The sequence below is a fragment of the Notechis scutatus genome, chromosome 6, assembly GCF_049901735.1.
Source record: "Notechis scutatus isolate UNSWTSFEM ecotype Mainland chromosome 6, rNotScu1.2, whole genome shotgun sequence".
Lineage (NCBI taxonomy): Eukaryota > Metazoa > Chordata > Lepidosauria > Squamata > Elapidae > Notechis > Notechis scutatus.
Genome location: NC_142014.1, coordinates 54,296,881 through 54,585,238, shown reverse-complemented (window position 1 = coordinate 54,585,238; position 288,358 = coordinate 54,296,881). Strand labels below are relative to the sequence as shown.

At 38.6% G+C, this 288,358-nt stretch overlaps 1 protein-coding gene across 1 annotated transcript; it reads right to left on the bottom strand.

The window, feature by feature from the left end:
- Window positions 1-79,994: 79,994 nt before the first annotated feature.
- ELFN2 (extracellular leucine rich repeat and fibronectin type III domain containing 2) lies at window positions 79,995-236,200 on the bottom strand. The gene is made up of 3 exons (XM_087968344.1): window positions 235,555-236,200; window positions 169,526-169,704; window positions 79,995-83,417 (listed from the first exon to the last, which is right to left on the bottom strand). The coding sequence occupies exon 3, from the start codon at window positions 82,830-82,832 to the stop codon at window positions 80,418-80,420; it is 2,415 nt and encodes an 804-aa protein (XP_087824470.1). The 5' UTR covers window positions 82,833-83,417; window positions 169,526-169,704; window positions 235,555-236,200; the 3' UTR covers window positions 79,995-80,417.
- Between the last annotated feature and the right edge of the window lie 52,158 nt (window positions 236,201-288,358).

Genomic DNA, 288,358 nt, shown 5'->3' with positions numbered 1-288,358 from the left:
TCATTGGTTAATGGGTCAGCAGCCAGCTCTATAAAAGAGCTGCTGCTGCCCAGGGTTTTTGCTCTGTTCTTAATCATTAAATAAAGAGTTGAAGTTCACAAGTTCTCTGCCTCGTCTCTGTTCCTTGCGCCCATGCTCAGAACTTAACAAATTCCTTCTTCCTTCTTTGTGCCATGGTCAAAAGATTTAGAGGAAGATTAGCAGCTTAGAAAGTTGGGGTCTAGAGACCAACATTTCTGTTACTCCCATTTCTTAGTCATTAGTGTCTAGTTTTCTGCAGAAAAATAAAGGGTTTGTGGGGATTCTTCACTCAGGTCTTCACTGAAGCAAAGCACCCATTCAGTATGGAGTAGAACAGAGGGCTGTTTTGCTTTCCCTGCCTGGCCTTTGCAGTTATGAGAAGATGCTTCATATAATTTTTCCCCCCAATTTTTGCCAAGGCAAGTGAACCAGTGTCAAGTGCCTCATCAGGGCAAATTGTTCAGGCAAACTTTTTCCTCTGAAGACTGAAGTTTTTATTTTTTCCATTTAACACCTAAGTCTCATATGTGGCATAGCAGGGATGTCATCGGAATGGATGGGCCCTTTGGACAGCTTTTGGGGTGTTGATATGAAAAGATCCTTTGAGATCATTTGTTTAAAACAGTATTTTTGGAACTTGACAACTTTAACATTTGTGGACTTCTGTTCCCAAAATTCCCCAGCCAGCATGAACAACATGAAATTCTTGAAGCTGGAGTCCATACAACTTAAAATTGCCAAGTTTTTTTTTTTTAAAAAATGCTTTAGCTTGCCAAATCCATGCACCATCATTCTGCCGCTCAATTCTACAATGCGATAAAGCGGCTAAGGGTTCAGAACTCAGTCTGGGGGGTGTATATATCTAACAGGCTACAAGTTATTTATTTTGTTAGCAGCCATTTGATTATTCAGTGGAGCATAAATATTTCAAATAAATAAATAAGAATAGTCATTCTACAGCACTTGACTGTTTTTTGCCACCCCCTGCCTAACATGAAGCTCAATCAAAGCAGCAATTGCAGTGCTGAGACAGACAAGATTGTACTTTTGGAATATGGATTAATTGGAAAACTGAAGAGAAGCAAAGTCCTTCACAGGCAAAGATGATACATTTTTTCAGAAAAGAAACAGATGGGGATGAGGAAGAAAGAAATAGGATTAAGCAGGAAATTAAAGCAAATACAAGAGAGGGAAAAGCTGTCCAAAATTCAGCAATTATATATTGCAAATGATATTGGCATTATACCAGTTTAGTTATAAAATCTTTTTTACAAATAATGCTGGGAGTCGTAGTTTGGTTAAAATGATGAAAACTTTGCTGTTCATGCTTTTCTCTGCTGTGCAAAATTTGAATTGCCTGGACAGGCTGAATTTAAATGTTAAATTAGGGTGTAGATATGATCCATGAGGGGAGAAATGGCAAAAACGGATGAGATTAAAGAGATGGAGGGGAAAAGAAAGTTGGAGGACTGAAGAACAGAAAAGGAGAAGCCAAGGTCAAGACACAGGATTGGTGTCATCCTCCCAAAAAATGGTTTGGCTGTAATATAAATGGAAATTCCATCTGACTTGGATTGATGTGGTCCTGCAAGGGAAAGCGAGGAGATGAAGAAGCAAATGCTACCAGGTTGGTTTGCCTCATCCCTCAACAAGCTTGCTTTGCCCCATTTGATTAGTGCAGCCTGCCTGTGACGAGTCAAATCCATTAGGGGCTGAGAGTGTATAGCCTGGTTACGCCAGTATAGGGAAGAATGTTCCGACATTGTTTTGCCTGATCACTTCATCATTCTATCAGCAGTCCAGATGCAGGCCAAAAATTGCTTTCAGCCTTTCAAACAAGAGCAACAACTTTCCATTTTCTCCTTCCATCCTTCATTTGCAATCACTATTTGGCAAATATTGGTTGCCAAGTTCATCCGTTTTAGCTACCCTACTTTCACCACCCCTACCCTGGGTGGTGAAAGTCATTGTTGTTTGCAATGATACTATAATGGTGGCATTTTGTTAATGCTAATGGCCCCTTGTAGTTCCAGCAGTAAGCACACTTATGACTATGATGATTATACCTTTTTCATTTAATCTCGGTGGAGAAGAACAGTTATATTCTGCTCAAATTTTACAGCTCATTGTTCATGGTAAGTGATTACTGCTTCAAGGGCCAATGAATACCTAGGGCTACCAACATAACACCAGCTGGATGTCCTGGGATTGCAACTCCCAGGATTCTCTGCCAATATGCTGCATTTTTTTTTTGACTGCCCTGCATTTCTGTCATATGGTTTACAAAATATAATTAAAAACAAATCTAATTGAGCTATAATAAACAAAAATCCATCCAAATGCAGAAATTATATAAATCAATATCCAGTTTTAAAAAAGCAAATTTAAATATTTAAATGCCTATTCATCTGCCACTAGACAAATTATGATTTGGGCACCAATCACCTCAACAATCAGGGCACCACAAAGACAAAATGTTTGATTTTAATATTGTATTATGCAACAGAGGTACTTGGGGAATGTCCTCCCCTTGTAATGATAATAAGCACAGGCAACCTGATATCAGAAGAGGTATTTCTTAATAAATATGTAGACTCGAGCTATTTGGGATTTTAAATATAAATACCATGAAATAATCTTGGAAGTGAAAGAGACACAGATATTCTTTTAAAAGCAAGCCAATGTCCTTAAATTGGTCACAGTAGTGATAGTATTTTTACTGTCAGATGCTTTTGAATTATCCATCAAGGACAGCTCCATGTACAACAAATTACAGTAATTCAGTAAAAAGGTTGCTAGACCATGAATAACAATGATCAATCACTAGGTCCTATGCTATCTAGGAATAGCTGTAGTTGGTAAATCAGACAAAGTTGTGGAATTCTACTCCAAACTATTAAGGCCAACTGTGTTTTCATGGACAAGATTGAATGAAGAAGTATCTCCAGTTCAGTTATCAAAAAATCAGCTATGGAGGGGACCTATCTTGTTATGATTCAACCATCACTCACTGTCCTGCAGCTTCCACTGCTTCAACATCTAACCAGTCTTACTTTGCTCAGATGACATGGAGAAATAGAGAAGAATGACCCAGACAGACATATCATCAGGGTATTACTAATATTTCAATACAGTACCATGCTATCTTCTCATCTCCTTCATTTAAGATGTTAAAAAATAAGGATAAGTGACTTCCAATTGCCCAATGGGTGGAGCAGAAATTATTTTTGAATTATATCCCGTGGTTAGAAGCCTATTACTCTAATATCATGCTTCATACATCCAATCTGCAGAATAGGTCCCTCAAAATACCATGGTTGCTATTATATCCCAAACGCCATCACTCTGTTAAACAAATAATTCTTTCAACACTGTCCAACTATTTACAAGTCTGCACTACTATTACTATTAATCTTCTCATCACTATTATCGCCCATCCCCTCCCAGTTGTGACTGTATGACTGTAACTTTGTTGCTTGTATCCTTATGATTTATATGGCCTGTTTCCTAGTATGATTTGATTGCTTATTCTACTTTATGACTATTGTTAAGTGTTGTGCCTTATGATTCTTGACTCTTGATGAATGTATCTTTTCTTTTATGTATACTGAGAGCATTTGCACCAAGACAAATTCCTTGTGTGTCCAATCACACTTGGCCAATAAAAAGAATTCTATTCTATTCTATCTATATGAAACATTTAAAAGAGAAAAATGAATCAGTAGTTACATTCTTTTTATCTTTTGCCTATTAAAAAAACCATCCATCATGACTGTTTCAGAGGCAGCTCTGGTTTGAAATGGGTTCAGATATTTGTTTGTATTCAAACATAGCTAGAGTTGTACTACCCTCTTACTTTCCACGCCACCTGGCCAAGAGAGAGAGTGGGGGGAGAGGGAGAGATTAATAGATGTATATAATCATAATTATATTTAATCACTTGGATTAAAAAAAGTTAACCCATGTGATTTTTAACACAAGTTTAAAATGGCCACATCTTTTTGAGGGCATCTGACACCTTGTTCATTCAGATCCATCTTGGATCATATTCACCCATTCATATACTCTAGTTATTAATATTTAAGATGGACAAAGATCACTGCAAGAAAATAAACCACATTCAGGAGATCATTTGATATGTAATAAAAACTGATATTAATCCTAGTAGGCCATATTTCACTATATGGAAGACTGCGCTCATCCAAGGTTAGCAAGAGCATCAAATTTATATATGGAAGAGCTGTGGTGGCTCAGTGGTTAGAATGCAGTATTGCAGGCTAGCTCTGCCAACTGCCAGCAGTTTGATCTTCACCAGCTCAAGGTTGACTCAGTCTTCCATCCTTCCGAGGTGACAATATTAGAGAGGCTATTAAGTACTATGAAATGGTATATAAGTCTAAGTGATTTTGCTCTATAATATGAAAAACACAATCTTTAAAGTTTATTGCTATGTTACTACAACTTTCTAACAGACTTTGGGAACACAGAGGAGACAGTAAGAAAGTTAAAGGAGAAAACAGGGCTGTTACAGAATAGATTCTTAAGTCTAGGTAAGGCAGAAGACTGAGAAAAAAATTCAGAGTAATTCCACTTTAATTATACCAGCTATAAATTGTGTGGGAGAATAGCTTTGATAGCCTTTCCAAATTTCATTGCCCTATTAGCAATAAAGGTCTTTTCAGATCTTTTTTCCCGAAACTGCCAGTCTTGCAGAGCTTGATAAAACATGCACAGAAGTCAAAATACATTTATCTTACAAATATTGAAGATCTATCCCACTGAAGCCTCTTTTATATATTCCTGATGGCACTCACAATCAGAGTAAGACCTTTCAAAGAAGACTGGTTGACAGGAAGAATGTGATGGGAGGGAGGCTTGGGATTGCAAAATAGGACCCTGAATACAAATATGATAAGATTGACATCATTTAAACTTTCAAAATAGTGACCCTGTAAATCCATGTGAAAAAGCAAGATCAGACCAGTTGTTGAAGCCACATTCAAGATGTTAAATGGACCTTCAAGTCAAACTCAACTTCTGGTGATTTCAAGAACATGTCCATATAGCTTTATCAGTAGCAAAATGGAAGTGGCATGTCTTTGCCCTCTTACAATATGTTTTCAAGCATGCTAATTTAGCTTTCAGCCTTAGTATTCTCTGAAGAAATCCATCCAGTCCTATCACTTCATTTCACATCCCACAAAAGGTCAGCGAAGTGCTGCCATCTGCTGAAACATAGTAAATTTAGAATCATTAAATTTCTCATTTGTGTCTTACCATCATTGTGGATGCTCAGAAGAAGCTTCAGAAAATAGGCCGAAAGGGCATCATGTAGTATATTTCTACAAAATAGGAGAGAGCTCTTAGCAACCCTTAATTTTTCATCTCAAAAATAAAAAATAATACTGACTTTAATTTCCTTAGATCTTAAATCTGTCTTCACACAGTGAGAAGCCACAATAGCATTTCTAGCTAGTTTGCAACTGAAATACGAATGAATTAAATAATGTAGAATATAGTATTCATAATGAAATCTGATCAGATGATATAAACAAATTTAGACCAATCAGCTATTGTAATGTAGTTAAAATCTATACAGAAACTGATACTTTATTTTTTAAAAACTATAAACAGCAGAAATTCTGCAGATGACCAGTCTTTGAAGTATAATGATATTGTCCAGATACGCAGTCTCAAATGCACAAAGCTACATCCACACATTCACACACGCTCATCCACACAGACAGAAAATCAATTAGTTCAAATATATGTAATTAACATTTAATAATCAAAATGAACATTATGAACATTAAAATTATATAATATATGAAATTAAAATCATAGTTGCCTGATATAATAAAAAGAACCAAGGCAACTTCCATCCTGTCTGAAATAGGCATCTTTTCAAAAATGGTCTCTCTCTCTCTCTCCCTCCCCCCACCCCCCAGTCTCTCTCTCTCTCTCTCTCTCTCACACACACACACACACACTCTCACAACCACTGAGGGTCATAGGGAAACATATCCAATTATATAATGGTGTTTCTATTTTTTTTTAAAAATCACAATTTGTTATTTGTTTGTTTTTCTTTCTTGAGAGATTGGGTACCTCAAAGATGGGAAAAGTGTATTTTCCCTCAACAAAAGCTGATTGTCAGTTCTTCCATTTCTTCTTCTATTTTAGCTTTTTATTTTATTTTTTGCAAAAAATCATGCTACCATAAGCAGTCACATTGTTGCCTAACGACAGCAACTTCATCTCTGGGAGTTGCAGACTGGGACCTGTGGAGTATCTTATATTAACAGTGACTTGTGTTATGACTGGACTTCCTCCATTCTGGTGATGCCACAGTCAAGAAGCTACAGCCATCCATACACCCATTCTCATTATTAAAAAAGAAGTATGCAAAGAAGAATAAAGCTTGACTGTATAACCAGGGGTGGGATTCTACCAGTTCACACCTATTCGCTAAAAATGGTTGTTAATATTCTAAGCAGTTCGGAGAACTGGTTGTTAGAAGAAATTACTGGCCTAATCCTGTAAGGAAGGCAGAAAGGAAACATTCTGGTGTTGCTTACAGAAACTGCCTCTCCGTTAACCCTTATTACATTCTTGGCAGGACTAGACTTCCTGTCTCAGGAACGTCTCTGGAGTATTTCCCCCCTCCTTTGCTGGTACTTTGCTTGTGTGGAGTGACCATTCAAAGTTACAATGGCAGTGAAAAAAGTGACTTATGACCATTTTTCTCACTTACGACTGTTGCAGCATCCCCACACTCATGAGAGGCCAGGCAAGGAGATGTATTCCTCGATGTGAGTGATATTGACTTGGCCACACCCAGCCAGTCACATGACCACCAAGCCATGCCCACCAACTAAGCCACGCCCACAGAACCAGTTGTTAAAGAATTTGAATCCCACCCCTGTGTATAACTGAACATCAAATCAATATTAACTCCCTGATTTAACAATTTTTTCAAGGAATCAAGCCTCAATAGATTCACTCACAATGAAAATCTCCTATTCCTGTTTTATGCCTGTTCTCTGAAGAGAAAAACACAGGTTGCAGTGACTTTGCAGCTGTCTATTTTATCTCGACTTCCCACAAATAATTAGAGACAGTCTTTGTTCACCTACACAATAAAGGGAAACCTGAACATTTAGCAAGCAAAATGTTGATCAACCTTCTAGGTCCAAGAAAGTGTGCAGGGGAGGCAGTCAGGGCAGAAGAAGTAAGATTAATTTATCAAAAGAAGAAAAGAAGGGAAAATAAAGGAAGCTGGAATAATGAAGACAGCCACAAAAAGGAATAGAAAAAGTCTTCAAAGGAATCATAACGTATAAGATAGAGTAATAACAAACAACTTCTGTGCAAACAGCATAAAGAGATCATACCTATTTTGATAATAGCCCTATTTATAAATTGGGAACTGGAGGAATTTGAATTGAAGTTTGTCTCAGAAGTACATGTGATTCCTCTAGAGGATCCTGTTAGTATTAACTCTGCCTCTGTGCATGCCAACAGATAAAACATCAAAACTCTCTCTCTCTCTCTCTCTCTCTCTCTGTGTGTGTGTAGATAGATAGATAGATAGATAGATAGATAGATAGATAGATAGATAGATAGATAGATAGATAGATAGATAGATAGATAGATAGATTTGCATTTCAAATTCCAAGAGATTGGTGGGAGGAGCTGCTGGCTGCTTGTGAAGGGGAAGATGATGACTACAAAGGACAAAGATAGCGGTCCGCACGGCGTGCAAATCATATAGCTATAAACCAAAAATACCAATAATACATTTAGAGTTAGTGCACTTGAGATTGTGATTTTATTTTATTTCAAAATGACGGGCTTAATTCAGTGTAATACTTGCTTTACAGCTGTCTTTCAGAGTACTCTTTGCAAATTTGGATACTGTCCTCTTTGTAAAAAAATTACCAGTCTACATGGACAGATTACCTATCTAGAATCTCTAATCTGTGCTCTCCAAGCAGAAATTAGGTGCCCAATCCAGCCACCTATTGAGCTGCCATGCTACCAGCCCCCACTACCACAAAGATCCTACAGGAAAAGGGCAGTATGGACAACCGTGGGATCTGGCAGGGTGAGAACTGTGGACCATAAACACAAAGCTTTTGCTGTGTCCCAGCATAAGAGATACAGTGCCCTTGCTGACCTTAATAGGGACACTAAAGTGACAGGTCAAGGTAGTTGCGATAATGATAATTCAAATAAGCTGGGGATCATGGTCCTAGAAGAAGAACTTACTTTGGAAAGGAGAAAGTGTGAATCAGGTATTACGCACCAGTCACACAAGAAAAGTAGGGCATCCAAAAAGAGAAGCCACCTTCTGGTTGGGGACTCAGTTGTAAGGGATGTAAATTTAGGAAAGGATATGGAGGTTTTGAAAGAGGTCGGGTGTCTGCCTGGTCCTACTGCCAGCAGAGACAAGAGTTGTATTCTTAAGATAGTCAAGAATGCCAGTAAGGATTGTGATGTTGATGCTATTATACATCTTGGTACAAATGATCTGTCCCAGAAGGATGTACTTTCTGTTCAGAAAGACTTCCAGAGCTTGGGGTATGAACTTAGTAATATGGGTTGGACCAGGCTTATCTTTTCAGAGGTTCTACCAGTATACAAGGAACAAAAAGGGAAAGGCCAGCGTGTAGCGGAGTTGAATGTGTGACTAAAGGAGTGGTGTAAAAGGGAAGGCTTTGGTTTTATTATTCATGATGTCTGCAGCTGGTCCAATGAAAAACTGTACAAAAGAGATGGTTTGCATCCATCAAAAAAGGGAGTGAGTTTTTACCCCCTTGTCTCTCCATCTCCATTTCCCTCTTCTGTATTCCTCTTTTCTGTTGTTTTCTGACATTGTATCCACTTTTCACCTTATTTTTCCCTTTTTTGGTTGTTTTTTTAGATCTTAAATTCTCCATTCTCTTTCCCCTTTCTTCCCCAGATAAAGTTACTTGTTCATTAAAGATGGCTTCTTCTTTGTCCCAGTCTTCTTGTTCTTGTAGTTTCTCATAAGTAGAGATTGCCATTTCTAAAAAATGAAAAACGGAGCCAAAAGAGCCCTTCCCTTCTTGTTCCTCTTCTTTATATTTTTTAAATTCCATTTTCAGTTCATCCACAAGGGATGCCATTGTAAAAAAAAAGTTAAACAACCACCCAAGTATTTTTAATCATTGAAATATAATTTCCAAAAGTCCCAAAGTCACCAAACAGTCCAAATACACACAAGCTGTTTCATTTAACACTTTCCTCTTTTTTTTCCCTTCTCTTCCTGGGGTTACAATTCAGTTACAAAGTTCCAATTAAAATGTATCTTTTAGAAGTCTTGTTACAATTTAACTTTGGATTATTTTAAATTCCAAGCAGTCTCCTCCAGCCAAATCTTACTCTTTATTCTTTTCCTCTCCCTTCCCACTTACAGCGAAAAAAAGTTTTTTCAATGTTCAGAAATCTTTATTGTCCCCTTGGCTTTGATTTTCAGTTTAATCACCTGCTGATGCCAAAGCAGGTTTTTCCAATTTCTCATTCATCTGCTGTCACCATAAGGAAGGAGAGTGAGAAAAAACAAACTTTCCCTTTTCACTTTCATTCGCTGCTTCCGGATCTTCCTTGGGAACGATGAATCTTTTTTAAAGTCCAGGATATCTTGAATGTTGCTTCTTATCCTGGTCAGCCAAAACTTTCACTTCTTAGCTTCCTCCTCCACATTCTTTTCCGGATGAGTGCTTCTTTGAGGCGGCCATTTGTGACCGCCGCTCTACCGCCTTCGGAAAAGGGAGTTAAGCCAGCTGAGAAGGGGAGGTGCAGCTCCCCTCAAAACCCTGCTGGGTCTCCCCTGTCTTCAGCCACCTCTATGGGGTGGCTTTAGCCCTGAAGCCGGCTGGCTCGGGGCACTCCAGCAGTGAGCGCAAGCAGAAACTGCGCACGATCACGGATTCCTGCTGCCGCCGAAGCCCAGCAAACCAGAACTCCTCAACAGGGGAGACAGCGGGGTAAAAAGCAAATTTGGTAAGTTCCCCTTCTATTCCCTCATCTAAGTTATTAATGAAGATATTGAAGAGTACTGGGCCTAAGACAGAACTTTGTGGCACCCCACTGCTTACTTTCCTCCATGTAGACTTAGACCCATTAAGGACTACTCATTGAGTACAGTTTGTCAGCCAGTTGTGAGTCCATCTAGTGGTGGTGCTATCTATTCCACTTTTTTCTAGCTTACTAAGAAGTAGGTTGTGGTCTACTTTGTCGAATGCCTTGCTGAAATCTAAATATATTATTTTATTTATTTGATTTGCCAATTGTTTACAAGATAATACTACATGAAGACTGATGCAAAGAATGAATTAAGCAGTTCTGCTTTCTCTCTGTTGTCTGTTACTTCCTTGCTGTCTTCTCTCTTTAGTGGACCGACTGTTTCCTTGATTTTTTGATTTTTTTTTTTGTTATTTATATGTTGGAAGAAACTTTTTTTTAATTATCTTTGACTTTTGTTGCAAGTCTTTGTTCGTTCTGAGCCTTTGCTTTCCAGACTTCATTTTTGCAGATTCTGGCTATCTGCTGATATACTGCCTTAGTTGAATGTCCTTTCCATTTAGTGTGGTCCTACTAAGGCTTTATAGAGTGGTACTAGTACCTCCCTTGATCTTGATTGTATCTCTCTGTTAATACCACTTAGGATTGCATTAGCTTTTTTGGCTGCTGCTGCACACTGCTGGCTCATATTTAGCTGGTTGTCCACTAAGACTCCAAGATCCCTCTCACAGTTACTGCTATTGAGCCTGGTTTCACCCAGTCTATATGGGTAATCTTGGTTTTTCTTGCCTAAGTGCTAAAGAAGGCTAAAGAAGGCACATATTATCTTTCTCTCCCTAAATCCTTTTATTCAATTCCATAAATACATTCCAGACAGTGGTTCTGCCATTTATCCAAAAGTGCCAGACTGAGCTAGATCTCATTTGCAATTTTTATGATAGGCCAGATTGGACCAACCCTAAGGCACAGTGAAACAGAGATTGGGAAAGCTCCAATTTATGAGACTAAATTGCTTCCTGCTACATTCTTAACCCTCTGCTTGGTTCACTGTGCTTGAAAAACCCAGCTCTCTGGCATGCTTGCCACGCCATCTGGTTGCCCTAACAATACAATACTGCTGTTGGGAGATTACCAGAGATTATAGTATGATAGGCAACTGCAATGGCCATTTCACACCACGATCAAAAGCTCCATATGTTCTGCACAAAGAAAAAAAAAATAGGGATTCCATTACACTGCCACAAACTCCATTGAGAGTTTTTTTGGGGGATCTCCACCCCTTACAGTTGGAGTATTGTGATTGGATCACCAGCTGACAATCTAGAAAGTAAAGGGTAATATTTATTGCTGGGGAATGAATATGCTGGTGGATATGTCTTCCTCATCTTCTTCTGCTCCAGGTATGAAATCCCAAGGCCAGTGGTGGGATGCCGCTGGTTCAGTCCGATTCTAGTGAACTGGTAGTTCTGACCATCAGCTGGCCCCGCCCACCAACCCCCGCCCTATCCTGTCCTATATTTCCTTCTTTCTGGCTCAGTTGATTCACGCAGCACAGCTGATTTCTGTGCCTCAGCTGTTCTAATTACTGGGGCTGCCCTAGAAGGCAAGGAGTTGAACTTCAAATTGCTGTATTTTGAACACTGCCTGGGTGCACTCACAGACCTGTTTCTTAAACCAGTTGCAGCCCACCACTGCCTAAGGCCAGCCCTGCTGAGTAGAAAAGCACAAAGATCTATCAATGTTTTGATACTTTTGGTCCTTTGGTAGACGTTCTGCAAAAGTGATTGGTGGTGGTGGGGGATTTCACAGCAAGAGCAGATGCTTTTTTGAAAATCCATACCCTCCCACAAGACAACTTAACAAATTTCCATGCCTGGCTTCTTTTCTCCCAAATGTATTATTTACATCTGTCATATATTTCCAGATGGTTATCTCATGTCCTCTTAGTCATTAGCCTAACAGGGCTAAATATACTTTTTTTGCGCTTTCCTCATAAGTAATTCCCTTCATACCAATTTCTCCCCATATTTGTTTTGTTTTTCTGATTGTCTCCTCATTTTAGTTTTCTGATAAAGCGCTAGAAAATTAAAAGTGTAAAAAGCACTAACCCAACTGGTGCATAGAAACCCTCCTTTGCTGCTAGGAATGGGTAAATCTGTAGATCTTGTTTTGTATAACGTTGCCATTTTTTTCAAGCATGATTTAGTCAATTATCTTTTTTTAAAAAAGAGGAGCTCTCAGTAATTATTTTTATTTACCTGCAAGTTGCCTAGTCTGACTAACTATGAGAAACAGTAACATGTTAACAAGTACAATTTTCATGTACCTTTTCATCTACTTAACAATTGGGTTCATATTTGCTTTTATTTTCCATAATCTATGTGGAGAAAGAGGTTGCGGGTGACTTCTAATATATTTCTTTCCCTGTTTCTACATCTTTGCATATTTTTAAAAATCTGAGAAGTACATCATAAGATGCAGAGACATGTATCAAATAAAGAATAATTACTTCATTGTTCACATTTTGGTTCAGAAAGTAAGAATTAGACTGGTTTGTATTAAAATGAAGACAATTTTCTCCCTTTTTAATTCTTTCTTTGGTGTCTGCAGATTGATAAATGCCTGGCCTCTTGTCATTGACCAAACAAAAAAAAAAGTTGCTTTGGCGATAACAATAAAGTGAGGTAAGAGTCAAGAGAATTCCTGAGACTTCTTTGAAAGTTAATGAAAATATTTTAGGTATATTGTTTTTAGTTTGGCTATCCAGGTCTTTAACTAACCAGTGGTGGGATTCAAAAAAATTTATTACCGGTTCTGTGGGTGTGGTTTGGTGGGCATGGCAGTTACTGCAAAATCCCATTCCCTCCCTACCCCACTAACCTGCTTTCCAGCTCCGTTCTCCTGTGCAGGGCAACAAAAGAAGGCCCAACCAATCAGCTGGGACATGGGAGGCAGAGAATAGATGGGGGCGGGACCAGTCAGAGGTGGTATTTACTGGTTCTCTGACAAATTTCCGCTACCAGTTCTCCAGAACTGGTTAGAATCTGCTGGATACCACCTTTGTAACTAACCATTTCATATTTTCTCCTCCTAGCTAAAACTGATGTGATCTAGGTCCAACCACAAATTATAATTTTGAGCTAGGAAATTAGACTAAGGGAGGCATGAAAATAGAAAGGGAAGCCTAAGATCTACTACTTAACTAAAGTATTCTAAAATCTTGACTGGTGTGGATGTGGAAGATTAGCTTGTGCTGTAGGAGTATTCATTCTGCATGCTCTGTGATCATTCTATAAATAAATAGAATTATCAGAAAATGTTACAAGCCTGACTAGAGCAAAGATATTATCTACATTTATTGGTGACTGGAAACCTTTTATGGACTTTTTGTGTAAAAATGGAAAAAATGATTAATGGTTTTGATGATTAGACAGGACAGGTTATAGAAAGAGGAAGAATATAAAATAACTTTATAGAGAGAAAGGTTAGAATATATTTGCGCTTGTAATTGCTGTGAAGAATATTGGAATCTACTTCTTATATCTTTTTTTTTTCTTTTCTATTTTTCTTCATATATTTTTCTTTTGTTTTTCTTTTCTTTTTCCTTTGATTTCTTTCTTTCTTTTGCTGTTTATATTAGTGTTAATGTTAGTGTTTGTATTAATTTTTATTTTCTTGTTTAAAAGTTTTAATTAAAAAACATTAAAAGGAAATGTCATAAGACTTTGGTGACGTCCTTCCAAAAACATCTGCTCTAAATAAATACTATACCTCTAAATCTTACAACTGGATGGAATTTTAGCACTTTAAAAAAAAAAAAACATATACTGTAATAGGAAATATTGGGATTTTCCAAATCAGTAGTTAGAATTATTTGGCCACCTCAGAGTTTATAGTCCTTTAGCTTTATAACAGGAGAAAAAATGGTCATATTTGCTCATGTGTCACAACTTTCCTTTCCTTATGCCGTCTGTTGAATACATTACCCCTGAAAGTTCAGCATAAAGGAAGATGACTTCAAAGTTGAGATTCACAATGATTTTTTTTAAATAATTATTTCAAACAAAGTTTGAAAGCATGTTGATGGGAATAGCTCTCTTCAAATGTGGTATTCAGCAGGTTCTGACCAGTTCTGGAGAACCGATAGTGGAAATTTTGAGTAGTTCGGAGAACCAGAAAATGCCACCTCTGACTGCCCCCCCCTCCAGTCTATTCTCTCCCTCCCTAGTCCCAGCTGATTGGCTGGGTCTTCTTTTGTTGCCCTGCACAGAAGAATGGAGCTGGAAATCAGGTTAGTGGGGTGGGGAGGGAATGGGATTTTTATTTTTATTTATTTATTTATTTGATTTGCCAATTGTTTACAAGATAATAAGTATAAGTGTATACATAGTTGTGAATACATGAAATGGGTACATATAAGAAAAATAAAAGAATAAGAGAAACAATAGGACAGGGACAGTAGGCACGTTGGTGCGCTTATGCACGCCCCTACAGACCTCTTAGGAAAGGGGTGAGGTCAATAGTAGACAGTCTAAGGTTAAAGTTTTTGGGGTTTGGGGAAGAAACTACAGAGTCGGGTAGAGTATTCCAGACATTGACCACTCTATTGCTGAAGTCGTATTTCCTGCAATCAAGTTTGGTGCGGTTAACTTTGAGTTTGTATCTATTGTGTGCTCTTGTGTTGTTATGGTTGAAGCTGAAGTATTCATTGACAGGTAGGACATTGCAATGTATGATTTTATATACCATGTTTAAGTCAGACCGAAGACGGCATAATTCAAGGTTTTCTAGTTCTAGAATTTCAAGTCTGGTGGCATAAGGTATTCTACAAGGAGTAGAGGAGTGGAGAACTCTTCTTGTGAAATATTTCTGGACTTTCTCAATTGTGCTAATATCAGATACGTAATGTGGGTTCCAGACTGATGAACTGTATTTGAGTATTGGTCTAGCAAATGTTTTGTATGCTCTGGTTAGTAGTGTGATATTACCAGAGAAAAAGCTACGTAGGATTAGGTTAACAACTCTTAATGCCTTTTTGGCTATGTAGTTGCAGTGGGCTCTAGCACTTAGATCATTAGAGGTGAGTATTCCAAGGTCCTTTACAGAGCTTGGGTCATCAACAAGATCTTGACTATTCAGCTTGTATTTTATTTTCTGATTTTTTTGCCAACATGTAAGACAGACCATTTATTTGTTGAGATTTGAAGTTGCCATTTGTTTGACCATTCTGATACATAGTCAAGATCTTTTTGTAGGGTAGCAGTATTGTCTGTGGTATTGAACAGCTTTACATCATCAGCGAAGAGAACGCAATTGCTCTTAATATGATCACAGAGGTCATTTATGTAGAGTATGAAGAGAGTTGGTCCTAGAACACTGCCTTGGGGACACCACTATTGACAGGTACTGGATTTGATAGGACGCTCCCAATTTTGACCATTTGTTGTCTGTTTGACAGGAATGCTTCTATCCAGTTATTCAGTTGTCCAGAGATACCATAGGATTTTATTTTTAGGAGTAGTTTGTCGTGTACCACTGAATCAAAGGCTTTACAGAAGTCTATGTAGATTGCGTCTATTGCTTTGCCCTGGTCGAGTTGTGTCGTCCATATGTTTTTGCAGTGTAAGAGTTGCAGATTATAGGATAGTTTTTTTCTGAAACCAAATTGTTTATTGGAGAGTAGGTTATTTGTCTCTAAGTGGAGGATGATGGATTGGTTAATAATTGATTCCATGACTTTACAGGTGACGCAGCATAAGGAGATTGGCCTGTAATTTTCAACTAGGCTTGGGTCTCCCTTTTTGAAGATGGGGATGACTGTGGCTTGTGACCATAGGTTAGGCAAGGAGCTGTTCCTGAAAGATTTTTCAAAGATTATGCTTAGAGGTTTGGCTATGGCAGTGGATAGCTTTTTTAAGAAGTAGGCACATATTCCATCCGGTCCAATAGATAGGGATGGTTTTAGATTGCGTAGTGCTTTTTCAACATTGTCTTCTGTGAAATCGATATGTATTAGATCATTGTTGTTATCTGTGGTACGGCTAGGAAATACTGGGCATGATCCATTGCTGTTTACAAATACTGAGCCGAAGAATGTGTTAAAGATGTTGGCTTTAATGGTGTCGTCGTTGCAGTCTTTACCATCAGGTCCTATCATGGGAGGGATGGACCTTGAGTCTTTTAGTTTGTTGTTTACAAAATTTTAAAAAGCACGGGTGGAATTGGTGCTTAGAAGGTTTTCCTCTTGTTTAATGTGATAATTGGTGCATTCGGTCTTTATCTGGTGGCATAAATTTTTGTATCGGTTTTTGAAATTGGCAACGTGACCAGATTTGTTTTTCCGCCAGAGTGATCTCTTTTTGGATTGAAGTTTCCTTATTGTTATGGGTAATCTGCTTTTTGTTTTGTTTTGGGAGTTGTTGTTGGTACATATAGTTTGATGACTCTTTTGACTTCAAGTAAAAATATGTTGTAATGGTCTTCAACAGTATTGCATCCAGTGAATAGAGATTGCCAATCAAGGGATGAGAGATCGTTGTCTATAAGATCATAGTTGCCTTTTTGAAGTTACAATTGGGGATTACATCATTGTGGTGATTTTTGTGTGGACGTATGTTGAGACAAAAGTCAATCATATTGTGGTCACTACTGGAAAAGGGTTCTTTAGTTTGTATTCCGTAAATTAAATTCAAACTATTGCAGAAGATGAGATCGAGGCAGTTGTTTAGTCTAGTGTTGTTGGTTACTAGTTGTTCCAGTCCCAGATTTGTAATAGCATTGTAGAAGGTTGTGTGCATGGTTTCAGTTGTACAATCATTTAGGGTCCAGTCAATATGAGGTAGATTGAAATCACCAAGAAAGATAAAAGTGTATGGGCAGGATGCAGCCCATGTTAGTAATGTATTTAGCTTGTTTACATGTTCGATGTCATAATCAGGTGCTCTGTAACATAGTAAGAATCGAATTGTGATATTTAAGGATAGTTCACAGATGATGGTCTCAGGAAGAGCAAGCTCCTGGGTAACTTGGATATTTTTTAGATGTAAGGATTTTTATAGAAGATAGCAACACCACCTCCTCGACGATTTTCACGATCTGATCGGTAAACATGATAGTCTCTTACTGTGGTAATGGAGTCAGGGAGAGATGCATTGAGCCATGTTTCACAGACAAATATAATGTCAAAGTTAGCCATATTTAGTAGGATGAGAAATTCAGGTATTTTATTCACGATGCTTCTTGCATTGAGTAGTTTGCATTTAAGGCCGGCAGTAGTTGGAATTGAGGTAGTTGGGGGCGTGCGTGCCTAGTCTTGGGTGATGGTGGATCGGTTGAGGTAGGGTTGTGGTTGAGGGTAAAAGCTGAGTATTGGGTTGCGTGGCTTACTTTTGATACAGTCAGCATGGTAGTCAATGTACAGGTCCTTCTCTCCATTGTCTAGACGGTTTTTGAGTTCAATGCGGAGTACACGGGAGCGGGCACGTTGCCGTATGGTTAGGTCAGGGCGACAACGGAGGTTCTTATGGTTGGTGTTGGTTTTGGCGAGTGAGTTTATAGTATAAATGAATTTACGTTTGCTTGATTCATTTTTGCAAATGACTCTGCACAGGCATGGGGCCACAGAGCCGTCACTGTTATTGAGCTCTCGGCCAATGCGTGAAATGTCAAGTATTTCATCAGCGGAGATGGTTGATGCTTGATAATCCCTGATGATGTTTCGGACAGTTGTGATGTCATCATTGTTATTGGTGACCTCTAGACCAAATAAGATGGCGTTTGGACGTTTCCGTTCACGCTCAACAGCTTCTCTGATGAGGATAGGGATATCAATATTTGTCTGGGTTGTGTTTATTTGTGGATTGGGTTTTGGATTGGGTTGTGGTTGTTGGGTAGAGATGTGGTTTGTAGCTATTGGAAGTTCAGGTTTTTGCGTTGTTTCTTTTTTTTCAAGGTTGGATATTCTTTCATTTACGGCGTCCATATGGTTTCAATGGTATCAATTCTTTCCAACAGATCCAGTTTGGGTTTGCATGATTTGCAGTAATATGGAAACTCATTGGATGATTCCAGGTATTGAATAAATTGCTTGGTTAATCCCAAGCAGTCATGATGAGTGTATTTCTTACGAGAACATTTGATGGAGTTTTCATTATCCTTTAGATTTTTGTAGCATTTAAGGCATGTGCAGGAGTCTTGTGGATCATTGGTGGGGATTATGTTCTCTTTAGGTTGTGGTTTGGCATTGGATTTTTTTTTTTGACATGGTAAGATAGTATGTTGATTGAATTAATTAAAGAAACAGTTTTAGGTAATCTATATAGCTAATATCACACCAACCACTCAATTGCAGTAATCTCTCTAGTCAGATAATATTTCTGGGCAACAATCAGCCTAATCAATTAAATATTCTAAACACTAATCAATTAATTACACTAATCATTAATCACACTGTTCATTTAAATTCACTAAATCATTGATTTTACTATTCAATTAAATTACATGAATCTTGATCTTTTCAACTAGTCAGTAATCACACTATTTGCACTAAACACTCTAGTCACACTAATCAATTAGGACGATAAATCAATTGAACCATTAATAAAATATTTTATAGAAATTGATTATCTAACCGTTGATATAGGTGATGAGTTAGAAAAGTTGTAAGTTTTGAGGTAATGAGTTAATCAGTGTTTGATTAAAGTAATGAGGTAGTATTAAGAGTCTGCAAGGAAAGGGTTAATGCTGTTGTTGACTGAGAGGAAATTATTGCTCTTTGTAATAGTAGATTGCTATTACTCTGTAAACAAAAGACTGTAATACGATGCTCAAAGGGTTTTTGAAATAGTGTAAAACTTTCGTAAGCTGTTCAAGTTGAGTAGTAGAAGAAAATACAGTCACGTGGCTTGGGTTAACTTATCCGATTTGTCATTTACTTCCAACTAAATCTGGTAGTAACTCCAGATCATTAAATGGACCTCAGTTCTCCATAATTCACAGTCGCTCAGAATCACACCCTCTGTCAGTTCCGTCTCTTTCTCTGCAGCTTAAAATCACACTGTCCACCAGTCACAGCTCATTGAATGGCTCAGAATCAGTCTCTCTGTAAGTGTCCGAATCACACACTCATAAATTACAGCTCGTCCAGGCTCTTATCTCTCTCCGCTTCTCCTCAAGTCTTGGTCTCTCTCTCCTCCCTAGTTGTTTGTCCCTGCCAGCTATCCACCGGCTCCGGGAAACTTGTCTGGGGATTTGAAATGAGACACGTTGTCTGGCGTGGAAGATTCTCCGATTAGCTGTGTGTGGGATTTAAATGAAGGTGTGTTGTTTGTGCTCCACTGGCTCCAGCTCGCTTGAGTTCCACCGGTGTGGTTAATAGGGATCGAGGGAAGGAGCTCTGCTTCTCTGGGGAGGGCTCCGAATTCAGTGTTGTTATGTTTTTGGAATTCAGCGCTCCTGCTAGCAGGAGCTCCGCTGGCGTGATTAGGGCTCCAGGGCTTTGGAATCCAGCGTTTTTTATTTTTATTTTTTGGGGTGGGCTCCAGTTTACTCACGGTTTCTGGCGCAGGTGGCAGCTTTGAAGGTGATTTCTGGTGCAGGCGGTGGCTTTATAGGGTGATAGTGCTCCAGGAGAGAGAGCCTCACCTTCCTAGTTGGGCGCCGCCATTTCAGGTAACCTTCCCCCAGCAGTGGGGAGGGAATGGAGATTTTACAGTATCCTTTCCCTGCCACACCCACAAAGCCACGCCCGCAGAACCAATAGTAAAAAAAAAATTGAATCCCACCACAGGCTCTCTTGTCAGAGTTGCAGTCTCTTTGTGATTCTTTATATCAGAAAAGCCCACTATGCAACCCAGATAAGTTGCTTCTTTATCATAAGAGAAGGAAAGGAAAAATGCTAAATTAATATCCACAGGTTGGAGGGAGAGGATTTCATTGGGGCCATGACCTGATATTTGAAACTTCAGCATTTTTTTCCATATACCATCCCTCCTAATAGCATTAGCAACAGCAATAGCATTTAGACTTATATACCGCCCCTTAACACTCCAACATCTAGGCCATTTATAATGTAAGCATTATTTTACCTATTGCCTATAGCAATCTGGGTCCTCATTTTACTGACCTTGGAAGGATGGAAGGATGGGTCATCCTTGAGCTCTGTCTGGATCGAACTGCAGGCTGTGGATAGAGTTAACCACTACATCACCAGGGCAGAGGGATGTTTTGATATAGAATTAACATCAGAAAAAGCCACACACATTGAGGCCATTAACAACCAAGTGGAAAATATATTTGCATATAAAAGAGGAAATTCTAATAAAGGAGAATATCTGCAGCTCAGAGTTGAAATAAAGGATCCTTGGTGCTTTCAGAGCTTGGCTGTTTTCTTGCAGACATTTCATTATCCAATTATTCATTACCTATCCAAAGTAGGTAATATCTTCAGTGCTAATAAGGAGTAGGTTTTGTCCTCACTTTATGTTCCACGTACAGTTACTGGCCAAACAGCCCAACCAAAGAACCTCCAAAACTGCTTCCATCAACACTGACAGGGCAAGCCAGTATAACATAAACTGAGGACAAACCCCACTTCTTACTAGCTTTGATGATATTACCTAGTTTAGGTATTGAAATGTCTCCAAGAAAACAACACAGCTCAGAGTGCATGGAGGAGATTTTGGTTTCAAACTCCATTCCCTATTTTATGTGAATTTCTTATTCAATACACATTTATATATTATTGACATATATGCATATATACACATGCCATATATCTGTTTTATAATATAAATTGCAATATTATTTATATTACAATTGATCTTTATCATATAATGTTCTGTTGTCAGATATGCACAACAGTATGATCCTACATGCATTTAGTTTTTAGCATGTGGTCACAATAATAATATGCCAACAGAGATGTGCAGAGCAGTTAAAAACTGATCACTGTTATTTGAAAGCCCTACACCAGGAGTGTCAAACTCACGTCATTATGGCAGCATCACATAATGTATCAGGACTTTTTCCCCCTTTGCTAAACTGGGCATGGCCAGCGCATGATTCATCTGGCCTGGGGGCCAGGAGTTTGACAGCCGTGCCCTACAGAGATCTAGACAATGACTTCATTACCTTTATTGAGCAGAGCTGGGCAGTTTCTAAATCTACCAAGTAATAAACCAACATAAATAAAATTGCAAATTAAAATAACCAAATGGGACATAGAAAATATGAAGTGTTTTGACTCTTTCCAAAAGTCATGCTGACTAGTCCTGATAGATAATTGGATTCCAAAATATTTGGAACCCCAGTACCATGGTGTTGTGTTACATAATCTAAATAGCATCTTTTTCTAAGGCTTAGTTTTCCTAAATGTGATGTTGGGAAGTATGGTAATGTCCTAGGTTTCCTCAGTTATGATTGTGAGAGATCCATAACCACTACATGGAACAAGTCTTTAGAAGCACTCCCTAGTTTTTACACTGAAAAGATCCCAGGTACCAGAGTTTAGAAAGATCTTATGGTAAGACTCTGAAGAGCCTAAATAATCTGTAATGGTTTGACCCAAAGGATTAGCATTAGGAAGGAAAGGGACACATCATAACTTTCCTGTCTCATGCACAGAGGTGGATTTGTAGCAGTGCAGATGCAGATAGATAAATTCCACAAAACATCCATAACAAAGTATATTTATTGATACATCAGGTATCTTCATAACTCACATTTGTGACGAAGTTCTTCCTTTGTATATCAGCAATCCTTTGTATATCAGCCTTGCAGGTAAAAGATAGTTATCTCCTAACCCATCTCGTAGCGGTAGAAAAAGCTGCTATGAGTTAGTGAGTCCAGGCAAGAATGAGGGAAACCTCCCCTAACCCCTCGAGGGTCAATTTAGTGACCAATCAGAATTACAGATGTGGCGACATGACATGAACTACATTTCCCAGGATACCTAAATGTATTTACCATGATGCATTCCCTTAAGGGGACAGCTCATAATTCCTAAGTAACTATCCAATTCCCATAGACTGGCTGGGACAGCACAATAACTGTTGTATTCATGCTATTCAATAATAATGGTATCATGTTGATTAGTTTGTTGAGCAAAAGGGGAAACCGATGGCATGTCTTTCTTTTTCTATGTTCAGAGAAAAAAGTGAGAAGAAATCACAGTGGAGGAAAAAGTAGCCGGAAATTCACCTTGCATTTTTGCTGGCAGCTATTGGCATTTGCACACTATCCTATTGAAGTACAGTTGATGACAGAATTTGTAGGAATTGAAGGCTTTCATTAGCAAACAAAATTTCCAATGAGTCTGATGGAGTTTAACTCTGAGAAAACTCAATGTTTTAGAAAGCTGACAGGCTGCCAACGGATCTTTTGTGAAGGGGAATATCAACAATAAACCCTTTCTGAGCTGACACTTATCTATCAAAACAACCTGAGCATCTGTGACAAAACTGACAGGAATCAAGAAGATTCATTAGAAAAATCTATCAGAAATCCCTGTTTGGGGAAAAAATCATTCACCTACCTTGAGGCTAGAGTACTTTTCTGCCTGACCATTTATTTTCTTTCTCAAAGCATTGACTGAAAAGGATGGAAAATAATGAATGCTGGGAGGTCATAGGTTTTAGTATATGTGTTGGGGGAAAGGTTTAATAGGCAGACCTTGCTTGAGATGACCACGCAGATGAAGTATATTAGAGTCAGAGTTAGGAGGCAAAAGGGAGGAGGATGGAGTTCTATTGAAGAAGTTTCTGAGTTCTGATTAATAGGATATGGGCAAAGATGTACATTTTGATTTTAATCTCAGACAGAAAGCATTTGATTACTTACAAAAAACAGGCATTTCTTCTTTTCTCTAATCTAGGTTTGCTCAACTAGTTTTCCCAAAATCCTTGCTGGATTTTTGAGTAGAGTGACATACATAGAATAGAGAAGCCACAGCACAAAGACAAACCAGGACAAAAAAATAAATTTGTTTTCTATACATACATGCACACACAATACATATATACGCACATACATATATATGCATATTCATACACATACACACACACATGTGTATAAAATATTTCCTTTACATCTAATTCTACCTTCTGATATGATAAAATGTACAATATAGTGGCAGTTTTAGAAGGACTTTGTGGGATGCACTGATACTTACAACTCTGATACTTTGCATTCAGTACAGAACTGGTCCCATTTCTGAAAGCATTATTTTTCATTTCATGAAAGCATAGCATCAAGAATCTGTGTTAATGCAAACAGGATTAACATTGTGACACTAGCAGCTGTCCAGATGGAGATTTGAAGAACAGGCAATTTTCCTGATTGATAAACGCATTTTGTTTACACATTGATTTGTACAGTCAAGGAATGGGATTTTAAAAAAAATCATGTGTAGAGTAAGTACATTTCCCTTAATAAATATATTTGTAAACACTTTTCCCAGTACATTCTGTACTTTAAGTTAAAATTCTCCCGGCTTATGGAAATTGAGACTGAGGTAATGATCATGACTTTTGTAGATGTTTTCCTTTGTATTCCACTAGTAGTAAGTTGGGATTGACTTACAGTACAAGTAATCCTCGTTTAATGACAATTTATATCTGACAATTACAACTGATGCATTCATGTACTTGTGACTGTCACTGCTGGTTTCTGACAAGCAAAGTGAATGGAAAGTCCACTAGGTGACCTGAGTAAGCATGGTGAACATGGAAGCCTTTATTAGTAAAGAAATTAAAATTGCGGTACTGGTGGCTCAGTCCTCCTCTCCACACATTTTTCTTGCATCCGGCAGTTATGGCATATTTATTTATTCTGATTTATTTATTTTATGTCGGCATCAAATATTAAGATGACCTTCTTATGCCAGAACTTTTATAATGGTTTCACAAATATTACACAAGAAAAAAAGCAAATCATTATAGGGTTGAGATCTGTATTTTTGACCACCAAGATACAAAACTAGAACAGATACACAATTTGAAAGGCTGTTCAAATCTTTGGAACAGTAGCTTTCATGCTGCTTGCCATTAGCCATGATGCCTACAGTAGATGAGATTTGAAATTTAATACATGGATTGGAGGACATGAAGTTGCCTTTCTCTTGTGATAGCATCAATATTACTTTCACTCCTAGGTGATGTTACCTGGCATTCAGAGTCATCAATTGCTACCCGATTTCATGACTTCAGGGCTAGATATTACAAGTGTTGTTTTTCATTGGATTGGGATTTGATTAACATCTTTGATTTTAAGATAATCCACTGCAAATCACTGACCAAGATTGATGAGCCTGCAAGTCCCCTATCCCTGGTTCTCAATGAGCAATTAGCAAGGTCAAGGAGAACTGATGAGCAATTTGAACATCAGTTTTTTTAATCAGAGCCTTTATCACCAAATAGACCCAAATAATGAAGGAATGACTAAGTGAAACTAGCTGTCAACACATTATGATAATATGCTTTACACTTTCCATCTGGATTTTCTCATCTTGGGTGCAGTAAACCCAGTCCAAGCCTATATAAAGAGTATCTCGTAGCCTTTGTTGTCTAAAAGCTCTCCAAATCCAGATTTGTTGCCAAGGAACCCCAAGTGTTCAGACATATTTTTATTAGAAGCTTAAATAAACCACAATTTATGTAAATATTGTATTTTCCCACAAAAAACATTTTATTTTCAAGCTGCAGTTTGTATTCAGTAGGGTTTTTCTTGCCAAGATGTGAAAATAGAAATACTGTGATACCAAGAAAAGATTATTAGTAAATAAAGATATGTAAAACAGTTGAGGGGATGGAAATAAATCTCTGCTGGAAGTTCACAAATAGTTAATCAATTTTATATCAATACCATCCACGGTAGCTCTCCGTACTTTCTACACATGAAAATGGCTCCTTCCACCGCTGAGATGTAATTATTTGAAATAGTATAGCTGAAAAGGGAAGAAGAACATGGCTTATTTTTTCCACAGCCATTCCACACTAAGTACATGTAAATACATATGCAAATTTAACCCTAAATCCCAATCATAACACAGCATTATATAGAAATGCTTAGGCTCCAACACCATTGGCCCTTGATCCAAATAAACCTGGAAGTAGCCGTATACTGTACTGCATCCCATTGGGTCAGGTTGTATGTCCACATATGTCCCCAATGCCTACTTTGTCTGCTGGCCAAGGTGCTTGTGGTGAATGGGTTCTTCTTCTTATACTCTGTCTTTAAAATTGATATGGACAGATGACAACATCTATTTGACAACCCATGAGCTCCATAAACATAAACCCATGATTATGTCTATGGAATTTTCTATGTTTTTCTATCCACTAAGACAAAGGGTCACTAAATAAGCACTAGAAAGGGAAATAAACACTATTCCCTCGGTTGTGAGATGGGTGGCATTTAAATTTAATAAATAAATATTGTGCCACATTTTCACTTTGTGTTTGTAATTTGTGGCATTTGTTTTTGTAACTACTATTTGGAGCCCTGGAGAAGGTGACATCCCATTGCAAGGAATCCTTATGAATGAAAAGGGGGCTATTCTGGCTCTCCTACTATGACTTCAAACAAAAAACTAATGTATAATGGATGTATACATTGAACACAGTGACACCTTCTTAGTTTTTTATCATTCAATTCTGTGAGGTGTCATTCTGTTTCAAAATGCATCCAGGCATTCTGAAGTCACTGCCTCTGGAAAAGCACCTGTCATCTTTGATCCGTCACTGTTCTTACACACAGATACAATAAGCTTCTGATTCTCCTAAACTTTCTTTGGACACCTTCCAAGCAAGCAGCAAGCAAGTCACATTAAAAATGAATGGTACATATAAACCAACGTTATGAATATTTACTTAAACGTAGTTCCACTAATTGCAATGGGACAGATGCTCTAAATCATCCTTCCTCAGCAGATGAGTTGAATGGCATGAGCATAAAGGTATCTTCTTTCCACTTGTATAGATCATGAACTCTGTCTCAGATATGGAGGTAAAATATGGTTATTATGATTAATAACCATGATAGTCTTCTAAATGGCTGTTTTCCATTTTAAAGGCAAACCAATGCTTGCCATCACTACCACTTATGAGGCAAATTTCAAAGTTTAAATATATGTTCCAATCAATCAGCCATTAGATGATTTGATGTTCTAATATTTATTACATTAGCTTTCCATTCTCCTCCAGGATATTACAAAATACAGAATAATAACAGAGTTGAAAGGGGCTTTGGGGGTCTTTTAATTCAACCTCCTGCTCAAGCAAGTAAACCCTACACAACTCCAGACAAATGGATGTCTATTCTCTTCTTAAATTACTCCATTTAAGTGATGGAGCACTCATAACTTCTGAAGGCAAGTCGTTCCACTGGTTAATTATTCTTACTGTATAATTAAAATAGAATCAAAATCACATGAAGTATTAGTACCACTTTATAAAGCATTAGTAAGGCCACACCTGGAATACTGCATCCAGTTTTGGTCACCACATTACAAAAAAACATATGTTGAGACTTTGGAAAAAGTGCAAACAAGAAAAACTAAGATAATTAAAGTCCTGGGACATGATTGCAGGATTCCAGTATTTGAGAGGCTGCCACAAAAAAAAAAAAAAAGGAGCCATCTCCTCTTGGGGAAGGAGGAGATAGAGGTCCACCTGAAGGGGCGCGCTGAAGAATTTGCAGATTTTCTGGAAGACAAAATCGCTCGACTTAGTTCCCAGTTAGATGTCGGCGTGGTTGCTGATCCAGTGGAAGCTTCTGTGGCAGTTTCTTGCCCTGTTATCTGGGAACAGTTTGACCCTGTTGCTCCTGAGGAAGTGGACAGGATCCTGGGGAGTATGCGCACGAGCACATGTATTTTAGACCCATATCCCTCCTGGCTTATGAAAGCTTCCCAGGAGGTGACAGGCAGGTGGACTCTGGCAGTGATTAATGCTTCTCTACAGGAGGGGATGGTGCCCCAGTACTTTAAGGAGGCTGTGGTCCGCCCTCTTCTTAAAAAGCCATCGCTGGACTCCACCTGGTTGGATGATTTCCGACCTGTCTCCAATCTTCCCTTTTGGGGGAAGATTGTTGAGAAGGTGGTTGCGCAGCAGCTCCAGAGGTTTCTGGATGAAACGGATTATCTTGACCCCTATCAGTCAGGATTCAGGCCTGGATTTGGGACAGAAACAGCATTGGTTGCACTTTTGGATGATCTCTGGCAGGAGCGGGATGGGGTAGTGCATCCATCCTTATTCTACTTGACCTCTCGGCGGCTTTTGATACCGTTGACCATGGAATTCTCCTGAGATGGCTTTAGGGGATGGGAGTGGGAGGCCTTGTGCTGTCTTGGTTCACTTCCTTCCTCTGTGGCAACTCTTAGTCAGTGTTGATAGGAGGGGAGAGATCCAACCCTCACCCACTGCTTTACGGGGTTCCGCAGGGCTCAGTACTCTCTCCGCTCCTGTTCAACATTTATATGAAACCACTGGGTGAGATCATCCATCACCATGGACTAAAGTATCACCAATATGCTAATGATACTCAGCTGTATGTCTCAGCCCGTGGTGAGTTAAGTCTTGCTGTGTCCTCCCTCTCGCAATGCCTGGAGAGGGTTTAGGCTGTTAGGGGCTGGATGGGGAGCAACGGGTTGAAACTAAACCCATGCAAGACCAAGTGGCTCTGGATCTGGGGTTCATTGATTCAGGGAGAATTACCACCTTTAGTCTTGGATGGGGTGGCACTACCCAAACAGACCCTGTGCGTAATCTGGGGGTTCTCCTGGACTCATGACTCCTGTTCAAAGAGCAGGTGGCAGTCGTGGCCAGGAGGGCCTTTGTGCAACTGCGGGTTGTGCACCAGTTACTCCCTTTACTGGATCAGCGGTCCCTACTCACAGTCATTCATGCCCTGGTCACTTCCCATCTTGATTATTGCAATGCACTCTACATGGGGCTGCCCTTGAAGAGCATCTGGAAGCTCCAGTTAGTGCAAAATGCAGTGGCCCGCATGGTTTTATGCAGACCCCAGTGTGCACATGTATCACCTCTCCTACAGGAGCTGCATTGGCTGCCAATTTACTTCCGGGTACAATTCAAGGTGCTGGTTGTCACCTTTAAAGCCATTCACGGCTTGGGTCCAGGTTATCTGAGGAAACATCTCTTGCCAGTGACATCTACCCGACTCATTAGAGCGGGGAGGCAGAGAATGCTGCGGGTCCCACCCCTGAGGGAGATACACCTGGTGGGACCTAGAAGAAGGGCCTTCTCTGTGGTGGCTCCATCTCTCTGGAACATCATTCCCCCAGAGATTAGAATGGCCCCCTCATTAATACTATTCCGAAAGGCACTGAAGACCTGGTTTTGCCAGGGGGCCTGGGGAACCCACAGAGGGATGGAACCCATCAAATGGCTAGTGTGAACCGCTGTCATCAGGGTGGGAGGTGGGAGTTGGTTTTTGGGCTTTGTTTTGTTTTGATTTCCTAATTTTGTTCTATTGTACTTTGCTAATTTATTTGATTCTTTTTGTTAGTTCTTGTTCTTTTTATTTTTTCTTTTAAATATGCTTTGAGTTGCTGCCTTGAGTTGCCATGAGCGAATAGGGGGCAATATAAATAAAATAATAAATAAATAAATAAATAAATAAATAAATAAATAAATAAATAAAATAAAATAAAATCAATCAATAGGAAGGGGTCATCTTGTTTTCCAAAGTACCATAGGGCATGCTAAGAAACAATGGATAGAAAATAAGGAGGGAAGCAGCCTGGAATTAAGGAGAAACTTCCAAACCGTGAGGACAATTCATCAGTGGAACAGCTGGCCTTCAGAAGTTGTGGGTGCTTCATCACTGGAGGTTTTTAAGAAGAGACTGGACAGCCACTTGTCTGAAATGGTATAGGGTTTCCTGCCTGAGCAGGGGAGTGGATACATTATATAATTATACAGTGAGATATACATTATAATGTATATCTTACTGTTCTCACACAATATACATATATTGTTCATCTTTGTTATGTTCCTGGTTAGTTATCTTTTGTTCTATGTTAAAAAGATGCTAGTGTAAGCTAGTGTGACTTTTTTTTTTTAAAAAAAGGGAGCTGCTCTCAAACCCTTTATTATTTTATCTCACTTTTCATGAATCTTTCAGCTTCAGAGAGCAAAATTGTATAGAATATTCAAAGAAGGTTCACTGTATAGATCTGTTATCAGATTGGCAGAAATATTTTTCATTTTTTCCCTAATGATCCCCAAGAAGTGATTTTTGTTTTATAGCAGAAGCAATAGCATTCTAGGTCACAATTTCTGCAATGCATCACATGTCAGATTCTCCTTTAATCAGTCAGTATAATCTCAGACACCATAATTTGATATATGAAATTAAGCAATCTTTACCACAAAGCGTATAATTTAACATTGAATGACATTTCCCATTAAAGTGTCATTTTCTCCAGTTTGGAGCAGTGGCTCCCTTAGGTTCTAACTAGCTTAAATAATTTGGCTATCAACAACAAACATGATCATTACTCTGCCCAATCTTATTGGTAGTACTTTTATGAAAAAGGACAGGTCTCAGTAAAATTATTGGTATCTTGATATCTATTTTAGGAATGGAATGGAATAGTTGGAAGGGACCGTGGAGGTCTTCTAGTCCAACCCCCTGCTTAGGAAACCCTATACCATTTCAGACAAATGGTTATCAAATTTCTTCTTAAAAACTTCCAGTGTTCTGGAGGCAAGTTGTTCCACTGATTAATTGTTCTCACTGTCAGGAAATTTCTCCATAATTCTAGGTTGCTTCTCTCCTTGATTAGTTTCCATCCCTTGCTTCTTGTCTTGCTTTCAGGTGCTTTGGAGAATAGCTAGACTCCCTCTTCTTTGTGGTAGCCCCTGAGATATTGGAACACTGCTATCATGTCATCCCTAGTCCTTCTTTTCATTAAACTAGACATACCCAGTTCCAGCAACTGTTTTTTATCTGTTTTAACCTCCAGACCCCTAATCATCTTTGTTGCTGTTCTCTGCACACTTTCTAGAGCCTCAACATCTTTTTTACATTGTGGCGACCAAAACTGGATGCAGTATGGTGTGCAAGTGTGGCCTTACCAAGCATTATAAAGTGGTATTAACAGTTCATGTGATTCTTGACTCTATTAATGCAGCCTAGTGTAATCGCCGTTGCATAGTAAAAACTAGAAAGAATGGTCAAAAGCAGGGGTGGGATACTACCAGTTCTGCCCGGCTCTATAGAACCGGTAGCTCTGAAGAGCAGCAGACACAGAACCGTTTCTGTGTCTGCTGCTGTTTGGCCCACCCGCCCGCCTGGGCTCTTACGTGTCCTTTATTTCCTGCTTTTTCAACCTCAGCTGCTTTGAAAAAGCACAGCTGAGGTTGAAAAAGCTGTAAAAAAGTGCTTTTTGAAATGCTGCGCACTTGCGCGCAATGCTTATCAGCTGTCCCAATGACTCAGCTAATGGTATAGTACATACAAAATACAAATACAGAACCAGTAGTAATGCCGGTTGAATCCCACCCCTGGTCAAAAGCCTTGTGAGTTGAAGGACTGTGGTTGCCAAATAGTCTTTAAAAGCAGGTTTCATCTGTAACAAAGAAAGATAACTTCTATAAGTACAGTAAAATTTGTGCTAATAGCCTTCACAGTGGCTATTTACAAATCTGGTAACCCTAAAGAGGGCAAGGAAATTCAAAATGTATTGTGTTTCACAGATGTAAAGAAGAAAAGCTATTTTTTCAGCTCGGCAAATCTCATTATGGGTTCATGGCAAGGACACACAAAATAAATTTTAAAAAAGTATTTTGAACTTAAAATGTCTTTATAAATGATTAATAAAACCATAAGTAGATAGTAAGACCATTTTTCCCAACATTAAGCAAATTGACATTGCATGTTTATATATTTTAAAACACTTAAATCAGTGTAGATTTTTTTTCTTTTGCCTTGTAAAAAGACCTTTCCTAATAAGCAGGTTTGGGGAGAAAAGGGAGGAGAGAAGAAAAAACCCAGCCATCTGGATAATGCACTACATTTGGAGAAAGCCTCTTGCAACACAAAACTCATTTCAGGTTCAGCATGTTGTTATCAAGTAATTTGATAATTGCTCACTAAATGAAGGGGTTTTAGACTGGAGCTGCTCTGTCACACTGACAGCATTGCCGTAACAAATAGTGTGGGTTTTTTTCCTTCTTCATTGTAGGGTACATGCTTTAAATTCTATTTCAAAGCAGCTGAATGTATGTGTGCACACATCTGTGTGGTTACTATATATTATTCAGGAAAACAATTGCCTTCCTTAATTTTTTTGGATGTTTAAGAACTATTGAGTTAGCAGATTTCACTAAGCATGGATTGGTAAATCATGGATGATTGAGTAAACTACAATTACATACATTTTTGCAAACATAGTAAATGATGAAGCATGGTTTCAAACCACAATAGCTGGGTAACAGATACCAAACCAAAAACAAACTATTAGAGCTTACTGCAATGCAGACAAGGATAACTATTGAGACTGAAGGTTTTTAAAAAGAATTCTTACCAGATATATTTTTTTCTAGTCCATGATGGAAAATGTTACAAAACTGTAGCATTTTGCAAAAGTATGTCTTCTGTATAATGTTGAAATTGGGCATGAATTTTGCAACCCCAGTAATGAATAGCAATAGCACTTAGACTCATATACCACTCTGCAGTGCTTTACAGCTTTCTCTAAGCTGTATACAGAGTCAGCATATTGTCCCCAACAATTTGGGTCCTCATTTTACTAACTTTGGAAGGATGGAAGTCTGACTCAACCCTGAGCCAGTCAAGATTGAAATGCTGGCAGCTGGTAGAATTAGCTTGCAATACTGCATTGTAACCCTTGTGCCACCATGGCTCATGAAGACAGAAACATTGAGGTTCTGGATAATAATTGAGAGTCCAAACTATTTTAGTTCAATGGAAGACTCCAAATTCTATTTGCAAAAGGCCCCATGTTAAAACACCTGGTGTTCCAAGATATCACTTTGAAAGACTAACAAATGAAATCTCAAAGAATCATTTTCAGTTATATATCTAGTACCAACTGAAAGAGGTGCCACCATTTTAGGTAGGTAAAGGACAATGTTCTAAAAATATGTGACTATAAAGATATGAAAACTTTGTATTTAACCTCATGTACAAAACTCCAGTACTAATACAGTATATGGTGAATCCTCTAAGGACAGGCAGAAGCCACAGTTTTTTTTTTTTTTAATGTTGAAAGGAGTCAATTTGCATTACAATTAACATTTTGAAGAATAGATTCAATAATGGCTTTTGTTAATGTTTAAGAGATGACTAATTGCCAGCTTGGATTGTGATTATTATCCAAGCTGGAGTATTTTCCTACCTTTATCCCCCTCATTTGGCATTTGTATGTTTTAGGCTGCAATACTTTTTCAAAATCAATATATGGCATTGGATGTAATATTTATGTCTTTTCAGAGGGATAAATATAGATCACAGAATCTTAACATGTATGAGTTGGAAGGAACCAATTCATCCAGTCAAACCCCTTGCTGAATGTTGACAGCCTGAGAGTTTTTTCTCACTGTCTGTTTTCCTTTCTTCAAACGAAGATTATCAGAAATCTGGGGGCTGCTGTTGAGATTGAGATATACTTTAAAATACTTTTAAGTTTCTCCTTTGTTATCATCTAAGTGCTTTGAAATGTTAGCACTTGTTCTCTGGCTGAATCAAGAGCAATATTTAAGGGCTGATGTGAATGAATTTGCGTGAGAGTTGGGCAAAAGAGGTGGAAACAGTGAGATGGTCCAGACACAAACCTTAGCATAGTTAATCAAAATGGGTAAATTACTTAATTGTCCAGAACCATATATGGCTCCCAGAACCCCTTCAGGATTGCCATCAGTCAGTAATTTTCATGTGACAAACAGGAATAATATTGAAATAGCATGAATGTAATCAGATTACATTTAGGATATTTTTCCTTGGCCACCTAACTTCTTTGTTTCAGTACCATGTCTTTGGGGGATTGCAACTTCACTGTGCCATTCAAAAATAAACTATGACCCTCACTTTGAAAAGGGTATTGTGTTCCTGAGTTAAAGCACACAAATCTAGTAAGTGAATGACCTATAGGCTAAATCCTGGGGAATCATTGCCAATCAGAGCATAGAGAAGGAAGCACCCTCTCCTCCATCACTTCTACATGTAGCTTCAGTGCACCATAGTTAGGTCCAATTTTCTTTCAGCCATTTCCCCAGCTCAGAAATGTTCTAAGCTGCTGCATTGTTTCCTCAATTCCAAAATGTGATGATCTTCTGTTTCAAATATTGTCCCTACTCAGGTCCTAAGGTGACAGAAAGAGATGAGGGGCTGACAAGGCCCAATTTACAGCCTGTTGTCCAAGGCTAGCACCATCCATCTTGGCTCTAACTCGGAATCTCCAGACAGGTCCTATTTTCTACCTGCCTTTCTCACAAGTATTGAATTTGTCAGCAATATATTAACATTTTGTGAAAACATCTATTCCGGACATAGCTAGTGGCTAAAAGAGAAAGTTTTGTCTTTGTAATAAATGCCCCTGAAGTTTTTCCAATAAAAATCACAACCCATGTCTCTAGGTTCCAGAGACAGAAAGTATCATACCTCATGCCAGCAGTATTTGTGTTATTAATTTTAGTTTTGCCCATTGCTTTTCTATCTCATTCTTTTTATAGCTGACAGCATGTTATGAGAGAGGCTGTAGTTCAGTGGCAAAGCACTGGGCATGCTTTGTTTGAAGAGAGATGTCTCAAATCAAAAGACCAGATAGTTGAAACTTATTCCTCCTAAGAATTGCCACCAGTTAGAGTGTAAGGCCTGAGCTAGGGGTCTCTACATAAATCCCACTCATATAACCACTTAATAGTTTTCTCTCCAATATTCTTTGCTTCTGAAGCCAGGTAATCACTAAAGATGAAGGTGTACGGAAATCTAAAGTACTGAAATAAATATTGGAATTAAACTAACAATTTATTCAGCCAGTTCCAATCTGCTTTGATTTGATTCAAATTAGAGATTCAAATTCAAATACCACAGTTATTTCATTCAAATTTGCCGTTTAAGATTTGAAGGTTAACTGATTCCATTTGAGCTGCTTTGAGATTTGATTTTTTAAAAAATCATCTGTAGGCTGCAATAGGGAGGCATCAAAAATGCTTCATATTCCTCACACACATCTTTTAAAATAGAACAATAGAAACAGAGTATCTATGGAAAGGCTTTTAAAAAAAAGTCAAAATGGCACCCAAAACCCCAATCAAAAGGGTGGGGCCTGCATCATAACTTTTATGACCGCTCTGTCTGCAAGATATGCCTTTAAGCAGGGATTAGGCAAGGCATAGCACCCTTTACATTATTCACCAAAGAACCTATGCTATATGATAGAATCCATGCAAATAGTCATTAAAAAGACACCTTCTGATATTTTTGCTTTTCTAGAGAGTTAGCTTTGGATGTCACTAGAAAATGCCCATGACTTCTTCTTATGATTTAGCTTTGCTTCCTCTGATTTCTGAGGTTCCAGCTTAGCACAACTGTTTGCCAAGGCAGATCCCACTAGGAAATGACTTCTATCACTGACAAGTGGTTGAATGTCAGACTAATCAAAGCACACTAGCAGACTTAGACTTTCAAAAGATGGGTTATGTCAGGTTGCCACATACTAGAAATACCCAGCAGAGGTAATAGAAGCAGGCTGGTATAGGGACATAATGAATCATAAGGTCCCTGGCAGAGCAAAAATGATATTTGTATTCCTGTCACTCTTTATTCTTAAAAGCAGAAAGTATTTGGTTTTCTAAGTGTTGGCCTAGTCTAATTCACTGATTTTCAAGCAACTTAAAGCTCTTCCAATCATGTCTGTACAATATAAAAGTAAGGTATGACCCAAGTGTGCATATTGGATGGATCTTTCTTGGGTCTATATTCAGAATGCTGAGGGCTGAGATGAATTCCCAATTTGGCCTGCAGGATCAACACAAAAGTGGAAATCCATTAATACAAGGGACAGCAAAGTCGAGCATGTTAAAAACAACAACCCTGAATACAGTCAAAATGTTTGGCGTCCAAAGTGATATTAGCCTTACCACCCTAAAAGATCTCTAAAGCGCAAAGAGTTTGATGTGAGAGCAAAACTCATTAGCCAGTTATCCATGTCTGAGAACCTGCATCATATCATTCATACTACTTAGATACCCTTCAACATCTATGACAGTGACGTCAGAACCCCAGTATAATATAACCCACAAAGAAGCACAAAGTTATCAAATCTGTGAAACAATGTTCAGATTCATACCACTAAAAAGATACAATGTGGGTTTTCCTTCATAAATCTTTTTCGGGTGATTTGATCAAAGCTTTATTGTATTGAAGCATCTCTCAAAGTATTGCACAACTCTACAATTCGCTGCCCCGAATGAAAAGCTCTGTCATTTGAAACTATTCATAATACTTTGGCTGGAAACAACTCCATGCCTGTGACCTGGTGAAGTATATGATTAAATATAGGGTCTCTTGCTTAAACAGGGGGGTTGGACTAGAATAGAGGTCACCAACCTTTTGTACCTCAGGGACCACCAAACTCATAATTTTAAATCCCATGGACCAAAGACCTGGGAAAATCCCAAAAAAAGTCTGCAGGAAAATTCCCCATCCCGTTTTCCTACCAATCGATCATTCTTTATTTGGGATTGCAGGATACCATCTCCACCTCTGTTCTCAGGGGGGAAGACACACACACAGAGAGAGACTTTTGGCTTCATGCAAGGAAAGCAGCAGAAGCAGCAGAAGTTTTTCTTTTTCTCCCCCAAACTCCACCAGAAATTAGTCTTTGCTGGCACAGCCTCTTGGAGTAGGATGCCTTTCAGGGTCCCAAAGACTCATTTCTGGTGGAGTTCAGGGGAGGGAAAGAATTTTTTTTGCTGCTTTCCTTGCATTCAGCCAAAAGCAGAAGAAAGAAGCAGAAAGAAGCAGCCCGGTGGCCAGGCAAGGTGTGTGTGGTGAGTGGGGCAAGTTCCTCCCCCTGCCCTTTCTCCTCTCCCCTTACTACCTCGTGTTGTTCACAATGCAAGTGACGCAAGCCTTGTGTTCCCACGCAGTCTGGATTAATTGCTTTGGGGGTGCCATTTCTCTGAGGACCACCAAAATTTTCTTGCAGACCACCAGTGGTCCCCAGCCCACTGGTTGGCAACCACTGGACTAGAAGACTTCCAAGGTCCTTTCCAGCTCTATTCTGACTAGTTCCTTCTCCCATGCTTACTAATGAGAATACCTGCTTATACGCCTGGTATTGGACATGCCAACTCATTCATGAACATAAATTGTCAGATATTAGCAGATGTGCTGCTATATTGACTGAACTAGACTATTCAGCTTTACTTATGCTTACTTAGTTAACTTGTGTCAAGATTGTAATTGGGATGTTGACTGCATGTGCTTACTCATGAGTAGTTCTATTCAGATTGACATTTCTGTTTGTTATTTTAAAATCACTTCCTCATCTCTTATTTCTTATATCCTATGAACAATGTGCCTACAGAATGTTATTGTTTCAAAATCTCAGTTTAAAGTGAATTGAAACTCAATTTAAAGTAACAACACAAATAGGGTCAAAACTGCAGATACCCAAGAATATAAAGAGAGCAATGAAAACCAAGAATCAACATTATGCATCACAATAAAATGCAAGTAGCTACTCAGGAAAAAAAATATCAAACAGTAAAGACCAATAAAGCAGAAACATTTATCAGACCCCAAGTACAGTATAAACTAGATTCTTGGCAGGCCCACTAGTTATGGATTTCAAAAAGGACAAATCAGATTCTAAATCAATGGATTGTAATTCATGAATCAAAGTTCACATGAATTTCCATGAATTCAATGTTGCTATGACTGCCCAGATAATGCAAATACTAGTATAAAATGTATTATTTTGGTGTGCAAATTTTCTCCTAATGAAACTGTAAAATGAAACCCAAATAAAAATCTATCTCATCCTATCTCAAGACTACCTTCAGAGCCAATCAGAGGATATGTGAAAAGAAAGAGACATAAGAAAAAAAGGATATATGGGATGAAGGGTACATAAGTCTGAGTACAAGAAAATGAAACTGTGTCTTGGAACAGAGTTCACACATTGATAGGAAGAAAGCTGTGATATTCTCCAGGGATCAGCACTAGGAATTATGCTATTTCACTTGCAACCAATTATACCCATGCTTTAAGAAATAAGTTAGCTGTTAACAGGCACCTTATGTTTGATGGCAGCATGCTGGTATTACATTTGTTGGCTCCCAGTTCATTGGCTTGTCAAAAAATGGAGATGATTTCTTTTCTTACCTCAAGAAAAACAAAATTCAGAATTCTATGTACCTTTACCAGAAATTTTGATCTGCAGAAAATGAATGTGCTTACAAGCACAATTGAGTCCAAAATTTCTGTTGCTAAGCAAGAGAGTTGCTAAATGAGTTTTGCCCATTTTATGCCCTTTCTTGCCATGTTGTTAAATGACTTGCTGCAGTTGTTAAATTAGTAACATGGTTGTCTGACTTCCCCATTGATTTTGCTTGTCAGGAGGTTGTAAAAGGTGATCATATGACTCCGGGACACTGCAAGCATTTATAAACACATGCCACAAGCATACACATTTTGATCACATGACCTTGAGGATGCTACAACAGTTGTAAGTGTGAAGAAATAGTTATTAGTCACTTTTTTGATGCTATTGTAACTTTGATTAAACAAATGGTTGTAAGTTGAGGATTACCTGTAAACCAAACGTCCTGGCGTTAGGTTAAACATCAAATGTTAACCTTATCAAAGTGATTAACCCACTGTTGAAAGTAAAAGTATAAAAGCAAGTTTTCTAAGAATGTGCATATAAAGCTAAAATGGCACATGAAAGCATGTGTGCAACACTGGAATGGAAGTTTGTCATATAACAAGTATGACCTCCAGGAATGCTTGTCCATAACTTTACAGGAAGGCCCTCATCAAGAGTAGATGGTTAGTATGAGCCTCCTACAGGATAGTTATTCAGTATTTGGAATTTCATGCATTCTTGAGACAATTACCAAATCGTGATGTATCAACAGGAGAAAATATTTGTAGCTCAAGAGTTGAACTGTGAGGTTCTTAGTGCTGAACCAAGCACAGAGAGCACCAAGGACCCCACAAATTCTGATCTGCATAAGTTTGTGTACCTTTCATCAGGAAGACATTTAGTATATGCCGTGTCTTTCTACCCAGATAAATCAGAGTGGACCTGCTGGATCTCACAAGCATTAGAGATTCAGAAGCAACTTTTTCAGATTAGATGTTGGCAACTTATACAATGCTTGGCACCCTCATTGCAAAAAAAACCAACAACAACAGCCATATGACATACAGATGTTTCCTTCTGGCACAGGAATAAGGTAACCTGTAAGAGTCTTTGGTCCTATCTCACCTTTGATGCTAAGGTCTCTAATTTTGGCTTTCTTTTCTTATTTTCCTTCCCCCTCCATTCTCCACAATCGTCCCCAAAAGAGGAAGCATTATCCTACAGGGCCCATGTGGTTTACACAGCCCAGAATCCTATAATTAGCCCTAATTACCAGAATCACAGCATCATTCCGGCAGCTCTGTGCCATGGAGCACTCAACAGATGGTGTCAAAAAATACCAATTATCTCTGCAGCGGCTGTTTGTGTGCTAAAGACAAAAGAAAGATGAGAGATCAGATAGACAGACAAATGGACAATAGAGAAAACAAAGAGTAAAAGGGAGCCAAGAAAAAATTCCTTCGACTGAACTCTCTTTTCTATCATACCCTTGGCCCTCTGGCTTCAATTCTGCTTTCTGCCACTTTAAAGGTACCTCTGTGGGCAGGTAACAGCCTGTCCTCACACCCAGCTCCTGCCCACCTAGCAGTTCAAAAGCATGCAAATGCAAGTAGATAAATAGTCACCACCTGGATGGAAAGGTAATAGCACTCCGTGACATCATGCTGGCTACATGACCATGGAAATGTCTCCAGACACCACTGGCTCAATGGCCTTGGAATGGAGATGAACATCGCCTCCTATAGTGGGCTCTTTTCTAGATGAATTCAATTAAAATTAAATGTGGACAATTTGGTTGTTTTTCAGTCATGAATTAATTATTTTCCCTTCTCTGACATTAGCAGTTGAAATTTGAAAACAAGTTTTGTAGATTTGAGGGGCCCATAGGAAAAGCTTGTGGGTCACATCTCTTGTGCATCTCTAAGACAGACACAGAACTCTCTACATGGGGGACCCATCATCCCTAAAATATGATAAGCTACATCCTACTTCCTATTCCAAGAAATATAATGAATCAGTCACATATCTGCTCTAATTAGCATGTCATGCAAGGTGAGCTGAATACCATATATGAGAGGAGACAGCTTGTTGTTGTTTATCTGGATTCTTTCCTTTCCCTTTTCAAAGCCTGGCTGATAAATCTAGGTTTAGCTAAGTTAAAATCAAGAAGCAACGATAATGATGATGATGATGATTGATGATGATGATGATGATGATGATGATGATGATGATGATGATGATGATGTTACTCAAAGCAAGTTAAATGCCAGCAACCAGGTCTCTTCCTCCCCATTTGCAAACTCTGCTGCTCCCTTTGAATCCTTAGACCCATTACCTATACGCCTGAGATGATTCAGATACTGACCTTCTGGCCAATATCCCAATCTCTTCCCTCCTGCTTTGTCAGCCAGAATCCAGATCGTGAGCGAGAGAAGCAGGACAGAGCACTGAGGTGTAAAATTAAGTACAGAAGCAGCAATGAATTCTTAATGCCATCATTTCTGGCTAGACGTATTTTGTTGTGTAGTGTGGTTTTCTTCATATACACATGCACACACGCTGATGTTCTTGATTCATTTCCTAAGGCTGTGCTGACCAGGCTGCATCACATTTCCCATCCTTGTCTGCCTCTGGTTTCTGCAGAAACAGCATTTTTAAGCCATAATGAAGAATGTTGCATGCCCTTTGGGGCTAAGAGTGTCTTTTCTCTAAAGGCAGAACATCATGGAAATATGTTCTTGGGATTGGAAATGGTCCCCCCCCCTTCCTGACTCATGGGGGGGGGGGAACCAGCTATTGAGTAACTGAATTAATTAAAGGCCCTTCCAAACACATGAGCTATGCCACTCTGTGATAGTTGCTGTGCCCTGTATCCTTACAATGCTGACAGTCTTGGGCAGATCTTCAGCAAACAAGCTGATTAACATCCAGCTCAGCTGCAACACTATAGAAAATGCTGCAAAGACAGAATCACACTTTCCTTTGGAATTGTGGGAGGCCTGGTTTCTCATTTGTAGAAATTGTCACTGTTTTCTGGCTTTACAAATCCCCCTCTTCTACCTCATGAATGCTAGGCATGGTTCTACCATGCTATTCTTCCCACATTTTGCCCAGTGGGTTCAAAATACAGCTTTTATATTCTATGCACACTGCAAAACAATTCTGATATAGCAACAGTGGTGATGGAGGAAGAAGAGCACTGCCTGAATGCTGATTTTGCATTCTTGCTGGTTAGCTAAAACAAGATAGAGGAAGTACTAGATTTTGGTTGATTGCTTAGCTGCTATCAAGTCATTTTGAACTCCTAGCAACTACATGAACACATTTCCTCCTGAAAAGAATGGCTCTGTATGAATAGATCATACCCCAGCAATGATTCGCACCACATCAGTATTTTCCTAAAATATTGTTAGGCTTAGCAAAATAGTTCTGCTCCCTACAATCCATGGGGGCAGAGGTGGTATTCAGCAGATTCTGACCAGTTCTGGAGAACCAGTAGCAGAAATTTTGAGTAGTTCAGAGAACCAGCAAATACCACCTCTGACTGGCCCCGCCCCTATCTATTCTCTGACTCCTGAGTCCCAGCTGATTGGCTGGGTCTTTTTTTTTTTTTTTTGTTGCCCTGCACAGGAGAACAGAGCTGGAAAGAAGATTAGTGGGGTGGGGAAGGAAGGAGATTTTGCAGTAACCTTCCCCCAGGAGTGGGAAGGGAATGGGGATTTTGCAGTATTCTTCCTCTGCCATGCCCACCAAGCCACACCCACCAATCCATGCCATGCCACGCCATGCCCACCAAGCCATGCCATGTCATGCCCACAGAATTGATAGCAAAATTTTTTGAATGCATGGGGTCTCCAACTCATTCCTAACTCATCTATACTGATTGTGCTTTTTCCTTGCATCATCTCATTGGCCCCGAATTTCAACACTATCAATGTGGCAATATGATCAATCTCTGGTAAAGCTGTACCTGAACTAGAGGTACCAGGCAATTGCCAAAATCTTCAAGAGAAGTGGAGTCTCCATTATAAGGCTGGCCAGTTTGCTTATTCTATTCTGTGACAGGAAATTCCAGCGGTCAAGAAAATGACTTGACAGGCCAACATGCTGTAAAAGGTGCCTGAAGAATGCAAAAATCAAAACTGCTTCAGAAATTATGAAGAACTTCCAGGGGCATCTATAGGATATGGTACAAAAAAATGAACGCTGGTTTTATGTACATCACACATATTAGAAAACTTGATACTGTTGTGGCTGCCCTATTAACTTTTTTGGTCCATACGCTGAACACCTCCCTTGGCATCCCTATAAGGTGCACCATTCTAAGAAACCAGTGTCAATTAGATCAGGACTACTTTTATTGTAACAACTATAGTAATAGAAACTTGCAAGCCTGGATGCCCTTCCCACTTCCTTCCCTTCATCTGAGTGTGAAGCAGAGATGGACTTGCCTGAAATATTTACTCAAAATAGTATCTTGGAATGGACGCCAGCTTTACTTGTCTGATCATTGCATTGATAGTGATCCTTCCTCTCTCCTTCGAGACAATTCCCTCTTCTCTCTCCTTTTTTTTTTTTAGGTATGGTATTTTGATCTGCATCAGGTGCTATTGTGAAATTGAGAAGTTGGGAAAAGATTTTGGCATGTGTGGTAAAGCTCTGTATTTGAATGATGCTGTCTAGAAAATTACTTAAATTGCAAACTGTTATGTCATGGAAAGGATATTATATAACCAGTGCCAGATTTTTTTCCCTACCAGACATCATTTAATTTGATTATGAAACAGAATGTGCTTAGTGAACTAAAAAAAACCCTTGATTGGCAATCTCTATTCACTGGATGCAATACTGTTGAAGACCATCACAACATATTTTTACTTGAAGTCAAAAGAGTCATCAAGCTATATGTACCAACAACAACTCCCCCAAAAAAAAAACACAGATTACCCATAACAATAAGGAAACTTCAATCCAAAAAGAGATCACTCTGGCAGAAAAACAAATCTGGTCACATTGCCAATTTCAAAAGCTGATACAAAAATTTATGCCATCAGATAAAGACTGAATGCATCAATTATCACATTAAACAAGAGGAAAACCTTCTATGCACCAATTCCACCTGCGCTTTTTACAATTTTGTAAACAACAAACTAAAAGACTCAAGGTTCATCCCACCCCTGATAGGACCTAATGGTAAAGACTGCAACGATGACACCATTAAAGCCAACATCTTTAACACATTCTTCGGCTCAGTATTTGTAAACAGCAATGGATCATGCCCAGTATTTCCTGGCCAAACCACAGACAACTACAATGATCTAATACATATCGATTTTACAGAAGACAATGTTGAAAAAGCACTACGCAATCTAAACCATCTCTATCTATTGGACCGGATGGAATATGTGCCTACTTCTTAAAAAAGCTATCCACTGCCATAGCCGAACCTCTAAGCATAATCTTTGAAAAATCTTTCAGGACCAGCTCCTTGCCTAATCTATGGTCACAAACCACGGTCATCCCCATCTTCAAAAAGGGAGACCCAAGCCTAGTTGAAAATTACAGGCCAATCTCCTTATGCTGCGTCACCTGTAAAGTCATGGAATCAATTATTAACCAATCCATTATCCTCCACTTAGAGACAAACAACCTACTCTCCAATAAACAATTTGGTTTCAGGAAAAAAACTATCCTGTAATCTGCAACTCTTACACTGCAAAAACATATGGACTACACAACTCGATCAGGGCAAAGCAATAGACGCAATCTACATAGACTTCTGTAAAACCTTTGATTCAATGGTACATGACAAACTACTCCTAAAACTAAAATCTTATGGTATCTCTGGACAACTGCATAACTGGATAGAAGCATTCCTGTCAAACAGACAACAAATGGTCAAAATTGGGAGTGTCCTATCAAATTCTGTACCTGTCAATAGTGGTGTCCCCCAAGGCAGTGTTCTAGGACCAACTCTCTTCATACTCTACATAAATGACCTCTGTGATCATATTAAGAGCAACTGCATTCTTTTCGCTGATGATGTAAAGCTGTTCAATACCACAGACAATACTGCTACCCTACAAAAAGATCTTGACTATGTATCAGAATGGTCAAACAAATGGCAACTTCAAATCTCAACAAATAAATGCTGTCTTTACATATTGGCAAAAAAAATCAGAAAATAAAATACAAGCTGAATAGTCAAGATCTTCTTGATGATCCAAGCTCTGTAAAGGACCTTGGAATACTCATCTCTAATGATCTAAGTGCTAGAGCCCACTGTAACTACATAGCCAAAAAGGCATTAAGAGTTGTTAACCTAATCCTACGTAGTTTTTTCTCTGGTAATATCTCACTACTAACCAGAGCATACAAAACATTTGCTAGACCAATACTCGAATACAGCTCATCAGTCTGGAACCCACATTACGTATCTGATATTAGCACAGTTGAGAAAGTCCAGAAATATTTCACAAGAAGAGTTCTCCACTCCTCTACTTGTTGTAGAATAACTTATGCCACCAGACTTGAAATTCTAGAACTAGAAAACCTTGAATTACACTGTCTTCGGTCTGATCTAAGTATGGTATATAAAATCATACATTGCAATGTCCTACCTGTCAATGAATACTTCAGCTTCAACCATAACAACACAAGAGCACACAATAGATCCAAACTCAAGGTTAACCGCACCAAACTTGATTGCAGGAAATACGACTTCAGCAACAGAGTGGTCAATGTCTGGAATACTCTACCTGACTCTGTGGTTTCTTCCCCAAACCCCAAAAACTTTAACCTTAGACTGTCTACTATTGACCTCACCCCTTTCCTAAGAGGTCTGTAGGGGGCGTGCATAAGCGCACCAACGTGCCTACCATCCCTGTCCTATTGTTTCTTTTATTTTTCTTATATGTACCCATTTCATGTATTCATAACTATATATAGACTTATACCTATTATCCTGTAAGCGATTGACAAATCAAAATAAATAAAAATAAAAAAAAGGCAAGGGAAAACACAAACTATTTTGGCTGAGATAGAAAGAAAAGGAGAATTTTAAAAAACTTCCAGAGAAAATAAATATTTCTCAACAAATTAAACTTTTTTTAATTTTTTTTTAAAAAACAAACTTTATTGAATATACAACTAAAATAACGAACAAACACATATACAACATAGGAAAAAATGGAAAAAAACACAAAAAATAAACAAATAAAAGCAAGCAATTCCATTATCAACAGTTTGTGGTTCCTTATTTGTTAACATTATTGGTGTCATATTTACAAGTAAATCTTAATGCGAGTATGTAATTACTACCTCCTTTACAGTTAACATTATTTACTAATATATTTCCTATCTTTGTTCTATCCAGTCATACCAACATTCTCAGCTTTTGTAATATTCTGATGATTCTTTAGCCTTAAGTGCTAAGGTCAATTTATCCATCTCTGCACAGGTTGCTATTTTCTGAATAATCATTTCCTCTGTTGGAATATCAGCTTGTTTCCAACACTGTGCAAAGGCTATTCTAGCTGCAGTAAGTATGTGCAATATTATATATTTGGCTTTTTTAGGGAGTTGTCTATCAAATATCCCTAATAGGAAGAATTCTGGTTTTAATTCAATTTGCTCTGACATTATTTCCTCCAACCATTTTTTGATTCTGCGCCAAAATCTTTGGGCTTTGGTGCAGGACCACCACATATGAAATAATGTTCCGTGTTTCTTTTTACATTTCCAGCAATTCGGATTCATGTTAGGAGACATCTTCGCTATTCTCAAAGGAGAAAGATGCCATCTATAAAACATTTTATAGGCATTTTCTTTATATGTTGCTGATTTTGTGATTTTATTATTCCTGATCCAGACCCTTTCCCATTCTAATAATGTAATGCTACGTTCAATATTTCTACTCCAAGCTATCATATTGCCTTTGACTACTTCCTCCTCTAATTCTACCTCTAATAAATAGCTATAAAATTTGGTTATATTTTTTTTATCTGGACCTAGTAAGATTTTATCTAATTGCTGTAACTTACTATAAATTCTGAAACTTCTTTTATCCTGTCTGTATCTATTTTGAATTTGCAAGTAAACCTACCGGTCTACTCGTAGCCCCTGTTCTTGGAGATCTTGCCATGGTTTTAAAGCTCCTTGTGCATCCAGAAGGTCTTTGTATTTTATTATCTTGTTAAGATCTAAATTATTTGGATGTATCATTGCCTCCATCGTTGAGATCCAAATTGGGATTTTTAGATAATGTTTTTTTCTTTATTTTATTCCAATTAGCCAATAAAGAGTCTCTAATTATATGTCTGTGGAAGTAATTCTGTTTTTTTCCCCCACGTTCCATAAGAATGCATGCCACCTCCTCTGTAAATCATGGCCTTCTAAGAATAATATTCTTTTATTCAACAAATTTACCCATTACCCATTTCAGCCATAGTAAAGAAGCTGCGCTATGATATAATTCCCAATTTGGGAGTGCCATACCCCCCTCCCCTGCTCTTAATGTCTTGCATTGCTTTTAAATTTATCCTCCATTTTTTCCCTTGCCAAATAAACTTTTACAATGACAGTTATTTCTGTTAAGAAAAATGGAAATAAAAATGAACTACATAAAGCAAAAAAAAAAAAAAAAACCTGAGTTTGCAAACAAACTAGGGAAGTAGTTGACATATAAATTATGAAAATGAATAGTGAACCATGCAAAAAAAGGTTTCAGTATTATTATCAATATTATTCTAACTTATAGAAAGCAAGTGACATCTCCCTGGAGAAAATAGATGAATATTTAAAGAAACAAAATTTACCGAGCATTACAAACAGGTTATTATGAATGGACCTATAACAATAAGGAATGTTTCTGAAGCTATAAAAAATTACAGCAGGAAAGGTGCCTGGATCAGATGGATTATTAGATTCTTATTATAAATGTTTTGATCATGAACTTTTACAATCAGAGTAAAATATTTGGGTATCATTATGACAAATATGAATTGTATGTTTTTTCAAAATAGCCATGTTAAGATATGGAATGAAGTTTAAAAAGATCAGATGGGAGAAACTGTGGTTTTTATTTCTGAGAATTTCTGTAACAAAAAATGAACATCTTCCCTAGAATGCACTATTTAAATAGTGCAAAAGGATATATTGAAATTTGTGCAATGGGAAGAACCCAAGTTAGTTATGAGGTATTAAAGATGCAAAGGGATGAGGCGGATCTGAAATTGTATGTGACTGCTTCTTGTTTGGCTTGGATGAGAAATTGGATGCTGCTGAGAAATAGAAAGCTTTTGGACTTCAAAGGACATGATCTGACATTCGGGGAGAACTTTCCTGACCATGAAAATAATTGTCAGGGACTGGAGACTAGATGCTAAAACATACGAAGAATGGTTGCAGGAATTGAGTATGTCTTGTCTAGAGAAAAGAAGAACTAGGGGTGACATGATAGCAATGTTCCACTGTCTCAGGGGCTGCCACAAAGAAGAGGGAGTCAAGCTATTCTCCAAAGCACCTGAAGGCAGGACAAGAAACAATGGATGGAAACTCATCAAGGAGAAAGCAACCTGGAATTAAAGAGAAATTTCCTGACATCTAGAACAATTAATCAGTGGAACAACTTGCTTCCAGAACTTGTAGGTGCTCCATCACTGGATGTTTTTAAGAAGAGACTGGACAACCATTTGTCTGAAATGGTATAGGGTTTCCTGCCTGAGCAGGGGGTTGGACTAGAAAACCTCCAAGGTCCCTTCCCCTCTAGTCTGATTTGATTCAAATTTGTGGTATGACAAAGTCAAGAATTTTAAAAATCATTATATTTGATGTGCGATTTGGAAAATATGGAATAGATAAAAATCCAGGTTGTGCCCCCAAAACATCTTTGTGGCTCTCAACATAAGAAGCATTTCATAGACAAGTAATAATAGACAATTATAATTGCTGTAAAAGCAATTCAGAAATCGTTTCTTTATATCTTTTTACTTTGTTTTCTTTTTTTCTTTCTTGAAATTTTAGCTTTTTTCTTCCTTTCTTTTTTACTATTTATAATTTGTACTAGTTTTTAATCTTTTTTAAAACTTCTAATATCTTTTTAAAAGTTATTCTAAGGAAGAGAACTACCAAGAAATCCTCAGAAATGAAATATCCTTCTCCTTGTTTCGTTATTAGGTAGCTAAGCATTCTTCAATTCTTAGTTGCACGATCACATCATCAGAGACATTATTGATCAATGTCTCTGGAGAGGAACGCAGGAGAAGACATATATCTATTTTTTTTCCTATAAGCAAATGAATATATTTAATATGTAACATTTTCCAGCAGTGTTTAATACAGTTACTATTCCATTTATAAATTGTTGCCTTTTTAAAGAAGGATTTAGTTCCTAGACTAAAATCACAGATTATCAGCCTAAATTTATGCATCATACATTCTATTTTATTTAAACATTATTTATTTCCAACTGTGCAAGAATAAGATTATTATTGCCATGCAGCAAAAACAGAATAGTCAAGTAATATTTAGAGATAAAATTAATTAGTACTAGTGGTAGAAAAAATAATTTGGGGCTGGATATAGAGAAGAGAAAACCAATTTGGTATACTGGTTAAAGCATCAGGATAGAAAACAGGAGGCCACAAATTCTAGTTCTGCTTCAGAATAAAGCCAGCTGGGTGACCTTAAGCCAGTCACCCAATATCTGCCCTAGGAAACAGACAATGGCAAACCACTTCTGAAAAACATTGCTAAGCAAACGGCATGAGCTTGAGGTAGACAACCAGTAATCAACACTGATCTGAAGGCACATACAAAACAGACAAAAATATGGAAATCTTTGCTAACACTAAAATCTTATTACTAACACAAAACTTTCCTTCCTGTGCTGAGCTTTCATGCTCCTCTCCTTTCTACTGAGGCAATATTTTGTATGAAAAGATGATAGGATGAACTGAAGCAAAGACATGGCAACTCTTGATAACAGACTACAGTCTTTGCGATATGCATTCCATTGGCCATGATAGCTAGAGCTCAAGGAACGAAGTTCAACAATGTATCTTGCACATAACTTTGGATAGAGCAGATGTTCTGACCAATAGTAGCAGCAATACTGTATATCAGTTTCATGTGATAGTTGACAGTTGGTTGATGCAACTACTGATTGTTTTCCTGACTCTGTAGCCTTTATGTCTCCTACTCCAGGCTTCAGCTGTGACTTCTCAGCCCTCTTTCTTCTCCTTCTCTTATGCATGCATCTGCTTTTCCTCTCTCTTTGGGGGCTGGTTTGGTCCAGAGCTGCTTTCTTTGACAGGCATTGCCTCATTTCCTCCTAAACAAGTGAGTCACTCTCACTTTACATTGGCATCAGCCCTCAACAGCTAATTTACTCATGACCTCAGGAAAAGTGGCAACAAAACATACAGAAACAGTTAGAAATAAGGCAGATTGAATTAAGTAGGATGTTATATCTAATACTTAAGCCAGAATTCTACACAACATCTCCCACACAGTAAGACATCATGGTAATACATTTTTTATTCAAGTAATTTATTGTCTGTCTTTCCAATATTGAAAAAGGTGTGCAATATGTATAGTACATATTTTATATTTGAATTGATTTAATTCTGCCCAATTCTGAATGACTCTGGGTGACTCATGAAACACTAAACAATATAAAACAACATAATAGGAAGCAACAAACAACAACACCAAACTAGGATAGAAGAACAAGAGAGAGGAATAAGATGGCAAACATGGCTGATGCCCCAAACATCTTTCAAATGTCTAACTTCCAATGGAAGGTGCTCCAGCTACCCTAATCAAAGTCCGAGAAGAAAAATTTCTGGTCCTCTGGAATGACAACAGTGTAGGAGCCATTGGGACTTCATTCCAAAGAAAGTGCACTGAGATGACATAGTTTAATTAAAAGAAACTGAAGCATGTCAATGGGTCAGGCAGAGGTAGACACCACTCAAGACAGGAACTCCCTCAAATAACCAGGTCTTATGCCATGTTAGGCTATATACTGTACATTATAACCATCACTTTGAATAATCCCTAGAGGCAAACTGGCAACCAAAGCAGCTTGCAGAGCAGAGGTGTGTCGTGCATATATAGAGACATGCCCATCACAGCTCACAGTCCTTGATCAGTTAAAGTTTTGATGTTCTTCAAGAGATCATGTCACAACTACCCAAAATAAAAACCAGATCTAATATTTGACCTCCAATATGTGAAGTAAGCAGTGGGGTGCCACAAGGTTCTGTCTTAGGCCCAGTACTCTTCAATATCTTCATTAACAACTTAGATGAGGGAATAGAAGGGGAACTTACCAAATTTGCAGATGATACTAAGCTGGCAGGAATAGCTAACACCCAAGAAGATAGGCTCAAGATCCAGATGGATCTTGACAGACTAGAACACTGGGCTGTATCTAACAAAATTAAATTCAGTGTAGAGAAAAGTAAAGTCCTACACTTAGGCAAGAAAAAAAATACACATATAGACTGGGTGAAACCAGGCTCAATAGCAGTAACTGTGAGAGGGATCTTGGAGTCTTAGTGGACAACCAGCTAAATATGAGCCAGCAGTATGCAGCAGCAGCCAAAAAAGCTAATGCAATCCTAAGTTGTATTAACAGAGGGATACAATCAAGATCAAGGGAGGGACTAATACCACTCTATGAAGCTTTAGTAAGACCACACCTAGAGTACTGCATCCAGTTCTATTCACCACATTACAAAAAAGATGTTGAGACTCTAGAAAAAGTACAGAGAAGAGCAACCAGGATGATTTGGGGGACTGGAGACTAAAACATATGAAGAATGGTTACAGGAACTGGGCTGGGTTAGTCTATTGAAGAGGAGGACCAGGGTAGACACAATAGCAGTCTTCCAATATTTGAGGGGCTGCCACAGAGAGGAAGGAGTCATGCTATTTTCTAAAGCAGCTGTAGGCCAGACAAGGAATAATGGATGGAAATTGAACAAGGAGAGATTTAACCTGGAAATAAGGAGAAACTTTCTGACAGTGAGAACAATTAACCAATGAAACACCTTGCCCTCAGAAGTTGTGGGAGTGCCATCACTTGAGACTTTCAAGAAGAGATTGGACTGTCATCTGTCAGTTGGGTCAATGATGACATAGGTTAAATCCATAACTGCTGTGGAGGCCTTGCATTCATACACTGTCCTGGACTGTATGCCACTTGGCACCAGATTGAAATTGAAGCACCATCACAAGCCCAATGACAGAATCCAGCAGGACAGGCATGGTGATTCTGGGCAGCAGGGGAACAGTACATCAGCAACAACTCCAACTGTTCTCTAGAGCCTGACTTTAACCAGAACACCACACATCTAGTACATAAACAAGTACCATCTTCCAAAAGGTTTCTATCCTGAAAGAATCCCAATAAGAAAAATCCAGTGAGAAATATTAACACCTCTTCCAGAAGTCCAATAAAATGGAAGAAAAAGGGTATCTGGATGAAGTACATCCAGCCTCAAAGTGATTGTGTAAATACATGTAAATATTTACAGGAATGATTTCCACTTTACATACAAAGTAGGTGCTGTTGGTACTGAGAGAAGGGTCTAAGGAGGAGATGATAGTTGTATTGGGGATAGTATAAAAAGATACATTTTCAGAGGTACATGAAACCCAGCTATGAAGGCTTTACAAAGAAGCACCAGCAGTGTCTATTTCATCTAAAAACACTTTTTGGCCAGTGACCTGAGATATGATTGCAATATCTCACACAACGTACCATTTGGCTTTAACTGAGGCTCAAAGGCAAAGACTGCATAGAACTGTTTTAATAGTTAAGTCTGTAAGGTTAGCTTTGCAAGCTCTGGAAAAAAGAAAAGGGAGGGAGAAGGGGGATATCCTCTTCTGCAAGATTACCAAAAAAAAAAAAAAAGACAACTTGCTTATAAAAAAGGAAAGATGGATTTTGAAAAAGTAAAGACTTTGAATCACTTCTGATAGGAAGATTATAACTCTCATCACTCACTTGAATTCATTTTCTACAAGAAATGAGCTGACCTTACTAATATCCTCTAGGTATGAATTCATCTTAAGTTCGTGGAATTTTACTCTGAAACATTCCTTGGCATGATTCCATACTCCATTCTCAGAACCTTATAGATTACTTAGAGTAGGGTTTTTTTTAACCTATATCAAATCTGCACAATGCCCAGGTTTAGTTTGCTTGAGAGATTAACCTTCTGGGGTACAGATTTCACACTGTTTGGGATCGGTTTAAGTGACGTTCTTTTCCTTTGGAACAACAGATTAAAATAACAAGTACTGCAACCCTTTTCTATTATTCTAAGCTACAATTATATGTGCAGAATTTGAGCCATTTATTTCTACATCTCACATTGGCATCTCTGAACAACATGGCCAGGGTGAAAAATTAAATGTCAGCAGCTTTGGTTCAATGGTATTTAAAAGAGTGGGAAATTGCTTAGCTTAAAAAATTAACAGGACAGCAAAATGTTTTGAAAAATCATAGAATTAGTCACCATTCCTTAAGTCTATTAACAAAGTTTTCCTGCTGTATATCCTTCATTTATCCTCATCTATACAAATTTCATGTTTGCAAATGTGATCTAAAGCAGAAACGCAAATAATTTAAATATTCACATTTAATTTTGCTTTTCAGAATGGCATTTATACAGATGAGAGGAAGTTGTTAGGATATACATACACTTATGCAGTTTCTTTTCAGTTCTCTCCCTTTTATTTGCTTCTGATTATCTTCCTTTAAAAAAACATTAGTGTTCTTAAGATTTGCATCATGTTTTGTTCATTAAGGAATTGTTTAAATCGGTGTTTCTCAACATTAGAAATTTTAAGATGTATAGATTTCATCTCCCAGAATTCCCCAGTCAGCCATGAAACCATCACCAACATCTTCAAAGGAAGAACAACAAAGTATCCTTCCTGGATATCATTTTAGCAGAGGCAAGGATAGGAAGTTAGAAAAACAAGACTATCATAAAACCACCCACATTAACCTAGTACTCCATTGCCAAAGAAACAACCCAACCACCTGCAAGAGAAGCTGTGTAACAACACTATTTAGATGAGCACAAACACATTGCAGCACCCCTGAACATCAGAAAAAGAAAATAGATAATCTACAATGTCTTCCAATGAAATGGATATCCATACAACATTATCAAAAAGTACCTGGCCACTCAACCATCTACAGCACAATCAACACAAGCTATCAAAATTATATCAGTGCCATACATCAACAAGACCTCAGAAATAACCAACAAACTACTACAACCACATGGCATCACCAGACCACACAAATTAAACAACTAAAGCTCTCAAAAACATCTTAAGTAAACCAAAAGATCCAAAAGCTTCAGAAGAAAAAAGAGAAGTCATTTACAACATACAGGTGAAACTCGAAAAATTAGAATATTGTGCAAAAGTTCATTTATTTCAGTAATGCAACTTAAAAGGTGAAACTAATATATGAGATAGACTCATTATATGCAAAGCAAGATAGTTCAAGCTATGATTTGTCATAATTGAGATGATTATGGCTTACAGCTCATGAAAACCCCAAATCCACAAACTCAGAAAATTAGAATATTACATGCAATCAATAAAACAAGGATTGTACATAGAACAATATCGGACCTCTGAAAAGTATAAACATGCATATGTACTCAGTACTTGGTTTGGGCCCCTTTTGCAGCAATTACTGTCTCAATGTGGCGTGGCATGGAAGCTATCAGCCTGTGGCACTGCTGAGGTGTTATGGAAGACCAGGATGCTTCAATAGCAGCATTCAGCTCTTCTGCATTGTTCAGTCTCATGTCTCTCATCTTTCTCTTGGCAATGCCCCATAGATTCTCTATGGGGTTCAGGTCAGGCGAGTTTGCTGGCCAATCAAGCACAGTAATCCCACAGTCATTGAACCAGGTTTTGATGCATTTGGCAGTGTGGGCAGGTGCCAGGTCCTGCTGGAAAATGAAGTCAGCATCCCCATAAAGCTTGTCTATGGAAGGAAGGATGAAGTGCTCCAAAATCTCCTGGTAGATGGCTGCGTTGACCCTGGACTTAATGAAACACAGTGGACCAACACCAGCAGATGACATGGTTCCTCAAATCAACACAGACTGTGGAAATTTCACACTGGACTTCAAGCATCTTGCAGTGTGTGCCTCTCCATTCTTCCTCCAGACTCTGGGTCCTTGATTTCCAAATGAGATGCAAAAGTTGCTCTCATCAGAAAAGAGGACTTTGGACCACTGAGCAACAGACCAGTTCTGTTTTTCTTTAGCCCAGGTAAGACGCTTCTGACGTTGTTTGTTGTTCAGGAGCGGCTTGACAAGAGGAATACGACATTTGAAGCCCATGTCCAGGATCCTTCTGTGTGTGGTGGCTCTTGATGCACTGACTCCAGCCTCAGTCCACTCCTTGTGAAAGTCCCAAACACTTTTGAATGGCCTTTTCCTGACAATCCTCTCCAGGCTGAGGTCATCCCTGCTGCTTGTGCACCTTTTTCTTCCATACTTTTCCCTTCTACATAACTTTCTATTAATGTGCTTTGATACAGCAGTTTGGGAATATCCAACTTCTTTTGCAATTACCTTTTGAGGCTTTCCCTCCTTATGGAGGGTGTCAATGATGGTTTTCTGCACAACTGTCAGGTCAGCAGTCTTTCCCATGATTGTAATTCCTACTGAACCAGACTGAGAGACCATTTAAAGGCTCAGCAACCCTTTGCAGGTGTTTTGGCTTAATTAGCTGATTAGAGTGGGACACTTTGAGCCTAGAATATTGAACTTTTTCACAATATTCTAATTTTCTGAGATTGTGGATTTGGGGTTTTCATGAGCTGTAAGCCATAATCATCTCGATTATGACACATCACAGCTTGAACTATTTTGCTTTGCATGTAATGAGTCTATCTCATATATTAGTTTCACCTTTTAAGTTGCATTACTGAAAGAAATGAACTTTTGCACGATATTCTAATTTTTCAAGTTTCACCTGTAGAGTACAAGGACTGCAACAACCACTATGTAGGGCAAACATGCAGAAGACTAGTAGAGTACAACCATGAACACCAACTAGCAGTCAGAAGATATGATAAAAATTCCTCAATTTCTCAACAGATGGACAGACATAACCACAGTTTCAACTGGGATACCATGACCACCCTGGACCAAGCCAAGTCCTAAAATGCTACAGAATTCCTAGAAACTTGGCACTCAGACAAATCGGCCATTAATAGGCACAAAAACATAAATAACATCAATATATCATTCAAAAGAGACAATCAAAAATCTAAAAAGGATAGAAAAACTTCAAAACACCTTACCAGCAATCAACACCCAGAAAGGAGAAAATAACACCAAGATTAAAGGTAGACTAACAGACTAATGATTTATCATGTTATTTTTCTCTTTGCTGTATTTCTTTCATTTTTTTGTTAAAGCACTTTTTTGTAATTTATTAAAAAGCAATAAAATAATCTATTTTTTTCAGGAATTGTTGGGTACAAGATGGCAGCAAATAAATGTTATAAAAAACTAAATAAAATTAAATTAAGCTATATTCAGCTCATGGCTTTGCCTTAAATACAGGGTAACTTCAAAGAATTGTTATGATATTAGGGATCACCTGTGCAAAAAAGACTAATTTATCACAGCTCAGTAGCACCACAGGGAGATAAAGATAAGTAGGCTTGTATGTAGCTACTCATTCAATTTGTACATCATTTCAAGTGCTATAATAATTCTAGAAAGAGTTCCTTTTCCATTGCATTGCATTTCCACCCACAACTGCAGCTCTTTTTATGAGTGAAATTGCTATAACAGTAATATTCATTAGCCCTGGCTTTCTCACTTTGTGTTAGGCCATATGTTAATATCTCATGTGATCTTTCAGTTCAAGTGTCCTTATTTTCCAAACTTAAAAAAAAAGGCTAACACAGAATAATTGATTAATGAGTTTATTTTTTCATTAAAAAGTACTAAGAGTAGTAAGAATGTAAGTAAGAAATATCTACATTTCCTCAAGACTCCTACATACTGATATGTTTGTACAATTCTTGCAAACGAAATTTAGCAATTGTAAACTGTAAAGAAAACCAGTCTTGTAGAACTTTAGAGTCGAACTGCCAAAGGGTAGTTTTCAAAAGTCAAAAAACAAAAATTGACAATTTTTAAAATCCCTGATTATATAATTATTTTCTCTTTACTCTACATGCCTTTAAATTCTCTGTTGTTGATTCTGCTAGCATTTCTTCCATTATATTTAATTAGCAATTGAACTTAGCCCTATGTGCAGAGATCAGAGATCAAAATCTCTTTCATTTGTTTATAGATATTGTTATAGATTTTCTGCTATATCTTCCTCAGTTAGTCAAGCAATTAAGTTAGCTGAAGATATGTTTCAGGATAAGCTTCATGTAAATTGGTAATACATTGTAATGTACTACCTGTCAATGAATACTTCAGCTTCAACCATAACAATACAAGAGCAAACAATAGATACAAACTCAAGGTAAATCACACTAAACTTGATTGCAGGAAATATGACTTCAGCAACAGAGTGGTCAAAGTCTGGAATACTCTACCTGACTCTGTGGTTTCTTCCCCAAACCCCAAAAACTTTAACCTTAGACTGTCTACTATTGATGTCATCCCTTTCCTAAGAAGTCTGTAGGGGGCGTGCATAAGCACACCAACGTGCCTACCGTCCCTGTCCTATTGTTTCTTTTATTTTTTGTTTTATTTTTCTTATATGTATTCATTTCATGTATTCATAACTATGTTTATACTTATACCTGTTATCTTATAATTGCTTGACAAAACAAACAAACAAATAAATAAATATATCATTGAGTGGTGGAGATGACAAAGAATGATTTGGCAAATTGCAGCCCACCAATATTCTACACAATCCACCAAGGCCTTTGCAGGACCCAGTAATACATTACTTAAGCTCTTCTAGATATCTTGTATCATATAAACAGAAGCCCCCAAATGACTTGTCAATAATGATTTGTTACATTATATTAGTTGTTATAGTAGTTCTATGTAATGTTTTGAATGTATGCTTTAATTTGATGAAGATTCAAGCTTTATCTTCAAAAGACCTAATTGAAGCAAAACCTATTAAATGGTAAAAGGGCTCCTACATGTATTTTCAACTGAGTGAACTTTCCAATGGAACAAAATAGTTGGCCATATAAAACTGATTCATTTTAATTCTGACTTTATTTTTTAGCCTGAGAAGCTATTTCAAATTGGATCACTATAACAATATGATTTAAAGCAATAATTCCAGTTGAAACAGAGTAATTCTGTATGCAATCTAAACTTTAACAGGCCACCTCCTAATCACTATAGAGTTGTCAAATACACTTAAAAATAGTATTCCCTGTGATCAAATTGCATGATATATAGTGTCATGTCCGTCGCAGGAAGGAAGCTCGGAGTCAGTGACTGGTTTCAGCTCTTTATTGTGCTCCGTAAACAGCTTAAGCTTGGAGGGAAAAACTGTGGCTTTTTATTCCCAAGCCGCGGCGCCACGGCCAATGGCACCGCTTCGAATCTCCTGCGATTAGTTTCCACCAATCGCGGGGGATTCGCAACGGGCCAATCAGTGCGGCTCGCTCGACCAATCCGTTTGCCGCGCGCTTTAGCCAATCGCAACGCGGGGCTTACGAGTATGTAAATGACTGTACAGAACACCCCTCCCCCCTTGGTTCGGTCCTACGTAACGTAGTCCCGTAGGTAGGCGGGGCTCCGTACTTGCCTACTGGACCTGCGCAGGTTAGTTGTTGTTTGGCTCTCGGCCGGTTCGGTCGGGTCCTCTGTTTCTCTTGGTCTCGTCGATGGAACCGCCTGGAAGGTGTCGCCGGGCCTCTTGTTGCAGCTCCCTCCCGGTCTACCCGGGTTGGTCGAGCTGCGACTCTCGCCGCTCCCGCCTAGTCTTTCTGGGCTGGTTGAGCTGGCCTGGCTGTTTCTTCCTGGTGAGGCTTCGAGCTGGCTGTTAACCGGTGAGTATTGCTGGTTATTTTCTATTATTTCTTGATCCCCTGTATATTCCCTCCCCTCTTGGTTTGTGTTAATGGGGTCGTCTGTGTTTGATTGCGTGTCGGTTGTGTTTCTTGTCCTTGATCTTAATTGATCGATGTGGCGTTTCCATGTTTGTCCGTCAGTTGTCTGCAGCTGGTAGGAGTGGGGGCCTGTCAGTTGGGTTATGGTTGCCGGTACCCATAGTGGGTCTCCGGTAAGGTTCTTTGAGTAGACTGTGTTACCTGGTGCAAAAACCCGGTGCTTGCTTGATGAGTCTGGGGGGTTTTCCGGGTTGTATGTGGGGTGTAGTCTGTCGAGTGGAGACCTTAGTTTCCTCCCCATTAGTAATTCTGCCGGGCTTTTGTTTGTCGTTGTGTTTGGGGTTATATGTTGTATTAGAAGCATTTTATTTATTTTTTCTTGTATTTCCCCGTGTTCGATCTTTTGGAGGGTTTTCTTTGTAAATTGAACCATCCGTTCCGCCCTACCATTGGCCGCCGGATGTGCCGTCGTTGTCAGTGCGTGTCGTATGCCCCGTTCCGCTAGGAATTTTTCGAATTCTAGCGAGGTGAATTGGGGCCCTTTGTCTGACACGATGACATCTGGGAGGCCGTGGGTTGCGAAGAGCTTGCTGAGTACCTTGGTGACAGCTTCTGTTGTGGTGGTTTTCATGTTGCTTACCTCCAGCCAATTGGAGTAAGCATCCACCGTGATGAGGAATGTGTTTCCTTTTGTGGGCCCGGCAAAGTCTATATGGACCCTGGACCATGGCCCCCTGGGGGTTTCCCATTCTAGGATTGGCGCGGCGGGAGGATTTGGTCTGGTTTCTTGGCAGCGTGAGCACTTGGCCACCCAAGCCTCGATCTCCTTGTCCATGCCTGGCCACCAAGCGTAACTTCTGGCCAAGGCTTTTGTCCTCACAATGCCTGGGTGCCCTTCGTGCAACAATTTTAATACTTTCCCTTGCAATTTTTCTGGTATGACCACCCTGTCCCCCCATAACAAACAACCTTTCTGTAATGACAGTTCTGTTTGCCGGTTCCGGAATGTCCTGAATGATTCATCGTTGTCTTGTTCTGGCCACCCTTTTTCTACCCAATGTAATACCTGCACCAGACGTTTGTCTTTATTAGTCTCTCGGGCAATGTCTGACGCGGTTATGGGTAGGTCGGGCAATGCCTCTATGCTGAGGGTGGTCATCGTGGGGGCTGGGTCGTCGTCTAGGTCGGGTAGTGGCGAGCGGCTCAGCGCGTCTGCATGGGTGATCGTCTTACCGGGTCGGTGTGTGAGCCGGTAGTCATAGGCGGCGAGGAACTCGGACCACCTTGTCATCCTGGGGGATAGGATGTTCGGGGTGGCCTTGTTCCCCGCCAGGATTCCCAGCAGCGGCTTGTGGTCTGTGATAATGGTGAATCGGCGGCCATAGAGGTACTCGTGGAACTTCTTTACTGCTGCAACGATAGCCAGGGCCTCCTTGTCCAACTGGCTGTAGTTCCTTTCTGGTTTGCTGAGTGTTCTTGAAAAGAATGCGATGGGTGCTTCTTTTCTGTCCGGGAGTGTGTGGCTGAGGACGGCGCCGACGCCAAAGGGTGAGGCGTCGCATGTGACGGCGAGGGGTAGAGTCTCATTATATTGTATGAGGACGGCATCCGAGGTGAGCAGGTCCTTGGTTTTCCTGAATGCGGTGTCCTCACGTTTCCCCCAGGTCCATTTGGCCGTCTTATCCAGGAGCCTATGCAATGGCTCTGCTGCGGTCGCCTTTTGGGTCAAGAACACATTGTAAAAATTGAGCAGTCCCAGAAATGCCTGCAGCTCTGTTTTGTTCTTGGGTGTGGGGGCTTCCTTGATGGCTTTGATTTTGTTTTCGGTTGGATGGATGCCATGCCGGTCTAGGAGGTACCCTAGGAACTCGACCTGCTCTGTGCATAGCTGGCATTTCTCTTCACTTTTAGCCCGGCCCCTTTGAATTTTTCTAGTACCTCCCTTAGGCGACCCTCTAGTTCTTCCCGGTTGGCTGCCGACACTAGTACGTCATCGAAATAGGGGACCACCCCTTTTATTCCTTGCAGCAGTCTCTCCATGAGGCTCTGGAAAATTCCCGGGGCCACGCTGACTCCAAACTGGAGTCGGTTACAACGAAACGCTCCCCGGTGGGTGACTATTGTTTGCGCTTCGGCGGTTTCTGCATCGACCGGCAGCTGCTGGTAGGCTTGCGCCAGGTCGAGCTTCGCAAAGACCTTGCCCCCCCCAGCGAGTGTAGTAGGTGTTGCACTACTGGGACGGGGTAGGCGCTTTGTTGTAGGGCGCAATTGAGGGTGGCCTTATAGTCCCCGCAGATTCTTACTGACCTATCTGGCTTAACTGGGGTGACTATTGGGGTCTCCCATCGGGCGTGGTCGATTGGTTGCAAGACCCCCTGTTTGACGAGCTTGTCAATCTGCTCGTCGATTTTTTGTCGGAGTGCAAAAGGTACCCGCCTCGGTTTTAGGCGTATGGGGGCGATGCTGGGGTCTAGACTGAAAGAGATAGGGGGCCCTCGGTACTTGCCTAGGGTGCCGTCGAACACTTCTTGGAAGTCCTTTGCCAGTTGCTGTTCCCAGTCGTCTTCCACAATGTGGTTTATGCCCGTAACCTCGATGCCAAGTGGTGCAAACCATTGGAGCCCTAAAAGGCTGGGTCGGTTTCGGTCCACGATCGTCAGGGGAAGCTTTGCGGTGCGGCCCTTGAAGGTCACTTCGAACTGTCCGGTCCCGATGACGGGGATGCGGTTCCCCTGGTAGTCCTTGATCACCAACCTTTGGTTCTCTAGTCCTCCCTTCTGGATGGTTGGCACTAGCCGCTTGATTTCTTTCCAGGCGACCATGGAGAGGTAGGACCCGGAGTCCACCTCCATCCGGCATGGCTCACCCTCGATGTCCACTTCTACGTAGACTTTACGGGCATCGGTGGTTTCGGCGTGACCGATTGTGATCGTCTGATGGGTTTCCTCCCTCTGGCGGCCTTCCCCGTTTCGTCGCCCCCGGGCGTCCCGGCTCCAGCGATTTTCGGCTTGGCGGTCTCTGGGTCTGGGGGATGTGTCGTCTTGCCTCCAGTTGCTCTGGTCTCGGCGTCGAGGGCTGTATGTTTTTCTGAGTCGGCAGACTCGGGCGATGTGGCCCCTCTTGTTGCAATGTTGGCAGATCGCGTCGATGAAACGGCATTCTGACCGAGGGTGGCTGCCCCCGCACCCGGCGCACTGGGGCCCCGACTTACGACCTCGTTGATCTTGTTGGTCCCGTCCTGTCTGGAGCCGATGGACGTCTTCCTCCTCTTCCGTGGTGTCGGAGGCGGAGTCCAGGTCTCCGTGGTGGGTGGTGGTCTCTCGTCGGCTTGCCTTGGGGTTGTCGGTGCGGTCCCCGTTGTCTGCCTTCCGAAGCCGGGCTGCTGACTTCCGGGTCGCTTCGGCCGCGGTGGCTTCTGCGAGGGCGTCAGCGAGGTCGATGTCGCCCTTTGCCATCAGTCGGCTCTTCAGTGCCGGGTCCCTGAGGCCTAGGACCACGCGGTCTCGGAGGGCATCGTCCAAGTCCCGGAACTCACACATGCCCCCTAGGTCTCGCAGGTCAGCCATGAAGTCGCTGACGCTCTCGTCCTGCCGCTGGTTCCGCCGGTAGAATTCGTCCCGCCGGATGAGGATGGGCACGGCGGGGGCGTAGTGGTTTCGAAGTAACGGCTCGAGATCGCCCCAGTCCATCACCTTCACGTCCGCGGGTTTTGCAAGGGCTTTGGCCATCTTGAACACTGCGGGCCCGCAGTGCGTCAGGAAGACAGCTCTTTTCTTCTGTCCGTTCGCATCCTTTAAGTTGCTACTCTCGAAGAACATTAGGAATCGGTCCGTGTACGATTCCCAATCCTCAGTAGCCGGATTGAACGGCGCGGGCGGGGTGATGCTGGCCATCTAGTCGGTCTTTGTCTTCCTCGGGACACGTGCTCGGTGGTTATTCCCTGGATCCCACCTTCGTCGCCAGTGTCGTGTCCGTCGCAGGAAGGAAGCTCGGAGTCAGTGACTGGTTTCAGCTCTTTATTGTGCTCCGTAAACAGCTTAAGCTTGGAGGGAAAAACTGCGGCTTTTTATTCCCAAGCCGCGGCGGCCGCGGCCAATGGCACCGCTTCGAATCTCCCGCGATTAGTTTCCACCAATCGCGGGGGATTCGCAACGGGCCAATCAGTGCGGCTCGCTCGACCAATCCGGTTGCCTCACGCTTTAGCCAATCGCAACACGGGGCTTACGAGTATGTAAATGACTGTACAGAACATATAGCATCTGCCAATTTTATCCATTTTTTTTTTTTTGTAATTGGTTGCAAAGTTGTAGAAGAGTAGATCATCCGAGGAGAACAAAGAAGTAAAGTTCAGTCTTCTCTGCCAATGTAACCCTAAACTGATAACCTTGTTAGGGGCAACACTCAGCTCTAATTGGCCCTAGCTCATGAGAAAGTAGGACAAAGGATAGGCTCCCAGTAGGCTATCAGCAATCTCTCAGAGGTGCATTTGCTGAAGATGTTGAAGCAGAACTAAATTAACAGCTCTAAGATAGTAAATTCCCTAATGTAACAAAGGCAACTGAATGACAAATAATTTTACATTGACTTCACTCTGAGATCAGCAGGGCAGCATCATCATATGCAAACAGCTCTCTAATTGTCAGCCTGGCATCTTATGGTGTGTTTGATTAGGCAGTAATTCAAATAGCCACTTAGATGTTGCAAAGATTTGTTATGAAGATGCAATAACCTCCGCCCTCAACAAAATAGACATTTTGCTTAACTTTCCATATGCTATTACGGTATTGGCATATGTGGAAAGAAACATAATCCATGTCATAATAATCAGGAGAACTTTGACATGGCTTTCTGGGCATCTGCCCGACTTGTGATCCAGATTAATAATGTAGAGGCAATGAGAGTTTATATCTTTAAACTGGGAATTGCTCTATCTGAAGGCTTCCAAAAAATAATGACCAAGAGAACATTTGTCACCACAGAGCAGTGGCATGATTGGGAGAAAAGTATCAAGAGAAGGAAGAGTATTCCATGTACCCCAGTGACGAGTCTACTAGTGTTATTGCCATGTACCATTAAAAGTGTGAGAGTTTTAGGACACCTACCGTGTTTCTCCAACAATATGGCCTCCACCAATAGGAACGCCCAGAATGATTTCAAGGCATGAGGTGAAATTAAGCCCCATCCCCAAAATTTAGGCCTATTTAAACCATGTGTTTCCCCACCATTTCTCATATCGTTCATTAGAACTACACGAGGTGAAGAGAAATGGGGGGGAAGGGTGGGGTGGGTGGGGCCTTTAGGAGTGGGTTTTGCCTTTAGGAGTGCCCTGCAGGTAGCCTAGGCTAGAATACCCCAATCTACCGATAGAACATCAGCCAATAGAAGCTCACTGAAGGCAGAGTCCCCAGCCGCTTCAGGGCGTGGCGAGGCTGCCCGTGTTCCCTCGCCTTTAGGCAGTCTCTTTCGGGCGATGGAAGCTCCCCAAGTGCAGTCACCAGCCACTTCGATCGGCCAGTAGAAGCGGCCTCGGGGTGAGCACACACACACTCCCTTTGCCACGAGGCCGCTTCTATTGGCCAATGAAAGCTCCCTGAAGGCAGAGTCCCCAGCCGCTTCGGGGCATGGCTGCCCGTGTCCCCTCACCTTTAGGCAGTCTCTTTCAGGTGATGGAAGCTCCCCAAGTGCAGTCACCAGCCACTTCGATCGGCCGGTAGAAGCGGCCTCGGGGTGAGCGACACACACACTCCCCTCGCCGTGAGGCCGCTTCCATCGGCTGATCGAAGTGGCTGGTGACTGTTCCATCACCTAAGGCTGGTGACTGGGGACTCTGACTTTGGGGAGGTTTTGTCGCCAACAGAGCGCCTCGCGCCGGGTGTGTGTGTGTGCTTGCCCCAAGGCCGCTATACCGGCCGATCGAGTGGCTGGTGACTTCACTTGGGAGCTCCATCGCCGAGAGACTGCCTAAAGGCAAGGGGACACAGGCAGCCATGCCACACCCTGAAGCGGCTGGGGACTCTGCCTTTGGGGAGCTTTCGTCAGCCGATAGAAGTGGCCTCATAGCGTGCATATGGGCCACTCTAGGTGGGGGAGGAAATTAAGTCACCCCCGAAAAGACAGCCTAGCCATTTTTGGGGGGGTCAAAAAAAAATAAGGCCCGGCCTTATTTTGTGAGAAACACAGTAGTTATAATGCATGATTCCTTCCACTTCCTAAGATATGTATCTGGCAGGTATATCCTAAAATTTTCAGGGTTCCTCCAAGTTTGTCAACTGGGTTGGCAGTTGCTCAGCCTCAAACCATGTCCATAATTAATTAATCCCCTCTACTTTTCTATTTCATTTCCTGCATGGTTTGTGCTATACAATATGTGAGTTGTCTGTCTCCTCTCAATTGCTTATTTTTCCCAAAATCATTCCACAAGAGAGAGCTTGTTTGAAGAATTTGTCTTCTTTAATTCTGTTACAAACTTTTGAGTTTTTTCAACCTTTTAAATGCTTCAATTTCATCCTCCAGGCAAGGCATGACACCAGTGTGTTCCAAGTCTGATCAGCAAGCAGTTTGGTCCAAGGACATAAGATCAAATCTGAGACTTCGTAACCACGTTTTTGGCTGAGGCCTTCAATTCCAACCTTGTTTTATTTAATTAGGCTTTAAAAGATCACAGCATTGGGCTTTAGAATGAGGCCACCTCTCTGGCTTAAGCAAATTCTGAAGTGATAGTGCCTTTAAGCACACAAATTACATGACTTTTCCTGCACAAGTCAACTGCTCTTCTTTTCATAGTTGACATTTTGGAAACACATTGTAAGACCTGGTAGAACTAGGGAAATATCAAGAATCTGGATAGTTATTCTCCGTAAGAGAGGTATTGATTTAGCACTTGATCCATTCTGTGAATAGCTGAAGCTTCAAGAAAGCTGACATGTTTAGATTTTTTTTTTTAAAGTTCCATCCTAATTACTCCTTCCTCTCAGTTGGGAATGCTGCATGTAGCCAAAATAGGATGAAGACTGGTAACCTAGCATAGACTTCCTCTATATTATTAAGAAGCATTATATGAAAGACTTAATTGACCAAAATAATGGTGTTTGACAGAGATCATTATTTATGGATCCAGTTAGTGAAAACAATAGCTTATGGAGAATTACAAACTATAATGTAAGAAGAATATGTGTCAAAGAACAAAGAAACAAAGAACAAAGAAATGAAAGAAAATAAGCGTGTATGTGTGTGACTATGAAAGTAAGAATACATAGATTGGTATTAGTTGCTTATTATGCTCCAGTGAGTGGTGATAATAAAAGAACCAGATACCAATTTGGGAGAAAAATGTGCAATATTCTGAATGAATGTGATTTAGGAGGAAAATAATTTTTCTATTAGATGATATGAAGAGATGGCTGGGAATAAGATGAGAGACTACAGAAAAGCTAATTGGGCCATTAGAATGAATGAACATGGTAACTGGTGAATATCTGCTTAGCCAAAAGTCCATTTGTCTCAGATAAGTGGCTTAAATGTAAATATGTACATACGTTCCCATGGCAAAAGATAACATAAATCTTACAATATTATTGCTTTAATTGTTTGTGATGGAAAACTGAGATAATTAATGGAGTTTGCAAAGAGAATAAGAAACTCTAATATGGAACAGATAATTTTTCTGTAGTGTCAGGTGTGGATCTTGGGGGAAATGGATATGGAAGAAAGGAAGTGAATGACTGTAGAATTACAGTAAATGAAATGTATACACTGTATATGAAAAAGTTTTAGAAGACAGATTAATCTCCTAACAGAATGGACAGAAAGTGAGTTTAAGAAACAGAATATTCAAGCTACTTGGAATAGAAAGAAAAAGGTGTCGTACAGAATATCACAGTAGTAGATGTAATTATGCTAATATTAAGTATAAAAAGAAGCTTGGTGGGATGATGAAGTAAAAGCAGCTGTGGATGAGAAAAATGCATGAGAAAACGTTATTACAAAATGGTATTGTAATGATTATCATAATGTGTATAAAAACAAAATATAATCCTGAAAAATAGTAAGGCTGTAAATGTAGATGTTACGTTAGATGTTAAAAATATTCAAATATAGATGTGTTTGCTTATAATATGGTTGTTCAACTTCTTAACAAGTGTATGGTGACTGCATTGCTGCCTAATGATTGGAAGAATTTTTACTGTTTTCTTGTTAAGAATGGAAAAATAGTGAGAATGAATGCAAAAACTGCAGTGAAATTAGTTGTTAAGGCTAATAGGGGAGGTGTTTGGCAAAACTCTGGCTGAAGAGATATGAGAAGTGGCAGGCTTATATTGCAACTTTATGCTGAGCAGAGAGCACATAGACCCAATTCTGTTCTTAAAAAGAACACTGAAGAATGCGTGAAGGTAAATGAGAAAGTTGTTGTTATATAGGTTTGAATGAAATAGGTTTGAATTATGTAACATTTTTCATGAATATGGAATGGTACGTTGGTGGTAAGAATGGCATAAAATGGAAGTCAAATATGAGTCAGACTGAAGAGAAAACAATGAATGGTCAAAGCTTAAGCAGCAAGTAAGTTAGGAATATATGATGTCTCCTTGGTTTTGAATGTGCTTATAGATAAAAATATAATGAATGCTTGTGGTGACATTAGAAGTGCTCAGGGATGTGATTGTATTTGTATATTTGTAGGAAGATTATGCCATGTTATTGGCTAAGAATATGAATGATTTGAAGCAAATGTTAAATAAATTATGTGATGTAACAAGGCATATGGATCTGAAAATTAGGATATCAAACTCCCAAGGTAGCTATGCTTGACAGAAAAATGAATGGCTGCAAATTATACATAGCTGGAACAAGTAAATAACTTCTTGTGTCTCTCCCCAGAATATTAACGAAACACAGAAAAAATTGATAGGAGAATTTTAAAATGTGCACACACTTGAGAAAAGCTAGTAGATGGCGTGTGGTCTGTTGCAAGGAATAATTATTTTAAAAAGAAGCAAAAATGGCTGTATATTAGGGTATTCTGCTCACTCGATCATGAAGTGAGAATTGGGTATAAAAAGGGAAATTGCAAGAAGGGATAGAGTCAAGAGTGAGTGGGTGCTGAATGAACGTTGATTAATACAAAAATAACAGACCAGAATGAAAGAAGTGCTTTGAATGGCATAGCCATTATAGGAGGAATGAATGAAGATCAAATTGCAAAACAAAAATGTGAAGAAAGAATAAATAGATTGAGAAGGTGAAGAGCAAATAATAATAATAATAATAATAATAATAATAATAATAATAATAATAATAATAATAATAATAATAATAATAATAATAATAATAATAATAATAGAATAAGATTGGTGAAATTCTGATTAAAAAAACCGAAATTTAATGAATAAAAGTCAATGGATATAGTTGTGATGGAAGCAAGAATAATATCCCATGTTTCAAAGGTATGAAAAGGCACATTAAATGATGTTGGTCTTTTTTATTATTATTACAAATGTTTAAATTCTCTGGCTTCTAATTTCTTACTTATTTCTGTGTTCTGCAATGTTTTCTTGAAAGAAAAGAATATACTGTAGCTCTCTGGAGAATCTTATATCTATAAAAAAAACTACCAAGGCTACAGAAGGACCATTCTATAAGTTTAAAATATTTAATAATGGAAAAGGCAACTTTACTCAAAATGAGAAGGCACAAAATCTCCTGTTCGAATATTGGTAACACTGGGACCCAAAATAGGTATTTTGTATGTCATAAATCAGGGGTCTTCAAACTTGACAGCTTTAAGATTTGTGGACTTCAACTCCCAGAATTCTTCCTCCAGTCATGTTAGCTCAGGAATTCTGGGAGTTGAAGTCCACAAGTCTTAAACTTGCCAAGTTTGAAGACCCTTGTCATAGATGGTAATATCTCCTCTTTAAGTCGAGGGTTAGCAAACCTCTCTTGGCTTAGTGCAATAGGTATTGGTGTGCGCCCACACAAATTGCAAATATGCATATTTTATATTATGTATGGAACTTGTATGGCTTACATAGAATGCATATTTCATTTTCTAGTAGAACTTATACAGATATTCCTCAACTTACAACTGATTGCTTAATAACTTTATAAGCTCTGCCTATTTGGGAGGTACCTACAACCGGGATTCGAAATTCTGATGGTTCACTCCTCCCAGTCACATGACCATACTTCAATCTCTAGGCAATTGAGCTATGGCTGTTTGCAGTGTGCCAGAGTCATTTGACTGCATTTTACAAGTTTTGTTGAAAAGCGAAATTGATTCCTAGATTTGGACAAAACTACATACCCCCTGGATGACATTCTCACCCCTGAAAATAAGACCCTGTCTTATATTTTTTGCCACCAAAAAAGGCACCAGGTCTTATTTTTTTTGGGGGGGGGAGAATGTTGTCCATTGACTCACCTCACTTGTGCGCTTCATCTCGGTCCTCCTTTTCACTGTCAAAGGCCTTCAGGAAAGCCTTGCTGGGTGCAGAAGAAATGGGCTGGCAAGGCAGTCAGGGTTCGCGAGGCCTGGCTTCAACTGTCTGAAGGTAAGTAGTAGGGCAAATCCACCCCCCATCCCCATACTAGCTTAATTTTTATCTGTGCACCCTATAATGGGTGGGGTCGTTAGGGCTTTTGTTGGGGGTAGGGCTTATTTTGGGCACATGTGTAAAAATCAAACTAGGGCTTACTTTTGGAGATCATATTTTTGGGGAAACACGGTAGTTTCCTTAATGACTATGAATTCATCTAATGACTGTGGCAATATGCTTAACAACCACCACAAGAAAGATTGTTAAATTTGGTCAGTCATATGACCAACCCACTTTACAACTGTTGTGATTTACAAGCATGAACTTACATTACGAGGACCACCTGCACAATGATCCTAGGCAGCCCACAGCAAGTACATGTTTGAGGAGACGTGAGGGTAGTTTTGTTATACTTTCTTGCTTGATATCACTAAACTATTATGATCTTTTTGGTGATTTTAGGGCACACAACCATCCTGCTGCTAGGAACATTGTGTTTTCAGTAATTCCTTTAAGATACTGTCTGTCTCTTCTAATTAGCCATAAATAAAGAGTAAAAGCAGTTTTTGAAAAGAAGGTAAATCTGGGATTCAATGTATCTTTCCCCCCCTAAAAATACCTCCAGGGTATTCAGTAGACAAAGTCTAGCAATGTTCTTGAAAATACACATCATGCTTAAGCATGCTAAATTCCCCTATAAAAAATAAAGTAGAAGAAAAATTAAAAATGAAACCATTTTGGGGATGGGTTATTAGAGCATTGGGGTGGGCAACAAGGGAAGTATTTGCAGGCACATAGGACTCAATGGGCATCAAGGTGGGATTCAGCCACAAAAGCAGGTTGAGTATTGCAGAAATGATTGACTCAGTTATTTGTGTTCACATTTCTCCCCAAATGGAAATGTGCTAATCACTAGACATTATATTCAAAGAATGGAAACAGATTGCCAAGTCACTCAGGCATCCTTTTTCTTCCTGCTTCTTTCTATAATATACAAAGCCAGTCATGTACTGTAGAACAAAAAGATACTTCTGACCTGATGAGATTATCTCCAAAACAGAGACCTGTTTTACACTGAAATCTGAGAACTGAGCCACCTTGAATCAATTCAACACTTACACTGAGGCACTAAATGAAATTCATTTGTACCATTTGTTGAAAGCTTGTGATCATAGGACCTACCATTGTCCAAAGAGGAAGTTCATTTTGGTATGTTGTCTCTATATTATATTGGCAAATAATGTGTTTATGTGATAAACATTTTTTTAAAAAAGAAAGCCTTTGTCAAACCATAAAAAATAGAAATTGTGCTGGCACTTACTGTTGGGAAGGGCAGGGTATATTCTAGGTGTTCATAGATATTTTATTACTTTTTCATAAATTTGAGGGATGTTCCTTAGCAACATTGTAGATACAAGATGGCATCTTTCTGAGCTGTGTTTCAAACTAAACTCTGTCATTCTGAATGTTTTATATTGGAGGAAATCTTATAGGTCATTAATGAAAGAAATCAAGAGAGAAACCCCCCCCCCAGCAGATGGCTGTTCAGTTTTTGTTTAAGAAATCTTCATTAAAGATAGCTCAACATCCCCCTCATTAATTGTCACACTGCTTCTAATTCAGGAAACATCCCCTAGTGTTTAACTGCTATCCAACTTGGTATAATTTATATTTATTTATGAGATTTAATCCTGTTCTGGAGTAGCAGAGAAGTAGGACAGCCTCTTATAAAATGGACAACAGAGAGGAAACAAGTCAGCAAAAATGAGAATTACAGAAATCACAGATTTGGGTGTTCTTAGGAAGAATTATTATAATTTTCATGCCTCTCATCAATCTGTGGCAAAGATTGTGACTGGATAACTAGTGTTGTGCCTTCTATTTGCTGTCCAGGTCCTGAGAGATCAGGAGTAATTTAAAAGCTAGTGCTGCTTTCTCCCTTTCTAATATAGTTATTTGCCTTTGAATACAACTCTTCAAATAGATGACACCTTATGTCTCCTGTGTAAACAAGTCTCATGGACCCACTGATAAAAAAAATATTCTGTTTCTATGTGACACCCTCTCATGTTTGGAAAAAAATATTACAATGTGCTGCAGGGATGGGTGATTCTTCAGTTGTTCCTGAAGGACTCACCATTCTTATATTTTTGTCTGTGAGGGCAAAGGCTGATATTAGTTCAGGTCCCAGAATATTTGGACAATATAGGCTGAACAATGACATCTATTTTTGTCGTAGCAGCCTTTCTGTCGACAGCATGAATCTATGAATATAGACTCAGTCCAGTTGGTTCTTCTCTGGTCTCCAAATACAAAGTTAACCTCCTTCAGATCTTTCTATACAAAAGAGCACAACATAGGTGTGCTTTACATTCATTGGTTTCTGTGAGCTTAATTGCAATTCTCTGTGTCTTAAGAATTAAAGTATAGCCAAAGTATAATAAGCATTCTCCTCTTACATATTGGGAGTCACCCAGAGTTTATTATAAGGTGTGCAGCTATGTAAATATTTTAAATAAAGGAAATAAATATTGTGCAGTGTAAAGAAGCAAGGTGGCTGACTTGAGATTTTTCAACAGATGCTAAATACCCACTATAATGGAATCACGTGTCTCCCTTTTACCTTCTTATGTTAAACACTTAATCTTGATGTGAAGTTATTGCCAACTTTTTTCTCCATAAATCTAATCCTCTCTTTTAATGATGGCTATTTTTACATCTTACAATTGTAACTTTTATATTTTAACTATAGTTCCTTTTTGCCAGTCTTTAATTTCTCACAAGTTATTCTACAAAAATTGTAGTCAGCTACAAATTCTTTTTTTGACAAGATGGAGAGCAACAAAAATCAAGCATTCACACTCTTAATCATTTATCTTTTTTTAAATAAGAAATTTATTGCAAATATAGAAATCGATTTTCTCCATACAGGAATCTCCGATTCAAGGGGGAAAAAAAAATCGTGCCATTCAGTTTAAAACATGGAGTGGCGAAAACAAAATATATATATATATATATATCAAAATTAAACCTAAAATAAAGTCAAATTTCAAAAATAAATCCCCATACACAACCAAGGTTCACAGGATTGTAACAGGAGGAGGAAACCCAAGTGGCTGGTGAGGACCCAAACCGGCAGCTGCCTCGAATTATGTATTACATTCAAGGGGAGCAGAAGAGGGACTCAAGAAAGAAACTGGGGGAGGGGGTTACCCTCCACTCTTGTACCCCAATTCTGTGCTTGTGGGTGGCAGGGCAAAGCTGAGATTCTACCCCTTTTATAATTATCTCTTTTCACCACACATTGTGGCATAATAGACTGTCCCAAGATGTTGCCCTCCAGATGTTTAGGACTTCAACTCTCTGAATTCCCAACAACTGGAAATTGTAAGAATTGCAATCCAAGTTGGGACCAGTCTAGGGAAGGCTTTATTACAGGATTAGAAGTGTAGGAGACACCTGAAAGGAAGGACATATATAGGAATTAAAGGTCAAGAATGGGAGAAATAGGAAAAGAGAGAAATAAGGATCTATGAGTGTTTCTCCACCTTGGCAACTTTAAGATCTGTGAACCTCAACTCCCAGAATTCCTCAGCCAATGTGCTGGCTGGCTGAATTCTGAGAATTGAAATCCAGACATCTTAAAAATTGTCAGGGTTGAGAAACCTGATCTAGAGTAGTTCATCCATCCAGATGATGAAACAAGAAAGTGTATTTGTATTTGAGAAGGACAAACATCCCGTTTGCAGTCTCTTTCAAGATAAGGTTGCTGCCCTGGAGCTCATAAAGTTAAATCTTCATCATGAATAAGATACAACAGATAGATGCTGAGCTTTCTCCCAGTTTGCAATAGAAAGGGCTATCCATGAAGATACTTCAGGATAGTTAAAGATCTGTTTCATGGAATAAACATCACAAAGTACCTAAAAGCAAATATTTTAAGAGCATAGTGGGGGGTGAATTTTTCCTCAAACTCTGGAAATATGCCCTCCCCCCAAAGAAAAAAAATAAAATTCAGTACAAAATACTTCACAGTGAAATTCATTAAACAACTTCCCAATGTTGTAGTTCATACACTGTGACTCTAGGCAGGTCTGTTGTCCCTGACCCTGGAAGGATTGCACTTCTATTTATGTGCAGCGTCATGGCTGTTGAACAATGGATTGTGGCCTCCATATAAACATGGAACTTTCCACATGGAAAGATAAACTAATTGTACACTATCTTTGCTACTCTTTTGCATCTTAGGCCAAGGAAACTGGAGCAGATGTATCTGTTCTTGATTTTCTTTCTTCTGTGGTTGATTTTGTCAAGTAGCTTTGGCTGAATTAGTGGTGATTAACTCAGGGAAAGTTCCTCTTACCATATTGTCTGAATAATGTACTGCATCATGCTATGCTTTTTCATCTAACATATATAAACTTATATTTAAGGGGAGTGCCCACAATTGGCCAGTGCTTCAAGAACCCTCCAACTTGCTCTTGCTCCTACTCATATCTGCTTCTTCATCCAGACCTCTCTTCCTGCAGTTTATGTATGCTAATCTTCCAGTGGAGCTCTCATCAAAATACTTCTTTTCACTGCTAACCTGAAATGTAACCTGATTATTTTTTCAGATAAAGTTTTCCTTCCCCCCCACTATTTTCTTCTTACCCCACCATACACCATTATATCTTCTATTCTTTCATCTCATCTTCTCTTTACTTATTATTATTCTGAATTTGATCTCAGAAATTAATCATTAGGACTCATCAAAGAAGAAGTGAAAATCACTATCACTGAACTTTTGGTTTGTCTCAGACTAAAACAAAGCCTGTGAAGATTCCCTGTTATCTTATACCTATTTCACTAATCTCTGCAGTCACTAAATGCTCACCCTATAATTCCCCATTATTCCAAAAATGTCTCTGCATTTGCTTGGCTCACCTTTCAATAGTACCAAAACAACAGTGCTTTGCAAGGGGGAGTTACTGTTCCCTCTATTGCCATGATACATGGATTAATAAGGTATTGGGGTGCAACGCCTCTTTTTCTCTTGTCATCCACCACACTTGAAAGTAAGCAGTGGTAAGGATGAAGTTGAAGGGTGGGTGGATGGTTTAGGGACAACCTTTGAGGACATTATTTGAATTCCTAAAATTAGCTTGGGGAAATGATGCAAAAGGTACAGATTTTTTAAATATAGAATGGGAGAATTTCTGAGTATCTAAAGGGAATCATGAAAGAGCTTAAGGTTTTTTTTACAACTACTGCTCTTGGGACATTATTATTTTATTTATTTAATGTTATTATAACTCTTCATGATCAAAATCTAATCACCACCACTTCTGCTTTATCTTCCTAAGATGTTTTTCTATATTTTCCAGTCAGAAATAGATAGGAATTTATTCTGGCTTCACAGGGACTGAAGTTTATTTAAATCCAGCTTTCTCTATTGGTATAACAGTATGTAGTACTTTGTTCTCAGAAGCTCAGAAAAAAATGGTTAAATTCTGCTCCGTGTTTGTTATTTGGCCCAGTAGCAGAGAAAGTAGAGTAAAAAAAGGGTAAAATAAAGGGAAACAGAGAAGTGACTACAGCAGATTCTAAGACATTTTCAATAGAAAGAAATATATGTAGCTCAGGGTTGAACATCTATATAACTAGATGAGGCAGCTGATATTTTTCTTTGCAATAGTGGCAAATATCTGATATTTTTCTTTTTAGGGACACTTGAAAATCCTCAAACTATAAACTTTTTGGTGTTCTCTAAGCTTGGCTCTTTTTCTTGCAGATGTTTCATCACTCAACTAGGTAACATCATCACTAGGTTCTAAGATCTACCAAGAAGAAAACCACATTGCCACCAACACTGGAAAGGCAAGCTACTGTAGATACAAAGGGAAGAAACTCCACTTTCTCTCACACTGATGTTACAAGGTTGAGTAATGAAACGCCTTTAAGCAAATACCAAGTATAAAAAGTACCAAGGGCCGACAGACATTTTCATAATAAAAGAATTCCAGTCCCCCAGTCAACTTGTATATTGGATGGTAACTCTGCCTTAATTTTAGAAACACATACATGAATTTTGTTTTGTATCACTGTACCACTTTTTGTATCTGAACCCAGTCTTGATAAATTATGGGTTTGTGACAGGGACCCAAAATTATGTGGCTAAATAGCTGGTGCCCACATCATGATATATGAAAGTTTTATTCTAGTTCTGGAGAACAGATTTGAACAGTGAAGAATGTGAAGCAGCTTCACTTCTAGTCTTGTTCCTCTTATTGGTTAAAGACACATTTCTCTTTACCTATATTTATATTTGGTCTTGTTTTCAAAAACCCTTTCTATGTTTCTTAGCCTTTGCTTCTTTTCCTATTGTGTTCATTTACCCCAACCAATCTCCTTCTCTCCCACCATATTCTCTCATTTTTTAAGAGGCCTCCTTTCCCATGACCTCCTATCTGATCCATACTGCTGTCTTTGAGAACTTCCAGTAAAGATTTTGCAAGCACATCAGTGCTGCCTCAGCCAACATTCCTTTACATAAATTTTCAATTGTTATTAATGAATATTTTACACCCATCTCAGGAAGAATTATCTGTTAATGAAGCTGGGAGAGCACTGCAGTATTTACAAGAATTAGGAACTGGTGTCTTCCAATTAGATCAAAACTTCAGTAGTGTCCTTTTTGCAGGCCAAGATTCAGTATGGAAGGACCACTTCTTTGTTGTTCCCTTATTCTTCTCCAAATCGATCACAGGAAGACAGACTGCATCCAGAATCTGTTCCATGAAACACACTTCCAAAATTCCATTTTTGACGCTTCTGTTCCTGGGATGCAAGAGGTCCTAGCAAAGAGAGCAGAATCCAACTCTGGCTTTCCTTCTTTTTTCATCAGGATAAACAAAATGTCTATTGTTCCATAACAGTTAGATTATGGAGAATGAAAGCAAGTTGGAAGCCCTCCAGAAGAAATATCAAGTTTCTTCTCCAGTTTCCTCTAGGAGAAATTCTCTCCTCAGAGACGTTTTGGGACTTGTAAGGAAGAACTATACTAGTGGGAAACTAAATGGGGTGTGTGTGTTCATTTAGTGCATGTCTCCTCTATAAAGGGTTTATCAAAGTCATGTACACTATAGCATTGTTATTTAATCATATGCAAAAAGAACAGGAGGTATATCTACTGTGTCCAACAGGACATAGTAGACACAATCTATTGTATCCAAGGGGAAATTTTCTATGTAAACAAATTGCTTCAAATTCCCAAGGTGCCATTAAAGAAGCCTTTTCACTTGCAAGACACCCTTAAAACATGAGTTTTTAATCTCTTCCTGGATAGCAATTCTGCCTCTGCATCAGAAGAGCCAACTAGTGAACTAATGTTTGGCCAAAACCCAGGAGTCTTCTTGACCCAAAAGCCCTTGCTATACAAGCATTTCTAAAGGCTTATGAGAGTTAATTGTTACAGGATGAGCATGAATTAATGGATTGGGGGCATGCTTCTGAAAATTGACCAAGCTGAAACCAACTCAGAGAGCTTTACAAAGGCAGCGTACCCACAGGTGAAATTAGACTAGGAGGTGCTGTTTTTTTGTTATGGCACCAGGTTTGGGTTCTCTTTGAAGTCCACTCCCACCCAAAGTTTTCAAATTACAATGGTGGTCAGAGGAATATGGGGAAGTTAGGGGTGAGGTAAAAGGAAACAGCAAAGGAGCATGATTAGGTTTAGTCTTGACAAACCAGCACAGACACAAAAGATGTTTTTGCTCAGAAAAATACAATAAAATCATCATGCAGACATAATGCTTAAATCTCTTCTTCTCTAAGTGTGGGTATACTTTGAAATTACTCCAAGTCTGAAAATAGTGGCAGGAAAGGGGTGGATACAAAAGCAAAGAGAAAATATTATTTCCCTGTTATCTCCCCTTTCTACTCCTATCCCCTGCTGAAACAGTTCCAACTTGTGCAAACTTTACCCACAGACTAAGGCTTTCATTGTAGGGCATAAAAAGGGTATGGATCATTTGTGCCCTATAAATGTCCATCCTCTGGAAGATGCTGGGCTATGGTCCCAATACCATTTTTTTAAAATCTCAAATTCTATTCCTTTTCAGAGGGGTATCAGCAAAGCTGAAATCTGTAAAAAAAGAAATCCCGATCTCTTATATATATTGTTATGCCACAGTAGGGATTATAGAATGACAGACAGAAGCTGGAGTGAAGCAGTATAAGTGGAAAAGAGGGTTTGTTTGCACCATTAATCCACCATCATCACTCTTTACCCTGATTCCGAGTCAAAAGGCAAATTATCTCACTGCCTTAGGATTTCAAAAATCTATCTGGGATGGCATTTATATGCCATTTAATAGAGGAAATTAAAGAATTTTTGATTGTTCCGTTTCTACAGTAAAAGCTGTCATTTGTGTGGGGGAGGGGGGGGATCAGGAATATTTTCTTATCCCACTCAAATATGAATAGCAATCTGCATTCTAAGATAGATTTGGACAATCCTATGGCACTGGGATGACCCAGGACTCATATTCTAAATCTACATGAGTCAGTGTTCCTCAATAACCCAGAAAATCCATCACACATCCTTTGCCACAGCTTAAATATTCTAAAAATGTCCTTCTGGACAACCCTACTTCCGCTTTTCCATCTCCTATTTCCTCCAGTGCTTTTTGGGAGTCATAAACTGTGCTTGGTCCTGCTCTTATGTCTATCTAGGATCAGGCAAGCATGGAAGAAATACACAGCCACAGGGAAGATATCCCACTTACTTGAGGATAGGACCATGTGATGACCTACAGCCCTAGTGTGCTTGCCTACAGCCAACCCATCCATCATACTGAACAAGAATCCCCCAGTCTGTGATCAATGTGTGACAAAACAGCACACAATACAGGAACATGCTGGCATGCAAAACCGCTGTGAAAAATGTCATCAATTTCTTAATAAATTCACTGAGACCAGGATGGATGTTAATATCCTTCCAAATGCATGCCTCCTGAATTATCAAAGAATCCTAATATAGTCTTTTTATTTAGGATTCATCAAGGTTTTCTCACAGCCCATGTTTTTAGTATTTCCCTTCAAAGTATTCAGGTGTGGGATCCCAGATAGACCTCAAATATATATATTCCAGACATTTATCCTAGACTACAAAGGATGTACTTTTAGAGTTCATTTTACTGACAGAAAGGACAGCTGGATCCCATATAAGACTCAGCTCCTAGGATTTGTTTTTTGGAATCCACCACTATTATCTACTTTTACATCTCAGGGTCCTTCATTGGATTCCTCACAAAATATCACAAGAATTATTTTCTGGGATCACAGTTCTCACTTGGTTTCATTATAAATGAATCCCTGAGAGTTAATATAAACCAACAAAAGGCTGGCATTTCCATTTTTGAACTAAGTTTTCTGTCTTCACTCTTTGGGTAAAGAGAAGGGTTCTCTCCTATAGTTGCTGAAGCATATTGTCTACCAGAAGTGAGGCTAGGATGAAGGAAAGGTATCTGCCCCTGACCACTCAGGAATAATGGCTCTTCAACTTCTTGACTGTTTTCAGGAAGGAACTTTCCCAAGAAAGGATGTGAATCTCCTTTCCCATGTATGCTACACTGTTGGCTTCTTGATTTACTTCTCTGTGTCACCCAGCATCACATATTATTCCTACTACTGTCTTTCTGCAAGGAACAACAATTGGGGAGAGGAAATCTTGCAAGATAAAGACAGGCTAGTTTGACTGCAAGGCACCCATCCATCCTCAGTTTGAGTGTGCAAAGTTGGGAAGCATATTTCTTTTCTTGCAATGAAAAGGAAGTGGATCAATTTGGGTCTTGAATCAAGAATTCCCTTGGCTCTTCTCAGAGGGCAATATTACCAACATAAATACTTTGAGAAGAGTTTTCTCCTGTGAAAGTCCTTGCCCAGTGAGGTTAATCATTGAAAACAAATAGCTAATGTATTCCGTGGCTGTAGCACCTTGTGCTTTGTTGGTGTGTTCTGAGATAGGTCAGCACCAGGGGAGAAGGATAATCTACTAGTGATGCATTTTTGTTGCACCTATGAATTTTTGTTGCAAGGCAGAGGTGTGAGTAGTGGAAAAAGGATATACCACATCCGTTGTCATGGTAAAGTTTATCAAATCAGAGATAAAAGGCTATAAAAATATTTAGAAACATGGAGCCTCTTTTCTCTTCATACAAGAAAAGATCATTTTGATACCATAGAAATCAATGGGATAAGTTAGCCATGATTTAAGTCCCCATTAATTAATTGGGAGCCAAGTGCACCTTATCTAAACTGAATTTTACTCCAATCTATTTCTAGTAAAATAATAATTTCAATCTTTATAATAAAACAGAGCACCACAGAATGGTTCTCTCTATGAACATGAATGTGTCAGAATGTAGGTATCCACATCCACATTTACTTCTCTGTGCCAACTCCTTAACTAATCAATCTCAACTATAGTGACTGAAGTTCTCATGAGAACTCATTCCTTCACCTCTGGCTCTGGAGCATTTTTTGCTGTATGTTCACCCAAGAATATAAGGAAATATAGTGGTCAGAACTGGAATACAGCAGCTGCAAAAAAAAAAAAAAAATCAACCCTAAGTCATGGAGAAGAGATGATGTCAGCAAGATGGTAGGAAAACGGGCAAACCTGGTCTGCCAACCAATGCAATCAACTGATATCTATACCTTCCTCCCATCCATATGCAATTTGGATGCTTTGTTGGCAAGTCTGTTATTCTACTATGCATTACCTTATCTAGCTTAACCACTGAATGTTTTCTCAAAGAAATCCACTCTTTTTCTTTTTCCCAGGGCATTTTTCTGTTGCAAGATCATCTCAAGCTGTATCCTCCCAGCCTCTGCAGCATTCTATTATTTTCAATCTTGTTACCACATAGGTCCAATTCTAGCAGTGAGGTGTAATGTTTTCCTCATGGAATGTCATGGATCACAGCCAGTTATTTTCAGGGAAAGAGCCAAAATGGACTCAGTCCTGTAAGGGAGCACGGTATATCCTGGGAAGGAGTTGTTTGCTATTCCCCAAGTCCATATGGTGAGGTTTGTTTGGAGTTAGAACTCCTTGAAATATTAAGAAGGGTTGCAGCTACTGGTCTCCTCTCAAGCTCTTATTTTGGCATCTGCTCTTGGCCAGGGCCAGACTGTATAATTCACTTTCTTGGAAGACAACTGAAATTCTACTGAAATGTGGGGATACTCCTTGAGAACTATTGTTCTCTCCCTTCCTCACAAACAAGGGCATAGAAAATACAGAGACTCTGTAATGTATCTGCTTCATCTCACAATTCTTTCCCCAATGAAGGAAAAATTATATCCTGCATCAGCCTACAGCAATTGACAATCCTGAGCATGTGAGGATAGGCAAAGAATGCTTTAGATGTTGTTCTTGCTTTTGCATGCACAAATCTCAACAAAGATTGACAGAATAGAGAGCACAGAAGATCCTGAGTGAAACCTTAATGTGTGTTACATCTTTGACTTGACTTTGGGATCTTTTAAATGTTGCCATAAGTGCACAAGCATCAGTGACTTGAATCCCAATATAGTCTCAAATATATGCACTTGGCCTGCTCCATCATGACTAAATCTGGATTCAACCTGTTCCATGATCAGTGCTAATGCAACTGAGGTAATATTTCAGTGGCCCATCCATGTTGAGAATATGTAGACCTTTCCCAGAGGTCAAGCATGCCCACTCACAGGAGAGTGGGCTGAATGCACATTTGCTAGACAAATGCCCCCCAAACACAAAATTAGGTGACTGAAATGCTACTCCAGCTTTATGTGAACCTCTCACAGAAAATTATCTCCCATGCACTAGACTAGAGCATTGTTTGAAACAATCCTGGCAAGCACAGGAAAGAAAGGGAAGGATATAGAAGCAGAGTAATCACTCTCCCCTTCACTTTTATCAGGGAATGAGTAAAACCACTTCCTTTTTTGGAACAAAATAAAAGTAACCAAAAAGTGATGGTTAGTGTCTTAGTCTATGCCTGATAAGCATCCCTCCCCTCCTGCCTCTGCTACCTACAGGTCCAGTAGCTCCTCTAACAGTCATCCCCTTCTCTTTACCACAGAATACAATGAAAAATCTCCTCCCCACCATCTGAAGGAGTAACAGTGGTCCCTGTAACACAATAGAAACACTTCATTTCACTTAGGTTTTTTTTTTCCTGTTGAGGGTTTTTTTTTTTGTTGTAAACTTTAAGAAATGGTTTCAGTTTCTTTTGTCAGGTTTTTTTTTTCCACAGTCAGGTGGGGGAGGGTGTTAATTTGTTTGTATGGTCGATTTATCTTCCTTTTAATGAGGGAGTCACAACTTTTGTTGAGCAGATACACCTTTCCAATAATCCAAGATATCATGCAGATCTTCATCCTTGGCAAACTGGACTTTCTTTCTCAGGGCATGACCAGCTGCCATATAGACCTCCTCTCGGTGGTGCTTCTTGTAAGGTCGGAAACGCTCCCAGATCTTATGGGTGCTCTCGGAAGAGTACTCTGGGCTGGAGGAATAGCCCGAGAAGTAGTGTCTAGGTGAGAGCTGAGAATATGTAGAGTCCCGCTTGGAACGGGAGAGCGGCTTAAGAAAGGACACCCGTTGGCTTAAAGTGTCACCACTCTCTTCATAGTAGAGGGCTGGAAAGGAGTGCCGGTGTTCACTGCAGTGGTAGGAAGGTTTCACTTCTAAGTGGTGGATGGCACCTGGGGACACAAGGGGAAGACGATCCAAAGGACTGTTGAGTGGACTTCCTTTCTCAATGTACTTGGAATCTGTTTTGCTCAATGGAGGATGATCAGGTACATCAAGACTGAAAACTTTAGCACTTTTGATGGAGCCACTGGATGAGACACTGCAAGTTTTCCTTGTCACAGCAGCATCAGCACTAAGTTGACGCTGCAGGGGATGGTGAGAACTCTCTTTATATGGTGGAGAGAGAAAACTTGATCGCTCCAACCCAGCAGAAGAACTGGCTGGTATGGACTGGCATTCAAAAGCCATGTCAGAATCAATACCACCCCCTCCTCCCAAGAAGGAAGCTGAGTCCAGCTTCAGGGCATCAATGCAATTGTTGATTATCTGATTCACTTTGTCTACTTCCTTGGCAATTGTTGAGATTTCAGCTGCTGAACCTTGGCCATTATCCAGTTCATGCAGATCATCATCCCGCTGTGACCTGTCCAGCCCATCCCCACCACCGGTCCTAACCTCAATGTAATTGCCTTTTGTGGTGACCTTGGGAGTTTCCATGCCGGTTTCCATAGATTTGGATGAAGGCAACTTCTCTCCAATCATGGATGGAAGAGAGGACATCCGTGAGACAGGAATGACTGGTGGTTCTCCCAATTTCTGTGATGGGTGTACAATTGAACTGGTATCAATATCTGAACCATAGCGCATCTCCAAAATAGTTTTCTTAACATTGAGAGATTTTTGTTTTTCCTCTTGCATCCTACGCTTCCTCAAGCAATAATAGACAATGCCAAGAATAATAACCATCCCAAAAAGGCAGCCTAATATGGTCATAATATAGTGGGTAGTGGTGGATGTACTGGGTATTGGCTCTTCCCTCCCTTTACTCCTTGTGGCAAACGAGAGGCAAGTGTGGTTATAACGTTTGGAGTTGCGGATTGAAGCAACACAGAAGGTATAATCTGTGTGAGCCTTCAAGTAGGTGAGAGTGACTGATTCCTTCTTTTTCTTTAGAGTCATTACATCAGATATATAGCTGTTATTGTACTGAACCAGAACATACATCTTGCTAAAAGGGAATGGAATGGTCACCACTAAAACAGCTGAGTTGATGGATACATGCTGGAGCTTTATGCTGGGGTTAGAGGAAGAATCAGTGGTGGAAGACGCTGGAGGTTCAACAGAGAGGAAGTCCCCTGGGCTAATGCCTGAGTTTTCAGCATTGTCATCTGGATCCCTTTGAGGATCTGTTATAAACTGTGTAGGTCTGATCCTGGAGATGGGTGGAAAGGTTCCATCCCCACACATTGACTTGAAAATTGTGATGGCATTGCGGCTGTGGTGTGGCCGAGGCATCAGAAGTGGATAACCAGCAAACTCCCGGGGAGTCTCACACTGAAGGCGATCATAGTTTTTTGTGACATTGTTGAAGGCTACCAACCACATGAGGAAGCCATAGAGGTTGCAATCACAGTTGAAGGGATTCCCAGCTAGTTCACATACCATCAGGTTGTTCAAGCTGGTGAAGGTGCTTCCATCTAGCCGGCTGAGACGATTGGAAGATAGATCAATACTGATGAGGCTAGGGCATTCCATGAAAGCATTGGGGGTAACCACCTCAATCAGATTGTGCTGCACAAAGAGGAACTGAAGCCGGCCCATGCCACGCAGCATGCCCTCAGTCAGATTGCTGAGCTTATTGTAGCCCAGCTGCAGCACCTGCAAATTTGTCTGGCCCATGAAAGCTCCATCCTCAATGTAGGAAATTTCGTTTTTTGTCAGATTCAGGTCTGTCAAATTACCAAAGCGGTTCAGAGAGGAGTAGAGCACCACCTTAAGTTTGTTCTCATTCAGCCTCAGGTCATGCACAGTGCTGTTGATATGCTGGGGAATAGTTTCATAGGGTGGTTGATTCTGACTGCAGATAGCAAGCCACACATAGCCTTTGTCTCCTTCGATCAGCCAGCAGTCACAGTGGACTATCCCAGGAGCCAAAATAAGGAGCAGGGTGGCCACCCAGAATCCCAGACGGAGCATGATGGGCTTCCAGTGCCCCTGTAGGCAAAAAGGAGGAAACTCACCGCCAAAATGAAGAGAGAGAAAAATCAAAACAGCAAAAATGCCCTTGATGTTTAACAACTGAAGGGCATGAATACCCCAGTTCTGTTTGATGCCACTATCATCTTATGGGCCTGGTTTCATAGACAGATGTCAATGAAACGGAATTGGCTCTTGAGGTCAATCAGGATAAATGTTGAACTCCAAGAGGGAAATATATTTGTGTGTGAGTATATTCTCAAAGCCAAACAAAAGCCAAATATTCAACAACAAATCTTCTTTGTCTGATTCCTCTATACCCTCCTTTCAAAAACAGCATGATGTGATTAAATGTTCAAGGCAGGGCTGCCCTGGTGTCAGGAACGTTTCTAGCTGGATGCAGCTGCTTCCTCCGCTTTCTCTCTCAGTCCTCTTCAAAGTGCTTCAGAACTTCACATCAAATTTGTTAAAAAGAAAGTAAAGAGAGGAGTGGAAAGTAGGGAGGGAAAGGGAGGGAGGGAGGGAGAAAGAGAAAGGGGAAGAAAAAGGGAGAAGGAAAGAGATAGATCCATCTGTCGCTGAAATCTGGAAAGGAAACACACAAGAAATAAGGGTTATCAATTAAAGGGAAAGCTTTGAAACATCAAAAAAGGCATCTAGATTTCTTAGTCCCACAAGGATAAGGAGAAGCGGAGTGGAAAGCAATGAAGGCAGAAAAGGGGGTGAATGGAATAAATATTGTCTACTATGTTAGTACATTTTAGCAAAAGGAATCCTGGTAACCTAACTGGTAACCTAACTGTGTGTACCATTGATAGCCAGGCTGTTCTCCAGTTCTATGGTGTAATGGAGAGGCAGTTAGAGAGAACATGGACTATGGAAATATGTGAGAAGGAGAAAAAAAAAAGGATCTAAAATTATATTTTGAGTGCTTGATTTGTCCACTTCCTCCAACAAGGATTTTCAGCTGTTCCTGAAAAGAAACATCTCTGCTGCCTCATCTCTCAGTTGTGTATTTGTGCACACACACTCACAAACACACAAAATATATGAATCAGGCTCCTATCTAAATATTTTCTTCTTTGACGCACACAGATAAACAATTTATTTGTTGTACAACTGCTCTGGTTCTAAAAATAATTCTCTCACTTTAACAGACACTGGTGTGTATGTGTATGTAGGGGGTGCCGGGAGGGGGGGAGATGTTTCTGGCTAGTGTGGACTATAGAGAAGCAGGACCTTAATTGGTAGAGAGGAACGTATAGCTGTGATGGTCACAGCACACTGAGGCCCAGAGTAGATGTGTTAACACAGACAATTAGTTATCCTTCGGGCTAACCTTCCCCTTCAAAGGAAAGACTAACACTGTCATTAATGAGTGAATGCTTTATCCATGTGAACTACAGAAGTGTTTCCGCACTCATTAGCTTCGGGCTGTGTGTACTTTCATACTTTTATGTACTTTCATACTTTAGTGATAATCAACTCACAGCAGTGTAGAATGTTGGTGCTAAATTTGACATATGGAAGGCCTGAATATTTTTTTTTTTAATCAAACAAACAGACAAGATTCTACAAGGTGCAGAAACAAATTGGAATTTATATAGATCAGAAATGATCCATGACGTTTGCAAGATATAGATGGGAGATGGTGTGGATAGAACCCTGATATCCACCAATTGGAACATGGTGGAAAATGATGAATTGTAAAGATATATAGGAATTTGTTTTTAATGGAGAAACTGAAGCTCCTAACATATTTTTCTTCACCAAAAAAATCGACATTTATTTTACCTTTCTTGATTTCAATTGCCCTGTTTTATGAAGTTATTATGGAGAAAACATTTGGCTATTGTAACAAATTCCTGAGTTAGAGTTCCTTGCTGTGGTATTACATATCCCCATAAACTAACCAGAAAACTCAATATATCTACTTCCGTCTCTGATATAAACACAGCATAGTAGGAGAGAAATGCATGATTTGAGTAGGATTCATTCACTGCTTTTGCTGCTTTGCTATTCCATGTTTTCATATCATAGAACAAGTTCATTTGGTGAAGATTTCTCTTTTCATCATTACAAAGCACACATAGATGCCATTATATTTTGTCTATAACTTCATACCTGGCCTGTAACAAAAATGCTATCAACAACAACAACAAAAAAAAAACAATTCTAGGGGAGGATGTGTCTTCTCTGTTTTTTTCAATTTGTAATATTTTTTAAAGAAAATTCAGCTGCCATGTCTTTAAAAGTCAATATTGCTTGAATATTAATTTGTTGACTGCTCTATCATGGATACAGGTAAATCCTCGGCTTACGACCACAATTAAGGTCAAAATTTATGTTGCTAAGCGAGACATTTGTTGTGAGCTTTTCCCCATTTTACAAGCTTTCTTGCCACAGTTCAGTGAATCACTGTAATTGTTAAGTAAGTAACGTGGTTACTAAGTGAATATGGATTCCCCATTGACTTTGTCAGAAGATCATAAAAGGTTATGATATAACCCCGGGACACTGCAATTGTCGTAAATATGAGTCAGATGACAAGCATATGAATTTTGATCACATGACTATGGGGATGCTGCAATGGTCATAAGTGTAAAAAATGGTCATAAGTCACTTTTTTCAGTGCTGCTGCAACTTTCAGTACTGCTGCAAATTTGAACAGTCACTAAATGAACTGTTGTAAGTCAAGAATTACCTGTACTTCTTCAAATACCCTTATGAGCTTTCAGAAATTTCCATTTCCCACCCCCACTTCCAGATCAAGAACCAATGCTGGATCTACCGTGTTCCAGTCTGGAATTTTAACTGGTTTCAGTGTATACGTACATGTGGACATATGTCTTTGAGTCAGCCTTGACTCCTGATGACTGCCTGAACAAGTTCCTGCAATTTTGTGGACAAGATTTTAGAAGTGGTTTTCCACTGCCTCCTTCCTAGGATGCAGAAAGATTGACTGGCCCAAGTTCACCCTGGTTTGCCAAGATGGGACTAGAACTCATAATCACCCAGTTTCTAGCTTTCTGCCTTAATCATTGCACTAAACTAATGCTGCCTCTCTCCCTCATTCTCTTTTTGGTCTCAATTGGTTATTACTTCAAAAAAAAGGAAAGAAATCCTGGAATTTTAGATGTGCAATGCACATGTCAACCTAGTATTTAAGTGAAAAGAAAAGCAAATTTAGTGCTATGTATCATTAGGAAGAAAAATTTAAATATAATAATAATGTTCTCATATGAATTTAACATATAATTATATTTAGAATATGGTACACAATTCTGAATACCATTCTTTAAGAAGGATATTGTTAAGTTTGGAAAAAAAGTGCAAAATACCCCATTGAAAATAATTAAGGGGCTACCAAATATTTATGCTAGAACTACTCTGCCATGAATATGTGGGAAAGATACAGATGGAAAATGAGATCAGACAGATGTTTTTTCTTTCTCTCTCAAAGAGCTATGAACCACTGAAAATTCAAGCAAAAGTATTCAAAACTAATAAAAGGAAAAGATAAACTCTACAAAGGCTTCCATACAAAATTTCTTTATTGGATTGTAATAGGCATCCTCAAGGTATAACTCACAGTTATGTTGAGATTCAACTAATGTCCAATCTTTGCATAGTCGTCTTCATAGTTTGAAAATATGGTTATCTTCATCCCATAATGATACAGCTAGGGGAAAGACACCAGTACAATGCTGGGGTCCAAGCAAGAATAAAGGAAACTCCCCCAACCCAACCAAAGGTCAATTCAGTGACCAATCAGGATTACAGATGTGACCACATGATATGAACTACATCTCCCATGAGGCATTAACTACATTTACCATGAGGCATTCCCTTAAGGGGACAGTTCCCAATTCCTAATTAACTATATACTGTCTGAACAGCACAGACTGTTCTATACAGTGCATTTTGAAACAATGGGATTCACTGCTACCAAAGATCTGATTAGCCAACTATTTAAATTTAATGGTGTGTATCAAAGGCTTGATGAGTATATAACACCTTCAGGTTCATAAGTACCAAACTACTTGCTAGGAACAACTGGAAGAGTGCCATTACCCTCTTGCCTTGTTTATGAGCTTTTTGGATGCTTTTGGTTGCCATTGTGTGACTCAGAATGTTGACCTTGCTTTGTCTTTGTGTTGATCCTGCTGAATTTTTCTGCTATTCTTATTTAACTACCTAGTCTAAGTCTTTGTTCTTCAGAAGTCATGATGATTTATGAATCAAAACAAATATGATGGCTTCCAGGTAAGGATGGATGGTGGATTAGGCATCCCTGTGAACAGCTCCACAGCCAGGGACAGCACCTGGCCTGGAACCAGTTGATGAAAATGTCTGCAGAGATAAGAAAAGAATTTTGAGATTGCTCTTCTTGAAAGACCTTCTTGCAAGGAGATCATGGGAACTGAGACACTTTTGGTCTATTTTCAGCTGAACAGATTGGAAACTGAGGGATTTATAACATGTCCTTAGTTGCTGTGGACCTTAATTGGACATTTGACAGCAAAAGCCTCACTTTCTTAAACATCTTTGGACTTAATTACTTTAGGAGGTATACAGTATTCCAAATGGTAGTGATGATCAAAGACTGAATACCTTCTTGTTGAAATTAAGAAGAGGGGGAAATGCTATTTAAAGCCTTTAATTTAAAAGCAAAAGGTTTAACAAGTTTGTGACCCAATAAAGTTTTAAATGGATTATGAATACAGTGATTTAAAAAAAAAACATTTTTTTCTGACAAAGTGCCTTTAAAAATAGCAAAATTAATTAGACTAAAAGACTGGACTTTTGCAGGAATGCTGATTGTTTAAGAACAGTAGTTAATTAGTGGATTTTACGAAACAAAAAGATCAAGATAACATGAGCTAAACTGTGAGACCATAACTATGGAGAGCTAATTGGAAGTAAAGTGCTAAAGATAGAATGAAGCAAAACAGGGGGAAAAAACTCCAGAAGCCTACCTCTCATCAAAGTAATCAACGTACGTCCATTTTCTCACAATGGTCACTACAAGAACAATTACAAATGAGAGTATTTCACCAGATTTATTACAAAAATGTTTGAAGAGTTTGCAAAAGATGACTGAATGACTAAAAGGAAATAGAAATAGGATTTGCAGGAATAAAAAAGATGAAATAAGTTAATCATCTGTAAGACAACTGATTGGAGATTTAAAGCAATTTACTGACAAAGTGGAAGTTTTGGAAAGTAAGACAGAAGTTATAAATGAAGAGATGGAGAAAGACTTGAACAATTTAATATTATTGGAATGGAGAAAAAAGAATTTTCTTAAGCTTTAAAGCAATTCTGCACAACATGAAGAAGATATCGATCAGAAAATATTATAAAATCTCTAATTTCATGGATTTGGAGGAGGATGACACTGACACAGAGATAGATAATGTATGTAGGATTAATACACATTTTTCAAATTTAAGAAATTGTCCAGGCACTTTGTCAGAAAGAAGACATCATGTAATTAATTATAATACTAGATAGATAATACAGATGTAATTGTATTTTGGGAAAATTTAAATGAAATACTACACATAGTATTTTTTTTTCCTAACAGACAAAATTAAACAGAAGAAAATTACATTTAGATGGGTTAAGTTAAAAAGGATGATTTTTACTATTAAAAAACAGAGATTTAGATTGAAAAATTAAAAAAAGAACTGACATGTTAAAGAATATATTTGTTTATAATACACAGTTGGAAGAATGGGAAAATATGTGGTTAAAAGGGTTGAAATAAATACATTGTGTTATCTTCTTAAACAGAATTTTTATAAAATAATGCATTGTTGGTATGTGACACCAAAAAAATTATCTAGAATGTATAAAGATGCTTCAAATGTATACTGGAAATGTAAACAATACAAAGGGACATTTTATCATGTTTGGTGGACATTTAAAAAGCTTAAAAATGGAATTAAAAATAGTTTCATATACTGTAGAGGATTTTAAAGATCAATATTCAGAACTTATCCTTTTAGACTAATGGATAAACAGTTAGAAATTATTTCAATAAATGATTACTGTAACAACATTGTTACATGCACAGAGATGGAAAGATTCAACACTGCCCATATTAAAGTTGGAGGAATGATTGGTAACACTGAGAGATATTGCCGAGATGGATGATTTATCTTCTTTGATTAGACATAAAACACTATTTGCATTAATTGACTGGAAATATCTTATGGACTTTTTGCCTAAAAGTTAAAAAAAATGAACTTGTGATTTATGACTTTGATGACTAGACTGGATAGAATATAAAAGGAAAAATATTGTGATGAATTTTAGAGGGAAAGGTTAAAATATAATTGTACTTATATAATTGCTGGGAGGATATCAGAAGCCATTCCATTACAGAAATGATTGGTCATGTTTTTGGATTACTTCTGGCCTGGATGAGATGGGGATAGTTTATCCATCCTTGCCCTACTTGATCTCTTGGTGACTTTTGATACCATCAACCAAGATATACTTCTGGATCGGCTCAGAGGATGGGGGTGGGTGGCATGGCTCTGTGTTGGTTTCCTCTTTCCTTTGGCAATTATAGCAATTGCATTTAGACTTATATACCACTTCATAGTACTCTACAGCCCTCTCTAAGCAGTTTACAGAGTCAGCATACTGCTCCTACCAATCTGAGTCTCATTTTATGAAGCTTAGAAGGATGGAAGGCTGAGTCAACTTTGAGCCACTCACAATCAAACTGCTAGCAGTTGGCAGAATTAGCCTGCAATTCTACATTCTAACTGTGCCATGACCACAGCTCTTATTCCAGTTGATGATAATTGGGAAGGAGAGGTCCACTCCCTACTGTATGGGTGCCACAGAGTTCAGTGTTCTTTCCTCTCTCCTCTCCTTTTTAACATCTACATGAGGCCACTAAGCGAGTTGATTCAACTCCATGGGATGAGGTTTCATCAGTGTGCTGATTTCAGGTATCAACAATTAAGTGATGCTGTCTGGTGTCTGGATGCTGTGAGGATCTGGATGGGAAACAACAGGCTTCAGTTAAGCTCTGGCGTGATTGAATTGCTCTGGGTTTTGGGACTACTGGGTTCAGGGCTGTGGCATCTTTGGTGCTGAATGGAGCTGCACTGTCCCAGACAGATGCACAGCCCAATCTGAGGATCCTCCTAGACTCAGGGCCCCTGCTCAATGAGAAGGATATAGTTATATGGATTTCTCATTTACAATTATCAGAAAGACTCAAAATGGTCAAAAAAAAAGATGTACAGTAAGACAGAATTTGAAATATACAGTAATTATGCACTGAAGATGAACAGGTAATTGGTAAAAAGTACACACCTTTGTTGAAATATGAAACAGAAGATGCACAGGTTGGAAAATGTATGATAAAGAGGGCTAAGAATTTTGATTACAATATACAGATTGACAAATGGGAAACTGTGATTAAAAAGTTTGTCAGATTATGATCTGAAAGATGATTTTTATAAAATGATGCATTGTTGATGTATGATGTCGGAGAAATTATCTAGAATAAATACAAGCGCTTTGAATGTATGTTGAAAATGTGAACATGAAGGAACATTTTATCATGCTTAAAAAAGTTAAGAAATTACCTTGTTTAAAAAATGACAATATAGATCATATAAATAAGAGTATTATAACTTTAAAGAGAGGGGATAAAATATAATTGCACTTATAACTGTTTTGAGGAATATCAAAGCCACTTCTTTGTACCTTTTTTCTTATTTTCTTTAAAAAAAATTCTTTTTTCATCCTTATTTTGTATTAGTTTTTAATCTTCTCTTTTAAAAGTTTCAGTAAAAAATCATATAAAAATGATATGAGGGCATTTATCACAATTTTGTTTCTGGAATAAGTCCATTCTTTATTGTTTCCCCTGGGTTTCCATGGACATCTCTATTGCTGCTAATTGTTAGAGATAAAAAAAATGTATTGCATCATCAACAATGTGTGAGCAGCAGAATCCACAAAGTAAGGATGCCCAAGGGTACAATCAAGTTACTCTCTAAAGTGTTTATAGTAGGCCTGTGTATTTGATTGAGAGTCACATGATCCAGGATAATAATACAGTGCTGGCAGATTTTCTAAGGAACCATTTGAATGATGCCTAGAGGGAATGTCATTTAAAATATTCCAGAGAGACTGCAAAAATGAATGAACATAAACAGAAAAGGGACAATATTGTTTCAATCAAGTACATGCATAACACAATGTGAATAATGCTGCTTTTCCCTTGTTCATACCACACTGTGAAATACTGCTGCAATTTGTAAAATGTATATGCAACATATTAATACAGAGATGTACATCCCATTTATAAGCAGATGCCCTCAAAGAACTTTGCCTAATGTATTTTATTTAAAATTGGTTAATGTTCTTAATTTAAAAAGAAAAGGTAGATTCGGGTATAAAATTTAGGAACAGGAGAAGATGTAATGAACATTAGGCTGGAAAATAATGAGATTTAGAATACTGTTTCACTAGATCTCATCTAGTACAAATGCAGTTCTGATTTTTACTGACTATAGGAATGTACCACTAATCTATATTAGAGGAAATTTTAAGAATAAAATGAAGGTATTCATTAATAGCAACCTTATTACATTTATCGGAATTCCTTTGCCTTCATTTATTTCATAGAAACTTGTCCTAAACATCTCATAAACAAACAAATAATCCTAGTACAATTGTTTGAAGGGTAAAAATAGGGCAATGAAAAAAGGGCAGAAAAAAGAAGAATGCAAACCTTTCAGGAATTTGACTTAATCTGTGCACAGAAAGATCTGAGCTGATCTGGGTTGTTAAAATTTCTAGGGCAGCTGGATTAAAGGATCACAGATCAAGCTGGAGAAAAAGGCAGTTGAATATTCAATAACCAGGAACAGAGTTGAGAAGAGGAGGAGGAGGAGGAGGAGGAAGAGGAGGAGGAGGAGGGAGTAGAAGAAAACTGCAACAGCAAAAGGCAAAATGACAGCATTCTGTCAACTTGCAATGGAAATGGAAATACACATTTGGATAGACTTTGCATATGTTAATTTAGGGGCAGATATTCAAAATTGAAATAATTACTTTAATTTCAACAGGCATGTATTACAATTTAACCTCATGGAAAAGGTTATGACGAGATATCCTCTGTTCTTTATTAACCTGCCCTCCCAGTGCTTGCTGTTGATGGGCAACTAGTGAACGTTAAGCTGGATCTGGATGGGACAATCTTTTAGACAGAAGGGTAGTGAAGATTTATCATAGCTCATAGTGGTCTGCAAAATGGTTTGAAGTCATGTGATTTAATGTCAGAGTATATTCATGAACTGGAATAGAGCTTGGTAACAAGGTCAGCCAATGAATAGCATAGCAACTAAATCAGCCAATGAAAGTTTGGAAACTGAAAGTAGAAGTAGCCTAGGCTGGAAACTGAAACTAAAAGTAGCTTAGGTGTGGCTCTAATATTAAGCTCTGCAACTCTGCAGCTGTGTTAAGCTCTGCAGCTATGTTTGAGCTCTGAGTCTGTCTATTGAAGATGAAGCTAACTTGCTTGCTGAAGACTGGAGCTCTGCTCTTAACTTGCAACATGTTTCTGTTTGAGTTTGCTCCATGTTGGAGAATTCTACAACTGGTTTGTAAAATCTACTTATGTTTATAAAGATGTTAAATAAAGCATCGGCCATCTGTGTTTATTTTTCTGGTGCTGAATTATCACTGCAAAACTCTCAATATTTAATTGTCTGATTGATGCTGAAGGATATGGAGGAGCTGGACCCAAACAGTACTCATTAGGCAGAGACAGAATAACTATAAGAAATGATAGATCTATTAAACAAATAATTGCAGAATTCTAAGAATAAAAACATTTAAAAACCTTACTGGCTTTCTAAATTTATTGATTTGTCTATGTAATCCATCTCTCAAGTAACATTCTTTTTCATTTTCATTTGGTTTTAGGTTTCTTTTTTCACTCCTTTCTGTGTTACATTTGCAGCTGTTATTTGTGAACCTTTGATTCATCATGTACCTTGTCCAAGTTCATAACCTTTCAAGCTGATCTACATTCCAAAAAATAAAATACTCTGGAAGTCTCTTTCTCATTAAAAATATTCATTTTATCTCCATGGTTTTTTTTTCATTAGTGACTAATGTTGTGTTGGAACTTTATGCAATTTTCCCCTTTATAGTTTGCTTCTCAATACATATTTCATAGTATACCTTGACAATTGCTAACCCTCTTTCCTTTGCATCACAGTTAAGAGTTAGCCAAATTTCTCAGATCTATTCTATAGCTTAGGAATGTAGTTGTCTGTATTTTGAGATATATGCTGGAAAGATTCCTGAATATTTTATAGGTGGGTATGGAAACTTAGTATTTTTTAAAGATACACTTTTTCCTGTAATCAGATAGGGGAAAATACAATTTTATTTTCACTAGAGCAGCAATGATTTCCATGCCCCAAACTGCATATTAAATTATATTCCATGTCTAGCATCCTTGCACAAAAGCAATTTGGGTTAAAATTACCCAAGAAGGTGCTAGGCTGCAAAAATGGTACCTGAGGTTCCTTATTATAAATCCACCTCTTAGCTGTAGGAATTTTACTAATGAATGAAATATGTAGGTGGCAAATCCAATGTATTCATATAATTGTTCCCCTCAACAGTCCCATTTAGAACTTTGGGTACAGCCTTGTTTCTGTCATTCAACATATTCATTTGGTCCCTGAACTGGCTGATTGTTTGAGGGGGTGACTGAATACAACTTTCAATCTATTTTGTCAGGCATGTGATTAATATTCCAGTTTCAAACAATAAAGATATTGTGAAATCTCTATTTTTAACCACATGAGCTCTGAGATTTTAGTCCTCGAGTTTAAATCCTCTAACTTTCTGTATCAGTTACAGTTCTCTACACTGTCTGAAACACTACATAACTTTGTTTTAAATTAAGCAATGCATTTCGATTTATTCCCTGAAGTGCTAGATTCATGGCTATAAAGAATGTTAGACCAAATTCAAATTACTCTGTCTCTCCCTTCTGACTCCAGGATAGGAGTTTACCCAGAGGTGGTATTCAGCAGGTTTTGACCAGTTCTGGAGAACCGATGGCGGAAATTTTGAGTAGTCTGGAGAACCGGCAAATATCACCTCTGACTGGTCCTACCCCCATCTATTCTCTGCCTCCAAAGTCCCAGCTGATTGGCTGGGTCTTCTTTTGCACAGGAGAATGGAGCTGGAAAGTTAGGTTAGTGGGGTGGGGAGAGAGAATGGGATTTTGCAGTAACCTTCCCCTTCCACGCCCACCAAGCCATGCCTACCAAGCAATGTCATGCCCACCAAGCCACTCCCACAGAACCGGTAGTAAAAAAAAAATGAATCCCACCACTGAGTTTATCCCAAACCAAAGAGATGTGTTCTCTAATTCTTTACTTCATCAGGAAATTTCTCATTCATTCAACCTTTGGTTGCAAAACTAGGAAGAAAAACTCATTACTCTTCGGTACCCAGCCTGAACCTCACCATCCTCTGTCCTATCCTGTAATTGTTATACATCTATCATCCAGCTCCAGGAATGATCCACCAGATGAGGCAGAGGAAAACAAGGTGAGCAGTGGGTGTTTGGAGGGAAGGCGCTACAATCCTTTCCTAACCAATACAGCAGCACACTCATTGTAAAGCTTCCACTGTCTGGCAGAACAACAATAAAAACAAGCCCTATGCCCTTCACACTGCCCAGGAAACATGCCAGCTCCTGCTTCTGGCTCCATTCTTTTGCTGTCACTTCTTAGAAGCTAAAAATATACAAAGAAAACACTTCAATGTCAGGAACTTGAAAACATGATGAGGCTTATTGTGAAGAAATAGGACCAAAGCTCTGCCCAGCTGGGAGGGTGGTCCTACCTCCCCAGATACCCCCCCTCAATGCCCCATTGTCGTCATATAGATGTATTTCTAAAACATAACTGTGGGAGAAGGCAGCCAAAACCGAATATTAAATACAGTGTATACTTTCCAACACAAGCAAGCCAATTGTGTAGAAATTCTATCACTTTAAGTGATGTTAAATATAGACCTTACCTCTATAGTTTGTTGCAACTACACATATAGTGGAGGGTGAATTTCACTTCAAAAACCTCTGGAGCAGTTATTTTGTGGATTCTCAGATTTTTCCCCTTTAATGTCTTTATATAATGGTGATATTGGTAGTATATATATTTGTCAAATAAACAATAAATGAAATAATTGCACCTTGCATAACCTCCTACAAAAGTGATAGCCATGACATTTGTAGTAGATTTGGGAGATCTTCCTAAACCATGTGGTACTATGTGAAAATATGACTAAATGTGCAGAGTCAAAAGATGCATTGACGGTCCTGTGATAAGGATTTTTTCCTGTCTCTTTCTTAATCTCTTCCTTTATGTATTTGCATGCATATGCTAGAATTAAAAAAAACAACAAGAATCAAGAAAGTTTGCATAGTGCGAGGTTCTTTCTTTTCCAAGAATGGACATGCCACTGTGTGACTGATAGCTGCATACAATTGTGCCATAAACCTTCCCTAACAATAGGCTGCTGCCCTGGGTTCATTCCACCTTCCCAGGCCTTGCAAGTTAATGTAATAAATTAATAAATAAGTATTTGATGGTATAACAAATAAATATAACAAATAAAAGTCTTACATTTTGTAAAGTGCCATACAACCTTTGCCTCCCTCCAAAAGTGTTGTCGTTTGCCGGCAGCTGGTGCAGACGGCAGTGGATTTGGACAGTGAGGAACAACGGGAACCAGTCAGGGAGTCTGGAGACGACTTGAACAAGGGTTCTGCATCTGATGCAGGGATGGGGCCAGGACCATCTGGGAGTGGGATGCTGCCTTGGGAGCCTTCGGAGTCTGGCAGCAGTGAAGCAGAGGACCTAGGGGAGCCTGTTCCCAGTGCGTGTGTGCTCAGAGCTGCTAGAAGGCAAGAGCAGCTGAGACAGAATGGGCGACTCGGGAATAAGGCTGGGAGGGGATGGCCCCTCCCATAAGGGATAAAAGTCAGATCTCAATGATGAAAGTTTTGCAGGAAGCAAAGTAGTTCGATAGATTCCGAATTCTCCTTGAACCTCTGTGAACTCTGGTTGTTGTTTTTTTTTCCTGGTACTTTGGTTGGTTTCTGTTATAATTAATTTGGATACTTCTGTTTTTGGCAGCATTCCACAGCACTGAAAGACGTGTGCTTATCTTGGGGAACTGTTTATGAATTAGTTCTGGCTGGGAATGAGAGTAATTCCCAGCATTGAAATAAAATAGGTTTTGCTTTTGAAACAAGTTTGTGTTTAATTACGTTTGATGAAGCCTGGGTCAGAATAGAAAGGTTCTTGGGCTTCTTTGGATTATGTGCTGCCTCATTGTAGCTGCTCCTCATCTGGTTGACAAACTCCAAGCCAGGCCCCAGGCTGGCATCATACCACATTGGGCTGCTTACGGTAGCTTGTGGTCTAACAGATGAGTGACAGCACTCTTGCTTGCTTGTAACAGTTGTACATTTTTGGATAGTATTTTCCACTACTTGCTCTGCCTGTTGTTTTCTCCTTTTCTCCTACTCCCCCCCCCCCAATTTTTGTAGGCTAAGGACCTGGGTGGGGTAAGACTGCCTATGGATGATCACATACTCCTAAGACCACCAAGGTGTGGCTCAATTAGCCAGACACCTAGAATGCCAGCCTGGATATTTGTGAGTAAATTGAATGGGGGAATGAATGAATGAATGAATGAATGAATGAATGAATGAATGAATGAATGAGCCCATCTTCCTTCAAGTTTCTGGGACTGTAAACTTTTACTACCCTTTGGGGAAAAAGTATGAGCTTAGCATTGGTGAACTGAGAGTGGAAATTGTTTCTGCCTGGCTGCAGCTACTTTTCTCTAACACCAAGCTCAGTTCCATTCTCTCACACAGAGAGGTACCATCCGTATATTGTCTGCACTGCCTGTCTAAGCAAGCAGACAAAGCCAATCTGACAAAGTTCCCTGAAAATGATCTGCTTCTCATGGAACTGCATAGGGGGATGTGCATTTGCATGAAATTTTCGGTGTCTTGCCCCATAGAAAATGTGTACGTTAGAAAGTAGGCATTTATTCTACCATTGCATAAATGGTGCTAAGAGCTTCTCTATTAGACTTTCATAGCTGATAAAACTTGCCTAATCTCAACAAGGAGGTTGTAAGGCTCTGCCACATTTCCTACTGCTCAAAAGTCATCTCTGCTTCCGTGTTAATGGACAGGACAGATTATCTACTTTGAGCAGTAATTGTCTGGAAATTCCAGGATTTTGACTATAATTCCCATCATCCAAAGATGGGAATGGACACAGTGAAAATTCTAGTTCAGTGAAGCCAGCAAGCCTCGATAGGCTGCAATGTGACAAGGATGAGTAGTGCCCGTTTCTATTTCTGGGAGAGTTTTACAACCATAGCAAATACGCTGATAGTCTTGCTTTGAAGAAATAGAATTCTGATCATCTAAAAAATGGTGCAGACTTCTTTCTTTAAAAAAATATATATACTTGAGTGCATAAAGCACCCTTTGCTGAGTCAGTGTTTGTATCTTTCTGTTCATCACTGCACTTAACTTGTCTCTCAAGAAAAGGACCTGGAGGAGAGACAAACACATTAGGGTAGAAGGTCGATTCATCTATCAATCTCTCCCAGAGGATAACAATGGAAATTATTTGAATGTTGTGGCCAATAAGTTACCAGAAGCCAAACTCAACTTGTCGGAATCCTCTGTTTTATGCCTTCGGAAGAAGCAATTTGCCACTGAAGGACAGGGAAATGCATTTTTGAATTCCACTGATCTCAGTGCTTAAAACTACATCCTACCCACTGGTCTTTCTTTACTCAGTATACTGAATGTCATAGCATGGGCTGGGATACAATCATGGCTTGAAGTATCACACTTCTCTGGATAGTCTAAATATGGTAAAGGAACCAGGCTAGAAACAGGAAGACCATGCCTTCTAGTCCTGTCTTAGGCGTGCAAGCCAGCTGGGTGACCTTGGGCCAATCACTCTCTTTCATCCCAACTCACCTCACAGGGTTGTTGCTGTGGGGAAAATAGGAGGATAGATTATTAGGAATGCCCATCACGTTGAGTTGTTTATAAAAGTAACAATGGTGAGTTATAAATAAATAATAAAAATTAAGAAAAAATCTTAAGAAGGATTAAGCACTCCTGAATACAGTTTTGAGTCTCCTTGTGCAAAGCATCAATGGATTGGACAGCATTCTGGGCAAAAATGTTCAGAAAAAATGAGGAGCTAAGGGGTATAAATGAAGAAATGTTGAGCACATTCATTGCTATTCTAAGGAAGGGGAGAAAAGGCATAAATGCTCTTCCTTGTATTTCACTTTGAAAGAATGGAGCTGAGATGACACTTTGCTCTATGAATATTATTTGCATGAGGGGCAGCACTGGGTACAAATTAAAAAGACTAGTTAAGGATTACATGGTTTACAAATTAATGAAAATACTTAAGGATTTTGAGGGGCACAAAGTGCAGGAGACTTATTAAGTTTTATTAATAAAACATACTGCATTTGAGATGAAACAATCTCTCAACTGGAGGCTACTTGTGGGCATTTCCATATATAAATACAGATATGAAAACTAAGAATGGACTCCTAACCTGCAGATTATGTGACTCCCCAGAAGAGCAAAGCTCTATCAGGAAGTGTTTTGGTAATGTCTACCCTGGAAGATTATTTAGCATGTGAAATGTTATATTGGGATAAGTCTGTTGTTGATAATAACCCATCAAAGAGGGCATCAGAAGGTGGAAAAATTATAGTCTCCCAGCCTCTGATATTTTGGACCATTGGTAAAACTTGAGAGCATATTGTATACATTCTCATTCCATTTACAAAAATGAGACTATAGGAGATGGAATCAAATGCAAATTTGATCTGAGTTCCTGTAAATTGAAAGATATCTATGAAAACTCCAATATGTGGTAGTTGACTATAACAAAGATGGACTGCATAACAGCCATATTCCCAGTGACCATATTCCCATATTCCCAGTCCTAGGAATGTGACTGTTGGAAGAGGAGTTAAATACTCCCATCTGATCTGATTTGTTCACTTCAAAATGTTTTGATTTTGGGGACCTCTAGCTATAGGCCTGCTACCATTGTTTATTATTGCACATTATTTTACATTATGTCCTTTGAGTTATTTCTTTTTCCAGAGTCCTAGCTATTGGGATATCAACAACTAAACAACTAAACAAACTAAGATCAGACTAATTCAACTGGTTCCAAAGAAGAAATCAAGAACATAGAACTACCTAAATTTTCTCACAGCAGACCAAAAATCAAATTTATTTCAGCTTCACCTACCCCAGGGGTCGGCAACCTTAAACATTCAAAGAGACCCAAAGGTCCTAACCGGAAGCCCCCCATTCAATTCTGGAGCTGACCAGAAGTCCAGTTCTCCCACCATAGAGTCTCCTCCTAGGGGGCATCCTTTTTCCTCTACCTTCCTAACCAAAAGCCCTATCAGTTGTGGAGCCTACCAGTGACAGGGAGACACAGCAGAGGGATGAAAGTGTACATGTGGCTCCAGAGCCATGGGTTGCCGACCACTGATCTACACAGAATGTTCTCTTCTGAGTTGATTCTGGACCCCGCTTTTTTAGCCATAGCTGATACAGAAAGCCACCGAGTATAGCTTCAAGTTATTGGTTTAGAAATTTATTGCTACAAGCAACTGAACTATAGGGTATCATCAATGCAGAGACAAAAGGGAAAAAAAGCAGTGAAAGTAGTAGTTTGAGAAAATGAAATTATTACTCCAGATTTCCCTGATTGCTATTCTTTAATTGGCCTTCCTGTTTCTTTAAGGAATCTAATCTCCAGGTCTGAGCAGCAGATTATGCAGGAATGGCAGCACTGACTGGAGAACTGGCCTTTTATAACTGGCCTTTTATAACATCCATTTCTGTCACCCAGTTTTCAAAGACATACATCACTAGCTAAAATGGCAGGCCAGTGTTCTCAGTAATGGTGAAAAAAAACCAGGAAAAGGCCTATACTAGGCTCAGTTGGGATCAGCAGTATTAAATCCTGCTCAGCTATTGTCGCCTATATTTTGATATCAAACGTGGCAGGAAAACCATGAAATGGTATGGTTGAGGTATATGTTCACGGTCATTCCTAGCATTAGAATTCATAGTGCATAAACCAGGTGCTGCAATGACTTTCACAACATTATCACCTTGCTGCAAAGATAATCTTCGAACCAGAAATGAATTTGTGGGGGGGAAATGAAAATAAAATGACATTCAAATCACTAACATTTGCATGGTATAAGGTAAGCATATAAACCCAACAAAATCCAGCTTCTGAATTAGTACTGCATTACTTAGCACAAAATGCTAGTCCCTCTGGCATTGAGACAAAGAGTAGAAAATGGGATGGCAAGACTTTTGTTTTTGCCACTTGAGACAAAAACAGCTTTGCCCCTGGGGCTATACATCCCAGCAATATCACATACCTCTTGAAGCCTGCATTCAGTGAAAAAAGAATATTACTAGAATTACCAAAACTTGGTTTCAGATTCTTCCTCTGTGGGATTTCCTTTGGTCCTAAACTGCAAATTGCTAATTAAGAGTGTACTAGCATTCATTTTGAATTTTTTTAATCCACCTAATTAAAAATGTAGAAATTTAGACATACATACAAGCATCAGCTCTATCGCTGCTATTCATTTAATCTCTCCTCTAAACTGTGTAAAATTTCTGTATACATATTTGCCTTTACAACAATGTTTCAGCGTCATTTTTGTTCCAGGTTAATAATTAGCATTGACCTGAGTTTACCCACCAAGGGACCCATATTTCAAATTAGGGTGAAGTTATTTAAACTCCTTCTAGCCTACCTCAAAGGATTATTCCAAGAGCAAATAGATTAGAGAGGCTAAAGCAAAGCAGACATTAAAAAGAAATTCTAAATGAGCAACAGGAACAGGTGTGATAGATGTACTGATTGCTAAGTTGGTGCATTTTTAATTATTCTGAATGTTGACTTTAGATCTGATAACATTTTCCCTGTAATTAATGACTAGCAAAGTAAAGTCATAAGATCACTGTTGAGGTGTATGGGTTTCACTCACCACCCCCATTATGCATTGCATTCATAACCAATCTCATCTACAGTTCAAGGTGATGTGATTGTTTTCTTTCATCACATTCTTCTCTTCACAATCAACCTGTGAGATAGGTCACATTAAGAGGCACAGATTTGCCCAAAGTTATTCAGTGAGTTTCATGTTTAATTAGTTTTTGAACCTGGATCTCTCCAGTATCAATCCAGTGCTATTATACCATGTTGGTTCTCTATCCATTAGCAATTATGGGAAGGGGCAAGGAATGGTCTCTGTTTGCAACCCAATGCGAGAGAGACAGAGACAGCCAGGCAAACATACTTCGGTCCTATATCTATCTTCTAAGCAGACTTCTCATCAAAAGAGTTGATGACTGAAGGATGACTTCTCATCTTTGTTGCATAATGTGCATGCAGATTCAAGTACCTGATTTTCCCTGAGGTGTAACAAGAAATGCTCATTCCACCACTGAGACCTAAGGAAATCTTTGTTAAGCCACGACCTTTGAAGTGGAAAGTAACCACACATAAAAATGACACAATCAACACACTCATGTAAATAAGCTCCTTACAGTGATTAGCTCCTGAATTCATTAGAAAGCAAGCAAAAGAGAAAGCGGGTACCCATCTAGAGAAAATAATGGAGGTGGAACAGGAACTATGGAACAGAGGAGAAAGCTTTAGAAGAGACAATCCTGCCCTGCTAGGCATGGGGAGGGGCGTTGGTGGCTGGGCCAGAGGGAAAGCTCTTCTTTCATGTTCCAGCCCTTACATTCAGGAAGAGGAAGACCTCCTTTTGTTTTGGAAAGCAATGGGGAAAATGCTTTAGTGTCATTATTAAAGATTAAAGGGGATTTATATTTATCTTGATCCAGTCAGGGACTCTGCAGAGACTACCAACAAAGCATGGGATGGCAGAGCAGGAGAACGGATGGAAAGGATCAGAAGGAATTACTAAATTCATCCAAAGAGTTATCAGAAACACATTGGCATCACTTTTTCCATGGAGGGAGCAATATATTCATGAAGAGCTCTGTCCTCACAGTAGCCCCCACCAAGTCTGGTGAAAAGATTAGTAAAGGTAATTTCAGGTAATGAAATGTCTTCAAGAAAACAAGCAAGCTCAGAGACCACCAAGGACCCCTTATCTACGTGTATAGGCAGGGAATACAGGTACTTTCAAAACGTATTACAGCATATATACTTGCAGATGAGCCCATCCATGGATGAGCTGATCCCAAGTCCAGGGATACTTTTTGGCACCTAAAATTCTCTGCTTATACAGGAGTGTATATGGTAGGGATCAGAGAGCCAGTTTGGTGTAGTGATTAAGGCATCAGGCTAGAAACTGGGAGACAGTGTGTGTTCTAGTCCCACCTTTGTCATCAAGCCAGCTGGGTGACCTTGGACCAGTCATTCTGTCTCAGACCTAGAAGCAGGCAATGGCGAATCATTTCTGAAATCTTGCCAGGAAATCTGCAGGGACTTCTCCAGGGAGTCTCTAGGAGTCAACTTTGACTTGAAGACACACACATATGGTACATAGGGAAGTTAGATGTGTGAGGCAAGAGAAAAGGCTGAAAGAGTATTGGGTGAGGCATGTGATTGTGTGTAAACTTCCTATACTCCTGATATTACATTTCAGTGCAGTATTTGTAGTAGAAAGGCAACATTTACCAAAGGAGTCATCCCCATTGAACTTTTGAGAAATATGGTCCATTGTACCTTCAGGACTCCCCCATTTTCAAAGCCTCCAATGACAGTAGACCAAGGGTCTTCAAACTTGGCAAGTTTAAGGCTTGTGGACTTCAACTCCCAGAATTCCTGAGCTAACATGACTGGAGGATGAATTCTGGGAGTTGAAGTTCACAAGTCTTAAAGCTGTCAAGTTTGAAGACACTTGCAGTAGACATTTCAATCTTTATGCATAAAGAGATATGCAAACATGTAATCTTGTGCTCTCTTTCCTAGTTAGAATGGGAGACCTCAGTCATTCACAGGAGTGATGAAATTCAGGTAGGAAGGCATCAGAGAGGTTTAGACCCCAAATATTAAATTTATCAACTGCCATCTCTACCAACGTTCACCTGCAACAGCAAACAACAAATTTTCCCAATGGAAAACAACTTTAAGAAGCCTTGCAAGGACCAGGTATAAAAAGAAGCCGAAGCAACAGCCATAGAAGGGCAAGATATTAACAAGCAAAATTGATTTAGAACCCAAGACTATATCGATCTCATCAAAAAAATCACAAATTTCAAAGTTGTTGGGTTTTTTAAAAAATTCAATAGTGTCTGATTCTCAGAAATTTCCTGGAGAAGTTCCTTCAGTTTTCTTGGCAAGATTTTTCACAAATAGCTTGTCATTGTTCTCTTTCTAAGGTTGAGATAAAGTGACTAGCTCAAGATCAGCAACTAGCTTGGTGTCCAGGCAGTACTAGAAGTCATGGCTTCCCAGTTTCTATCCAGATACCTTAACCATTATAGGTAGTCCTCAACTTGATGGAGTATCTTAATGACCTCTTGATAAAGTTTACCTCTCCATTATGTAAGTAACTACGTCATGGAGGAAGAAAGACCTGGTAAATACTGGAGTCATGAAAGTGCATCAGTAACATAGTAAAAATCATGCCCAGAGGCCGAGAGCTTAGATAATGAAATGCAGCCCCCATGAAAATATACTTGAAATCTGCCTAGTGATGTTATTTAGGGACTTGCTTATTTGAATTAACCAATAATAGCTTCAGTTGTATAAGTTCCTTGCCTGAAGCTATATAAACATGCTGTCAAATTGCAAATTGGTGTGCTTGATTTGTGGTTTCTACCCCAAGCGCACCTCTTTCTTCTCTACAGAATAAAAAAGGATTTTGGTTTCCACTACTTGTGTGTGTTTTATTGGTTACTCCCACCAAATGAACAAATCCAGTGTTGGGCTGGACCAACAGACTTACCACTGTTCATTTAGCAACTGTTCAAAGTTACAACAGCCTTGGAAAGAGTGGTTTACTCTCCCTTACAATTGTTGTCCCAGCCCAGCAGTCACATGATCACAATTCTGGCAACTGGCTTGCATTTACAACTGGTTGCAGTATCTCATGGTCATGTGATTGCGATTTGTGGAATTGTTTGACAGCATTCCTTGAGGAAGCTGGATTCGCTTATTCCATCTTATTTGTTTAATGACCGCAATGATTTGCTTAGCCACTGTCATAAAAATCTTTACAAAATTGGGTCCCAGCTCGACTTACAACTTCAATGACTTACAACAGAAATTATGGTCTCAATTGTCGTAAGTCGAGATCAAACACCAAACTGGTTCTCTCAAAGGGTTTTATCCCCAGGTAAATGAGAATATGATTGGTTCCTAAGTCTTGCTTTCTGTTTAGAATGGTCATTCAGTATACTCAATAGAGGTAGTCCTTGACTTATGACCACAATTGAGCCCAAAATTTATGTTGCTAAGTGAGAAACTTGTTAAATGAGTTTTGCCTCATTCTATGAGTTTCCTTGCTACATTTGTTAAATGAACAACATGGCTGTTAAGTGAATCTGGTTTCCCCATTGACTTTGCTTGTCAGAAAACATGATCGCATGACACTGGGACACTGCAACCATCATAAATGTGAGTCAATAGCCAAGCTTCCGAATTTTGATCACGTAACCATAGGGATGCTGCAGTAGTTGTAAGTGTGAATTTATTTATTTAGCGCAGGGGTCCACAAACTTGGCAAATTTAAGACCTGTGGACTTCAACTCCCAGAATTATCCAGCCAGCATAGGAGTTGAAGTCCATGAGTCTTCAAGTTGCCAAGTTTGGAGACCTCTGATTTAGCGTATGGCACATGTTAGCCAGGGATCACTGGCCTCTGTGAAAGGAATTTGGGGGGGCGGTGTTTTCTTTACCCGTGGGATGCCTGAATGATGGAAGACAATCGGGGGGGAGGCTCCTTTCTTGTCCCTATGCGGTTTATTCACTCACGGGAATCGAGCCACTGAGCTGCCAACCTCAACAATGTGCAGGCCTAGCATCTTACCACATGAGCTACTGCAGTCCATAAGTGTGACACATGGTTGTGAGTCATTTTTTCAGTGCCTTTGTAACTTCGAACAGTCTCTAAATGAACCATTATAAATCGAGGACCCATAGTCACCCAATGCATCTCATAGTAAAAATAATACCAACACAAAAATGAAGTAAAAATAAGCACAATAAAATCATAAAAGCAAGCAGATGAAAATACTTGTGCGATATAAAGAATTGTAAATTAAATACAATGAACAGTATTTGTTAAAAAAAAGAAATCCAGGATTGATACTAAGATACCTGTGAGAGGTATGAAGAATGAGTCGAAAAGGCTTCATTCATGATTTTCTCCTGCCTCCTCCTTGTTCTCTTAAGAGAATCTTTTCAAATGGCATGAATGTCTCCATCTCTCTTTTTCAAGGATTTTGTTCTCCTTTTTGCATACAAGAAAAAAAAAATCCAAGCAGAGAACTGCATAAAACATGACATTTAGAATCTTTTTTCTCCATGGGAGGAGAAAAAAAAGCAGTTGGGACTGGTTTTATTCTGAATGGATTAAAAAAACAACTGGAAAGAACAATTCACTTCTGGCTCTCTGATCAAATGAAAGCCACCTACGGTTACTTGACATTCTTTTAAAGCAGCCAGGGAGCCCTTCATCAGCACCAACAAGTAAGCAATGCATGTGTATACAACTATATAGATTAACAGAGTTGGAAGGGACCTTGTAAGTCATCTAGTCCAACTCCCCTCCCAAGCAGACCCTACACCATTTCTGACAGATGGCAGTCCAGTCTTTTCTTGAACACCTCCAGTGGTGAAGCTCCCACAACCTCTGAAGGCAAGGTTCCACAACTTCCACAACTTCCGAGGTCAAGCTGTTCCATTGGTTGATTGCTCTCACTATCAGAAAGTTTCTCCTTATTTCCAGGTTGAATCTCTCCTGGTTCAGTTTCCATCCATTATTCCTTGTCTGGTCTTCAGGTGCCTTAGCTTGACCCCTTCCTCTCTGTGGCAGCCCCTCAAATATTGGAACACTGCTATTATGTCTCCCCTGGTCCTTCTCTTCACTAGACTAGCTACTGAACCTTCTTTAAAGTTAGGTAGGAAAAGGAGAGGGACTGCAGAAGACATTAGTAGTCTTCTCTAATCATGTGCCTTTCCAGTCTCTTAGGCTTTGGTATCCAGCACAAATATCCACCATGTGTCTGCATGGTCTGGAACAATGAAATTTTAGTCCACACTTCATGGGGACCTTAGATGGGGAAGTTTGTTTTTATGAACTTGTCCAGCTCTTTTGATCTGCAGGGAGATCCTTTCAAAGTTTCCCTTGCTGTCAATACCTTGTCCTTCTAGGACATAGCCTATGTGCTCCCAGCTAATGGAGCGCACATGTTTGGGTGAATTTTCTCAGCATTTGCACACACACACACACACACACACACACACACACACACACACACACACCTCTTTCACCAGACTTCAACTGATAAAAAGATTAGATGTCAGTTTTAGTATGGATTTTAATTTATGTTTTTAACCTTTTTATACTCCTTGTTCTTCAAATGTTATTAGCCTCCTTGAGTACTAACTAGAGTAGAAAGGTGGGGTGTAAATTCATTGAGAGACATACTAGAAAGGATTAGAATTTGTGAGCCTGTTCTAAACTGCAGCATTCAGTCTGCCCTTGCAAGATACGAGTTGGCTTTTGCTCACCTGATTTATCTCAAATCACTTCTTCTGCATGCACTTCTTCTGTGATATATTTGCAAACCAGTCAAAGCTTGGTCCAGGCAAGTAAAAAAAAATCTGCTAGAATTACCAATTCTTTCAAATTTGATATAAAAGGATTAAAACACTGGGCTAAACTCAAGAAGACAAATTGTTGCGCTAATATGCATTAAAGGATGACGGTGTAGATAATTCAAGAATGCACCAATGCTCTTTCTATTTAAGCAAATCCTTCAAAGGCTGAATTTTTGGATCTTGCTTAAGAAATGACAGAAAACCATCCTTTTTAGCCTAAAATCCAGTTAGGGCAAACTTGGATGGAGGTCCAATTCTGTTTTGCTTCTTCTGACAAACATCTTTTCGCCTCATTCACTTAGGGTTACTTACACTGATCTAGGCTTACCCAATGGTACATATTAGGTTCAATGGAGCTCACATCTAATACCTAAAAAATCATAACAGGTGGTTATGGATTGGGAGAATTCTAAGGTCATAATGCTCTTCATCATCATTTAGCTGGCCCACATGTTACATCGATCCAAATTTCCATCTGTGCTCCACAATAATGCTGCTGATGTTTTTAGTCATAGCACATTTCCTTTCTGTTTTCCTTGCCATCTTCAACACCTGGATGAAACTTTTAAGGACTCTCCATTGTGCTCCCTCCCACCACCCACTGGCAAGTGAATACCTGACATATGCTTTGACATTGTCCTGCTTTTCCCCACACACCTCAACTTGCTTTATAGCCTGGTTTTTCCCTCATTCTTTCCATTGCCAAAACACAATGACTGTTATAATTAACAGATTATCTCAGTGCGACAGCTGCAGTCCTTTGAAAATTAGGTTGAATAACAGGATCCTGGCATATGGTAATTTCTTTTCATCTCCTGAATATTTCACTCACTAGCATGCTTTCTCTCTCCCTCTCTCTGTTTTTCCAGCCTTTTCCTAATTTTTCCATCACCTCTTTCCGTTAGCTCTTTGCAGTTACAAGGGCAGTATGAGTCTTTCTATTTTTCCTGGCATCTTTAGTTCTGCTCTCATCTTAAACAATTAAAATCTGACTTTTCATGATGCAAAAGAGAAAAACTGAAGCAGTTTGTTATAAGCAGAATGAAGCCAGAATGATATTGCTAAAAGCATCCGAGGAAGCGCTTTTCCAGAGTGCACAACATCTATGGAAATCGATAAGGGGATCCCAGATTGAACTCCACGGATTACTTGGAGATATGATATTGTTTGTTCAGGATAAAGACATCAATACCTGATCTGAATCTCACATAAGCAGAGACTCATTCCATTAATCATTTCTGGGGTTTTTACTTAGTCTACAGGCCTCTGAATATATTCTATATTTCTACGGGTCTAGTGCATCCTGTATACTGAAAGAATAGATATGCCACTTAATACCTTTCCCAGTGAAGATTCATACCATATTCCCCAACTCTTTAAGAGATATCTGCTCTTTTTTTTACATGCAAAGGACAGGACTTCAATCACAAGATTGCGGCTGCCATATTTATTTATTTTTTATCCCCTCTCTGCAGACACTCCTGTCTTAGGACAAGCTTTTACAAGAGGAGTTATATTAAAGCAAGAATTAACTGTTGACTTAACACATGTCAGCACATAGGCAGACGTTGCTGGTCTTTACAGCTCTATTGCTCCACAAAAGCAAACACAAGTAGCTACAACTTTCCATGGCTGTTTTTTGCCATCATGTTGAAAAACTGAGGGTCCTCCTTCTTTTTTGCTAATTACATTCCAACAAAACAGCTTGCTTCAGTCCATGCCTGCCCCTACCATCATGTAGGAATAGTTCTGCAAGTCATCAAAAGTCACTAAACAAGCATCTTTTGTTGCACAAACTTAAAGTTTTAAACGAAAATCATTCTGCATCTCCCAGAACATGTTTGCAGCAGCATTTGGACACCCAATTACAGATCAGACAACAATGCCCCCTGCTTGTTAAAAAATACAAATGTGTTCTCATTGATACTTAATGATTATCCATAGCTTTTCCTAGCCCTTGTTCTATCAAACAATTTGTCTCCCGGTTTCTCACTTCAGTGAAATATTTCAGATGCCTCATTTTTCTATTTTAAGAAATTTCAATGGTTTTTTTCCCCATAAGTTTTGTTCTTGGATTCATCGTACACAGTTTGTGTGTGTACACACATACACAGAGAGAGACACACACATATTAAGCTTTGTCTCTCCTTGAATCAAATAATTCTAGATTTTGATAATCTTAATGTAGGATTTGTTCACCTGTCTTAATGATAGAGCACATATATAAACAACTATGTAACCTACCTCAGAGGAAAATATTAGTGAATTAAATATTGAACATCTGTCAAGAAAAGTACTTGCTCAAACACAAGAAGGTATTCTGGTAGGAAAAGCTAATAACTGGCTTGACAAATGCCAGCCGACATTCTCTATTTTTCCTTGCCTGGCATCTAATGACACAAACAAGGCAAGACAATAAAACGTGGAGTGGCAAAGCCATAAAATTATGGTCTGTTTTTTAGCTAATCTGACCTTTCAGATAGTGACAGTGAGAAGACACTGTACATAAATTCCTGAGGTCAGCAATATAATTACCATATCTCAGAAATTTTAATGATGCATGTGATCGCATTCTTTTAAAATTTAAAAGTGAAAAGGGCATTAACTAATGTTATTGGTTCCTAAATTTCTGCCAAAGATGAGATTAATTGCCATGTTAAAATATAGAAGAAGAAGCATAAAGTAGTACTTATGAGCTTGATACCTGCTGTCCAAGAAGAAAAGCTCAGTTTCATTCTTAACCATAGTTTGGGTCTTCCAGTTAAATTTATTAATTCTTTGATGTAGAAATGTACCAATGAGTCATTTCTGTATGACTTTTATGCCATCTTTTAACTATAGGTCTTCAGTTACTCTTTTACTGTAGTTTGAATATATTAAGGGAAACTGGATTGGAAGATAAACATCTATTTAAAATTGAAAGAAGAAACATCAATAACCTGCATTATGCTGATGATATTACCGGGGTAACTGAAAATGTAAAGCATCTGTATCTAGTAATATAAGCATAATGAAAGAAATAAAAGTAACATTAAATATAAAGTAAACCAAACTAATGACAACAGGTCTGCAACCTGCCTTAGAACTGACACTGAAATGATGGATAGCTTCAGACTTTTTGGGATCAATTATCAACCGAAAAGGAAAAGGCAGCCAAGAAATTATCACACTTTAGACACATTATGCAAAGATCTAGCTTTCTGGGCAAAGTTCTAATGTTAGAAAAAGTGGAAGGAAAGAGAAGAAAGAGATCAGCAGCAAGGCTGATGGACTCATTTACAATGGCAATAGATTCTTCAGATTAGAAGACCTGAAAGACCGAGTAAGGAATAAATCATCATGGAGATGATGGTCACTAGGAGTTGACAGTGACTTGATGGCACATAATCAATCAATCACAACATTTAATTTCATGTATTCTATTTAAGCACTGCCCAACTCTGAACTAATTCTGAGCGATGCACAACAAAATCAACCTGAATGAAAACACTATATTTTGAAAGAATTTAAAATAATAGAAAAAACATAAGCAACTGGTGGAAGTTCTGGCTAACCACACCCACACACAATCTGGCAAGGCCCCCCATCACCCTAATCCAAGACCTTGGGGAACAGTTGAGTCTTTTAACTCTTTCCAGAATGCTACAGGAGATCAGGGGGAAATCTCATTCCAGATCACAACCATCACCTTGAATCACACCCAAAAGGATACAAGTAACCGCCGCAGCTTCCTTTGCTTAGCTCCCATTTCTAGCCAGGTTTCTGACAGAATCATCTTTTAATCTTTTCGTTGATTCCAAGTGCAGGTAGTCCTCGACATACGACCACCATTGAGACCTGAAGTTCCACTGCTAAGTGAGACATTTGTTAAGTGAGCTTTGCCCCCATTTTACGACTTTTCTTGCCACATTTGTTAAGTGAATCAAAGCAGTTGTTAAAATTAGTAACACGGTTATCAGGGGAATCCAGCTTCCCCGTTGACTTTGCTTGTCAGAAAGTTGCAAAGGGGGATCCCAAGACCCTTGGGATAATTATCATTATAATTATGAACCAGTTGTCAAGCATCCAAATGTCAATTAGGTGACCATGGAGATGCTGCAATGGTCATAAGTGTGAAAAGTGGTCATACATCACTTTTTTCAGTGCTGTTGCAACTTTGAATGGTCACTGTTGTAAGTTGAGGACTACCCGTATTTATGGCTAAGTGTAGTATATTACAGCAATGCCCCCAATCTCCCTTGTTCCTGCAGTCAGCTGGGGTACCAGTACAATATCGCTGCAACAACAACTATCACACCCAATTTTTCAGCCGCTTTCCTGTCAGATATCTTATCTCTTGACCCATTTACATGCTGGATCAGCATTTGCCTGCTCCTTCAATTTTATTGTGTACTTGTAGCTGCAGGGAAAGCCTTGCCTGATTTGGCAAATTCAGTCCAACCAATCTGCTACGCCCAAAAGCCGGATACTTACTGGAATAGCTTGCTTTACTAGCTGCAATGTTTCGAGCTTGTCCTTTTTCTCTGTTATTTTGGACTCAATTCTAAATGAGAACTTAGTGTTGCTGTTGTTGTTTGTAGGTATTCACTCTGTCCCCTCCATTACACAACTCCTTTAATTGAGAAATGTTCTCTATCCAGGGTTTTTTTTTTGTTGTTGTTTTTTTTGCGCTATCCTTCACATTCATCTAGTTAACGCTAATTTCCTCAGGAATGATTCATACAGTACACAACTCTCCAGCCCTGGGAAGTTTCTTTTATTCATTGAAACATATGCTTATTCATTTCTTCCTCTTCCTTGCAATAAAGCCTCTCTAGCTGTTGAGCTACATTACCTTCTGGAGGGTTCTGACCTTATTCTTCTGATTCTCCAGGACAGAATGTTCTGTGAAGCAGAATACGTAAGGCCACTGGGAAATGGAACATATGTTGGATACCTGAACACTCTTGGTCTCTTTAACCCTTGATCTGACTGACATAGCAGCACTTCAGGATTTCAAACAGAGGTGTCCAATTCCTAGTCTTGGAGGTCTTTTAAACCAGAGATCCCAATGATTAAGCCCGAGATCTTTAACGCTCAAGAGACCTTGCATATCCAGCAATTTGCCTGTGTGCGTGCGTGCGTGCGTGTGTGTGTGTGTGTGTGTGTGTGTGTGTGTGTATAAATATATATACCAAACCCACCCACCAACAACACTGACCCAACAGCTATGTACCAGAGGATTAGCTCTTATATGAACCACTGGCTAATAAAGAAGAGCAACTGGTTGTTGTGGTTCGCCAGCAGCCTGTGCAGACAGCTGTCAAGCCCGAAATTGACATATGTGTAGCCATTTTAGTTAAGCTTAGTATATATTCTTTTTCTTACTTTCTCTGCGGCAGTCATGGGAGGAAAGGTTTCAGGCTTGACACATTCCTAAGTGGGGAGGAATGGAGATAAAGAGAGTGTTTTGGCTAGGTGATTCTTCTTCCCGTGGGAAACGAGCTGTCCATGCTTGGGCCCCTTGAGGTGGACATTTATGACATCAAGCAATGTTAAATTACTTCTATTGGAGAAGGTGACTTTTGGGGGTTGTTTCTAACTTTAATATTGTGGGGTAATTCCGGGTTGTGTCTGATCTGGACTTTGCCTATTTGATGCTTTCCTAAATAAAAGAATTTGTCTTGGAAGATGGACTTTGTTCTTTTCTTTTAAATGGATTTCATCACTTGGAAACCTGACAACGGCAGAGGAATTGGACAGTGGGGAAGAACGGAGACCAGTCTGGGAATCTGGGGAGGACTCGAACGAGGGTCCTGCATCCGATCCAAAGATGGGGCCAAGACCATCTGGGAGTGGGGTACTGATTCCCGGAGCATCTGGAGTCTGGCAGCAGCGAGGCAGAGGAGTCAGGGGAGCCTGTTCCCAGTGCGCGTGTGCACAGAGCTGCTAGAAGGCAAGAGCAGCTGAGACAAAAGGGGCAATTCGGGAGTAAGGCATGGAGGTGACTGCCCCTCCCATAAGGTATAAAGAACAGGCAAAGGTGAAGAAACCTTTGTAGGAAGCAAAGTTGTTCATTCTGTTCAGATTAATCCTTGATCTGTGTGGTTTTTTATAATTCATTTGGCACTCTAGTTGTTGGCAGCAATTCAAAGGAAAGAAAGGTGGGTGCTTATCTCAAAGGGACTGTTTGGGACTCATTATTGGCTGGGAATGAAAATAATTCCCAGCGTTGAAATAAAATAAGAGTTGGTTTAACTAAGCATGTGCTTAAGTACGGTCTCAGGAAGTCTTGGTCAGAACACTGGTATCATCAGACTACCATTCTGAGAAGGGAAATTAACTTGTTTAGTTTATGTTACTCCCTCTTCTCTAACCATATGCTTTACTTTCCTGATAGACTTCCAAACTATGCAGTAATCCACATCTTAAGAAATTATCTGTGAACACATCAAAACCCCTATCTTTCAGAGTAGAAATTGTGCATCTACCCAAACCACTACAGGAAAGCTGTTCTTCTGTAGAAAAGTTGGCCTTATAAGCATACTTTTATAATCCTAAAGCAGAATGCTGAATAATTAATACCACACTGGAGAAGATCCTACAGCTTATGCAATCTGAAATATTAGAAGTATGAAGAAGATGGGACCCAGATAGCTGTATTCCTAGACTTTTCCTCTTTAGTTGTTCTTTCACTATTGTTGTTACTGTGCTAGCTGGCTGTGCTGAGATTGATTCCTGAGGATATTTGTGCTGGGTTATTAATTTAGAGTAGGCTGCCATTTCTTGCAGAATGCAAACACGACAATATAATGGAAATGGCAGTTTCAACTTATTTGTAATGTAACAATAAATGAATAATGGGCAATAAATGAACAACAATGTAACAATAAATGAAAAATAATGGAGACAGAATTAAATGTAACTGCAATAAAGTTGAGGCTTAACTTTCTTAAGTGTACTTCTATTCAGAAGACAAATATATGAAACATCAAGCCCCACCAGAAAGGGCTATTGACTGAATGGGTTTGATTTCTTTTAACTCATAATGCATATGTGCCTAATGTATGCCTTTACATAGAATATGACAATAAACTTCTCAACCCACAGCTTTTACTCCTCTTTCACTGGCATGCTTTTCTTTAACACTCAACATCCATAAAAATCAGGGGTGGGGGGAGGGATTAATAGAGATTGCTGCTAGATAAGGAAGAATAAACCTCTTTCCTACATACCTATTTTCTATTATTTCCTCCATTAGTCACTTCTAACAAAGTGTCAGTAGGTATGTATGTGTCTGAATGAGTGGATATGCAATATCTGAGAATATAAAAAATGTCTTTTGTGGTGAAATACATGAATTTGAGTGGTGAGTACACTCTTGTTCTATGCATAAATCTGGATGCAGATATGGTGTTTGGCTCAAGATTCATGATTTAATTGGGGTAACTGCCAGAATCCTGATAGTTAGGTGTATGAACAAATACTTCAGGATGCATACAAGAGATTCAAATATTACAGGAGCCAGACTTGGGTCTTTCATACTTGTTCATTCAAAAGTAAGTCAGAAATTCAAATGTATATTTAGGCTTGACAAAATGATTCCATCTTATTTACATTTAAATTAAGCTAATTCATGATTTTCCCCAATGAATATAATTTTTTTTCCTTGTGATATTTTAAAGGTTACAGATCAGTGGCAACTATTGGAAGGGCTCTATAAGCCACATCCAAGGTTGATAGCCCCTCCAACAGGGAGTTGTTCAGGATCCTCAGTTAAAGTAAGTCCTTGATTGAAAGTCAGACATTCATCTGAAGATTCAGTGGGAATACTGACAACCTCCATACAATGGGTTTGCAGATGAGTTGATGTAAATTTAAACCCACATTTTGAACTAGTTATAGTATAAATACATATTATACATCATTCTAAAAGAGGAGTGTATCTCAAACACGATACTCATGTACCTCTAAAGATTTAGGTAGGAGAGGAAGATTTCCAGTACTGGAGATTTCTCAGGAACATCCCATGTGCTTTGGAATCTTTGATATGGTTTCATCCAAATCCAGATTCTCTTTCTGCCCTGTAGTTCAGTCTAAACTGAGGAGGGGATTAGAGATTTAACTGTACTGGACTTCATTCTTACCAATAGGGATGAAATGATAGAAAGAGTAGAAGTTATAGGAACCTTGGAGAAGAGTGACCATGTCATACTAAAATTCAACATAATGCAGGTACATGTAATTGAACCAAGTCAAACTAGTGTTTTAGACTTTGAGAGAACTGATTTCAACAAACGAAGGAAGAGATTAAGAAAGACTCCATGGATAGAAATCCTAAAGGAAAAAACAATTCAATATGCTTGGGAAACTCTGAAAGATCATAAAAGCCTGATCAAACACATTATCATGAGAAACAAGTGACCCTCAATGAAACCAGCATGGCTGCATAAAGAATTCTCCAACAAAAGAGAGAGAAAAGGACAAACATAAAAAATGGAAAGACCAAAGTACAGTACCAGTAAAGAGACCGAGCCTACAAGGACAGAGTTGGGAAATCTAAGGCTTAGAATGGACTAAGACTTGTAACAAATGCTAAAAATAACAACAACAACAAATCTTTCAATATGTAAGGATCAAGAAAAAAGATCAAGAAAATGATTGGTCCACTAATGGGAGAAGATGACAAGAAAGTGATTAACAGCAGGGAGAAAGTGGAACTGTTTAATTCATTCTTGCCTCTGTCTTTATATGAAAGGGGGGAAAAAAGTCCAACCTACTAAAAGCAGAATTGTAGGAGACAGAATAGGAATGCAGGTCAAAATAGGTAAGATGTTGGTAAGAAAATACCTGTTCACTGCAGATATGTTCAAATAGCCAAGACTAGATGGATTACATCCTAGGAACTGGCAAATGTGATCTCAGAACCACCAAGCAAGGTCTTTCACAGCTCCTGTAGCATGTGGAATTGCTATAGGACTGGTAAAGAGTTGATTTGGTTCCAATGTTCAAAAAATGGGAAAAAGGTGAAACTACAGACTAATCAGTCTGTATTGATATCAATACCCAGGAAAATCCTGGAAAAGATAATCAAGCAGCAGATTTCTGAGCAACTAGAAATGAACAAAGTGATTACCAGAAGCCAGAATGGGTTTGCTCAAAACAGATCTTGCCAGTAAACCTTATTGCCTTCTTTCATAAAGTAACTAAATTAGTTGATTGGGGAAACACTGTGGGTACTAATCCACTAATCTTAAGAATTCATTAAGGCATTTGACAAAATAGACCACAGCCTACTTCCTGGTAAAATAGAAAAATGTGTAATAGACAATGCCACCACCATGTAGATTCACAGTTGGTTGACTAACTGCAGAGGTATAGAATAGGCAGTATCTGGCTCATGACAGTAACCTGAGAGAGATCTAGGTGTCGTAGTGGACTACTACTTAAGTATGAGCTAGCAGTGTGCTGCAGTTGCCAAAAAATCCAATGTAGTCTAGGCTGCATCAACAGATCACAACACGTAATAGTTTTGTACTTTATACTGTACTAGTGAGGCCACGCTTTGAATACTGCATCCAATTCTGTTTACCATGATAGAGAAAAGATGCTGAGATCCTAGAAAGAGTGCAGAGAAGAGCAAATAAGAGTGGGGTCCACAGGATAAATAATCAGAGGAATGGTTAAGGGAACTAGTTATGTCTAGCCTAACAAAGAGAAAAATTAGGGGTGAAATTATAATTGTCTTCCAGTATATGGGGGGTTGCTACAGAGGGGTCAACTTATTCTCCAAAGCTCTGAGGGTAGGACATGAAGCAATGGATGGAAGTTTGTTAAAGAGTGATCCAACCTAGAACTAAGGAGAAACTTTCAGAGAACAATTAAGCAGTTTGCCTCCCATATTTTTGAGTGCATCAGCAATGGAGGTTTTCAAGAAAAGATTGAACAACATCATTTGTCTATGATGATGAAAGGTCTCTTGCCAAGGACAAGGAGTTGAAGACCTCCAAGTTCCCATCTAGTCCTATGATTCTATAAACATGTACAAGAAGAGCAGAACACATTCTCTTCAAAGGGGAATTCCATGTGTGCATTCATACAGTCTACAAAACTGTTCATACATTTTATCATTTTGATGGTAGTATGAGCTGAAAAACTTTACTAGGTGCAAAAAGCATCACCACAAAAACTTTGTGTTCTTAATGCCATTTTAACATATCTTTTTTTCTTCCTCTGAAGAAATCTGAAGAGTTGGTTTAGTTAAAATATTGTTCTCATATGGATTGTGGATGCTTTCATATAGCAATTGTTGCTACTTTTGAATGTAGAGGGGTATATGTGTGTGTGTCTGTGTTTTATTACCTAATCCATTCAGCAAGTTGTTGACTCCCTATTTCTGTTGAAAAAATAGTCTAGGCTATATTTCTGCCTTCCTGCTCTTAAGGACTGAGATCTATGAAATATTGATATTTCTACTCCCTTGGTTATACTGAAAATACAGAATGTTCTTTCAAAATGGGCTGCTGTGTCAAGACAACATTGCCCATGATGCTGCAATATACAAGATTACTAATGTTCAGGTCTCTAGGGGTATAAAAGTACATTCAGTAATAGCCAGTAACATGAATTACCATTAAGAAGGACAACATTCTCTCTTTGATGTTTATTCCCTTAGCAGCCTCATCTGGTATCAATGCTGTGTTACATGAGATTCTACTTTATATCCCAGCTATCAGCATGGCTGCCTTGAAAACTGAAATTTACACATCACCAGCAACCATACAGATTGGTATAGTCCTGCTGCTTTTGCAAAAAGCCAAAACAGAGGGGTGCACATGTTCACTTTCACTTATGCAGGGCTGAAAAAAGAATGAGGTTTATTTTAAAATGTATTGATCTTAAATGTAACCCAAGCAGGTGGCATTTAGGAAGCCAAGCATAGAAAAACAATAAATGGGATAAATATTCATGGCTTTGTTGGACCTGACATCAGCCAGAAGAGAAATTTTCTTCCATAATAGGTCAGCATGGTTGGGAAACACAGCATGTATAAAAGTACGATGTGGGAAAGGAAGTTGTTTAAAAACCCTTCACTGGGCAAATGCGTTTATCCTCATCTCCCTAGATAGTTATCTTAATGTTTTTCTTCTTCTGCTTCTCTCTCTCTTTTCCTCAATTCCTTCGCTGTATGTCAAAAGCAATCTAAGTGGTAGATAAACAAGTCCGGCTGTTCAATTTGTTTCTTGCCTCACTGGGCTACCTGTACTATGGAAAATGCATAACTGAAAATTGCCAGGGTCATGCATACATCACTAAACTAAATACCTGAAGACTTCTGTAAAATCAGAAGAGAGAAACAGTGTGGAAAAGAAAAGAGAGAGGGAGTTTTATTCATACACCTACAACTAGCAGAGTCAAGGGGGAAAATGGCAGGTTGGTGAAACTAGGGACCTATTTTCAAAAGAGTTGAACCTACTAACTATATACATAGCACATTTATCAATATAAGAATTTCTAATCCTATTAAGCAATGAGAAGTTATTTTGCAGGTATTCTGCCTTTCTTTTTTTGAGGAGGATACTAAATAACAATAGATGAAGCAGTGCAAAAATATGGAAATATTACAAAAGATGTTATAATCTGATCCAATATAAAGCTGTGTCTAAGGCAAGAGATTCCATGTACACACATGCAAAGGCTTATCTGAAACCACCAAAAATAATTTTAGTGTAGATAATAAATTACAGTTAACCAAAACTGGGAGCTGCATTTTCCAAATTGTTTTCTTAACCATGCAGGAGGGGTTACGAAAAGGAAGCACATGAAACTAGTAGCCTGCCAAGCTCAATCATATCTCACAAAGCCATAACTCAAGATGACATCCAGTTGTAATTACTATTAACACACTATTTAAAATATCTAAAGCAGGTGTGCACACTGGGAGTTTCCAGGGTCCATGTAAACCCCAAAAAGCTTAAGTAACTAGCTGTCTCCAAAGGACTCTTGTAGTTATTAAATTTTAATTGTGACAGTACAATTCACCCACGATTTCCTGATGGCTATTTTTGTATCCCTCCAAATAACTAACCAAATACTCTTTTTTTTGTAATCAGTAGGTAAATTGAACCTGAGACTAAAACAGACAGCTTTGTTTCTCATTGGAAAATGTTCCCATAGGAGGAGGAGTGGCTAATGCGTTGGTATTGTATCTGTAGTATTAACAAAGAAGAGAAGATGTTGGGGGAAAAAATTGAAAGGAAGATGTAGAAGATGGCCAGGCTGAGCCTGAGGGAGGGATCAAGTATGTCATCAGTCTCAAGTCAATTTGAGCTCACAAGAGATCTAAATCCAGCCCACCTTGAATTCCATTGATTCTTACCTACCATCTATTTCAAGGATGTCAAACTCGTGACGTCATGTTGTCGTCAAGTGACATGTTGTGACTTTTTCCCCTTTCGCTAAACCAGGGGTGGACGTGGCCAGCATGTGATGCATTTGGGCTGCAGGCCATGAGTTTGACACCCCTGATCTATTTGCTTTGACCATTAGTAGTTCAGATTCTTCTAAAGAGCATAACCTTGCAATAAAATTTTATATTCATTTGAACTGCCTGGACTTCCTGATTTTCCCTCTCTTAACAGAGGACTTTGATGGAGGATACATAAGAGTCAATACAAATTGAAACAGATCTAGACAGGGTTGCAGTTAGTTTCAGTAAAGATCAATGTTGGTTGGTGGGCCTAAATAGGACTTCTGAAAGCTTGTTTGTTTGAGGTCCATTCCAGAGAATATTGCTGAAGAGAACTGTTGGATGAGATCTAGAAAAAGATAATTAAAAACAAGGAGAAGGAAATGCTGCATGATCTTCTTTATTCTTTACAGTGAACTCACTAGGACCAACGATGACAAAGGATGAGACAATTTATCAGAAAGACCTGAGGGAGGCAGCCTCTAGGAATCTGAGAGAGGAAATGAATGTCACCAGTATATTTGGTTCTTCTTTGTCTGTAAAGAAAAGTGTTAGTAATCAGGAATAATCAGGTATACATTTTATTTTTTATTCTATTTGTTCAACTTACAAGACCTAACTAGAGATAAGATATGTCTGTCTGTATGCCTATCTATCTAATCTCATGTGTGTGTAATATTGTAGCTTAAAATATTCAGTATGAAGTTAGAGCATGTTTAGAGAAAAAAACATTTATGTTGCAATATCTTTTTTAATTTCAAGCCTTTGCACACAAGAAGAAAAAGAAGGACGAGAAGCAGAGTGTGGAAATGGCCTCACTTTGTCTAACAGTAAATAATCCCTGATAAATTTTGCTAAGGAATGTGGTGAAATCAAAAATAGGTTACCTACTTTAATATATTTCCTTAATAAATAGGGAAAGATTTAAACAAGACATTTTTGTACTGTTTTCTTCCTCAAATCCTATGAACCCACAAATAGCCCCAGTGACAGTAATGTTTAAAGTGCCAGAATACAAAAATTATATAAAAAATTTAATTAATTTATATGCAAACACACACATAGGCACACACATATATAGGATGGATGGAGGGAGGGAGGGAGGGTGGGAGGCAGGCAAGCAAGCAAGCAAGCAGACAGTGAATAATCATATCAAGTATATTTAATTATCATTAAACATGCATATGGATGAGATGAAATCCAATACTTTTGTTATGACTGCATTCACTGTTCTTTTGGGGGGCGGGGGCAGAGCCTACAGCAATCCACTCATTTTTTAAGTGTAACCCTAGCTTACAGATACAGCCTTGTATTTTAAACAGTATAGCAAGTTACAGTACAATATTGCTTGCTCCAAGAAATTATTTGTTTACTCCTAAGCTCAGATGTCCCAGACCCCAAGTTTAGGAGGAAAAGTTGTAGAACTTAGTTTAAGAGGAGAAGTTGTGGAACTTAGTTTATGAGGAGAAGTTGTAGAACTTAGTTTAGGAGGAGAAGTTGTAGAACTTAGTTCAGGAGAAGTTGTAGAACTTAGTTTAGGAGAAGTTGTAGAATCTGCAAGTTGAGTTAAAAGAGAGATCGACCTAGAACACCTATATAGACACAAGCTGACTAAATCCAACCCCTTAAATTCCACAGACCCTTATTTAATTCCAAGCAAGTGCAAACTGTTAGAAAATTGTGCATAGGCTGTTTAGGAATAAATCAGCTTAATTGGACCTTCAGGCAGAGAGATTTTTTCAGCAAATATATTCTCAGTGTGCCCAGAGAGAAATAACTCTTTACCTAGGATCAAACTCACAGCCTCCTACTTATGAGGCAAAAACTCCACCTCTAGGCCACCACACAACTCTTGCAACCTCACTGATCTTTTGTACTATTGATGCTCCCCAAAGGGATCATTTCCCCAACCCGTTTCTTATATTAGTGTACATCTGTTTTTAATCTTCCTTTGTGTATGTTGCCTATACTTTCTTATTTAATTTTACTTAATTAAAATATTCCATCTCCCATAGTGGGAAAATCCAGGGACATGCAGCTCTAACTTCAGCTTTGTTTGTCTAGAGCTCACTGGAGGCACCTTCTCCCAATCCTTGATTATTTATAAATAGAGCATAATTACAGGGCATAGGCTATGTTACCTTACATTAGAAGGAGACACCTTGTTTCCAGATTCCTGCTAAGACACTGCTCTCTCTTTGGCACTTATGTATGGATTATAATTGCTCCTTTGTCCCTTCACACCACACACATACATTCACCATTTATTTACTCTTATCTCAGGGAATGCGGGAGAGGGGACTGTATCACCTTGCATGCTGAAATAAGTCCTCCATTCAAACCCTCAGAGAGATTACTAATTATTTCTTAACCATATACTCCCACTGAGAAAATATCCCCCATCCACTGTAGTCTATTAGCCAGTAATCAGACTGTTACAAATAACTAGATTCATAATTGTCATTCCACAAGATAATTTTAAGTGTTTTCTGCATTTCTTTGCTTTCACTTAATGGTTATCCAGCTTTTTACAATCCAAGTATTGTATTCCTAACTATAGTTTTCTATTTTCTGAATGTTTGCATCTCTCTGCTGTTTTCAGAGCTTTGTGTGGGTCCTTTTCCTAATGACCTATGAGGGGAGTCTGAGTGAAAACACCAGAGTTTGATGGTTACATTAATTTCACAAACAAAGTCATGCAACTTGCAATATGCCACTGTAAAAACTAACTGTTCTCTATGAGTCAGTTCCTCATTATATAATACCTTTAAAGGTAATAGCTATAACCAAATGCTTCTGTAAATTGGTCATCACTGTCTCACCTTACAGTGTAGGCAGCTGAATCCATTTCAACTTGGTGAATTCCTTTAGTAAAGTAAAATTTGGAAGCTTTCTAGCATGAATTGTCAGCTTCAGGTCTGGATATCTTTTCATGGGAGATATGTCTAGGCTTTCATTAGGCCATTCCAAAACACTGAATTTGTTCTGGCCATTCTCTTATTTATTGTTAGTTGCAAAGTCATGTCCAACTCGTTACAACCCCACGGACAATGTTCCTCCAGGCCTTCCTGTCCTCTACCATCTTCTGGAGTCCATTTAAGCTCACACCTACACCTTCAGTGATTCCATCCAGCGACCTTATTCTCTGTCATCCCCTTCTTTTGCACTCAATCTTTCCCAGCATTAGGCTCTTCTCCAGTGAGTCCTTCCTTCTCATTAGGTGGCCAAAGTATTTGAGTTTCGTCTTCAGGATCTGACCTTCTAAAGAGCAGTCAGGGTCGATCTCCTGTAGGACTAATCAGTTTGATCACCTTGCAGTCTAAGGGACTCGCAGGAGTCTTCTCCAGCACCATAGCTCAAAGGTCTCAATTGTTTGGCGCGTAGCCTTTCTTTTGGTCCAAATTTCACAGCCATATATTGCAACTGGGAAAACCATAGCCTTGACTATATACACTTGTGTTGGCAGGGTGATGTCTCTGCTTTTTAGCTTACTTTTATCTCAGAGATAATTGTCTTGCTGCATTACCCACTACCCTTCATCTAACCAACAGATTGCTTGATATCCTCCTGAAAAACATTCTGATCCAAAGCAAAATTAATGCTTTCTACAATGATGGCAAGACATTCAAATCTCTGATTTGAGGTAGCAAAATATCCCTAAGCTATGATGCCCACCTCTCTGTGCTTGATAATTAATATTAAGTTCTTATTGTGGCATGTAATGCCCAGTGTCCTTCAGGCATAACAGTGCATATATAGGCCAATGAAGCTCCAACACCATTCAGGGGCAATTTTAAATAATTAAATGACTCCTATCCATGCTGGATTCCACATTGGAATCTATGTAACTACCATAGGCTATTATCAACATGAAGTCCCGCCATCAATTAAGCTTTAAATGTGCTTATGTGTAGATGTTGACATCCAAGTTTGCATTGTCATCCTCTGGCAAGGAAGAAATATTTGGCAATTAAGAGTTAAATAACTGAAGACCACCTCAGACTGCTGAAATATATTGTGTATGTATGTGTTTTATAACACAAACACATACATATTGTAAGTGTTAATTAATACCAGGGAAGGAGGGAAACACGCGCACACACACACACACACACACACACACACACACATTTGCAAAAAAATCCACAGAAACTATAAACTAGTGGCAGTGAAAAGAAATCTAATATATGCAAATTAATTGCATAAATTTAGGTTTTATCTTGCAAATGCAAGATATCTTGCTCAGTAAAAGTGATTCTTTCTGCAATTGCTGCATGATTCTTGTTGGCCAAAATAATTGCATTTTTAAATATTTTTGTTGCAACATTTTTTTTCCTTCTTTCACGCACTTTTTTCTTCTTTATTTCTTCCCTGGGAAATTCAAGTCATATAGTTTTATGCTTGTAAATAGGTTTCATTTCAGGGGACAGTGAAGCTGTACTAAAAATTCTCATCAACCAATAGTTACATTTGGACAAATGTTTCTGAACTGACTTCTTGGCTGCATATAGATCAGGAGTGACTCACTACTGCAGACCAAACTGGAATCCTTGCCATCACTGCAAGAATAAAGGATCGAAATGATTTGAAAGGGGAGACATTGCATTCTTAACATTCTAAAATAGAATCAGGGTCATGGATGCAGCTCTATAACCTGCAAGAGTGCATTGCAGTATTTCTTTCATATGTCCTCACTGGCCAGCTGAAACGGAGATGTCCCTGAATAAATGTGTTGCTCAAAATTGTAGCCATATTGTTTGGTGCATTGGTTATTGCCAGTTGGCAGACTAATGACACTTAGGGTGGACTTTTTCTAAGATGGTCTACTGCAAAGTGCTTTATATGGAGGTTCGTTTGGAGACCCCTTACTGCAGAGAATGCAAAATGTGATGATCTATGTTTATTGGCAAGTAAGTGCTGATACAGCCATGTAACCTTTGTGTTAAAGGCACTGCATTGGCTTTCAATAGATTAGAGTACAATTGAAAGTGCTGGTTTTGATTTATGAAGCCCTGTGTGGTTTGGCTCCCAGGTATCTGCAGATAATTGTCATGTAAGTAAAACCAACCCGTCTTATCTATTTATTCAGGGTGGAAACATTCCAGGAACCTTCTAATTGTGCAATTAGGGGAAAGGGGTAAGTTAGTAGGAAACATGTTTTATAGTGATGTCCCACTCCTTCAGAATAGTTTCCTCCTAGAAATCCAGATGGTGTTTTCCTTGTTTGCATTTAAGAAGGCTAATGAAATAGTATTGCACAACATTTGGTATCTAAAGGGATATCCATAATTACAAACACTAGCTTGGTTTTCTTGATTTGATTGTTTTAAATCATTATACTGTAAAGCACCATACAGGGTGGCTGAATATAAGTTTTGCTATATATAAATAAATGAATTTGCCCCTTTAAAAACATTTTGCACTTATTTTCCACCAGAATTATTTATCAATAAAGAAACTTCAGATTTGATCTGCTAGTAACAAAAATAATATCCCCTCACACTATTCATTTAATCTGGTTAAACAAATAACTAGGATAATGGCATGAGTAACTTATCTAACTATTAGATTGGACTTGGGATAGACATTCCCTATAAAAATCTCATATACTCTAATTCAGTCATCATGATAAAATTTTCACCACACAAATTTCAATGGTATGTCATATGCCACTCAAAATACATTTCTGAAGACATGCTTGAAAGAGTCATTAATATCTATCAGTCTTGCAAATGTTACAAACTTATTTCTAAAGCTCTGGGGCTTCACAGATCGATATGGTAGTTGGAGACATAGTCCTGAAATGGGGAAATTTGAGACAATAGTGAATCTTACCAGATTGGCTGTCATGTCAGAATTACACTAAGAACAGAGAATAAAATTGTTCCAAAAACATAAAAGGGATCTGGAACAACATAGACTGCCCAGAGTCATCTTAATGATGAGATGGCCGGCAAATAAATTTAATAAATAAATAAATATCCATTTGATTGATTTAAGAGAAGACATTTCCACATGTGTGTGCATGTGTGTGTAATACACAGACACATGGACACATACATTTAACTATATAAATCATTAAATGACCCCTACTCATGCTTGTCTTCACACCTTTGATAGCCATCATAGTTAGGGAAATCTTGTTAAGATGAGATCCTGCCATCAGTTAAGCCTTAACTATGCTTCTGTGTGGATGTCTAGGTCTAATCTGGCATACAAGAAACACGGTCACACTCTCTCCTATTATTATATTTGGCAATGAAGAGTTTTAAGCAGCTGCATACCATCCAGACTGTCAGACTGCCATGCTGAGCTACCCTGTGTTTACACGTCAGCAGCCAGGGGAAAGCTGAGAAAATGGATTCCTGGGAGAAAGCAGGCAAAAACTTTCTGAATTCCGATATTAATGCTTAGATGTGGAATTTGGATTGTATTAACTTTAAGAACAGTTTTAAAAAAACAGGCTTAGAAATTCAATGATAGCATGAGGAATATAAACTTGGGCCTAGGGGGATGGGACTCTGAAAGCTTTATTTGCCTCAATGCAATTACTGTATCTTGGCAACCTTATGCAAGTGGCTTTTTTTTTCAGTTTTTCATTCTCTCCCCCCTCAATTTTTCAGTATAGTATACACAGCCTTGAATTTCTCTGATGGTTTCTCATGCAAATTCTAACCAAGACCAATCCAACTTTTAGTTAATAATCTGCATCTTCAGCGGGCCTCTTGTGGCCCTTGGAGTGAAGAAAAAAAAGAGGAGCAGGCAGCTCTCAATTGCAACAAAATTGAAGTATGGGAATCCAAGGCCCTTTTAGAAAACACAGACAGCTTTTGTGTACCTTCCCACTATCAATAATATACATGTTCAAATTCTTTGCCTCCAGCCACCTGCCAAGGAAGAAATGCACACCTCAGCCATTAAATTGCTGAACAGGAAGCCATTATAGGTCTTCTCCCAACTGCCAGCATCAGAATTAACAACACATTTTGCTGCCAAAGCAATGCATTTTAGGAATAAAAGTAGTGAAATGAGAAGCAGTTCCACAGGACTAATTTTACCACTCCTTTTCCCGCTCATTCAAGGAGCACTGCTGGCCACTGGGGGCAAGAGTTGTGACAGGTATACATCCTGTTTTCTAGCAGCTTTTTCACAGACCTCTCACAATTATAAGTTGTTGTTAATTCCCAGATGGTTTGAAACAGGTTCCACCAGTAAATTGGAGAATGCAGCATTAACAAAGAGTAGCCTATCTTAGTTCTACAAAGATGAGGCAAGCTGGAATATTGATTCCCTAAAATCTCCAGAAAAGGGTTCCCTATTTGTTGTTGCTTTAAAATGAGTCATAGGAGTCAAAGACTGTGATTTTTAGATGTTTACTTTGTAATGAGTAAATCATAGCCTGCAGATGCTTCATGAGAACCCTTTGCTTATTATATTATGTTAATATGCTTCATGTCAGAGGAGTTCTGAAGCTACAAACTGGTTTAAATTGACCATGGATCAGGTATTACACTTAACCCAGCCTGGATTCAGCACCAAAATCTCTTGGACAGCTCCTTATATTTCAGTGTTTCTGCAATCCAACTTGTTCTAGTCACTGGTGATAGGCTTACACAGCATGACATGCTCACAGTAGCAGATAGTCATTTGTGTTGTATTTTCCCCAGGGCTCTCAGCAGGCCAAGGTAGAGAAGAAATTAAGAAATTAAAATTTCCATAATGCCCAGAGCAACGCCATAACAAATGCAGAGCGTGAGAATTTTAAATAGAGTCCATGGTAACCATGTGCAATAAACCCACAGTCAAGTTCTTATCAAGGATGGAAAGGTCTTAAAGTCATATTGACAAAGATTCTATGATCAAATTGCCCTTTGAACAGTAGCACTGGCAGGACAGACAGTTGCTGGGTGAGATGTCCCCCTTGCATTCTGCCTTCTCCCCAACCATTCTTCTTTCACTCTTGCATTCCACATCTTCAATAAGTAACACTCTCACTTTCTGAAAAGACCTTGAGAAGTGTTGGCATTTTATGAACAGCATGCTGGACCAAGAGGTCCAGTCAAAGTCCTGAGTGCAAATGCAGCTTCCATTTTCCTAATGCCTAATGTTAGGAATGTAAACAGGAAGCTATGGTAATGACATAGAAAAGAGTGAAAGCATTTTTTTCTGGCTGTTTTTTTTTATTTATTTTTTTAGGGTTTTTAAGTGAAAATAAGAATGGGCATGGAAACAAGTTGCCTCCTGTTCCCATTCTCACTCGTAATGTCACCAAAAGCAATAAAAAAATGCAACACTGAAAACTGGGGGTATCACCTTGAATTGCTGAATGGCAACCTATTGCCTATATGCTTGAGGGACCAACTACTTACTTAATTACCTGTTGGCAATGGAGTGAAAGTTCTGGCTTTTACTGTACAATAATTTATTAAATGACCTGGAGCTTCCCTTGTTTCCCATAATTAAGTTGCAGTAGGACATTTCCTTATGGGATTTTTCTGTTTAAGAAAGGTGGACAACCAGGAAGGTATGAAAGTCACAAAAAGAGGAATTTTATAAAACAACATGCCTCCTGAACAATAAAGTGAATTAATTATTGAGAATAAGTCTCTTTCATAGGAGAATAAAACTTCTAAACAATTGCGAGATACAATATACAGTATTTAAGGATAACATTAGCATCCATATTACCGTGGGTTTAGTCCAAGTTGCAGACTCTACGCTTGCTCTCAGTGATCAATGATCCATCCCAAATAGCTGCAGCTTTCAAAACAAGCATTTAATTCAAATTTTAAAAAAATGTTTAGATTTTTTTTACAATAAACTTTTTCCATTATCATTAGAATTTAAAATAAAAATAAAAACTGGCCTGACCTTGGTCTTTAAAAATCATGAGACATATAAAAATCATCCAGATGAAACCTTTTTAATCACAACATTAGAAAGGGATGAGAAACATTGTCCCAGCTCAGTTTGGATATACTAGTTAAACTGAGAACAAAATCTAATCAGCTGATTATCAAATAGTAAATTTGCATATTAAACATGTAAATCATGACATGTAAAAGTATGGTTCATCATGTTAAAGAGACCAAGCACTCTGCTTTTCTGTAGGTTGGTCAAGTGAAGTAATGGCTGCCCTATTACTGAATTGAACAAACATTTTATCCTCATTAGTACAGCCCAACACAATATATATTTTTATTAATCTCTTAGATTAAGTCAATTGGAAGCCATGGAGTATGTTAGGTTGTTGTCATTCTTACTCTTCTCCTTTTGCATTTGTTGCTTATATTCATCAAGTGCTATATTTTTTATTAGTTAACTGGCTTTTCCATTTCTTTTGCAACTTGTGCAATGAATTCAGAAAAAGACTCATCTTTAGAATTATATAAATTGGAGGTTAGATTCTTTACATTAGTAGTTTGGTGATACAAGGAAAGCAATTAGTATTCAGAGTCTAAACTATGGAATTTGCTACTACAAGATTAGATGTGGTTTCTAATTCAAGTGTCTTTAAAGGGATATTACAGAGGTATTAAAAGGATATCAACAAGAATGAGAAGGCTATAAGCAGCTACTAATCATAATGAGTATATACTATCTCAAGATTTACAGATCAGGTTTCTCTGTAAGTTACTGGGGTTCAACATGAAGAAAATCCATTGTCTTAGCCTTGTGCTTGTGGACTTTCAAGGGCAACTGGCTGACTACAATGGAAAACAGAATATGAACCTTTGGTGAGTTCTGCCTATTTCCTTATTAATATGAACAAGAAATTACACAAGAACATAGAAAACTGTTGCTTTATACTGAAACAGATCATTTGTCCATCAATCTCAACATTGCCTAAATAAATCTGCAACTTGTTGCTTTCCAAATATATTAGATTAAACTCTCATACATGCTTGCTGGATGTAGAAGTTGTAGTCTCAAAACATCTAAAGAACACCATGAAATTATTTTATACCAATTGGCAGCTGTATTCTCTGGAATACAAATCAAATAAATAATGTTTTGATAATAATAGCCTCAGACAAGAATTTTTCCCAGTTCTACAATAAACAGACAGAAATTAAATCTAAAATCTTTTGCGTGCATCACAGATGCTCCACCACTGAGCTATGGTTTTACTCCTAAATTTATGTGTGTTGTTTGAACAATATGCATAACCTCCAAATAGTGTTGGAGGATGTGAGAACTTCACACATTAAATATGCAATAACAGATCTAACTCTGCACATTCCACAACATTGTTTGAAGACTATCCATATGGAGCAGAATCCCATTCATGTTGTTCATTTGTTCAGAATGTCCAATAGCCATGCTATCACCCATTCTTTATTCAGGTTATATTACAATGTATGCAAACATACAGGGTCATCTACCCATCCCATTATAGACCTATTACATATCATGCCAAATGTACAGTAAGATCCACCTGCCATAAGATCCACCTGCCATTCTTCAATATATGCTTCTAATATGAGAGCAACACCTTTCTTTAATATTCACATTCTCAATTACTGCGATTCATAAAATGTTATATGCCAGCTTGCTCAGGTAGACAGTATATAAAAACTGTAATAATTAAATAAAAGGCTACTGTATTGCAATTCAAGATATCACAAGCACTGTGACTGAGGTCACATAAACATAAACCATTCTTGGACAGTGTTGGGGCAAAGCACCACTTTTAGAAAGAATTTAGGGGACCTTCAAAAAATTGCATTTAGCAGCTGAGAATTTTTCCCCTTTGCAGCCTAAGCAGAGGACTGATCTCATCTTTCTTCAAACCAAAAAAAGCACTTCAGCATCTTCACTCCTTCCTTTACGTATGTGCTATCATATAATTGACCTTTCTGTTTTGCCTCATAATTTAATTAGATGGTATAATTATGTTATTGTTTTCCCTCTCCGGTACCAGGAATTATATAAAATATGCTTTCAAAAAAATACAAACAAAATGTTATTCTTATATTACCTACCACAAGGAAACTTCCCCAGCTTTCTATTTTAAGGAAGAATTGCAATATTAGCCTGATGATGTGAGCTGGGTATTAGCATGAGGGTTACCAGATGGTTGAATGAACAGTGATGAACTCTGATTCAAATTCAAGCTTAGCAATGGACAAAATGAATTGCTTTGGACAAGCAATCCTTTTAATTTTAGCTCTCCATCTGCACAATGTAATAATCATGGCCAACCTCACCAGGAAATTGCAAGGATGGCCATAAGAACTGGAAAACACTTAACAACTACATGCTGAGTCTTGCCATGATTTATATTCTTCCTTTCCGATTTACTCTTCTGTTTGTGCACATATAGCATGCCAAGTTCCTGCAGCGTAGCTTATCCAGAGGGCATCCCCAATTGTTCTGCCAGAAAGATCCGCTATGCCCGGCGTGTGTGTTCCAAAAGAGCCAACCATACTTCACACACAAATCCCAGATCCTCTCAAAGGAGATAAGGAAATCTGCTGCTTAGTCCTGCTTCCTCCTGTTTTAGGCAGATGGTGCCGCAGCAGGACCTTCAGGACAGGCAAATATTAAGTTAGCTTATTTGAGTGGCAGGTCTTCTTGCAAGATACTCGGCATGTATGAGTAAAGAGAAACCCTCAGTTGCCTTAGAACTGATTTCAGAGAAGCTACACAAAAATGTTAAATTTAATGACTTACCTTCCCACTAGTTGTATTGCAAAGCAAGATAGTTAAATAGCAATCCTTTACAAATGGAAAAAGAGGATTTTCAATAACTTTTCAAGGCTATTTAAAACGTTGAGTGGTGATGATTATGTATTATGTTGAATAATTTATTCAAAATATTTCTTGCTATATTTTATCAGCCTGCCTCTGTATATTGAGTTCCAGGGTTGCAACTTTTTCAGATTTCAATTTCCTCCCATTGTAGTGATTACTATAAGGTAGTATGTCTGACCATCATTTTGAGATAGAAAATACATAAAAAATAAGGATTCTGTCATTAAAAAAAATGAAAATAAATGGAAAATATCTGGCATCTTTGCTACTGCCTCTATAGAAAATATATGGCCTCTGGAGTCTCAACCTCTGAAACAAAACAATAAATAAAACAAAAATAAAGTACTTGATCACCTAAACATATCAAACACATGACCTATGCTGTTAAATCTACTGTCAACATGTGCTAAAGTTTGAATCTTAATTTGATTACTGAGTTAACTATTCTGAAACAGAAGGCACAGAGCAGCAACAACAAAAAATCATAGGTGAATGCTGCCATGGATGCACATGGAAAAAGACAAGCCAAAAAAAAAAATACTTTGCCAATGTACTGTGTCAAAAGCATAATGAAGAAAATGCAATGTTTTATCTTGAAATTAATTCAATGACCAGCTGGATTAATTTATCTGAAGTAATACTTTTAGGAACCAAACACTGAAATGATATTTTACTTGATCCAAAACACAAGGGAATAAAATAGAATTGGAAACATTTGCATAGCGCTAAAGACAAAATAATACTTGGATTAGTTTTAAGGCAATAGCATCATTACATTTAAAAGAACTGAACATTTTGCTTTACCCAAAATTCAAACATTTATGGGGAGGTGACTGAGCTCAGTGGTGAAACAATTGTTATTATGTAGAAAATGCTCGGTTCTCTGTTTCAAAAATCAGGCACAACCTTGTCCCCACTGAACTTCTGGATTTCATTTCCCATCAATCTCTGCAACATAGCCAATGTCAACGATTGTGGAATGTGACCCAATAATCCAGAGGGCATTAGTGACTTAAATCTGTTTCTATGAGTCCTGGAGAACTACTGCCAATTTCTGAAATTAATGGAGAACTAACTAATCTAACCTGGGATAAGGAAGCTTCCATGTTTTCTTTGGGGGAATTCTATAAAGCACTGCCTCTGGTCACAGAAACTTACTATGTCAACCATCCCAAAAGCTGGAAGTCCTTTTGATAGTAACTAACCCAGCTAGCAATGTTACCTACCATCCCCTCCCACAAAGGGAGCCAAATACAATTTTGCAGCTTCTCTTCTGTGCTAACTATTGATTCAAAGATGGGATTTTTCACCTGCAGTCCAGAGCAGCCCTTTCTTGTATATTGCTCATTCTGCCACATGGAAATGCATTCTACTTATCTGAGCAGAGTCCTCCCCTACCCCTGAGCCTGCAAGGGATTGTTGCAACTGGAATCGTATACCTTTCCCAGGATTGTGTGAACACTGGAGAACTCCAGTTTGAGCTCTCTGTCTGCTGCCTGCCTTGCACCAAAAGGCCGAAAGGATTTTCCATTCCCAATTAGGTTCTTGGCTGCCTGTCATCTCAAGACTCCAGAGTCTCCATCTGCTCAATTATGAATACCAGAAAAAGAGAAAACAAACATTTAATATCTAATCAGCCCTCCTTTCATTAATTAATACCCTCCGAGTGCGCACACAGGCTTCCAGAGGTATTGGTGGGAATGGTAATGACCCCCCACCTCTGCACATATGCTGCAAGATCAGGATGGGAAAAGACCTGTCTCCCCAAATAATATTTCATGGCAATGAAAGCAAAAGGAGCCAAGAAGCATCATCATTTCCAAAGTATTGATCGTCTTTTGGATTTGTCTTTCTAAAAAAATTTCTTCTTTCTTTCTTTGCAAATAAACGGAATTGTGGGGGAAAGGTTTCTTTGTGGCAGGATCCCCACCCATGCCATGAAAGGGAGAAGGCCTGCCACCAATCCTACCCTGCAATCGTACCCAGGCTATGTCTTCTCCTACTGAGCATTCCCGCATCATAATAAAGGACTCTATTCAGGACACGTGAGATGTTAATTAAGGGCCTTCAAAGCCAGCATTTTGCAATCTGCCTTCTTAGAGGGAGGTCTGGGGAGAAGAAGTCAAGAGGGGGTGTGTTTTCTTCCACTGAGAGTTGGGGTTTCTATCATCACCAGGGCTGCAAAGGTTGATTTCCCTCCCCCCCCCCCCAGATCTCCCATGGCAACTCTAATAAAGAAGTTTCAAATGAGTGCCAGGCATCTGGCAGTTTTGCAGGTCCTTCTCCTCCAGCGCAGAGTATAAGGCAAGGAGGGGTGCTTTGATCTCAGGCAGTGAACAGATCTGGTTGAGATTATAAGGACAAGAAGATGGACAATGGGTGTCAGGGAGGCTGCTGAAGGAGACCAATGAAAATGGCTGAAGAGCTAAGGGGTGGAAGGTTGAATCAAAACTCTTGATCTCTTTAATGTGCAGCTCTGCTTGCTTCTTCTGCACCCTGGGTTTGGAGGTGGCAGGAAAACAGTGGTTAGTATTAAAAGTTTCATTTAAAAAAAAAACATGATTTGAGGGAAGAGAAATTGGAAGGATGTTTTTTATCCATTTCTTCAAGGAAAGGGGGGGAAATCCACATAATTCAACAACAGCAGTTTCTCCACCCATAATAATTGCATTTCTGAAAAGGCCTAAAGAAAGGAGATATCTACTAAAGTAAAAAAAAAAAAAAAAGTCAGAGAGGTTGCAGGTTCCTGAGGGGATGATCATGCACATGCAAATACAAGTATAAATGCTAGAAAGTTTTCTACTAAATAAATGCAGCATACAATAGACCGTCTCCAAACCTTTTTTTTTTCCCCCTTTGGAAACTTTGGGGAAGGAAAATTTCTTCACAATATGTAAGGATGCACAACGGAGGTTCAGGTGAGAGATATTTGGCAATATAAATGGAATATTTTTCTGCATGGGATGGCACAGAAAGCTCTTTGGCTATCAGCAAGTTACCTTGGGGTAAAGTGACTCATTTTGAATTTAGTAGTATCTGAACACAAAATGGCTAACTTTTGAGTCAAGCCTCAAGTATCCCACTGGAATTGCCCCAGGTTACTGGTTCCCACCATAATCTCCTGAATATGACCAAGGCATTCTACAAACTCTCTCTCTCTCTCTCTCTCTCTCTCTCTCTCTCTCTCTGTGTGTGTGTGTCTGTGTGTCTGTGTGTGTGTCTGTGTGTGTCTGTGTGGCACTAACAGAAGGATCTTACCAACATCTCTTGGGACTATCATTTTGATGTTTCTTCACATCACAGACCTTGCTTCTGGAGCTTTCATTTGGAAGACTACTGTGTACAAGGTGTGCTGGGACGTGACTAAGCCTCCTCATCCCTAACCATGAAGCCCAGTGAGCACAAGCATAGCGTTCCTTGGGAAGAGATCAAATAAATTAGACAAAGAACCTCTAAGCAAAAGCCATGCCAAGCCTAGGGATGAGAGCTATTGAGTGAAGAGAAAGTATATCCTAGTCTTGACCTTTACTGACCAGGGAACAATAAGAACTCCTGGGAGGAAGAGAGTAAGTTTAATTGTGTTGGATTGGTTGATTTAAAATTTACCTCTTCAGCCTGGTATTCTCCAGCTTGTTTCACCATTCTACTTCCTTCATGTACCTGGCATGTCCATTAGTTTGAGGGCTGGGAATATATTTTTTACCATACCAACCATAAAAGTGGGTGCACTTTTGGCTGGTCTCAAAAAAGCTAAATGGTATTAAGTCTAGTTAGTACTTAAAAGAAAATCTACTTCAGGGCTGGACTGTAGAGGGTAAGGAAGATGACCTTTATGGAAATCTGCAGGAACTGCTATAGGAATTGCTATAGAGGCAAAAGGGGCTGAAATATTGCTAACTCCAAGAAACTGGTTATTATTTAGAAGCAGCTCAGGCAAACCCCTCCCAGATTCACTGAGATATAAGAATAATCAGCATAATCAGACTTGCAAGATTCTGCTACTATAGCCAATCTCAATACAGGTAGTTCTAGTCTTTCAGGGGTGTTGATAAGCCTATTTTAGTCTACTTTGTGGGGATGATAGCCTGGGGAATGAGGGATAAAACCACTCCAGACAGCAGCAAATCACTACAAGGTAACGAGTTTGAACTGAATCTATGGGGTTGAGCAGCATCTATGGGATTGGGTTGAGGTCAAAAACACAAGAAGGCAGTAGTCATCATAGCAATAACATTTAGACTTATGTATCACTTCATAGTGTTGACAGCACTAAGTGGTTTTACAGAGTCAACATATTGCCCAGAGGTGGTATCCAGCAGGTTCTGACCAGTTCTGGAGAACCAGTAACGGAAATTTTGAGTAGGTCAGAGAACTGGCAAATATCATCTCTGATTGGTCCCACCCCAATCTATTCTCTGCCTCCCAAGTCCCAGCTGATCAGCTGGATCTTCTTTTGTTGCCCTGCACAGGAGAATGGAGCCGGAAAGCAGGTTAGTGGGATGGGGAGGGAATGGGGATTTTGCAGCAACCTTCCCCCAGGAGTGGGGAGGAAATGGAGATTTTACAGTATTCTTCCCCTGCCACCCACCAAGCCATGCCCACCAAGCTATGCCATGCCCACCAAGCCACGCTCACAGAACCCGGTAGTAAAAAAAAAAAAATTAATCCCACCACTGATACTGCCCCCTACAATCTGGGTCATCATTTTACTGACCTCAGAAGGATGGCAGGCTGAGTCAATCTTAAGCCAGTCAGGGCCGAATTCCTGGCAGTGGAATGCAGAGTTAGCAGGCAAATACTGCATTTGAATCATTGTGCCACTACGGCAGTTAAAGTCAATCCCCCACCCCACCCCACATTCACTTTTCTATTCATGTCAACTTCACATGTGCATGGACAAAAGAGCACAAAGCCATACTTTTGGGACTTTCATCTTCGACCATCTCTGTCCTGTTTTAAGATATGAGAAGTGGTCTTTTTGTGCAGCTTAACTGCTGCTATTGATGCTCTTCAGTAATCAAGGGGTGTAAATACTTTTAAGTCATAGAAAAAAAGGTGGTAATGGTTAGAATTATGCAAAGGCTGGTGCATCTGAAGGGCTGTCATGAATTAAATGGAACCTGCTTGTTTTCTACTATTCCAGATGGCAAGGTTAGAGCCAAATGGATGGAAGTGTCAACCAGGCAGATTTCAACTAAACATTAAGCTAAACTCCTGAGTGATAATTGATATTCAAAATTAGAATGGGCTGCCTCAGGAAATGGTTGCCTCTCTTTTGCTAAAGGTATTTAAGCAGAGGATAGACAGCCATCTGGCAAACATGCTGTAAGTGCAAGACTAGTGAACTGAGCAGGTGATCTAGATGACCTTCAAATACTGGTTCAATGTTAAAACAGCACCATTCAGGTGAAATATTGGCATTTGTGGAACATACGAATTTCTAGAGTATGTGGTTTTCAATTGTTAGATTTCAAAAGTTAATTCAGAGAATCCTTCTGTTACACAAAGAGGTGACTATGCAACTGTTATTTCATCAAGAGATTTCCTACATAAACCTGGGTTTCTCTGAAGTTATGGCATCTTTTTACAAATATGCCACAGATAATGTTTGAAAAGTACAGCAACGTGCTGCTGTTAAGTATCTTCATTGGATGATACTGAAATGTTTTGATTCTCACAAAATAGACCATATGTCCAACAACATATACATTAGAATAAGTTTTTTGTGTGTTTCCAGGTGTGCTAGAGGAGGCACTTTGTGAATCTTCTAGTATTTAGCAATTTTTTAAAAAATCTAATTCTATTAGCACATAACATGAAACAGTATAATGAAGACTATAATGAAAGAGATAGGCCAAATAATGGAAAATAAGTATAGGTATCCAAGTATCCCATTAAAAAGCTGATACTTAACTAGTTTTTTTTTTAAATTTCATGGACAAAAGCTACCAAATTGTAAAATGGTACAGTAATCAGGAAGTATATAACTTGTGTGGAATATACCTTCATGAAGGAGATGAGATTCTCTAGAAAACTGGTAAACTATTGACTCTAGAAGTTGGACACTAGATCATAGATGAAAAAAAATCAAATTTCAAATACTATCTGAACAATTTAAGTCCCTGAGCAATTCTAAGTTTCAGTGGATTGAGAGGAATGACTAAGCAAATTCTCAGCATAGTGTGTAGCAGCAATTAAAAAAAAAACCAATGAATTAGACAAAAGGAATCAAAAGAGATAAAGGAATTTTATATTTCAAAAAGAAGCAAAGCAGAAACTAAACAGCAGTGAGTTGGCGAATCAACCAACAGAGAAAATAAAATACAAGAAAAGGCAGAAATAAAAAGGTAATTGATTTGCACAGAAGACAGTCATTTGGGTCATCAACTTTATGAACAAAACAGATGTTTGAAAATATTATATATATATATATATATATATATATATATATATATATGTAGATTTTCATGCCAAGACCTGCATACACACACACACACACACACACACACACACACACACACACACACACGGTTCATAAAGTTGATCACCCATATATGTGTGTGTGTGTGCGTGTGTATTTTACCCATCCTTCTACAAGTGTCAGATTGCACTGAATAGCCTTCTCAAATCTGGCACAGATATGTTCTGAGTGGATTTAGTTATGAATGAAAGAGCTAGATTATATATCAGAAAGTATGAACTGATATTAAGCTTTGATATGTAATTTAGGAGTACATCTAGTCATATATACAAGTAGAAAAGGAATTAACCAAAAAATTATTTGGTTGTTTATTATGAAAAATTAAAAGAATAATGAAGGATAAGAGTAAAAAGAAAATCTGAATGTGGAAGAATATTTCTTGGTAATGTCAAGAATAAATTTTGGAGAAAAATGGACATGGAAAAAAATGAATATGTGAAGTGAAAGTTAAAGAGAAACTACTAGTCATACATCTAAGGTATTAATAGGATTTGGTTCATATTCCAACAGAATGAATGGATGTAACAAAGGATGTAAGAAAGAAAACTGCTTGGAAAAGATTGAAAAATATTATATTACAGAACACCACACCCAGTGTGTGAAATCATGCAAATTCAAGAGGGTCCCAGGTGGATTGATGAAGTGAAAATAGCAGTGGATGAGAAAGAAATGGTGGATAAAAGAATAATTGTTGCAAAAATTATTTGTATAAGAAAAAGCTATTGTTCAACAGCAAAAACTAAAAGAGACAGAGAAAATGAGGAGTAATTTTTTGAGAATTTTTTAAAAAAATCCTCTCTGGGAAGTAAGTGAATAGGGTTATATTAGGAATCTCCATCAAAATGAACATGATTTGAAATAAAAGGGATAAATCATTTCAGATGAAACTAAAGTGATATGTTGGAAGAAGTATTTTAGATATTTTTATGGCAATTATGTATATAAAAAGGGGAGATTTATTGGTTGAGCAGGCTAAGGAAGGCAGGAAGAAGCAGAGTGCCTATTTGGTGTAGTTAAGGCAGACTAAGTTCCAATCCTGCCTCACTCACGAAACCAACTGAGTGACTTTGGGCCAGTCGCTCTCTCTCTCTCTCTCAACCCTAGGAAGCAGGCAACGGCAAACCACTTCCAAAAAACTTGCCAAGAAAACTGCTGAACTACTCCAGGTAAACACAGAGTTAAAAACCGACTTGAAGGCATATGCACACACACACATGTGACTGAGCGCGCACACACATGCACACAAACCTAGAGAAGTGTTCTGATTGAAAAGGTATGAGAAGGAATAATAAGTAAAACTGGGAAGTTCAATGCAATAATGCAGGACAAGGGAGGACAATCAGATTTTTAATTTTTAGCTGGTCATAGAAAATATATATTGGTGTGATAAGGAATATTTACTGTAAATTGAATAGGCTTAAATTATTGAACATTTGAAATATTTTTATAGAAATATAGATTGCTATCCATTCTGAATAGATAACTCAATGATTAATACAAAGACAATTTTAAAATTTATAATCCGTTAAAACAAAATAATCCCAGGAAAACAAAAAGAACCATAGCACATCATAACAAAGGCATAGATAATAGACTTGCATAACAACTTGGTCCTAGTGCTTGGAAGAAAAGTCCAAGTGTCATAGTCTTCCAGAAGGCCAAGAAAATCAGGGCCTCCAAATTTCAGGGGGAAGGCTATTCCATAGGGCATATACTGCAACAGAGAAGGCACAGTTCCTTGGTCCTGCAAAATAGCAAATCAATTCCAAATACAGAATTGAAGAAAGGTTGCTGAATGGGATAAGAGAGATACAAGATGGAAGTCAAACACTATACTGGAATGTGAGAATGACCTTAGAAGATGATGGGAGGCAGGGGAAGAGATGAGGCCTAGAAAACGATAAGATAAAAGGAGTAGGAGCCCATAATTTAGTAACAAGCAGAGAAAGAAACTATTCAGGCAGCAAAAAGAGACAGTGAGAGATATGTACTTTCAAACTTGCAAGATTTTGTTAATGTAGCCTTAATATAAAGTACAATTAGTTCATCTTCTCCTGTTTCCTGTCTGGTCACTTGGGTGACTGACAAGCATGCATCAGAATAGAATACTTAGTGAACAATTGAACACTGAGCAAGCAAAAACACAAGGATGAGTGAGGTTGCTTTGAATGTTTGGTGTATTTATGGATAAATGTATAAGAAATACTTTGGTGAAATTAATAGCATAGGGTCTGTATACTAGAGAGATTACCTGTCTACCTTAATACCTGACTGACTGATTCAATCCTGCAAGTTTGGTGCATTTTGGATTCCTTTGGTTAAATAATGTCATCTCTCAGGACCCTGGAAGTGCAGCTCCTCAGTGGCCCCTGAGATCTAGATGGCCCCCCATTCTGCTGTAATTTTAAAGATCCATAAAGACCTAAAGAGTGAGACCTCCCATTTCTTCACGCATGCCTTCTTATTTCTTTGCTTTGTTTTATTGCAATTTCTTTGGTCGATTTTTGTGAGCCACCCAGAGTTGTTAACAGTTGGGTAGCATACAAGTTTCATGCATTATTATGATAGCTCACAGAGTCAGCCAGATGTTTATGGATTTGGTATTTTTATCCAACTTTCAAGTCCTTCCCAAGGACCTGGAATAGACAGGTGTTGTTTGATGGTAGTAAAGGTATCATTGCAAGATGTAGCTGTTCCAAGTAAAACTGACTTTTTATGGTGATTGATGGTGAATTTGTCACTGCTGATAGCATTTAAGTGGTGAACCAGATGTTTTGGGATTGACTCAAGACATTTATTATTATTGGTACCATTTTTGTTTTCTTTTGCCACAGTTGTTCTACATCTAATTGCTACTCTTCATATTCTGTGATTTTCTCCAGTGAGTCCAACGATGGAGACTTATGAATGGTCGTTGGAGTTCCCGCCATTGCAGTTTGTCTGTGATCACATGATCATAATTTCTTCTCACAAGTAAAGCTTCTCAGAAGTAAAGACAATGGGGAAATCTCACAGAAAGTCACATGAAATCCTGGCTTAATGGCCCCTTCAGTCCTCACTTAACAAGGCCAACCAGGATTCCCAGTATTGCCATTGCTAAGTGGCGCAATCATATGATGTCATACTTTACCACCCTGTTGCTTAGCAACAGCAATTCCAGTCCCAGTTCCTGCTGTAAATTGAGGGACCACCTTTCAAGTTCTTTGTTTTTGGGGAATGCCAAAAGTTTCTGTCAGATTTTATACTTATATTGTTTATAAACTGTCATGGTTATGTTGCATAAGATGGGCAGCTGCATAATTTTTTTAAAATGCATGCATACATACATAACAGTTACAAGTTCAAGCAAGTAGATGAATGTGTATAAATTGACTGGATGTTTATTAAAGAGGAAAATGTGAAGCAATACTAAGCAAATGTTGGTGAAAAATCAAACAAAGTGTGGTATGTACTTTATTATGAGGAATGGATGTCTATAAGAAGAAGCAAAAATTGTGACAATTGAATGTTTTTCCTCATATTGTTATATGACGTTAGGTGTATCAGGAGAAATAAATGTTAAGTTGAATGTATTGGGAATGTCTCATACAGTATTTCTCAACTTTGACAACCTGAAGATATATGGACTTTGACACGCAGAATTCTCCAGCCAACATGAATTGAAGTCCACACATCTTCATGTTGTCAAGGTTGAGAAACAGAGGTCTACTATAACAAAAAGAAATAGGATCAAGAATGAATGTAGACTGAATTTAAACATGAGTGAACAGTTCCAATAGTGGGATGTTGAAGTTATTAAATCATATAGTGAGAAAGAATGAGGATTGTACACTGTAAAAGAAATATAAGAATGAAGGAATAAGTCCAAGAAAGTCATGGTTGGGCGGTGGTGATGAGTTCCTGAGTAAGAGCTATATGATGTTTTAAAGCATAAAAACAAGGCCGTGTCTACAAAGTTAAAAAAGATAAGAAAATGTACATGGAATGGGTTTAACATAAACTCTATCTCTCTTTTTTTCACCTCATTCATTTACTTATTTTCTCTATCCTTTTCATAGTGTTATTCACCCCAAAAGGGAATGCATTGTGTATTTATATATTGGTGGCATTAAAGGTGTGTGTGTGTGTGTGTGTGTGTGTGTGTGTGTGTGTGTGTGTGCGCGCGCGCACGTGTGAGCATAAGTATGTGCAAAATGAATAAGAAACCAAAGGAAGCAAATTGAATGTGCCATTCATTTCCTATCTTGAATTAGCAGGACTCAATTGTTTTAAATTATGTTTTGTGAGCCAGAGAATCCTAAAACTAAGTCAAGTCCAAGTATCATATAGTGGATCTACAAGATACACTACATTGCCAGTATGCAAATTCTCTGGTACTTCCATGGGGAATGTCTTATTGAAACAAGGGGTATTAAAGTTTCAGATTATGGCATGGCCTAAAATAGATTTTTGCAGGATTCTAAACTCTTTCATTAATTTTCCAGCACCAATACTGTATCATGGAGTTGGTATAGCTATTATCCCTCCCTATGGTGTGAATGGGAGGGAAAATAGAAAATGAAAATGAAAAATTAACAAGAAGGGAACGAAAAATGAATGTGCCCTCCCTACTGTTTTATAACCAACTTCTGGCTCATTTTAGAAGAGCTAATATCACTGCATGTGAGACAGGTACTAAAGATAAATATGTTGGCTTTAAAATAGTCTAATTATGACTTATCAAAATGATCAATTGGAATGAAATGCCAAAAATTGTATAGATATACAAGGGCAGGTAAATAGTGGAAAATTTGAGGAAACCAATTCTTTTCCCCTCTTCAATCACCCTACATAAAGCAAACTGTTTCTAAAATCAACAGCGCTCACTAGAAAACTATACTGAATGAAAAGAACTCTTTGCTCTTTCTTTTTAAGTTAAAAAAAACATAAAGAAGGGATAAAACAATTGAAAAGGGATTTGAACTACTTATCCCCTTGAGGTCACTCCACTTAAAGCAAAGCTTGAGCTTATTATGCTGCAGCACCTCTACACAGTACAGAACAATCGCGATAGGACACATGGAGGAATGAGAGATGAAAGTATGCTCTTTCAACAGGTAACAGCTCTCTCAACCTGAATAAAGTCACAGTAGAGATCTTCATTTGGTATTTCACTTAACAGCCAGTAACAAAATCCTGATACCTTCACTATATAGAGTAATCATGCTTTAACCTCTCAGCATAGTGAAGGAAATCCTAGGCAACCTGAGCTACAATTTCAAAGTCTCCTCTAAAAATCTTCCTTGAAAATGGACCAGCTCTTTCCTTCTGGGTTGGACAGCTTTTAAAAAGGATGTTAATTAAGCAGACATCAAACCACATTCCAAATGCATGTTTGCGTGCTCATGATTTATTGGCCCTAACATGTTTAATTTCAAAACTTCTGGAGAAAACCGTTGGATCCCTCTTATTCAAAACTAAAAATTCACTGTACTGCATTTGAGTCTCTGTGGCTGTGGAGATCAAAAAGAATAACTTTGAATATGCGAATAATAACTAATACATGTATAAAAGCATTCCATTATAGGAATTAAGAGGCAAAGATGATTCGGGCTATTATGCGGTTTGGGATAGGTGGCACAAATGGGTGGAGGATAGAAACAAGAGCTGATGTTTATGTATAAAAGGAGAAGTATGTATTAATAATGACATGAACACTATTAATGTGAATAGAGATTTGTATTTTTGTTTTTTAAAAATAAAAATATTTAAATAGTAAAAGCATTCTATTATATTAGACTGAGCCATCCACACTGATCCTGCTAATCTTCTAAATTCTTTGGTAAAATATGGATTCTGTGTAGAGGTATGGTCCTTTGTCCATAAAACTCTATATCAGAAACAGCCCTTGATCAGCACTAGAACATACATAAGAAAGAACCTATACAACTATTGCCTATGATCTGCTGGAAACAAAAAAACTGGAATTTAAGTTGTTTCAGAAAATCAAGTAGAAACCAGTAAAGGAGGGAGAAAGATACTAAATTTGGAGTTTCTGCCTCAATGTATGCATTGCACAGCCCTCTAACCTAACACTCTTCATCTAAATTGACTACAACTCCCAGAAGTTCCAGCTAAACTGGGTGGAAATTTTAGGACTTTTTATCCAACATAGTAGAAGACAGACAGTATGTAGATTTATGTGTGTGTGTGTAGATGATAGACAGATTTATGATAAATTTGCGTATCTTGCCACATTTCATGGCCCTTAGCAATTCACAACAGCATTAAACAAGAATAAACCCCTGTGATAAATATAATTTAAAAATAGATTAAATTAAAAGTCAAATCAAAGCACGCCATCCTGAGTGTGTCAAATTGTCCTCAGTGCCTTCCAGAATAGCTCAATCTCATTAAGCTTCTGGAAGGCTATTGTCAACAATCAAAATATATTTTCTGTGGGAAGTTATTTTGAAGATCTAGGGCAGCATTGAGAAAGAAATCTCTAGGGCCAGCCCTCCTCATTTCCTCAAAATGGGACACTACCACTAGTTTCTTGCAAGGCAAATGCCTTGGACAGATCAAATCTGATTGAATGTGGTGGTAAGAAAGATACCCAGGAACCAAGTCATAAAGGATTGTCTGTGGTTAAACAGTCTATGAATATGAATATTTGTCTCTTTAATGTGAGGCAAGGTGAATGGAGAGATAGCTACATAGGATGGCATTATATGTGTTTGTACATGGATGACCTGTCTACAAAAGTACAGTTTATCCAAAACCAATGCAATATAAAACAGCATAAAATCAAATGGAATGTAAACGAAAACATCCTAACGTAAACAAAGCAAACAACACTTAAAAATAAACAGTCCCAAAGCAGCAGATTAGACAGTAAAAATAATGAAAGCTTTGAACCATTAAGTTTCCTTAACTAGACTCTTGTCTTATTCATAATATTAATCCTGCATCTGATGTTTATGCTTCCATAGTTAAGAGGTTACTTTAACTATAGTTATACATGGGGCAAAGGGCTGACTACATAAATTCTGCCCTCTCTCTGTAGTCATATAAACATCATTAAGTTACCAACATTCCTACTCTATTTGTATTCAAATTTATTATATAATTTTTCTCTGTATTGTATATGTATTGGTTAGCCAAAAAGGCTGCTATTAAAGACATTTCATTTGTCAGTGTAGGGAAATCAGCAAAGATTTGCATTCACATGCAAATGTGTCTTAAAATTGTGACTATGGATCACACGGGCACAGCACTGAACGAAAATATTATGAGATATTCCAGGGAAGCCTCTGGGTAGCTGATTGCTTGAGTCTCCTGGACACTAGTTTTTTTCTTCCTGTTTCTAATCTCTGTGATGTAAATCCATTTTCAGAGAGTGCCTGGGGACTTTTAATTCCATGGGCATTAAGTGCATTAAACCTCTATTATCAAAAGCTTTTAGGATTTTCTCTGGAATCTACAATCAGTTTGTAATATGACAAACTCCAGTTCGTGGGTGCTTACTAAGATCCATCTGTATTTCTTATATTACAGAATGACGCTGGATGTGACATCCTCACTTTCGACCAGAAATTCCCTCCATTACTTGAAACAGTCTTGATAGGCATTGCTTACAAATGTTACATCACAACTGTGTTCCCAGCCTCAGTGCTAGCAGTTTGCTGAGGCTGTAGCACAGGACAACAGGCCTGGTGCCATCAAATATGGGAGCTGGAGATTCCCATAATGTAGCGGAAATGATACACTGCACAGTTCTGCTCCAGAGATTTCTATTAGGCTTGTTTCTAGCATAAGCAGATAGGATGACATTATTGCGTCACAACATTTCAATATTGCAGACATAAATTTATGGGAAGGGTGATGCAGCCTTGTCCAGCCACTGCAGATTTTCAGCTATAGTAACAGTCGAGAGAATCTGCGGGCAGAGCTCTTTGTTAAGGAATATTCCTAGACAGTGGCAAATACAAAGAAGAGAGAAGTAAAAACAAATTACCAATTAGTGTATTAATTCAGAAATTATGCAGGTGTACTTTCACCATGGAGGAGACTAGTGTTGTAACCTACAAGAAGCAATGCAGTTGCATTTCTGCTCCAGCTGCTTCTAAGTACTGCAATATAAATTACTGAAGGCTGCAATCTACAAATTACAGGGGCAGTCCTGTGGCTTTCAGTGTAGTCCTTTATCAAGAAGTGATTTGTAGTTCACAATTGGAAGGAAGGAAGGAAGGAAGGAAGGAAGGAAGGAAGGAAGGAAGGAAGGAAGGAAGGAAGGAAGGAAGGAAGGAAGGAAGGAAGGAAGGAAGGAAGGAAGGAAGGAAACCATTTTAGAACATATACTCTCCCAAATCAATAGAGTGTTCAAGAAAGCTGCAGAAGAAAAGATAATAAGGAAAATTAGAAACTAAATTTCTTTGACCTGTTTTAACAAATACCCATGCCAGAATTTTTTGCTTTGAGGGATGATAAGAGGTGAGTCCTGGGAATGTATTGACAAATCAATCCAGCAAGAACTCCAAGCAAAGATCTCATGTATCAGCTCTATGGGCCTTCAGACTGCTTTGCTTGTAGTTCTTGTGTGCACTAAATATTAGAGATCCGTGACTCCAGGATTCAAAGCCCTCATAAAAGAAAACAAATTACTAGTAATGAGGAAGAGACAAGGAAGCCAGTATCTTTCCATCTACACCAGGGGTCCCCAACCGTGGATCATTTTTTACCGGGCCGCAAAGCTTGGGCGCTGCCATCTTGTTTCGACAGCGCTTCCGGGTTTTCGGTTGCTTCCGGGTTTTTGGTTGGAAAGTGCTTCCGGGTTTTCAGTTGGAAAGTGGCATTTGGGTGCTCGCGCCTTAGTTTCGTCGAAGGGGGGGGCGGCTTCGAATGAAGAGCCGTCCTGATGGCGGTGGAGTCTCGCGTTACTCAGGTACCGGTCCGTGGAAGAATAAATAATCGTGAAACCGGTCCCTGGTTCAAGAAAGGTTGGGGGCCACTAATCTACACAATATAATGCCAGTGGTTATGACCACTGACAGTGGTAGTGTCAGTGGTTAAAGTGCTTTCCAGGGTTGTTTTCAATTACAGAGTATAAAATATCATGTCTCTTCATTCACCAAAATTGGGGGATGCGGTGGCGGGAGGAAAATCTTAAGACTCTTAGCTATTTTATTTAAAAGAAGTTGCTAAGAAGGGTTTATACTTAACATCTGTAAAGCAACTGACTCCAGTTTTAAGGCTTGGAGAAAGCCCAGCAAAAATTAAATGTGACTAAGTTTCATTTACAATAACAGAATGAGACTTGTCTCAACTCATTAAGTTCTATTGATTTCCAATAGTTTAGCCAGGATTAATCTTTGCTAGTTGATATCCACTGTGCTGTAACAAACACTTTGAAAAGGCTGTTTTTAATATCTGATTGTTGCTAGCTTATTGCTGTTGTTAATGAGTATGTAACAACTTTTCCAACTGTTATATTTATTTACAACCACAAATTGAAAGATAAATCTAAATATTACCATCATCCTCTTTGATGCAATAATGATGTATAAGTGTGTGTGTGTGTATGTGTTTGAGTGTGTGTGAATGAGGGGGGAATTGTCATCAAAATAGCATTGTGATAATATAATGACAAACTCCCTCCATTGCGATAAAAATTCTTTTTTCTAGGATGCAATTTCAAGGCTGGAGCCCTTCCAATACACTCAAAACTGTCACTTCCAAAGTCAAAGGAGCCATTCCAAGATCCTCTAATTTTGTACGAAGGCAAACAGATGTAATAATTACAGTTACAGATATAATGGTTTAAAATATAAGTATACCTAAGACCATACTACTTGCTTGCTCTTCATCCAGACTGGAATATTTCCCCAGGACAATTTCACGATGCTCCTTTCTTGATACTATTTTTGGTTTTTACATTAGATTTGTGCTCAACAGTCCTCCAAACAGCTTTTCAAATATAGAAGTGCCATCTATAAAGTTAGACATGTGATCTACTTTAGATGCTGCTTTAATGCATGTCTAATATTTGCAGTAGGCCAGTATATGTTTCCAATTTCAACTCTAGAACAGTTATGCTAGTTGGGAATTATAGCCAAACCTCCAGATATTGAGAAAATCTGATACAGATTCTGCATACAGAATGAAAAAAAATATTGTTCTAAAATGACATCATCCATCCATCCATCCTTGCCGTTCTCTGTACAAGGATTCCCTTCTCAGAACACCTACATACGAAATTTATCTCTGTTCCTGAAATATTTCCTGAAAATCCTTTTTTTCCCCCCAAACCTTATGTCTCACAATTTCTGAGACTCCAATTATTCTGTAACCTTAAAATATCTTCATGCAAATTTGAAGGATGAAAATTATATCAGCTGGGACTTCGCTGGTTTAAAAAAACGGGATCAAGGCTAGAAAAGAGCATGTCCCTTTTCATCACACTGTAGCCATCAGTGTGGCAAGCCCATTAAAGAAACATCATTCAGTCACAATACAAAACCTGCTATGTCCCAACTAAGGAATAGTCAACTAGAAGATGATCATGGACAATTGTTTTTATACATGGCAACTGCAAACAGACAATCACAGGCACAAGGATGGAAGAATAAAAAAGCACTCATAATGGAAGAATGGATTATGACAATGGCTGAGTTTGCAGAAATGGTTAAATTGACTTGCTTGGTTAAGATGGGAATTACAATTACTTTTATAGAAGAAAGGACACCCTTTATGGAGACTTTGCTGAAAATGGATAAACATAAGCTGATGATTTCAGGAATTATTGATGAAAAAGATCTGTTTATGGGAAGAAGGCAACCATGATATGTAATTTCAGAGGGTGGAGATAGCAATTATTAGATTTGTAACTGCTGTAAAGAAGACTAAGAAGGCATTTCTTTGTATATCTTTTTCTTTTGTTATCTTTTGTGTTTTTATTTTATTTTCCCATTTTTTCTTTTATAATTCTGCAGGTTTTTTGAACTCATATAAAATCTTCTTATAATAAAAATTACTTTTGAAAAAGAATCTGCTTCTGTCCCTCCCTACATAATTCAATCCTCATGGGATATTCCTGTCAGGAAGTAAAATCTGCTTTGAGGAAAGGATAATTAAAGAGCAAGTGAAGAATCTTTTTGCGCATTTATTTCCAATCTGTCATTTCTCTTTTATGTATCTCCACTGCTTTCTTTCCAATTTCTACCCACTCCCATCAGGATGCCAGGTGCAGAGTTCTTCTTGAAAAGGGAGGTGCGGTAGTACGCATTAGACTGTAAACTCTTGAGGCAGAGACCTGAAGGCAAGAGCTTTCATTGAATATCAAATGCACAGATAATGTCTGTACGTCAGATTCTAATCACATGGTTTAGGATTAATATATATCATGAAACTGGTTGGGAATCATAGAGCTCTAAACCAGCACATTTGGCAATTACAGGCAGAGGTTAAAAAAAACAACAAGATGGCAGAAGTTCTACCAAATTTTACCTGCGTGGTGGCACAGATTAAAAACAACAAGCAGAGCTTCAATTGCATCATTGTGGCCTCCATCTTCTCTTTTTTGGACTACACACTGTAGACACCCCTCATTACATGTTAGAAATGCCAAAAAAGACAGAGAGACAACCGAACACTCACTGCAGATTCTGAGCCAGAATTTGAGGGAATTTGAAGTGAAAAAGGTGGAAAGCTCCCCATTTGTGATTTTAGTGTTCAGGAGGATATCAGCAGATTTTTCTAGGAGTTTCTATTTCTACGAGCTATTTGAGGCTTGCAACCAGAGTTAGATTTCCCTTCAAATGTCTTATGATGCTATATCATAAATTAGCAGCATCAATGGTATGTGTAGAATGAGGGAACTGCCTTGAAGAATACAATTGCCCCCATCCATTGGTTGGAATGTTATATTGTAATTACAGATTTGGGGGAGAGGAACAAGGGACGTAGGAGCAATAGTGACTTGTGAACAGTGATTCTGTGCCCACCTCCCCACCCCCAATGTTTTGCATGAATGCATGCATTGGTCATTGTCTAAGTAATGTCAAGCTTGGTTTGGCCTCATTACACAAAATAAGAGAAGAAAAGATGAAGATTGCAAACCTTTCTCAAGGATTAAATGATATGTAGAAAATGGTCAGTTGATTCAAAAGCAGGAACAGAAATCCAAGTTCCTATTATCTTTGTTCAGCTATCATTGTCCAGCCACATTCTAGTCATGAAGAGTCCTTTAGTAGGACTCCATAGTTTATCATAGTATTTCCTAAGATACACCCACAATATTGAGAGACATAAAAGGAGCCTCCTCAATGATTGCATTACTTTTGGCAAGGGTTTTGTCACCAGAAAATCCTTTCATTCCAACAGCATCCTTTGGTTAGCTTTGTACATGCTTCTTACATGAATACTGATAAATCCACAATATTATCATGGAACAGGTCTAACATATATGTGGCATTCTGAATTTTCAACAGTTACTTTTTCAGTTTTGGTTTCCTATCCTTTTAAGAACTTCTTTCCTTCCTTTAATATATTGCTTTCCTGGCACGATGAGTAGTAATTCTAGGACACATTTCACAAGCTGTGGCTCTTCTACTGTGCAGAGTGCAAGTCTGTCTTTCAGAGAGAAATTTTAGAAGCTGTATAAAAAGTTAACAAGTAACCTTTGGACTCTGATGTCCAGCTCAGGTGCTAGTTCCTGCAGAGTAGAAAATTTACATGCAAATCCAATTTATTTTCAATAATCATATAATTGAATTTGCAGCCCTTTAAACCTCAGCAGGTATAAAATTAGCACTAACTTCCCCCAACAGAAAATGTGCTCCTCAACATTTTTTGCTGTTCCATGACTAATATTGAGAGAGGAAGAAAGATGTCTACACTAACATTCTCCATGCAGCCAAAAATCAAAAGTTATTCCTGCTCATACTTTTGGTTCCCCCCCCCCACCCTAATTTATTCTACTTGAAAATCAACTGGAACAGAAAGACATACAGTTGGAGTGTTGGGGGAGATGGCGGAAGAAATATGCACTCATGCCTAAGAGAAATAATGAAATGAACATACAGAGGGAGAAAGAGCAGTGTAGGTGGTTTGTCATTGTGATTATAGGTAACCTTGTAAAGCTTTCCCATTTCTAAGCTTTGTCAAGCAGTAGCCTCAAGCTCTCTAGATTTTCTCACTTGGAAATATAAACTTGGAGCACAGTAATGATTAAAGAGAATCAAGCTGAACAACATGAAGTCATTTTTGGTCTTCCCAAAAATAAAGATGGATTTAATTATTTATTATACCTATTGCAAAAGAGTATGTACTAGATGGCAAACCAGATATGAATATTATAAACTTAAAGGTTCAAGCTGTTCTATTGCTATATATTTTCACTGGCATAATCTTTAAAAAAAACTGAAATGAGGGAAGGTTGCATTTTTACTTCTGAGATACATAGCCCAAAGCAAGTCACCACAGCCTTTCAGTCTTGGGTTCTTCTATCATAAAATAGCAATAACATGATTCAAGCTGAAAGCAATAATGCACTTTCACACTCCTAAATGATATTCACACAACACAGGGAATATGGCTGTATACTGGAGATTAAACATTTTAATGGAGGATAAATCTAGCCCTGTTTATTAGCAATAACAATAACACTTAATACTTATATACCGCTTCACAGTGCTTTACAGCCTCCTCTAAGTGGTTTACAAAGTCAGCATATTGCCCCCAACAATCTGGGTCCTCATTTTACCCCCCTTGGAAGGATGAGTCAACCTTGAGCTGGCAAGAATTGAACTGCTGGTAGTGGACAAAGTCAGCCTGCAATACTGCGATCTAACCACTGCGCCACCATGGCTAACTAAGTACATGAAGTCAGCATTTGTTGCTGGGTTAGATTACTGGATTCTGTTTCTTTCACACACAGACTTTGCCTATGAGCTTTACAGAGGTCTTCCTGACAACTGCTGGCCTAAATGAACTTTTAGCCTGACCTAGAATAGAAATGTATATTATTCTTTTCTCATACTGCTTCCATGATTTTGATTTTTAATGTTTTTTGTGTTTTTGCACTGAGAGAACAAATACTGGGATAAACAGCTCACTGCATAATGCACCATTCCTCAGCTTCAGTAGGGAACAACTGAAGCCAAAGTAGATGTTATGGAAACAGCCAGTTTGTTTGCTCAGTCTAAAAATGGAATGAAAACACTAGTTTTATAGCAAAAACATTGCATAGGTGAGAAGAGGCGATGCTCCTTCACACTTTACCTTCCCATGCTCCTTCATTTCTGACAATTTCTCTCCATCTTACATCAGAGTAGGACAGACAGAATAAACAGACAGACACACATTTGGATACAGTTTACACATGAATGGAGCAGACTCGGAGCAAATGTATACCTTCATGAAAGCAACAATAAAATATTTTGCCCTGACTTTAATATTCATCAGTATTTTACCTCAGATTATTGCTGAATATTGAGGTTGTTGACTGACAAAATGAGCTAGCTTTGCAGCTATGTGACAATGAATCCAAGGCAAATGCAGAGGAAAAACTGTCCTATGGATAACCAATTATAAGTTCTTTGTATGTGGGCCTGACGCCACCCCACCCTTCAATCAGCATACTAAAGTTGACTAAAAAAAAGATCAGAAAATCAAGCCAGTTAATCCTGGAACTCAACCTGTCCAGCTTCAACTTTATTCCAAAGAAACAATACGTTATATCATGTGCCTTCTGCTCCACTGTCAAAAGCATGCCCTTCCTTTAGACTGCCTTTCAATATCTTTGGGTGAAGATGCTCCCTGGAGAACAGTTACTTGACTTCTATTCTGTGCCTGGAATATTTAGAGGAAATTGGCAGAAGAGAGGGTTGATGCTTATATGTACATCACTGACCTGAATTTTACAGGCAGTGGGGAACAGTAGAAATGAAAAGGAGTAAATCAGAGTGTTGAGATGAACAATGTGGCGCCATTACCTCCATTGATTGTCTTTCAGCACTGAATCAGTGTTAGATGCAGTGCTGAAGGCCCTGTCACATGGACCTGCAAAGGCAGTCAAAGTCATTCATATCCAGGTAGTCCTCGACTTTCAACCACAATCGAGACCAATATTTCTGTTGCTTAGTGAGATATTTGTTAAATGGAGCTTTGCCCCCATTTTATGACCTTTCTTGCTACAGTTGTTAAGTGAATCCCTTAAGTTGTTAAATTAGTAACATGGTTGTTAACTGAATCTGGCTCCCCCTTTGACTTTAATTGTCAGAAGATCTTAAAAGGTGACCACATAACCCTGAGACACTGCAACAGTCATAAATATGAGTTGGTTGCCAAGTGATTGAATTTTGATCACATGGCCATGGGGATGCTGCAATGGTTGTAAATGTGAAAAATGGTCATGTCACTTTTTTCAGTGCCATTGTAACTTCAAACGGTCACTAAATGAACTTTGTAAATCAAGGACTACCTGTATATTGAGGCGAAGTTTTTTCAGTGAAACAGAATTTCAGTGACTTCAGCTCTGCGGTTAACGGCTGTAACTCAACTCTTCTGAATAGTGACTTCAGTTTGCGTTGACTAGCAGCTCGGTCGCCTCAATTTTCTAATCCCATCCTCATCACCAGTATTAAGCCGGTAACTGAGAAACGGAGGTGACAAGAGTTAAACTTCAGCGGGGCAGCTGGCTGACTCCACCTGACAGCTCCCTTTTATACTCAGCTGTCAAGTGGCTCAGCCAATGAGAGCAGTTCACACTCCCGCTCAAAGCTCAGACCAGAGGGAAAACTTTAGCTAGAACGCAACACAGATCATTCATTGCTTTCTTGATTTAGATCTTGCCTTTCCTCTTAAGGAGTCCTGGAAGTGTACATGGAGACCTCGTCTTCATTTTGTCCCCAAAAGAACCTGGCTGTTGAAATGGATTGGAGTGAAGAAAAAATGGCCCCTTGGTGAGTTTCCATGGTTGAGGATTAACTTGGGTTGCCCTGATACTAGTTCTGCCTAGTGAAAATATATTATTTTGCTGAATTTTTTAAATGGATAAGAGTGTTAAATGTACTTACTATTTCATCAGCGACTATCCTACTGAGTTATTATGCAACTTCCATTTCTTTCTGAAATTGGCTATTTTTCTTGTCTTTCAGCATAATGTCTTTCAGATTCTAAGTTATTCTGGCAATGTTACATTATAGTATTGTGTAACAGTGTTAGCTGAATTTTAATCAGGATGTAGCTTTTTTTCTAATCTTAGAGTATTTTTACTCTCTCTCCTTACTTGCCCTCATGCCTTCTACTCCAGTTGCCTGGCACCTCAAACATTTTTCTTCTCTGTCATCCATTCCGCTGCTTGCTTTAATTAAAGCCTCTATTTCCCATGAAGCATTTCCTACATTTGTTAATACTGGATTTCCATATCAAGGATAGAGAGATAGGCAAACAGACACATAAACACAAGCACAGAAAGTAACTTCATTAGTTGAGAGCTAACAAGGAATGTAACTACCAATTTGGAGTCCCAGATTTAACATCAACTGTCGTACGTAGCAGCTGTCGCACAACTCTTGAAGATTCTGTTTCTCGAAAATAAAAACTATGCTACTAATAACATCAGAAAAATCAACAAAGCCTCATTCTACTGTACATCCTGCTGCCAGCAAACCTTCCATTCCACATCTTAACTTGCTTTATTGTTTGTTTGTTTTCTGCCCTGTTGAGAACCAGCCCATGACATTTTCCCACCTGAGGCACAGAAGCATATGGCATCTTCTACCCAAAAGTCAAAGTATGTAATACCCAAAACAGTATTGGGACCTGAGGCAAAAAAAAGAAAAGAAAACTCTTCACAAGCACCCTTCTCCTTCCTTGATAGTAGAAATACAGTAACAATATGTTAAATAGCTCAAAAATGCTTCCTGTTCCATAATACTGCCCCCCCCAGCTGCCTGAGGCTCTTGTCTCGTTCTGCCTATTGCTAAGACTGAAACTTTATCTTGCCATTATACATTACAATTACACATAGCTCATATCTATGGACTAAGCTGGTACTTTCATAATGAAACTTGCTTTATGACTCGTAAATTTATTTATCATATCTGAATTCCTTCCTTTCTCAAGGAGTAAATTTTGGTCTCAAACAAAACCGAAGGGAAAGGGGAAGGGAAAGAGAAATTTTCCATCTGGGGAGAGACCACAACCTTAAATTCCCACATCTCATCCCTAATCTTATCTGCTTTTACTCAATGGCTCTCTTCCTGGCTAGCTTGGGATTGGACCACCCCCCTCCCCCCTGCATATCATTTCTGTCATATCCATAAGAACTTTTCAAACTTGAAACTAGATAATTGATATATGATAAATATAACTGGTTCCAATCACCATATCATTTCAGGATGGTTGCACAAATGAAACACAATAGAATGATCTTAAATATATATTTCTTCTTTTCCCCTTCTTGACAATCAGTGGCTCTTAAGCATTGTGGGTGGGAATAGCCTTCTACTGATTGACTGATGAATGTCAGAAGAATAGAGATATTTTCAACACTGCTGACATTTTCCTTTTTTTCATGGGTGCAGCTTGGATACATTAAACAGTCACACTTGCGGGGAAATGCCTTGCTGTTAGTATATGGGCTCTGCCACTGTGATGTACTACCTTATTTTAGGAGTAAGCAGAATTTAGGTGTCTTGTCTGTCTATTAGTTTTAGACTGATGTTTTACTAAATCTTAAGAACTTCTACTTGGAATTTGGTACCAAATAAATATACTCAGAACTAGAGCATTCTGAACTAAGAAATCTAGTTTAACTATCAGACATGAGTAGAACTCATTACACTTATATGCAAATATGTACGCCTAGTTGCCTCAAATCAATAATAGTAATGTGGTACAATGGGCAACAATACAACCTCAGAAACCTTCCTTAGTGCCCATCACAATGTCAGTGTGCTAGACATTTATTTATAAGTATTTTTATACCACCCAACTCAATACACTGGATATTGTTGGATGTTCAAAACACATGAATAACCAACTTCCTTCTGACTCATGATTGCCATTATCAAGGATGCAATGAAACTAGAACTGCAGAGGCTTTGGCTTAAATATCATCATTATCATCAACTTCATTAATAACACTCATCCACTTACACTATTATGATACAGCCCTTTACATTGGTGAAGTTACTGAAAGCAAGGATGTTAGCAACGTCTATATAGGATTGTTGTGGGGGGGGAAAGGCCATCCTAGGACTGTATAGTTACCACCAGGTAGCAGAAAGTGGTGAGTCAGAATTTCACAGTATCATTTGGGTTTGAATTGGGTTCTGTGCAAGACGTATGACATTGCCAGTTTTGAGATAAGATGTTATTTTTGGAGACTCTTGACAGGTTAAAGGTTTTCTTCTCAGAACTAGAGCCTAACTTTTCCAGGAGGTAGAAGATAATATTTATTGTTTTATTTCATGGCTATTTTTAAAGAAACAGATTTTTCTAGGTTCTGCACTGAGGTTCTTATTTAAGGGGTGCATAGAGATAAACCACTGGGTGGGAAATAGAGTGGCAAATATTCTGGATTCCTAGTTAGTTTAATAATTGGTAATAGCATCATTACTATCCCCTGGAAATTATACTCAAGAAATAAGTAATATGCAGATGGGGGTTGTGTGGAAGAATTACAGACTCTACGTTGGTACTTGAATCAAGTCCACATGTTTCCAATTTTTTGAGTCTGTATATATAACATTTCATAGATCTCATGATTCCAATAAAATACAAAACAAATTGAAGCTCCCTCCCTTTGAGCTCCTCTGGAGAGAGAGAAAAAGGGTGCCAGAATGGAATGTAGTTTTGCTGCATGGCATAACTAATTCTTGTAAAGTTAAAGGAAATTGGAAATGCTAATGCCAATAGTTGGTCAAAGGGGGAGTGGAGGAAAGAATGGAAAAAGAAAAAAAGAGAGAGTGAGTGTAAGGGGGTGGGAGAGATAAGAAGGGATAAAAAATAAGAGGAAATGGCTAAGGAATGGGGAGATAGAACAATATATCCTTTTTTCCCTCTTTCCCTCCCTCCCTCCCTCTTGCTTATCCTGCTATTTCCATGAGGAAGGCATGTACCCACTTTCCTCCCATTATTAAATGGCTGTGCAGCTAGTTCTGGCTTGATAGATTCCTCAGCTAGGTTCACAGCAAAGGCCTGGGGCTTCCCTTTGCACTTCTGGCATGCATATTCCATGGCTCCTCTGTTGAGAAACATCTAAGAATCCCTCCCAGTGCTTCCTACTGAATCCTCACTCTGTTTTTAGACTGGAAAACCACAAGCTTCCTTTCTCTTTGCAAACAAACAGGGTCTTGAGGCAGAACAGTTGCCTCGGTCCTGGCACGCAGAAGCCTCACTGAGCCTTTGCCCTTGTGCTATTCATATTATTTACAAGGCTTGCTATCACCAGCTAACCCAGGCATCAACACAACACAAGTCAATCCTGAGCAACCTCATCTCCTGCTAAAATAAGTGACCCATTTGAGACAGAAACACTTCTGCAGATTTACGTTTATTCCAGTCATGCATACATAGCATTAAAGCAGCATTTAAGTTTTATCTAGGAATATAAAGGAAATACTCTGAGAGTCTCTCTTTTGTTCCTTTACATTAAGAATGTTTTTAGTGCTCATTAGGTTAAAAGGGTCAGGGAAGAAAGTGCTTTAACTGTCAAGTGATGGTGTTTCTGTTCCATAGAGCTACCTTCTCCAATCTCACTCTGTTCAAAAGTGATATATGGTAATTTTCATCATATTGACTTGCTGGATGGTGGGACTTCTATCACAAATTCATATCAAATTCACATTACTTAACATATAAACCCTTTGTTTTCCTCAGCTCTTGCCGAAATAAAGGTGTGACTCCACTATTATGTCATCAACTTAATTTCTTCTCCTTCTCTGTAAACCCAGCCTGTAAATAAGGGGTATCAAATTCACGTCGTCACGGCGGCATCACGTGACGTATTGGGATTTTTTTTCCCCTTCGCTAAAATGGGCGTGGGCGTGGCCAGTGCGTGATACATCTGGCCTGTGGGCCTGGAGTTTTACAGGCCTGCTGTAAAGGAAGGTCAGATAGAAACAACCTGGACCAAAGCATTTTAAGTAGTACCAACAACTTTGTGGGATACCCTTCCCCTGTAAATATGGGCATTCACTTCACTGAATGAAGTGCTCTTGAATCAGGAAGCATTCCCTTCCTAATTTTGCACATGAATAACTTTGTATGATGGCTGACTTGTCATAGTATATTCTTTGTTATTATATTAATGCTGTTTTAACTGATTGTAACTTGTTGTGATTTAACAATATTTATTGTTTATACAATAATTTATTATTATTGTATGGTAAAGCACTATAGTCTAGCTTGCCAGCAGTGTCTGTGAGTATAAGTGTAACGATAAATAAATAAATGCTACCTTGGAAGAAAAGTAGAGAACCAGTGTGAGAATATATTGACAAAATCACAATTCAGGATTGTGTGAGAGCATGAGCATTTATTTTTAGTAGAGAACCTAGAGCATTCCATGCAAAATATATCTTATATTTTATCCTCTCTCTCTCTCTCCCTCCCTCTCACCCTCCCTCTCCCTCTCTCTCCTTCTTCTCCCTAACATTCATATGCCATCTATTCTTATGACTCTATGTGTTGTATGACATTTTGACAGTTTAGCTTAATATTGTGATTAGAGGGGTGCTGAAAAGCAGGTAGTAAGGGAGGAGCACAGAAGACGGGACGGAAAGCTACCATACTAATAGGAATATGAAGGGATTTATATATGGAGAGAAGTGGATTAGAAGGGAAGTAGAGGAAGATGGAGAAAACAAAGGGGGTCAATATAGGGAGATACAGGAAGGGAAAGAGAGACAAAAAAAGAAAAAGGCAGAACAAGTGAGCCTATGAGTGGGAGAGGTGGGGGGGGCAGTGAGAACTCAGAAGCAAATAAGCTGCAAGAAATTCTAAGGAAGTGAGAAAATAATTGCTACCCATTGTTATCTGTTAAGTTATTTCACTGTTTTTATTCATCACAAGGAGATGTGGGGGGAGAGAACTTTCTGTGCCATTGGCAGAATTTCAAAAAAACAAACTCTTTAACGGGCCTGTATACTCTCCTGGCCTTTAAAAGACATAATTGCTATGAATGGTCTTCCTGTTACTCAATTCCCAACCTGGATCAGGAAAGCATCACTTCCTGGTTTATTTCTTTGAGCAATTTGGGATAACTAGATGCTTGAAATTGTGAAACACGGTGACTGTCTCCCCCCATCCCACTTTAGAAAAATCATCAAGTATTTCAGCAACTCTTAGGAGATTTGTCTTCATCTTCCATTTGAACACTTATTTGGTTCATACGTGTTTGATTTCATCGGTGCCATTGCACTGAATGTTCTCCAGATGATTTCTGGAGTTGGCGAGTGCTGGTGGAGCAATTAAGAGAAAGCCACAGCATCTATACGGCAAAGGGAGTTAACACAGTAGAGCCTCCAAAGGTGAGAAAGATTTCAAAGATTATTTTAGATCAGTGAGAAACTACACAGCAAAGTGAAATGAAATAAAAAGTGACAACAGTGTTAGTGTAGCAACAGCAGCTTAAAAAGTCACGAGTATAAATACTTCTAACCTTTCTTAACACAAACAGCTTACTTCAGGGATGGATAAATCTGTCCTGTTCAATTTTACCTACTTATTAAAATAGGCATGAAGGATCTTCCTTTACTCAAAACTATAATATTCATAATATTTGCATGAAGATTTGCATACAATGTAGGCATTTTGGTAAGCCGTTTTTGAAGCAATTTCCCCCAACAGATTGAATTATGTTCTGCATTTTCCCCAAATATACAATATACGTGCCATTGCACACTATTACCTAACATTCCTACTTTCCTGCACTTCTTTTTAGTTTTAAACTGTAACGTGTTGGTTTAACTGAGCAAGAGCAATGTAGTTGAAGTCAAATTGAGCACGTTCACATAAATATTTGGAGGAAATTATTTTTTTTCCTGCTTTACTTCAAAAGCTCTAGTAAGATGCCCTTTAGCACCAGTTCTAAGACTTTCAGCTCTTGAGAATAGCTTCCTTTAAGCCTTGAAGCACTGCATTTCCCATGGTTTTCCTGCATTTCTGGCTAATAGTTGCTTGCAAAATTTCCACACATAAATCTCTCTCCTAAATGTATACATTTCCTATATGTATTTGAGTTGGCAATGTTTTTTTTATTTTATCATTCTCCTATATTTCACATTCAGTTTTTTATTCTCCTTAACCCAATGGAATGAAAGAAAGAAAATATGGAATACATGGATTCAGGATGCTTTGTTTATCTGTCAATCCCTACACCAGCAATAGAACTCTAAAAATAGGACAGAAATGTGGCTTTGTGGGAGAATCCGACAACAACAAAAAAGATTGGGTGTGAAAATGGGCCAGACCCAGGCTGGGTTGAAGGAGAGAAAAAAAGAATTGAAAAAAAAAATCCCAATCTGTTGAGTAGTGACTGATGATTCCATTCTTAAACTGTCCTCCCACCTCCCCTTCAATATAACCCAGACTAGAGCTGCTATTAAGAAAAAAAAATCCAACAGTTTCAGCTATCATAATATATTGAGGTTATCTTTGTTTTTTAGTGCCAAAGTTAGTTGGTACAACTGGATTGACCAAAGATAGATTTTACACTATAAGGCAAAAGAGGAAAGGATAAACCTATAGCAGTGATATATAGATATAGGTAAAGATTAGGTGTGTGTATATGGCATAAATTAAGGGTTATGGGGGAAAAAAAAGATCTTACAAACTGTGGAAGATGAAAATGTTTTTAATCGCTTTCTATTATTTCTGTCTATTTTCTTTTCCTTCTTTTTTCTTCTTCTTCCTTTCTTTTCTTTCATTTGTGTATGTGTTGTTGGTTTGTTTTAATTGTAAAATTAATAAAATTTATTTATTAAGAAAAAAAAATCCAGAAATTAGGCTCTGCAGTTTTCCCACCTCAGTATTCTTTCCAACTAAGTCAGGTAAAGGGAGACCAGAGAATATACAGGTAGTCCTCAACGTACGACCACAGTTGAGCCAAAAATTTGAGTTGAAAAGTGAAACATTTGTTAAGTGAATTTGCCTCAATTTTACGACCTTTCTTGCCACAGTTGTTAAGCGAATGCTACAGTTCTTAAGTTAGTAAATATGGTTGTTAAGCGGATCTGACTTCCCCATTGGTTTTGCTTATCTGAAGGCTGCAAAAGGTGATGATATGACACCCCACCCCACAGGACTTTGCAACTGTCATAAATATGAGTCAGTTGCCATATGACATGGGGATGCCGCAGTGGTCTTAAGTGTGCATAAGCGCACCAACGTGCCTACCGTCCCTGTCCTATTGTTTCTCTTATTCTTTTATTTTTCTTATATGTAACCATTTCATGTATTCACAACTATGTATACATTTATACTTATTATCTTGTAAACAATTGGCAAATCAAATAAATAAATAAATAAATAAATAAATAAATAAATAAATAAAAAGGGTCGTAAGTTGCTTTTTTCAGTGCTGCTCTTTGAACGGTCACTAAACAAACTGTTGTAAGTCGAATAACTCTCCGAAGACTGGAGAGAATGGGACCAAACTTAGTGGAGTGAGGGTCAGGATAGAAGCTGGCAAAAGGAAACAGTGAGTTCAAAAACAGGCCTGAGCTGGCTGAGAGTTGAGAGAAACAAATTTTCCCTCAGTTGGTCCCATGGATCCCTCAGAAAAGCAGTAGGATACTGGCATTTGCTGTAATCTAAGCCTGGCTCCTTTTTCCCCCACTCCCTTGACTCAAAGCATATGCAGCCTATGCTTTTCAACTGCATGCTTTCCAATGCACCCATACATACAAACATAAAGAACTGTAACAAGGGAGAAGAGAAGAAAGACAAACACACGGACACGGCACACACAGATGCAACACATCCCATCACTGCACAGATGCCTCTATGACTGCTGCCGGAAAAGGAATTGGAAAGGATTGCAGGCACTCAGCTCTATCTGCTTTCTCTACCTTGTTTTCATAATTTTTTTTTTTTTTGGCAAACACATGCATTCTCTGTAGCAAGTGCACCTGCTCCTTTTGTATGCTGTTTTATTCCCCATCATAAAGACAATAGGAGCTGTAATTTGAGCAGTTGAATAACCTATAATCATGAAGAAAAACAACCCAAACCTCCACAAGCTCATCTTTAGAAGAAGGAAGAATGGACATGGTGGTTCTTACTGTCAGATTTGGGTCACAGTCCTGCACACATATTTTTCGGAAGTCAGATTGAGTTTAACAGAGGCTTACTTCAGAATGTATACAACATTGCTTCCTTTGGAATTTTTGTTCTCACAATTTCTTTCCTTCCTTCCTGAATGGCATAGTTAACCAAACAAAAAGTCTTTCATTTTTATACATAATCAAATAATAATTTTAAAATGATAGAATGTTTTTAAAAAACAACAACCCTATAATCATTTTAAAAACATTTTAAAAGGAAGTGGTCTTAGGATTTTTCCTGAAATCAAGACTTCTGCTAAAGGAAGTGGAAGTCATGGCTAAAGGGGCCTTTGCCCAACTTCAGCTGGTGCACCAATTAACTTGGACCAATGTGCCGTAATATCTATACTCTAACTGCAACCAGATTGGATTATTGTCATATTCTCCATGTAGAACTGCCTGTGGAGATGACCAAAGATTTGCAGCTAGTACAAAGTGTGATGGCAAGGACTTTGGGTATAGCAATAGTGAACTAAGATGTGTCTTAGGAACAAAGTGAACTAAGTGACCGAGGGCAGGTGACAAGCCCAAGCCAAGGAGCCTCTCTAAGCAAGACATGTCAAGAGATTGTCTACTTGTGTTCCAGTCAGCTGCTCCTCATGAAGAGACTGTGTCAGAATGCACACAGCTTTACTACTTGAGACAACCCAGGAGCAATAACAGCACACAGAGGTTTGTAATAAATAGTGGTTTTATCTACAAAAGAATATGTACTATACATACACAGGTCAAACAAGCAGCAAATTACAGAGGGAAGAACACACAGCAAGAAGAGATGTCCTAACCAGGCCTCTTCTTATTACACATGCTCTTAAAGGGACAACAGCCAAAAAGCTTGCTAACTCATTTCCATCCTTGCATCACTCCATCAGCTGGTCAACTCTTAAATCACTAACCTAACAGACTGAAGGATTACAATGAATTTATGAGTGACACTTGGAAAAGGTAACATGCTCATAGCTGCTGCGGTACCTGTAAGGACACTGATTTTGCTAAGCCTCACTTTCTAAAGCCTTTTTAGAATTACAGCTATTGTAATGCTAAAACAGATTTTCTGAGATCTTCTGAGCAGCAGATCTAAGTAAAATCAACTGGTGAGTGCATTCTAGAACAAAGAGTTAAATAACAATTTAAAGAATTTAAGATTAATAGGAAAATGCTTGCTAACAATTCAGTCTAAGAAAGTTTTAAACGGAGTAAAGAAAAAAAAGGAAATTTTACTCTGCTATATGGGGTGGTGCTCGTCTCCAGTTTGAGGCCATGAGCCAGCGCTGTCAGAAGATGGTTCCACAGTCATGTGGCCAGCATGATATCATGGAGCACTGTTTCCTCCCCACCAAAGTAGTACCTATTTATTTACTCGCATTTGCATGCCTTTGAACTACTAGGTGGCAGAAGCTAGGTGAAGGCAGGTAAGAGACCACTGGAATAAGAGACCAAGTTTGAAATCTCAGAACTTTTGCTAAAGTGCTTTTGAAATTAAATAAATAAAACAATATCTTCATAGGAATGCAGAATGTTTAGATTTTCATTGATGAGATTGTTGGATATTGGAGAGAGGTGGGGAGGAAAAGAAATTTGAAACAGACTGTAGAATACTAGAGGGGATCAAAAACTTACAGACTAGAGAAAAACAATAAAAAAGAAAGAACAACCATTCTTTTTACTTTTGTGCTTGTTGAAATGGCTGTTACTAGAAAGCAAGTGAATCTTACAGAAATGTATTATATTTGAGACATTTTAAGGGAACTGGGGAAAAAATCACAGCATCACTATCTTCTTATGTGAATGTATGAAAAAAATGTGAAAAAGATCTCAAAGAAATGATAAAACATGAGATGGAAAATAATATGAGTACTATAAAATACATAAGGAAGCGAAGGACATTATGGATAATATATAAAACTATGCTCTGTGCAGTGAAAGTACTTTTCATTGTTTCTTGGCATTAAAAGTTAGGGTAACCCAATGAATTTGGACAGTGGGAGAATCAGGACAGATCAAGGGAAATATTTCCTGACTGCACAAAATTAAGCAATGGAATTTGTGACAAGAGCGGTCACTACTTAGATGGCTTTGATAAAAGAACAAACTAATTCACAGAAGTAAGGGCTCCCTGTGAAATAATGGGCTGGGGCACAGGAATAAGGAAGTGCGGAAAATGAATGACATAAACATTTCTTCTGATCCAGCAATCTTTTTCTCATTTTTTTCAGTCTTTTTAGAAGATACTGGTCAGCCACTTGTCTGAAATGATTTAGGGTCTCCTGCTTGAGTGGGGGTTGGACTAGAAGACCTCCAAGGTCCCTTCCAGTTCTATCCCAATTGATTAACTGATTGATGATGAGATCCAAGTCCTATATTTTCCTGGATGACAGAAAAAGTAATAGCAATAGCACTTAAGAGTATTTACTGCTTTATATTGCTTTACTCTACAACCCTCTCTAAGCGAGTTTAGAGTCAGCATATTGCCTCCAACAATCTGGGTCCTCATTTTACCTCCTTGGAAGGATGGAAGGCTGAGTCAACCTTGACCCTGGTGGGATTTGAACTACCAAATTGCAGGCAGCCGATGGTCAGAAGTGGCCTGCAGCACAGCATTCTAACCATTGTACAATTGTGCTATTGGTTAATGCTTCCATCATTTGGAAAATTGCATGTCTGATTTTCTTGGAAGTTTCCAGAGATTAAGTCTTCCAGTATGAAGATTTTCAAAGATTTTCAGTTTATATGGTTGTCAAATATTGCTTTATTTGCATCACTTAGACTGACATTAGCCCTTAGATCTGAGTTACCATGCACAGAACGCTGTTAGTCATAATGATTTAGCAGCATGACCCACAACTAAAGTTGATTTAAAAGCATCAACTTGAAATCTTTCATTTAAATCATCTGTTTTCATCTGTTCTCTTATATAGTTACTATACAGTTATATATTTTTCAAAGTAATTACATTGATGGTTGCTAATACATTTTACAACTAATTAGGCACATTTGATAACAATGTTGCTACATGCATGTAGCCTTATATTTTATACTATTATTATTTTGGCATTCTAGTGTAGTTATTAAAAGATAAAAAGCTGTTGCTTGAAACATCAGAACTATTCTGAACAGAGATTAAATGGGCAGGCCACTGGTTTTATGACTCAGAAAAATGTTATATTTATAATAATAAATGGTAAATCATAAAATGCTTACAGTGATTCAAAAATTGGTGGGCAACTTTGACAATCCTTTCCGCTAGCTGAACACCCATTTGCTACCCCGCAATATCATTATTAGTGAAAATGTATGATCAATTTTAAGCTTGGAATTTATGTGTCCATATGTATAGAAAAGAAGCCTTTCATTCTTTGATGACATTATTTCAGAACCTAGAACTTGATGATCATATCCAAAGAGTTGAGAATGATACTGTAATGTCACTGTTGCCTGATGTGGATACCTTTAGCCCACAATTATTTTTGGCCAAATGGTATCAGCTTATGTTGTTTTTCCATTTTTGATACACATCAAGTGGAGAAGAGCCAAGGTCATTCATCATTGAAAACCCTCTGTGGTTTACCTCTCTCATACCCTAGCTCTCTCCCTCTATATCACAAGGTTCCTGTGAAGATAACATAAAAGATGAGGAGAAGCTCTATAACAAGATGTGGTGAAGAAGCTCTGGTGAAGAAGCTGTTACTCGGGACCCTTATATAAATCAACTATTGAACTTATTTTCACTGAGTTAATGGAAACTTGTGCCACCTTATTTGTACATCAGCAGTAGCAATCAGAGAATGATGATAGACAAATGGTAGGATCATGGCCAGGAAGACTGAAACAAGGAGACTGAACTGAGAGTAAAAGACTTCAATTGAGTTTCAGTCTTATTGGAGCAATCATTTAATTCTCTTGAAAGTCTTGCAATTGTTGACTGTACTTTTACCACCCCAGGAAGCCAGATGGGCCCTGCTCAAGGCCTCAACAAAGCCAGATGTGGACGTCAAGATTCAAAGAAACCTACCAAACATCTGAAGCAAATAGAGCAGGTCATAATGCATCAGAAGCAGAGAGTAACAAATACACTACTGAAAAGTATTTGTAATCTCTCCAGAAGATCTACTTGGTCAGGAGAGCAAAATAAGGAACAGTTTTATACCAAAAGGATCTTCTAATATCAGTGGAAAGGAAGTATCTAGAATTTCTTCTGCATTCTATAAACTTAATAAGTGAAATAAAAGAAAGAACTGAGTAAGAGGAAGATAGTTATAAACATAGGAAGCAGAGGGAAGGATGATTCAAGCATATTGATTAGGTACAAGAAGGCAAAATATATGTGTGAATATGAAGTTGGCCCAAGCTGCAACTCATAATTATAGAAAAAGATGTGTCACTGATGAGCAGTTCTTAGACATTAAGGAAGGACAAAATACTAAATTTTGTTTTGCCTCATTTCCCAATTTTAAAGCATTATATTAGCTTTGCACGTTATTTGTGACTATGGTTAACATGCTATTGTTAATATTAATGATATTCATTATTTGTTAATTAATGTTGATGTAAATGAGATCCAAGGTTCTTGGGAAGACCCCAGTGCATATGAAGGCCAATGCCAGTTAAAGAATTAGCAGCAGTGACTTCATATTAATAATGTTAACACAATTGTTAATAATATTATTATGGCTGAGCCATTCGTGGTTGCCAAATTACAACCTGGAGAATTATACTCTATCTCCTGTCCTAACAACCATTAACTCCCAAAGTTTCATCCATCCTCTTGCTTTACCTATTTAAATAAGCAAAATTCCCAATCCGGAAGAGTCAAATGAGCTGTGAAATTAATTGTTTCATTTGGTATCTGAAGACTTTAGGCATGGGCTTGGGCTCAATTGATCTCTTCCATGCTTTACATTACATTCTTTTAATGTACATCCTTCCATGCTTTACATTACATTCTTTTAAAAAGATTTCATCCAGTATCATAGCAAATAAGCTGAACAACCTGGATCTTCTCCTTTCCATCCTCACTCAGTGAAATATATGCCTGTAGATGTGTCTTCTTAGGGACACCATTGCTTCTTATGTTTTATGGCATGTGTAATGCAAAGCCAATGTGATCACTGACAGCAGCTTTTCAAATGTATGTCAAAATCCATCCAGGTTGACTTCAGTTCAAAAGCTCTGATGACTATGCAAGCTGATATTGCACAGACTCCCTGAAAGCTGAAGTGGCCACAGGCTAAATTGGCCTTGAGAGCAAGCTTTTACCTGGCATCTAAAGGGATCTGCTGATGGCATCATTGGCCATAGCATTTAACCTGAGTTATTCAAAATAGATGACAATTGGAAAGGTCAAAAGCATGCAAGTGGAGTTTACCGCTGAGAAGCAAGCCCAGCATGAACAGTCCGCAGGAGAGCTCAGTCGTGTTCTGCCATTATCTGCCAAATTGTTATTATTAATACCTTCAGTGTGCTTGGAGATTTGTCAAAAAAAGACAAGAAAAAAAAGGAGGTAACTGCTTGATGCAGCTGAAATTCAAGCTTTGAGGTTTGGGAGTCAGGAGATAGAATAAGAAGACAGGAAACAAGAATGGCAGCCAAGAATATGTATGTCTTTAGGCTTAGGAGTTCACCTCAAGCCTGAGATCCTTTTCATACCATGAAGGGGAAAAGTTCAAAGAATGCAAAATAGTAATCCCAGCCTGAGCAAGGTCCCTAACCATAATAATAATAATAATAATAATAATAATAATAATAATAATAATAATAATAATAATAATAATAATAATAATAATAATAATAATAATAATGCCTCCACACTGTATTCTGCTAGCACAATGTTTATAGTTTTGCTTCAAAATAAGCAATTCCTGCTACTTTCCTGGTGAGAGAACAGAATCTAGAAAGTAGAATAAGTGTCCTTCTATAAGGACAGCCTAACTCTACTTGTGCATTATATCTTACAGGGTCACACAGAAGGAATCATACAGGGTCACACAGAAGGAAAATGGGATTATATCTTTAATGTTCCCAAGTTGACTAGTGTGGTCTGTAGCAGACTTATATTTTTTAACTTATGTTCTTCTGGCATGTGAACACAATCCAAGCACTCTGCATGCTTGGGAACCCTGATCAGACAGACTTCTCAGGCATGTGATTTCTACTTTGTTCTGAGAAAACACAAATAGAAGTCTACTGAAGATGTTTTTCAATGTGTCTTGGCCAGAGACTTCAGCAACAGGGCCACGCATGAAGGATACTTGTCCTGGATACACGAAATTCATACAGCTATTCCTGATTTTTTCCCCCCTCACAAATGCTTGAACGGAAGTAAGAACAGAACAATCTACTCTACTCTACCAATCAAGCCTTGAAATATTCAGTATGCCTTTATTTATTGATTTTAAAGTTCTACAGCCACACTTTAAGCATTAGTCACAATGCATGCACAAGACAAAAACCTGGGAGCAATTATTATTTTGCAAACACTGAATGGAGGGTCCTTATGGATAGCAGCAAATTTTCATTCTCCAACAGTTTAAAAGTGTGAGCAGTAATATTTTGAAAGGGACAGATTCAAGGATTACAAAGTTCTATTTTATATTTGTACTGAAAAATCAGGAATTGATTCAAACATATCGTTCATCTGTAGGAAAACCTGAGGATATTAAATTTACCCCCTCCCCCAGAGATCCAAATGGATACAACCTTGCTATTCCATTAATTGAAAATCTGGCTCTGTGTTAGGTTAAGCTATGGAATAAGCTAATTCTATCTGGAATAGGTTATTATAATAGGTTATTATATTATAATTATTATAACCTATAATAGGTTGTATTTAGTATGTTTCTGGTAGGTTTGTTCTTCTAGGCAATAATTATCTTCCATTTATTTATTTTATTAAACCAATGTAGCAGGCTTTATTTATTTGTTTATTTTTAATATACCTGCCAATTGGAATAAATATGAGTTGAGCAACTTTATAAATTTAAAGTATAAATCATTATCAACTTTGCTTCCAGTGCCAACAAATAGTGTGACAAACTAATGTGTCAACAAGATTAACAACAAACCACTGCTATGGCAACGATCTCAGTTTATATTTCTAAGTATCACCTAACAAATCTGAATCTCACATTAACTTGGGTGGTAAAGCATATCCAGATAGCTGGGCCTTGAGATCTCCAGCTTTGTCTTTTAAAGGTGATTCTCAAGCACATATTCAACTTCTGATCATTTATACCTCCAGATACACTAATGGGACATCACTCATGAACTGCCAAGGCCTTTGCCTAATAAAGGGTATTTTAAGTGGCCTGCCGTCCTTCTCCAAATGCACTGTAGACTTACACAGCATAATGAACACTTGTCACCTCTTTACTTATCAAACACAAAACAAAATGCTGCTTGAGAAAGTCAGAAGGGGTGTGCTCTGCAGGGATGAAGAGTGGGGCATAGAAGGCCAGATGTAGACAAGAAGAAAGGGAAGAGAAAAGATAGATCTCTGGATTGCATGTAGGCTGTATGTCCTCTCCCCTGTACATCACAGTTCCATGCTAAGCTGCTAAGTAAGACTGGCAAGCAAACCTTGGAATAAGCATCCTTTCAGCTGACAATATGTAAAGAGTAAGATCCACCTTCAATGTGCCTTTGTGTGGAAAGCAAACAGAAAAAGGAAAGGAGAGGGAAAATCCAAAAAGAGAAGATTCTCTTACCTCAAATGCTGTGCTTTGAACATCAAATTGTGAAAAGGCTATGCCAGGTAAATCCGTGTTCCTTCTGAGCTTTGGAAGAGAAGGATATTTAATCACATTTAGGTACGATCTGTGACTCGTTGATCTGGCTCTTTGATGGATCGGTGCTCCAATGGATTCATTGCTGAGCTCTTCGTCTCCTGCAAGGGGAAGAGAGGAAAGGGGGAAGAAAAAGCCTGAGAGTTGGAGGATATATTCACTTCTTTCTTAGGTTTCCAATGGCAACAGGATATGCCACAAATGAATAGTGAGTGCATTTGAATGCATGTATGTGTGTGAGAGAGAAACGGAGGGGGGGCAGAGAGAATGAGAGAGGGGCACACAGCTGCTGAATCCACAGGCAGTGTAACCTAGCAGGGTATCATGGAAAGAGACAGGGAATGCAAGAAACAGAAAGACCTATGGAAACCAAAAAGCTGGAGCTTACAAAGAGCAACCAGTACAGTACATTTTTTAAAAGTATTATTCTCTACCTTGCATTCCCTCTAGTAGGAGGACATCTAGTTAATCTCTATTCTTTATTATTATATTCAGCCAAGATGGATTATTCCCAGCCACTTCCACAGCTGTGGAAGCAGTGCTTAAAATTGTCCAGTTGGTTTCACATCAGATAGCAGGCCAATCTCCAGTGAGCCAAAATATCTATTCAGTAGATTTTATTTCCTTAAAATCAAGAACTACAGCATTGTATGGTTCTTTATTCCTGGTGCTTAACTGAGCCTTGAATGAGCCTTCTCTTTCGGTCAGTATCAAATTGAGGATAGTAGATCTTTCATCCTCTGAAGGAAAAAGTTGTCAGCAAAACAAATCAAGAATTTCCTAGAAAGATCGTATTTTGAGAATTTGTCTCCTAACATATGGTAGGTTAATTAAACCCTTCAACACCATCACTACACAATTCTCTGAAAGAGAAAAGAGTTGCTTTTCCAAAGATCATCCAGATCTTCTCTTTAGCTGTGGGAGCAATCATAAACAACAATAGTACTGTTTTATTGGTTTTTCAACTTATTTTAACATAGATGGCTTCTACATAAATGTTGCCAAGGTCTTTCACTTGAAAGTCTATTCAGCTATTATTACTAACAGAAGAATATATATATAGTACATGGTTACATATATGCACTGATGGCGTTACCTAGTTAGGTAATGAAACATCTGAAAGCAAACAACCAAGCTCAGAGAAAACCAAAGAATATTTCTTTCTTTTTTTTCTTTCTCTCTTTCTCTCTTTTTTTCCTTTTTCATTAATACATCCATTCATTAGCAACTGTAACCAAACAATTATTGACAGATTAATCATTCAATACATTAAAATGTCCACGTTATAATGTTAATACAAAAATAAAACTGTAAAACTAGACAACAAAATCCAGTAAAATCATTGTTGCAGTGTCTTTATGTTCCAGGTAAGGTTACAAATGCTACACTAGTTAAAGGTGGAGGAAACCCCGCTGGCCTTAGCTTCTACCTGACCTCCAGTTGTGAGTCCAGAAGAACCTCAAGTCATGACCTTATTGCTTCAGGAAAAATGCCTCACTCCATTCCCCTCCATAAAAAAACCTACTGGTGATGAAAGCTGTGATGAACATACAATAACCTTTTTTCCTTTTGGATTCAGCTTTAGCCTGTTTACAATGCCCAAGCAATGAAATCTTATCTCAAGAGTTTTCATTCTTGACCTCAAAGAATTCATTTTAAAGTTCTCCTGATCAAACTCACTATGCTTCAGCCAGATATACTATCTGTTTGCCAATTCTGTTGAACTGAAATACATTACATGTCCAGTATTTATTCTGAAATTTTACACAGCACTCCATCTTAACTTCAAAACAGTCCAAACAAAAACAATACAAAAACTCATAGCCAATTAAAATAATCTAATACAAGAAAAACAAATAGCCAAGATACTTCCTAACAATTCCATAAAAAATAAACACATGTAAATTGAGCCACCCTAACATTCTGATTCTCCCCTTAAGAACAGAATCAAGTCTTAACAGCCTTTCAGAAGGCTGAGAAAGTGGGGGCCCATCTGACTCTTAGGGGAGAGTCTCAGCAGTTCTGAAGTCCAAACATTGTAACAGATGAGACACATCACGATTCTGCAAGATGGCACGTTTGAAAAAAGGGACCCCCAAAAAGGACCTACCAAATCCAATACAGTAGAACCCACAGAAACAAATAAGTCTATCAGTACCTGGGCCCCATGTGCCACAGGCTTCAAATGAAGCTCATATAGCAAGGGTTTTGAAATTAGCTTTTATTTTAAGAAGATTTTACATAATTTAAAAAACTAAAGAAAATATAAAAGAAAAAGTAGGAAATGGAAATATAAGAGAGCAAAAAATGTGAAAGATGACAAAAAAGAAAGAAAAGGGTATCAAAAGAAGTGACTTCCACCCTTCTTTGCAGCAGTTGCAAGCATAGTAATTACTATCTCCACCCTGGCAAATTACATATAATGGTTCCCTTCTTCCTATAAACAAACCTTGTAAATCAATAAATCCCCAAGTACCCAGTTGATACTTAATATTTTTCAATAAAAAGCCATACAAGGTCTCTGTCTTTTATAAAAGCAATTATAGTTCCTTCCTTAACCAAACAAGTCAATTTAGCCATTTCTGCAAACTCAGCCATATTCATTATCTATTTCTCCACTATGGATCTTTCTGTATTCTTCCATTTTGGCAACTCTGATCATCTAGGTAATTCAGACCACGGCCCCAAAAACCAAATCAGCCCTATCTGCATAATTAATAACAAACATGCAGCATTCTTTCCCTTTCCAATCCTCTTTCATGGACTGCAAGGATGCAGGAGAACATTAATGTTCTTACTAGTTTTTCAAATCTTCCAAGTCACATGATCATATATAGTTCCTGCAAAGACTTTGCAGTATCTCTGTCCCCAAATAGCATCATAGTGTAGCAGAAATTCTTGGTTCCAAATCAGGACACAAGACCACGGAAGGTTGGAGAATACAGGTTTTATTTGTGCACAAGGTTCAGAGCATTAGCATGGCAAATTCTGAACCCCCCGCTCTTCCTGAGACATAGCTTTTATACATATTATGACCTCAAACTAAGCCGGGGCATTCCTTCTGTTACATTTTATCAAAAAAGGAGAATAATGTATATATTTCTATAAAGGAAATATAGAGGAAGTGAGAAGTACATTTTTGATTACTCAGTTATCTTACACCATCTGTTATTTTCCATGTCCACCCTTGTTTACAGTAACGTGGTTAGTTCCAGCTCCTTAGTTCAGCAATTTAGTGGTTTTGCACAATATTGTTATAAGAAGCAAAACTTGGGGTCAGGGGATTTCTGGTAAATGTATATATACTTTATTTATATTTTTCCAGACTGCTTCAATAGAAGGAACAATTGATCATCAGAATTGCTCTGTCCCTAATCTGTGCCCCTGACAAAGAAGCACACTTTATGAGTGACAGGTCCAGAAAGCAAATCTTTGTTTCAATGTCTCATAAGAGTGTATCACAGATAGCACAATTTTTTTATCTTTGTCTTCTTGTAAGGCCCTTTGCCTTTTATAAAGCAACCACCTATCTCCTGTTCCATTTATCTTTTTGTCCTCCTGAAGGGCTGTTTCATTAGCAAAGGTCAAAAAAACTGTTTCTAAGTTCCAGCAGCCAGAATATCTTTCATAGCACTTGCTTCTGATTGTGGCTCTCATCCTCTCAGCTTGCTCCCTTGTTTAATTCTCTTCCTTAAGAGAACTGCTTCCTCTGTCAGTTCCTTTTATAGTGCCTCCTTCTCTTCAGCTGATAAATCTTTATCTCCTTTCACCTGAAGTGTGGTCATTTGCTACTCCAGTCTTCTGAATTTTCCTTCAAGAGCCACTACAAGTTTACACTTGCTGAAAATATATGTCAAATTGTTCTCTGGAAAATAAACATACCACAAGCATTGCAATTCACAGATCTAGATGCTGTCTGTTCATCTACATTTGTGTTTCTTAAGGGATCAACAAATTCTCAGGATAGGCAACTACATACCTATCAGAGTAAATATGTGCTAGGATACTTTCTCTCTTAAATCCCCTTGCCAATTTTCTGGGGAAACAACTCTCTCTGGAGACCCACCCAACTTTCAAAGGGATGCTATGCTTTGATAAAGGTTTATGAGAAGCAATCCTTCAAAGTTACTTTATACATAGTCTAATTCTGAAATGAAGTAACCCTATTGTTTCAATCTGCATCACTTTAGAAGCTTCCTTCCAATGAATGAATGGAAGAGGCTTTCAGTTAACTACTCGAAATGCTAGTAGAAACTTCTGAGAGTAAGCAACTTGTGCAGAGAAGCTTCTTCTTCTCATCTTCAGGGCAGATTAAATAGTATGTCAAGTCAACTTGTATTGCCTTTTCTCCTGGACAAAACACCTCACCTCTGCCCCCAAAATGCACTGGCTTGCTTTGGAGTAATACTAGCTCTTTAATTAACTCTCTTCTAAAATCTGCTCAGAACTTTACAATGTTTTGAAATCCTGAAAAGAAAAGGATGAACAAATAAAATAGAGTAACACATTGTACAAAGGAAATTGAGAAAAGCACATGGCAACAATGCATAGAACCTACACATTAAAAATCAAAAGATCTAAGATCACCCAAGTATGATAACTATAAAATCAGAGTAAATCATTTGTCCTTGCAACTGGGATTGCATTCCCAATTTGGCTCAAGATTTGCACAGTCTCAATAGTCTGATAAAAGCCATGAGGCCAAAAATGCTGTTGGAAGGTAAGTAAAACTGGTGCCCTTTCTTTGTTCCCTAAAAGGAGACTGGCAGGCAAGCCTGGGAAGGCTTGTAATATAAGAGCTCTTCCTTCAATTACAGTGCCTTTGCTAAGCAAAGTGCTGAAAACTTTTAAAAACATTTTATTAAAAGGGAAACCAAGATGACCATTCCAAGCAGGCATCATCCAAAGATGAGCTTACATCCTTTCGACCTCCTCATTTACATGGCTGATTTGGGGATCTAAGCAAGGCAGTGGTAGATCTAGCAGAAATTTATTTGCATCATGATGACTCACAAGAGCGTTTGAGAGTTGTAAAGCAAATATCAACTTTTATTGGCAATATCCTTTGCTTATGCCTGGAGGATAAGTCATTAACCAAACTAGAAAATGAATTCCTATTACATAATAGTATTTTTAACATATAGTATGTTTTGTATTTCATTAATTGCCATTTTTAATTTTGTATTGGATTACAGTCTTGTCATGCATTCTTTATAGGGGTGGGATTCAAATTTTTTAACAACCGGTTCTGTGGGTGGCTTAATTGGTGGGCATAGCTTGGTGGTCATGTGACTGGCTGGGTGTGGCCAACTCAACATCACTCACATCGAGGCACGCATCTCCTTGCTTGGCCTCTCATGACTGTGGGGATGCTGCAAAAGTCGTAAGTGTGAAAAATGGTCATGTCACTTTTTTCAGTGCCATTGTAACTTTGAATGGTCACTCCACACAAGCAAAGTACCAGCAAAGGAGGAAAAAAAAACCTCCAGAGAAGTTCCTGAGACAGAAAGTCTAGTCCTACCAAGAATGTAATAAGGGTTAACAGAGAGGCAGTTTCTGTAAGCAACACCAGAATGTTTCCTTCCTGCCTTCTTTACAGGATTAGGCCAGTAATTTCTTCTAACAACCAGTTCTCCGAACTGCTTAGAATGTTAACAACTGGTTCTAGAGAATAGGTGCAAACCTGTAGAATCCCACCCCTGAGAGTTACTTAAACAACAATTAAAAATTGGGGCAATATAGAAAATTGATCACGGTGATCAAGTATTAAACTCTTATCGAGTTTAGCAGAGTAGAAAAGTGATGAGTTTGGTTGTCTATCTTTCTCTATAGCATCTTATCTTATTGTGATAATACTAATCATGCTAGCAATTACTGTAGGAATGGGACAACTTCATTGGCTATGTTCCCCACTCAAATAACAAAGTAAATAGCAACTTTGCACATATTTTGTTGAGTATAATCTGCAGCTGAAAAAATATGGGTTTCTACAAGCATTTTACTTATCATTGTTGGTAGATTATGTTAGTGTTTTCCATCTTCTAATGTCACTTTAAAAATGAAGCGATTTTCTGAGGACAAGAGCCAAAGAAGTACCGTAATCACCAAACATGGTATATCTTATTTGTATCTTCCTATTTAAGCCAAAAGAAAAAATAAGCTATATATCTTATTAATTTCCCCATTATTTCCCCATAAATGACTTATAGTATCTTCATAGAATTAGTCAATCACTGATGAAGAACAGAATCAAAAATGTGGAAAGTATTTATTCCTCTTTAGTTTATACTGATAAGACCACACTCGGAGTACTGTGTACAGTTCTGAGAACTCCATTTCCAAAAGGATTTTGACAATTTGAGATATAGGGACTTGGGTTGTTGTTCAAACTGGAGAAACAATGAAGGGAAACACGATAACAGTCTTTGGGTACATGAAAGAGTTCCTCCAAGGAAAAAGGTAAGGAATTATATTTTAGGGCCACAAAAACTAGGACCAGAAATAATGGGTATTAGTTGCAGTTACCTAGATTTTGTTTAAGTATAAAGAAAATTCCCTGGCAGTTAAAATTTTCAAATTTGGAATAGTCTTATCTATGGAAGTTTTGGATCTCTATCTCTGGAGGTTTTTAACAGGTGGGGCAGTTCTTTTTCAAGCATGGTAGAATTAGGTTTTTTGCACATTGAAAATGATTGGACTAATTAAAGCCTTGACGTTTCTTCAAATTCCATAATTCTTATGATTCTAGGATGTGGTATAAATCATTATTTTTATCTTGGCACAGGGATAGTTGGAGGACTTTAGAACACACTATCTATTACTAGACATGGAAATGACTTATATATACCTTTGTAAGAATAAATTTCTATTATTTTTAAAATGTTCTGATGCTGAAAATGAAAAAGATTGACTAATCTTGAATCACTGGAATAATCTGAGCACAAATTAAAATATCTTACCATTCTCACCAAATTAAATCACCCAGGGAAGAGGAGGGGAGGGAAAACCTTTTTTTCTCTCCCTCTCTTTTCCTCTTACTATTCAACACCTCATTAATGAGTGGCCAAATACTGAAGCATGTACTTGGTGTGTGGGTGTGTGGGTGTGTGGGTGTGTGTATTTTCAAGTTACTGAAGCAAATTCCCCAAAGAAAGTAAAAAGAAATATGGCCCACTTGATCTAGGAAAGAACAAGAATTTGTGCACAGTTAAGCAACAGTTCTCTTTTGATTTGCTTTTTTTTTAATCCCAAAGGAAGCTCATCACATCCAGAGGAGATTTAGAAAATCTCAATAACCTAGGCCTTACTTTCTTTCTCTTCCCTTTTCTTCATTCAAATGAAGCTTCGAACACATACAAATGAATATAGACAAAGCACGTAAGTCCTTTTCTAATTGATTCAGAAACTAAGAAATGCCTTTTCAATATGTCCTTTTCTTATTTTTTCCCCTCCACAAAGTAACTCTGTCCAGTGTTTGATCCAATGGCATCTGTAATAAGCCACAATGTTAAAATGACATGTGTATCATCACATCATCACACAAATGGCATGATTACATAATGACATCTGATGAAAGGGTACACAACACATTATCTGCAGGGTGATATCACAATTCGCAGGTTATCATTTACTCCTCTGCCCCTTCACCCACAGGTAAACTGATCCCAATGGAATCGGAGGTCTGGAAGGCCCTAGTTCTTTACACTAAGATATAAAACACTTTACTTAAAATAGCCTGGAGGCTATTTAATAAACTATTTACCATCCACCTACTTACCTAGAGATATCAGTGCCAACACTGAACATGGAAGCAAAAAATCAGAAACTGACTATTTTCAATCTCTTTGGAAAATGTTGTACACAAAGAATAATCATCATCAATTCATTGCTGTTGAAATGGCAACAGCAGCCAGATCGAACATTACATTGAAACTAAAAGGGATTAATTTGCATTCATGAGTAGGGAGGAGAAAAGAAAGCTAGCCTGGTGCTATTCTTTAATAAACATGTCTATTCCAACACGATAGATGTTTCTCCTTCATATAGTTCTGTATGGTCCAACTTCATTAAGGATGCAGATGGAAATAATTTCTGGTACACAACCTATGTAATGATTCTGAATCAAATAAATTTTCAACAGGAAAGACAACATAGCTCAGGATTGAACTATGGAGTCCTTGGTGCTCTCTCAGCTTGGTTGTTTGCTTGCAAACATTTCATTACCTGACCAGATAGTATCATCAGTGTTGTTCTAGTGGAAAAACATACTCAGAGGTCTAGAAATGACCAATCTTTTTTAAAAAAATATATTTAACCCAATGATGCATCCCCAGGTGGTCAGTTCTACACTCTTGCTTTCCCCTATCTGCCTAGCATTTTCTAATCCACAATAATTTCTGGACTGCACATCTGAAAAAGGAGCATTCTCACTGGAAAAAAAAATTGTTTCTATTTCTTTTCTTTGGGCAATATATATGCATAATTTATAGGCAAAGAAGAACCTGAGATTCTACCAAAGCAATATGAAGTTGGCTGATGACTGCATCCAGGATGTGATTGGAAATCCTTACCACAGTGAGGAAAGGAATAAATTCTTCATTATTAGGCAGATGGTTGGGAGGAAGAACCCAAAGGAGTTTACATATTAAATGCAGAAGGAAAGAGCTTGATTGGAGAGAAAAGCAAAGGGAGACTAATAAGGTGATCTTATACAAAGCTTTTTTTTAAAACAAGAATTTTTCAAAGATCATGCTAGGAGTTTAGTAAGTCATATTTGCATATTGCATGAGTAGATAAATACATACGTGAAAGCTATCCATTTCAATTCCCCAAAGGGGTTGCATAAGTACAGGTAGATCTCAATTACTGTGGTTAATGAATCTCACAAAATGGTCACATTATTCAAATTAGCAGTATTTGAAATGATATTTCTATGGAAAATATGGTAATTGGTTCCAGCTCAAAAGAAACAGACAATGAAAAATGCAAACCATAGATTTGTATTAGCTATTTTAATGAAACATTACAGTAAAGAGTAAAAATATAATTTAAATGTATGATTAACAAAGTCACAGAGTAGTTAGAGAAAGTAAAATAAAACAAAAAAAAACCCTCTAAATATCATTCCTAAAGGTTAGCTTAAACTGACAAAAGCATCTTTATTTAAAATTTGTGCTGTTTTCCTCTGGTGGAATCTTCCCTTTCTCCATTTTGCATGTGTGAATATTAACAATATCTAAAACCTCAACTGCAACTACACACGCAATAGCCTCAATGGCATATGTGCTAGATTCACATTAATTGGGATAAATTAATTAATTTGAGATTGCATTAAATACAACCTGGTATCCAATATAAGTTCACACTAAATCCAAAATTGCTTTATTTGAACATGTAAGTAATCACAATCTATCTGTATAAGAAAAACACTAGACACAGTTTTGAATTCCATGTGACATTGTTTAGCAAATCCAATATTAAGACACTGCAATGGTCCTACCCAAAGATACATTTGAAGGAGTATGGTAACTTTAGCAGGTTCAATCCTCATCAGAGTTTATATCTAATCACCACTGGCCAATTGTCCTTACAATTTGGGAAGCAACTGTGACGGGAGGCAATTTCCAAGGTTTCAGACACAGATCCTTCCTGCTTCTCAATCCTTTCAATAAAGATGCCAAAGATTCAACATTGGACCTTTTACAGGTCACGAGAAACATGTTTTCTACAGCTGAACTATGCTCTATTTCTCAAAGATCAATGTGGGTTAGATTAATATGCTTGATTAGTACACACAATAAGATTCTCAAGGAAATATGGCAACATGGAAGAATCATCCTTAGATGTATAATATACTGTATGATGTGACTGATGGATATTTTTCTATCAACCAGGGAAACATATTTAGCATTACAAAGTATTCGTGGAATGGCTTGTGCTGAACAGAGAGATCCCAAGAAGCATTTAACAATGCATGCCTTTTATAACTTTAGAAGCAATAATACACAGGTGTTTACAGATTTGTCACAGATGCAGATAAATGACTGAAAAGCTAGGAAGAACAGCTTGATTACATATTGTGTGATCATTACATAGCTGTTGCAACATTTTAGTGGAGCATCAACCCACAATATATATATAAGAACACATACTAAACCAATCAATCAATCAGCAGAAACAATTTTCCTATAGGAAACAACTATTCATTCAATTTCCTAACAAAATATTTATTAGGAAAACAATAAGGATATTAATTTTGTTGTACAAGGTGCAATGATAATAAAGTAAACTAAACTAAACTAATTCTGTATTGGTTGCAACTGAAAACCATAAGCTTTAAAGAGTGTAAGGAACTCTTCCTATTAAGGAAGCAGACTGTATCGATTCATGTTTACTCGTGTGTCTGTTTTGAAAAGCAAAATGAAATTCAGAAAAGAGATTAAATACATTTCAATAATTTAAATCTTAATATATTTTAATCAGTACAAAAAGACATGAATAAGATACATTCATGTTAGAATGAAGACCACAGGAACACCCAAATGTTTCTTCAGCCATAATCTCTGGCAGGTCATTGTTTACAAACATAAATCCTCCGATGCGTTAGGACTTCAGTTCTCAGAATCCATTCAGACATGCTGGTTTTGAATTTTGAGAATTGCCATCTTAATGCATCTGGAGTTACCAGCTCCAGACTGCCCTTACGTACATCCAGTTCATTCAGAAGACTGGGCAGGCCTTTTACATGCATAGTGTCCCTGTGTACACGAACAACACTTTCTTATAACAAGGAAAATCAGTAGTTTTGGATCTGACTTTTAAGCAACATATTACAAACCTTTGGAAGAACCCAACTACGATTTCTCCTAGAACATTTATAAAGTTTCATGTAGCTTTCAACATTATTCTTCTAAGCCTATTTTACTAGCTGTACTGTTGCCAACAGTCTTGCCATTATTATAATCTGCACTACCTAATATTACCAGTTGGACACCATGGTCTTCAAACTGCATCAACATTCACTTGATAACAGTAATACCAAACTTCATTAAAAGCATAGACTGATTTTTGGAAACTTCCGGTTTGTAGGGCTTTGGCGGCAGGCAGGAATCCGCAATCGTGCGCGGTTTCTGCCTGGGCTCGCCGCTGGAGTGCCCCGAGCCAGCTGGCTTCGGGGCTAAGCCACCCCGTAGAGGTGGTAAAGAGGGGGGAGATCCCAGCAGGGTCGAGGAAAGCTGCATCTTTCCTCCTCAGCTAGCTAAACTCCCTTTCCCGAAGGCGGTAAGAGTGGCGGTCAGAAATGGCCGCCTCAAAGAAGCACTCGTCCGGAAAAGAAAGTGCAGGAGGAAGTTAAAAAGTGAAAGTTTTGGCTGACCAGGATAAGAAGCAACAACTAAGGTATCCTGGAATTTAAACTTTATAAAAGATACATCGCTCCCAAAGAAGACTCGGAAGCAGCGAATGAAAGTGAAAAGGGAAAGTTTTTTTTTTCACTCTCCTTCCTCACGTTGACAGCGAAGAGAGATGAATGAGAAATCAGAAAAATCCGCTTTGGCACCAATAGGTAATTAAACTGGAAATATAATTAAATGCCAAGGGGACAACAAAGATTTCTGAACACTAAAAAAAAAATTTTTTTTGCTATAAGTGGGAAGGGAGAGGAAAAGAATAAGGGCAGGATTTGGAAGGAGGAGTCTGCCTGGAATTCAAAAGAATCTAAAGTTAAATCTTAATACGACTTTTAAAAGATACATTTTAACTGGAACTTTGCAACTAAATAGTAACCCCTGGAAGAGAAAGTAAAAGAAGAAGAAAGTGTTAAAAGAAACAGCTTGTGTGTATTTGGATTGCTTGGTGACTTTGTGACTTTTGGAAATTATATTTGAATGACTAAAAACAATTGGGTGGTTGTTTACAATTTTTTTTTACAATGGCATCACTTGTGTATGAACTGAAAATGGAATTTAAAAAATATAAAGAAGACGAACAAGAAGGGAAGGGCTCTTTTGGCTCCGTTTTTCAATTCTTAGAAATGGCGATTTGTACCTATGAGAAACTACAAGAAAAGACTGCGCAACAAGAAGACTGGGACAAAGAAGAAGCCATCTTTAATGAACAAGTAACTTTATCTGGGGAAGAAAGGGGAAAGGGGGGGAAAGAGAATGGAGAATTTAGGACTTAAAAAAACAGCCAAAAAGGGGGGGGAATAACGTGAAAAGTGGATATAATGTTAGAAAGCAACAGAAAAGGGGAATACAGAAGAGGGAAATGGAGGTGGAGAGACAAGGGGGTAAAAAGGGGAGAGAGAAGCAGCAAGGGAGGAAGGAAGGGAAGAGAACTTACAAAGGTTTGGAGCAAGATGTAAAGAAACAGGATTTATTCAGAGATAATGGGTGAAAATTTAACTGAAAAAGTGATTCTGCAAAGGTACATAAGATTGTATTGTTATATTTGTATCAGAAATAATGTTAGAAAATTGGAAACAACATATGATTAAAAAGTGGGATAAAATAGTCAGTGTAATTCAGTGAAACTTTTATGAACAAAATAAATGAAATGAAATAAATGAGAGAATTGAATTAGGAAGGAATGGGAACATTTTAATTACTCAATGTTTTATAAAATATAAGTGAAGTGGGGGGAAAGTAACTATGGAAAGTTTATAAGTGTTCCCATAGAAGTATGATGCCTATTTGAAAAGTAATGTGTAAAATGTTTAAGATTTAAATGAATATTAATATTAATGATAGAATTGAATTGGTATGGATTGTTGTTTTAATTATATTATATATTCATAATTTTTTCTTTTTAAAAAAATACAGTGTGTAGTTTTAGAATGTACCAAGCAGTATCCAAACAGAAGTTATGTATTATATTAAGTGTTATAATTTTAGGGCAAAGATATAAAGGCGTCATACTCCAATCAGTGATTACAGGAGAAATTTTGTTTAAAGAGAAAAGATAATAGACAGCTGAAACAGGACAGGCAAAGAATATGTATAATGATCTGAATTGAGATGAAATAAATAAAATAAAATAAAGAAAGTTAAAAGAGGGGAGAAGCTATATAGAAAATGTAGAATGGTAATAAGATATGGAATGGTATATAAAAATGAGCATGAACTTGAATTTGTGTCTGTACGAAGAGATGTAACCCAGGATCAAGCTGCTTTCAAAAAAGATGTTTTATGTTTTTATGTTTTATGTTTTGTTTGTTTATGTTTGTTTTTAAAAATCAATAAAATTAGGGGAAAAAAGCATAGACTGGTTTTTGTTATTGACAATATTTTCTTCTTATCATCTTTATGGAATGTCCATACAAATGAACAAATCATAAAGGCAAGGATCCCCTTTCCGATTTGTAACTAAACCCAAAAGCTAGCACAGTCTTCCCAAACCCTGTAAATGAGATTAAGTACAGCTCACCCCAATCCTAATTTATATGTCCAACATATACAACACAGGTTGCAGAATACTGAATACTGAATACACAAATACTGTATGCTAAAATGGAAAGCACCATTGCAGAAGGTTGGACTAGTCTTTGAACTATAGGTTTGGTCAATAGTTGTGTGTATCTTACAACAGATTTATCAGAAAGGGGCTCTTCCAGGTACACTTCCTAACATCCCACTCTTAAGACAAATTCCTTGTGTGTCTAATCACAGTTGGCCAATAAAGAATTCATTCATTCATTCATTATTTCTATGGACATACACACACACACACCACACACACACAAAATCTCTATAGCTGCTTATAGCAATAGCACTTAGATGTATATACCACTTCAAAGTGCTTTACAGTCTTCTCTAAGTGGTTTACAGAGTCAGCATAGTGCCCCCAACAGTCGGGGTCCTCATTTTTACTGACCTTGGAAGGATAGAAGGCTGAGTCAACGTTGAGCTGGTGAGACCCAAACAGCCAAACTGCTGGCAGCTTGGGATCAGTAAATGTGACAGGATCTTGGAGTCTTAGTGGATAACCAGCTAAATATGAACCAGCAGTGTGCAGCAGCAGCCAAAAAAGCTAATGCAATCCTAAATTGCATTAACAGAGGGATACAATCAAGATCAAGGGAGGTACTAATACCACTCTATAAAGCCTTAGTAAGACCACACCTAGAGTACTGCATCCAGTTTTGGTCACCACACTATAAAAAAAGATGTTGAGACTCTAGAAAAAGTGCAGTGAAGAGCAACCAGGATGGTTAGGGGACTGGAGACTAAAACATATGAAGAACGGTTACAGAAACTGGGCTTGGCTAGTCTAGTTAAGAGAAGGACCAGGGGAGACATGATAGCAGTCTTCCAATATTTGAGGGGCTGTCACAGAGAGGAAGGGGTCAAGCTATTTTCTAAAGCGCCTGTAGGCCAGACAAGGAATAATGGATGGAAACTGAACAAGGAGAGATTTAACCTGGAAATAAGGAGAAACTTTCTGACAGTGAGAACAATCAACCAGTGGAACAGCTTGACCTCAGAAGTTGTGGGAGCACCATCACTTGAGACTTTTAAGAAGAGATTGGACTGCCATTTGTCAGAAATGGTGTAGGGTCTCCCGCTTGGGTGGGGGGTTGGACTAGATGACCTACAAGGTCCTTTCCAATTCTGATTATCTGTTATCTGTTATCATCAGAGGTAACCTGCAGTACTGCATTCTAACTGCTGTGCCACTGCGCCATCTCACAAAGGTGACTCTGGGTGGGGTACAAGGATCAAAAACAGCAATTTAACAAAAACAATTCTATTTCCTATGGTCACAAACAACAAACCCAACTCATAAGGACAAAACATTAACCTAACCATCCAGTCCAAGCACCAGGTCTTGAATGCCTTATGAAAGATCAGAGCCATTTGGCTTGCCTTGGCCTGGGTCTGTCAGCACTTTTTGATAGCAACGTGATGCACAAAAGTCAAATAGAGGAGCTCTTCATGCTGCCCCTCCTGCTAGTCTTCTTACATGTCAAAGAAAAAACCAAGTAAACAAGAAACATTTCCATATTTGATTAGCTTTGTTTTGCTGGCTGTTTTGCCCGCCATACTCCTTTTTGACAATTTTCATTTGTGACTATTTTGAATGGACTTTATTGTTATAAATAGATATTTCCTTATTAACAGAGCTGTCTATTCAAATATCAAATTGATTTGAATAAGAAAGTAATGTCAAACTGACAAACCTGTTTTTCCAAAACAATTTGAAAATTCCAATCAAATATTCTAATTCAACGTTTTGAATCAAAATGCCAAATAAAAATGGTTGGATAAATCACTTCAACTTTCAGCTTGGATTGAATAAATTCTCTGAGTTAAATCAACCCTTCATGTTTCTTTTTTTTCCCCATCCTAATATTTTTATTTATATATTTGGTGGCATTTTTTAAATTGTCACAAAATGTCTCCATATCCAGGGAAAAGGTTCTTAGAATATTTGAACTCATTTTATTTCAAAATGAATAGACTAACATTCTTTTCACCATCCCTCTAAAATAGTCCATTGTAAACATGTTGAATATCCTTAATTGAACCTATTCCTTAGTGCAACCATAATTCACTGTGAAACTAACTCTGCTAAATATTGCTATATTTTTAAAATATTAAAAAATAGAGGACCGAAAAGCATGGTACAAATCTTCTTCTAAACAGCATTATTTTAATTAAACATACGATTATAACAAGACATACTATTGTGAAGTTATTTTTAAAGGCTACAAAATAAAATTTGCAGTTACTCAGATTTCTTCATGAATAAATATGTTGAGAATATAGTAAGGAATTCCCCTTCTTTTTTTTTCTTTTTTTTTACATGAGAAAGATGCATTTCTCTTTTTTCATAAATGGTATATATGCTATGCTGGGTTAAAAATGTATACATAAAAAGCAATTGCAAAAAGTTAAATAAGAAGGAAGAAATCAAATAATCCAAATAGCCATAAGTATTTATAAAAATGCATCTTAGAAGAAATATATGTGTTAGGAAAATAACTTCAAATGTATGGCTACATAAAATATGAGTTCCTGCATATACCCTCTACACACAAACACACGTTTGTAGCAATTAGTATATGTTCGTTCTGCATTAGCAAGAAAATTTCTACATACCTACCACCACAAACAGGAGATAAAAATAGACACTATTTAGACAGACAGAAAGACAGACATTAATTGTGAATAGATTTCAATCCACTATCTACATATACACTGCTCAAAAAAATAAAGGGAACACTTAAACAACACAATGTAACTCCAAGTCAATCACACTTCTGTGAAATCAAGCTGTCCACTTAGGTAGCAACACTGATTGACAATCAATTTCACATGCTGTTGTGCAAATGGAATAGACAACAGGTGGAAAGCATAGGCAGTTAGCAAGACATCCCCAATAAAGGAGTGGTTCTGCAGGTGGTGACCACAGACCACTTCTCAGTTCCTATGTTTTCTGGCTGATGGTTTGATCACTTTTGAATGCTGGCGGTGCTTTCACTCTAGTGGTAGCATGAGACGGAGTCTACAACCCACACAAGTGGCTCAGGTAGTGCAGCTCATCCAGGATGGCACATCAATGCGAGCTGTGGCAAGAAGGTTTGCTGTGTCTGTCAGGGTAGTGTCCAGAGCATGGAGGCCCTACCAGGAGACAGGCCAGTACATCAGGAGATGTGGAGGAGGCCGTAGGAGGGCAACAACCCAGCATCAGGACCGCTACCTCCGCCTTTGTGCAAGGAGGGACACGAGGAGCACTGCCAGAGCCCTGCAAAATGACCTCCAGCGGGCCACAAATGTGCATGTGGCTGCACAAACGGTCAGAAACAGACTCCATGAGGGTGGTATGAGGGCCCAACACCGTGCAGGACCTTTGGCATTTGCCAGAGAACACCAAGATTGGCGAATTTGCCACTGGCACCCTGTGCTCTTCACAGATGAAAGCAGGTTTACACTGAGCACATGTGACAGACGTGACAGGGTCTGGAGATGCCGTGGAGAACGTTCTGCTGCCTGCAACATCCTCCAGCATGACCAGTTTGGCAGTGAGTCATTAATGGTGTGGGGTGGCATTTCTTTAGGGGGCCACACAGCCCTCCATGTGCTCACCAGAGGGAGCCTGACTGTCATTAGGTACTGAGATGAGATCCTCAGACTCCTTGTGAGACCATATGCTGGTGCGGTTGGCCCTGGGTTCCTCCTAATGCATGACAATGCTAGACTTCATGTGGCTGGAGTGTGTCAGCAGCTCCTGCAAGATGAAGGCATTGATGCTATGGACTGGCCCGCCCGTTCCCCAGACCTGAATCCAATTGAGCACATCTGGGACATCATGTCTCGCTCCATTCACCAATGCCACATTGCACCACAGACTGTCCAGGAGTTGGGGGGATGCTTTAGTCCAGGTGTGGGAGGAGATCCCTCAGGAGACCATCCGTCACCTTATCAGGAGCATGCCCAGGCATTGTAGGGAGGTCATACAGGCACGTGGAGGCCACACACACTACTGAGCCTCATTTTGACTTGTTTTAAGGACATTACATCAAAGTTGGATCAGCCTGTAGTGTGTTTTTCCACTTTAATTTTGAGTTTAACTCCAAATCCAGACCTCCATGGGTTGCTAAATTTGATTTCCATTGATACTTTTTGTGTGATTTTTGTTGTCAGCACATTCAACTATGTAATGAACAAAGTATTTAATAAGAATATGTCATTCATTCAGATCTAGGATGTCTTATTTTTGTGTTCCCTTTATTTTTTTGAGCAGTGTATTTGAAAAGACTATAGAGAGATGACCTGAGTGATGTTGAGGGTACTGGTTGTTTTTGGGCAAATGTAAGGCTCCTGCCTTCCCTTTTTAAGCTTTCTGATTTTAAAAGTAGGCTAGAACTAAAGTTGAGGACATTATAAAATAGAGGGCTGTCCTAGGTAAAATAGAGCAAACTGGTAGTCATCTGTTGAGATAGAGACTACAGTGATGGATCTGATGTGATACAAAAAATATATTGTTTTCCAAAGCGTAAGCTAATATTTCTAGTCTCTTGATGCTAACCCACATCATATGCAGTCTTGGAGTTATTCCCAGTACTGGCTGGGACACTCTGTATGATAGTCATTTTTTTAAAGAAATGGCCACAAATTTCAAATCAATTGCAGTAATGCTACTTACTGACTAAATTATTTTCTTGGACACTGAAAGACTAACTGAAATCTAACCATGCTGCCTTTCATCAGTCTGGCCATAAATTGGATGGAGATATATTTATAAATCAGTTGACAATAGATGCCTGAAGCTTATTTATTTGTTCTTAACAATTATTCTAAACTCCATCACAGTATCACAATTACAACTGCATATAGCTGATGATATTAAGAGTCCTTCTGCAGGCATGCATACATTTGCAGATTTAGGGATCTTTCTCTGATCCCAAAGTTGTAGTAGAAATCTGCAATCTTAATTTTATAACCAAATATTCAATTTGGCAAAATGTAAGACATGTAAAATAATCTTCCCATTTTTTCATAATGGGAACTCGAGATTTTTGTCTTGAGGACAAGAATTCTCTCCTTCTTTTATTAATGTTTTCAGATTAATACTTGAAAAATCTTGAGTAATAATACCAGAGATCAAGAACACCAGAGATATTTCAAAACATGGACAATTATTTTTAAACAAGGGGTCATTTATTTCTAGCACAGAAGTAGAATGGACAGAAGAATTAAGACAGTAGACATAAAAACCAAACATAGCATTTCAGTATCTGATTTTTTCAGTATCTGATTTTTTCCCAAGGAAAAAAGGACAATTTGAAGGAAGTTTCTGTCATTATTTGGCACTAGTTAAAGATGAACAGGGTTCCCACCTAGCTGGATTTTTTTTCCTGGCAGATGTTTGTCTTATCTGAATGTTTGAAAACAATACTATGGAAACCAAGAGAAGGAGCACGTATTGATATTTTTGCTATTTTTGTACTTTCTAGGAGGAATGTGCTTTGCAACACCAATCTTACAATATGGCAAATGCACCTGTAGTAAAGGCATTATCATTTTTCTTATTGGAATCCTTTCCTCTCTTCTCCTCTCTCCCTCCCTCTTCCCCTTCCCTCCTTTCTTCCTTCCACCCATCCATCCTTCCTTCCATATTCACTTATTTCTGCCTTAATTCAAACCAGAGATACACTTTTGCATTTGAACAAGCTATTATTGATGCATTTAGAATGGACATCATTGCCAAAATCCAAGAAGAGTAACAATAGTCAACAGTCTTCCATGGCATATTGTGTTTGTTTACTGCTAGTTCTGGTATCTGCATAATCCTTTTTAAAAAAACCACACACACACACACACACACACACACACATTGTAGAGCCAAAGTACAATGGCAGTTGGAATGAACAGATGCCCATTTTATGCTTATTTTCAATATATTTTTCAATATAGTTGGTCTCTTCAAATGATTAATAATATTATTTCAAAGGAAATGTGATAAGCACCAGGGAAGCAGCAGCTAAGTTCAATTTTATTCCTGCAGCCATAATAATGCTTTGATGTAATCAATTTTAAAGTGTAAAATGGTATGTGCTTAGAGTATTTATTTATTTTTATTACTTTTGTTTATTTTTTGCAATAACATATGGGGAATGCAGAAGCATCTCTAGAGCATGACACGTGGGAAAGGAAGAGAACATTAATTGTTTGCTTCATGGATAAATCAATATACATGACAGTCAGGATGTGAGGACTATAAACTCATGAAATCTAATATTATTCAACAGCACAACTCTAACCAAAATTTTGGAATGCTCCAGGTTTACAATCCTGGACTGAAAAAATGCAAACCATCCTTCCTGGTTGAGGCAGCCATCTGGCATGTACTAAAGCTGAAGTAATTACTTGAAGTGGAATCTGTGAGGGAAGCATTCCAGTGCATGACTTGCTCCCACAGCCTCCTATAATGGTGCCATGCTTTGTCTGAGCCAAACTATTATTTAAAGCAAAAGAGCCCCTGGAGCTTTTCTTTACTTCAAAGTCCCTGCTGATAGAATCTACTGCAAGAATCTCACTTGAGCTACTAAGAACATGTTAACCACTTCAACGCACTGGAATGACCATATGGGTGGTTATGATCAACTTCCTAAGGTTAGTGTTTAAACACTAGGGCTCAAACAGTGTTTTTTTCCTAGGACTAGATGTTCAATTCCAAAAAGTTGGGGGACTCAGGAAATAATTAAACTTGATTTCATTTTATTTCATTTCACTTAATTTTAATGAACATTAGAGTGAACTTCCTGACTATTTAATCATTTCCCTCTTTCACTGCATTAAAATTACAACTCAGTAGCACCTCTTTTAAAGTCTAAAGCAGGGGTATCAAACTCGATTTCATTGAGGACCGCATCAGGGTTCTGTTTGACCTGAGGGGGGCAGTGTGTGTGTGTGTGACCGGAGGGGGGGGGCATGACCTGCTTATCAGGGCCCAAGTGCTCTACCAGAGAAAATGGACTCCCGATCTCCATTTTGGCTGGGAAGACTCTTGCAACCCCCTGCCAGTAAAAACAGAGCTCTGTGGGCTGGTCCTTCGCTGTTTCCAGGGTGGCCCCGCAGGCCAGATCTAAGCACCCCACGGGCCAGATCTGGTCCACCGTCCTTGACTTTGACACCCCTGATCTAAAGGATACACCAGGACTCCAGAGGACCACACACATTGGTCACCTCCATTTGTACAGCCCTACTCAGAAGCATCAAAGGAATTCAAATTGCTCAGATTGAGAGGAAAAAGTGGTTAGCTTTGCCATGCCTCCGCAATAGAGTTGAGTAGTGTGGTACACTGCAATTCAAGGTCATTTCAATATAATTGGTGGTACGATCAGGGGTGGGATGCTACCAGTTCTGCCAGGCTCTATAGAACTGGTAGCTCTGAAGCAGTAGCAGATACTGAACCGGTTCTGTGTTTGCTGTTGTTTGGCCCACCCACCCGCCTGGGCTCTTACCTGACCTTTATTTCCTGCTTTTTCAACCTCAGCTGCTTTGAGCGGCACAGCTGAGGTTGAAAAAAGCAGGAAAAAAGAGGCTTTCCAAATGCTGCGCAGCTGCACGCAGCACTTTTCAGCTGGCGGCACAGCTCAAGGTTATTTTACACGCACGTGCAGCGCACGTCTGGCGCGCATGCACACAAAGTACACACAAAACATAATCACGGAACCAGTAGTAACACCGGTTGAATCCCACCACTGAGTAGGATCACAATAATCCTCCCCACCAAGCACCATCAACCCATGAGAAAGCTACTACCAACCATTCCTCTAAATATAAGGGAGGTTGGGAACTGTAGGGTAGTTCTCAACTTACAACCACAGTGGAGACCAAAATTTCTTTTGCTAAGTGAGACATTTGTTAAGTGGGTTTTGCCCCATTTTACAATCTTTCTTGCCACAGTTGTTAACTGAATCACTGCAACCATTAAATTAGTTAATTAAACAGGATTATTAGTGAATCTGGCTTCCTCATTGACTTTGCTTGTCAGAAGGTCGCAAATGGGCAAATGACATTCCTATGGGCAAAACTGTTTTAAAAAATCATGATTTCCATCCCTCAGGAAAAAAAAGGGGGGGCTGTTTTGATTAAAATAAGCATTTTAAAATAAAAACAATTGCCTACAATAGGATGCTACAGTTCCAGCAAAAGAATATCCAATTACTTTCATAGCCAATTATATACTATAAATAATTCCATTCTATGGTGGTAATAATAAATTTGCTTTGCTATTTTTATAGCAACATGAATGATAGTATCCTGTGTTCCCAACTTCACACTGGACTGGAATCTCTAGTTTGCAGTATTTCCATATTCCACCAGTGAAAATAGTGATTTCCTGGAAGACCTGCATTTGGGCTTACATGAGGTTGATGTTTCTATCTCCGAAGACCTCCTCCCAAAAGAAAACAGCTGCTTAAGCTCTTTAGATTCTTTGGCAGTCATGAAATAAATAAATATGGAGGCATAAAATCTAACAACCAGATAAACAGTCATACAATGAATTAATTGGTCCCAGCTGATCACAAGACCCAATGGTTATTCCTCGATGAACCATGCATTGTCCTAGTGGATGTTCTCATGCCAAGTCCTGTTAAAACACTGTAGCCCAACTTTAGCCTGCCTTAGCAACGGAGGCTTCATTATGAGGTCCTCAACAAATAGCAATCTTCATGTTGTGCCTTCATATATACACAGATTTCAACTGATAATTAGAACTGCAGAAAAAAACATTGCTACCAACCTGCCTTCCATTGAGGACCTGTATACTGCACAAGTCAAAAAGAGGGCTGTGAAAATATCTACTGACCTCTCATATCCTGAACCTTGTTACTTGTATCTTTATGATTTATATTGTTTTATTTAGTTTCCTGGTATGATTTGATTGTTTACTTAGTATCCTACGACTTTCACTAAATGTTGTATCTTATGATTATTCGTGAATGTATTTTTAATGCACACTGAGAGTATATGCACCAAAGCACCAAAGACAAATTCCTTGTGTGTCCAACCACACTTGGTCAATAAAGAATTCTATCCTATCCTATCCTATCCTATCCTATCCTACTCCAGACCAGCTATGGAGGCATTTTTTCCTTTCTTCCCCAACATGAGTACTGAGAGATTGTGGACTTCATCTTTCAGAATTCCCCCAATGGTTATAGCCACTACTGAGAATATTAAGGTTAAATTCATCATATTTGAAGAATGACCAGGTTGTGGAAGGGTACCTTTAAGCAAGAGTACATTTTAGGTGGCATTCCTAAATCACTGGCATTTCTGCTCTAGCAGAACAAATGTGGATGTTTCAGGAACATGTTTTAGGAAAGGCAATACAGCTGAACCCCCCCTTTTTTTTAATGTTGAGCCTGCTTAGATAGTTTGGCTGCTGTTTGTTATTGGTTCCCCCCCATTTTATATTTTTAGCTTACATTGCTATGACCATCTTAGTAAGAAAGAGAAGATAGAATTATTTAAAATAAAGTATAAATAGACTCCACTGACTAATATAATGCTCAACACTTGAATTAGTTTTATGACTTAGTTATCATAAAAATTAAAATTCATTATTTCATTAATTGATTGACTTTGAACTAAGTTGTTATATTATGCTAAGAAAATAACTAGAAATATCTATGTAATTATTATTGTTATTGTTATTATTTTTATTGTTATTGCTTTTTATCATTGTTCCAAAGTTAGATGCACATAGCCTTGTAAAGGGAAAAGAAAAAAGGAGGAAAGGGAGTAAAAGCAAAAAGAAAGGGAAAAAATGAAAAAACTGCTATAAATACCATAATTGGCTTTTAAAAACTCCATCTCTGATTGAAATAATTTAATTTATTCCTTATTATTAATAATACATTATCTTTATCTATATTGCTAAATTTACTCTGCTGTAAGAATTATTTATGGATAAGTAGACAAAATAGTATTAAAATATTCAAAATAAAATTTCATTACAAAATACTTACCTTTGGACAGTAAAGTAGCAAACTGATAAAATTACTCTTGTGATAAATTTGGAACTGGGTTAAATAATCTGGGATCCCTTCTCACCTATTTTTTTTAATGGCTACAGGGATTAAATGATTCTACATGTTTAGCAATCTAAGGAAAACTTTCCAGAGAGTTAGAACAATTAATCAGTGGAACAACTTTCATCCAGAGGTTGTGAATGCTCCAACACTGGAAGTTTTTAAGAAGAGATTGGACAACTATTTGTCTGAAGTGGTGTTGGGTTTCCTGCCTGAGCAGGGGGGTGGACTAGAAGACCTCCAAGGTCCCTCCCAACTCTGTTATTCTATTCTATTCTGTTCTGTTCTGTTCTATCTGTTATGTGAAAAAGAAGCAGGGGTGGGATTCTACCAGTTCGCACCTATTCTCTAGAACCGGTAAACATTCTAAGCAGTTCGGAGAACCGGTTGTTAGAAGAAATTACTGGCCTAATCCTGTAAGGAAGGCAGGAAGGAAACATTCTGGTGTTGCTTACAGAAACTGCCTCTCCGTTAACCCTTATTACATTCTTGGCAGGACTAGACTTCCCATCTCAGGAAATTCTCTGGAGTTTTTTTCCCCTCCTTTGCTGGTACTTTGCTTGTGTGGAGTGACCACTCAAAGTTACAATGGCACTGAAAAAAGTGACTTATGACATTTTTCACACTTACGATTGTTGCAGCATCCCCACAGTCATGAGAGGCCAGGCGAGGAGATGCGTGCCTCAATGTGAGTGATGTTGAGTTGGCCATGCCCAGCCAGTCACATGACCACCAAGCCCTGCCCACCAACTAAGCCACGCCCACGGAACTGGTTGTTAAAAAATTTGAATCCCACCCCTGAAAAGAAGCCTATTCTCTGAATCCATCTATAGGAGGCAGATATCTACATAAGGTTCATCTGACCACGGACAAAAGTACAGTACTATATGGACTGGTTTTTATTTCTCCAAACATTTCAAAATAACTATTGATTTTAGGTGGTTACATTGTTTTCTTTACTTTTCCTCAACAGTACTCTTAAATTATAACATTAATGTAACTTCAAACATTATTATTGTATTATGGAGGCAGCTAGAGTTTTTATGTATACCTGTAATCTTTCAGTTTATTTGTTTGCTTGTTTCTTACCTGTTTTATTATGACTGGGGGACCAAAGATTATGTTTGCTTTAAATAAAAAGACTACAGGATAGAATTTTGGCATCAAGACAATCCTCATTCACATTTACAGCTGTTTTGTCCCATTTCGTTTTGCTTATCAGAAACTCTCTTCTTTAATTAATCCAAATCCCTAAACCAGCTCTGTCACACACATTTTGGCCTTCTCTTTTTCCTTCTGCTCTTTCCAGCCAAAGTTTCTAGCTGCAATTCTGCCACTGTGCTTCAAACCACTTGCCTGGCTATTTCAGGCCTCCTCCTCCTCCTCCTCCTCTTAAATCGGAGCAAGTCTCTGATTGCCATTTCAGATGTATTCTTATTACACCCAAGTCCCTTTAGGAGACACAATTAAATGGTGCATGAGGTTAATTCAATCCAGTGGTTCTATGTAGTTCTTCCCCAAATTCCTGATTAAATTAATATATTTGAATTTTAATTAGCATATGAGATAGAGATTGCCTTAATAATGATATAATAATGCACAATGTTAAAAATAATCTTGCTTTGACCTTCCTGCATGACACATATGAATCTCCTTCAGATTCAGAGAAAGAGAAAAGTGGCAAAGGTAGCATCAACAGAGAAAAAAATGGGTGCTTTGGACAAAGAGAACACAAAGGATTATGTAGCCAAATTGCAAAATGATAAATGCTGTATCTCAGCACTTATTGTCACCCATAGAGATGTTGCATTCATAGGGTTAGGGTTCTCAGAATGTCCAGCTCCAAAACCAAGAAAGACACATAAAGTTACTTCCAAGCAGTTTCCTTTATTGTTCCTCAAATAGACAGAAACCTTGCCAAACTAAAGCAAACTACTTGCATCAATAAAGATACACGCTGAGAACTTTAGGGAGAAACTGTCTTGAATCTCTTCCTCCTAATCAAACTATTTAAAACTTCTCTGCCTCTTAGTCCTCTGGAATGCAGTCCCTCCCTCCTGGGAATGCAGATTACATTCTATCACACAGAATGAGTTTTTTAAACATCTTTATGGAGCTCACAAATTCTCCTTAGGGGATAAGAAGAAGATGTGAAAAGGAAGACAAGTTTTTTATTCATTTATTCCATTTATATCCCACCTTCATCTCAAAGAAGCCCTAAAGGCAGCTGAACAATGACTGCAATTTTAAAACATCTAAAAATCATAATTGGAATAAATTAATCCACAGTTTAAAGTATGGCCAACGATGCTTAGAGATTTATTATGGGTTGCTACACAGTCAGCTAGAGGTTTAGACAAGATTTGGCATTTTTGGTCACCTATCAAATCTTTCCCAAGGACCTGAGAGAGGCAGGTAGTGTTTTTTTCATGATGTTAAAAGTATCATCACAGGATGTAAGCTGTTCTGAGTAAAGTTGCCTTTTGCAATTGATTGATGATGATTTTGTCAATGCCGGTGATGTTCAAGTGATGTTTTGGAATCTCACCCAAGGCACCAATTGATACAAATGGAAATATTTGCTTTCTTTTGCCATAGTTAATGTAGCTCTATTTGCAAGTTTTTTTTCAATTATTTCTCTTCAATTTATATTGACTGTTTCCTAGTATGATTTGATTGAATATTGGGTACCCTATGACTATCATTAAGTGTTGTACCTTATGATTCTTGACTAATTTATCTTTTCTTTTTATGTACACTGAGAGCATATGCATCAAGACAAATTCGTCGTATGTCTAATCACACTTGGCCAATAAAAAATTCATTCATTCATTCATTCTATTCTGCTTTCTCCAGGGTTGCAATGTCCACTATCCAGACTTTTTTGTCTTTCTTATCAACAATTGTTAAGTCTAACAGGTGCTCGTCTGTTTGAATTCTAAAGTATTAGGTCACTTTGGTTTCTAAATTTTCTATTATTTTGTCTATTTGTGATCCCACCAACTTGCTTGCAGACAAATGGTGTTTCTTACCAATATTCCAATGTACTATTGTTACTACTTTGTCTTGCTATTGTTTGTAGTCAGTCTGTGAAATCTTTCTGCAGCAGCTAAGGTGGCCCACAATTTCTTTAGCCTTGCAAGGATGGCATTTGCTCTCTGTTGCTCTCTTCTCTGTTCTGACTTTACAGTATATACATTTGTTCTTGTGTATCCAGAATTAACCCTTCTGTCGCTTTCTTCAACTTTTCTGCTCTTAGCCATTGCCAGATCTTGTATCCACTCTGCCTAATTTTTAATATACTGGGCATGTAATTCTTTGCCTTGCCATGTCTCTTTTCTATTCTTCATTTGGTCTTTTTTTTATAGCCCAATGTGTTTTCTTTAGCATTCTTAAAGCCTTCCTTGTATCTTCTTCATTGTCCATCACATACTCTCCCAATACCCATTTTGCTTCTTCAATTGTCTGGTGTACTTGCAACATTCCATTCTGTTTTCATGACCCCATCATACTTTCTATGCCCCTTTTTCTCTTTTAGTTCAGCTACCATTTTAGCCCATTTTTTTACTTCCCAAACTATGTCATCTCTCTGATACTATCCTTTCTAATTCTACTACTACAGCTATTCTAATAGACATAGCTTTAGGATGTTACACAGTGTCCGTTTCTTAGTCTGGTCTAGCTTATAGGCTGACCATATTCCTTGAAGGATGCCTTTATTTAAAATATATGAGGTACATCATTAATATTATTCATTATTAATAAAGTTATTTTAATTGCACAGTAACTTCTAGGAAAATAAAGATAAGAGCCACTTGGCAGCACAGACACTAAATGTGGTATTTTGTAAAATAGGGGAAATGGTGGTTTTAGGAATTTAGTCAACCATTGCTGAAGCTATTAACTGAAAGTTTCTTTTTCAACACCTTCTTTTGTAATTACCTCCCCAGAATAATGTTGTATTGTTGCAGTACCTTGTGGGAAATAATGGCAACCACCCATCATTCATTCAAGAAGCATTCATCTATCTCTGCCTCAGCTGGAAAAAAAATCATATACTGCCACATCCAAACAGCAAACAATAGGAAAAAGAAGAAAGAAGACTAACTAATAACCCTTGGGATCTACTGATTAAAAGGGCTTTTATCAAAGGCCCATTAAGTTTGAAACTAATCCTATCTCCCACCCAATTCCTACTTGGCTTTGCCTTTCATCCCTATTTCATTTGCAGTAATAAACTGGTCTTCAGCTGAATAGTCAGTATAGAAATAAAAATCTTAGCTCATTCAGGTAAAAGGTGGAAAAAGTCATCTTTGCTTTCCCTCTGACAAGTAGGAAATTTAAATGGCTATTACTTCTGGTAGAGACACTGGTTGCAAATTAAGATTTAGATTTAAACTCAGGAGAAAAGTGTTCCACTGACTTATAAATGGAAGTTTTGGCTCACAGATGCTCTGAAAGACAAGATGTCCCAGAAGAGATGAAAGTCAACGGTTTATATTTGCCTGGGAGAATTTGAATGGTTTGGCATTTGGAGACCCTCTGAACAAGATATCTTTTTTATATAATAAGAGAAACTTAAAAAGTATGTAGAGTGGGATATTTTGAGATTCAGACTTGGTCATTCCAGAGCAAAATGGAGGAGGAGCGGGAGCAGCATAAAGGAAATATGTGAACTAACTGCCCATTCCTGCTATTCTGCTTATAAGGCATCTGCAGAGGCTATAACTTATCAGGAGAACCAGAGAACAGGGGTTAATTGAGTATATTACCCTCTTCTTACATGCAGGGGGGAAAAAAATCTATGGATCTTAGGTATTCCAAAAGAAATAAGCTTTATTAGCCTCTACTTGCCTCACTAGCCTTCCACACACTTATTTGAGCATGCATCTAATTTGAAATTGCCAAAGGACTTGTAGATCATGCTGAAGGGGGTAAAAGCACTGAGAAATAAAAGAACACCATAGTCAGTGACTGCACACTTTGTATCTGTATCCAGAACAATGATCTCAGTGTTTTGCTTTCACTTGCATCATTTCTTTGTTCCTAATAAGAAGAAAAGGAATAAATAATCAGACACTGTCAATAAGTTCTGGAATATTTGTGAAGCATATGGAAATGAAACTGTATCATTGGCACCTCTGGAGTGTTGCCTCACACCTAGCCCTGTGCCAACAGAGCTTTGCTGCTCTCAGGAACACACGAGGAAGCTTGCTGAAGGTGACAAAGCACACAGGGCCAGGCTGGGTGAGATTCTTGGTTCATTAATATCAGTGGAAACACTGAAATTCTCCTAATCTACAGTATACAAGAATTATTCTATCTCCAACAATGATCATCTTTTCTAGCCAAGTATACTTATGGTCAGAGACGGTATTCAGCAGGTTCTGACCAGTTCTGGAGAACTGGTGGTAGAAATTTTGAGCAGTTCAGAGAACCGGCAAATACCACCTCTGACTGGCCCCTCCTCCATCTATTCTCTGCCTCCTGAATCCCATCTGATTGGCTGGGTCTTCTTTTGTTGCCCTGCACAAGAAAATGGAGCTGGAAAGCAGGTTAGTGGGGTGGGGAGGGAATGGAGATTTTACAGTATCCTTCCTCTGCCACGGTCACCAAGCCACGCCCACAGAACCGATACTAAAAAAAATTTGAATCCCACCACTGCTTATGGTTGCCCATTTGCACTCTTGGCAACATAAGGGTCTAAGGCCTAGACATAACACTTCTTGACTGTCTTAGGATGAACTAATGAGACAAGGGCTAGAAACTAACTCCAAACTCCCAGACCTAAAAGGTAAGAAAATGGCTGCTATGGGATCAACTTAATCTCACTAATATTCTCTATTTCTTACAAGATCATGTTCCCAAATTAAAGTTCTAAAAAAGAAGACAAAACTCTGCACAAATCAGTTCTCTGATTCCCTTATGCAACAGAAACGTGAACATCTCAGTGATACAACAATGACAATTTGAAATGATTAAAAATATAATCCAAAAGTAAATGCTAGCCTATAATGTATTTATACTGCTTATCTTAAGAAGCTCAAAGCTTACTTGAAAAGAAAAGTGCATGGTTTGAACATTATAAAATTAGATCCATTTAAAAATGCCATTAAAAAGGTAAACAACATGTTTTAAAAAGTCATAATGAGCTCTATATCAATCACCAATTCCCTGTCCTGTCTAGATCTTTCAGTTCTTTGAAATAGACTACCTTCCAAATGGTGAAAAGTGTGTGAAAATATATACTTTAAAATAGCCTTTAGTGGAATAGACAAACAAATAGAGGGAGGGAGGGAGTGGAAAGGGAGAGAGAACATCACAACATCAGAAAGAAGGTCCAAATGGTCTCAAAGGACAACTTCAAAACCTCTTTATGAGATTACCTCCCTTTATGAGATTCTTTATGTTTAAATTATCACCAAACAATGGAAATAAAGTGTCGTGCATTTTGTCCACCCAATTCTTACTTCCAGATTGTCTTTCATTGTACAAGAATCTGCAATTTCCCTGATTTCCAACGTTTTAATTAATTAAACTCAAGGAAGAGACATCACAAGGGATAAAGTCCCATTGAGGGCACTCCTCACCTAGGTTTTGCCAGTAGCAGAGCTACTAGTACTATCACTACTGAGAAGGAGCCCAGCTATTGAGAGGCTTGCTTCTTTCTATAGGAAAAAAAATCGGACAAATTAACCACAAGTCTGATTAATTTATTAATCAATCAAATTAATACACAAATCTGATTGAGAATTTTAAAAAGCTATCAGTGTCTAGCTCTCCGAATTAGACTTTCAAATACAGTATCATTTTCTTCACATTATGACACATAACCACAATACCTTGACTGCTTGGCATTTGTCCACTGACTATGCACTACATCCCTCAGGGCTTCTGCTGTGTTTCTTCATTTTCTACACTCTTTGTTAATATCTCAATTCATCAGTTTACAGTTCCGATAGGCCAACCTATGTTTTTCCTTCCTCTTATTTTTCCTTCTTGTGGCAACCTAGTTCCTTTCTTGCCCTTCTATTGCTATTTCTCTTATCCAGAGGTCTCCAAACTTGGCAACTTTAAGACTTGTGGAATTGAAATCCGCAAGTCTTAAGGTTGCCGAGTTTTCCCTGCTCTTAACCCTTGAGACATAAATGTCTCAGGATTAACATAGGGTTAGGGTTGGAATTAACTCTTAATCATGAGCAGAAACTAGCCTTCTGATGAGGATTGCTCAGCCTAAGTGTTTAAAAGTTGAAGCATCATGAAGAATCATGAGAAAGAAGACAAGGGAGATTTAATCTGGCTGGCAGCAGTTAAGGAAAGAATGCAGATTGCCTATCAATCCATCCATCTTCCAATGTGTAGAGTTCTGTTGGAATTTGGTTACAAAATATGCATCTATCCATGCAAATTTGCATATGCAACTGTTATATAAATCATGACATTTTTTGGTTTTCCAATTTCCTTTCTTTTCTTCTAATTCTACTGCTATTTTTTTTAAACTGTCTTTCAACATCAAGATAAAAGCTTTGATTTCTAGAATTATATTAAAGGCCCATTGACAATAGATATCCATAACATGGATAAATGAAAAACAGACAGTAAATATGTCACAACTATGTATGAAGGGAGAACTTTGGTGATAGAAAGCTGGAACAGTGAAGCAGGGGGGCCAGAGATAGATGGCATCTGAAGCAGCAAAAGAAGAACAAGGGAAACAAGATGAAGGAAATCTCACTGAGCAGAGTGGGGTGTCCATTTGCAATCTGGCATAATATAGATTGCTTACTTCTGTAGAAGACCATGCCTCTGAATGTTGAATAACCATGAGTCAAAAAAAAAAAAAAAACCAACCCAGCAGTGAACGCGTTTAGTTACCAAAAAGAAAACAGCAAGCAAAGGCATCATGTTTACATTTTTTAATTATATACTCTCACATTTTGAGAATCATATGGAGAAGAATCATATGGAGAAGAATCATAATACAGAGAAGAGGATTTAAGGAATTGGGAAGGGGAACCCGAATTCAAATGCAGATTTGGAACCCTTCCCCTACACAGAGCCCTAAACTGGATTCTTGCAAAAGGAGGTAATAGGAGAGGAAAAAGAGACCTGAATGTCAGAGGAGACAGTCCTTTGCATTGACAAAAATCATCTAGTAAGAGATCACCACTATTTATGGCTGAAGTCCTGCCTGGGAAAATAAGCTGATCTACCTACTGGCTAAGGATAAACATGAGGCATTCTCTTGAAGGTAGAGCAACAAAAGCAGGCAGCTAGAGCCTCTTTGCTTTCACATTGAGAGTGTTTGCTCAAAGCTGGTTTCTACCAGGGGAGTAGCTCTTTTGAATTCTGCTGTATAGTACAGTAGTGTTGGGAGGTTCTGGTTCAATGTGTGAAGGTTAAGGATATTTTCATGGTCATGGTCATGAAGTGCACTGAAGATGGTGTTTGATTTCATTGTACGAGGTGCTAAACTAAACTAAACTCGTTTGCTTAGAGGGCTCCCACTTTTCTGGAGCACAATGCAACTACAATAAGTTGCAATCCCCTTTCAGCAGCCCTGACAAGGCAAATGATCTGGATTACAGGAAACTCAAATAAAACCTTACAGCCTGGAGAAAGATAACAAGCCTTGTTTCAGGGATTTGAAGGTGACATGATGGAAGTGCTGCTGTTTTTGTTGATGCCATCCAATCTTTGTATTACTTCTGTTTGCTGATTTTGCAGGTGTGTCATTCTAAAAACTATGCAATTAGTTTTGTCAAAAATGGCAGAGGGAAGAAAAAAGAAAAATATAATTATCTTTCAGGGGGAAAAAATAATGCTTCTGTCACCCCATTTCTCAATCTTTCTCGAAATTGTATCTACGGCTTATTATATACAACAATCAAATGTACATAAGATTATTATTTTTACAATTTGCTTTCCAGTTAAGTAGTAATAGCATACTCACTTCACTGAAATAATTGTAGTTTCTGGACCAGGAAAAAAAAAACCTAGAAGGGAGAAATTACCATAAAGAAAAAGAAATCCAGGAAAGGGGGATTGGCAGCATGTAACTCAGAGGGCTAAGAGAACCAGAAGATGGCCCATTACTCCAGCTCAGGTTCTTTCTTTGGACTTACAGGCTTCTGGAGAAGAGTTTTCACCTAGCATTCCAGGGACGGAAAGGAGACTTATGTTTAGACTTTTATGAAGTTCAGCCATCCAACAGCAATCCTAAAAAGAAAAAGGTGATGATGGATGACCTGCTGTTGAAAAGAATGAAGTCAGCTATCTGCAGAGTAGATATGATACGCCAGTGCCTGACTCTATTTTCTTAATTTCAGGATAAAATTGATTTTTCCTTCCTGTGGGCCTGGCTCCATTAGTTCTCTGAAACTGTTTTAAATCAACAAGAGCTCATAGTAAACTCCAGTCCTTATATCTTTCTTTTGAAAATCTCTGTCCATTTTCGCCTCACCCCATGTCAGAAATCCAGGGTGTGATGGAAAGGCTATTCTAACTAATAAGATCTATTGATCACTATATCTTTCTTTTGTTCAGATTGAACTATATCATTGTCATGCCCCTGTCAGAATCTGATTCGGAGGGGGAGGCCGAGCAGCTGACAGGAAGAAACTGGTTGTGGAAGAAACTGGGGAAGGGCAAAGTCCAGCTGGGCAGAGCAGGGGAGAGGTAGAGCAAGGCAGAGGGAATTTGGAGGAAGACCCAGGTCCACCCCCTCTTCATCCTAGGGCATGCAGGGAGGACCAGAGAAGGGAGCAATGTGAGTTGCATGGCTTACGGGGGAGGAAAGGTCCTGATTCCCTTCATTAGTTGCAGCTGGGAACACAGTGTTTAAAAAGGAAAGTTGTGCACAGCAAACTGTTGGGAGCAAATTATGAATTATCTGGTATTGTTGAGGCTTATCTGGGTTCCTGGCATCTTCCCAGCTGTGTGTTTTGCTGGCCTTTCAAGTCTGTAATTCCTTCTCCTGCCCTGTCAATTTAATTACTGCAGTATGGTTTGTGTGGATTTTTATTTAGTTTGTATGTACTTTGTTTTCTGACTGAATTTCCTCCACTTAAAGACTGTTCTTGGAAGACTTTTTTTTTCTCCAGCCAAAGGTAGCCTGGACATTGGGGCAAAGTGTGAGGTACTAAAGGGACTCTTCTTACTTATGTGACTGTGTTGCCTTTGTGCCACACCCTGGGTCATCACAATCATATACCCAAAAGAATCTGGAAAGAATACCAAGAGGTTATGAGATGCTAGACAGGAAAGTAAAAATGATCGGAATGCAGGTGTTGAATTTGTCCACATTTTCTATTTATGGCCATGGCCCTAAAAAAGGAATGGAGGATTCTTAAAGCATAGGGTCTTATCAAGAAAATAGTGAATTCTTGGACTGTGGTCTAGATTACTTCCAGGAAATACTTCTAGAGATAGCCTCTACCTGTATCTCACAAGAACTGGAAGAACATGTTTGGAAGACAACTTATTTCAATCATCTAGCAGGCTTTAAGCTACACCTTAAGAGAGGAGAAGGCCAATATCTAGAACTACACCCAAAGAATAAATCTAAAAGCAGCAAACCTTATAGCAAGGAAGGAAACGGTAAGTAGAAGATGTTCCCCAGGAATATATCCAGCAACATATCAGGCAAACCAAAGAAGACCAGCACTAAAGGAGTCAGAAGTACAGAGCATGGGAACAATTAGGGAGAACTTGACATCCTGACATAGAGGGCAAATATGAAAATGATGAAATTAAAACCTGGTGGGATGAAACTCATAGTAAGAATACATTATTGAAACATAATTTGATTTTTAAAAATCTGATCCAACAAAAAGGGGGGGTCACATTACATATAAAGAATGACTACACTTGTATGAATATGTATGTATTTATTGAATGTTTAAAACTGACTGTGAAAAGCCTGGGTAGCTTACAATATTTCAAATACATAATTTAAAAACCCAATTAAAAACCTCTCCACCTAGACAAACCAGCAACAATAACATTCAAAAAGACTACAGGGGCTCTGCTAACACTCTAATCCCAACAGAACTATGTTAATTCATGACAGTAATACTGCTGAAAATGTCTGGGTAAAAATTAAGAAAAATTGATACTGCAGACCACACAACAAAGTAGAAGATATGGATGGAATCTTTGCAAACAGGTAAAGCTTCCATGCTACTTCTGTATGCAGCCTTAAGTGTGCAACTGTTGTGCCTCACACAAGGGAGGTGGGTCTACACAGCAACATCATTTAACTATAATAATGCTCCCATTTTCTTTTCTTTTTTACTGCAGAAAATTCAGTAATGGGTAAAAAAAAAAAGGAAGAGAGGATACAATTCCCAATAGATCTCAGTTGCACAGATGTAAACATTTGAACAATTAATATCTGTCAGCTGAAATCTACACCACTGGGGAAAACCTTGTGCTTTAAATTGAAAATATTTGTTATGATGACTCCCTCCATATATTGTCTTCTCCATTAAATTGTATTTCTGCCATCCCACCAAACATCAGTCACAAGAAGGGGATATTTGGGAGTGACTGCTTTTCCCAATACAGTCATGCTTGGGTTTTTTTTTTTCAGCCTCCATGCAATATAATTTTATTGGGAGAATTGGACTTTGCTATTGAGGAGGACTACAGAAATTGCTTCAAGCTATTATAGTTCTGATAGGCCACCAAGTAGCTATCTGTTGGCTTTCCAGATTCCAAATAAAATGAGACATATAAGAATAATTAAATAATAAATTTATTAAATTTATATATCACCTCTTAATGACTCAGAAAGATCATTACCCAGTGAACATTCCTGCGTGTTTTTCTCCCATTTGCAAATGTAACAGATAGCTGTGAAAAGGATAAGATAAATACCCATAGTGGTTCTAGAGTAATACCTCCTGCATTTCAAATTATGAAACTGATGAATGTTTACACAGCAAATTGTTGGATTGTTGGACTTGTGAAACAGACTAGATTAGAGATTAGGTATTCATAGAAGAAATAGATGGGTGTTACAGCCGAAATCATAACTGTGTTTATTCTGCATAAGCTTAACTAATCCTTTCACCCAGAGCTCTAACATTCTTTTTAATAACCTTTTTTCCTCATTTTGCTTTTGATGTTTGAAGTTGCAGCCCTCCAAAACCCGTGAAAGTACATACATTCAAAACAGAACGCTACAACAAAAATGCGAAGAATTTTACAATATTCAGAAAAGGATGCCTGTCATCTGAAAAACTAAAAGAGGATGGACATGGCAAAGAAACAGCAATAATACTCATATGACCCATCGTGTAGTCTCTGGTGAGGGAAGAAAAATAATCATATATTCTTATAATTATATGCACAAATATATTGGATTGTCTAATAATAACAACCTTATATTCCAAGGCACAATCAAGGAAGAACAAAAAAATCACATATGGCAAATCACAAAATCTTGGAAACTATGATAGGAAACTCCAGCCTTATTTTATTAGTGAATTCATTAAGGCAGAGTCTCTTCCAACATTTTGAATCTCTTCTTCCTCAGCTGTTTGCAGCCCAGACTGATCTGTCATTTGTGAGATAAATGACAAACTCTTTTCCCATCTGTTGACGTCTTTACATTCCATTTCTTTGTCAGTTTCTTCATATTCTCTCATGTTTAGCAACTTACAAAGCTGGCAAGCTATTTCCTCAGCATTCATTCACTTCAAGAGGACACATGTACCCAACTCCCACTTGTAAATCTAGAGAATCCCAATTCAAAGGTAAGTCTTTTACACTCACTGATGCATAGCTGCATGCTTTTACCTCATGCTTTTCTTCATCATCTTTCATGTGTGATTCTGTATTGATCCTCTTCATCCCAGTCAGCCCGCAAACCAGGTGTGTTTCTTTTAAACAAAGAAAGCTTTTTTGGTCATCTCTGTTTCTCCTGTATCTAAATTTTATTTAAAAAAACACAATGTTGTTCTTGATTCCCAAAGTTCACTTCCATTTTTAATATTTTTAATATTTTTATTATGCTAAAGATATGAAGGTCCATTAAGTTACAAACTTTTCCCCCTATCCAGTAGTGGGTTCCTACCTTGGTCACTATTCGGTGGGTGATTGCGCACGTGCACATGTGCCCCTAACATGTGCGTGCCCCTAATGCACCAATCAGCTGAGAGAACAAAGTAACGAAAAGCTAGGAGCGACCCTCCCTCCCATCCATGTGCTTGTCACTTCTTTTATCCTCTCAGCTGATCGTCGTGTTATTTACTACCAGTTTGGGTGAACCGGGCCAAACTGGTAGCATAACACCACTACCCCTATCCAAATTATAAACTAGATTTAAAAAGATCAGTAAAAGTGCAATTTTCCCTTTAGCTTTTAAATTTATCAAAATGGTGTCAAGTATTTCCTTTGACATCAGAATTTTCATTAACAAACAAACATATTAAAAGTGTTCTTTAGGAAAAGGAAAAAATGGTTCCAGGAAGAAGAAGAATTATATATTGTATTTAGGCCTAATTGAATTAAGATTAGGAATGGGCAAGATTCTGATGCACAATCATCTTGTTTCTAGTAAGAAAATTTTACAAGGGACTGCCTATTCCCTAAAATGCCCACCTACTCTGTGTGTTCTGACAGTGTCGCCTTCCTTTGTATCCTTTCAAGTAAGCAATGTCCTCTATACAGTGGGTGCTGTTTTTATTGCTAAGATTATTTTATATTTGCTGTTTTAATTTTATAAAATTATTCATAATCTTTTGGAATTGGATGGATGGATGGGGATAGATCATAAGAAGATACGCAGTGCCCAGCTGGATCAGACTCCTTGACTATCTACAGGTAGTCCAGGCAATTGTTTTCACAAGGGCCAACCCCAACTGCCAAAAGAAATCTACCAATATCCTAGCAGATAGCCTCCAGCAGAGGCAGTCACACCGCCCCCAAAGTTAACAGCCAATCATTTCCATGACTTCCATGAATGAGTACAGCCCCTTTTTTGAAGCCAGTCAAGATGGTAGCCAATACCACTTGATGATGTATTTCAACTGTTTCCCTATATTTCTCTGGCAGGAATTTCCGTCGCATGATACATAACTCAAATTGGTTTGATTCCTTTTGATGGAGATACAAGGAAACTCCAACTGTGAGGAATCTCCAGGAAGCAACATCTCTTCACTCCCTGGAAAGAACTTTGTGAACCGGAGAGACCAACCACCTCCTATCAGATAAGTGACTCAAAGCTTATTTTCCTCTTTCCTCTCCTGTCTTCCTTCCTTTCTGTTTTTGTATCATGTCTATTTAATTGTGAACCAAAGGGCAAGAATCATCTCCTCTGTTCAGCCCTTGCTAAATCTCTGGTGCTTTTTTAAGCATTGAGCAAAGTCATGTCATATACCGTATGCTACAAAACTCAGGATTAACTCCTCCACAATTTTTTCTTTCTCTGGAAATGTCCAAATTTCTTTATATTATGTTTTCTGCATTAACAGCCATGTGATATTTAACAATTCACTGGTAAAGGCTAATCTTGAGAAAGCCAACCTAGCAATCTGATTAAATTTCACCCAGTGCCTTGTAGTTCATCAGAATAGATTGTGTGGTTCCTTCTACTGTTTTTGCCACAGAAAATAGAACAATAGATGTAAACAATACAAGTGGTGGCACTGACCTGCCATTGGCTGATCTCAGAATGATGCTATAGAATTTCTTCCAGACTCAAAGACATAACCAGAGAAAATTGGCTGCAGTTTTTTTTAAACTTGACACCAAGGTCAACAGCTTCTCAGAGAAAAAAGCATTAAAGTTTCAACTAACAGGCCTCTATTTATATAATCTGGCGTTTCTACCCTAATTACATCATTACGCGTAAACACAAGCTTGATCACATACAATACACATTTTTGAGCAAGTATATTTTGCTTAATTTAGTTCCCCCTAAACCAGCTCAAACTGCTTTTCAAGCACTCTTTTAATTGCTGCTTTCTGCAAGTTTAAAAATTCTCACGTGCATGGTATCTGCAAGGTGGTCACAGACTAATAACAGCTGCACCTGTAGTCTGACTTTGTGGTCTAAGACAGCCTGAAACAAGCATATTGCCTAGCATGGGAAAAATTTTCATAGACGTGAAAACAAACACATAAAGTATTACTGTCTAAAAAGAATATTATTTTCTTTTTTCTTGAACATTTACAGATTTTATTTTAACATATTTGAAGAGTAAAATAAATGAAAATAAATAATTTTTAAAAATCATTAAATAGCAACAGCAATTCCCTCCCATTGTACCCAATATCTAACAAAGAATTTTCCTCAAAATAGATAAATTGAGTTGGACCTGGTTAATACTTAAAATGAAAGCAGCAGGAAATAGTTTGACTTAGAAATTTTAAAAAATCTCAGAAGCAAGCAATGGGTAACTATTTCAATATAGTCGCCAAGAAAAGTACATAGAAGTCAACAGGAATCAAATTCAGCTCAAAGAGTTCTTTATGTATTAACTGGATAAAACAGTGCATCGTAAGGCAACAATTTTTGAACCGAGGTATCTCAAATGGGCAAACGTACAGAATGTATCCAAAGTCCAGGCCCATAACTCCGAAGGGAATAAAATTTGGAAAAGTTGTGACTGCTTTAATGCTCCTGGCTGCTGCTATGATGCTGTTATGGACATGTGATCTTCATTTTCTACATTTGGGGACAATTTCCCAGCCAGTCTTGCAGTCCCCCACTCCCTCCCACATCCAGGGGATGGGGTGGGATTGGAAGGGAAGGGAAGGGAAGGGAAATTTTTGCTGCTCCTTGCAAGAAAACAAGGAAACTCCATGAGGAAACGGCTATGAAGTTGGAAATTACAGCTGCTGCCGCTGCTTTGGTCATTCTGTTTCTCTATTTAGGTATGGGAATATCTCTGTAATGATGACCCAATGAGACATGGGTTGTCTAGTGTTAATACAAAAGTCATTCAAACATTGTCTTCAGTGCTTTAATCTTATGATGCGAAAAACAAAAATAAATCGCAACAAACATTGAAAGGATTATACAGTTTTTTCAGGGCCATTATTGACCTAGGTCTGGAATAATATCAGAGAAGAAATAAGCAATAGGAAAAAAAAATCCCATCAAACATACAACTATAGAAAGAGGCATCTGTTGGGGAAGTGTCAGAGATAGTGAAGCCTACATACAGTAGTTATCAGTCTATAAATATGTATAGAAATAGCAACAGTGGCATTCTTTCCAACTTTGGGGCAAGTTTTTTTGCTTAGACTTTCACACACAACTCTCACTATAATTCAACTGAATTAGATGGCAACTGGACATTGGAAGTACAAAACTTGTCACTATGCATCTCTCTAAGCCAACACACAACATCAATCACTTAAGCAAGCTGCAGTGATCTACCAGAGACTCAAATTTCAACATGAATGCAGTGAAGAGTATGACAGAGGGACTGTATGTCACAGACAGCTAATTTGTAGTATAGGTAGGGGAAGGATGTACCTGACATATTCTGACAGGTACTGAGATTAAGGGATGCACCAACATTTCTGCCTGCCTTTCCAAAATCATGGCCTTTTCATTTGTAGAATCTTTGTCTCCCAAGAAGGGTGGGTATAACTGTTAAATTCAAATAAAAAGGGCGTTGGTACTTACCTGATATGCCCATTCTCTTTGAGCTGTGAAGAGCATCCAGTAGTGGGAGGTGCTTCAGTCTCTGCACGTCTAGGCTGGGCTTAATTTCTGGAACGCTCCTCTTCCTCCATGGGACTCCTCCCCAGCGTTCCCCAGTTTTGGCGAAGACGAGAGAATAAACACCACTCGCCCTGAACGCCTTAACAATTCGTTGGCTGAAACGGGATCCCACCAGATGGAAAAAGGGATGGGGCCGGATGCTCTTCACAGCTCAAAGAGAATGGGCGTATCAAGTAAGTACCAACGCCCTTTCTCCTATGAGCTGTTCAGAGCATCCAGTAGTGGGACATACCAAAGCTTGGCCTGTCCTATAGGAGGGACTCTGTCTGGCTTGGAATTCCCTCCTGGTCCCTGTGGACCCGTTGCAGAACTCTTCTGCCAAAGGAGGCCTCGGCGGATGCAAACACATCTTTATAAGGCCTAATGAAGGGCGATGGAGAGGCCCAGGTTGTGGCTTGACAAATATCAGTTATTGGTGCCTGCGTGGCCCATGCTGCCAATGTTGCTGCGCTCCTTGTTGAATGAGCTGTTATGCCCCTGGGCACTTGTAGTGATTGAGTCTGATACGTTATTGCTATCGCAGCCCATAGCCAATGGCCTACTGTGGAGGAAGAGACCTTGCATCCCTGAGTATATAGTTGAAATGACACAAATAAAGCTTCTGTTTTCCGGAAAGTCGCTGTGCGGTGAATATATATTCGCAATGCTCACCTCACATCAAGCTGATGCCATTGTAGTTCCAACCTTTGAGATGGCCTGGGACAAAAGTTAGGAAGTATCAGTTCTTGTGCCCTGTGAAAGGCTGAGTTAATTTTGGGTATAAACGTAGGATCAGGACGAAGGACCACCCGGTCTGAATGGAAGACACAAAGGTCTTTTCTGATCGACAAAGCTGCCAGTTCTGAAATACGATGAGCAGAAGTGATTGCTACAAGGAAAACTACTTTATACGTCAGAAATTGGAGACTTGACAATTTCAAGGGTTCAGTAGGGTACTTAGTGAGTGCAACGTGGACCTTGTTAAGGTCCCAAGTGGGATAACGATGAACCGCTGGCGGATGTAAATTTGTGACTCCTCGAAGAAAACTCCGTATGCATGGGTGATGAGAAAGAAACAGTAGACCCTCAGAAGTGACAACCGATGCCAAAGCCGCCACCTGCCTTTTCAACGTATTAGGTGATAATCCCTTGTCAAGCCCCTCTTGTAGAAACTCTAGGATTTGAGCCACTGATGGATAGATGGGCTCAGTTTGAGACTTAGTACACCATTTGCAGAAACTGGACCACGTGGCATTGTAGATACGAGTCATTGAGGGGCGTCTTGCAGCTTGGATGGTAGCGATAACTCTGTTGGAAAACTTTTCACTCTTCAGACATCTCCGCTCAACCTCCAGACATTCAGGTGCAACCATTGAGGGTCCGGATGTTGAAAGGGTGCCTGGGTTAGCAAAACCCTGTCCAACGGAATTCTCCATGGTGCTGATAAGGATAGACTGCGGAGGTCTGCAAACCATGGCCATCTGGGCCAGTAAGGAGCTATTAGCAGCAGCTCCGCTCTCTCGTCCAGCAGCTTCTGGATGATTTTGGGGATCAGAGGAAGTGGTGGGAATGCGTACAGAAGACCCTGGGGCCAACGGCAGTGGAGTGCATTGAAGTTCTCCGCTCCTTGCAAGGGGTACCTGGAAATGAATTTGGGGAGCTGAGAGTTGAAGAGGGAAGCGAACAAGTCTACCACCGGCTGCCCAAATCTCCTGACCACCTCTTGAAACAGGGTCGGATGGAGGCATCACTCCGATTGATCGATTGTGGCCCTGCTTAGCCAGTCTGCCTGTGTATTTGACAGGCCTGAAATGTGTTCTGCTCTGATGGAAAGTATGTTGCTCTCCGCCCAACGACACAAGTGCTCCGCTTCCCGCATGAGGTGTTTCGACTGTGTGCCCCCCTGTTTGTTTATGTGAGCTTTGGCTGTTAAGTTGTCGGTCAATATTAGTATGTGTTGATTGCGTACCTGTGGAAGGAAGCTGCGGAGAGCCAGGTGTACTGCTCGAAGCTCCAGCCAGTTTATGCTGCATGACTGTTCTATGCGGACCAGCGGCCTTGGGTTGTGAGCGATTGAACGTGAGCTCCCCATCCAAACAGGCTGGTGGTGGTGATGGTAAGTCTGTGTGGCTCTTTGAAGAATGGGTAAAGAAGAAGGCAGCTGTGGCTGCTCTGATGGCCCATGCGTCAGACTGATGGGCCCTGCATAGGGCTAGCTCGGCCCATTTTTCCTCCGGCTTTAATGCCTCCAGAGCTTCATTGGGAATGGAGGAGGACGCTAATTCCACTATAGGTTCATCTACCTCGGGAGTATTCAACAATTTTGAGAAATCAGGTGCCAAATTGAAATATTTCCTGTCATATCCAGTGGGGCTGGGTACGCTGCTGCAGACGCCCACTGTTTCTGTAGCAGGTCTGAAAACATGGGAGGAACTGGGATCACCTCTGCCTCGACTACTGGTTGGTTGAAAATTAGATCTTCTGGTCCCTCTTCTGAAGGAGCTGAAGTGGTAGAAGGGGTCGACTTATTCAGGCGCGCAATGTTTTTTGCCTTAAACAAGAGAGATCTGAAAAGTTGTGGGTGCAATAAGCCTGTAAGTACAGGTTGATCGGGAACAAGGCCCTCATCCTCAGACATCCCCCTTTCTAAGGGGTCCGCTTCTGACAGGGGCTCGCTGTCATGTATTGATCCTGATTCAATCTGTTCCATTTGATCAATTTGATCCACTTCTTCCTCCTCCTCCTCAGTTGGCCCTTGGAGGGGCACTTCCCCTTGTAAATGTTCCTGGGCATAGTGTTGCTCTGACCTAGTCAACGACCTCAGCGATTGGGAATCATAATCAGCAGTTACAGGGTGTTCCCTGGTCCTGCATGTTGAAGACCTGCTGTGATTCCCTGGCGGATTGCCAGCTCCATCCAGGCCTTCATCCTCTCTGGAACTTCCTCTGGAAGAATGTTGTCCTGTCAAAGACCAGCAGCCGTTGGAGTGAATGTAGCTTCGGGAGCCCTTCACGTGGTCAGTATTCCAGGTAACTGGGCCTGTTGGCTTTGGGGAGCCAAGCTGCGCCTGGATGAGAGGGAGAGATCTAGGGGAGGAGGAGGGTGGGAAGAGGTAGATGGACCTGGACTGGAGGAGGGAAAGTCCTGTGAGACCCTGTGCGCCTCCCATGTGCATTTATCTATCTGCTTTTCTAATGCTTTATGGTGCATGTTGGATCCCTTTCTGAAGCTTTAGAATTCCCTTTAGCTGCTTAGGTTTGTGCTGAGATTTGGCTTTGACCTTCAAGGATGAGGTCTGAGAGCTGCTACCACCTGCCATTTCGATTGAAGGAATTACAGTATGCTTATTATTCAATACAATACTGTGAAGGCGGTTGGCATGCCCAGGGGCCTGATCTAAGGACAGACCAGTTGCCCTGATGATGTTTTTATTCCCCCCTTTTCTCTTCTTTTTTTTTTAATACCCATCTATAATGAGTCGTATCTCAGTAATAATATTTTATTGATATTAAAATATTATACCAAATAGATTAGTATTGTTACTGTTGTTGTTATTGTTGTTGTTATATAATCACTAATATATATACCTATATGTATATGAATATCAATTAAATAGCACGAGGCTAAATGTTGAAATGCCAAACAGCCAAATTTGAAAAACCAAACACCTAAAGGCCCAAATTGATAACGGTAGAGGCCTTCAACAGCTTCCCTGCACAGGCGGACACAGGCCTAGGTGCTCGCTGTTGTGCTGCTGGGTTGATTGGGCTGTGAGGGTTAAGCCAACAATTTAAATGTAGGAATAGCCTCGAATGTAGAAAAAAAACAAGACGAGTGTATAATGATCCCAAGTGTTCCTAGGAGAAACCTCTGCTTGGGACAGAAAGTACCTCACATAGCACAAAATGAAATACAGTTAGCGTGGCCATGAGGTATTTGTAAGAAAAAATGGCTTCCGGCCGTTAACCTTTTGGTGCGCTCCCCAGCAGCAACCTCCCGCCGTGTGAAGGAATAACCTCCGAGGGCTCTTCCTATAAGGCTAAATGGCGGGGAAGGGTGGAAGGCACTAAGCGTTTTGAATCTTCCACCCCCAGGTAGCATTCAGAGTATTCATGTTCAGAGGGGGGAAGGAAAGCGATACGACTCCGTTGTGAGCAAAGAGCTCACGCCGCTGTTCAGATGAAAGAAACTCTGCGGCTATATGTCGGAATGGCAGGGGTAGAAAGAGTGGTTGTGGGGAGGGGGCGCGGAGCAGCGCCGAAGCCTCCCTCCGCTCTGGGGCGCAAATCAGCGTTTCCTTGTAATGCGAGCAATCTCCGACTGCCTGATGTTAAAGAGCCAATGTCGAGAGATCGTAATGCGATTAGAAGGCTAAAGAGTTCTAAAGACAAGTTGATCAATTTTCAAACCTGCTAGTAAAGAAATGAATTTTCCTGTTTCAGCCAAGGAAGAATCACCAGCACTGCCTATCCCTCACGAGGATGAGCCAAAACTGGGGAATGCTGGGGAGGAGTCCCGTGGAGGAGGAGGAGCGTTCCAGAAATTAAGCCCAGCCTAGACGTGCAGAGACTGAAGCACCTCCCACTACTGGATGCTCTTAACAGCTCATAGGAGAAAGCAAACTTTGAATTTCTTTAAAAATCTTCATCAGGCTGAATATTAAACAAAGCAACAAACATGAGAGCAACAAAAATGAAAAGCATAGCAGTAGAGTCTGCAGTTCAGAATTCCTTTGCAATTTTGAGTTTTGCAGGCATACAGGTAGTTTTCATTTAGTGACCACACTTGGGACCAGCAATTTGGTTGTTAAGTGAAGCAGGATTGCTAATTAAAACTGTGATTGTGCCTATGATTCTATTTCAGCTTCCCTTCACTTTACAGACCTACAAAGATCATAAATACAAGCACTGGTCATAAAGTTATTTTTTCATCACTGTCGTAATTGCAGATGGTTGCCAAAGTAAGCAGTAGCTAAATGACTGTAATTGGATTGGGTATGCAAATTGTAAAGCAGTCTTAAGAAATTGCCAATTTGTAAAAACATATTATGATGTATATTTAGGGTAGTGAATGACAAATTACATACACACCCCGTCCTAAAAGGAAAGAAAACAAAAGGTGTCAGTGATACCATTCCTTTCCATTCTCTTTTTTTAAAAAAAACAAGTTTTATTAATTTTTAAAACACACAAATTATCATTATTCATTACATGTTTAAGCCTTTTTTCATTGTAAATTTAACAAGTCAGATAAATTATGATTCTGTTTTAAACCATTTCCATATAACATACCAAAACCTCTTATTCAATTTCTCTTTACTTCTCTTTACTCTTATTCAATATCATTGTCATTATTTCATCTATTTCTTTCTGACTTAGTTACCATTATTCTCATTCTATATTTCTACAAGTTTTTACTAATTCTCCCCCAAAAAAACATATACACACAACACACAAAACATAAAAAAAATCTTTTTGGAAAGTAACTTGGACCCAGGTGTCTCTCTCTTCATGGACTTCAATTATATTCATGCTCATCTTACATATCATTACTTATTTTATTTACCATTCTAAGCCTTCTATATTAACTTCTCCACATATTTCACCCTTCTTAATTCTATCTTAATTAATCATCTTAGTTTGAATCATTATATTTGTATCTTTTGTCCATTTTTTATCATCCCTTTGTCTCATTCCTCATAAAAAAAAAAAGAAAATAAGTTTCTCCTGAAATCATTAATCAGAGTATGATGCCTTTCTATCTCCCCCTAAGTTAGTCAAATTAATCTTTAAAATAATATCCAATACCCAATCCGATTTTGCTTGGTACATTCTATCTAACTAATACATCCAAAATAATTAAGTACATAATTAGACAATAAATCCAAATATTAAAAAGAGATACTATAATAAAAATTTTATAATAACATCAATACCATAATCTTATTAAACTCTTTAATTAAAACAGTATTCTAAACCTCCCCTATTATTAAATTTTAAAGCCAATCATTTTTAAACATTTTAACATTTTAATCTCTTATCAACTCTTAAACCATTACAATACTACCATCTCATCTTATGTACCTTGCAAAATTTTAAAAAAAATTATACTTTATCCATTATCCATAAAAATTTCTTTTTTCCATTTAATTTCAAAACATTGTAGCTTTTCTCCACCTTTTCCCTTTCTTTCTTCTCCCAACAAACCTTTCTACCCCCCTTCTTCTAACCTCTGCCTTACCGGCTTCCCTTCTCTGTCGTATTCCTTTTCCCTTTTGTTTACTATCATCATATTGGTTTTGCACTTTATTTTTCCTTTCTTAAATGTTTTTTAGATCTTAAGTCCTTTAGTTTTCTTCTTTTCTCTCTTCCTTCTTTCTTGATCAAATTCTGAGATTCATTAAAGATGGCTCCTTCCTTTCTTTCTTGTTCCTCTGCTGTCTTCATCTGTTGTAATGTTTGTTGATAGTTAGTAAGCGCCATTTCTAAAAAGGAAAGCTTCTTCCACACCATCTTTACCATTTTTTTTGCTTGTTCATATTCTTTTCTTAGTTCCTCAACAGAAAGAGCCATTATAAATCTTTTCTTTTCTTTTCCCCTTCTTTCTTCTTACAACAACCAGAATATTCAAAGAAAATAAAAAAAATAAAACAGTCCCAAAGTTATCAGTCAGTCCAAACCAAGGCAGAGTTCTCACTTTCTCCTTCTGGGGTAATATCAATCAAAGAGAAAGAAAGTCCAAATCTGTTTAAAATCTTATTGCAATATCTTCTAGTCTTCAAATCCTTGAGGCATCTGCTCCAACAAAGTCTTAACATACAAATATTTTCTTTTTAATCCTCTCTCTTCCCACTCATCGCTTAAAACCAATTTTCACCTAAAAAAATAGGTTTCTTAATATCCAGTTATTTATTCCGTAGGAAAAGAGGGTAAGCTATCCTTTCAGCACCATCAAACAGCAGCTTTTTCCTCTTCTGGCAGGTATTATTCAGAAAGTCATACTTTTCAGGAATTTTATTAAATATGTCTTAGAGTCCTAGGAGCCAAGAAAAACTTTCTCTTCTCAAGCACTTTCTCCACTTCCTCCTGCGCATTCTTACCCGGCTGCCAGCTTCTTTGTGGCGGCCATTACGGACCGCCGCTGCACCGTCCTGGGAAAAGGGGGTTCTGCCGGCCGGGAGGGGGTCTGCAACACCCCACACCCTTCTCCGGATCCCCTACCTTCAGCTGCCCTGCAGGGCAGCTAGCTCCGTACCCTTCTGGGTCGGAGCCCCAGAAGCGGCTAGCGCGGCAGGGATCGCGCGCAGCCGCAAATCCCTGCCGCCGCGGTGAAGCCGACAAACCGGAAGACTCCTTTCCATTCTCTTGTTTTCCAGTTCTAACCTTTCTCTTCTCTAACCTTTCTCTTGTCTTTCTGCTGGTGCCTTCTACATCCTTCCACAGTTAATTGTCCCCCAAGCCTTACTTTCAAATATTTTGACATGGTGAATCACTTAAGAATAATCATTCTGAAATTCTTATCCCTCCTCTCCTGGGGGTCCCATCATGAAATTTCTCTGCTCCTCCAAATTTCCAGCTGAACCAGGGCTAGATTATGGCCAACTGATGCCCTAAACAAAGCTATTTGTACCCTTTGACAGAAACAAAACTCTTTATTCCAAGAGATCGAATGTGATATCTAAGGACACCTTCAAACAAAACTTTTTAAACTTTAGTCACTCAACGCAGATTAAAGTTTACCATGGTTGATAAGCACAATTAGAACAAACTGAATATAGTTGAGCATGAAAGTGAAAGAGTTAAGGATGTGATAACCAACTTTGGAGGGGGGGGGACACATTGTGGTGCCACCCTTCCCTTGGTAACTGTTAATCCAGACCTGAATTGAATAGCCAAACGAGTTGAGTTTCTGAATGAATAGGTGAGTATTCATGTTTCATGAATGAGATATCAGTACCAAATGGGAACATTCTTTTAGACTTTTAATTCCAAGTCCAGTAGGTAATCTGACAGTCCAGATGCTATTTAACTATAATTCCCAACAGCTAACCAGCATGGTCTACAGTTAAAAATAATGGGAGATATAATTCAGCAATACTTGGCTCTTGCCCACTGTTCCAAGGCATGATTCAGTCAGCTTTCTACAACTGTCATTTCACCATTTTTTCATGTGCTATTTTGAGTGCTATAATGTCACTTTTTTCTTATTATAATGGAGAAACTTGCTTTCTTTGGTTGCCAGATTGTTCTCAGTATTATGTGGGATTATCAGAATTGCTCAAAAGTTCAATTTTTCCTTTGAAACTACAGCAGTAAATAGCCAGTAAGTTGGAAGTCTGTTATCATGTAAGAGAATTTTAAAATAATAGCAATGCCTCCAATATTTGTCTGCTTTCTATGTTTTTGTATAATGACAGTGTGGATAATAGTTTAATGCTCAAGTTTATTACCAAACACTATAAATTTCTGAACATGTAAGTGATAAGTGGGAATATTATTTTGTTGCCAGGGTTGGACAGAAATAGCACAAAAAGTAGTACAAGTATTAGTGCAAGTATTAAACTAATTTAAATGTGTAGTATAGACTATTACTCTGATAATAGGGAGCAAATATAAAGAAAATCCATGCATCTTGTCTTTTGTGATGGCCCCATATTTCTTGGGAACATAATTAAGCTAGACAGAGGAGGCAAGTGCTATGGGGTTTATGAAGGTTTATGCACAATATACACATAATTTAAGTGCTAATGTATTTATATCCTATATTATACCCAACCTTATTCATTACCTAAGGTGAAGGTAAAAGTTCCCCTCACACATATGTGCTAGTCGTTTCCAGCTCTAGAGGGCAGTGCTCATCTCCGTTACAAAGCCAAAGAGCCAGCGCTGTCCGAAGATGTCTCCATGGTCATGTGGACAACATGACTAAACACCAAAGGCACACGGAACGCTGTTACCTTCCCACCAAAGTGGTCCCTATTTTTCTACTTGCATTTTTACATGCTTTTGAACTGCTAGGTTGGCAGAAGCTGGGACAAGTAACAGGAGCTTACTCCATTACGCGGTGCTAGAGATTCAAACCACCAAACTGCCAACTTTTCTGATCGACAAGCTCAGCGTCTTAGCCACTGAGCCACCAAGTCCTTTATTCATTACCTATTTTTGCCAAATATAAGATATGACTTACGATGTATAATAATTAAGAAGGGACCTACAAATGAATAGCTGACCTTGCCCAATTGGGCCTATGAGATTGACCATAGGGTAAAGGTAGATTACCCTTAAATTATATGAGGCAGTGCTATCCATTTGACTAGTTTCCGATCATCAGCTGAGAAAAAGACAGCCCTGGCTTTTACCAGAAGGAGAAAGAGAAATCCTTGTGCAATATCCACTTTCAAATAGTAACTGAAGTACATCTGTTTCATGCATGCTTGATTTTTCAGGAACATTTATTTATATACAGATGCAAGACAATCCTTGCATAGCTAACAATATGGAAATATTACAGACTTCTCAAACCTTCCTACGTTTTCTTTCATCAGTTTCTCTGGACTTGATTTCCTAGAAAAACTACAAATTTGAAAAAAAAAACATATGGGAAAACATTTTTGTGCTGATAGAGATAAGCCCTTAGAGCAGGGGTGTCCAACCTTGGCAACTTTAAGACTTGTGGACTTCAACTCCCAGAATTCCTCAGCCAGCTTTGCTGGCTGAGGAATTCTGGGAGTTGAAGTCCACAAGTCTTAAAGTTGCCAAGGTTGGATACCCCTGCCTTAGAGAATGTTGCCAGCTCCAAAACCTTCCTTGATTGCATATTGAGCCTTGGCCAAGAAAGCCCCATCAAGTTCATTTTCCATAGCAGACTAGCACTGGTTTCACCACTCCATATGTCCTTCCAGTCATTCATCCAGGGGACTACATTTTCAACAATCTAGGCAACTGGAGCAGGCAGCTATATCTTTACTCCCATTCACTTACGCCAGCTAAAATCTTGCTGCTTATCTTATGTTTTGAGCTCTCCTATTGAGCACCGTAAGAAATAATGCTTCTTTCACCTTTCTCTCCTTGGTGTTTACACCTTTCAAATACTTGCAGGCTGTTATTGTGTCATCTGTTTAGCCAAGCTATACATATTTAGCTCTTGTAATCTCTCCTCATCAATCAATCTCTCCAACCTCTTAATCATTTCTATTGCTCTTCCCTGAATTCCTTCTAATTTGTCAACTTCTCTGGGTTAGAGGAGCGCCCAGAGTGGAATGTAATTTCTAAGCCCATCTTCACAGGGCAGCATAGAGAGCTATTACCTCCAGGCATAGAGACAGAATGACTCTGGATATTGTCATACAAAGACATCTCATTACATACATTTGACACTGGGGAATAGAACTGGAAAGGGCTTCTTTTTAAAAATATTCAAGCATAGACTTTTATTCTCTGACAGGGATGTCAGTTGATAGACATTGAGCCAGAAGTAACCTAGTCCAATAAAGAGCAAAATAAAATTTATGTATATATGTGTCTGTCTCTGTCTCTGTCTCTGTCTCTCTCTCTCTCTCTCTCTCTCTCTCTCTGTATATATCATATCCATGGGATTATACTAACAGCATATGTAGACATTAGAATAGCATGTACATTATCACTGAAGAGGAGACCGGCTGGCAAATTTCATATGCTGATTTATGTATATCTGCAAATATTAAAAGAATTACTGGAATTCAATTAGTATTAAAATGCAGCTTAGTAGAGCAGCAGGAGTTTTGATCAGGTGATATTTTCTGTCCAGATGCTATTGAACTGAAGGATCATTTCAGGGTATCCGTTGTTCTCATATGTTTTAGGATGTCTTATCTTTAAACTAGACATGGACTGGTCAACATTATAAAAAGACCTCTATATAGATCCAGATTCATGACCAATCATGAAGAAATGCATACACTTTCTCCAATAAAATCAAGAGCAATCTCAGATTGGACAGACACTGACTTTTTTTCCCCCCCTAAAAATAGAAAGGTGCTGTCGTGGCAGCAATAGCTGTGCTGTGCAAAAATAATTAGTCATGCCTAAATTGTGAATAACTGTGTAAAAATTATGAACACAGATTCTGCCCTCAGGGTTACAATCTCAAGGTAGAGACATGACACACAGAAACCAAGTTGAATAGTGATTTAAATATGTCAATGCAGGGATTTTTCTTCCTCTCTCACTCAAAAAACTGCTGCTGCTGAATCCTAGGGCCCATGACAATTTGCCACAACCAACTAGCTGCAGAACAACTTGCCAGGGCCAACTCACCATGGGAAAACTCACTGCGGGACAAAAGTTACACTAATATTTAAAGAAATAGTGGAATATAATCATTAAAGAAAAGATGCAAAAGGAGGGACAACATGAAATGTGAATGGCAAAAATTAAAACATTTTTTATATATTTTAAGTAATTAAATAGAAATGTTAAATTGTCCCGCAGCGAGTTTTCCCATGGTGTGGGAACATGCTGGTAAGTTGTCCTGCAGCAAGTTGGCTATGGTGAGTTGTCCTGCAGCTGTGGCAAGTTGTCCCATTCTGTCCAGGACAAGGGCCAGTTGGCTAGTAGATCACTGAAGATGTGCATCTCTGAACTTGCTATACTTCTAAACTCATGCAAATTCTGTTTAACCACGACAACAAAGGAGTGAAAAAAGTGTTTGTGTATAGACCATGGAAAATTTAGGTCAATGCATCACATAATGCCCCCCTTCAATTCTCTGAAAAGCTATTATCTGGCTCTAACTTCAAAGTTTTCCTTCCTGCCATCTCTCTCTGAAGTTTGTAATCAGAAAGATATTGTTTCCATGCAACAAATATAGCTCTGAATCTAAGAATGAACAGATATTTAGAGGAAAGAATTCTGATGGAATAAAAGATCTCCTTAAGATAGCTTCCCCAGTATTGATGCCCTCCAGATGTAGTCCCAAAGGTGCTTCTTCAAGAGGCAACTGAGCTTTCTGATTTGCTTTTCTGATACTCCTTGCATACAGCTGGTCATTTGCATTCTTTTAATGACTCGTCAAAATAATGCAAATGACCAGCTGTCTGCAAGGAGTATAAATCCTTCCATTCCCTACCATCCCGCCAGAGCTGAAGAAGCTTCTTGGATGAGAAATGAAATGTCTTCAAACAAAAAACAGAAAGTCCAGTTACCTCTTGAAAAGACACCTTTGGGACAACCATGACCTGGATGACTGAGATTCTCCATAGACCTCCAGATGTAGGGATTTCAATTTCCAAAATTCTCAGCAATGATCATGAGAGTTGGAAAGTTTGGAGTTGAAATCCTTGTCTGTAGAGGCTGACCAGGTTAGTAAGGCAGATGTGGGAACTGGAAACACAAGTGCACCCTGTTTAACTTGAACAAAGGAAATACAAAAAAACAAATGTACAATTTCTAGATGTTTATTTGTTTAGAAGATATATATTGCCAACTACTTCATATGATAGCAACTCCACATCATGTACATGAATAAAGCCAAAGACAAATTACAATTAAAATCAAGAATATCAACAAACCAAAATGTTGTCATATCTATACCATATAATCAGGGTGTATCTGGGAAGATATTCCACCTTCCCAAAGACTAGCTCTTCTGTCAGCAATTCCTGGAAGAAAAACTAAGTTTTAAATCCCTCCCCAAAGGCTAACAGAATTGGTGTAATGACGACTAAAGTATAAGTGACTATAAGCAGGGCCTTCCAATTCAGAACTGGTTGCAACTGGAGTTGCGCAAAGGTTATCGCTGTTCCCTCTTCCTCAAGTAGAAACTTGGAAGCATCCAAATTGTGCACTATTTCAGCAACATTCTCTAGAATCCAAAATGAAAAATCTCTGGTTCAGAATTCTTGCTGTGGATGAAAGCTTCTTTCGGCAACTATCCTAAACTTTTTGTTATAGCCTTAAATTACTAAGAGGGTCATGAATGTAGAATACAGATGGTTGGCTTGATAGTGCTGTCCACTTCCTGAGAATAAGCTAAAACTCAAGGAAGACCATGTCTCAGAAAAATACATAGGACCTGTACATTGTAGCCAAAGTTCAGGTTAGAATAGATCTGAATAAGTAGATCTGCCAGGTGCCAAGAGTAGGCCTTAAAGTGGCCTTAAGAGATGTCCTCCCTATTCTCCTAATGGAGAAGAGAGAAGGTCACCTTAAATGGCTGCCAGCTGCCACTTTGCAGATGCAATGAGGTGGAGATATTTTGTTACTGTTGCCAAAAGATGGTTTTTTTTTTTTTTTTAAAGGCTCTTACCTATGCCCCATCAGAGTCTTCTTTTGCCTTCTTCCAGTAATGCACTAAATGTTTCTTCTCTAGCTTTATCATCTGGAGATCTGCTGAAAGTCAGGTGGGATCACTAGAACCATGAGCAGAAAAAGTCTGCACAAATACAATCCAGTTCAAAACTATCATAGCACTCTGATTCCATGGTATCTAAAGCCTCAAACTATGTATCAAAACCTCGGGAAAAACCTCAAATTTATTCTGAAATTCAATCAGGACAGACCCATCATATAGATTCTTCTTCCCTCTGGTGGGGAACAATCATGGAAAACTCCAGGGTCAACAGGGAACAAAGGACTGGTGGTAACATCCCAACCAGAGATTGCACTGCTATTGTCTTGAGACAAAAATCGGCTCCAGCATGGATCTAACACAAGGAGCTGTAATTTGAGTCCTAGAACACAATTTCAATCTCACATAGGCTTATCAGTGGAGTAGTACACCTGACAAGCACTTGAGTTTCCTGGATAACCATAGCTACTCCACTGTCCCTGTCCTGGGTCATCCTTGAAACCGTCATGAATACATTTCTAAGAGCAGAAGTTTCCCTCCATGCCCAGTCAGGTCTATGTTATACATGCATTTGCCATCTCTCATTGTAAGCTTGGAGGGCTTACCTATCAGTACTTTTACCAACTTCCTTGAACAAGTATATAAATGTTTATAGCTAGGCACTCTTCAGATATGTTGAATTATCACCTTCCCCTGGCTTTACTTTATAAAGAATAAGTGTATAAAAATGTGTTTATATTATTAAGTACTGTATTGAATATAAGAGGTATCCTGTAAAAAGGCAATTAATATACTAAACCCTCATTAGGGCAAATATCCCTGTTGTCCAAAGGTGAATATGGCTTTGAAAAATAAAGCTAATTATACATCCTATAAGTGAATGTGCAGGTTGCATAGCAGTGATCATCAGGCATTAGATACAAGTCAAAGTTCATGATCTGTTATAGCAGGATACATAACATCTGTCAGCCATCTTAGTAAACAATTTAGTCCATTTTTGCTACTTAAAACTAGAATTAAATCTATTGCATATCGGACCAATTTTGTCCAGATAGCAGAACATAGTCTGTAACACTTCTATAAAGCACTGTTTACAATGACGGCACTATATAACAATGAGATATAGCTTTATTAATAGCTATAATAAATGAGGTTGGTGGAAGAAGGAGTTAAGAAAGTAATTTGTCAAAGGAGAGACAAACAGAAATCAGATGCAATATCCCCTAGATCTGTAGATGAAATAAAAAAGCATCTTGCCTCATTTACAGCCTTATGTACAAAAGACGGATGGAAAGAGATGGGCTAATGTTTTCAGTGCCTCATCTGCACACATGTACAGCTGATCAAAGGCAATAAAATTAATTTACAATAGATATCATTTCAACTGTGATCCTTAGGGCATTTCCACAACACACTATTTCCATGTTTAATCAAATACACAAAAGGTATTAACATTAATATCAAAAGTATATCCATGCTGCATTTTACAGATTTTAGTACAGAGAATGTGCCCCCCTAGAAGTTTCGTCCAAAGGTTCTTTCCCCAACCTTGTGCCCTTCACAGCATGTTATCAATTTAACAAATCTGGAGGATTACAGATTAGGAAAGGCTAGTCTAAGGCTCTGTTTTACATCCTGGAACAGGATGATCGTTTTCTTTTTTCATTTTAATGAATTTCATATCTTTTGCCTATGTATTTAAGTTAAAACATATAATGCTGTCAGTTGTGCTTTTAAAGTTGTAGCAACGTTTCGGCAGAATCTCATCTGCCATCATCAGCCTGACTATGGCAGATGAGATTCTGCTGAAACGTTGCTACAACTTTAAAAGCACAACTACAATGATGTGGGAAAATACCAGAACAAAGCTGAATAACATATATATATATTAGAGAAGAGGGAATCAATAGAGGCTTCAAAGTGCAGCATACTAACAACTATTCAGCACAAAAGTATTACAAAATGGAAGAGTTTTCAAGGGTATCTTAACTTCAACAGAGTTATGGTGGTCTTGAACAGATACAGAAGTATCCCAAATCCATCTTAGATAGACAAGCTGCTTGACAGCTTTATCTGCTAGAACTGAAGGTTGTTGTTTGTAGCTTATGTTGCAGCTATGTAATTCCATAGTATAAAACCCAAAGTTTTGTGGGACATTTGATCTGCTGATCATCTTTACTTTTGTCAAATTCAAGACCAAAATCAAAGCACTTAAACAAGATGAAGTAGAGTTTGATGTCACCTGCATTTGGGTAATATCTAATCTTATATTTCCATGCAATCTTTATAAGAAGCTATCAATACATGTTGAACAAAAAAAGAGAACATGGCATTCTAGGAAGAGGAGTTAGGTTATCTGCTTCCACAAATATATCACTATATATGAACTTTTGACAATTTTGCATTGCTGCAAGCCATTAAGAGTCATGCCCTGATCCAACTTTTTAACATTTGATGTTTTAAAATTATAAAAGATTAATAAAGATTAATAAAGCATTTTTTTTAAAAAAAAAGAGAGAGTCATGCCCTGATCCAACATCTGTTAGTATCTGGGGTGAAAAACTTAATCCTACATTTTGCCTCAATTATCACTGCCATGTATTTATCATATTGGAAAAGAATTGTATTTATAATAGTTTGTGATTTATGAAAAGGCTGAGAATTTTGGAAGAGGAAATCCAACAGATTGAGAAGGAGAAGGCTAAGGAATGGAGGTACAATCTGATGCACAATACACATTTCAAGGAGTGTACTATTTGGATGGACCTGTAAAGATGAAGAATAGCATTCTCCCATTCAACAGACAGAAGTAACAGGCAAATGTGTTTGCAACCAGCATATTTGCTCAAAGATTATATACATCTGTCCTACCAAAAATTCATCCTGACTTCCTGAATCTTCATTATTTCAATGATGCACTTAACAAAAAGTTTGTTTTTATGCAAACATAAAATACTACCAGTAATATAAATAAACTCTTAATGTCATTGTGGTCCAGCAACATTAATGTAGAAAAATCAGAAAGAGATCCAGTTTGAAATGTCACAAGTACATTTCTAAGGATCCACCAACTTTTAGCTGGGAATTAATTGGTAGCCAATCTGGAGCCACTACAAAGACTTAGCTTTTATGTTTCCTCCTTCACAGCAAATACAAAATAAATATTTGGCAAAAGCCAATACTCTCCACTTCTTCAGTATGTATCCAGAACATGCAGTCCTTCTGATGCTTGAATTATGGAAAATGATTGTCCTCTTTCTTTTCCCAAAGTTTCTACTTTTTTATAGCAATTGAGGCATCAGGTTAGAAACCTGAAGGAGACTGGGAGTTCTAGTCCCACTTTAGGCACAAAGCCAACTGAAGACCTTGGACTAGTCACTTTCTCTCAGTTCTTTGGAAAGAGGCAATGGCAAACCATTTTGAAAACTTTGCCAAAGAAATACCGAAGACTAGTCCAGGCAGTCATCAGGAGTTAAAATTCTGCCTCAAAAACACACACATACACACACACCACGCACCACAAAAAAGGACAATATACTGTATCTGGGCTAAAATCAGTGGGAATTGGAGGTGGTAATGAATGTCATTTAGCATTGTTCACATTGAAACTCTGACATTTCCCTTGTATATCAATGACCAGGCAATTCTGTTTAGGAGTCTTTTGCATTCTTATGTCTCAGAGCCACTACCAAAGGTTATCTACTCTGATCTGCGTTTCTCTGTGCATAGTATTCTGAAGATAACATCAAGGGAGGTAATTCCTATGAACCATTAGATTGTCCTTCATCTCAGACTAGCAAATCATTATATATGTCCTGATGTTGACAGTCAAATCATGCCCTGTTCATACAAATGCCTCTGCCTCTAGCGAGAATGCAAATAGCTACTGGAGAAGGGGGAATACGGTATCACATCAACTGTGGCTGAGGCAGTCATAAAAATCTGCAATATCAGTTTTGAAGTGCTTGCAGGAATGGATCAAATCATGTGCATTCATTTACTGGTTTGTCACATTTATAATTATCCCTTTCCTCCAAGATCTAAAGGCAACTTCCTTACTACTTGCCTCTCCCGTTTTAACCTCAGAACAGACAGTGAAGAAAGTTAGTTTGACTGGCCCTAAATCACCCAGTAATATTCATGGTTGAATGTAGATTTTGATTTCTCCCTCATTCTAATCCAATGCTCTTGCCATTATACAGCACTGTCCTAATTATCCATGCTGCAACATGGTTGAGATGTCAAAGTCAGACAGGATCGTGGGAAACTAGTACAGATTTTCCCTAAAACTGCCATGGAGCAACATAGCCAGGGAATAAGCCTCAGATAATTGTTAACTATAGACTGTGATGCTGAATTCCAGCCTTGAAACAAGAATGAGTGTCTTCTGAAAAAAAATATTGCCGACTTAAATCCTCCAATGAGCAGAGCCATTCATTGAAGCTTAAACCACTGCCTGTTGAGAAGAAGGGCATTTCTTCATGAAGGATTTTTAATGTGCACAATAATTCACATTTTTATTTTGTTCTCCATCACAGTATTCATGCAAAATAGGTTTCCAGCATTTTATTTTATTCATAGAAGAGTTATAGGACTGAAAATCCAGAAAAATGAAAGAACCAAACCTTTCTTAAACTCAAAATATAAAAATTTATCACTCTGTCCACAGGAGCACTTTACATTCAGTATGTTTATTTATTTAAGTTCAGTAATTACAAGTCTCAGTAGAGGTGGAAAACACCACAGATGTAACCATTGCAATATTTATCCTTCAAGGTCATTGCAAATGAAATTAATTTTAAAAACTTTAATAAATCACAGAAAACCCCATTTCAGTCATCAATAAAAGAATATTCATTTTATTATCACTGCCGTGGAGTTATTAAACAGAAAGCACACCCTGTTTTTTGCTGGCAGCCAGAAAGCCAAGGTGCTTCTAGGAATACTTTTTTGCATAACTGCCCTATCTCCTACATGGAATATTAAATGGGATCATAGGAGGCGGGTAGAGATGACTGTCTCAATTATCCTCCAACATTGGTTTCATGCTTTTTCTTCTCACACACAAATGCATGCACACATCCAATGAAATACTGGATAGCTGTGCAATGCATTTTGATGGGAGCTTCTAGGAAATTCTATCTGTAAACAATCTAAGAGTCATAGCGTCCTTGGTGCTCTCTGAGCTTGGTTGTTTGCTTGCAGATATTTCATTACCTGACTAGGTAAATGTCTGCAAGCAAACAACCAAGCTCAGAGAGTGCCTAAGATTGTATAGCTCGACTCTGAACTACATACTGTATATTCTCTCCTATTGAATCCAAGAGTCTGTCAGGATCCTTGTTTCCAAGGAAAACCTGTATGGCACTAAGAGATCAACTTGCTATTCTCCATCAGTTAACCCAATCCTTGCTCTCTCTGTTTTTCTTTGTCTCTCTTCCCTCTTTCTTCCTTCTTCTTTTGATATCATATTATTTGATAGGGAATGACCATCTATTTAGTATTTAACAATTTTCAGATCCTTTATATGCATTAAGCAAAAATAATACCAAGAATGCTAACAAAAATCTTCACTAATTCCTCTACAATTTCATGTTTCTCAGGAAATGTCTCAGCTCTATTAAGTTACATCTTTGCACTAAAACCCATTCAGTATTCACTGGTAAAGGCCAGTGTCGATAGAATCAAGTTATTATGGCCTGTGATTCATCAACACTTATATTGTAATAAATGCATAGTTTTTAAATTATTGCAAGCCTTCTTGTTGTTTTTCTTGCATTTTAGTAGCAAGTCCGTGCTTTGGAATATGAAGGTAACCGTTTGTCTATAGCACTTCAGCTTGTAGTTAGAAACCATTTCTAGATAATAAAATGCTACTTTCTGGCAATGCACATACATCACAAGACTTAATAGTTTCTTTGTATTAAACACAGACACCCATAAACTAATGTTATTTTGACAATGAAACTATCTCTCTAAAAAAATTAGAAAGTATTTCATGAAAGTGGGAGATACATTTCTTTAAAACATATTCTTAGTATTAATTTAGATGACTGAGTGCCATCAGGTTAACCTTCCCAAACTGGTACTGACACAACAAGAGATTCAACTAGTGTTAAATCAGAGCAAACTTCTGGTTTGAAGCAACTCTCAAGAAAAATCTTTCTGGTGAAGCTTCATTGTGGCAATAATGACAACTGCAAGAAGCAGCAATGCTCCAGGGGCAGCCAATTTTAATATCTCACAATTACTTAATTTAAGATTGTATTGAGAGCTTTCAAAATGTTTACATTTTTCCACAGTGTTCTAGGATTCATTCACATATTCAACTTGTCATAGCATGAAAATGTCCCACCATATCTTTGCAGAAAAAAATGTCACAATATAATATCCATTTTTATCACCAGCCTATTCCTCAGTTAGTTTGTAGTCAGTTGTGTTTTATAACAGATAATCAGAGTTGGAAGGGACCTTGTAGGTCATCTAGTCCAACCCCCCACCCAAGTGGGAGACCCTACACCATTTCTGACAAATGGCAGTCCAATCTCTTCTTGAAAGTCTCAAGTGATGGCGCTCCCACAACTTCCGAGGTCAAGCTGTTCCATGGGTTGATTGTTCTAACTGTCAGAAAGTTTCTCCTTATTTCCAGGTTAAATCTCTCCTTGTTCAGTTTCCATCCATTATTCCTTGTCTGGTGTACAGGCGCTTTGGAAAATAGCTTGACTCCTTCCTCCCTGTGGTAGCCCCTCAAATATTGGAAGACCTCTATCATGTCTCCCCTGGTCCTTCTCTTTACTAGACTAGCCAAGCCCAGTTCCTGCAACCATTCATTGTATGTTTTAGCCTCCAGTCCCCTAATCATCCTGGTTGCTCTTCTCTGCACTTTTTCTAGAGTCTCAATATCTTTTTTATAATGTGGTGAACAAAACTGGATGCAGTACTCTAGGTGTGGTCTTACTAAGGATTTATAGAGTGGTATTAGTACCTCCCTTGATTTTGATTGTATCCCTCTATTAATACAACTTATTATTGCATTAGCAATTTTGGCTGCTGCTGCACACTGCTGGCTCATATTTAGCTGGTTGTCCACTAAGACTCCAAGATCCCTCTCACAGTTACTGCTATTGAGCCTGGTTTCACCCAGTCTATATCTGTACTTTGGGTTTTTCTTGCCTAAGTGTAGGACTTTACTTTTCTCTACACTGAATTTCATTTTGTTAAATACGGCCCAGTGTTCTAGTCTGTCAAGATCTTGAGCCTATCTTCTTGGGTGTTAGCTATTCCTGCCAGCTTAGTATCATCTGCAAATTTGGTAAGTTCCCCTTCTATTCCCTCATCTAAGTTGTTAATGAAGACATTGAAGAGTACTGGGCCTAAGACAGAACCTTTTGGCACCCCACTGCTTACTTTCCTCCATGTAGACTTAGACCCATTAAGGACTACACGTTGAGTACAGTTTGTCAGCCAGTTGTGAGTCCATCTAGTGGTGGTGCTATCTATTCCACTTTTTTCTAGCTTACTAAGAAGTAGCTTGTGGTCTACTTTGTCGAATGCCTTGCTGAAATCTAAATATATTATGTCCACAGTATTTCACTTATCTACTAATTAAGTCACTGTGTTGAAGAATGAAATAAGATTGGTTTGGCATGATCTGTTCTTAACAAACCCATGCTGACTGTTAGTTATTACTTTACTTGTTTCTAGAAGTTGGCAGATCTGGTTTTTTTTATTATCTTTTCCAGTATCTTCCCGGGTATTGACGTTAGGCTGATTGGTCTCTAGTTTCCTGGGTCTGTTTTGATATGCAAGGGGTGTTTTCCTTCTTATCCCAAATTTTTCCATGTAAACAATCTAGGGCACATTTAGGAGGAGTCTTGGGGCAGTGTAGTATAGATTGACAAACAGCTCATTTCTAGTTGGCTCAGCATGTCTTTTGAGTGTCTGTGGAGATTCTCAGTCATCCAGGTCATGGTGATCCCAAAGGAGTTTCTTCAAGGGGCAACTGGACTTTCTGGTTTTTCTTTGAAGACATTTCGCTTCCCAGAAATGAAGAAAAAGCTTCTTGGATGAGAAGTGAAATGTCTTCCCAAAAAACTCCAGAAAGTCCAGTTGCTTCTCGAAAAAGTACCTTTGGGACATGTCTTTTTAGGGATCAACCCTTCCTATCTAGTCTCTATGGTGGCTATTCAGTGTTATTTGGACTACAAGTGAGTCCAGATTCTTGGACTAAAGTTGAATTATATTTTGGTTTATATGTTGAACTTTGAACAAACTGCTTTATATGTTGCATTTTCAAAAGAATGTTTTCCTATTGGTGTACACTTTCTCAGAATATGAGTTTATCAGGCACCAATCTCTTTTCCTAACAGTGTTACAGTGTACAGACAGCAGAACAACACAACCCCATTCCAAATATGTGTTAAAATGGGGACAGCACAGTTCATACTAATATGATTGTTTCCTGGCTCCAGGAACAGAAAAGGAGTAGTTGCATGGTAGCCCTCAAACCAAGTTACAAAAAGCTTAAGCCAGATGCAGCAGTGTATCCTACTGAGTACTAGAAGACCAGCAGCTAGCAAGGATGGGATGCTTTAGCCTACCCGGATGCTAGATTTCTCAACCCTGACAACTTTAAGATGTATGGACTTCAACTGTCAGAATTCCCAAGCCACAATGGAATAGAAATTGAACTCCACAGATCTTAAAGTGGCCAAAGCTGAGGAACTGTGATAGGGGATTGTTTAAAAATTATCCAAAAATCTTCTGCAAAATGCTTGCATTCTGTAGCAACCAGTTAATGTGAGGAGGGGGAAATGTTTGAAGAAAGTTTGAAAGTAAATATAATGTTGTGTGGCTTCCCAGGACAGGGCTTGGAAGAGAAAACATCAAATTCTAATCCTTGCTCTGTTATGTAGCTTGTCATTGTTTAGGATGCATCTTTTCTTCCAAGTCTTGCACCATGGAGATATCATGAGGAAAAATACTGCTTAAATCATAAATTACTTTATGTTTGCCCTACCCTTCCATTCCTAATATGGTTTAAAGCAGTGGCCTCTAACCTTGGCAACTTTAAGCCTGGTGGACTTTAACTCCCAGAATTCCTCAGCCAGCTTTGCCTTGAATTCTGGGAGTTGAAGTCCACCAGGCTTAAAGTCGCCAAGGTTGGAGACCACTGCTTTAAAGCAATTAATTTCAAAATACAGATTTATAATGAAATATAAAATAAATACGAAGAAGAAAGAAAGAAACATGCTATAAATTAAGGCTATTTGAGTGGGGAAATCTACATAAAGCCAAATTTCTAACTGAATAAAAACTGTGTCTGTTGGGAGAAAAGCAACATGAATTGAGCCAGTCCAGACTCTTTTGAAGAGGAATTCATATTGTAGTAGAGAAGCACCTGGAGAAGGCCCTCACTTGTATTCTTGCCAATCATGTCTTGAATGCCCATGGCAACTTTAAGTTGAATGGACTGTATGTCCCAGAATTCTCCAGCCAGCATGCGGAAAATATAAGATGTCAGACAGAGAGAGAGAGAGAGAGAGGCTGCCCTTGGTCCCTGTTGATTGCACATAGTGGTAATGATCAACCTGTTTTCAAAAGGAAGGCTCCATTATCTCTTTGTTGGCCTTGTTGGCCTTCTGGAAGAGTCTGAAGATATAGCTTTGTCATCCAAGAATCCTATGAACCTGGTAGTGAACCAGGTTGGGAAAATGAATGGTGCTCTCTCTTGCTGACTATGAATTTAATAGTTGTATAGTTTTAATGGTTTTTTTAGTTATTTGGGGGGTGGGGTTTTCTGGATGTTTAATTTTGTAAGCTTCTCAGAATCATGTTAACGAGGGGGGCAGCAATATAAATTTAATAAATAAATCTCTTTGCCTCTAAGCTGATCCAATTCAAGAGTTTTCCATGAGATTGCAACTTTATTAGAAAAGGCTGTAAGTAAATGTACTTATTTAAAATCAAATATTTCTGAGAGAAGAGAGAAATTAAAAATGTTACAACTGAGATGAATGTCACACAGCTAACACCAGAATAAATGAAGACTATCCAAATGTTGATACACATCAATATTCTACTTCATGCTTGATAAACAGGTTGCGAATGCCCAACTGTAAATCTATAACTAAAAATAAATCCTCCCTTTACAGACATATGAAAATGTTCTTGCATTTATCCTCAGGTAATCATCGCATATCATCAAATCCTTGAGTTTGAGGAGTTTTTCTGGGATTTTCAGCATTTAAATCGCAATGTTGACCAAACTTCAAACAGTCCACAAAAGAAACAGCTTATACATTACAAAACAACCCATTGACTGGAAACTGACAACAGCCACTGGTTTTATGTTATCTGGTGTACTGGACTATAAGTTCCATAATTCCCAAACAGCAAGGGTAATACTTGGAGATTCTAGAAATGGTACAGCTTTATAGAGGGCATCATTTAAGGGGTGCTGGGAGAGACCAACAGAAGAACAATTATTCCAAAAGAAAAGAAAAGTGTTCCCCACAATCCTAAAAATCAACAAAAAATAGTATAAGGTCCCTTTTTCGGTCACCATTGCCCTTCAAGCAAACCAGGGCAGTAGAATTTCTGTTCTCCCTTCCTTTTCTCAGATACTATTATATCCCCAACACGACCTCTGTCTCCTTCGGTTTCATCATCTGGTTTTCCTGCTAGGTGACTTGAGTGGGGCATGGAAAGACCAGGAGAGCTCTTGCTTAAAAATGCATGCTGCATGCAAATAAGGCTGGCTTAAAAATATTAGCACGGTTGTCAAGCTGTACTTTTCCTAGACTTGCCAGGAGGGGCTGTGCCTTGCAAAAACCATTTAGCCCAAGTGCAAAAAGATAATATCACGATACCGGGGGCAAATGGGGCATTTTGCCTCCGTGGCTATTGTCTTCTAGCGTGGATCCAATGTTTTGGCTAATGTAACCCATTGCAGATATATCTGAAGCCTGAATATAAAATGAAACACACTAATGTGTGCCTCTTAATCTGCATGGACACTTCTCTGCTTCTCCCTTCTCACTGCTCAAATCCACAGATCCTCAAAACTTACTGGGTAGAAGATTAAATATAGATTTATTACGGGATTATAGGATTTCCTGGACCATACACCTGGGCTCATAAATACGACAGACAGCAGTCATAGCTCCTGAGAATATGGCTTGAATCCTCCATGCTCTGCTCCTGGCCATCCATGATGAAAATCAATATATTTGCTGCTGCTCTTTTATATATATAAAACACACGCATATATGTCTTGCTTGCACACATACCCACAGCAACCTAGAGAGATGTGTGCCAAGGCAGTACTCAACAGTCAACTGCTACACTATTTCCACTAATGTCTGCCCAGGGTGGCTTCTTCCCTCCATCCAGTTCTTTGGATTCTCCTGGAGAAGCTTTGTGCTTTGAGCTGCTGCTGCTGCTTAAATGCAACATGGGACAAATCCACCTGTTCTCTCTCACACACACTAGCACAACCAGACATCATGCAGGGTACCAATTCCCTCGAAACTTGCATGCTCTTGTGCAGGGACTCCAGTGTGACGCTCCTGTAGAAAAGGCCGGTTGTATTCAGTGTGGAAACGAGGCATCAGCATTTCATTTACATTTCATTTGCGTATAGAAGCGGGCAGGCACGAAGGGCATTCTTCTGCAGGCAGCCCGAGGTTTCCCCAACGCGGGGCACCGGGAGACGCATCGACCCTCCGCCCTTAAGAGCCCAAGGCCAGCCTTCGCGGGCTCCGCAAAGCGCTCCTGCCAAAGTTTCCCGGGATGACACAGAAGCGGAGGCAGGAGGCTGCGGGGATGGGCTTCGCTTCCTCCTCCTCCTCCTCCTCCTCCTGTTGCCGCCGCTACAACCGTGCTTGCAAATTAAAAAAAAAAAAAAAAAAACACCGAAAAGCTACTCCTCCCCTCCTGCTGCTAATGCTCTTGCGGAGACCGGGATAAGAAAGCGAGCCAAAGGGAGCTGCGCCCAGCAGGCTTGAAGAGCCATCCGGAACTCCATGCCTAAGAAAGCAAGGAAATCGCTCAGCTTGCCCGCATCCCGGCAGATCTCGCCTTCCTCCTCCTCCTCCTCCACCCTCCCGCAACGCCGACTCTTCTCTCGCCTGGATCACCTTCCGCCTCCACTCCCTATTTTGTTCCTCCCCAGCATTTCTAGGCAGGCAAGGGGATTAGGGCAGGGGACAGGCAGGAGGAGGTGAAAGCGTCGATCTTTTTCTCCCTCCACTCCCCGAGCTTTCCTCAAAGGTACCACACACGCACACGCTCGCCGATACGAGTCGGGACGGCTGCATTTCCAGCCTCGCGCCGAGACCCCCGGCCGCCTACCTGCTTCTCCGCAAGCGACGCTTCCCCCAAGTTCAGGCTTGGCATCCCAACGAGAGATCGAGGAGGAGGAGGAAGAGGAGGGAGGAGGAGGAGGAGGAGGACCACTCTTCATTCAGATTCCTGCCTTTCGCCGAGGGGAGGACTCGAAACGGGAGAGGAAACACGCTGTGCGCGCGCCTGCGTACCTCTGCGTGTGTGTGTGAGAGAGAGAGAGAGAGGGAGAGAGGAGTGTGTGTGTGTAAGGCGCGCGCGTACACACCCTTCTTCTCTGAAATGGTGCCCGTCTGAGGTTTATGCCCACCCCCAACCCGCGGAGGGTTAAAGCCGTCGGTTGCCTTAAAGTACGATTCCACCGCGGGGCAACGGAGATTTCACCGCGGGAAAAACCCCAGCCGCGTTTGGGGAGCCAGCAGAGGTTGCGGACTGGTACTGGAGATAACCGGCGGAAGAAGCCGGGCTTTGCCGTCGCTACCGCAGCCGCGTCACTGGGAATGGATAAAAAAGCAGGCGGGCGGGACGTGCCTGGATTGCGATCCCGGAGGCCAGGCGGTGGCAGGTCGAAGGGACGACGCCGGTCGCCTCCCCAGGTGGGGTTGTGGGGCCCGATTCGGGTGCTCCCGTGGCTGGAGAGCTCCACGCTCCCTTTACGCGAATGACGCCTACACACACGCGCGCGCGCGCGCGCACCCCCCTCCCCCCACACACACACTTTAACAGGGGGGCTGGGAAACAGCCGCACGCCTGCGTGCACACGCAACAGCTGGTTTTTGTTAGCTATGTGCCCGGTGCAAGGAATGGCAGCGCCGAAGCTCCGAGATCAGCAGCGTGGGATGGGGCGGGAGGAGGAGGAGGGGGGGTGTAGGGCGCGCCAGAAGTCGCAACTGCAGAGCAGGTATTCCTCGCCGCCCCCCATCCTCTCTCCTTTTCTCCATTTGCCCAGCCAAAACCTAGGCGCGCGAGAAGGTAGCAGCTGCCTGGAAAGTCCCAATGGGTGTATACGCGGCCGAGACCAGCTGCCGGCGCCGACCCGCGTCCCTGACAACAGCTGGGAAGAAGCGTGGAGAGGTGTGCAGGGAGAAGAAAGACAGTGATTTTCCAGATGTTAATGCAGCAACTGGAAAATTAACCCCGCGACTTTATGTAACCTTATGCCTACGCAGTCGAGCAGCAGGAGCTGCCAGGAAACCATCTTTTCTGTGGGCACAACAATGCTCAGCATCAGTTACACACAGGTACCCAAAGGCTTTGTGCATTGCATATGCCCCACATGGTCACTTAAGTAGCAGTTTGCAGGACAGCTGCTGAGCAACTCCCTCCTATATAGCCAAAGCACATACCTGTGCAAGCCAGTTACCGTACTGACATCCTTGATCACAGCTGTGAAACCTTCCTCCATTAGAGGAAGAAAATAGCTGCCAAAGAAATAGCTGTACCTTGCCTGCAGCCCTACAGATACATACATATAAAAGCTGTTTAACTCCCTCTGATCTAAACATAGGTAAATGTGGGGATGTGAAGGCTTCAGGCTTTGACATCCTCTGAAAATAATCTTACACATAAGCAACAGGTGATGAGAAATCTTTTTCTATATACTCTTCTCCAACTGCTAGGTACCAACATTCTTTACGATAACTCTCACCAGCTGAATACGCATCCCTGCAGGAAGCATGCTTAATGACTGTAGGTCATTGGCCGTGACTAGGAATCTTCCAAAGATGAGCATAGAGATGGCTAAGTGGGAAGCATTCCCTAAGGCCACATAATGCATTGATAGAATGAAAGAGTACCTTCTGTACAACAAGACCAGAAACTACATGTAATTCAGACCCATGCCTATATCAATTGCAAAACAGCTGCTAAGAGACGTCCATCACATAATCAAAAACAATTCGAGAAGGTACATCAAAGCTCAAACATTCCAGCTGCTGTCAAAAGCTACTTGTTACTTCATTTACATTTTCCCAGCAGATGTCTATCATTAAATAGTTATACAATAGGCACAATAGTTATACAACAAGTACATTAAAACACTTTGACATGAAATATAGGCATTGGGAAGCTACACTGTTAAAATGTGATGTTACAAAACATGGGTTTGAGTGTTACAAAGCATCCAGGTGTTATGGGGAAAACAATGTAGCAATTCTAATCTACATCACCCTTAACTTGTTCCGACATAGACTTAGATAACAGCTATTGGAAAATTAGCTGCCTAAATCTTTCTAACCATGTTGGTATTTTATCACAGTTCCTCTTATCAAGAAAAAGTTCTGGATCTTAAGGGATCAGAAAATGATCTGGTTCTGGTGGAACTATGTCTATCTCAAGAGTACCATTCCTTGGATTTCATGGAAATAAGGGATTATTAAAATAATTTCAGAACGTGGCACAATCAAATTGCGGTAAAAGCACTGAAATATGCCTATTGGCTTCTCAAATATGTTTTCTTCTGTTCATTTTATACACTCTGCATTCCAACCCATAGGCCAGCCCCCAAGAGTTAAGAGTACACTCAATAATTATCACAGCCATGAATTTTTTAAAAAACAAAAACAAAATAAACTGCTATCATAAAGCTATTTAAAATAATGAACAAGCAATGCAACACCATAAACATAAAACAAAGATACGTTTAAAAAAAAATACAAGGCATGAGCAATCTAGCAGCAAATCAAGCATGGCTGCTATGGTGGGAAAAGTAGAGAATTAAAAATGCTTCTTAAATTATTTGTTAAAGCACACACAAAAATAGTCAACTATTACTTATTGGGGGAGGGAATTCCAATGTTAGTACCACCACTATCAAAAATATAAACAGTCACTAGAGGACTATCATATCACATACCATAAAATATCAATTTTGATCAATTTGAATGTGGAACAGCTAAAAATATAACAGAAACCATCAAACTATTCATACATATACAAGTCAGGAAACATGTTGCTTCTGCCTTCTCTTACACACCTAGTCCCTCTCTTTTATGCACAAAACAACTGCATATTTAGAGGCAGCCCAGTCTAACAGTAGTGGACCCTGTAGCCTTCCAGATGTGGTTGCTGGATATAATACCCAGGATTCCTGACTGCCACTCAGCCATCATGAAATAGCAGAACAATTTTATGACACTGGTATAATTTTATGACACTTTATTTTATTTAAACCCCATTTCTTGGAACAGGACTATGAAGTTAGGAATATCCGCATTTGATTGTACACTGTGTATTCCTTCTTATCCCCAATATGCCTGCAAGTACGATTAATCACACCTAACTCTGGGTTCTCAAAAAAAAAAAAAAAACAAACCACAAGAGCAAACTCATTTCTCATACTGTTGCCAATAAATTTGTAATCTTGTTTGCATATGGTCATAAGGGGTCCAGCTCAATTCTGGATGACTTTAATTAAAATATAAAATTTATATTTTTGGAAGGTTTATTTAAAAAAAAAAAACATATTTTTCCAGAAATAATTTCACAGTAAATTTCCATTATTTTAAACAATGGATAGGCCCAGCAGTCAGAGTTGTGACTTGTGTTCTCTGAGGAAACAAATGGGGACACTGTGCCTTTCACAGCGCTGTGGCAGGCAAAGCAATTTGATATTTATGGACTCACTTTATCATTGATTGTTCCTGGTGGGTAAAGCTGCATGTAGCAGTTTCACAGGGAATGTCAAAATAATCAAGATGGCTGCTGGGACCATGTGGGGTTCCAATCATTCAGTCAAAGATGCCATCTTGACTTTTTTATTCTCCACTACAGACACCTCCAGCTGAACCTGTAAAATATAGGGCCGTGCAGTTGATTTTGTGGACATATATCTTCTGTTCTCTAAGAAGATGACAATTTACTAACATTTTGCTGATAAAAATCAATAGGATTTAATTTAATTCACATCTTTACGTTGCATCAATCTATAAACCAGTGTGGAGAAAAACTAAAACATGTTCACATCCAATTAACTTTTTTCCCCTTCATATATAGAGAGGAAGGGGCTGTTGGAAGCTATGACTTAAGATCTGATGAGAAAAATCTGTTTTTTTCTAGTGCATAGTTAATTGCTGGAAAAAGCAAGTCAGGTTGCTGTAAAACGCTAGCCCATCACATTTATGCCCCATACATCCATATATGAATGACAGGGTCTTATTTTCAATGAAGGCTTCTGCAGCTGATTACAGAGCTCTGGATTGATTCGCAGCTCTGTTATTGGCTTCAGAGGCCTTCAGCTGCAGAAGCAATGGTCCAGCAAGGCAGGTGTTAGGGTGCACCTATCTGTAAGTAAGAGATAACAGATCATCAGTATTGGAAGGGACCTTGTAGGTCATCTAGTCCAACCCCCCGCCCAAGTGGGAGACCCTACACCATTTCTGACAAATGGCAGTCCAATCTCTTCTTGAAAGTCTCAACTCACACTCCCACAACTTCCGAGGGCAAATTGTTTCATTGATCGATTGTTCTCACAAATAGTAGGGCAGCTCCACCCCTCCATCCCCACCCTAGCTTAATTTTTACTAGTGCACCCTGGCGTGAGCAGAGTCTTAATTAGGGATTATTTTGGGGTAGGACTTATATTGGGCACGTGTAAAAATCAAGCTAGGACTTACTTTCAGGGTAGGTCAATTTTCGGGGAAACACAGTATAGAAAGCAGCTTCACCGGTTTCCGGTTTGTCGGCTTCGCGAGCGGTAGGGATTCGCGGCTGCGCGATCCTGCCGCGCTAGCCGTTTGGGGCTCCGACCGGACGGGTGCGGAGCAAGGCTGCCCTGCAGGGGTAGCTGAAGGTAAGGGGATCCGGAGGAAGGGTTTGGGGTGTTGCAGACCCCTCCCTGGCCGGCAGAACCCCCTTTACCAGGACGAGTGCAGCGGCGGTCCGTAATGGCCGCCACAAAGAAGTTGACAGCCGGCAAGTATGCGCAGGAGGAAGAAGAGAAAGTTATTGAAAGTGAAAGTTCTTCTTGGTTGACCCAGGGTTTTGAGATTTATCTAATTTAATTCCTGGAAAAGATGGTTTTTTGATGATTTTTTCCACAAGAGAAAAAAAAAAAGCGGCTATTTTGAGGTGCTGAAGGAAAGTTTACTCTCCCTCCCGACGGAATTAAGCCGGAAGGGAGAGGATAAAGAAAATATATAAATTTGGATATTGTTGGAGGAGATGCCTTGAAGACTTGAGGACAGAAATATAATCTTAATAAGGCTTTAAAATATAGATTTGGACTCTTTTTTTTTTTATTTGTTTGATACCACCCTGGAAGAGGAAGGGGGAATTTTGGCTTGCTTGGATTTATTGAGGATTGTGGATTTTGGGATTGTTTTGCCTTTCTCTCGGAATATTTGGTTGGTGTAAGAAGGAAGAGGAATAAAGAAAAGAAAAGATTTATTTATAATGGCTTTCCTTTTGAAGACTTGAGGGATGAATATGAGCAAACAAAAGCAGCCTGCAAAGATGGCATGGAAAAAGCTTTTCTATTTCTAGAAATGGCGCTGGTCAATTACCAACAGACAATGGAACAGATGGAAACGGAAGAAGAACAACAAGGAAGAGACGAAGACGCCATCTTCATTGAATCCCAAAACTTATCTAAGGAAGAAGGAAGGAAGAGAGCAAGGAAAATGAAGGACTTAAGATTTAAAAAAACATTTGAGAAAGAGAAAAATATGATGCAAAATAAATATAATGATAACAAACAAGAGAAAAAGGGAACACAACAGAGAAGGGATCCCAGCAAGGCAGAGGTTAGAAGAAGAAGGGGGTAGGAAGATTTGGTGGGGAAGAAAGAAAGGGGAAAGGCGGAGAAAAGCCTCAAAGCTTTAAAATTGGATGGGAGAAGAGGGATTTTTTTAGAGACAAAGGATGAAATATAAATTTCTGTAAGAAAGATTCTGCTAAGGTACAGAAGATGGTATTGTAACATTTATATTTGAAATAGTAAATTAGAATGGTTTAAGATTTAATAAGAAATTAAAATGTTGAAGTTTAAAATTGAAATGTTGAAGTTTTTTAATAATGATTGATTTAATAATGATTGATTTTTGAAATGTAATAAAATATCGAAGAAAAGGAGGATACAATGTATTTAAACATTTTTGGTGGATAGAATGTACCAAGCAGAACCAAATTGGGTATTTGTTATGTTGAATTTTAATTTTACTAACTTAGGGGAGGATAGAAAGGCATCATACTCTGATTAGTGATTTCAGGAGAAATTCTTTTTATTATAAGAAGAGATAGAGGGATAATGAATGGGCAAAAGATACAAATTTAATGATTTAATTAAGATGGATTAAATAAGATAGAATTGTGAAGAGTGATATGCGCTATTATTTTAGCCCATGCAAAGAGAGGTAACTGGGGCCAAGGTACTTTACTAAAAGATTTTTTTATGTTTGTTTGTGTTTGTTTGTGTTTTATGAGAATATTGGGGAAATTATTGTAGAAAGACAGGGAAAGAATTAATATGTAATGATTTGTTTGTTGTTGAAACTTTTAATAAAACTTGTTTTAAAAAAAAAAAGAAAGAAAAGAAAACAGCTTCACCCTTGTCTCAACATCTCTGTTTATCAAGCCACCTTCCCTAGATACAAACAACTGGAGAGATATTCAGCCATTATGATGATACCATTTTTTCTGTTTCCCATTTCTTTTTCCAGGTTCATATAAGCAATTTCATTAAAATTTCATGACACTGCTGATCTCAGGTTATGGGTGTCATGCCCCTGGTGGAGTCTGACTCTGAGGAAGAGGAGGAACAGCCAACAGGCTGTTGCTCCAGAGGTGGTAGAGGAGGCTGGGGAAGGGCAGAGGCCGGCTGAGCAGTCAGAGGAGGATCCAGGCCCACCCCCTATCCATCCTAGGTCATGCAGGGAGGAGAGGATCAGGGAAAAGTGAGGTCTACTCAAGAGGAGATTACCATGATCCTCCTCATGGCTTGCAGGTGGGAGCTATGTATATAAGTTTGCAACTGCACAGTTAGAATTGCTGAAGTCAATTAGTGTTCACCTTGAAAGAGGCTTATCTTTGCTGGCGTTCTTCCCATGGACTTCTTAGTTATTTTCCTGGAGTTTATAATTAGTTATCTCTGCTTGCTTCAGAACTCGCATCAATGTGGTTTGTTTTGGTTTTCTGTTTGCCTCATTATTTACTTTTATGATGTTAAACTGTGCCTAATAAAACAGTGAAGTTAATTTGAAGGCTTTACCGGACTTTAATATATATTTTAGATTTGGGGTTATTTTGAGAGACTAAGAGTCATCACAGGTTGTGGATATATGTTGTATTCCTTAATTATTGAATTTCTTAATTATTTTGTTGAATAGGCATGATTCACACTATATACTAAACCAAGACCAAAAAGTCTACAGTAGATTTAATATTTAGTGTGATGTGTATTCTCAGCCAGTGAAGCATGACACTGTTTTAAATTCAAGATCATCTCAGTAAAGAATAGAAAGCCCAACAGTCTTACATTATGATCTCTGTAATATCTATAAACTTCCTACACAAGCAAGCAAGTCGTCACATCCAAGATGTTTTTTTTCTTCATGATAGACATTACTAGCAAGTTTCATCCCACTCAGGAGATTACACTGACTTAATAAATTCCATTTACCAACTTCATTTATTGTCTAGACATTTTTTACCATGCCTAAAAGACACATGGTGTGCAGAATGAAACTGCCATAATCAAAGATTTGTTAGAAGAGCATTGGGTTTTATTTTTGACTGAACATTCATCATATTAGGTTGCATGGCTACACGCTCAAATATACTTAATAAGAAGCAAATTTCTTTGTCTTTGATGAGACACTTTTCTGGGAAAATATATCAAGATCTGGGCTGCTTTAATTTCTGTTCACTTATACACAATTTATCATTCATCCATATAAAATTCTAGCACATTCAGTTGTTTATGGATAGAACACTACTGGATCAAAGTTTGCTATTGTGAATTGCTAAGATGCTATTTGGATTAATGCTTTCCAAAGATAAATTGAAGCATTTTTATAAGTTAAAAAGAAGTCTTTGAGTCTCCAATTTGTCATTTGTGGACCTTAGTTCACAATAGAAACAAAAGTAGTTATCATATGAACCTTTATTTTCCTTTAAAATGTGAGTAATTGTATGCCAATTCTAAAAAAAAAAAAACAATCAAATTCACATTTTTTCTTTGATGGATTGACCAAAATGAATAAACGCAATTCTATTATTCTATGATTTAATGTTCCATTTTTTAATTTAATTTTTAATTAATCCAGTATATTGAAACACTAGTGTCACCAGCCTCCCACCAAATTTGCAATCAGAATAAAAGTAAAGTCTTCCATGAGTCAAACCTCATTCATGGAAACTATACAGGTAGCCTTAACTTTATGACTACTGTTGGGACCAAAATTTTCATTGCTAAGCAAGGCAGTTGCTAGGCAAGTTGTCTGATTTATGAGGATTTTTTTTTTGCCATGGTTGTTAAGTGAATCATAAAGTTCTTAAGCAAATCTAGCTTCCCGCACTTACTTTTCTTGTCAGATCCCAGCTGGGAAGATTGCAAATGGTGATCACACAACCTTGGGACCCTGCAACCATCTAAATGCTGGTTGCTAAGCAAAGGAATTTTGACACATGACTATGGGAATGCTTCAGTGGTTGCAAGTGTGAGGTCCAGTTGTAAATCACATTTTTCAGAGCCATTATAATTATGAACAGTTACTAAATGAATGGTTGTTAATCAAGAAATAGCATACAAAAAGAGGTTGTCATCATTTTTAGGCACGTATTATTCACTTTCCTACTCTCCTGTATAGACTTGAAATTGCCTGGTAGTCTCCTATCCAAAAACTGAGCCTGACTCTGCTTAATTTCCAAGCCCAGATAAAATTGGCCACCTGCTGCCACCTACTGTGTACATGATGCTTTTCCTTTAAATATTGATTGTGTGAATAAGCTCTGTCTGATCATATTCTTAAATATAATGTATAATCACATAAAGCTATAAAGGTCAGGTTAATGCAAATTATTTTGTTTCTATAATTTTATTAAAGCTTATCTTTTTTCAAAAAAAATAAATAAAATAAAACTAGTACTAATATAAAATGAGAAAAGAGAGGAAAAGGAGAAGAAAGAAATCAAAGAGAAATCTAAAAGCACAAGAAAGGGGGAAAGTGAAAAAGAAAAAGATAAAAAAGATAAAAGAAGTAACTTCTGATCTTCTTCACAGCAGTTATAAGTAGTTATAAATTTATAACTCTTTCTGTGAAGTTGCGTGTCTCTTTCCTTTCTGTAATATGTTATCTCTAATCATCAAAACCATAAATCATATATTCATTTTTATGGTTTCTGCAAAAAATTTCATAAGGTACAATTAACATATCATTTTTTTCTCTAATCAGAGAAGTCAATTTAGTAAGTTCCATCATCTTCACCAACCGTTCCTCCATTGTGGATAGTGCTGAATCTTCCCATCTTGTGCATACAATAATTTCACTGGAGAGATCATCTACAAAAACAACGTTCCATGACTTTTCCAACTGCTTGTCCATCAATCCCAAAAGAAAAACCTCTGGTTTCAATTGTATATCAGTCTTTCAAATCTTCTGAATCAGTGTATGTATTTGAATTCAGAGTTTTCTAGATTTGTTTGAATTGTCTTAGATAAAAGCCAGCATTGATCCTCATGAATAAAAGCTTGCAAAATTATTTCCAGTCTTTCAGCTAAAATGATTATAAACAATTTGTATGTTGTACAAATACATTGTATCCAATCATTACATCAGGCTATAATTTCTTGTTAAAGTCAAATTCTGACTTTCTTTAGGTACTGTGTTTCCCTGAAAATAAGACCTACCCCCAAAATAAGTCCTAGCTTGATTTTTACCTGTGGGCCCAATATAAGCCCTATCCCCAAAATAAGCCCTTGTTAAGACCCCACTGACTCTGTTGCACCTAATTGCATAGGGTGGGGTGAGGCACATGGGTAAAAATCAAATGAGGATGGGGATGTTGGGGTGGAGTCCTTGCCTTCGGACAGTTACAGCCAGGCCTTGCACATCCCAACACTTGCCGGCCCACTTCTGCGGCCACTTGCCACTGCTTGCATGCATTGCCCCTGGCCTCCGTTTTGCTGTCAAAGACCTTCAGGAAAGTGCTCTGCAGGCAGTAAAAGAGCTCTGGATTGACATGCACGTCAATCCTGAGCTTGTTTCCCTTTAGGAAAAGGGGTGCTACATGCGTCAATCTGGAGCCCATTTCTTGGCTGTAGAGCAGGGGTGGGATTCTACCTGGTTGGACTAGTTCTATAGAACCAGTTGTTATGATTCTGCCCAGTTTGGAGAACTGGCAAATCGTGCCACTGTCTGGCCCCTCCTCACCCCACCCACTCACTCCTTACCTGGCATGCGTGCCATCAAACTTGCCTGTGTTTGGTAAGTTGCTATTTTTCCTTTTTTTTCCCCCTGAGCATCAGCTGTTCTGCTGTGCCGAGAAATTTAGAGTAGCTAGAAAGCAGGAAATGATTTGATTTCTTGCTTTCTAGCTAATCTAAAAGCAGAGCTGAACCTTCCTTAGGACTGAAGCTTCTATTTTTCAGGGCAGACTTGGGCAGCAGACTGCAGAAAGATAGATCTCTAAGTGAATCTGTGATTCTGCAAGCAACTCAATCTGCCTGCCTGCTTTGCCTGATTTTACTCTTTTTTAATAAAAAATTTAATATTTAAATAAATATTTATAATATTTACATAACAGCCATGCCCAGCCAAGCCACACCCACAAATTAGGCCCACAGAACAGGTTGTTAAGAAATTTGAATCCCACCCCTGCTAGAGTCGTTTCTTGAAGGCCTCTGATGGCAAAACTGAGGCTGGGGGTTCTACATGCAAGCAGCAGCAAGCATCCACAAAAAAAGTGGGCAGGCAGTGGGCTCCTGCTAGGTGGGGCTGTTGGTGCCACTATTGTGAGCTGAGTCAGTGGAAGACATCCCAAAAATAAGACCTGGTGCCATTTGGGATGGAAAAAAATATAAGACCAGGAAAACATGGTTATTACTGTTATACTGGTCTCTTTTCAATTTTGGTATTTTTCCTCCCTATGGGATCTTTGTATTATGTGGAGGTTGTAAAAAGTTCATTTTACATTGTAATACATTTGTAATAAGAACCTAATGATCCACCTGATCCAAGTACCTTCAATAGTTTACTGGTTTTTTTTTTATAACTTCAGAAACTTTCCTGATTATCCATTCATAATCTGTCTCTGTCCCTGTGGTAAATTTGCTTTTTTAGATATTCATCTATATTCTCTAGTGGGATATCACTTCCTTTATATAGATTGGAATAATTTTGATAAAATGCTTTTTGTATGGTTGAATCTTTCATTAGTATAGTATCTCTCTCTTGTAATTTTGATATCATTTTCATTTCTTTTGGTACTTTACATGCTAGGCAGTTCTCTACTTTTATTGCAAACAAAAAAATTTGTGTTACACAATATATTTTTATCTCCATTTCTCTTACTGTTAACTTAAATAATTGTCATTGTTAAAACTTAATTTGTTGAGAAATTCTTCTCTATAAATTTCTTTTTTTCTCTGTATTTAATTGAAAACAGCTTCTGCTTTCTCTTGACTCTTCTTTCAAGTTTATTATGTTGTATAAAATAATCTCTAATAAAAGCTATACTTGCACCTTAAACCATTATTAAATCAGTGTCTTTACCTACATTATTTTTTTAAATCCTTTAGTTTCTTTTTACAATCCTCCATTATTGCTTCTTTCTGTAGCAACATTTTGTTCAGTCTCTATATAAAAGAATTAGATTTTCTTTTATAAACCAACTCACAGGATTATGATCTTAAAAAGTCTTTGGTAATATATCTACTTGAGAAACCTTAGTAGCCAAGTTCTTTCAAATAAAATCATATCTATTCTTGTAAAGGATCAATGTCTTTTACAAAGTTAGGTATTTGTTCTTAATTTACCATTTTCCTGCTTCGATTTATCAACCATATATCTGTTTTGTCCTTGAAATCAAAGAAAATGTTCATAATTTGCTTTGAGTGACTAACACTTTTCTCGGAAGTTCTGTCAAGTTGTAGGGAGATCATTACATTCCAATCCTCTATCCTACACTAATTTTCATAAGAAAAAACTATCCATCTCTTTACAAGTCATATTTAAAACAATACTTAGTTTCATTTGTGGCACAAAATCCCCAGTATCAAAGTCTTAGTGTTGTGTGAATTAACTTCCATCCCAACAAATCTACAATAATAATCACTCTATATTGATTTACTTTTTGTTTTAGGTGGAGATTTATATACAAAGCTTTCTTCTTTCCTTTTCTTTCTTTCTTTCTTTCTTTCTTTCTTTCTTTCTTTCTTTCTTTCTTTCTTTCTTTCTTTCTTTCTTTCTTTCTTTCTTTCTTTCTTTTTATAAATTATTCATCCATTTTTTTATAAATCAGATATTTTATGTCCTTTATTCTACATATGTGTTTCTTGCTGATGAATTATACTTCCTTTAATTTGTTTTCAAGTAATGAAAAATTGTGTCTTTTGAGGAGGAGTTGCTACATTTTTCCAATGTTAAACATAATCCATAATCAAGCCAAAAATGTAAAAAAAAAAAAATCAATATCTTTGGTGTTTAATTCAATACCATCCTTTTCACTTTCTTGTTGTACATGTTAAGAGTTTTTGCATAATCCCCTCAATTCTTCTTTGATTTTTTTTTCCCCTAGAATTTCCCTCATATTCTGGATATGAAAAGTAAAAATCATACTTTGGAATTTATCCCATCAAAATGGGCATTTTTCTACTTTAATCTCTCAGTTAAAAAAATACTTTTTCTCGCATCAAATTCCAACAGAAATTTTGTTAAGGACAATTATTGGCAAAAAAAATCAGAAAATAAAATACAAGCTGAATAGTCAAGATCTTGTTGATGACCCAAGCTCTGTAAAGGACCTTGGAATACTCACCTCTAATGATCTAAGTGCTAGAGCCCACTGCAACTACATAGCCAAAAAGGCATTAAGAGTTGTTAACCTAATCCTACGTAGCTTTTTCTCTGGTAATATCACATTACTAACCAGAGCATACAAAACATTTGCTAGACCAATACTCGAATACAGTTCATCAGTCTGGAACCCACATTACGTATCTGATATTAGCACAATTGAGAAAGTCCAGAAATATTTCACAAGAAGAGTTCTCCACTCCTCTACTCGTTGTAGAATACCTTATGCCACCAGACTTGAAATTCTAGAACTAGAAAACCTTGAATTACGCCGTCTTCGGTCTGATTTAAGCATGGTATATAAAATCATACATTGCAATGTCCTACCTGTCAATGAATACTTCAGCTTCAACCATAACAACACAAGAGCACACAATAGATACAAACTCAAAGTTAACCACACCAAACTTGATTGCAGGAAATACGACTTCAGCAATAGAGTGGTCAATGTCTGGAATATTCTACCCGACTCTGTAGTTTCTTTCCCAAACCCTAAAAATTTTAACCTTAGACTGTCTACTATTGACCTCACCCCTTTCCTAAGAGGTCTGTAAGGGGCGTGCATAAAGCGCACCAACGTGCCTACCATCCCCTGTCCTATTGTTTCTCTTATTCTTCTTTTATTTTTCTTATATGTACCCATTTCATGTATTCACATATGTATACACTTATACTTATTATCTTGTAAACAATTGGCAAATCAAATAAATACATAAAAATAAATAAATAAATAAATAAATTATATCTGTATTATCCATCTTAAATCTTGTATTAAATTGCTGCTGCAAGACTTGATTCTTCATATTCTTCCAAAACATTCTCTGGAACGTTATTTGTTCTCATAAATCTTGAATTTATTCTGTGTAATTTACTCTTCTCTTCTTCCCAATCCAAACAAATTGGATTATTAATCTTTTCTCTAATATCTTCATTAGAATTAATCTTTTCTCTAATATCTTCATTAGAATTCTTTGGGAGTGCTAAATCCCAGACAAAATTCATTCTTTTTAATTTCAATAGAGCCAGATTGTCTAATTCTCTTTCCATTTCTGTCTCTAAGTTCTGCCTTACTCTCTAACATTTCCACTTTGTCATTATTTTCTTTTAGCTCTCCAAACACTTGTTTTACAGTTTTCCATCTTCTTAACTTATTTCATATTGTCTATCATCTTTACAAGCCTTTCATCCATTCTTTTTTCAAAAGCTGTCCATTCAAGAGCTTTCCTTCTTCTTAAGTTCTTCTTTTATCTCCTCCGTCATCTATACAAGTCTTTCATCCATTTTTTTAAAGCTATCAATTCACTATCAAGTGATTCTTACTTGTCCATTTGCTCAAATAATTTCTTTTTTTTTTATAACAAGTTTTATTTTCAAGACAAACAATACATAGATACACATAAAACAAAACATAAAAGCATAAAAAATCTCTTATCTGAAAGTTGCTTAGTCCCGGGTTAAAACTCTTGGTACAGACACAAATTCAAATTCATATTCATTTTACATACCATTTCATATCTTATTAACATTTTCAGTTTTATTTATTTATTTATTTATTTATTTTATTTATTTGATTTGCCAATTGTTTACAAGATAATAAGTATAAGTGTATACATAGTTGTGAATACATGAAATGGGTACATATAAGAAAAATAAAAGAAGAATAAGAGAAACAATAGGACAGGGACGGTAGGCACGTTGGTGCGCTTTATGCACGCCCCTACAGACCTCTTAGGAAAGGGGTGAGGTCAATAGTAGACAGTCTAAGGTTAAAGTTTTTGGGGTTTGGGGAAGAAACTACAGAGTCGGGTAGAGTATTCCAGACATTGACCACTCTATTGCTGAAGTCGTATTTCCTGCAATCAAGTTTGGTGTGGTTAACTTTGAGTTTGTATCTATTGTGTGCTCTTGTGTTGTTATGGTTGAAGCTGAAGTATTCACTGACAGGTAGGACATTGCAATGTATGATTTTATATACCATGCTTAAGTCAGACTGAAGACGGCGTAATTCAAGGTTTTCTAGTTCTAGAATTTCAAGTCTGGTGGCATAAGGTATTCTACAACGAGTAGAGGAGTGGAGAACTCTTCTTGTGAAATATTTCTGGACTTTCTCAATTGTGCTAATATCAGATACGTAATGTGGGTTCCAGACTGATGAACTGTATTCGAGTATTGGTCTAGCAAATGTTTTGTATGCTCTGGTTAGTAGTGTGATATTACCAGAGAAAAAGCTACGTAGGATTAGGTTAACAACTCTTAATGCCTTTTTGGCTATGTAGTTGCAGTGGGCTCTAGCACTTAGATCATTAGAGGTGAGTATTCCAAGGTCCTTTACAGAGCTTGGGTCATCAACAAGATCTTGACTATTCAGCTTGTATTTTATTTTCTGATATTTTTTTGCCAATATGTAAGACAGAGCATTTATTTGTTGAGATTTGAAGTTGCCATTTGTTTGACCATTCTGATACATAGTCAAGATCTTTTTGTAGGGTAGCAGTATTGTCTGTGGTATTGAACAGCTTTACATCATCAGCGAAGAGAACGCAATTGCTCTTAATATGATCACAGAGGTCATTTATGTAGAGTATGAAGAGAGTTGGTCCTAGAACACTGCCTTGGGGGACACCATTATTGACAGGTACTGGATTTGATAGGACACTCCCAATTTTGACCATTTGTTGTCTGTTTGACAGGAATGCTTCTATCCAGTTATTCAGTTGTCCAGAGATACCATAGGATTTTATTTTAGGAGTAGTTTGTCGTGTACCACTGAATCAAAGGCTTTACAGAAGTCTATGTAGATTGCATCTATTGCTTTGCCCTGGTCGAGTTGTGTCGTCCATATGTTTTTGCAGTGTAAGAGTTGCAGATTACAGGATAGTTTTTTTCTGAAACCAAATTGTTTATTGGAGAGTAGGTTATTTGTCTCTAAGTGGAGGATGATGGATTGGTTAATAATTGATTCCATGACTTTACAGGTGACGCAGCATAAGGAGATTGGCCTGTAATTTTCAACTAGGCTTGGGTCTCCCTTTTTGAAGATGGGGATGACTGTGGCTTGTGACCATAGGTTAGGCAAGGAGCTGGTCCTGAAAGATTTTTCAAAGATTATGCTTAGAGGTTTGGCTATGGCAGTGGATAGCTTTTTTAAGAAGTAGGCACATATTCCATCCGGTCCAGTAGATAGGGATAGTTTTAGATTGCGTAGTGCTTTTTCAACATTGTCTTCTGTGAAATCGATATGTATTAGATCATTGTTGTTATCTGTGGTATGGCTAGGAAATACTGGGCATGATCCATTGCTGTTTACAAATACTGAGCCAAGAATGTGTTAAAGATGTTGGCTTTAATGGTGTCGTCGTTGCAGTCTTTACCATCAGGTCCTATCATGGGAGGGATGGACCTTGAGTCTTTTAGTTTGTTGTTTACAAAATTGTAAAAAGCACAGGTGGAATTGGTGCTTAGAAGGTTTTCCTCTTGTTTAATGTGATAATTGGTGCATTCGGTCTTTATCTGGTGGCATAAATTTTTGTATATATGTCTTCTCCTCTCCTGTAAATTTTCTCAATTTTATTTTATGTTATTTATCTCCTCTCAATTCATATCATAATATTTATTATTCTTTGTCTGTTCTATTCCAGCCAACCCTTTATTTTTCTTCTTTAAAAAAAGAAAAACTTCTCCTATACACTATATGGAGTATGATGCCTTTATCTCTTTCCCCTATATTTATAATACTTAATATAAAACACATGACATATATTGGGATTCTGTCTGGTACATTCTAAAATTATACTATATTATCAAAAATAATACAAATCTATTCATTAGTATTGATATTCATTCATATCTTAAACATTTAACTCATTACTTTTCAATTAAATCACATACTTTTATAGGAGCCCTATTTTCCATAATTATATATTATATCCCTCATCATATATTATAGCTCATTATTTCATTAAAATGCTCCTCCTTCTTCTACTTCATATTAACAATCATTTATATCTTAAACATTTTATCCATTTCAATTAAATATCATACCTTTGTGGGAACACTTATGCTTTCCAAAAATTATTACCCCCCACATCACAATCCTGAATCATGTTTCATTACAGTACTCCCTTTTCTTAACCAAAAATTTCACTAATTTATGTTAAACATTTTATCACATTTTAAGTTACATATTATTTCTAATTTTCTATGTTTACTTCTAAATACAAGTATAGAAATGCAGTCTTATGTACCTTTCTAGAATCCCTTAAACCATAAAGCCTATCCATTATCTCTAAAAAAAAATTGCTTCTTGCTCCCCACCATTAGGACTTCTCATCCCTTCCTTTCTTTCTTGTTTCTTCTTCTCCTTGTCCTCTTTAACCCCTTGTCTCTCCACCTCCCTTTTATTCTGCTTTCCCTTTCTGTTGTTTCAACATAATGTCCTCTTTTCACCTTATTCTTCTCTTTTTGGGCTGTTTTCCCAGATCTTAAAGACCTTTTTCCCTTTTTCTCTTGCTTTTTCTCTTCTCCAGTCAAAGTCATTTGTTCATCAAAGATGGCATCTCCTTCTTCTTTGTCCCCATCATCCTCGTTCTGCTTCACATAAATATAAACTGCCATTTCTAAGTATTGAAAAATAGTGCCAAGACCATCTTCCCCTCCTTGTTTTTCTCTTTCAAATTTTTGATATATAAGTTTCAATTCATCCATAGATGATGCCATTGTGTAGAGAAAAAGTTTTTCCAACCACCCAGATGTTTTAATCAGAAGTAATTTCCAAAGGTTCCAAAGACACCAAACAATCCAAACAGACTATTTCTTTTAGATACCTTCTTCTTCTTCACTTTCTCTTTCTGGGGTTAAAGTAATCACAAATCCTTTTCAAATATATTTTTTGGAAGTTTTTAAACTCTTTGCAATTCTAGGCAATCTTCTCCTTATTTTCAAATTTGCTCTAATTTTTTTTTCACTCTCCCTTCCCACTCACAGCCAAAAAGGTGTTTTTTTTTCCCCGCTGTCACTTTAGGAAAGAGAGTAGAACAAAGAAAAAACTTGCCCCTTTAGAATATTCGCAGCTTGTAACTCTCACAGGGAACAATATATACTTAGCAGCCTTCAAGATTCCAGATCACTTTCTCCCATCTTGTCCCGGTTAGAAGCAACTTTCACTTTTCTTTCAGCTTCCTCCCTCCAGCACTTGCTTGCCCGGCTGCAGCTTTCTTCGTGGCGGCCATTGCTGACTGCCGTTCCTCCGCCTCGGGAAAAGGGGGTTTAGCCGGTTGGGGAGGGGGTTTGCAACACCCCCAAACCCCTTGCTGGATCCCCCCTGTCTTCAGCTGCCTCTGCGGGGCAGCTATATCCCCCAGATCCAAATGGATCGGGGGAACCTTGGCGGTGAACGCAGCAGGGATCGCGCGGTCGTGAATCCCTGCCGCCGCCGAAAGGTTGCAAACTGGAAGTCGACCTCCATTTGCTCAAATAATTTCTGAAGCAAATCTAACATAATTCCTCTTTTTAAGGTTGCTCTTATATCAATTCCTTATTAAGCTCTTTGCCAAAAGTTTTTAAGTCTTCAAAACCCTTTTCTTTATTTATTCCTTTTAATCCAGAAAGAATGTTGACTCACCAAGTGGAATTCTGTTATGCTGCTACTCAAAAAAACCCCTCCCTTTAGCTGTAAATTAATTACACCCCAGAGTGTTTAAGAGATGTTGTTAGTTGAGAAGTCATGTCCGACCCATCGCGACCCCATGGACAATGTTCCTCCAGGCCTTCCTGTCCTCTACCATCTTCGGTGACTCCATCCAGCCACCTCATTCTCGGACTGTCCTTTCATGATTAAGATATGAAGCTCTTACAAGCTTTGTATCCATATGGGCAACATTTCATGCCTTAATTTGATTGAAATCCCTCAACCCCAGCCACTCAATTCATGAGCCAATTGCAAAAGCTTCCATTCTTGTAGTCTATTCACAAGGAGCAACTGTCCTGAGTGTACATGGGTGATCTCATGAGCTCTCCTTTCTTTAGGGAAACTATGCCAGCTAGATTTCACTGTCTGGCTGACAATCTTCACCACAATGCCATCCTCAGTCCTTTGGTTCACCAGACAGCCCCACCAGAAGCTCCCTTGAATCCTCACTTTCATTAAGTTACAACCACACCAAGAGCACACAAAGGCCAGAATTCTCACAGTAATATCCAATGATTAATGAATAGATGACACATCCATTCGATCTATAAACTTGCACATTATTGTCGCTGGCTAAACCAATGAGTAAAAAGCTAGCTATATTCCTTCATCAAATCTATTAATATTTAAATGCTTTTGGATCAAATCATATTTTGCAAGTTCTTAAAAGTTTCCTTCATATATGACAAGTGGATTGTTTATTCATCCAAGATTTTAATACAAAGAAATATGAGCAGCAATGAACACTTGTGAGATAAACTGATTATTTGACAACTTTATCCAAATATTTCATCATAGCCTTGGCTTGCATTTGGCAAGTTTGATCCCAAAGATGGAAGAAGTACTTCTAAATTCTTCACATCTTCTAATGTCTACTTTGTAATAAGTAGAATTCAAATTCCTGTCACTATCCTAGTTTCATTTTGCTCCTATGTACTATATGTATTAGGATTTGGGTGAGTGATTCGGATTGATATGTGAAGAAAGTAATTAATAAAAATTAAAACTGATTACTTTTTCCCCTCAGCAGAATCAGCTAAGAGCAAATTTCTAAAATTCATTTTTAAAAAATTAGTTTAATTTTTAAATATTTATATTCAGATATATCAACTCTTTTTGAAAACCTATAGTATCTGAATAGAATAATATTTATACCTATAATCTTTCTAAAACTTAAAATGGATTAAATCCATTTTAACTTGTTTTTCTATATAGAATACAAGGCTAACTTGTAATTCAATATATTATTATAGCTAAATTGTTAGATATTGTTAATCAAAGGGTATTTACTTTCCATATTATAAGAAATACTACTCAACCAAATAAAAACTAGATTTTGCTTTTTAAAATGTTGAGCACTTACGTTTATAATTTTTATACTCATATATATATATATATATATATATATATATATATATATATATATATATATAGAGAGAGAGAGAGAGAGAGAGAGAGAGAGAGGGCTACACAAAATTCTTAACACCATAATCATTCCCTTAAGTAGGTTGAAATTACATACATCTAATTAAAAAGTAATGTGGGTTATATGGCTTTAAATTATATTCCTGGGTAGCATGAATTGACTGCTTAATTAATTTATCATAGCAATCAATTTGAATGCATAATGATACAAAATATACTGTATATACAAATCAGACAGTCAGCAGCTTAATTTAACTTACTTAATTTACTTCATTTTTCGCAATTTGATTCTGATCACTACATATCACAATTCTTGCTTCCCATTTCATAGTCTGGCTCAAAAGGCAAGACCTAAACATGGCAGCTACCTATAGTTGCAACCTCCTTCACTGCAGCTAGAATCTCTCTGCTGATCTATAATGCGGTCAGCAGTGAGAGATTGATTTTATGGTTATGCTTGGAGTCAGTCACTCGGCCTGGTTGAGGATGAATCAGCTTTCTTGGGCTTTGGTTTTTATTTTGTTATTCTCCTAAACCACAGACAAGTCACAACCAAGATCTCTTTTTTTAAATAAAAAATAAGAGCAAAGTTTAAATTGTTGCTATGCATATGCATTATTCAGTACAGTATTTTCTTCTTACACAAAGTCTAAACCTAATGTACACTTTTAATAAGGAATCTAATATGTTTTCACAGTGTGATGAAAAACATCCTATAAAGCTGCTGTTTTGGCCATTGTGGCTATACTAAGAAAAAAATAACAGATTAGATCCAAAATGCCTTCTTTGCCATTTATTTCAATGAGGTTTCTGTTCATATCTAATAAAGGATCTTAACACAAAGGTATTCCTGTGCAGGAAATCATGGGCAAACTGCAAACCTATATATAGATAAATTGCAAACGTGGGTTGCATACAGTTTGACATCCCACAAGGTGGGAAGCAACCCTGAAGCATGCTCAATGCCATATTGTGCCATTGGCCCAAATGTCCTTCTTCTGGGAGACTCTTCCAACCAACAGCATCTGAACATGCAAATGATGTGAGAGAGAAAAAGTGCTGTGGTTGGTTCAGATGCTGCAGTTCACAGTAATTTGAGTGATGTGCACACGCGCACGCACTGCAGGTAGAAAACAGTCTTGCTTCAAAGCATCAACATGCTGTGCTTTAAAACAATACAGATGACCTTTGCTCCTTTTATTAGTAAACAGTTCAGATTCAGAAAGGGAGGGATATGCTGAAAGAATTTTAGGGGTCTATTGAAAAGTTCTTATTTCAAATTAATTTACAATGAAGATGTTTTACTGCACAAATCTATACAATCTGTACAATCAATAACTAAAAACAAAATTTTAACCCCGGGGGATTCAGAAGAGCCTTCTCTGACATGGTTCATACCCTTTAGAACAGGGGTCTCCAACCTTGGCAACTTTAAGCCCGGAGGACTTCAACTCCCAGAATTCCCCAGCCAGCAAAGCTTTGCTGGCTGGGGAATTCTGGGAGTTGAAGTCCTCCAGGCTTAAAGTTGCCAAGGTTGAGACCCTGCTTTAGAACATTTTGTCATGGAAGGTGGGATCCAGCCCCTCTATTTTAGCTTTCAGGAAAGCCCTTAAAACCTGGGTATGCTGTCTGGCATGAGTTTCTAAAGTAGAGGCTGCTGGCTGGAGACCAACAGAGAAGGTATCTCACTTCTCTCTTCCAAACTCTTGTCTCTAGTTTTTATTTTAACGTTCATAATATTAATCCATTTTATTTTTATAACTTTTATTATAAGTTGTTCTTTCATCTTGATGTAGGCTGCTCAGAGCTGCCTGAACCATGAGATGGGCAGCAAATTAATTTGATAAATAAAAATAACAATAGACTTCTCTTCCATCAGTAGTGTTTTTATTTTAAGCGAAGTAAGATACAGAAGGAACCTTAGCTCATGTGGAACATCTAAGATTCAGTCCATGGCATTTTTAGATAAATAGATCTAGGAGAAACAATGGATCTTAGAGATCTTATCAACCAAGGCAACTTTAGATTAGCTAGACAAGCAGCCTGTTTTGATCCACAATAGTTCTTATAGCTCAATGCAATTCTGATTAAAGATCCATATATATGAAACTTCCTATTCAGATATTAGAATATTTACATCAGACAATATAATATAATACAAATGCACTTATACTGATAAAATATACAATATAACATACAGTATTATCAGTTCTGATGCAATAATCTTGGTAAAACTGCCCAGAGTTTTCTGGAGTGGGCAACCATATTGAATCAAATGAATAATATTAAATTTTGATTTAATATAATTCTTTAAAGGGAACAGATTGCGGATACTACATAGTTACATGCTGTACAGAATTTTACACATCCAGTTATACCATTTTCAAGAACATAGTATGAAAATCTAGTACTGAACAATAAGTGATGTCTAATTTTAGTGTTTCCTGTTTTCATTCTTTTTGGTTTTTTTATGAAATGCCCATGTTCCTGCTTTTTCTTTCTAATGTATTAAGCAACAATGGCTATAAAGAATCTCTGAAACAGTTGTTGGACGAGATCCACAGTATGACTTCTTGCATAATTGTTCATTCAGTGTGCTTTGTAGAGGCCTTACAAATAGTTTGATTAAACTTTAATAGTGTAATTTTAAAATTCAACATTAAACTTATATCATCCAACCCTTAAAAAAACCCACAATACATAATACAATACACTGAAAATACAATGTAAGACAATTCAAGTTATTTTATGGATTTCAGTAAGATTCACCTTTCTTTGAAAAATCCCAGCAGCCAGCACTAAAAAAAGGGTCCTCACAGTTTTCCCCTATATTATTTGTTCATATGCAGAAGGATTACATCCGAGGAATCAGTCAGAAAAAGCTCTGGAACCTCTGAATGAACCCTTGGTATTTTTTCCATCCAAGTGACCTTCTCATGCAATCATCATACGGGTAGTCCTTAACATAACAACCAGAATTCATGTTGCTAAGTGAGAAATTTGTTAAGTGAGTTTTGCCTCATTTTAGGACCTTCCTGACACATTTCTTAAGGGAATTGCTCAGTTGTTAAATTAGTAACACGGTTGTTAAGTGAATCTGGCTTCCCCATTGTCTTTGCTTGTCAGAAGGTCACAAAAGGAGATCCCATGACCCAGGGACACTGCAGCTGTCATAAATGTGGGCCAGTTGCCAAGCATCCAAATGTAAAGCCTGTGACCATGGGGATGTTGTAAGGGTCGTAAATATGAAAAACTGTCATAAGTCACCTTTTTCAGTGCCGTTGTAACATCAAATGGTCATAAATGAACTGTTGTAAGTTGAAAACTACCTGTATAGTTAATCTGGTAATGTTCACCAGATAACAGATAATCAGAGTTGGAAGGAACCTTGTAGGTTATCTAGTCCAACCTCTCCACCCAAGCGGGAGACCCTACACTATTTCTGACAAATGGCAGTCCAATCTCTTCTTGAAGGTCTCAAGTGATGGCGCTCCCACAACTTCCAAGGGCAAGCTGTTCCATGGGTTGATTATTCTCACTGTCAGAAAGTTTCTCCTTATTTCCAGGTTAAATCTCTCCTTGTTCAGTTGCCATCCATTATTCCTTGTCTGGCTTACAGGCACTTCAGAAAATAGCTTGACCCCTTCCTCTCTGTGGCAGCCCCTCAGATATTGGAAGACCGCTATCATGTCTCCCCTGGTCCTTCTCTTTACTAGACTAGCCAAGCCCAGTTCCTGTGACCGTTCATTGTATGTTTTAGCCTCCAGTCTCCTAATCATCCTGATTGCTCTTCTCTGTACTTTTTCTAGAATTTAAACATCTTTTTTATAGTGTGGTGATCAAAACTGGATGCAGTACTCTAGGTGTGGTCTTATAGCCAATACAGATAGTCCACAATTTACAAACATTTCCTTAGAGACCATTCAAAGTTACAACAGCACTGAAACTAGTTTCTTACAACCTGTCTGTACTCAGGTTCCAATATCTCAGGGGCTGACATAAGGAAGAGGGAGTCTAGCTATTCTCCAAAGCACCTGAGAGCAAGACAAGAAGCAAGAGATGGAAACTAATCAAGGAGAGAAGCAACTTAGAATTAAGGAGAAATTTCCTGAAAGTTAGAACAATTAATCAGAGGAACAACTTGCCTTCAGAAGTGGTAAATGTTCCAACACTGGAAATTTTTCAGAAGAATTTGAATAACGATTTGTCTGAAGTGGAGTAGTGTTTCCTGCCTAAGCAGGGGATTGGACTAGAAGACCTCCAAGGTCCCTTCCAACTCTGTTTTTCTATTCCATTCGTTCCATTCCATTCCTTTCCGTTCCATTCCTTTCCGTTCCATTCCACTCCACTCCACTCCACTCCACTCCATTCCATTCCATTCCATTCCATTCCATTCCATTCTATTCTATTCTATTCTATTCTAATGACTGTTTCAGCATCTCCACAGTCAGGTGATCAACCAGCATGTATTTACAACAATTGCAGCTTCCTGGAGCATGTGGTCACCATGTGTGACCTTCCAAGTCACTTCCAATGAGTAAAGTTAATGAAGGGAGCCAGATTTGCTTAATGATCATCTGATTCACTTAACAACTTCAGTGGTTCCTGGACAACCATGACCAAAAAGGTTGTGAAATTAGTCATGGCTGAACAACTGCCTTGATAAGCAATGGAAATTCTGCTCCCAATTGTTATAGTAAGTTGGCAATTACCTACATGTAGTGGGAAAATAATAACAACACCTCCCCACACAAATATTCTGTTCTTCGCATCAGAGTTCACTTGAAAAAATAAATACCTTTAAAATTATGTAACTGTTGCAAGATTCCTTCATGACTTAACTATTGTCTACCATGCCATTGAATCTGTCACCACCAAATATTCCACGGGTGTCAAATTCGATTTAATTGAGAGCCACATCATGGTTGTGTTTTACCTTGGGGGCTGGGTGGACGTGGCCAGCTCGACATCACATGTGTCAGGGGCACCTGTGGTGACCTCAGCATTCTGCCAGCAAAAACAGAGCTCCGGAGGCTATGAAGGCCCCCTGCAACCCTCTGCCAGTGAAAACGGTGCATGGAAGGGCTGCATATGGCCCTCCCGAGCTCTGTTCTTACTGGCAGACAGGCAGAGGGTTACAGGAGGCCATCACAGCCACCTGAGTTCAGTTTTACTGATAGAGGCACTGCAGCAGTGGTGGGATTCAAAACATTTTATTACCGGTTCTGTGGGCATGGCTTGATGGGCGTGGCAGGGGAAGGATACTGCAAAAGCCCCATTCCCTCCCCACTCCACTAACCTGCTTTCCAGCTCTGTTCTCCTGTGCAGGGCAACAAAAGAAGACCCAGCTGATAAGCTGGGACTCGAGAGGCAGAGAATAGATGGAGACGGGGCCAGTCAGAGGTGGTATTTGCCGGTTCTCAGAACTACTCGAATTTTCCGCTACCGGTTCTCCAGAACTGGTCAGAACCTGCTGAATACCACCTCTGCACTGTGGGCTGGTCCTTCGTTGTTTCCACAGAAGCCCCGTGGGCTAGATCTAAGCACCTTGCAGGCCGGCCTGATCCAGCCCGTGGGCTTTGAGTTTGACACCCCTGAAATATTCTGTTTGGATTGAAGATTTAAGGAGATTCCAGCATTCCAAAACTTTTGCATTTTTGTTTAAAGCACTTTCATGGAAAACCTATAACTGTGATTGCTAAATGCAGACAGATTTTCTATATTCCTTCAGTAATTGTGTCTTTCCTTATATCTCTAGTAAGAATCTGAAAAAAATATACCAGTATCTATTCTCCCATTGTCTGTTGTTATATTCTTATATTTTTATCAAGTAATTACATTATCATCAGCCCAAATAAGTTGAGTCTCTTTTCAATGTATCTCATTCCTAAAGTTTTCAAAGTATTTATTTATATGTGCCTTTTTTTTCTTGCTTGTAAGAAAAGTAGATCACACCTGCAAAAAAGCTTCAAATTCTGTCATTAATTTAAATCTTGGGCAGCAATCAGGTATTCCAAACAGAATATTACAGAGTGCATTCATCCAAAAGAAATATTATATAAATACAATCTATCAAATTTCAGGAGGAAAGCCTCCTTTATTAACCCTTCAAGTACAGATGTTATTTTGATTTGGGGAAAGCAAAAAAGATGAGTATTGATTCAAGGGAACAATAGGGAAAGGGAAGAAAAATAATGTATATTCCCATACCATCTTATTCATTCATTCCATCTATAATCTATTTTGTTTGTTTTACATTAGAAATGATTGTCCCACCCACAAAATTGGTCCTTACAGTAAATATCTATATCTTCAGCCCCCTATATTTTGTTTAAAAAATAGCAATGCAAGTTCTTTCTTCAGTTAATTACAGTAACAACATAATTAACAACAAGTGGTTAATAGGTTTTCCTATTTATATCCTTTAATTGTGTTTCCTGTAATCCATGATTATATCGGCTGAGTGAAACTTACTATAAATTGCCTGAAATATTTATAATAAGAATGTAAAAAAAGGGAATGTAACTTTATGCAGTTTTCTGGGCAACAATATAAAAGTTGTTCACCAATGCTGTTTTGGGTGGGGGGGGGGGTTATCTCTTAGTTCCCAGTCTGTTCTACAGTCCCATATCTTGTTATGGTTTCTCACATAATAATACCAGGTCCAATTTTACTTAGTTGTTTGAAATTGATGAATTTGGCCATCATCATCATCATCATCATCGTAAAGAAAGTGATATTTGGGTTTTCTAAAATAAGAAAAAAATCAATCATTCTTTCTAATATACAGTAAATAAATGTAATCCTCATAACTATGTTCATATAAAAATATGTTGTTTAGTGTTTGGGAGCTCAATAACCATCAAAGCTCATGTGGCATATCGTATAATTTGATACATGAAGTTGAGATTTTGTTGTTCAGTTGCTAAGTCATGCCCAACTCCTCATGGTCCCATGGACCACAGCATGCCAGGCCCTTGTCTCCCAGAGTTCACTCAACCTCATACCCACTGTGTTGATGACACTATCTAACCATCTCGTCTCCTGCTATTCCCTTCTCCTTTTGCCTTCAATCTTTCCCAACATCGGGGTCTTTGTCAATGAGTCCTCTTTTCTCATTTGGTGGCAATAGTATTTGAGCTTCAGCTTCAGTATCTGTCCTTCCAAGGAACAGTCAGGGTTGATTTCCTTTAGGTTTGACTGATTTGATCTCCTTGGGACTCTCAAGAATCGTGGCTGACATCAATATTTGAATTTGAGATAATTCCCCTTTTTGTTCAGCATCCAGTCATGTTCATAATAACCTTGTTACTATGACCTGTTACCCTGTTACCCTAAAACTACTGTTTTATTTCATCTACTGTTTTAATACAGCATAAAGTTTAAAATGCTGCTCAAAAAATAACTCTGAACTCCAATTCAAACCATATTTGTCATTTTAAATAGGAGATGTAAATTCTGAAACAATAGACAAACTACATCCTTCACATGCTCATTCAAAGGCATGAAAATTGCTCTAGTTGAAGACTGAGTTCCACAGCATCATTTTAAATCTGAATTAATAAAATCTAGCCATGTTTGTGGTTTACATACACTGTGCTGAGTCGTAACATAAGAGCTCGTTTCACAACATGGTGGCATTTTCTACCACATACTGGATCAAACTACTTCAGTTTAGCCTAGTTTAGTATCTTGTACAACTTGCCATATAAATGTTTATTTAATATGCAAAAAACTCCTAAAGGACCTCAGCCATTCTCATAAATGGAGAAGCTTAGGAAGCTTTTGGCCTTACTTGGGGTGGAGGGGGACTCCAGTTATTCTTACATAAGGGAAAAAAAACATCCTGCATATCCTCAGAGGTAATGCCTGCCTGCCCTAATATCAGGAGTACTGGGTGGTCAGTAAAATCAGGATGGCAGCTACAATTGCACAATTAAAGCCCTTCTCCTTTTTAATATGTCTTGTATGCATGATGCATATTAATAAGGCATTGGGTTATGTCAGCCGTTTACCAGATAGATCAGACAGGAAATAAGACCAGTTAAACCATTTTTATTAAGGCTACATTTACATAATCTTGTAAGTATAAAATTATATTTTTTCCACCATCTCCTTTACAGTACTATAAACTAGGCAGGGGCCCTTCTAAGCTCTTGCCCAGCGGTGGGCTGTACAGGTAGTCCTTGAGTTATGAATGTAATGGAGCCTGCCAATTACATTTATAACCTGAGGATTCAGTGGAGTGAATCACATCAAATGAACATGATCGCTCCCTGATTTCGCCCATGCATTTGCTAATTGAATGCACAGGTTGTTAAGTGCACATGAGATATCTCAGGGAGGTGAAGGCCGGGGGGTGGGGGGCTAGTGATGGAACAGGCCACGTGCTTCAGTCTATTCAAGTCCTTCCCTGACCGACTGAGATACCTCATGCAATTGCTTCCTCCCCACATGCTGCTGCACTGGGTCCTTGTGAAGATCTAGAGAGCTGTCGCTTCTTCAGCCTCTTTGCCATGCAAGATCATGGTGCCCAGAAGCTTCCGGTCTCTGCTCAAAACCTTTGCAAGCTGACGAGATTCTTTGAGGCACCTGCTGCTCAAAGCATCCTGTTAACTTGCAAACATTTTGCATGGAGACTGAAAGCTTCTGAGTGCCGTGATCTCATGACCTGAAGTCCCACAAGATCATGGTATCTAGAAGTTTCCAGTCTCCATTCAAAATGTTTGCAAGCTGATGGGATGCTTTGAGGCAGCGCAAATTCTCAAAGAAACTGTGGCAGAGAGGAGACAGATCTTCACATGATAAGTGAGCTCAACGTAGAAGGATGGGACAGGGGAAGCAATGTGGAGAGTGAGGGGAGGATAGGCAGGGTGAATGTTGCAGTGCCTCTGTGGTCGTAATCCCCTTCTGCAATTCTAGCTTTGTCTTGTCTTTGTCAGGGGTGATATTCAGCGGGTTCTGACCAGTTCTGGAGAACTAGTAGCAGAAATTTTGAGCAGAGAACAGGCAAATACCATCTCTGACTGGCTCCACCCCCATCTATTCTCTGCCTCCCGAGTCCCAGATGATTGGCTGGGTCTTCTTTTGTTGCCCTGCACAGGAGAACAGAGCTGGAAAGCAGATTAGTGGGGTGGGGAGGGAATGGGATTTTACAGCAACCTTCCCCTGCCATGCCCACCAAGCCACACCCACCAAGCCACACCCACAGAACCAGTAGTAAAAAAAAATTTGAATCTCACCACTGGTCTTTGTGCATCTGCTGCTTTTTTGTACATAATAGCCTTTGCTAATTCAAGCTGTTTGAGCCCTGGTTGTTGACTATCTTCAGTGGTGGATTAAGGCTCACTGGTGCCCTAAGCACTGACAAATCTTGGTGCTCCCCTCCTTTGTACATACTGTACAAATGAAGCCATATTCTCAACTTTGTGGTGCCCCTTTTGGGCCTGGTCCCCTAAGCACGTGCTTAGTCTGCTTAATGGTTAATACACCACTGTGATAACACCTTTTGTGATATCTGGACCTTTGGGCTGCCTCTGGATTATACTTACACTCATTCCAAATTGTTTTTGGACTTTTACAAGCAAGATTTCACTTTCTTGTCTGCCAAAGTCTATTTCAAAAGTAAAAGTAAAGGAGTCCCTGTGGATTTTATTCCAGTAGTCATTGCCAACTATATGTTCACTTCTGTTTCAAGGCCATTGAGCAAGCATTGTCCAAAGACATTTCTGTGATCATGTGGTCAGCATGACATCACAGAGCTCTGTTACCCTCCCACCGAAGTGGTACCTGTTTATCTACTCACATTTGCATGCTTTTGAAGTGCTAGTTTGGAAGGAGCTGGGGTGAGGATGGAGCTCACCCCATTGCATGATTTCAAGCCTGGACTGCCGGCTATCCAGCCAACAAGCCTAGCATCTTATATGCTGAGTCAGAGGGCCCACCAAAAAAGAAACACTTTCAAAATTGAAGGTAAGCTGCTTACAACCCAACTCCACATATAGGTTCAGCCAGAAACAGACACTAAATCTTTCAAGTGATGCCTCTATTTACTAGAGGCATGGGGTTGCAAGGCTAATATTTAGCTAATATTTCCAATGATTCGTAAAAGCACTAAAGGCATCTTCTTCATGAAAATGTACTTCATTTCATTTTTATTTTATTACTTAACCTTTATAGAAGCACCCCTAAAGGACTTAGTCCTCAGGAATGTACGCTTTTCAAGGAAAAATAAGTGAGTCCTACAATGGGTTCCTCCTGAAGGATTCCTGGGCCAGCTTTGACTATAAGGCCAAATTGGAAGTTTGGAAAGAGAAGGAGAGAGAAGCCAAGCATATGCTCTTTTTTTCCCACCAATGGTTTAAAAATTCAATTCACAGAAGTCAAAAGCAAAATTCTTATTGATTTCAAAAACAGCAAGAGCTGGCTTTAATTTATTTCTCCATTGCTTTCTGGAGCCTATTGAATAGTAGTCTGTGCTCAGGGAAAGAAAGAGAAGGTATTAAATAAGATATGTTTGATTAAAGAAAATAAAGTGCCAGAAGAAAAATGATTTGGCACTTACTAGTCTTGGCTATAGGTATTCTTTTTGTGTGAAGTCAGGAGTGTAAGGAAACAAATGCCAGAGACAGAAAAATATTTTTCTCTGCATGCTCGGAAAATAATAATCACACTGGGTGCTCTAACCAACCATATATAGGAGAAATAATAACAATTTTTAAAAAAGATCTCCTTTTGATAGGTGTCATAGAGAGATGGTTATAACCTACAGTAAATAATAACTATCATCATCTGTGTATTTAGATTTATAGGATAATAAAAGCTGTAGGAAACTTGCTGTACCAAAAATGCAATTATAAGTCTACCCATGTCTATTTCTCTTTGTGTACAAGATACCCTATACCAATCCCACTTACTGAATATTAAAACCTCAGTTAAGTTAACTAACCTAATAACCCTTGTTTTAAGAGTGAACTCCTCTCCCACTGCAGAAAATTGCTTCACTGGCTGTAGTATCAGATCTGCACAGAGATTCAAAATGATAAATTGATTTGAAGGTGTGTGGAAGAGCAGACTCCTTAGAAAAATTGCAGATACCTGTGCTGCTTTCCTCCTTCCCATCTGAGCTTTTTCTCCAGCATCAGCACAGCAGAGTTGCCAATAAAGCTGCAACCTCGAGACAGGTATGGGAGGAGATGGCAGCAGACATATGTTTGGGTAGTTCTGCATGCACCAGCAAACAGAAAAGCAGCTGAATAAAAGTAGGTGGTTTACGTTCAAAGGGAGTAGATAGCGGGGGAAAAATAGGGAGGTGAAGGGAAGCACCAGTGGAAAGGTGTAAGTATATAGAGAAGAAATGTAAGAATAGTTATATAATCTAAAGACAATATTGAAATAGGAATAGGAATACAGGATACAGGCAGTATAAAACATTTATATATCCTTTTATAATTTGTTTTCCAAAATAAAACATCTCTCTAACCTGTATAGGGGGATATTTTTAAAAATGCCTCTCCAGGATCCAGTACTTTTGTGGCTCTTTTGGTTCTGGGACCATTTAATTGGGTAATTTAAAAACACCTATGATAAGTTGTTTCAGTCAAATGAGCATTTTTTATCATATATTTGAATCATCAAATCAGTTTGAATTTTCAAACATATTAGATGTCTTCAAAATACTCTGAAAAGATTTGGAGCCACTTTAGGATTCAATAAATATTCTGATTTTATAAAATCTCACATTGTTGTTACTGTCCATAGATATATAGAAAAAGCTTTGGGGGTTGTGATGGTATCTCTGGTACTTACCTGAGTGACTGGTTAATTAGTTCATTACTTCCCAAAATCCTACCTATCAGACTACTTGGAGGGGTGCTCCTCTGCTATTTGAGTCACATCCTTCGGCTAGAATTCAATTAGGTTAATTTAGAAGGAAATTCAGATTTATTTTACTCTTCTTCTTTGAGCTGGGCTTGTTCTTCCTTGCCCTCAATCTGTTTATCAGATGTGTATCATGTAATCTCTAAAGTCTACTGAGTGGTCTCTAGTTCTTTAGCTTTCTTGGCTCTTTTTCATTCCCTTTTCAATTCTCCATGTCACCTTCTAAAATAATCCTGTGTTTGGTTTCATCTGCTTCATCTGTCTCTGTGTTACCTTAGACAGAGTGAGTCCTTCATTGTGTGAGTAGGTCTAATACAGTGAACTTATTTTAGGTTATTCTGCATATTTTCCAGACTATTGCACAATTGTGATAATACATACATTTAAGCAGCACATAATTTGTTTATGCAACTTAATAAAGTGACTGAAGATTCTGACAGGAGAAGACAAGGTTGTTGGGAACTTTCCATACTGCCAATTCCACCATTGCTGGTTCTCTCCTGCTGAGATTGATGACAATCTTATGGCATCTGTACCACAGGTGGTGGTGGTAGAGAGACTCAAAAGATTTGCCCTTGTTCTAACAGCTGATGCCATTTGTCTGGTACTTCAGAAGGAGATAGATATGTTTCCCTCAGGGCAAGATGACATAACTTAGCTGGAGAAAATACCTCAAAGTCATCTTCCTTGAACCATAATATGGTTCATGATTTGTACAGCAAAACAAACTTGTCCCCTATGTCACTGTGATTGACAGTGATGTTGGTATGGGAAGGCAATACATAACAGCTGCTGTATCCATAGGGATGGGGCAAACAATAAAAGCAGCAATACACCATCCCTTTGTATGTGAGTTGTGATATCAAACATTCATAAATGCACAGATCTTGAATTGTGATGGCCTAAAATTACTATTATGTTGATAAAATTGGTGGGTCACTTCATATGCTCCAAATGGCCGTGCATCATGCTTTGGTCAAGGAGACACTATACTGAAACAGCCAGTATTATAGACTATTTCATTTTGCTCCCAAATTGTAAGTTATTATCACACTGTGAAAGATGGAAAGCTGATGAAGAAGTAAGATAGAAGATATACTCAGTCTGGATGAGGTAACACAATGGAATTCCTTGGTGAGAGGGATTGGTAAAGAAGACTTTGCAAACAAGTCTGGGACACCATGTTTTAGAATATGTTGTTCTTCAATATCTTAAGGCCATTAATTCCATGCTGTTCATCCAAGTACTTAGCTTATAAATTCTCTTCAGCAGAGGTTCCTTTTATCTCTCTTTTAGCACTGAGAAAAGTACTGGTCTATTGGAACTACTGGTCTACTGGTGAAGTCATCTTAAAGCCTTCAGACCACTTTTGAAGAAGAAGGTAAAGGTGTTGGCTGGTGTAGAAAACTCTTCTTCAAATGGTTTTTGTGTGGGAACTTACCCTTTTCATCTATGCAGCAATGCAAATCTGGGAAATTCAAGATAAGTGGTAAGAAAAAGAGCACTTTTTCAGAGCACAGCCTGAAACCCCTCTTCATTCCCATAGCATCAGCAACAAATGACAAGCAGAGTCCATTAGGATCAGATAATGCAGCCCTCAACCCTTATCTTCCCTATGGAAAAATGGTGTGCTCTTTGGTTCATTATAAAACATCTAACCAAACTCGAGGTGTAGAGGACTTGTCTTCTTGGGCAGACGCAGACCAAACCCAATTTTAGCAGGATCAGGTTGTCAAGGGCCTGAAATGAGCTTGCAAGTTAGCATTCCAAAACAGAGGGTATTCAGGGCAGGTAAATGTTATAACAGTTCCTTGGAACCCAAATTCTAGCAACTGACCTTTTACTCCTGACATATTGAGCATACAAATAATATGAATACCTACTCTCATTCTGCTGCACACTGCTGCTGCTGCTCCCACTCCTATCTTGTTAGGAGGTTTCTTTGGTTGTTGTTGGAGTTGTAAGATGGACTTAACACCTAGTCAAACAGTGTTACCTTTTGGGGCCACTGTTCCAATACTACTCTTGTAATTCAGATCTACTCCCAACTGCCTAAATAGTGGATCAAAGCTGATCATGAGCCAAACCTTTTGCTGCTTCTTTCTGTTTGCTTGGAGAAGTTTTCAATTTCAACACTGAGTAAATGTGGGCAGGGCTTTGTGTTTGCTTCTGAGAATAAATGCAAGAATACAAATGCCTTCCCCCATCTTTTTTTTTTAAAGATGGCAAGAGTTGCCAGCACACTTACCACCACCCCACCACCCCACCCCTCTTGTTAACTGCAGCCATGGAGCTCTGAAGGCATGTTCTCCTTACATGACAAGTCTTCTTCCAGTGACTCCATTGTCCAATGTCCCATGACAACTACACTCGTATAAACCTACCAATTGTTCAGAGCTCAGCCGCTATCTGCAACAAAATTATGGCAAAGTTGTTTTAGAAGGGCAGTCCTTTTAACCTCTGAAATAAGCACTGTCAGAAGTTTACATCACATGAAAATCATTCTGCATTAATACAATTAGGAAGTTTCTTTACCATATCTAAAGATGGTGTACCAAGTCTGGCACTCAAGGAAGGAAGAGTTTAGAGAATGAAAGAGTGGACTCATATCTTCAAGATCTTGGTTATGAAAAATCTGGAAATTGGGTTATAATTTCTCCTCCTGCTGCATATTCACAGAAAAAGGTAACCTTGGCAATCAGCCATGCCAGCTAAGTTGCTAACCCAAAACAGCAAATCAAGAGAGGATGATGAATCCTCAGTCTTAAGGTTTGTATTTATGTTTATTTTATCTTTAGTTGGAATATGACACTTCTTGTATTTCTTTGATACACTCTTCATATAGAACTCTTGCTGAAAAATTTGGAGGTTGCTCTGTTATTTTTTCCTCACCTCTGCTTCTTCTGTCTTAACCGTGGAATATTAGGAAACCTTTGCATTTTAATTATGATTAAAACCATGAAAACAATCTGACTGAAATTTTACAAATGTAATGTCCCCCCCCCCCCCAAGACTATGTTATCCTTGTTAGAGCTATGTAAGCTTCAAATTCAATGAAGTTTCAATCAAAACACCCCAGTGAAATAAATTTGCAAATCAAAGAGACCCAGTTTGATTAAGTGAATCAGATCAGATGGCTACAAAGCACTTTGCAGGTTTGATGACTTTCCTGCTTCTTCTGAGATTCTTATAATCAGCAGTGTCAACAAAAAACCTGCAATGATTTTAAAATTACAACACAGTAATGCGGACACTGTCACACAAACCCAGCCATTATGTACATGCATTCCAATGCTTGATGCAATATCTCAGTTGCAACATTTGCTTTATGACACGACAAAATCCTATTTGTCATTCCACCATCTACCCCATGGCTATAGAAGTTTATGGTATTGTATAGGCTAACACTAAACTGAGTAGTTCCCAATATCATTAATAATCTCCTTCAACACTCTGCTTCTTGGAGTTCTTTGACAGTAATAAAGCTGACATTGATTGGCAAAGAAATGCAACTGTTCCTTTAGCCCAGGGGTGTCAAACTTGCATTGTCATGGCGGCATCTTGTGATGTATTGCAACTTTTCTCCCCTTTGCTAAACTGGGCATGGGCATAGCCAGTGCATGATGCATCCACGAGTTTGACAGCCCTGCCTTAGCCTATCAGAGGGGCTAAGTTGAGTCAAATGGTCATTCTCCTTAATGAGAATTAAGCTTAGAATTTCTAAGCTCTCCTTAAGTGGCAGTCTCCTTAATGAAGATAAGAGTTTAGAAAGTGCATTTTCACTTTCTAAGCTCTTATCTTCATTAAGAGACTGGCCACTTACCTTAACTTAGCTCCTCTGTTGGGCTAATGGAAGAGTTACATTCTTCCAACATAGCTGGAAGGACTTATTCAGCCCTCTAAACATGCTCACAAATTGAGAAGACTAATATAAACTCTTGGGTAAATTCTTTCCTTAATTTCTGCATGGGAGCGATTTTAAGTTTCTCAAAGATGAATGGCTAAGGACTAAAACTTGCATTCACTGATTGACATGTGCATTAATTTTTTTTTTAAAAAAGTAACAAAGCTATGAATTCCCCTTTCTCTGGGCCAGCCTCTTTCTCTGTGGCCTGCTACTGCTGTCTCTTCTTAAATAAGTAATCTGGAGCCTTTCAGCTAGACACAACCCTGTCTTAACTGAATCCTGTCCAAAAGAGGCAAAGCTTTGCCAATGTGTTCTACTCAATATGACATTCCATCAAAACTAGCAGTGAGGAAGATTGCCAGCCAACTATACAAACCCTTCCGGCACTCCACCAAACATACTGATCAGAGTCAGCAAAACTACATCATTTCAGAAAGGGGACTCCATTGCCCTTCTTCAGTGTCCTGCCTACCCGATGTACCACATTTCCTGCTTTTACATTTCATTACATTTTCCATTGAGTCTGCTAAATCAAATGTGCATTTCTGAGTTTGTGTAATTCACATGAAAAGAATAACCTCATCTTAGTTTAATAAAAATAGGCCTTGTTTTTCCATTGCCTAGATCAAAGCATAGTACTATGGTTCAGAATGAGAACCGTACCATCTTAGAAATACCCAAAGGAGCAAGGCTTAAATGTGTTTGTATTTTACATTCCTCAAAGGAACCCAGTGTAGTTTACATTAAGTGACTTTAGTTTATCAACACAACAAGCCCGCTATGAGGTAGATTAAACCAGAACAAAGAGACTTCATAGCTGAATAAAGACTGGGAAAAGGCTTTAAGATGTTAAGATGCAGACAAGTGCTATGTTCACACTTCCCCAGGTGATCTAAAGCACCTTTGGGGGATTGATTCTTATCCACTGTGCAGCCCTATTGATCAGAAGAGAAAGCTGGGTTTTTTTCAGTCTCTTTTTCTTAGAAACTTTTCTTTTTAGCATTTTCTTAGACTTGGGATTTGCATGCTGATGTCTGTCTCTTCCTTGTGCATAGGTGGCTTTACTTTGGCTACATAAGCAATATTATTCCTAATCTATAAAAGAAGCACAGAGCTGAAGACAGAAGCCTGAAGATGATGAATGAGACTTCATCGAAACGTTGCCTAGATACTTCCAATCTTACGCGGGAGAAAACCCGAATAACCAAACATCCACATACAAATACCCGCGAGAACCTCAGAAAACATATATATATATATTTATATATATATATATATATATATATATATATATATATATATATATATATATTCTTAAGTTTTCGCGGGTACTTACATGTATGGCCTTCAGCTTTGTTCGGGTATTTTCCCACGTCATTATAGTTGTGCTTTTAAAGCACATTTACCCGAAGTCAAGCTGCACTAAAGACCTCCAATAAAGTAACACAATGCTGCCAGCCAATCAAGATACAAAAAGAGCCAAAAAACAGACAGAAGATATTAGAGACACCAATCAAGCAGAACACAGCAAACTCCGAGACCAATAAACACAGACCAAGACTCCCAACCAATCAGGATGAAGAAAAAACCATTCTGGCACAGCAATAGGCTGCCCCAAATTTAAATCTGAAACCACTGTAAAAGTCTGACTCACAGACGGACACAATACAGAAGCCTGATGATAGCAGATGAGATTCTGCTGAAACGTTGCTACAACTTTAAAAGCACAACTATAATGACGTGGGAAAATACCCGAACAAAGCTGAAGGCTATATATATATATGTTTTCTTAAGTTTTCGCGGGTACTTACATGTATGGTGTTCGGCTTGGTTCGGGTATTTTCCCGAATATATATATTCCCTTCCTCTTAAAGTTTCTGAGTGAAGAAGGGAGTGTAATCTGCATTCATGATTGCAAATACAGAAGCAGAGGGTGGTAATTTTTCCAGGTTAATAATTTATATCAAGGCCACCTAGTGGAGTTTGCTTCCTTTTAGAATATTTCTGGCAGTTCAAGAAGAGGAAAATGCGGTTACACGTTCAGGTGCAGGGTTATTATTCTGCCTTTTGGATCAGTATATAAAGAGAGAGAAACGAAGAGGTCGTCTTACTCCCCATTCCTCTCTTCTTCCCTTTCCTATAAATCAGGAAACACCACCTTCATTCTGGTAAACAAGAGATGTAGTGATTAAGAAAAAAACCTGCACTACTTCAAACAGTCAAGAAATGGCTAATTATGGAGGAGCAAACAGTTATAGAAGCTCATGCAGAGCCAGCTCAGAGGCTTATGAATCTTAATTTTCCTCCATGCAGAATAATTCCCTGTAGAAGAAAAAAGGTGAGTAGAGGAATGGTAGCCTTTTTAACCATTTAGCCATATGTTTACGGTTTGAAGGGCTGTCCAGTCCAGGCCTAGGTTATAGAACCATGTTGAGGGATGACAGTAGAATCCTTTAAAGCGGTGCTCTCGAACCTTGGTAACGTTAAACCTGGAGGACTTCAACTCCCAGAATTCCCCAGCCAGCTTTGCTCTGGGAGTTGAAGTCCTCCAGGCTTAACGTTGCCCAGGTTCGAGGCCCCTGCTTTAAAATACTTATCAAGAATAGCAACCTAGATATCAGAAGAAAATATAGGTCATGGGTTCACATCTTCACAAGTGTGCACCATTTTATGTACTGTATGGCAATTCTTTCTGGATGGGCATGCTTTTTTTTTTTTTTTTTACAATATCTATTTTTTCCTCTCGTTTTTAGTGATGTATAAATAGCCATCCTGTGAGAGCCACTTGGTGTAGCAGTTAAGGCATCCAACTAGAAACCCATGAGATTTAATCCCACTTTAGGCACAAAGCCAATTGGGCGACTTTGAGCAAGTCACCTCTTTCAGCCCTAGGAAGGAGGCAACTGCAAAGCACTTCTGAAAAACCTTGCCAGTAAAACTGCAGGGACTGGTCCAAGAAGTCTCTGAAAATCAGACATGATTGAACAGAAGGAAAAGAAGAAGAAGAAGAAGGAGGAGGAGGAGGAGGAGGAGGAGGAGGAGGAGGAGGAGGAGGAGGAGGAGGAGGAGGAGGAGGAGGAGGAGGAGGAGGAGGAGGAGGAGGAGAAGAAGAAGAAGAAGAAGAAGAAGAAGAAGAAGAAGAAGAAGAAGAAGAAGAAGAAGAAGAAGAAGAAGAAGAAGAAGAAGAAGAAGAAGAAGAAGAAGAAGAAGAAGAAGAAGAAGAAGAAGAAGAAGAAGAAGAAGAAGAAGAAGAAACTTCCTCCTCCTCTTCCTGGTAAAAAGAAGTGATTGTGTGATTGCCTTCTACATCCACATTCTGGAGTGAAGTGACTCAGATGGATTTATTGCTTTTTTTTTTTTTGCTATTTCTGAATATTGGATCTAAGTGTAAAAGAAGAAAATGGTAACAAAGAACAACAGATAAGAAAAATTAGCTACCTAAAATAATTTCCTCTCATATAAATTGGCCAAACAACATAAAACAGATTTCACGATGTGTTTTTTTTTTTAACAAGTTTTATTCAATTTTTCCAAAACAAAGAAAAAAAGCTCTTTTCAGTGTATAACATAATTCCAGGTCACCACTTTTACATGCAAATATGACAATAATTATATATTCATTTTCTACATTCAACCTCCTATCTTATCCATTTTTAACTTAATTTTACATACAGGTGAAACTCGAAAAATTAGAATAACGTGCAAAAGTTCATTTATTTTAGTAATGCAACTTAAAAGGTGAACTTAATATATGAGATAGACTCATTACATGCAAAGCAAGATAGTTCAAGCCGTGATGTGTCATAATTGAGATGATTATGGCTTACAGCTCATGAAAACCCCAAATCCACAATCTCAGGAAATTAGAATATTGTGAAAAGGTTCAATATTCTAGGCTCAAAGTGTCCCACTCTAATCAGCTAATTAAGCCATAACACCTGCAAAGAGTTCCTGAGCCTTTAAATGGTCTCTCAGTCTGGTTCAGTAGGAAGCACAATCATGGGAAAGACTGCTGACCTGACAGTTGTGCAGAAAACCATCATTGACACCCTCCATAAGGAGGGAAAGCCACAAAAGGTAATTGCAAAAGAAGTTGGATGTTCCCAAAGTGCTGTATCAAAGCACATTAATAGAAAGTTATGTGGAAGGGAAAAGTGTGAAAGAAAAAGGTGCACAAGCATCAGGGATGACCGCAGCCTGGAGAGGATGGTCAGGAAAAGGCCATTCAAAAGTGTTGGGACTTTCACAAGGAGTGGACTGAGGCTGGAGTCAGTGCCACCACACATAGACGGATCCTGGACATGAGCTTCAAATGTTGTATTCCTCTTGTCAAGCTGCTCCTGAACAACAAACAACGTCAGAAGAGTCTTACCTGTGCTAAAAAAAAACAGAAGTGGTCTGTTGCTCAGTGGTCCAAAGTCTTCTTTTCTGATGAGAGCAACTTTTGCATCTCATTTGGAAACCAAGGACCCAGAGTCTGGAGGAAGAATGGAGAAGTACACACTTGCAAGATGCTTGAAGTCCAGTGTGAAGTTTCCGCAGTCTGTGTTGATTTGGGGAGCCATGTCATCTGCTGGTGTTGGTCCACTGTGCTTCATTAAGTCCAGGGTCAACGCAGCCATCTACCAGGAGATTTTGGAACACTTCATGCTTCCTTCCGCAGACGAGCTTTATGGGGATGCTGACTTCATTTTCCAGCAGGACTTGGCACCTGCCCACACTGCCAAAAGCACCAAAACCTGGTTCAATGACCGTTGGATTACTGTGCTTGATTGGCCAGCAAACTTGCCTGACCTGAACCCCATAGAGAATCTATGGGGCATTGCCAAGAGAAAGATGAGAGACATGAGACCAAACAATGCAGAAGAGCTGAAGGCTGCTATTGAAGCATCCTGGTCTTCCATAACACCTCAGCAGTGCCACAGGCTGATAGCTTCCATGCCACGCCACATTGAGACAGTAATTGCTGCAAAAGGGGCCCAAACCAAGTACTGAGTACATGTGCATGCTTATACTTTTCAGAGGTCTGATATTGTTCTATGTACAATCCTTGTTTTATTGATTGCATGTAATATTTTAATTTTCTGAGATTGTGGATTTGGGGTTTTCATGAACTATAAGCCATAATCATCTCAATTATGACAAATCATGGCTTGAACTATCTTGCTTTGCATGTAATGAGTTTATCTCATGTGTTAGTTTCACCTTTTAAGTTGCATTACTGAAATAAATGAACTTTTGCACGATATTCTAATTTTTCGAGTTTCACCCGTAAGAAAAGGAACAAATAAATTAATCCTGTTCACTGATATTACTTTCATTCTAAACATCTTCTCAGTTCATTTCAATTTATTTCAAATATATTTCTTAAACATTAATGTTTCTTTTAAGCATGACCTTTTCCAAAATACTCTTTTCTCATTTAAATCACTAATAATTCCCATATCTTTATACATTACCTTTAATTCTTTTATCTGTCAGATTTGCAATTCCATCGCATATTCTTTCCATAGATTCTAGATTAATACAAGCTTTTACACACAAGAGAGAACATAAATTTCCCCTCCACTTTTACTAATTTGGGAGTGTCACCTCCGTGGTTTAGCTATACCTTAATTCCCTCATCTTAATTCCCAATAAACATTTATTTTAATTAATTATAATAATAATCATTCCCTAAAAAAAGAACTACATAACATTGTACTTTTCAGTCAGATTCCGCAGTATATTACCCCCCTTTACTTCCACAGAGTTTTATTTATAATACCAAAAAAGATAGATGAAAAAAACAATTAATTCATTTAACTAGTCCTTGTCACTGATATTAATCTCATTTTTAAACATCCTCACAATTCATTTCAATTATTTCAATATATATAATAAACATTGACCTTTCTTGTAACAATAAAAACAAAAACATACATTTATCTACTAAAAAATATCAGTGCTCCTCCCTCCTCTCAATGGTCTATATTCCCCTATTTTCTAGATAATTTGTAATTGCAAATACATTCTTATTACCCCTCATATCAGTGCGGAATCCTCTTTCTTAATTCATTAACCATTATCCCTATGCATTTTAAATAAACAATTTTTCCATTATTTTACAATTCCCATATTTCTTTCTTTCCTGTTCCTGTTCCTCATTACCTCTCTTCCCTTTTATTTTTCCAATTTTTTTCTCCCTCTGATTTGTGTCCCTCTCCTTCTTTGTATCTTCCTTTCCCCTTTTACTTTTCTGTTGTTTTTTCTATCTTTCCTATTTTTACAGGTATTGCCCTTTTTAGTTACTTTCTTGAATCTCCTATTTTTAACCCCCCTTCTTTTCACTCTTCTTTGTGGTGTTCTTTGTGTTGATTGTCTATTTAAGATGGCTTCTTCTTGAAGTAACTCCTCCTTCTCTGAGGTTTCTTCTTCATGTTCTTCAATCGCCATTTCCATAGTTTTTAACACAGAGCCAAGTGATTCACCTCTTGCATGTAGTAGTTCTTTCATATTTTTAAATTCCATTTTTAGTTCCCCCAGAGATATCATTGTTGCACACTTTTATATCTTATAGTCTTTAAAATCCACAAATGAACTTCTCTTTTTATTTTTTTCTTCTTCAGGCTTTCTAGATTCACAATTATTCCAACACTGGGTTTATACCAAAGTCACCAATTACTCCAACAATCCATCCTTTCTTACTTTTTCTTTTATTCTAGTTCAACTTTCACCTTCTAGGGTACTTGTTTTATTGTTTCATTATTTCCTTTTCATTGTATCAAGTCAGATTCAGAGAGAAACAGGAACTTTTTCTTTTTCTTTTTCAGTTTAAATTTTTGTCTACAAACTGGCACTCTCCGTTATACAAAGTCCTCACCTTCCCCCCCTCCCCTGTTTTATTGTTCAGGGCTTTCTGGGCTTCAATATTCCAAAACAATCAAGTCTCCAATTTGTATTCCCCCCCCTCTTTTTAATACTCTTAAGTCCAGCTTTAATTTATGCCTGTTTGTTGCCAATGTATTTTAATTCAATTTATTCAAGTATCTTGTTCCGGCTTCTTCCTTTCCTGGTTTGAAGCCCCATTCAGCTGTCAAAATTATTTTCTCTCTTTTTTTCCCTTCCCTTTATAATTCCTCTGCTTTCATTTTCTTTTTTAAAGATTCTTATAACATCAATCCCGGGGTACCTTTTATGTAGTTGTTGTGCCAAATTGTCCCAATTCTTATGTTGTCCACCTCTTTCTTCACTCTTGCACAAATCTTAATCCAGATAAGTCCTCCTCTTCAGGGTGGCCATTTTAGACCACTGCTCGGTCGTCTTCGGGGGGGGGGAATTGCCAAGCCCAGGGGGGGAATGCGGCTCCCCTTGACCTGGCTGGCAGCTTCTCCTTACTCCACCGCCCCTCCGAGGCAGTTTCAGCCCCTAATCACAATGATTGGAGCTCTCCAATTAAAGAGCACAAACCGAAGCTGTGGACAGTCATGGTCCCCAGTCTGACAGCGAGGAGGGCTTAATCCGGAAGTCAGATTTCACAATGTGTTTTAAAGGTACAACCAGGTCAGGTTAAAATTCCTAGTATTCTCAGTTATATGGAGAATCAAGTGAGGTGGGTATTTTAGTAAATGCAATATGGCATAAGGGAGGGGGTTAAGAAAGCCTGTTACAGTATTTCACTCTTAAGGATGTAAGTATAACCTATGGTACTTTTTCAAATCAGAATTTGACACACAAAGCTGTTAATACTCAGGTTTAGTCCCTTTCTTCAGAGAGATATGGAATCTTCTGCTGTAGCTCATCTCCAGGAATAGCCAGTTTGCTGGAGTCCTGGGCTGTCCTTTTGGGGCTCTGATTCCATCCATTCAGCAAGTCTAATTCTTTACCAAGACCTAATAAGAATTGCTTGCTTTCCAGTGTATCTCTGATATTAAAAAACTTTGCTGTTTTGAGACTTCTCAAATGTATTTTTCATTATTTTTATTTCCCTCTCGTTATCATATTTGTGATTTAGATGCAGTTTTCTCTTCTCCACGATTAATGAGTTGTCAGCTTTATTCACTCATATTCCTCTCCTTTGGGAGCATGCTTTGATTTTCTAGTGGGTGCGTGAAAACACAGATTAAAGCAATTAGACAGAAATAATCTTGGGGAAAGGGGAAAGAGATCCAGAGTGCCTAATTATACAATTTTAATCAAGACACAATTATGCAGAGACTTTTATAGATTATAAATTAGCCAAACTGCAAAAGTACAAAAATAAAATAAATTTAAATACCATCTACTATGTTCATTGTTACCTTTCAGTATTTTCCAGTTTAAATTTCAAAAGCCTATCTGGAGTTTTAGACTAAAAATCATTCTAGGAAAGTTACAGATTTGAGTTTCAGGATCTAAAGCAAGAACAGAAGACTCAAGGAAGCCCAGCACGCATAGAGTCTTTCTTACCATTTTAGCTTGATTGATTACAATATTTTAAGCGTCACATACTCATGCATTAATACACAATCTTTAGAAATGGGCAGCCTAAAATAAAGAAATACTTATTAGGGCCCAGTACAATGCTGCCCATGTAATGCAAGAAGTAATGGAGAAGACAAATGTACTTTTGCAGTTTGGCTACAATGGGCATGCTTCCTGATAATCCTCTAGTTCTCCTTTACTAAGATATCTACTAGGAACACATCATTAGAACTCTAATTGTTGAAAGGATTTACTAAAGGAAGGTATCCCTTCATATATTAAGTACCTATCTCACTGATGCTTTGAAAGCCAAAATGACCAAATTGAATTTAGAGTGTCAATCAAAAGAAGAGAATATGTATGTAGATTCTCAATCATCCAGGTCATGGTTGTCCCAAAGGTGCTTTTTCAAGAGGCAACTGGACTTAGTTTTTCTTTGAAGACATTTCACATCTCATCCAATCATTCAGCTGAAGAAGCTTCTTGGATAAGAAGCAAAACATCTTCAAAGAAAAACAAAGTCCAGTTGCCTCTTGAAAAAGCACCTTTGGGGTGCCAATGTATATTCTGCATTCAGCCTTATACAGCAAATGACTTCTTTTTAGACTGGCACTCCCAGGTTGTAGTCATTCGTGCTCAAAACTGAATAATTAGGCTGAGTATTACTAATGCATACAATGGTAGATTGAAGAAAAGATTAAAGCTTCTAACTATATACATATACATACATACATACATACATACATACATACATACATACATACATACATGTGTGTGTGTGTGTGTGTGTTTGCATGTGGCCTACTTTCTTGTTTTCGGTAATGTTCAACTTTCAATGTCCCGTGTCATTTTTTTTAAAGAAACCCAAACAATAATTTCTGACAGGAAAGATTCCTCATTAACTAGAAATTAGAAATTCAAGTCTATCAGGACCCTTAAGATGAATTCACTGTTAATTTTCAAAATCAAAACTCTAAGCACCTTTTTGCTTAGAGTGATATTTTTCCAAACCTATAAAATTGTGTTTAAAAATTTATCTCCAAGGAGAAGGTGATTCACTGAGTGACTTCTGTATAACCTGCCATTCCAAAGGTAATTTTAATAAAGCAAATCCAAATTGATTAAAAAATAGGGTTCAGTCAAGCTTTATGTCCTTAAAAAGGCTGTGTTCATGACTGTGAGTAAAAAATAGTTCCTTCCTCAACTCCCAGCTTCTCAACTCATAAGCTGACCATGGAAAATCCATTCATGTGATTTTCTCATAAGGAACAGCTGTGAGGAGTGCATGTGAGCTATCTCAAGGTCTCACCTTTCTCTGAGGAGATTTTGGTAGCCAGGATCCTGCATCCCACTGCCAATCTTGTGTTGCCCAGATCAGCCTGCTATAAAAGGCATTCTCTCTGGAAATCAAGTTCTTTATATTATGTAAAGATGATGAAGGTGGTGTTGATATCATTATTCTTAAAAATATAACATCTAAGAACGGGGTCTTAGGGGAGCTATTTAACAGTTTATTAAAAACCAGTATCTGTAACAGTGTTTCTTTTCTCTTCTAAGGTATACTTCCAATTTGTGGTTTTTCTCAGCCAAGATGGCGCCGACGATGGCTGCCTCGGTGAAATGCTCTCTATTCCTTATTATTATCTGCAATTCACTACGGATTTCATACTCACAAGACCATCTGCTAAAATGCTTTGCTGCTAAAACAAGTTGCTCTAACATCTGCAGTTATGAAAATCTTTGAAGGGCTTGTGCTGTCCCACCTGAAAACCATCACGGATCCGCTGTTAGATCCCATGCAGTTTGCATACCGAGCAAATAGATCAACAGATGATGCTGTTAACATGGCTCTGCATTACATCCTACAACACCTTAAATCTCCAAATACCTACGCAAGGGTCCTCTTTGTAGACTTCAGTTCAGCATTCAATACCATCATTCCAGACACTCTTCTAAGTAAATTAAACCAACTACTATGTTTCTCCAACAATACGGCCTCCCCCAATAGGAAGTCCCAGCATGTTTTATAGGCATAAAATGAAATTAAGCCCCTCCCCCCAAAATTAAGGCCTATATTAAAACATGCAAAATGGGGAGGAATGGTGGGGTCTTGCTGTTACGATGTTTTTTTGTTGCACACCTGGATATGGTGCTGCCTGCGTTGACCTCGACGTTGATGGGGCACTTCGTATTGGGAGACCTTCCGCCACTGTTGCTTTCCCTTCTCCCTGTATGCCATGGCATTTGGAGAAACGCCATGGCATTTGGCGCAGCCACACGGCATTTGGTGCAGCCACACGTGACCAGGGCTCCTCCCTGCAGCCTGGCAGAGACACTCGGCTTCAGGCGCTCCTGTCGCCGCCTTCCCGGGCATTGTTTGAAGGCAAAGCCCATTCTTTTAAAAATGACGCCCTACTACCGGTATGACAAAGCCTCCCCTGCCCGTGAGGGCAGCCCAACCCCATGTGGGGAGGCGAATCTGCCGGGGTCACAGCACAGGATCAGCCCACGCCAGGAGAAGAGCCGAGCCACCATCCCTGCCTGGCGCCGGGCAGAGTGTGAAGAGCTTCTCCAGGGGTGCCCAGTGCAGCTGACAGGTGGGCCCTCCTGCCTGGCGGCAGAGCTCTGGCCAAGACAGAGAACACCTCCCCACCAGGCCCTCCGCTCATCCCTCCAGGGCCGCGCCAGAGCTGGGTAGGCTAGGCAGAGCTGGGAAAGCGAGCCGCGGGTGCACGCCCACCTGCCAAGTGAAAGAGCCGGCCAACCCAAGCTTGGCTTCCCAAGTCCCTCCAGCCTGACCCTGAAAGGGCCACCAGGAGAGGCTGCCCAAAGCAGTGATAGCACCCACCCATCCGCAGACAGGGAGGCGAGGCGACAGCAGCGCTGCTTCCCTGGCCGGCAGGTCCAGCAGAGAAAGCCCAAAGCCACCCATCCTTTCCACCCCTCGCCCAGACCTCCCCATCACCATGCATCTCCAAATGCACCAGCAGCTCCAAATGCTGCAGCGGCACGGGCATCGGGCAGAGGCGCTCACTTGGCGGGGCTCAGCTCGGAGGAGGACACGGCATGGGCCGTTGCCTTGATTCCCTGTCCACTGCTGGGTGGGCGCTATCACTGCCTTGGGCGGCCTCTCCTGGTGGCCCCTTCGGGGTCAGGCTGGAGGGACTTGGGAAGCCAAGCTCGGGGCGGCCCGGCTCTTTTGCTTGGCAGGCAGGCACGCACCTGCGGCTCACTTTCCTGGCTCTGCCCAGCCCACCCTGCTCCGGGGCGGCCCTGGCAGGATGAGCAGAGGGCCCGGTGAGGAGGCGCTCACTGCCAGGCCAGAGCTCCGCCACCGGGCAGGAGGGCCCACCTGTCAGCTGCACTGGGCGCCCCAGGCGAAGCTCTTCATGCTCTGCCCAGCCCCAGGCAGGGATGGAGGCTAGGCGCTTCTCCCAGGGTGGGCCGATCCTGCGCTGCGGCCCTGGGAGATTCGCCTCCCCACATGGGGTTGGGCTGCCCTCTCGGGCAGGGGAGGCTTTGTTGTACCAGTAGAAGGGTGTCGTTTTTAAAAGAATGGGCTTTGCCTTCGAACGATGCCTGGGAAGGCGGTGACAGGAGCGCCTGAAGCTGAGTGTCTCCGCTGGGCTCCAGTTGCAGGGAGGAGCCCTGGCAGGCCCCACATGGCTGCACCAAATGCTGCCTGGCTGCGCCAAACTCCTTGGCACAGGGAGAAGGGAAAGCAATGGTGGCGGAAGGTCTCCCGATATGAAGTGCCCCACCAACGCCAAGGTCAACATCCAAGCCATCGCCACCTGCCCATCCGAGGATGCAAGGGGGGGAATTAAATCACCCCCGAAAAGACGTCCTAGCCATTTTTTCGGGGCTCAAAAAAAAATAAGACCCGGCCTTATTATATGAGAAACACTGTAGCGGTACCTGAACACACTTGTAAGTGGATCATAAGCTTCCTAACAGACAGGAAGCAGCAGGTGAAGCTAGGCAGAATCACATCCGATACCTGTACAATCAGCACAGGGGCCCCACCAGGCTGTGTGCTTTGTCCACTTCTCTTCTCCCTATATACCAATGACTGCATCTCAAACGATCCATCTGTTAAAATACTGAAGTTTTCTGATGACACAACAGTGATTGGTCTCATTTGAGACAACAACGAATTTGCATACAGAGAGGAGGTTATACAACTTGCCTCGTGGTGTAACCGGAACAATCTGGAACTGAACACACTCAAAACCGTAGAAATGGTGGTAGACTTTAGAAGAAACCCTCCTATACTACCACCTCTTACAATACTAGACAACACAGTATCAATAGTAGAGACCTTCAAATTTCTAGGTTCTACTATATCACATGACCTAAAATGGACACCTAACATCAAAAATATCATCAAAAAAGCACAACAAAGAATGTTCTTTCTGCGTCAACTCAGAAAGCTCAAACTGCCCAAGGAGCTGCTGATACAGTTCTACAGAGGAATTATTGAGTCTATCATCTGCACCTCTATAACTGTCTGGTTTGGTTCTGCAACCCAACAGGACAGACACAGACTTCAGAGGATAATTAGGACTGCTGAAAAAACAATTACTACCCACCTGCCTTCAATTGAGGACCTGTATACTGCACGAGTCAAAAAGAGGACTGTGAAAATATTTACAGACCCCTCACATCCCAGACATAAACTGTTTCAACTCCTTCCCTCAAAACGATGCTATAGAGCACTGCACACCAGAACAACTAGACACAAGAACAGTTTTTTCCTGAAAGCCATCACTCTGCTAAATAAATAATTCCCTCAACACTGTTCAACTATTTACAAAGTGTACACTACTATTACTGTTAATCTTCTCATCACTCCTTATCACCCATCTCCTCCCACTTGACTGTTTCCTATGATTGATTTGATTGTTGATTGTACCCTATGACTATCATTAAGTGTTGTACATTATGATTCTTGATTCTTAACGAATGTACCTTTTCTTTATGTATACTGAGAGTATTTACACCAAACAAATTCCTTGTGTGTCCAATCACACTTGGCCAATAAAGTATTCTATTCTATTCTATTCTATTTCTATTTCTTTGAATTCTGAGTAGACTTGTCCAACAAGCGATCCTCTGCACTAATTTTTTTCAATCATTGTTAGTTGTGAAGTCGTGTCTGACCCATCGCGACCTCATGGACAACGTTCCTCCAGGCCTTCCTGTCCTCTACCATCCTCCAGAGTCCATTTAAGCTCATCAATCCTACATTGATTTTCAATCATACATAGCATTAAAAGCCATCTGAACTCTGTAACTTATTTTGATTGCAATCTACCAATTCATAAATTTTAAGGGTCATTCATGTTTGGGGGGCACCATCTATAATAAATAGTAAAACCTTTTATTATGGATTATGTCGGTCCATGTTTCTTGAGAAGGCAAAATTATAGGTCTAAGAACCATCTTCAATCATTCATGCTTTCATAATTTTTTAAAAAAATCAAGATATTAAGCTGCTAGAGGAAGTAGAAATCAAAAGCAACTATATTCTAAAACAAATAAACTAATTGAAGTAAATTGCTTGGGGGAAATGTAATGCATCATGCCGTTATTGTGTTTGTCATATACTCCAAAAGCTGAAATTACTGTAAAAGGTAGTAATGACTGATAAAGGCTATCAGAGCTTCTTGAGAGAGCCCTATTCAATCACTTACAAGGTTAAAAACTACTCATTAAATGCCTATTTTGTTGTGCTTCAGCACCAGAGAATATGATGATAGGATGATGATAGGAGTGGGAGTGAGATTTTTGTGATACAACTTTTTCTAGGAAAAGAGGATTTTCCTCACTTTATTAGGGCCATTATCATTCTATTTTCATCATTAGTACCAGGAAGAAGACCCTCTGTGATTAGAATTTCCAGGACAAGATCACCAGGTTTCACAATAAAGGCTACATCATTATCTTGTGTCTTTTCTTCTATCACACCATAGGATCAAATCCTGGAGAATGCTCTTGATCATTTAACTGAGATTGTTCCTCGGTCTTCCAGTCAGAGCTGGGAAAGTCTTGCATGAAATTCTTGTGAACTATTAAATTCACTGGTATCTTTGAACTAATTAGTCATTTTATTCTGGTAGAATATACTAGTTAAAATAACCACGAAATGAATTTCCCCAGTATATTTTAAAGAAATGTGGACATCTACCACAGTTTTATATATATTTTATATATATAAATCAGTATATCAGAATTGGTTTGTAACTAAAAGGGGGAATTTCTGGGTCTTTTATTTTCACAATTCATCATAAGATTTCAGTGAACTTTTCAACCAAGCTTTGCTATCCCAAAATTTAACCTTAACAATATGGTAGAGTAGCATAAAAATGAAAACAAAATAAAAATATGTTATTAACACTAAACTGTTTTCATATATCATAGTCCCAATTTTATAATTTTTTAAATTATCAATTATCAGCAGGAATTTTCATGCAATTATTCATGAGCTAAGTTCATCATGGCTCATTCTTTAAGACTGGATTAAATCAAAACCAATATTAAGTCAAAACCAATCAGAAATTCACAATCAGCTGAGATTGTGTAACACATTAGGCTAATACCAAATAAATCACTTTACGGTTTAGGAATCAGGCTAGTATTTACTCCAAATAATTATTGCAAATGCATCCTAAGTATAATAAGAGGAAATACATTGTCAGGGTAGCTTGTTAACCACCCCTTTAATTGTGCATGCCATTCTTGGTTTCATTTCTTCTTATATTGGTTCTGCTCATGGTATAAGAACTAAAGATAAATTTCCTGACAGAAAAATTAATCAGTGGAACAATTTGCCTACAGAAATTGTGGGTGCTCCAACACTGGAAGTTTTTAAGAAGAGATTGGACAACCAATTTTCTGAAATGTTATAGAGTTTCCTGCCTGAGCATGGAGTTGAACTTGAAGACCACAAAGCTCCCTAATTACCGTTCTGTTCTGTTCTGTTCTGTTCTGTTTTGTTCTGTTCTGTTCTGTTCTACTCTACTCTACTCTACTCTATTACTGATTTGTTCTGATGTTGCAATGACTTATATTGGCTTAACTCTTCTGAGGTATGGAAAAGCTAACCAGATTTCTCATGGGCACATTAAGGCTCGTAGAACTGAAATTGCTAAATCTTATAGTCATTCTATGTAATATAAAACATCTGGATCACAGCATATCATAATATTTTGAACAATCCATTGTGCACATAAATCTGACTTGTTTTGGACACTCTTATTAAAAAAGGGACAGATTATAATTGTGCATGTAAAACAACAATAATAAAATAGACTATTGCTGCTCATTATTAATTTATAGCTAAATGTAGGTTTCCTGTCAAGACAGGTTTACTTATTGTGTGAGAGGGAAAAGGTGGGATAACAATGAAGATGATGTATGACTTTGGAGGAAGATCTAGTGAATCCAGAATAGCATAGTAAGCCAAGAGAGGGGGAAAAACATTTTGTCTTGTAAAAGAAATTAATTTCAAAAATAGAAGAAAAAGATAAATGTTTCAAAGATGGAGAAGGCAGAGACTGAATATATGGAAGAGAATATATTGATAGGAAATCTACCTCTACAGGAAAAGGTAGGTTAAAAGAATGTTAATGTCTATTAAATTAATATGAACTCTTTACAGCACATAATTTCCATTGAAATTAAAGTTAATCTTCTGCCATCTTTGGTGGACTTGTGACAAAGCAAAGAAACACTGATGTAAAATTCATATTTTAATAGAGAAGATTCATAAATATGCTAATTAAACCAGAGACTTTTCTTCTAGGTTTAATAGATAAAGAACTTCCAAAAAAATGGATTTTTTTCTATACATGTTGACAGCAGCAAGAATGCTTTATGCACAAAAATAGAAAGGTAAATTAATTCCCACCACAGAAAAATGGTTGAAGAAACTGATGGAACTAGTGGAAATGGCCAAATTAACTGCTTTAATCAGAGAGTAGAAAGTAGGTAGTCCTCAACTTATAACCACAACTGAGCCCAGAATGTATGTTGCTAAGTGAGAGAGTTGTTAAGTGAATTTTGCCCCATTTTACAACTGTTTTTGCCACATTTGTTAGTGAATCACTGCAGTTGTTAAATTAGTAACATGGTTGTTAAATGAATCTGATTTCCCCATTGACTTTGCTTGTCAGAAGTCTGCAAAAGATCATCACATGACTCCAGGACACTGAAACAGGCATAAATATGAGTCAGTTGCCAAGCATCTGAATTTTGAACATGTGACCATGGAATGCTGTAATGGTTGTAAGTATCAGCATTCTGAGTAACATATCTATCAAAAGCAGACTTCCGAGGCAGGTAGATTCCTCAAATAACATATTTATTGAATACATCTTATTGGCACAGTCAGTGAAAACCAATTCTAAAAGTTCCCACCATTTTTCCCTAATTAAAGTTCCCTCCTCATAGGTCACATTG

What these genes read in the sequence shown, in the direction of transcription:
- ELFN2 (XM_087968344.1), bottom strand. Translation starts at nt 82,832, where the DNA reads ATGCTCCGTCTGGGATTCTGGGTGGCCACCCTGCTCCTTATTTTGGCT.